The 288,358-nt window shown below is 46.6% G+C and overlaps 1 protein-coding gene across 1 annotated transcript; it reads left to right on the top strand.

Annotated features, from left to right (window-relative positions):
* Positions 1-78,236: 78,236 nt before the first annotated feature.
* LOC147736855 (uncharacterized) lies at positions 78,237-260,373 on the top strand. Its single transcript, XM_086952712.1, is given in 7 exon segments — positions 78,237-78,281; positions 91,196-91,586; positions 91,589-92,407; positions 100,570-100,707; positions 153,343-153,362; positions 257,883-259,837; positions 259,839-260,373. Coding segments are annotated over 7 exon segments (3,636 nt in total). The 3' UTR covers positions 260,107-260,373.
* The last annotated feature ends 27,985 nt before the right edge of the window (positions 260,374-288,358 follow it).

Raw genomic sequence — 288,358 nt, 5'->3', positions numbered from 1 at the left:
GTTGTACGCACCTCCCCCACACAATTCCCCACACTAATAATTTTCTATTTTTTAGCTTAAATTGTCGCTCACTTCCCAAACATAAATTTGATATCTTTAACCTCATTTGCGAAGAACAGCCTGATGCTCTCTTTTTGACCGAAACATGGCTGAACGATAGCACGGGCCCTGACATAGCCACAGCTCTTCCCTCTAACTATGCCATCATGCGAAGAGATAGAGCTCAGAAAATAGGAGGTAGCATAGCCATCATCTTTAAAAATCATTTTCTTTGCAAATTTGATCCCTTAGACATCCCCAATTGCGAAGCTGCCTCATTTAAACTAATTCTCAATCCTAAATTCACCTTATCAGGCATGCTGGTGTATCGTCCACCAGGAAACCCGGCACAGTGGGAAAGTACACTAGCTGATCATATAACTCCGCTTCACCTTAATTCTAAAAACTTTTCTCTTATAGGTGATTTGAACTTACACCTAGAGGACCCTCTGAACAATATCTATACCAATTTTATTGATGACCTTGCAGCCCTCAATATTAAACTTCATAACTCGGGCCCCACACACATAGTAGGGCACTTACTTGATCCTATTTTTTCCACTCTTTCTGAGATGACCTGTTCCCCCGCCATTCCTATTTGTTGGTCAGATCACTTTCTATCCAAATTTAGTCTTACCCTATCTACCCTCACTACCTCTTCCTTTGTACCCACTATAACCCAGAGCAGGAATTGGAAAAAATTAGATCTCACTGCCTTAAATAAAGTCCTTTGCTCTGAGGCCCCTTCAAACTAACGTAATGTTGAAATGGCTGCTGAATCTATGCAGTCTTGGCTCTCTAAAGCAGTGGAACTATGTCTTCCTCTAACTCATAGGAAAACTAACAATCACCACCCCCCTGTCCCATGGTTTAACGACCCCCTTAGAAGTGTAAAAACTAAATGCAAAGCGCTGGAGCGGAAATGGCGGAAAAACTGCCTACCTGAGCTAAAATCTGCAAACATCAAGGCCAGAAACAACTATCATACCTTGTGTACGAAAGCCAGAGCCGCCTATGTGTCTAAAACTATAATGGAAGCTACTAATCGCCCAAAAACACTTTTTGGCATGGTTAAAAACTTGGCAGGAGCTAAAACGGCTGCTACTCCCCGGCCTTTAAATGACAATCAATGCAACAATCTTGCACAATTTTTCAGAGGAAAAATTAAAAAAATTATTGTGGAAATGAATGTTCCCAATTCCAACAATTGTTACCTTACCAATCACGAGGACATTGTATCCCCCTCTGCTCCTAAGGACTACCTAGACTGTTGGCCTCCTATAAAAATGGATGAATTGAAATCCATTCTTGATAAAATTAAATCAGGGTCACCCGATGACCCCTTACCTATTTCTATCATAAAACAACTTAACACCCCTCACTTGCAGGTAATTCTGAATACTCTAAATGCTTCACTATTACAGTCTATGGTACCAGCCAGATGGAAACATGCTATGGTGACCCCTCTTTTGAAAAAGCCTATGGCTAACTATAGACCTTTTTCCCTCTTACCTACTTTCTCCAAAATACTGAAAAGACTCGTCCATTCAATACTTTCACATTTCACTGAAAATAACAATTTACTGCACCCCTCTCAGTCCGGCTTTCGAGCAGGTTACTCTACTGAAACTGCACTACTGGGAGTCACGGAGAAACTCCGTCAACTCTTAGATGAAGGTCAGACTGTCGCACTGATCCTATTGGACCTCAGTGCGGCCTTTGACACCATCTCACACACGTTGCTGGTGCATACGTTAAAAAACTCAGGTATAGGGGGTTCGGCACTTGAGTGGATTACTTCCTTTTTGAATAGCTGCACTTTTCAAATTATGTCTACCACCTCCAGCTCCCAAAACTATACTGCACGGAATTCCTCAGGGCTCGATTCTTAGTCCGCTACTATTGAACCTTTATGTTAGACCCCTAGCGGACATTGCAGATCAAGCTGGACTAACTCTTTTTACTTATGCAGATGATTCCCAAATTATTTTTTCCCTCACCAACTCTAATCCCTTGGTATCCTCTGATCTTAAATGAGGGCTCAGTCATATTTCCAACTGGATGACAATGAACCAGCTTAAACTTAATGGTGAGAAGACCGAGGTTCCGATCTTGGGTAAACAAAAAGACCTTTGGAAGCTTTCTCACTGGCCCACTCAAATGGGCAATCTCCCGAAACCCATCAGTCACATTCGGAATCTGGGCGTCATTATTGACGATACACTATCTATGCATCAACATACAGTCCGACTGACTGCACTCTGTTTTACGATTCTGAAGTGGCTTAAGAAAATCTTATGGATGTTGCCCGTCTGCACTCAAAAGACTGTAGTCCACGCACTTATTACATCGAGACTGGACTACGGCAACATCCTCTATTTTGGATCTAATAATGCCCTAGTCCGCAGACTGCAGCTAATTCAGAACTCAGCTGCTGTAAAATCCCTAAAACTTCCAGCATTTCTGGGCATTTACGTGAATTACACTGGCTCAGGGTGGAGAACAGGATTAGGTTCAAAGCCCTGAGCTATATGTTCAAAATAAAGGCTGGCACTGCGCCTCACTACCTTCAGGCCTTAGCTCGACCCTACAAACCTTCCCGCTGCTTGAGATCTGAAACACTGGGTAATTTTTCTGTGCCCAGGGTCAAACTTGCCAGAATGGGAGGAAGATCTTTCTCCTTTTTGGGTCTGTCCATTTGGAACACACTCCCATCTAGCATACGTAAAAAACCGGATTATATCCGCTTTCGCAGAAACCTCAAAACCTGGTTATTTAACCAATAACATAATCTACAGGACCTGCTAGCTCTAATTCATGTTCGCTCCAGCGCCGGGAAACCCTTTTTGGGTAGCTGTGCGCAATATAAATTCAATTAATAATTAAATAAAAAATAACCCAGGCATCCGCCTCCTTCGCAAGCTCACGAGGGTCGGTCAGCTTGCGGTACACCAGATGTTGGCGCAGCTCTGGAAAACATTTATCTAAAAGGTGCTCTTAAAAACAAAATGTACAGCCCTTCATAGTCGCTCAGTTCGCTGCCACGCACCCAACCATCTAAAGCCTTCCGGGCATAGTCAAAGAAATCCACCCAGTTTTGTGTATGTCGCGTGTGGCTGTTGCGGAACCTCTGGCTATACCTCTCTGGGTTGAGTCCAAACTTCTTAAGCAGAGCCTCCTTCATGACATGGTAGTTGACATGGTCCGCTTTCTTTAAAGTCAGGAGTGTGTCCCTTACCACAGGAAGTATGTATCAATACAGGCCACCCCCCAGTAACTCCCGGGCACCCCATCGGCTACCAAGGACACCTCATACGCCTCCAACCACTTGTCAATGTCATCTCCCCATGCTGTAGCTAGCTATCACCTCCTTTGGTAGATAGAACTTAGGCTCTCGTGGAACCTCTGGTACGCTGCCACCATTCAGATTACCTTGCGCATCTATCTGCATTGCTCGCACCTCCAACTCTTTTAAGCTAAGCTTGTGCGCAAGCTTCCTCTCCTCCATAGCTAAAAAAAATTCTCTCTCTCCTTCTCCATCTTAGCAAGCTCCCATCTCAATTGCCTCTCCTCCCCCCTGTCCTCCTACTCCTCTGGCGATGCACTCCTCCTAGACACCATACTGCCTGCCCCAGAACTTCTTCCTGGCAACACATTCTCACTAATATCAATGTTCAGTAGATCTAGCTGTCCTGGAGCGCCCGCCTCCTCTGGTGTGCCCTGCCTCTGTCCCCCATCCTCTCTCCCCTCCGGGTGGGGCATTACCCATGCCCTCAAGGCTTTCCGAAGCTCCTCTCTCTTGGCGCTTCGCCCAACAGACACCCCCATCCCCTGGCAGAAGTCCCTCAGCTGTGCCACCGTATGCACTTCAAGGTTGGCCAGCTCAAACTCCATCTTGACAGGTGGGGACCTAGACAATTTAAGGGAGATAACACTAGAACGTAGGAAACAGGTTAAAACCGGAATCTGCGCAATCGGACAGTGGAGGTCAATTCATTAGGCTTGCATACACAACAGGTGTCCAATTGCGGCGCACACTGAATCATTGGAGGGTGCTGTAGAACCACAGGTCCTTATCCCGCCGCTGCCACCAATGTGAGAACTGGGGTCACCAATTCCACGAGGGTATTTTGGCGCAAGCGGGAAGGCACCCGAAAGCTAGGTGTTAAGTAGAAGTGCAGCACACACTCACACTGAGGCAGGGAACGCACACAATAAATGACACCACACCAGCTAGTCTTTTAAAATCAATATGCTTTTATCTAGATAGATCTTATTGTTGATAGGTAATTCATTGTAATCACTTTAGCATCAACTCATTAGGCAACATGTCATTATAGAAGCAGGGTAAAACCATTCTTTGGGAACTTAAGCAGCATTTCATTATACAGGCATAAGTGCAATCACTCCTTTGAAACTCAGGTAATACTTCTTTCAATAACCATATGCAATAATACTCTTTTAGAAATCAATCAGCATTTCATTATGGGAGCATAGCATCAGCATTGGCCTAAGCAGGTCTCTAAAACAAGATTCCAGAACCATTAAACATAAGACCCTCTCTGAGCAGGGCACCTTAATAGGATCACTCAACTCCCGCTTACAGGCAGGCTATAGGGTACAGTCCCCTAGCTAGGGGTTAACTTTTGCTGCAGATAGTCATCAAGTACTTAATTCGGGCTCTTGCCCAGCCCAGGAATCCTCCTTAACACAACTGGGGCCAACGGGGCCCAACCACAGTGTTCCTCCGAGGGGAGGGGTGGCCACGGGGCTCACTCTCCGGCGGTTGTATGATGTTACAACGTATTCCGTTGCAACGCATGCCTTTACCATGCATGCGTTACAACGGAATTCCTTTCCCACACATCTTTTTTACTACGAAAATGCCTTTAACACGCACATTTTTACAACGTTTTTCGCTGTGATACTATGCATGTTATTGGCATTTTTATGTTAAAGGATATCTCCTATCACAGTAAATTAACCCTTATATTTTTCCCCTGTGAAACCACCCCCTCATTCCTCCTTACCTCTCCACGTCCTCTTCTTTCCAATCCCTTCCGATGTGACGTTTCACGTCGTTTAGAGGAAACGGAAATGTCTTTCCGTTTCCTCTAACTATGCCGATTGCCTCCACATTTCTTCATCTTTCTGAATCAGGTGAGTTTCTTTTGGGGGTGGAGATCCCCCCCAGCCCCCCTTTATTTAACCCACGTTTTTTTTTGCTGGTGGGGGGGATACCTCCCCAAACCCCCCCCCCCTTTCTTTTGTTTCCTTTTGCACACATGCCTTTACTACGTATCTCGTAGTAAAGGTATGCGTGGTAAAGGCCTTTCGTGTAACCACACATGCGTTGTAAAGCATGCGTGGTTATGGTTACTCGTGGAAACTGCCATGTTGTAGTGGCCGTTTCCCCTCTCTGGCCTTCCCCCTCCTCCTCGGGGAGTAACCTGGATCTTCGGTCCCTCGCGGGACCCTTGGGAATGCGGGGCCTCCCCGCAGCTCTTCGTCACCTTGGCGGGGCACCTGGCGGGCATGGGCCGATCGAGGGCTCTCCCTTTCCTAGGAGCCCCTTTGCCAATGTGGAGGGTTGGTCCCCGGCCTGCACTCCTCCCCGGGCCCAGGAACCAATCAGGGTGCTCGCGGCTGGTGGGCACGCACGCAGCCGCCTATGGCAGCGTGGCCTTCGGGGTCAGGCAGCCTGGCCCAATGGCTGCGCGGCGGGCGGGGCGTGGTCTGTGATGCTGCCGACACCCCCGTCACGTGCTGCTAGTGTGGGGCTTCATGGGCCTAACGCAGCCTAACTGAGCCGCGGCGGTGACACTAGGCCTCAGGCACACTCCGGGGCATCGCCTCCTCGGCGATCGGCAGGGTGGTGCCTCGTCAGGTGGTGTGGGTGCCGCCGCGGTGAGTTTGTCAGCTAGCGCTTCTCCTCACCACAGCGCTTCTCGGCGGGGGCCGACGCCCGTGACAAGGGTGACAACAGCAGGTGAGCGCTTCTCAGGGGCACAGCACGTCGACATGTAGCGATTTAGAAAAGGGGGTGGTGATGAACAGAGTGACTGAGTTAAGCAGACCACTCTTACCCAGTCCAAAGATCAGGGCTTGATCCATCACCGTTATTTATCTCACTGCCCCATCCCAGCTCAGAACCGGCTATATGCAAATCAGTCTGTCCCTGGCCCAGTGCATCATGGGAACAGGGCAGACTAAACTACCAAGCCAATTCTTCACCAGAAAGGAGACAAGCTACCGGGGACCGGTTTCTGGCATATCAGCCTTCTTCGGCCCATTTTGTCCACCATAAGCGTGGAAGGGTATACTCAGATGTGAGTCCCTTGCTCATTGCACCATCAGGATTCAAGCAAGCCGGGCCGAAGACGGCTGTAATGCCAGAAACCGGTCCCCGGAAGCTTGTTTCCTTCCCAGTTTAAGAATTGGCTTTGTAGTTTGGTTTGCCCTGTTCCCATGATGCACTGGGACAGGGACAGACTAATTTGCATGTAGCCAAGTTCTGAGCTGGGATGGTGCAGTGAGCTAAAAAACGGTGATGGATCAAGCCCTGATCTGTTGACTGGGTAAGAGTATTCTGCTTTATTCAGAAACCCTGTCCATCACCACCCCCTTTTCTGAATCATTTTGTCCACCATAAGCGTGGAAGGGTATACTCAGATGTGAGTCCCTTGCTCATTGCACCATCAGGATTCAAGCAAGCCGGGCCGAAGACGGCTGTAATGCCAGAAACCGGTCCCCGGAAGCTTGTTTCCTTCCCAGTTTAAGAATTGGCTTTGTAGTTTGGTTTGCCCTGTTCCCATGATGCACTGGGACAGGGACAGACTAATTTGCATGTAGCCAGGTTCTGAGCTGGGATGGTGCAGTGAGCTAAAAAACGGTGATGGATCAAGCCCTGATCTGTTGACTGGGTAAGAGTATTCTGCTTTATTCAGAAACCCTGTCCATCACCACCCCCTTTTCTGAATCATTTTGTCCACCATAAGCGTGGAAGGGTATACTCAGATGTGAGTCCCTTGCTCATTGCACCATCAGGATTCAAGCAAGCCGGGCCGAAGACGGCTGTAATGCCAGAAACCGGTCCCCGGAAGCTTGTTTCCTTCCCAGTTTAAGAATTGGCTTTGTAGTTTGGTTTGCCCTGTTCCCATGATGCACTGGGACAGGGACAGACTAATTTGCATGTAGCCAGGTTCTGAGCTGGGATGGTGCAGTGAGCTAAAAAACGGTGATGGATCAAGCCCTGATCTGTTGACTGGGTAAGAGTATTCTGCTTTATTCAGAAACCCTGTCCATCACCACCCCCTTTTCTGAATCATTTTGTCCACCATAAGCGTGGAAGGGTATACTCAGATGTGAGTCCCTTGCTCATTGCACCATCAGGATTCAAGCAAGCCGGGCCGAAGACGGCTGTAATGCCAGAAACCGGTCCCCGGAAGCTTGTTTCCTTCCCAGTTTAAGAATTGGCTTTGTAGTTTGGTTTGCCCTGTTCCCATGATGCACTGGGACAGGGACAGACTAATTTGCATGTAGCCAGGTTCTGAGCTGGGATGGTGCAGTGAGCTAAAAAACGGTGATGGATCAAGCCCTGATCTGTTGACTGGGTAAGAGTATTCTGCTTTATTCAGAAACCCTGTCCATCACCACCCCCTTTTCTGAATCATTTTGTCCACCATAAGCGTGGAAGGGTATACTCAGATGTGAGTCCCTTGCTCATTGCACCATCAGGATTCAAGCAAGCCGGGCCGAAGACGGCTGTAATGCCAGAAACCGGTCCCCGGAAGCTTGTTTCCTTCCCAGTTTAAGAATTGGCTTTGTAGTTTGGTTTGCCCTGTTCCCATGATGCACTGGGACAGGGACAGACTAATTTGCATGTAGCCAGGTTCTGAGCTGGGATGGTGCAGTGAGCTAAAAAACGGTGATGGATCAAGCCCTGATCTGTTGACTGGGTAAGAGTATTCTGCTTTATTTAGAAACCCTGTCCATCACCACCCCCTTTTCTGAATCATTTTGTCCACCATAAGCGTGGAAGGGTATACTCAGATGTGAGTCCCTTGCTCATTGCACCATCAGGATTCAAGCAAGCCGGGCCGAAGACGGCTGTAATGCCAGAAACCGGTCCCCGGAAGCTTGTTTCCTTCCCAGTTTAAGAATTGGCTTTGTAGTTTGGTTTGCCCTGTTCCCATGATGCACTGGGACAGGGACAGACTAATTTGCATGTAGCCAGGTTCTGAGCTGGGATGGTGCAGTGAGCTAAAAAACGGTGATGGATCAAGCCCTGATCTGTTGACTGGGTAAGAGTATTCTGCTTTATTCAGAAACCCTGTCCATCACCACCCCCTTTTCTGAATCATTTTGTCCACCATAAGCGTGGAAGGGTATACTCAGATGTGAGTCCCTTGCTCATTGCACCATCAGGATTCAAGCAAGCCGGGCCGAAGACGGCTGTAATGCCAGAAACCGGTCCCCGGAAGCTTGTTTCCTTCCCAGTTTAAGAATTGGCTTTGTAGTTTGGTTTGCCCTGTTCCCATGATGCACTGGGACAGGGACAGACTAATTTGCATGTAGCCAGGTTCTGAGCTGGGATGGTGCAGTGAGCTAAAAAACGGTGATGGATCAAGCCCTGATCTGTTGACTGGGTAAGAGTATTCTGCTTTATTCAGAAACCCTGTCCATCACCACCCCCTTTTCTGAATCATTTTGTCCACCATAAGCGTGGAAGGGTATACTCAGATGTGAGTCCCTTGCTCATTGCACCATCAGGATTCAAGCAAGCCGGGCCGAAGACGGCTGTAATGACAGAAACCGGTCCCCGGAAGCTTGTTTCCTTCCCAGTTTAAGAATTGGCTTTGTAGTTTGGTTTGCCCTGTTCCCATGATGCACTGGGACAGGGACAGACTAATTTGCATGTAGCCAGGTTCTGAGCTGGGATGGTGCAGTGAGCTAAAAAATGGTGATGGATCAAGCCCTGATCTGTTGACTGGGTAAGAGTATTCTGCTTTATTCAGAAACCCTGTCCATCACCACCCCCTTTTCTGAATCATTTTGTCCACCATAAGCGTGGAAGGGTATACTCAGATGTGAGTCCCTTGCTCATTGCACCATCAGGATTCAAGCAAGCCGGGCCGAAGACGGCTGTAATGCCAGAAACCGGTCCCCGGAAGCTTGTTTCCTTCCCAGTTTAAGAATTGGCTTTGTAGTTTGGTTTGCCCTGTTCCCATGATGCACTGGGACAGGGACAGACTAATTTGCATGTAGCCAGGTTCTGAGCTGGGATGGTGCAGTGAGCTAAAAAACGGTGATGGATCAAGCCCTGATCTGTTGACTGGGTAAGAGTATTCTGCTTTATTCAGAAACCCTGTCCATCACCACCCCCTTTTCTGAATCATTTTGTCCACCATAAGCGTGGAAGGGTATACTCAGATGTGAGTCCCTTGCTCATTGCACCATCAGGATTCAAGCAAGCCGGGCCGAAGACGGCTGTAATGCCAGAAACCGGTCCCCGGAAGCTTGTTTCCTTCCCAGTTTAAGAATTGGCTTTGTAGTTTGGTTTGCCCTGTTCCCATGATGCACTGGGACAGGGACAGACTAATTTGCATGTAGCCAGGTTCTGAGCTGGGATGGTGCAGTGAGCTAAAAAACGGTGATGGATCAAGCCCTGATCTGTTGACTGGGTAAGAGTATTCTGCTTTATTCAGAAACCCTGTCCATCACCACCCCCTTTTCTGAATCATTTTGTCCACCATAAGCGTGGAAGGGTATACTCAGATGTGAGTCCCTTGCTCATTGCACCATCAGGATTCAAGCAAGCCGGGCCGAAGACGGCTGTAATGCCAGAAACCGGTCCCCGGAAGCTTGTTTCCTTCCCAGTTTAAGAATTGGCTTTGTAGTTTGGTTTGCCCTGTTCCCACGATGCACTGGGACAGGGACAGACTAATTTGCATGTAGCCAGGTTCTGAGCTGGGATGGTGCAGTGAGCTAAAAAACGGTGATGGATCAAGCCCTGATCTGTTGACTGGGTAAGAGTATTCTGCTTTATTCAGAAACCCTGTCCATCACCACCCCCTTTTCTGAATCGTCGACATGTAGCGGCGCTTCAAGGGCACACCGCTCCCAGTGGCAGGGGGCGCTTGGCAGAGATAGCGCTCGGGGTTTTACAGCGTTTTGGGGCCCAACAGTTTCTAGAGTCACAGCGCTAGGTGGGGCACAGAGGGAGAGCGCTTTGGGGAATGGCAGTTCAGGCAGTTTAGCAAAATAACTGAGGCAGGACAGCACAGGGGGGCACAGGTCGAGCAGGGAGCGCTTGGATGATGCAGCGGTGGTACCTGGTTGTTCCCCCAGCAGTCCTCTCTGTAGACAGGTGTTTCTTGGCGCTTGATGGCTTCTGCGCCCTTCTTAGGCAGTTCCTTGGGGGATAGGTATTAAGGGGGGTTGAGTTGGTGGGTCAGAGTCAGGATGGTTCCCTTAGCTCACTGCAGGTGGTTCCCTGGGTTCCCCAACGCTGGGCCAGATCAGTGGGTTTGGTAGAGTCCCTCACTCAGCTTAGAAGGCAGTGCCTTGGCCCAGTCACTTCCAGTGGTGTAGGTTCCTCCCCTAGGCCCTACCGCCTAAACTCCAGCAGAGGTTCCCCCAGGTCCAGTGATGCCCCAACTGACAAACAGGTTTCCCTCCTTTCCCTAAATACCCTTAGGTCAGGAGACCACTCTCTCATGGCGGCAAAGTGTAACCCCTCCCCTATTCCGGAAGGTTCCAGGAGCTTCCACAGTCTGGGCTATGGGCAGATAAGGCGGGATAGCATTGCTACTGTATCCTAATGTCCCAGCCTGCTCCTGACTACTAGTATGTTAGTAAACCACTCCGCAGTAGCAGGGGCCCGTGGCAGCCATGTTGGTAGGAGAGAGCTCTAATAAAAGAGAGAGGGACCCTCTACCAAAGGGATGGGGTACCAACTGTTGACTTTATCAAAAAAGCAATTCCCTTTGGACATATAAATCAGAACAAGAATGACATAACGTACAACAATGATACAGGCAAACTCAGAGCAAAGCAATAGTAAACCAAAATCTGAAACAGCAAATAAATTCCAAATGTACAGTTTTATTCAATTATTAAAAAAAGCAATAAAGCAATAAAAGCAAGTTAAAAAAGTGTATCATTCAAGGGAAAACAGACAATATATGGAACACAAAATATACAAAATTCATCACACAAGTTCCTAAAACAAAAGCAAAGGAGAAACTCAAAAAGGAATTATTCAGCGTCAGTCAGAATAGTCCTTAAATTCTATAGTGAGTTCTCTCCCCCAATCCTCAACGCGTTTCGACGGGCCAAGTATAGTGCAGCCGTCTTCTTCAGGAGAAATATTAGCTGTCTTCCCCAGATTGCTTAAAACGATGACGTAAAAGTCTAATACAGGGTGGAAAGCTCCCGAGTTTCTAATTAGAAGTGCTTCCTTCCGTTTAGCCGTTTCATTGATAGGTCGTATTATGAAATTTAACTTATTTAGTGCACTCCTATCAACGGTTGCTGTACTGGGTCTTTACACCAGAAGGAATATCAATCTCCTCGTCGTAAGTTCATCTGATGAAGTCAAAATATCTTGCTTGCACGCGGTGGTTGAATATTCTATTATTAAAATTTCTTCAATGAAGACCAACTAGTGACTTAATAAGCCAACTCGTATGTGAATGGGGATGCCTTCGTCTTCCCACTCGTTAAAAAAATACTGCTTCTTTTCAAAAGGGACCAAAAAGCCTCCCGCGTGTACTCTTCGTGGTGTGTAGTCGACTACGAGGTAGGAGAGAGCACCTGCACCTTAGCACTGATTGGCAGTGGTAAGGCGCCCAGAGACCTAGGTCCAACGAAAAAGATGGTGGAAAAAACAAGCCAAAGGGCGAAAAAAACGGGGTAAGACCACCCCAGGGCTGACAGGTCTAACATGTGGTTTATGCTAATGTGTTAACGGAAAAGTAGAATACCTTTAAACAGCCTGGATATATGTTTCTTTTACTTTTAATGTGGAAGGGACTGCTTGTATTGTGAACACCTCGTGGACGTACACACATGGGTGTATGTTGCTTACAAGGCTGAAGGGATAATGGTGCAAGTGGACCCCCAGGACAATTAAATATATATGAATGCCGTTCTGCTGCTAATGGAAGAGTTTGAAAATGTCATATAACTGTATTATATAAACAATATGTATGTCGTTTTGATTTCAGTGTGTGTGCAATACAAAGACCAGTGTTGTATTCATACCGTGTGGAGTCTTTTTGTAGCATTCACAGGGTGTTGCTAGGTTGAGGGTTATGCCAATACTTCACACTTTGACCCTGAGGATAAGCCTGACTGCTCTGTGCCAAGCTATCCAAGGGTGAGCGTAGGTTATCAGACAAGTGTATCTAGGACAGTGGATTCTGCCTGGCTTAGATGCATCCCAGCCAGAAACCGTCTAACAAATTCCGAATAATAAATACATTTGAAAAAAATTAAGCTGCACCAATTTTGCACCCAAGACCACCTCAATCTGTCTCAACTCTAGAGTGTTTTTGAAGAGCCATGTCTTCAGCTTCTTGCTTAGCTCAAGAAGTGAGGAGGAGGCTCTGATGTGTTGACGGAAGTCGTTCTACGCTTTAGGAGTGATGTATGAGAAGAGTTGACCTGGATCTGTTTCTGTGTATGCATGAGATGTGTCTGAGTATGAGTCTGGCTGAACGGAGGTTCATAGGGGGTTGATGGAAGGAGATGCAGTTGTTAATGTAGGCAGGGATTTGTTGGGCAGTGTCTTGAATATATAGGTGAGGAGTTTGAACTGTGGACGCCTATGTATCTGGAACTAGGGAGCAGTTATATGTGTTCTGAGTGGGAGGTTGAGGATACGTCTGGCTCCTGTGTTTTTGGTGGTTTTCAGCCTTCTGGTGAGCTGTTTGATGATTCCTGCATAGAGAGAGTTCCTGTAGTCCAAACTACTGTTGATGAGTGTGTGGATGACGGTCTTATGGTTATTCTCAGGAGCCATTTGAAAATGCTCTTTAGGGTGTGGAAGCAGTAACGGCATTGACCTGGGTGAACATGTCCACCTTTTTGTTGATGATGATCCCCAGGTTGCGGGTGCACAAGCTGGAGGTGGGAGTAGGTCCTAGGTTGCATGGCCATCAGGTGGAGTCCCATGGAAAGGTGTTGTTTCCAAAGATCAACACTTCGATCTTGTCAGTGTTGAGTTTGAGACGGTTGAACTTCATCCTGGTGGCGACTTCCATCATGCAGGCAGTGAACTTGTTCCTTGTGTTGTGGATTGTGTCTGAGATGGACAGTATTAGTTGTGTGTTGTCAGTGAAGGAGAGGGTATTGATTCAGTGGGTATGAATGACGTTAGTCAGTGGGGTTATTTAAGTGATGAATAGTGTTCTGCTGAGGAGTGAACCTTGAGGTGCTCCGCAGATGAGATTTCCGGTTTCCAAGGAGTATGACGTCCGGTTGACTGTCGGAGTTCTTTTTATCTGGAAGGAGCAGATCAATTGTGTGCAGGTTCTTGAATCTCGATCATGAGAAGGCGCCTGATGAGGATGGGATGTGGTTACATGTGACACACCGCCATGAGGTTCAATAGGATGACGGCCTTACCCTTTCTTCTGTCTAGTATCATGCGAATGGCGTAGGTAGGTTCAATGAGCCCTGTTTCCGTTCTCTGGTTGGGCCTGCATCCAGACTGGGTGGCCTTGAGGAGCTGGTGGTTCACGAAGTAGCTGGTCAGACACTTCTTGATGGTTTTCTCCAGGACTTTGCCCATGTATGATAGGAGGGTGATTAGTCAGTAGTGGGAGAGTTTGGTGAGGTCCTTTGACAGTTGCCTTACTCCGGGTTTCTGGGAAGAGGACCGCATTGATGGAATCATTCAGGATGGGAGTGAGGACTTCACTGATGGTGGTTAGACCTTTGTTGAAAGTGTGGTGGGGGCATGGGTCTAATGGGCCCCACAGTGGATGATCTTCATGGTTGCAGCTTTCTCTTTTGTGGAGATGGCGTTCTACGTGGTCAAGGTCCATTCTTCAGCTGAGATTGGAAGACTGGCTGGGAGGTTGCTGAAAGTTGAAGTTGGCGTAGATTGCTGTGATCGCCTTGCAAGAGAAGTTACAGAATTTGTTGCAATGGGTCCTGTTAGGGGTGATGTTTCTGGTGGTGGCTGCAGCACCATGAATTTTCTGATCATAAAGAAGATTTATTTGTTGCTGGCTTCGATGCGGGTGATGTGGGCTGTTCACTTGGCATTTCAGACATGCTGGTGGACGAATGTCAGGGCAGATTTGAAGATGTCATTCTCTGCCCTGTCTTGGATCATTCTCCACTTGCTTTCCAGTTTCTTACAGTGCTGCATCACAATCCATAGTTCTTCTGTGTACCAGTTGGCTTGCTTTTGTGATCTTCATTTATTTGTTATCCTCTGCTTGAGGGGGCCAGGTTGTTGGTGCAGGTGGTGATCCATTCATTGAAGTTTTGAATGTCTTCCGCTAGGTTGCTGGTGTGCTTGGGGAGGTGTATGGAGAGGGCAGAAGCCCAGTCCTTCTCCAAGATGTTCTTCCAGCAGCGGTCTATCCAGAGGTGGTGGATCTCCTGTGATTCAGGGTGATGAGCTTGAAACTCAAAAGGATGTTGTCAGATCAGGGAATAGGCGTTGGTTTGTAAACTCTGATGTTGTTTAGTGTGGAGAATATAGGGTCCAAGAAGTGTTTGGCGGTATGTGTGGGTTGGTCCAGTGACGTGCTGAGTAAGGTCGAGGTTCCAAAGGCTTTTAAGAAGGGTTTTTGAATTTCAGTCATTACGGTCCTCTAGGTGAAAGATGGGGTCTCAAAGGAGGATGAAAGTGCTGAAGTTGATGGTAATCTCAGCACTAGATTCCTTCCAATTTCCAGTCTTTCTGTTACACAGAACAATATCTCTATATTATCAAAGTCAAGAGAAGCTTTTCCCCATTTTTCTTCTGTATTTTATTTTGGGACTACTGGCTTTTGATAATTCACTTTGTCGTTAACCTAGAAAGATATAAGTTGGATAGTTCACTGTAATTCTTCCAAACAGTTTGAGGACACTCTGTGCTGAATGCTTCAGTCTCTGACCCACTGAGAACCACATTTATTTTGTGATCATCTGAGGGGAAAAAGAAAATTGGGGTTTTCCCCACACTGGGTTCAGTCCGTGTGAGGGTCACCTTCTTCAGATAGAAACCGTTGTATCCTCTCTGGTTAATTAATTGGTGTCTTGACTACTACGTGGAACACACATCCAGTCTCCTGTGATCCCAAACTCTTTACCAAGAGACTATAAACGGCAAAAGTTTTCCCCAGTCACACTGAGGGCGGCTAGTTCCCCTTCTAACATTGCAATGATGTTACTGGCTGTGGTGACAGCAGATACCACTGTGTTCACTCGCACCCCTAAGTGGAATACTGCTGGCTGAGGGTGGGGAGGGCAGGTATGTGTCTGTCTATATGTCTGGCTGTTTGCTGTTAAATGCTGGTTGTCCTGTGTCCCTGATGTGTCTGACAACCTGGCCATTTCTATTGCTTTGGCTCCCCGTAGCTGATACTGGAAGTAGGTGGTGATGGGGGGGTTGATCTTGAAATTCCTTTCATTGTAAGAGCAGTTTTTCTCTGAGCTCAGTGAAATCCAGCTTCCTCCTTTTTCTAACAATTTGAGCTCTGTGACTTTATCAGTCAAACACCAATTAAGAAGAAAGTGACCTAGAGCAGTTCTGACTCACCTGATCTTTGAATTGCTCAGCCCAGAAAGGAGCAAGCATCACCTGAATGGAAGAAAGCTCTGGAACATCTGCACGAGGCACCTCCTGCCTGGAGGTGGCTGCAAGCCGGTGAACCTCCAACAAACCACAGGCTCCTTCCAGCCCAGCTGGCCTCAGGCATCAGAGCATCAACAAGAATCATCCAGGGCAGTGGTGCTGTAGAAACACATTTTCTGTCGGTCGTTCTGTGAGCACAGATGTCATGGCACTCGGGAACCAAGAACATACTGATAGATCTGAAACAGACAGACAAGCACAAGCCATCAGGGCTGCATGGTAGCAGAATAAATCAGTCACAGCTCTCCTGAAACAATTATGACTTTACAGTGGGAAGGTATGAGTTGAGGGGCCAAAGATAGCTCAATTTGTATGTGCTGCCTAAGTTCAATCAAGGTCCCCAGCTCACATCCAGCCCTCTGGAAGGAAAGAATATGATGCAGGAAATGGTTGCTGGATTGCAGAAGTGACATAGGCGTGTGGGGCACCAACATGTCAGCCAATGAGGTTGGGATGCCTTTGCACTCTGTAAAAGACCTGATGAGTAAGACAGAGAGTTTTAAAGTGGATCAGTTTTTTACCTGCAAGCCCTAACTCTAGCAATATTGGTATATTGTGACTAAATTGTAGTTTTCCCAAAGCAGTTTCCAGCAAGCCGAGGTAGAAAATAAAGGCTCTTACCCCATCCACTTGTTTAGGGCTGTGGTGCAATGGCAATATCATGTTATGATCCATGGTTGTAAAATGCAAGAAGAGCAAACCTTTAGATTTTAAGAATGGAAAGTTAAATGTGGTGACCAGGTTCTTAATCTTTTCAGCTACGCCCTAAGTGGCCTAACACCCCCTTGAGAATAAGGTGAAGCCCCTATCAATCAATCAATCAATCAATCAATCAATCAATCAGAACACTTGTAAAGCGCGCTACTTACCTGTGAGGGTCTCAAGGCGCTGAGAAGAGGGGGTGCCGCTACTGCTCGAAGAGCCAGGTCTTGAGGAGTCTTTTGAAGGTGAGTAGGTCTTGGGTCTGCCGTATGTGGGTAAAGAGGGTGTTCCAGGTCTTGGCGGCGAGGTAGGAGAAGGATCTGCCACCGGCGGTTGCTCGTTGGATGCGGGGGACATCGGCGAGGGTGAGGTTGGTGGAGCGGAGCTGGCGGGTTGAGGTGTAGAAGCTGAGTCTGCTGTTCAGGTAGGCAGGTCCGGCATTGTGGTGTGCTTTGTGTGCGTGGGTGAGGAGCTTGAAGGTGATCCTCTTGTCGACGGGGATCCAGTGTAGTTCTCTCAGGTGGGGGGTGATGTGGCTGCGGCGGGGGATGTTGACGATCAGTCGGGCGGTGGCGTTTTGGATGCATTGTAGTCGTCGTAGGTGTTTGGCTGGGATTCCTGCGTAGAGTGCATTGCCGTAGTCCAGTCTGCTGCTGACGAGGGCCTTTGTCACCATTCTTTTTGTTTCGGTCGGGATCCACTTGTAGATTCTGCGGAGCATGCGGAGGGTGTTGTAGCAGGAAGAGGAGATGGCGTTGACCTGTTTAGACATGGAGAGGGAGGAGTCGAGGATGAATCCTAGGTTGCGTGCAAGGTCGGTGGGTGTCAGTGCTGTTCCCAGTGTGGCCGGCCACCAGGAGTCGTCCCAGGCTGAGGGGGTGGGTCCGAGGATGAGTACCTCCGTCTTGTCCGAGTTCAGCTTCAGACGGCTGTTCTGCATCCATTCGGTGACGGCCTTCCTTCCCTCGCGGAGGTTGGTTTTGGCAGTGTGCGGGTCCTTGGTGAGGGAGAGGATGAGCTGGGTGTCGTCGGCGTAGGAGATGTTGTTGAGGTCGTGTTGGCGGGACACTTGTGCGAAGGGGGGCCATGTAGACATTGAACAGCGTCGGGCTGAGGGATGAGCCCTGGGGGACGCCGCAGATGATGTCGGTGGCCTCGGATCGGAAGGGCGGGAGGCGGACGCTCTGGGTTCTGCTGGAGAGGAAGAACGTAGCAGTCAAGGGCCTTCTTTTGTATTCCTGCTTCTCGGAGGCGTGTCTTTAGAGTGCGATGGCAGATCGTGTCGAAGGCGGCTGATAGGTCAAAGAAGATGAGGGCTGATGTTTCGCCATTGTCTAGTTGGCGCCTGATGTCGTCTGTGGCGGAGATGAGGGCTGTCTCTGTGCTATGGTTTCGTCTGAACCGGGACTGGGACAGGTCCAAGATGTTGTTGTTTTCCAGGTGGCGGGCCAGATGCATGTTGACGATTTTCTCGATGACCTTTGCCGGGAACGGGAGCAGAAGGATGGGCCGGACGTTCTTGAAGTCATTGGGGTCCGCCTTGGGCTTCTTGAGGAGGGCGTTGATTTCGGCGTGCTTTCAGCTTTTCAGGAATGTTGCTGTTTCGAAGGAGATTTTGATGACCTTCCGTAGTTGGGGTGCGATGGCAGCATCTGCTTCGATGAATACGTGGTGTGGGCACGGGTCTGACTGAGATCCTGAGTGGATGGAGTTCATGAAATTGCGCGTCTCGTCGTCGTTGATGTTGGACCAGGTGGTCAGGCGGTAAGCGCTGGCGGTGTTCACAGGGGGGGGTGGGGTCTGGTGTAGTCGGGCGGTCATGGTGTTGAAGCTGTCATGGATGTCAGCGATCTTGCGGTGGAAGAAGATGGCTAGTGAGTTGCACAGTTCTTGTGAGGACGGTATGTCATTGGCGTTGGCGCTGGGGTTGAAGAGTTCTTTTACGATGCTGAAGAGCTCTTTGCTGTCGTGTGCGTTCTTATCCAGGCGGTCTTTGAAGGAGGATCTTTTGGCTATTCTTATGAGGTGGTGATGTCTGCGAGTGGCGACCTTGTGGGCTGCGCGGATGTCCGAAGTGTGTTAATGGAGCCATATCTTCTCCAGTTTCCAGGAGGTGCGTTTGGAGGTCTGCAGCGCGTCTGTGAACCAGTGGCTCTCTTGCTGGCGTGGTTGTTGGGCGGTTTCTTGAGAGAGGCGAGGGTGTTGGCGCAGTCGTTGATCCATTGTCTGAGGTTGCGGGCTGGGTCGTCTGGGTTGGTGGGGTCGGTGGGTGGGTTCTGGGCAAGGGTGGTGATCAGCTGGTCTTCGGTGACTTTGTTCCAGCAGCCGCGAGGCAGCTGTTGGGTGCTGTGGTGCGTGGTTGGTTTTTTGAAGGTGAAATGGATGCAGCTGTGGCCGGTCCAGTGGAGTTTAGTGGTGTGGTCGAAGGCGATGTGGGTGACTGTGGAGAAGATGAGGTCCAGTGTGTGGCTAGCGGCGTGATTGGGTGCGGTGACTAGTTGTCTGAGGCCGAGGTTTGCGAGGTTGTCGATCAGGGTGGCGGAGTTGGCGTTGTTGTTATTCTCGAGGTGGAAATTCAGGTTCCCGAGGAGGATGTAGTCTCCACAACGTCGAGAAAAGTGATGCTGTGGTGGCAATATGGGCTTGTAAATATGCCCCAAAGTGCCATGAGAAAGTCTACTTTCTGTGAGGAAAACTGTCCAACGGATATCTTCTAGACAGAAAAGATGGAAAGAGCAGCTTCTCAATATCTTCCACTCCTTATTCAGAATTCTTCTAATAGTAGCATGTACCAGCAAGGTGTCGGGTTTTTCATGCTTTTAGTCAGAAAGTACATCTTCCTTTTCAGTTGTTGAAGGTTCCAGAAAACACAGGTTTTGTCTGATGTGAGTAAACAGTTTATTAAAATCTGGACCCTGAGTGTAACACCCTCTCCGTCAGCATCGGCAGGACCCTCAGAATGCCCTGATGTGGACTGATGACGTCATGGAAGGTTTGATCCTTTGAAGTAGCCGCCACCTCTTTATTAATCATATCCTACAGATCCTAATAACGTTTGTATTATACAGCATGTACGTTTGATAGATACATATAGGCATCAATGAGTTTTCAATTTATCAGCGCTTTTATGGCTCAGCATACGCATCAAAACATCACCATTAGATCAAGAAACCCTCATAGGGAATAATTACCCCCGACCACCCACACCCAGTCTGCTCTTATGAACCTCTGGAAATCCTGCCAAGCGCCCCATACCTTCTCCCACGTTTTGGGGCATCCCCTCCCTTGATAGACCACCTGTTCTGCTCTCTGACACCAGTCCATGCCCGATACCCACTCTCCTAAGCTCAGGGGTTCCGATTCGCCCCATGCTCGGGCTATGTTTCGCTTGGCCACTCCGGCCGCCTTGAGATCTAGGCCTTGGTTCCACCCCAGATATATATATTATAAGCCCATTGCATCCAGGGGAACTGTGCTGGACTCCACTCGGGCCAATACGGCCACAATCTGCTTCCAATAGTCTTGGATCTTTGGACAGTTCCATAGGATATGGAAAAATGTGCTCTCCTGGCTACATCCTCTTAGACGTAGAGGAGTTGCAGCTCTCCCAGCCCAACACAGAACTGTCCCGGAATAATAAGATCTGTGCAGGATCCACAATTGGACCAGATAAAATCTTGTTCAATTTCTCTGGTACTTTGTGTCCTTCAGTCCAATCATCATCATCAATGTCGCCAGCGCTTAATTTGTGCCGACTGTGTCCGTTGCTGAGCACCAGCACTTAACTGTCAACACCGCTGCTTGTGACTGTCTGCCGCTAGGTGGCGCTGTCTGGCTAATTTAGAGATTACCACGGCAACCGTAAAGTATTAATTTAATGTACATTAAAATCGCAAGTACCTGCCGCCCAAGACAATCTTATAGCGTTGGAGGCCTGTAAAGGTCTGCCTTGTCACACTTGTAGCAGTGTGGTGGACGGTATTTGTGTTGTCACTATCATTGGCAGCGTGGCAGCGGCAATGTATGGTGCAAGCTGCAGTGTCCCCCGGAGAGAGCCCTGACACTGAATGTCACCCAACCACTTGTCCTTTAATTCGTCAATAAATCTGGTGAGTTATTAAGTAGCTTCCTATATACCAAAGAAATACCTTTGTTAGGCATGGGATCTGCTAAAAGTCGATCTTCCAGGGGAGATGTCTCAGGTAACCTGTCCCCTTCCATTAGGGGGCATCTCATGGCATGGCCAAACTGCATATTTTTGTAGTGCTGTTTCAGCCATGTCGTATTCCTGACATCGATCGGTACTGTATATAAGGCTTGTCCCCTCCATACATCGCCCAAGGTTTCTAGCCCAATTAGTTCCCATCTTAAGAAACCCGTTAGTCCCCAACCTCCCTAGGCAGGTCACTGTACCACAGTGGGGTCCGATCCATCAGTTCATCGGCCCACCCTAAATAGTTCCTGGCCTCCCACCAGACCCTAAGGACCGCCTGCGTGTGGGGTGGGGACTCCTTTCTTTTCGTCGCTGGAAGAGGATGTCTTTGTATCATCCTGGCCCATCACACACCTGTTTGCGCTGTAGGCGGGTTCATTTGTCTGAGAAGACCCAATCAAATTTCATAAGTCTTTATTTCGATTTAGAAATCATAAAAGACAGCACAACAGCTGGACATTTACATATTTAAAAGATAGCCATTAACATATTAAACAGCAGATTTTCATAATACCATATATCGCTAGAGAGCCAAATCAAATGTTAACCCATCCATCTGATAATTAAAACAATAAATTAAATGCATTTAATGAATTATAACAAGTTCATTATATCTTGTGTTTTTAAATCCTATCAAAACACATATAATTCATTATTAGGCAAGTTTCTTTAAAAATTTGTAAAAATATTGAAAGGTAAAATGCCATAGTTTTACACCTACAGCATATAACATTATGTATACTTTAAGGTGGCATGATCACATAAATAACTTTAAGAAAAACGCAATTTGTCACTGTAAACTTGTTTTGCGCGCTCGGATAATCCACATCCAGTGGAGAAACTTCGCAACAGCTATAACCACTGCCTGAGAGTTATTGGTTCGAAGAATCCTTACGGACTCACAGCCTGTTTTAAGACAATGCCTTCCCGTTGAGTAGGGCAGAAGGGACGACCAGAGCTATGTACCCCGCTCCATTTTGCAGTGAAGGCATTGAGTAGTAATGTCCCAACCCTGAACTGGTGATATTTCTTCCTATCCCCAGGAATAGTAATCCAATCCCAATAACCCTCAAGAGCTGGAGAATGTTTTAGTCCCAAGAACTCCACCGTTAGAGATGGGCTAGTACAACTCCCAAATCTTTTTAGCACAAGCATATTCCAGTACAAATCTCTAAAACTTTTTCTTGCAGTAAATACATTAGCAATTGGGTCGTCCCACAAGGGGGATAGGCCCATAGCAGTGTAGGTTGCCCTTACCTCCCTCATCCAAGGGATTTTGTGTGCCCTATCAGCATCTCTAACCTCGAGAAAAGCCTGTGCATACTGGGAGAGTTCTGGGGTAACCCACAATCACCACCAGTAAGCTGCTGGTCTATAACAGGCCAGATCTTCGAGGCGTTGAGATCCTAAATCATAGAAAAGGGGAGTCAAGGGAATTAATGCTGGGAGACCTGTAATAACACGCAAGAATTTGTTTTGCGCGCCCGTCAGTTGGTTTAAATTACTAAATCCCCACAATTCTGCGCCGTAACGAACTGCTGCTCCGACTTTAGCGTCATAAATCTTGAGTGCCGGGGTGATAGGCCTAGTATATGACTGATAAAATTATTTGGTAAGTGCACCCGCCAATTGAGCGTGTTTCGTGACCAGCTGGTTGGTGTGATGTTTCCAATTTGATTTAGATCCTAGGGTAATGCCCAGATAGGAGAAAACTTGGGTCTGTTCGAGTTGTACCCCAGTCATAACCACCTTCCCTCTAATATACTTAGATTTGTGTAGGACCATGAACTTGGTCTTGGTTACATTTATAACAAGTCCATGGTCTTTGCAGAAGACCTCAAAAACATCAATGGCCTTTTGAAGGCCTTGTTGGGTTTTTGAAATCAGTAACGTGTCGTCTGCAAACATCAGCAGAGGGATCACCTCTTGCCATCCAGCTTTGGGGCATCTGTTGGTTGATGTTCATAGTAGTTGATCACCCTGTTGATGTATAATGAAAAGAGGGTTGGTGCCAATACGCACCCTTGGCGTACTCCCCTAGCGATTGGAAATTTATCAGTTACACTTCCTGCTGGTTCCAACGGACTTGTGCAAAATTATCCTCATGTAATTTAATTAAAAAGGACAAAATATCCAGAGGCATGCCCTGATCTTTAAAAGCTGCCCACATTTTCGCACGAGGCACCAAGTCGAACGCTGATTTAAGACCGACAAAAGCCGCAAAGAATGTGCTTCCCCCTAGCAATACCACCCACCAGAAAATTAAAACAAATCTAAAAACTTGATCAACCGTACTTGTGTGACTGCGGAACCCAGCCTGGAGAGGCGACAGAACTTCTTTCTCCTCAATCCACCCTTGGATTTGCTGCAGTACTAACCTGGCTACCACCATTTGTATACAATCGATTAGGCTGATCGGCCTGTAGTTTCCTGGGTCCGATCGCTCTCCCTTCTTAAAAATCGTAATAATCTCGGCACCCTTCCAGGATTCAGGTATGGGTGAGCCTATATAGCAATGCCGTTTGCGAGCAATTGGATATAAGGTACCCAGACCTCCTTGTCATGCATTAATAAATCTGCTGGGACTAAGTCTAAACCTGGAGCTCTACCCTTAGGGATAATGCTCAATATCTTAGTAATTTCTGTTCTAGTCAAGGATAATGGAGTAATATCGCAATTTGAAGTAGAAAAAGCCTCACTCTCGTCACCAGCCGCATCAATTGATGCAAACTGGGATGCATAATGAGAAACCCAGAGGTTTGGCGAAACGTAATTGATCGGTTTGCCCCTATTAATCCCCTTTCCCCATTTGGCCATATCCCAGAAGGAGCACATTGATCTCTCTTTACTTGCACTCAGCAGCTCCCTCCAATAGTCCTCGTCCTATTCTCGTTTAGTGTCATATTTGATCTTTTTATACATGGCACGAGCATTCATGATCCTATCCCTATCTTTAGATTTAATTGCATCAGATAGGGCTTTGTATGCAGCCCTGCAGGACTTCCCATACCATTGGTCTTTCTTCTTAACAGGCCTATTCAGCTTGTTTGGCACCTTTTTTTGTAAAAAAAACACCTTAATTGGCTAAAAAATGTATTATGGATCTGGCTAACATTTGATATAATGTCCTCCATAGTGGTATGTTTTTGACATTCCACTGTAGCATGGACAGTCAATTCCCTCATCACGACTATATTCTCTTCTTTCATTAGACAATTAGCCCACCTTATTCGTCTGGAGTCATTGGAAAGGGCTATTTCCACGCAATCCGGAGGGCCCTCACGTTGATAAGATTTAAATAGCCTGAATGATCAGACTAGAGGGTCATGGTCACTCTCGACCGGTTCCACTATCGACATATCCTTAATATTTGGCCAGTTCTCTTTATTAGTAAGGATATAATCAATACGACTCTTGGACGAGCCGTTATTGACAGTAAAAGCGCCATGTTTGTCAGAAATCATTCTTCCATTTGTAGCACGTAGCCCATGTCCTACACATAGAACTTTGAGTTGGAGCGCAGCCTCTGACCATTTTTTAATAGGTGGTAATGTCAACTGAGGGATATTCCATATAGAATCTTCTTCCAGAGTAAGATCTATATCGTTACTGTCCAGGGGTTCAAAACAACAATTAAAATCCCCTGCTACTATAATATTACTTTTTTTGCAGTAAGAAAGGAGAACATCTAGTTGTTCAATTAAATCAGAAGATTTGCCCCCTGGCAATCCCCTGGAGTAAATATTAAAAACAAAAAGATCATTACAATCGGGGCATTTAACTTGAATTAACAAAATATCTGCACTTTTGGTATCCAACTGATTGATAGAATATCTACTATCTTGTTTTACCCATGTAAGTAAGCCCCCCTTTGGTCTCCCCCGCAGACTCGGAGTGGCTGGGACATAAAAATTGAGATATCCATGTTTAAATTCTGGAGCAACCAACCAGGTTTCCTGGAGAAGAATTAAATCCATGGTATCTAAAAAGGATAGTCAATCCAGGGATGTTGCCTTATTTCTCAGCCCTGCCACATTCCACAAGACCAAAGTTGTTACGTCGGGGTAAATATCGCTATTGAGTGGCGCGGTGGAATCAATATCAGCCTGACCCCCATTTACTATAGCGCCATTTAGGCAGCCTCCTTTAATTGCTCAGGAATTTGGTCAAGTCCACTCTTTGATACAGCGTCAGTCCCGGAGGATACATTGACTTCCAGTAAAAAAGTACCCAGGAGTGGGCGGACACTATCAATACTAGCAAGACACAATTCCGCTTGGTCCCTACCCAATTCTGAATGAAGTCAATAATTGGTATCCAATGAGTTAAGGATCTCATATCTATTGCTAACTGATAGAGAGCTAATCGGCGGAAGAGCCAGTGGAGAGCTTTTACTCATAACCTGAACTCCTGGGTGAGATGACGGATGGTAAAAAAAAAACAGTGGTAGGACAATAATGTGATCATAGTGAATCCTAGCTGACCCGGTCTGCCTCAGAATGTGCCTTACCAGTTCCGACGAGCTAAAGTTCACCACAACACAGTCCCCCTGCATTCCCTTCCTTGAGTGACCCACCCATGCTACCCTGCGTACCATCTTAAAGTTGTCAAATAAGTGATCTCCTAGCACTGTTTTGTTTCTTAAAAAGTGGAGGGCTTTATTTTTAAGTGTTGAACAATGCTCTTCCTCACTTTCCGGGAGTTTTGGAACATTTGCCAGAATAATAGAATAGGGACAAGCCTCCGGGGGCAGGTGGAGAAATACTTCCCTAGAGGAGGTATTCGCCAGTGGTTGTAATCTCCCAGTCGGACCCTTGGGAACAGACTTTGCTGGGGGGTTAGTATTTAGTGCCACAGACGGTATCTTAGGAGCTGTGGTCACTAGGCTACCTAGGAGGCTTCCCTGCGCAGTGTCTATAGGAACTATAGGAGCAGCGATGCTAAGAGGAGATACTATTGTCTTGTGAAGCCCCCTATTACTTGGGCACTCATTTATAAGGTGTTTCTCCATAGTGTCTAACCTACGTTCTATCGACTCAAGTTTCTCCATAACGGGATGGACAAATGCTCTAAATAGTCCCTCCAAATGCCCGATTAACTCAGGCAGAATTCCCTCATTAGAACAGTTTAGAGCAGGTGGCATTATATTACTCCCTACTTGTGGCGCGGGATGGAAGATCGTGGGAGTGGCTTTTTCTGTTTGCTGACCCAACCCACATGTGGAATTTTTATTCCTAGCTAATTTTGCATATTGGCGGCTTCCTTTCGGGGCACCATTTGCTTTTCTCTGGGTGGTCTTCACTTTTAACCCCAGGGGGTAGCCGTGACTGTCTTGTACGTATGATGGGGGGAGAGGGCGAGGGACTAGGCGTGGAGGAACAGGTTGAATTAGACATATGTAATACAGGCACCCTATCGTCCTGATGGGGTGATACTATCACCTGTAGGGAATCAGAGCAAAGATGTTTGCTACCGGAGACCTCAGAGCCCAAAACTGGATCAAAATCTTGATTTGATCGATTTAATGGCTCCAACGAGAGCCTTTTCTCCGTTAGTTCTATCTCCTTAGCTAATACTGATTCTGCCCGTTTAAGAAAGGCATCCATCGTCCTAACACCACCACCCCCTGTCCCACCCCTACGGCTAGATTTACTCATGTTTAATGACAGTTGATTCCTCAAAAACCGTAGTATAGTGTCCCGAACACCAAATATAGCATACAGCAAGGAAAATACAGAAAGGATAACTTTTGACGCACTTAACTACACATAAGGTCCCAAGGTCCCAATAGAGGAGGCGATGTTAGGGGAATGGCCCGGCTCGGCCTCCTCTGGCCTCTGATGGCCACAGATGGCCTGCCCTGTGCCCGGGCTAAGCCCGGCGCTGCCCGCACGCGGACCCACGACGCGGGCGCTGTCCGATATTTGAAGCGCCTCCGAGCACGCAGGTGACGTGGGCGGCTTCCGCCGCAGAGGAGCCTGGGTGTTGGAGTTCTCCTCTCGGCGGCCGTGGACCTGGAGTAATGCGGCGGCGGGAGGACGGGCTGGGGGAAGGCGCTAGTGTCCGTGAGCCAGGTAGGAAAGGTTTTGTGCCCCAAACAACTTGTGCAGACCCAATCATTAACCACGATTGATTGCGCTGCCCAGTAATAAAGTTGGATTTCAGACATCTCTCATATACTCCCCTCTGTACAATAAGCAGCTCAATTCTGGGGATTGAGCCATTCCAGAGGAGTGCATGGACTTCCTGTTTTATTCTCTTGAATGTCTCCACTGGGATTCGGAACAGAGTGTTTTGAAATACATATAATAATCGCTGGAGCGTCATCATTTGATAAGTTGATGCTCTTCCCATCAATGGAAGAGGTAAGCTCCGCCAATGGGCTACATCTCCCCGTAGTCCCTCCAGCTGGGGAAGGACGTTCCCACGGAGAAATTCATGTGAGTCCCGGGTGATATTTACACCTAAATACTTAAAACCATCCAGCACCACTGGTGTCGCAGAGTCAGCAGGAAGCTGAGGCATCTCTCCTGCTGGAGGGAAAACCATCACCTTTGTCCAATTTATCTGGTAACTAGTGTACCCACATAACTCATCAAATGGTTGCAGTATTCGTTACTCCCGACTGATGTGGTTGAGTCAATCACAAGAGAACATCGTCAGCATAAAGAGAAATGCGTTCTACCCAACCTCTGTCTGCCCTCAATCCCTTTATCAGTGGGTCCTGCTGTGCCCACACCACCAGTGGCTCAAAGGCTAGCGCCAAGATCATTTCACCAAAGGGGACTACCATGACACGTCTCCTTATGCAGAGGAACTACCTGGGACTCCACTACATTAACTCTGACTCTCGCCAGGGGAGCCTGAGATAGGAGCCTGAACCATCTACAATAGTTCAGGCTGAAGACTTCATCTTGCTTAACTCTACCCTTATGAATATTCAAAACTGGCTCACTGATAACTACCTCATGCTCAACACCTCCAAAACAGAATTCCTTCTCATTGCTCCGCCAAATCACCCCCCCAAGATCGAGCACTGGCTGAAACACCTTATGGCTTTCTACTGCACTCCCGACATTATCAACTCTGTGAACCCTTAGAATCACATTCAATAAGCACTTGAACATGCAGATTCATATCAGGAAGATAAGCAAAGGGGCTAAACACCAGATGAAAAGACTAAGGAACCTCAAACCATTCCTGCCACTGGAGGATTTCAAGATGGCGGTACAAGCTCTGGTACGCCCCATGCTAGACTATGGTAGCTGCACGCTCTGTGGACTTCCCAATTATAACTTGGCCCCACAAAGAGCCTCCATTAATGCCGCAGCCAGGCTGGTCACGGGTACAAAAAAAACAACCACCTCTCCGCAGCCCTCAAATCCATAAACTGGTTGCAATATGAAGCAAGAATACAGCTAAAGAAAGCTGCATGTTTCACAAAGCCCTACATCTCAAGACTCCCCTTTTTCTGGCTCAAATATTAGAACTATCTGGAGGTAGCAAACAGTCAAAAAGTGCAAGCTCATTGCTCCTGAAACCAAACCCTCTTCCACCAGATGTCCGACAAATTTCTTTCACTGCTTCCTTCAAAAAGGAAGTAAAAAAAATCCTAATGAATAGGTTCTTGCCTTAAACGGCCGGGCCCCATTGCTTTGACTGCCTACTGATTGACTACTAGATTGTGGCGCATCTTTGATTCACAGCACTCGCCCGCTATGCTCATTCATGTATTGAACGTTCTTCTCCAATGGGGCTAAAGCTGAGCGGATGTTCTTGGGTAAAGCCTCGCCCCTGAATACCACCTCACTCTGGCCTAGGTGTTTGGGCGTAATGCCCCCTCCTAAAGATCAGATCAAAAGCCTCTGGGCCTCATTTATGAGAAGTGACACATCGCTGTGTGAAAACAGCGATGCGTCACTTCTCATTGCTCCCTCCTTGCAACAGGCTGGATGTGTCATATTTACAGTATGACCCATCATGTGGCAAGGAGTCACAGACACGTCAGTATTTCTGACGTATCTGTGGGTGCAAAAATGATAAATTCCTGGGGTGTGTCACGAAAGTGACGCAACTCCAGCAATGTGTCCTTTTACATGGGGTAAGCCACATGTGAAAGTGCCTGCGTCAGTCTTACGCCTGCTGTGAGGCAGGCGTGAGATTTTGACACATTTGGGTCCTAGAAGTGACGCAGTGAAATCACATAGATTTCATTGCATCACTTCTACGAGGCTTACTTGAGTCACAACACCCCCCCTGTATACATTATACCTGGTGCAGGTATAATGTAGCACAGGGGTTTACAGAATGACGCATCTATTTAGATGGATCACTTCGTAAATATGGTGTAACATAGCCCAATATTTACGCAGTAGCCGCGTCACAAAAAGTGACGCAATGGCGGTGCAAAAGTGACGCAAGGGCTCATAAATAAGCACCTTGGTGTTTGGTTGGATTACAATCTAAAGTGTAATGAGCGAGCACGGAAGGTGGCAGGTACCTGCTATGGGATTTTGAAAATGATAAGGAAAATCCTTCCCCTGCTGCCTTTCAATGCCAGGAGATTGTTGATTCAAGCGATGATTCTTTCGCGACTTTACTACGCCAACGGTCTTTATCTAGGATTTCCGTGCTCAACGACTAAAAAATTGCAGACTGTACTAAAATGTGCAGCACGCCTCCTCATGCAGGCCTATAATCTGGTATCTACAGAGCCATCTATCGCCACCCTCTATTGGCTTCTGTTCGCGGAAAGAGTTTAGTTTAAAGCATTGTGCATCGCCCATAAGACCATGTCTTCCAAGCGTCCACCTATTCTCTGGTGTATCATGTCTTCCTACTGTCCCAATAGGTCTCTGCGTTCCCGGAATAAGCGTCTTGCAGTTGTTCCCAGGATAAAAAGGTCCCGGAGCGGTGGACGTCTGTTCTCCTACAACGCGGCAAAATTGTGGAACCAGCTTCCTAATCATACCCGTCTTGGGGATAACTACTTGTCTTTTTGAAAACTTCTTAAAACCTTTCTGTTTCCTTGAAGACTTGCTGTAGTTCTTTTGATGGCTCTGCTCCTTGCGCTGAGAGGTCTTCTGGTAGCCATGCGCTATAGAAATGCAAATTCATTTATTCATTCATTCTCCGTGTACCATATCCATCCCACCCTAATTGTGATGCACTCGTATCTTGTTCCTTTTATGTATACTCAAGTTATGCTTGTCTTTCCCACCTCAATACCCCACCTATCCTAACTATAAAGCGCTCTGATACCCGCATGGGTCACGTTCGCGCTATATAAAACTTTCTAAATAAATAAATAAATAAAAGAAAGAAAGAAATAAGCCCATCATGGCCAATACAGCAATTCCATTCTTTACTCTCAAAAGCCATCCTAGCATCCAGAGCCAACAAGGCTGCCTGTTGTAGTAGTGTGACTTGACTCTGGCAGATGTAACACTCCATGTAAGCGCCTGATGTGTAGGCGAGTGCTCCTGTGTGCATGAAGCCAGACTGATGAACATCGCGTGCCGTCTGGAACATGTCTGACATAGGCTTAGCCACCCCAGCCACATAGATCTTACATAGCTCGAGAGGCAGACCATCAGAGCACACTGCTTACCAAGACTGCAAGTCCCAAAGGGCAGCCGTCACTTCCGCCTCAGTCAGATCGGAGTTTAACACACCCCTTTCATCCTTTCATTAACTACCTTGTGTCGTGTCTCTCTTTGTAAAGACTCACAGATTGTTGGTTCAAGCGATGATTCTTTCGTGACTTGACTAGGCCAAAGGTCTTTATCTAGGGTTTCCGTGCTAAACGATTACAAAATTGCAGACCGTACAAAACTGTGCAGCACGCCTCCTCATGCAGGCCCCTAATCGGGAATCTGCAGGGCCGTCTATCGCCACCCTCCATTGGCTTCTGGTCGCGGAAAGAGTTCAGTTTAAAGCATTGTGCATCGCCCATAGGACCATGTATTCCAAGGGTCCACCTATTCTCCGGTGTATCATGTCTTCCTACTGTCCCAAAAGGTCCCTGCGTTCTGGGAATAAGCATCTTGCAGTTGTTCCCAAGATAAAAAGGTCCCGGAGCGGTGGACGTCTGTTCTCCTACAATGGGGCGAAAATGTGGAGCCAGCTAACTAATCATACCCGTCTTGGGGATAACTACTTGTCTTTTTGAAAACTTTTTAAAACAAGGTAAGGATCTCCAATACTTTATTATCTCACAAGATGTTGCCCACCTCGTTCCCTCACTCTGCAATGCCCCCTCCCACATCCTTGACTGGATGTGGAGTCCGGTTACCTCAGTGTCCACCTAGTCTCTTGCAGGGTCCTAGTGCCCTGCCCCCAGGTCACTACACCTCGAGTACCCACGACCTGGCCTAGTCTCTTCCTTCTAACCAGGCCAACAACTTACCTGCCATATCACTGATGTCATCAGGTGACGCTGCGTCAACAGCGCATGACTCCTGAATGAAATGAAATGAAATGAAAATTAAATTTATAAAAGCGCGATTGCTGCCCGGGGGCGTCCTAGCGCTAGGAACCAAACAGAGGAGCCGTGGCAGAGTAGTTAGCTGAGTCTATTGAGGGAGGATAAACAGAAATGTCTTCAGTTGTTTCCGGAATAAAGAAAGGTTGGGGTTAGCTCTAAGATGAAGAGGGAATGAGTTCCAGGATTTAGCGGTGTTATAGGTGAACGTCCTGCCACCAGACCTAGCCCTTTTTATTCTCGGGGCTAGAGCCATGAAGGCCTGGCTAGATCGGAGGCTTCTGCTGGGTTGGTACCGTTTTACTAGGTCGCGGGTGATCATAGGACCCGTGTCCCAAAAAGCCTGATGTGCAATACACATGGCTTTGAAGATGATTCTCTGACGCACTGGTAGCCAATGCAGACTAAGCAATCCAGCTCTGGCTGATAGTCTGCGAGGGAGCTGTAGCAGTGTGCGGGCCGCACAGTTCTGCACTGTCTCAAGTCACTCTGTTCTGCAAAGGCGGCAAGGGGATCAAACACCAAAATCGCTTTCTTGATGGCTTCATATTCAAGTTTTTGTTCTTTCTTTTTCCCATATTAAGACCTGATCTTGACCCCTCAGCACTGTTTAGAACACTTCCCAGGGATCTCACCTAGCCCGGATTTTTGTGAAAGTAGAGCGCGGCCCGTTTAGTATTTTGTCCCTCCTGCCCTTGTCTTTGAGGTACTACATATATATATATATATATTTCAAAAACCCAGTCCTACTCCAACGAGAAATGAAGAAGAGGCACGTACACATGGCAGGTAGGTGTCAGGCTTAATTTATTGTGTTCACGTCTCCCACGACCCCACAGCAAAGGAGAGACGTCTTTCGCTTTCTCGATCTGTCGCTTGAGAAAGCATATATATATATATATTACCTACTGGCGGTCGCCAGTAGGTAGTTATAATCTCAAAAGTTAAATCTCAAAATTCTATTTGGAATAACTTTGGCGCCGGTTGACGAATCTGCCTGAAAATTTCCTCAAAATGGCCTCGCGGCATTCCAGTCCTTCCTTAAAAGTTTGGGGGAGATTCGTCAAGCGGGGGCCGAGATAAAAGGGGGGTCCCAAAACGCGTTTTCCCCATGTTAATTTCCATAGGGCGGTCGATTTCACTTTTAGCCCGAACGGCTGAATGGATTTCCACCAAACTTGGCAAAATTGTAGGGACTGGTAGCCCGATGTGCCTTTGCTATGCCCCGGTACGCGCTCCGGGCGCGCTACGCGACTTGCGCACGGAAAGCTGATTGGCTCTCGGGTGTCTGTAAACATTCCAAACGGTCCGGAGTGGCCGCCATCTTATGTCTTGGTATGATCGAGATACAAGAGGTGGCCAAAACAAAGAGGGAAAAAGGGGGAAATGATCATTAGGGGGCAGAGTAGACCCCCCTGACCCCCTAGGTTTCATGTGGGGGCTATAAAAGGGCCCACCGGGGCAAAACATTTTTTTTTTTTCGATTTACGCGGGGGGAGCGCCCGGTATGCGCACCGGGGAGCGCACAAAAACAGGGAATTGTAAATGGCTCAACTGGAGCAAAAAAAATTGTGCAAAAAATTAGGGTTTTTTCGGGCACTTATGGTTCTCCCCAGCACAGATGATAATTTTAACACTTTGCTCACCATAGCAAATTAACTTTCCACAATATTTGCACATGATTTTAAAATCGTTAAATTTGGGTTGTATGATAGGCATTGTCTCTGTTGCCTCTGAACCCGATGGAGTTGGTTCTTTCGATGTTGAGGGTCTTGATGTTGATGGGGGTAGCTTACTGCAGAGGTCCCTTACCTCTGCAGCAGAATAGTTGATTGGGTGCCAACGGATCATGTGCCGAATCATGGTATGATTCCCGAAGGAATATTTTTTGTTAGGGTTCACCCTGGACAGCTCTGCATCACAAATCAAACAAGTCACCTTCGCAGCGTTGACTTTTTTGAAACCCCTTGGGATTTTGTAGAACTGCCATATGAAGTGCTCTTTTGGTTTGTAGGGCTGATGAACTTCTTGCAGGAACTGCCTTGGGCGTTCCTCCTCTTCCTCCTCCTCCTCCTCCTCTTCTTCTTGACCACCAATGTGATCTTCTGGTGGTCTTTTTGATGGTGGTGGTGGTGGTGGTGGGGCAGATGCTCCAGCTGCTGCTGCTACTGTAGCCATAATTAAGTAGAATATATTAGAGACAGATCTCCAAACAGGTCTTCCTCAGTCAAAGGACAAAAGCAGAATAAAGAAAAAAGGAGGGGGCTTTCATCATTTGGAAAAAAAAACTGTTCTGGACCAATGAGAAGTGTTATTTGCAAGTCACATGACCAGGGCTTTCATCATTTGGAAACCAAAAGTGTTGTGAACCAATGAAAAGTGTTATTTTCACGTCACATGAGCAGGGCTTTCATCATATTGAAACCAAAAGTGTTGTGAACCAATGAAAAGTGTTATTTTCAGGTCACATGACCCGACGTGCTTACGCTACGCGACCCGGGGCGCGTAGCGTAAGCGCGTCAGAACGTTTTGCGATCGTATGCGCATGCGTGCTTCCGGGTGCGCTTACGCTGTGCGAAATATGACGCATCACACGGCTACGCGATACGTCACGATCATGTTTTCGTTCGCGATATTGGCGCTTACGGGACGCTCCCCGGGGCGCTTCAAACGAGTACGCTCTCCGGGGCGCTCACCGGGGCGCGCTCCGGGAGCGCTCCTAGGAAAAAAGAAATTTAAAAAAAACATTTTTTTTTTTTGAAAATGGGAAAAATTGAAGGGACAGGTAACCAGATGTGCCTTTGCTATACTTTGCTATACTCAAGTGGTTTTTACGAAAAAAAAACTTTAAAAAAATATATATATTGTGCTACATTGGGCTATACAGCCCAAATGTAGCCCAAGTGTAGCCCAAATGTAGCCCAAATGTAGCCCAAAGATGGCCACCAGAGACAAAAAAATACTAATGTAGCCCAAATATCAGCCATATGTAGCCCAACTATAGCCCAAAGATAGAATGTACCAGAGTGTTCTCAAGAACAACTAGAGCGTTAACAGTCTTACTTATAAAGTGAGACTTATAGTTAGGAATTAGCATTTAAAAAACCTATGAAATTCACTGAAAAAACCATAGGTTTCACACCAGTGAATAAGTGAATGTTCATATAAATGGTGGAATTACTGAATTGGTTGTTGTAACTAGTATAGGTATCCACTTTTTTGTAAATGTTAGTTTCTATTTTTGAATATGTGTTTCAAGGGTTACATTACACTGAAAAGAGGTCTGTCACTCTGTCACAAGGATGGGGTCATCAGTGATGTCATGAGTAATGTCACTGACCATGTCATGAGTGATGTAATATATGACGTCATCAGCAGTGCATTACACACGCAAGTTATAGTGAGTCCAACTAACTATAACATGGAATTTCAATGGTTTTATGTCAGTAAAATTTCCAGGTAACTATAACTGGTATGAAACCTATGGTTTTTTCAGTGAATTTAATAGGTTTTTAAAATGCTAATTCCTAACTATAACTGGTGTGAAACCTATGGTTTTTTCAGTGAATATATATATATATATATATATATATATATATATATATATATATATATATATATATATATATATATATATATATATATATATATTTGGAACAGAACTTACCCAAGGGAATGACTGGTATTAAATTGGACTACCTATTCCAGCATGCCTTGAAATAAAAAAACGCACTGAGCAAAGTAATTGATGAACATTACATGCAGCTGGGTATTTAATCCTTTCTGGAAAACATTCACAATCTGTAAGTCGCCTCTGAAGAAAGGCAGGAGCCCTGAAACGTGTCAGGCGCTATGAATCTTTACTGGATATGCTGGTTCCTCTGTTTAAATAAATCTCTTGGTTTTCAATTGCTGTCGTGTGCTTCCTCAAAAGATTCTGGGCCTTTGCAAACATATATATATATATATATATATATATATATATATATATATATATATATATATTGCTACACGCTCGCTTATGTTAAAGAAAGCAGACAGCACTCCAAGCTGGTGATGATTTCTTAGTTTAATGACAAACCCCCTTACCCCGTACAAAGACAAACGCGTTTCGCCGTGAAACGGCTTCCTCAGTGTTAAAAATAAATAAATAAATAAATATATATATATATATATATATATATACAAAAAAGAAGGAGAGAACTCTGGGTAGTTCTCAAGTTTAGGTGGAAAGCAGCTCCTGTTAGATCACTCTCAACACCAGCAACACTCTAGATCTGCTCACCTCAAATGTCTGTTTTTCTATCAAAGTTTTTAGGCATTGGATTAGCACAGTGCCATCCACGCCGAGATAGAAAAGGACAACGTCTTTTGCTAATCCTATGCTTATCCTATGCTTAAAAACTTCCACAAGGGAGATTAGGGGCCCCTTCCTCCTCTAGAGTGCTTCTGTCTGGAAGGGTCCCCGGCGTGAAGAGGTGGCGGGCTGTAAAGGGAGCAGTGGTTAGCTCTGCAGCCCCCCCATAGACCAGTAACTGCCACTTATCTACCTTGCGGGTCATTCCACATACACTGTATGGTAAAGGGCACAGACAAAGGCAGATCGTTTCTCAGTCAAAATATCTCCGAGGGAACCTGAAATGGTACAGTCGCCAAACTGCCTCCAGACTCCCATCAATCTAGGCCCATAAATCAACGATATAAGACCACAGGGTGCACACTCACGTGTCCACAAGACGAGCTGTTGATTGGCGTCCTTCAGGGGATGCTTGTCATTGTGGGGTTGCTCCTGGCCTCGGGTCTCTAGTAGCCTTAGTCTTGGCCACTTTTTGATTCACCGGTCGCCAACCCTCAAACCAGTTCCAAGCCTCATCCGGGAAGACCAAGTGCTGCATTTTACCATCCACAATAACATGAAGTTTGGCTGTGTACACCATCTTGTATTCGATGTCTTGTCCCATAGAGCTTTCATTACTGCTTTGAAACTCTGTCGCTGTCTTTGTACCTGTAAGGGAAAGAATCTGATATATGCATTGTCCATGTTTAGGTCTCCATGGCCCCGTGCAGCCCGAAGGATTGCGTTGTGGTCTCTGTAATTGAAAATCCTGCTGAATATCGTTAGGGGGGGCACCCAGGTTCGGCCGAGGGTATAGCGCCCTACATGCCCATTCAATTGAGAAACATTTGAATAGTCTCCTGGGGCGAAGAGTATTAAGTTTGTACTTAATAATTCCTTCGCTCCGCAAAAATGGTGGCTCTCAAACCCTCTGCGACTCCCTAGCCTCATTTTTCCACAACAAGATTGCAGACATCCACAACAGCTTTGACAACCAACCCGGAAACCAACCCACCCAACCACTTGCTGATCATCTTCCCCCCGTGAACACCCTTAACGACTGGAACCCAATCTCCACTGAGGACACCATCCGCTTGATCACCGCCCTTCTGAAAAAACCCACAGCGGACCCCACCGAACTCAAAAATTACCGCCCCATCTCGCTTCTTCCATTCACGGCCAAAGTCATCGAGAAAGCTGTCAACAACCAGCTCGACCCCTCACAATCTGGCTTCCGAGCAAAACACAGCACTGAGACCGCCCTCATCGCAGCAACGGACGACATTCGAACTCTACTGGACAACGGAGACACAGTCGCCCTCATCCTCCTCGACCTCTCTGCAGCATTCGACACAGTCTGCCACAGCACCCTTTTACAACGCCTCAATAACATCGGAATCCAAGGAAAAGCACTTGAATGGATCACCTCGTTCCTCACCGGAAGAACCCAGAGAGTCCGCCTTCCACCATTCAAGTCCGAGGCCTCTGAAGTCATCTGCGGCGTACCACAAGGATCCTCACTCAGTCCCACCCTCTTCAACGTATACATGAGCCCCCTCGCGGCCATAGCACGCCAACACAATCTCAACATCATCTCGTACGCGGATGACACTCAACTGATCCTTTCCCTCACCAATGACCCCAGCACCGCCAAAACTAACCTACACGAAGGAATGAAAGAAGTTGCCGAATGGATGAAACAAAGCCGTCTGAAACTGAACTCAGACAAAACAGAAGTCCTCATCTTAGGTACATCCCCCTCTGCATGGGACGACTCCTGGTGGCCGGAAGCCCTCGGAAAAGCACCCATCCCGACAGACCACGCACGGAACCTAGGCGTCATCCTGGATTCTTCACTCTCAATGAACAGACAAGTCAGCGCCGTATCCTCCTCCTGCTTCAACATTCTTCGCATGCTCAGAAAAACATTTCGCTGGATCCCCACCGAAACTAGGAAAACAGTCACCCACGCTCTGGTCACGAGCCGACTCGACTACGGAAACACCCTCTACGCAGGGACTACCGCAAAACTCCAGAAGAAACTCCAACGAATCCAAAACGCCTCAGCAAGACTCATATTATACATCCCACGCAACGAACACATCTCTGGTCACCTTAAAGACCTCCACTGGCTACCCGTCAATAAGAGGATCACTTTCCGACTGCTTACCCACGCACACAAATCACTCTACGACATCGGTCCAGAATGCCTCAACTCACGACTGTCCTTCTACACCCCCTCCCGCCAACTACGTTCTTCCAGCCAAGCCCTCGCCACTGTACCTCGCATCAACAAGACCACCATGGGAGGCAGATCCTTTTCATACCTGGCTGCTAAAACATGGAACTCACTCCCCGCTAACCTTCGCCTTACCCAGAACCACCTAGCATTCAGAAAGCAACTTAAAACGTGGATATTTGACAAGTAATCCTCCTCCCCCTTCCTAAGCGCCTTGAAACCCTCCGGGTATGTAGTGCGCTATATAAATTCTTTGACTTGACTTGACTTGACCTAGTACAATCAGTACGGCACGATATTTAGGGATCAAATTTGATGATACCCTCTCTTTCAAACAGCAAATGGGAGTGGTAGCAGGTAGCTGTTTTTCCATCATAAAGGGTCTGAGGAAGTTTTCTGACCTGCTTCCCCTGGCCGCCAGGCAAACGGTAGCTGTGGCACTGATTACATCCAGACTGGATTACTGCAATAGCCTGTATGCAGGAGCCCAGAAATGGCCCTTCGCTGGCTTCAGATGGTCCAGAATGCAGCTGCACGTCTGGTGCTCAGGTTGGGCAGAAGGTCCTCAGCCTCAACAGCATTGGAGGCCCTACATTGGCTCCCTATTCATAAGAGGATCTTGTTTAAGGTCCTAATTATTACCTATGGAGCCTTTCACATGCTAGGACCGATATACCTGCGCAAATACTTTGCGAGATATTATCCTTCTAGAAATCTTAGGTCAGCCACGGCAAATCTATTGACTGTCCCTAAATTTTGATTGTCTACAAAGGGAGGGAAATTCCTGGCAGTGATTGGCGCATGGGCATGGAACAAACTACCCAACCACCTGCGTCTGATTACAACTGAAAAGGGCTTTAGGAAAGCCCTCAAAACCTGGATATATAGCCTGTCGGAACAAGCTTGTAAAGCCCTGAGCTGAACTTCACACTCCCTTCAGTTGGAATAGCACAGCTGCAGAACATCTATCCAGCTAGCTATGAGTTTCAGCGCCAAGATGCTCCTTGGAGTGAAAGAGCGCTATATAAATATCACCTAATATCAAGTAACCCTGGGCATAGTTTGCATAGCAGCACTACACGTAGATTCACGTAGTATACTTTGAACTTCACGTAGTACAAGTAGTCTGCGTAGAGTAGCTGATGACACTATGTACTTGTCTGCACTGTGAAATAATTGCAAATGGCGCCCTGCACAATGCCAGTTATGATAAAATAAGCATCTCTATCTTTATATGCTAAAGTGCATATAGTACTTTCACAAAAGTGAAACTGAAAAATTAGCAAGCAGTGAGAGAGGTGATGATTTTGGGATCCTCCCTAACCTAGGGGGGTACCAAACAGATGCCTTGAAAACAAAAAAGCACATCTTATTGAACAATTTGGTGATGGTCCCATCCTCTTAGGACCACCCCAAGCACGTTATTGGATGATATTCGCAGTGGGCAGTGAATATTATATAGTATCCTATATCAAAATAATTCTACAAAGAGCTGCAGTTCAACTGGTGGTTACTAGATGTCCCTCACGATGATGGGACCACCACTGACGTTCAACAAAATGTGCTTTTTGTTTATGCTCTTTGTGTTCAAGCCATCTGCATGGTCCTCCCCCTAGGTTAGGGGGGACCCCAGAATCATCAGGTCTCTCATTGCCTAATGTTTTCATTGTAAAAGTTCCCTTTTGTGAATTAGTTATATGCTTTTAAGCACGCAAAATTGCTTTTTCAAAGCATCTGAGGATGTTGTTGATTTAGCTGCTATGCTACGTAATACGTGCAATTTGCTAAGTGCGAATTAGTACAAACTTTGCATGCTCCGTTAGCATAGAATTATGCCCAGGGTTAGTATTAAGAATCAAATCCTTTAGGACGAGGTCTACCCTCGGGGCAAGATGTATGAAGCATTTTACTGGTCGCAAACGGCACATCGGTCTGTAAAAATGCATGTTACTATGTACAGAAGGCAAAATGCAACTCAGTAACTTGTTACCAAATTGCATTTTGCTTTTGTGTTTCGGTATTAGGAAGGGGCATGCTTAGGGTGTCCCTTCCTAATACCGAATAGCACTGTTATGATTTAATGCTTTGCTACTGGGAATGTGTTTGCAAAACATTCAGAGTTACCACTAAGTTCAAGTTGGTGGTAACCCATTCGCAAACGGCAAGGGTCCCAAAGGGGCCCCTTCCCCTTTGTGAATAAGAGCACCACAATCTTTTAAAACTAGGCAGTGGTCCCACTGACCGCTGCCTACTCTCAAAAAATGAAAAAGTACCTTTTCATTTTTATTTTTCGAATGCATCCGGGAAACTGGGCTGCGTTACGAAAAAATATTGTTTTATTTAAAAAGTAATCGCAAACATGGTGGCCTGCTGACCCCACCAGGCCACTATCCCTGTAATTGCAGCCATTCACAATGGGTCGCAAATTGTGATCTACCTCATAAATATTGACGAGTCACATCCATTGGCGACCCACTACGAATCACTTACAATGTAAAACACACTGTGGTACATTGCAGTTTGCAGTGTCCTAATAGCAAATCATTCAAATTCACTATTAGGAAATTGCAAACACACAATTTCGTTCATCTGGGCTCTGGGCCCTCGGATCCCTCAGGGACCCCCACCACTCTCATGTGATTCCGTCTGGATCTACTGTCCTGGTCAGCAGTCTTGGTGGTGAGGATTGTATTGTTTCATGTCAACATTTGAACCAGTTCCTCCAATCTTTAATTCGTAGATTGTAGGCCGTTGATTTGGGACTCTGCAGTCTTTACTTTGTCAGATAAGCTTTGAACATCTAACTGCTGTAGATTAACAACTATTGTGGCTGCATCTAGCTTTTGCTCAAGCGTGCCCCTCAAGTCCCTTATTGCCGCCATTATTTCTCGAACGGTAGGTTCTTCCGTGGATGGAGGATTTTGCCTCTCACTCCTTACCGTACTCTGTGCTGCTCCTTTGGCCATAACAACAGCATGCTTATCAAGTTTATTGGTTTGCGTGGGCTTGGACCCACAACTTCTGACCATGTAATTACCAGACTTGCCCAAATGTGCGTACTGTTACCAGTCCCCAGGGTTCCGCTGTATCCCATGATCCGACCGTGGAGGATTGCACTCAAGCACTTGATGGCCAGTACAACTGGCCACATCTCAGTGTCCCTCAGTAAGAACACTGCAGTCTCTCCACCCACCAAGGCCTCTGCAGCCTGAAATGTTGTTCGATATGAAGGGAGGCAATCAGCACATGGCGCTGCTCCAGAGCGCCATCTCACCAGATGGTTCTTTACTCCTGCATTATATCCCAGGGAACATGTCTTTTCGGGTTGCTCGCCCTTTGAGGCTCAAAGCTCTCTCATGAAGTTCACCTATGCCCCACACTGCACCGCATGGGCTCTGCAATATACTGGGGCTCCCTCACCCCTCCTCGTGGCATGAGTCCAGTTTCGAGAAGGCAGGCCTCTGCTGCATTAATCCTTGCAACTGCCTGTAGGGTCCAGCCACTGCCCGTGGGGTCCAACAACTGGGTGTAAGGTCCACCCACTGCCCGTTGGGGTCCAACAACTGCGTATGGGGTCCAGTCACTGCCTGTGGGGTCCAACAACTGCCTGTGTGGTCCAGCCACTGCCCATGGGGGTCCAACAACTGCCTGTATGGTCCAGCCACTGCCCGTGGTGTTCAACAATTGCCTGTGGGGTCCAGCCACTGTCCATGGGGTCCAACAACTACCCGTGGGGTCCAGCCACAATCGTGGGGTCCAGAAACTGCCCGTGGGGTCCAGCCACTGTCCGTGTGGTCCAGCCACTGCCCCTGGGGACCAGCCAATGCCTTTGGGGTCTAGCCACTGGCCGTGGGCTCCTACCACTGACCACGGTGTCTGGCCAGTGTCAGCGGTCTCCAGCCAGTGCCCATGGGGTCCAGCCAGTGCCCAGGCATGTATGTACTCCAATCAGTGCCACTTTCTACCTGCTCAGTAGTCATCACTGGTTCATCAGCAGGGGGTCTGCCACTCGTCTCTAAACCACCGCTGCACTTCATTGGCCCCTGGTGATACAATCACATCCGCCGCTGCGAGCCGGCAGGCCCACCCCCCTCAGGCCGCAGTCCCAGCTGGGCCATAATCAAGAACCCAAGCAATCAACACAGTCCCTGGTCTGCCCAAAGCTCCTTTAGTTGGCCACCGGTGACACCCTGCAGGGGGTCGGAATACGGTAGCTTACAGGATGTCGCTTATGAGGCCGCTCCCACTTCCAGGCTATGCCGGTTTTCCCAGCCCCACTCCAGGCCTCTCCTCTTCCCATCCCCCACGCCTCTCCTCTTCCCCTCCCCCACGCCTCTCCCCCTCCAACAGGCCTCTCCTCTTGCCCAGTCCTCTCCCCTCCCCTCCTCTCCGCCACTACTTTATTCTTCCTCTCCCCCTCCCCATGCCTCTCCTCTTCCCCTCCCCCACTCCTCTCCTCTCCCCCACGCCTCTCCTCTTCCCCTCCGCCAGGTCTCTCCTCTTCCCCTCCCCCAAGCCTCTCCTCTTCTCCTCCCCCAATCTGCTCGCTTTCTCCTCCCCTCTCGGTGCCTCTCCTCTTTCCCTCCCCCGGGCCTCTCCTCTTCCCCTCCGGCAGGCCTCTCCTCTTCCCCTCCTGCAGGCCTCTCCTCTTCCCCTCCCCCAGGTCTCTCCTCTACCCCTCCCCAGGCCTCCCCTCTTCCTCTCCACCACTCCTCTCCTCTTTCCCTCCCCCATGTCTCTCCTCTACCCCTCCCCAGGCCTCTCCTCTTCCCCTCCCCCACGCCTCTCCTCTTCCCCTCCCCCAGGCCTCTCCTCTTCCCTCCCCCACTCCTCTCCACTTCCCCTCCCCCACGCTTCTCCTCTTCCCCTCCGCCAGGCCTCTCCTCTTCCCCTCTTCCCCTCCCCCACTCCTCTCCTCTTCCCCTCCACCAAGCCTCTCCTCTTCTCCTCCCCCAATCCGCTCCTCTTCCCCTCCCCCGTGCCTCTCCTCTTTCCCTCCACCGGGCCTCTCCTCTTCCCCTCCAGCAGGCCTCTCCTCTTCCCCTCCTGCATGCCTCTCCTCTTCCCCTCCCCCATGTCTCTCCTCTTCCCCTCCCCATGCCTCTCCTCTTCTCCTCCCCCATGCCTCTCCTCTTTCCCTCCCCAGGCCTCTCCTCTTCCCTCCCCACTCCTCTCCACTTCCCCTCCGCCAGGCCTCTCCACTTCCCCTCCGCCAGGCCTCTCCTCTTCCCCTCTCCCACTCCTCTCCTCTTTGCCTCCCCAGGCCTCTCCTCTTCCCTCCCCACTCCTCTCCACTTCCCCTCCGCCAGGCCTCTCCACTTCCCCTCCACCAGGCCTCTCCGATTCCCCTCTCCTCTTCCCCTCCCTAGACCTCTCCCCTCCCCTCTCCTCCCCAAGACCTCTCCTCTTCTTCTTCCCCAGGCCTCTCCTCTTCTCCTCCCCCATGCCTCTCCTCTTCCCCCTCCCTCAGTCCTCTCCTCTTCCCTTCCCCCACGCCTCTCCTCTCCCCCTTCCCCAGGCCTCTCCACTTTACCTCCCCAGTCTCCTTTTCGTTGTCCTCTCTGATGAGCCTCTTCTTGACCCACGGTCTCCACCTAAGGGGTCCTCTCCGATGAGCCTCTTCTTGACCCACGTTCTCCACCTCTGGGTCCTCTCCAGTGAGCCTCTTCTTGACCCACGTTCTCCACCTCTGGGTCCTCTCCAATGAGCCTCTTCTTGACCCACAGTCTCCACCTTGGAGTTCTCTTGATGAAGCCTCTTCTTGACCCACCGTCTCCACCTCGGCGTACTCTCCGATGAGCCTATTCTTGACCCACGGTCTCCACCTCAGGGTCCTCACCGAAGAGCCTCTTCTTGACCCACTTTCTCCACCTCGGAGTCCTCTCCATTGAGCCTCTTCTTGACCCACCATCTCCACCTCGTCCTCCTCTCCGATGAGCCTCTTCTTGACCCACCCTCTCCACCTAGGGGTCCTCTCCGATGGGCCTCTTCTTGACCCACGGTCTCCACCTCAGGGTCCTCTCCAAAGAGCCTCTTCTTGACCCACGGTCTCCACCACTGCGTCCTCTCCGATGAGCCTCTTCTTGGCCCACCATCTCCACCTCAGCTTCCTCTCCGATGAGCCTCTTCTTAACCCACAGTCTCCACCCCGGAGTTCTCTCTGATGAGCCTCTTCTTGACCCACGGTCTCCACCTCGGGGCCTTCTCCAATGAACCTCTTCTTGACCCGCAGGTTCCACCTCGTCCTCCTCAACGAGGAGCCTCTTCTTGACCCACCGTCTCCACCTCAACGCCCTCTCCGATGAGCCTCTCCTTGACCCACCGTCTCTGTAGGAGAGTAGGGTCTGCTTCCTATGGTCACCTCCAGTTTTTGCTGTGATTATCTGGTTTTTCGATTTTAATGTGGCTGTGGTCCTGCTAATCAGACCCACAGCCCAGCTTTTCGCTCTCTAAATTTATACCATGCACTTTAGGTGCATACCAGATTGGTTACTGGGTCACCCTTGTGAGCCCCTGTATAGTGTACCATGGGTACCCAGGGCATAGGTGCACCCTAGGCCTACCAGGGGCTGCAGCATGTAATGTGCCACCCCTGGTTTGCCTTCCAAACTGACACCACAGGTCTGTTCACACAGCCTGGGTAAGGTGGTGTAATCACCCCTTACTTAGATATAGTATACCTATATCTACCTTTATTTATAGACACATATACACCTATAAGCCACTCCTGTGGTAAGCCTCGACAATCCTGGAGGCAGAGTGCTTGGTTTTAAGTGAGAAGGTGCTCTGGCATGAGCTGAGCCCCTCTGCAGCTTTCGGAACCATCTCCTTATAGCTATTCTATGATATAGCCATACCATATACTCTTAAGTGCATTATAATCCCCGCGGTTAATAATAACTTTGGTTTGGCTTTATCAAAACATGTCGTGTAAGGTGTCAACTACTTTGGAATACTACCCCCCCCCCCGCCAATTCTGGCAGCGGGGGTAGCATTCCACCCTTCTAGAGGGAAAAGACATGTAGTTTACTGCTTACCCGGTTAAAGTTAAACAGAGTCTCAGCATCACAAAATGGATGCTGCTGACCTCCTGTTGCTGGGGGAAACTCCAGCAAGGGCAGCCTGGACGATAGGTTTCCTGTCCAGGGAGGTGCCAGCACCTCCCCAGACAGGGGTTTTGTGTATTGGGGCAGCGAGGGCTGCATTCAGTGAATGCATCTAGACACTGCCTGGGGCACACAAGGTGCTCCATGCATAGCCCGGTTCAAACCAGTTGCTGGGGCACTCCAGCCCAAGCTCTGGCGCAAAACTGGACAAAGGGAAAGGGGTATAACCACCCCCTTCTCAGGTTCACCCATAGGAGGGACCTAGTCGGGTAATCCAGCCCCCATCCTTAGTATAAGTATAGGAGCTGTGTCTCCAGGACTTTAGATTATCCTGGATGAATCTTTGTAAGACATATCTTGGACATTTGACGTTCCATTCTGACTGGAAGATGGAAGACATCTCCTTTGTGGTCAAGGAGTGACCACCCTGTGCAAACAGGCACCGACAGCAACTTCGCCGGTCTCCAGTTTCAAGGCTCCCGTCGGAACCCGAAGACTCTGCGACTGAAGAACTGGACTTCCCAACTTCTATGACCCCGACCCACATCCACAGCAAAGCTGAGACACACGGCGGACACGAGAGACGTGCGACCGGACATCTTGGACATCCTGCATTTTGCTAACTGCACACCTTTCCTGAAGCCTCAGTAAGTTGTGCATTGGGGTACAAGATGCCCCAGCCCCGAGCATCATATGTACTGAAGCTCTAGCCCCCACACTCCGCGAGTGTCCTGTGATTCCTGCCTTCACATTTGTGCTTGACGCGTATTCCTGGCTCCTTGCCCGTTGGCTAGTGAGCACCATGAAGATGCCATCTTGAATTTACTTTGCTTTCCTGGTTGCTCCAGTCTTGCTCCAGCTTCCCCCAAAAGGAGAAGCGCCACAGACCTTGCTGGTCTGCAAGAGATCGAATCTTATCATTCTGCTTGGGTTGCGGTTACCAAGGTTTGTTGGGACCAAACTGTATAACGACACCGCAGTCATCTAGATCCATTGTGGGACAGCTCGAATCCAGCTCCTGGTCATCGTCGATGCCTCCTGGACCTTGTGGCTGAAGAGACAATCTCACCTTCTTCACCTTAAAGCACCCGACATCGCCTGGTTCCTTCCTGGTTCCTTCCTGGTCACTGGATAGTGACCCAGACTCTGTCCCCTCTGTTTTCAGGTTCTTCACATCTCCGATCCACCCTTGGATCCACCCGGACACTTTTCCTCTGGTCGCCTGCAGCACTTCTTTGCAGCTCTCCATAGAAACCGACGACGAAACCCGACACGAAAAGACACCTATGCACCCGGCTTCCCTGGGTGAGGTAACACAAATACTCCGGTGCTCCCATGGGTCTTGACTGTCGAAGTGCCCTAGTTTAAAAGGGTTCCATCCTAGTCCATCCGGAAGTGTCCTTCAACTGTAACTTTGTAACTTTTACGAACTCCATAGAAAGTCAATGGGAACCCGCGCCTGTGTTCAGACACTGCACGTGGCTCCTGTGGGTCTCCTACTTCCTAACCTAGCCCCAGTGATTCAACAGGCCCTAGGCCTGCTTTCTAACTCTCACGTGGAACTTATACCACTTTCTTAGTATAAGGTAGTGAGGCCCCTAGAGCATAACGTATACTGTGCAACTTATTGTGTATTAACTGTGTGACTTGTATTGTATTTTTACCTCTGACCTCATAAAGAGTGCAGAGGGGTTGTGTTTAGATTAAATACATATATATTTGATATATAACTTGTGTGGTGTCCTTTCATTTGGTATTCAAGGGATTATATATGGTAAAACAACTTGCTTAACTCACCTACTGAAGTCTTAGCCTGAAGACTGCTGGTTCATGCTACCACTAGGATAGCTTTCTATAAGGTTGACTTTACAACCACCATCAATAAGGGTCGAATAGACTGGTGCAAGGTGCCCACTAGAACTAGTGGACATTATATCCAAGGCTAACTTCTCACAGTCTCCACCTTGGGGTCCTCTCCAATGAGCCTCTTCCTGACCCACAGCCTCCACCTTGGGGTCCTCTGCAGTGAGCCTCTTCTTAACCCACAGTCTCCACCTTGGTGTCCTCTCCCATGAGCCTCTTCTTGACCCACAGTCTCTACCTCGGGGTCCTCTCTGATGAGCCTCTTCTTGACCCACAGTCTCTACCTCGGGGTCCTCTCCGATGAGCCTCTTCTTGACCCACAGTCTCTACCTCGGGGTCCTCTCTGATCAGCCTCTTCTTGACCCACGGTCTCTACCTCGGGGTCCTCTCCGATGAGCCTCTTCTTGATCCACAGTCTCCACCTCGTTGTCCTCTCCGATGAGCCTCTTCTTGACCCATGGTCTCCACCTCAGAGTTCTCTCGATGAGCCTTTTCTTGACCCACAGTTTCCACCTCGTCGTCCTCTCCAATGAGCCTCTTCCTGACCCACAGCCTCCACCTCGGGGTCCTCTGCAGTGAGCCTCTTCTTGACCCACAGTCTCCACCTCGGATTTCTCTCAATGAAGCCTCTTCTTGACCCTCGGTCTCCTCCTCAAGGTCCTCTCCGATGAGCCATTTCTTGACCCACCGTCTCCACCTCAGCATCCTCTCTGATGAGCCTCTTCTTGACCCACAGTCTCCACCTCGGAGTTCTCTCAATGAAGCCTCTTCTTGACCCTCGGTCTCCTCCTCAAGGTCCTCTCCGATGAGCCTCTTCCTGACCCACAGCCTCCACCTCAGGGTCCTCTGCAGTGAGCCTCTTCTTGACCCACAGTCTCCACCTCGGATTTCTCTCAATGAAGCCTCTTCTTGACCCTCGGTCTCCTCCTCAAGGTCCTCTCCGATGAGCCTTTTCTTGACCCACCGTCTCCACCGTCTCCACCTCAGCATCCTCTCTGATGAGCCTCTTCTTGACCCACAGTCTCCACCTCGGAGTTCTCTCAATGAAGCCTCTTCTTGACCCTTGGTCTCCTCCTCAAGGTCCTCTCCGATGAGCCTCTTCCTGACCCACAGCCTCCACCTCAGGGTCCTCTGCAGTGAGCCTCTTCTTGACCCACAGTCTCCACCTCGGATTTCTCTCAATGAAGCCTCTTCTTGACCCTCGGTCTCCTCCTCAAGGTCCTCTCTGATGAGCCTCTTCTTGACCCACAGTCTCCACCTCAGCATCCTCTCTGATGAGCCTCTTCTTGACCCACAGTCTCCACCTCGGAGTTCTCTCAATGATGCCTCTTCTTGACCCTCGGTCTCTTCCTCTGGGTCCTCTCCGATGAGCCTCTTCTTGACCCACAGTCTCCATCTCGGGCTCCTCTCCAGTAAGCCTCTTCTTGACCCACAGTCTCCACCTCATCATCCTCTCCGATGAGCCTCTTCTTGACCTACGGTCTCCACCTCGTCATCCTCTCCGACGAGCGTCTTCTTGACCCACCGTCTCCACCTCGGAGTTCTCTCGATGAAGCCTCTTCTTGACCCACTGTCTCCACCTCGGGGTCCTCTCTGATGAGCTTTGATGAGATACAGCCCAACTCATCACCGATATGCAGGCATTAGGACTGCAGCAGTTGGTGAGGGGCCCTACGCATGAAGCCGGGCACACACTGGACGGCTTGTTCACCAATAATTCTGGCGTTTATTTGCCAGCGGTGTTACCTTTAGTATGGTCTGATCACCAAGCTATTATTTTCAGGATTCGATCGTTACCATCCAAACCCTCTCAGACTAAAGCCCGGTCATCAGTGGGGACACGGATGTGGAAAGACGCAGACATCCCACATCTTACAAATCTTCTAATGTCATCAGTCCCGGAAAGTTCATGCGACCCTGATACTATGTCCATTAATTTTCAGGACTGGATCCTGAAGGCAGCTAATCAGGTTGCACCTGAAAAATTCTATCGCCCAAACAGAGCTACTCCATCGGCCCAGTGGTATACTGAGGAGTTGCATCTCCAACGTCAGTATTGTAGAAATTTAGAAAGGCGCTGGAGAAAGCACTATAGCCCCTCCGCTAAGCAAGTTTATAAAAATACTTTAGCGATATACAAGAAAGCTGTCAACACGCAAAAGAATGTCTTTTTTACTGGTCAAATTGAGCATGCACAGAATTCAGCTAGGATGCTGTTTCAAGTGGTGAGCTCTCTCTCTAAACCTCCTGCTGGACCGGTGATTGAGAAATCTAGGAACTTTGTAGTTCACTGGCCATATTCTTCACCACTAAGGTGATGGATATCTATTCCACTTTTATCCAAGAACCGTTAGGAAGAACCATTGATCAATCCACTAATTTGGCTCTTACTCACCCTCCCCTTTCTCATTTTCAGTCAGTCACTGAAGATCAGGTCAGCAAGCTTGTTGCTAAGATTAAATCGGGTTCTCCGCTCGATCCATGTCCTCCTACCATAATGAATCAATTAAATAATACCATCACTCAGCCGCTCACCGATATTTGTAACTCCATCTTCAAAACCGGTGTCTACCCTGAGATTTGGAAGAAGGCCATTGTCAAACCTTTGCTTAAGAAGCCTTCTTTAGACCCCACCATTACCGCCAACTACAGACCTATTGCATGCCTTCCCTTCCCGTCTAAAATCGTAGAGGCCATTATGAACCAGCAGCTCTCAGAGTTTATTGAACAACATAAACTCTTGGATGATACTCAGTTCGGGTTCCGGAGGGGACACGGAACTGAGACAGCACTGATAAAGGCCTCCGATGAAATTAGAGACATCATGGATTCGGGAGGAGCGGCAGTGCTTATTCTGTTGGACCTGTCGGCGGCCTTTGACACGGTTGACCACACCATCTTGGTCGACTGTGTCGCAGCCCTTGGGATTAACCATCTGGCCAAAGATCTTATAGCCTCTTTTTTAGCTAATCGCAAGCAGGCAGTCAAACTGGGTACCTATTACTCACCGATCTCTGAACTGCCATGCGGGGTCCCTCAAGGATCCTCGCTAAGTCCTACGCTTTTTAACATTTATGTCGCAGACTTGGCGAGGGTCATCAAATCGCATGGGATGCGTTTAACCACCTACGCTGATGACACCCAGCTTGTGCTGGCGGTGCATAAGAACGGCCCAGTGGTAGCAGCTAAACTTCAGGAGGGGCTACTGGATGTACAATCTTGGATGCACTGTAACTGTTTAAAACTTAATGCGGAGAAAACTGAGGTTATGACCTTTGGTAATATTTCCCCAGATCCACACGTGTGAGGAGGAGGAGGAGGAGCAACGAGTGAGAGCAGGAGCGGAGGGTGCAGCAGTACGGAGGAGCGGAACTGAACTCGAACGAGCCGAGAAGTTGAAATAACCCGCTGAAAATCCCGTAGCCGCCGCCGAGCTGACGAGACGGCAGCAGGCTGCGGGAGCGGCAAATACCGAGCGGCAAGTACCGACAGGCAGACACCAGATTCGGCACGGAAGCACCCTCCCTCACCCCCTCTCCGCACCTCCGAGTGAAAGTGATTAACCCGCAGCTGTTGCCGCCGCCGCCGTGGTGAAGAGAAGGCGGCGTGCAGAGGCAGCGGCACCGGCACTACCACTACGAATTCGGCAAGACTCTAAAACAGAGGACCCCGCCCGTACGCCCGTACTCCCTGCATTTTTGAGAAGCTGTTGCCGCCGCTGCAGAGATGATTAGAAGGCGGTGTGCGGCAGCAGCGGCCAGCATTGTTCAAAGACAGGAGGACCCCTCCAGCACACTTATATCCCCTGCATCTCTGGCAGCCGATCCTATTGCACCAGCACCAGCATAGGAGGTGTGCGAGCCGGGTGCCCTGGTATTATGGTGTTTGGAGCCTGTAACTCGGAGGACTAGCATTACAGTACAGTCCTGGGCAAGAGCTGCGGTGTCACTGCACAGAGTGGGATGCACCAGTCGAGTACAGCAAGGGAATTAAGGTGAGCCAGCCTGTTGTATTACTTCTTCGCCTGGCCACTCTTTATACATAGTAATAACTTATCAGAAGCTGCAACCCCCCCCCGGCAGCGTGACCTACCCTCCCACGACTGAAGGAGAACGTGGATAAAACCCACCATTTCATTCAAATAAATACTTTGCATCCTATATTTATCTACTACTACTGATAAGTCGGCGCCCGTTTAGACTGCGACTGGTGGCGATCACGGCGGGGGGACTGCTGAGAGTCGGGGCCTCCACGTCTCCACAGACAGAAGTCACTACGGAGCTCAGGTCTTCACGCCGCTACAGCCAGGAGTCATAAAACGCAAAGTATTCCTTTAAGTCAGTCCCCTTGCTTTAAGTGGGAGTGGCGAGGAGTCCAAAGCAGGCCCCAAAAAACTGCATAATCCTATAGGAACGAACTTGGGGAACTGGAGCTGGGTGCTGGTGCTGGCGTTGCGTGAGCGGCGCGCCGGGCATTGGCCCCGAAGTCTAACTACCCGACTGTGCTTATTGGAAGCACGCACTTCTATCGTGGGTCAAAAGCAGGGAATAGAAGGGGAAAATATATATAGTCTCCGACCTACCTGGACCTCTGGACAACAACGTACCATCTCCAACTGACCTAGCACAGGGCAATGGCTTACAAGAAGCTCAGATCCAGAACCATCTTCATGAAAAGAATGGGAACGGACGACGCAATCAGGAAGAGCACCAATAAGGCAGTAAGAAACGGAAAGACAATAGCAACCCCTGGAATCAGAAAGTATTTCGCAAAAGCAAATCCAGATGACCAGGATCATACAGTAAAAGAACAGACAAACTCGGAAACAGTAGGTGTCATGGAGGTTGGAAACAGCACCCAAATAATCCCAGAAGTAGGGGAAAAAATACCTTTATGGAACAAGTGGACTCAACCTCAGATTTAATGGCAACCGGATCAATAACACCGGATCTCTCCAAAATACAACAGTCTTTCGACTGCAACATTATCTCCCCAGACACCAGTACTAAGGATGGAATATCTCAAATGAAACACCAAAGGAGGATCGACAACATACAGATCAGTACTCCACAAAAATCAATAGATATAGAGGGCCATCTCGAAAATTCACCAGATCTTTCTATCTTTAAAACCACTGGCCTGATCAATCATTACACTCCAGTCTCTAAATCGATGTTTGTTTTACAAAACATCCTGGAATCAGTCCTCAACCATTTAGGTAACATATTGGAAAATTCTGATCAAACACTTGATGCACAAATTGGAATTCTAAAATTTCTGGTTGAGGAAAAAAAGAAGAAAGAACAAATTCGGTCATCAAAAACAACAAAAATAACAGGAATCTGTGGCAAATGTCAAGAGATAACCGGTGATGCCTTAAAAATAAAAAAGGACACTATGCCGCCTCCCTCGAAAAAAGAGATTGCAACAGAAACCGGGAAGAAATCATCTGGCGAAAGTGTGGGAAAGCAGAGAGACATCACCGTATATTCCCTCAGAAAACTCTTTAAAGAGCAAACTAACTTAGAACCACATCAACAATCTGTGACGTTCTACCCAATATTTACAAAAAGCAAATCCAAACTAAACATGACCAATCCTGTAATACCTGATCCTGGAACAAACACTGGGTTAACTAGTGAAGACTCGAAAAAAACAAAGAAGGAACAATGGCAAAGAAAGATAAAAAAGAGAAAGGCGTTAAGAAGATTCAAAAAGAAGAAGGCCACAAAAATCAAATTTCAGATTACCACTCCTCTACTTAACGCCTCATCAGATCATGAAGGAAGTCCAACATTGCCCCCAACACTGCCCCCGACACCGAGTATGAAGCACCAGAAGATACAGGTGAAAACCAACAGTAAAAACCTTTACCGGTACTCTACATTAAATCCAAAGGCTACTGATTTCATACACAGCCCGGGAAGTGCAACTTTAAGAGGAACACTCGTAGGACATCCAGAATCACAGAGAAAAGAATCCCAAGTAGAGGAGATAAGATCCAACTACTTACAAATCACAGAGTTATTCCCTGTTGATGAAGCTCCACTCAATCGTGGCCGAATCATTAACCTACTGCAACAGATCCAGCCGCTAAAAATTTTAGCGCAAAATGAGATCAAACTAGTAATGTTTCCGGACAAAGCGAAAACAAAAATTGCAATTGTAGAATTCTGGTCCCCAGCCTTACCAGGAATTATCCTTAAGGAGAGCGAGATCCTCCACAAATGTGGCTATGATTTTATCCCAGTATTAAAAAATGAAGTCTACAATATGATGTATCCGCTCGAAGCTTCTCAAAAAACGTACCAAACCATAAATAAAAAAAAACTATCCCTTAGATCAATCAGCAGCAAATCTATTTGTTTCAGTAAATAATGGCGAAAGGGAGATTTGGAGCAAAAGCACTCGCAGTAAGGAAACAACACAGAGGGACCAGTCATGGGACTGGATCTCTGAGACCCTGAACAGTAACAAACAAACGAAGGACACTAGCTCTTCTGTTTAGCACAGGCTTAGTAATCTCTTCTTGGAATATAGCGGGAAAAACTAAAGAAAAAATGGCAGAATTAGTCAAAAACTCTCCCGCTATCGTGGCCCTACAAGAAACCTGGAGTACTTAAAATTTAAATCTCGAGGGATACTTCATGATGCCCCTGCCCTGCGGGTCTAGCGGGGGCACGCGAAGGGTGGGATTGCAATTTTACTAAGTGAAGAGTATGACTGGGCCCAAGAAATAATCTCCACGAATTCTTATAATTACCAATGTATTAAGGTCAGGTGCAGGACAAACCTCTCAGACTCCCAAAATAACGTACTAATCTTTAATGTATATATCCCGCCTGGAGGAAAAATGGACGGAATGATGACAGAGATCCTGGATGACATAGATCAAATAATTGAAAGGCATGATTATCCACCGTTGCTCATCATGGGGGATCTAAATGGAAAAGTTTCCAACAAAGAAATATCAAAATGGTCTAACTGGTATAAAGAAGAGGCGCTGGAAATTTCCACACCATTATTCCCCAAAGGGAACAAGGCGGATCAAAGGGGAAAAATTCTACTAGCATCACTCCCAACGCTAAATGGAATAATATTAAACGGGAATGTGGAAGGCGACATCCCCGCTTCAAATACGAGACAGGGGAATAATAGCAACACACTTTTGGATTATATGATATCCAGTGTCGACTTGTTCGGATCCGCCCTACAACTAAAAATAAATTGTGTTCACGGAAGCGATCACGCTATCCTACAGTTATCTACAGAGTGGAAAATACTTCCATGTTCACCTACTCAAATCATGTACAAGCACAGTACAGTCATGGTAAATCAAAACCAAAGGCGGATTTATTGGAACTCAGCGACACTTAATAAGATAACTAATATAATAGCCACTAACCAGCTTCTTCAAACAACACACTCTGTAAACCCAATAATGAATTTTGAACTGATCATAAAAGAACTAACGCAAAAATTGCAGAAAAAGCTGACGCAACCGAGAACTACAAAGACTAAAAACCAAAATCCAAAATTAGATACTGGAACAAAGCTGCTAAATAAACTGATAAGAGCACAGTTCTTAGAAGCTTCACCATCTAGGCAAGCAGAAATTAACAGACTAAAGAACCAATGGAGGAGAGAAAAAGAAAAACACAAGAGAATAACCCAAGATCAGAATTGGGTGGATCTGCAGATAGCAGCTAAACAGAACAACCAACGTGCCTACTGGACCCTAATCGCCAAAGAAACGGGCACGAAAAAAACATTACAAAGTATTCCTGTGCCCCCAAACGAATGGGAAACCTATCTCACTAATCTATACAAATTAAACAATAATTCAGAAATGGCCTATACGTTCTCTAGTAATTCAGAAACTGAAATCTCAAATACAGGAACATCGACTCCCCTCTCTATTGAGATACACATAAGAAGGGCGAGATCAACAGGAGCAACTGGCCCAGATCAAATCCCAATCAAAGTCCACCAGATCGATCCTAAAGGGTGGAGCAGGATGCTTTCCCCCCTCTTCAACTACATTTTCAGCACTGGGGTAATCCCGAAGTCGTGGAAGGGGAGTATCATCATACCTATACATAAAAAAGATCAAGACTACAACCTGGTAACTACAGACAAATCGCTTTGCTGTATGCCACTGGAAAGATCTTCACGGCGAAATTCCTGGATCAACTTAAAAACTGGGCTTCTCATCTGGACTGATCTCTCGATATCATGCTGGCTTCAGACCTAAGCATTCAGTCACCGACAATATTGCCATCCTTCAAACTATCCTAGATAAATATGTGTCCATCAAATCTCAGGCTGTTTACGCAGCTTACATCGACTTTTCGACTGCGTTCGTTAGGGTGGACAGGAGAATACTCTGGGAAAAACTTAGTGAAATGGGTATCCCTGACCAGTTACTACGAATATTAATATCACTGCATACAGACACCTGGTGCCAGGTACAAATGGGGAGAGAAAAGGGCCTAACCAGCCCTATCCCGACCCCCAATGGCCTCAAACAGGGATGTCTCCTTGCTCCCCTACTCTTTTCACTCTATCTCAGTGATATGCCTCAATGTCTCCAGCAAGCACGCAATTTTCCACCAAAAGTTGCCTTCCAAAACATACATACACTGTTATACGCAGACGATATTGTCATATTAGATTTAACACCATTTGGACTACAAAGCAATCTCCAGGCACTGAACAAATATACGGAGGAAAATTACTTAATCCCTAACATTACCAAAACAAAAATAGTTTCTTTTTCAAGAAAGAAAAAGAGTTCTAAATATAACTGGACCCGTGGTGGAGACAAAGTGGATAAGTAAATGAATACACCTATCTAGGCAGGATCTTCACCAAGTCTCTACAAAATCGGCCACACACTGTGAACCTGACCAGAAAAGCTGATGTGCACGCAGGAGCTCTTGCAAGACTATACGCAGCGTCAGGACACAGGCATTTCTCTTCTCTGCTCAAGGTATATAGTGTTAAGATACCGCCTGTACTATCATATGCCTTGGAATATATTCCCATAAACCAGTGGAACTTCCTAGATCTAAAAGAAGGAAAAATATTACGGAGACTAACGAAGGTATCACAGGCCGTTCCTGTACAAGCTCTCCGCCTCGAGTTCTCATTAACCAGCTCCTACTCTCGGGAATTGCTCATGTCATCAGGTGGGCATATAATCTCCTGCACGCCGAGGAAGGAACTCTTCGATCTCTGCTCAAAAAAGAAACAATTGATCGTGACTCATCCAAACACGTTTTTAAGAAAAACATGTCAGTTGCCTTTAAGCTAGCGGAGATTAATATCGATGTGCTGCTAGCCTGGACACCATCCCAACTTAAACTCTTTCTGAAACATTTCACCTCAAGGCTGAGCTTTGATCTAGACCTTTTGCATTGTTCTAAACTATCTACATATAAGAATTTCATTGAAACTATAACATACAAGAAAATTCAACAGTACATTGCTTTCAACCCAAATCATTCTGTCAGGAGAGCGATTGTTCTGCTCCGGTTCGGTATTTTACCAGTCAAAACTGTAACAGCCAAATGGCACTTAAAGGAAAACTCTAAATGTAATCTGTGTAATGGAGGAGAGCAAGATGTCGAGCATCTAATGTTTGCCTGTTTAAATCCAAAGGTGGTAACGGCAAGGAAGCGGTACTTGCAAGCCATATACATTAAATGTAGGATTAACTCAGCAAAGGAACTGATCACTCTATGTAAATTCCCGCCAAATGAATTTGTCTGTTATAACTTTTATACATTTTTAAAATCTTTTTTAACATTGTATTAGCACAAGAAATTTTACTGTTGTAAATAACCTGAATTTTAGGTTTAAAATATTTGTGGTCCTCAGTTGAGTACCAAAGCAAATAAAAATAAAACTTGAAAAAACTTGAAACTTGACCTGCATATTGTTATTGATCGAAAAAGGTAAGAGAGGCTGGCTAAGTAGAAGGCGTCCCTTTAAAGGACGGTTTCCCTCACCCAGCAGAGGCTTCATCATAGGGAATCCCCCTCGCACAATGAAGCCTAGTCATGGTGCGGGCTACAACCCTCTCGCTGCGAGGGAGGAGCTCAGGGATGTTTTGGTTTCAAAAGGGTTCTCATTAACCTCTTCGATGCTCATGAGGGCTCCCGCATGAGGAAACAAACTAGAAACCATGGGCCCAATTCACAGAATGAACTTAAGACTCAATCCTAAACTTACTACTATTTTGGTATTCACAGAATGCACTTACTACTTTTGGTATTCACAGAATGCACTTACTACTTTTGGTATTCACAGAATGCACTTACTACTTTTGGTATTCACAGAATGCACTTACTACTTTTGGTATTCACAGAATGCACTTACTACTTTTGGTATTCACAGAAGTTAGGATTTTGTATTAAGTCTGTCTTAAGTCTGTCTTAAGTTTGTTTTAAGACAAACTTAAGACAAAATCCTAACTTCTGTGAATACCAAAAGTAGTAAGTTCAATCTGTGAATACCAAAATAGTTGTAAGTTTAGGATTGAGTCTTAAGTTCATTCTGTGAATTGGGCCCATTGAGTTGTATACTTACTCATACATTGCTCAGTATGTTGTTTTGTGTTCCCCTACAGGTACCACCAGTGAATCCACCATCTTGCTACCCCTGGATCACTGGTCTAGTATCAAACACAGGTTATTGAAACACTTACCATTCTTGTTATTTCTTTTCACTATTACAGCATTAGCTCACTCACTATCCTGAAGAAAACCATGATACTTTCAAGGTCATAGGCTGAAACATGTTGATTTAAGTTGAGGATGACTTGATCTAATGGTTCCTGTCGTACCTCTTTTTCTCCTTACTGTTTTTAACCCTAGCACAAGGGGTTTTGCTTGGTCTTTTGCTTTCTCGCCCTAAGTGCGGTGGGTAAGCCCCCAGAAGTGGGTCCCGGGCTCACTGTACCTGTGGATTCAAGTTAGCCTGGCTGATGAGGGGTTGAGATCCCGAAACTGGTCCCAGGATGTTTATTTCCAGTCCAGGGAGGACCTAATTTGGCAGTTCAGGCTGGACTGTTCCCATGAGGCACAGGGTCAAGACTGATTTTCATATGGCCATGTCTAAACTGGGGTGGCATGGTGAGCAAATGAATGATGAATTTACCCAGATCTCTTGACTGGGGGTGAATGTTCTGATTTGTCCTACATTCCAGCCATCAATTGTGTGTCTTTTGTAAATGTCCAGTATTTGTAATGCGCAAGCAATTACCTGAAGGTGTCAAGGTGCTGGGGGCCGTTGGGAAGATTAAGCAAGCTATTGCCCAGAGTCACATGGTGCTGGGCAGACCCCCGCCGTCGGAGCCGGGGATCGAACCGTGCTTCAAAGGATTATGGTGGAGGTTTTCAGTGATCTGGAAAACCTAAAGTTTTTCCAGGATAATATTCTGGTTTTTGGAGAGTCCATTCAGGAACACAGCAACATCTTAAGGCTAAAGCAGGCTAAGGGAGGCTGGTCCTACCCTAAGGAAGGAGAACTGCAAGTTCCTTGTAGAGGAAATTGAAAACCTTGGCTATACGATTTCGGGGCAGGGCATCCAACCTAAAATTTAATTAAGTCTGCACCTATTTGACAAGACCAGTTACGTTCATTTATGGGCTTGGTCGAATACTATACAATTAATTTTCCCAATTTTGCAAACAATACTGAGGAATCTAGAATGTTATTGCGGAAGGGGTGTGTTCATTGGGTTAGGGCAATGCTCAGCAAAGTGATTTTGATTGTGTAAGGAGAGACATTTGTGAGGCGGGAATTCTTGCACCTTTTGACACTAATCTTAAAACATTTCTAATGGTGGATGCCAGTGCGCATGGATTGGGGGCAGTATTATCCCAGGTGTGGATGGGTACGCAAAAAACTGTGGATTGAGGGAACGTGAAAGCAACTATTCAGTTATAGAGTTCGAGGCCCTAGCAGCTGCCTGCTCTGTCGAGCATTTTAGGACCTATTTATGGAGTTTACATTTTTGCATACGCACTGATCACTGCTGGTACTGGTAAGGGCTCAGTTAGGCTAGCAAGACTCGCTTCCAGACTTTAGGAGTATGGTTACAACGTTGCCCACATATCAACATGGAAGAACGTGCACGCTGACTGCCTTCTTGTATGTCTTTGGAGTGTCCCGGGGAAAACGGTGACAGTGGGTCTGCCTGGGATCAGGAAGGGGCTTTGGTTTCATTTGTGCAATGTGGAAGAATGTTGCAGTAGCTGGGTCTGTGCTGATGAATTGGGTTCTCAGGAAGTCAAGTGGGATGAAAACTGGGGGAGGGTCTCTCAAAGGGGTGTGGCCGATGGTATTAAGAGCGTGGCTTAAAACATCTAAGCTAAAAACCTATGCTTAGCATAGTGTGCCACCAGACAAATATTTTTCTGCTTCTGTCATTGCATTCACATACATAATACAGCACAGAAGATTACACCTACAACAAACTTGGACTATCGGCTTTGTCATTGGTTGTTATTTGCATAAGATAAATAAGCAACAACTATGGCTTTGTTGTATATAATATTGAAAATACTTCCGTTCTGAAATGAGATTGTGATAGAACTAAAACGAGGCTCTTTGAAGTTACATTAAAGGCAGTGAAGGATGGCACTGATGCAGACTCAAGATTTTTTTTTTCACCCTTTGGGTAAAGTCAAAAATGGGGAGCCCATCTTAGTACCTGCTTTTTAGGACTGCCGGTGAGCACCGGCAGGACATGGCCCGCTTAACGCCTTGGGCGTTCGTGCATGGATTGGGACGTAGTCTTGAAGAGTGTTGAACAAATAGTAGTGCATGGCGAGCTTAGGGAGAGCATGGTTGGCCCTTCTGTGAGACCACTTGTTAAGATTCTGGATGAACTAACTCTGAGAGACACAAAAGTTCTAATGAGAAATTACAAGTTTGTACCACCTGAGGGTTTGAGGTGCTAAAACATTATCGTGAGGGGCACTTAGGGCACACTTTAGGAAAAAACGGGTGAGGGAGAATTTTTGGCGTTCCTGTATGGATGATCAGATCATGGCTTGTGTGTGGATTGTGAAGTGTGTAAGGAGAGGGGAAAATGGCTTAAGACCGGTGTCCTTACAGCACAAGGACATATTGAATACCCTGATGCACCTTGGATAACGGAGTACGATACCCTGAATAATAATTAAGAGAAAACTAAGGCAGAAAAGTGATGTTACAAATTTATACATATGATTTTGTTTAAAGTCCCATTTAGTATCATACCCGGGCCTTTCAGACTCTTAAAACAACAACAACGGGTCGGTATTTATCTTGTGGAAAGGGGTCAACCCTACCTGAGGTGACAGCATAAAAAGCACAGCAGAGTCATAGTGGGCTCTGCTCAAGCCTGCTGGGTGGGGGTGGAGAGGCACCAGAGGCTAGCGCTGAGCTGTCTGCTGCTGCCATAGGCCTGGAAAGTGAGATAAGGAGGCGAAGTGGCTAAATGAAAGAATAGTGACTTGAGCTGGCGTGAAATACCCTGGCCTTGTGCACCTGCAGAGTCCAACGTCTGACACATGTCTAGTCATCAATGAAAAGTGTGTACGGGCTGAAGGCAGAGCCAGCAAACACAACCAAAACAATACACTTACGTGTTGGCACTGCCGTAGCGAATCCAACAGGCTGTTCTTTTAATTTCCGCATTAAAGCATGCCTTATGCCAAACTGAATTTGATCTGGTGGATAAAACATCATGGCATTTTTCTCTATTTACATTGCTATATACCCTGCTGTGCATTTGAAAAACCCAATAAAGAGTTTAAAAAAAAAAAGAAAAAAGAAATAAGCTGTCCAGTTTATTTGCACATCTAACACATTTTCTCATATATTTAATGAAATACAAAGTCTCTCTTCCAGTTGACAGCTTCCTGTAAATACTCTTTAGTCCTCTGCATCAGTGGTTTGTAGATGTGAAGTAAAGCTGTAAATATTTTTTTACAGCAGCAACCAAGAGTGAGACCCTGTATCTTGGACTGTGTGTGTCTTAAAAACATATCTGTGGTATCTAAAACCCAGGTCTTTCCTGCCACAAAATGTTTGATCCTGTGAAATGTGTTCACTCCTGGGGACTGGGAATGGAGGTTCTGTTAGTGGCCACCAGAGGGCGCGCCTCGCTTTCTGAGGAAACCACTGAGCACGTTGTATGAAAGGAAAGAGTTTCCTTTTCCAGGTCAGCGGTGGCAGAGACAGCACCAGCACCGGATGCTGACATCACTTCCGGCCTCTTTATCTGTTCCCAGTCTGCTGCAGAGGATGAAGGACGCCCTGTCTGTGCAGTTATCTTCATCTTGAGACATTCACAGACCCCCCCAGACCGTAGATGTGTACCTTCCCCAGCCATAGGAGGAGGAGAGAGCCTGTAAATGTCTGCACAGGTTTCTACTCAGGTAGGAAATTGTCAGCACCTTCTGCTGTGTTTGTAGAAATAGACGGTATAATCCTGGGGAAATCCCTGCCAGGAGCCGGCTCCTCTATGGGGTGGGTTGGGGGAGGGTAGAGGAGGGGAGGCTTTCATTTTGGCCCTGTGGGTGTTTGTGATCATCATTTGTGTTAACATCTGTGCAAGGTGCTTTGCATCTTACTGCACTGGGACAAATCTGTGCACAATGCACTGCATCTTACTGCACTGTGAGAAATCTGTGCATGCTCCACTGCATCTTACTGCACTGAAAAATCTGTACCACAGCACTGCAATTTAGTAAGATGAAGTGCAGTGACACAGATTTCTCATAGTGCAGTAAGGTGCAGTGATACAGATCTCTCATAGTGCAATAGGATGCACTGCGGTGTGTACAGATTCCTCATAGTTCAGTAAGATGCAGTGCAGTGTGGGCAGATTTCTCATAGTGCAGCAAAGTGCAAGGTGCACAGATTTTTCACAGTGCAGTATATGGCAGTGCAGTGCATAGATTCCTCATAGTGCAGTAAGGTGCACTGCAGCGTGTACAGATTCCTCATAGTGCAGTAAGGTGCACTGCAGCATGTACAGATTCCTCATAGTGCAGTAAGATGCACTGCAGCGTGTACAGATTCCTCATAGTGCAGTAAGATGCACTGCAGCGTGTACAGATTCCTCACTATTTAGTCATATGAAGTGCAGTGAGTGTGTTTAGAGTTTAAGAAATATGTGTGCTCTACACTGATTATTCCCCACACTGTGAGAGGTATTTACTTTTTGTGGAAACTTTCACACACTGTATCTTTTATGTCTGGCACTCTGAGGGGGTTTAAATAAATGTGGGTGTCTGTGACCATTGCACTGCATTGTACTCTGTGATGGTGGGCGTACTGCAGGCTGGAAAAGCAGGCAAGGAGGCCGGATATAGTGGGCGATGTTGTTGTTTATTCGGATACAAGGTATAAAGCAAGATGCGGGGATAAAAGAACAAAGTCCAGATAAGGGGTCCGAGGTCTGCTTCAGGGCTTGGGTCCAGTTCCTTTCTTCAGGTTCGTCTGGCGGGTCCGGCGTCGGGGAGGAACCTCGGAGGGCAATAAGAGACACAAGAGACCTGTTAGTCTGGCCGGGATCTCTATACAATACTTCCACCGTCACCCGGGTAGTGAGGGAGAGAAAGGAATGACCGTGAGGAAGGGGGGGGCGGTATCCAGAAGGGAGGTAGGGGACGAGAGCGAATCGAGTGAGGTCGTGAGGGGAAGAGTTTCCACACAGTGAAGTGCTATAAAACTAATATGCAGTGAGACTAAGAGTATGTTTGTGCCTATGGGAGAAGATATTTACACAGTATCTACAATGAGCACCTAGCGAGCTCTGAGGTGGAATTACGGTACTCACACGGTCCGCCGTGACTCTCCGCTGAGTCACGGCCGCTCTTCAGCCACCTCCTCGGGTCTCCACCAATCCTCCGTCCACACGTCTTCTTTGGTCGCCTCGTCTCCTTCTCCAGCTCCAGTTCGAGTGTCCTGCCACGATACTCCAACGTCGGTCTTCTGCCAAGTCTCGGCTTTTCCCTGTTCTGACGCTGCCACGGGGGTGGGACTTCCGGGGTTAGAGGGTTGTACTTCCTGTGATCGAAGGTCTCTGATTGGCTCCTGCAAGAGAGAGGAAGGCGGAGTTCCGTTGGACATGGTTGCAGCTCCTATGCTCGTTATTGTCATGGGGAAGCGTTCGTGGGGCTGCAGTCCCGGCGGGAAGGAAGGTGACACAGGTGTGTGGGGGCGTTCGCGGGGTAGGAGGGTCCGAGTCTCCGTCTCACATACTCACACTGTATGCAGTGCTAACAGAAGAGGAAACCACTACACTGCACTTCACTTTGTGGAGACCTTCACTGAAGACTTAATCTGTGTATATGGAACCTTGACTGGGGAAAATAATTGGGATATGCATAATCGTTTGTTAAGTGTATTTGTAGAACGCATTATCACCCGAGAGGTATCCTGGTGCTGTGCAGGTGTGTAAGTATAGCCTAGAGGGAGGAATCATTCAAAGAACCAGGGCATCAGCTTCTTGGTTAGCTCAAGAAGTGAGGAGGAGGCTCTGATGTGTTGAGGGAAGTCGTTCTACGCGTTAGGAGTGATGTATGAGAAGAGTTGGCCTCCGGATCCGTTTCTGTGTATGCGTGGGCTGTGTCTGAGTATGAGTCCGGCTGAACATAGGTGCATAGGGGGTTGATGGAAGGAGATGCAGTTGTGAATGTAGGCAGGGATTTGTTGGTTAGTGCCTTGAAATGTGGCCGCTTATATATCTGGAGCTAAGCAGCTCTGAAATGTGTTCTGAGTGGGAGGTTGTGGATACGTCTGGTTGCTGCATTTTGGTTGGTTTGCAGCTGTCTGGTGAGCTGATTGATGATTCTTACACGGAGAGTGTTCACATAGTTGAAACTACTGGTGATGTGTGCGTAGATGGCGGTCTTCTGCGTGAGCCATTATACATTTTTTTGCAGGGTGTGGAAGCAGTGACGTCATAGACCTGGGCGAACAAGTTAAGCTTTTTGTAGATGATGATCCCTAGGCTGCTGGCAGGCGAGTTGGGATTGGAAGTAGGTCCTAGGTTGGATGGCCTTCAGGTGGAGTCCCATGGGCAGGTGTTGTTTCCAAAGATCAACACTTCTGTCTTGTCAGTGTTGGTTTCTACTTCCGTAATGCAGGTAGTGAACTTGTTTCTTGTGTTGTAGTTTTTGCCCAAGAGTGTCACTATTAGTTGTGTGTTGTCACTGTAGAAAAGGATGTTGATGTACTGGGTATGAATGATGTTAGTCAGTGGGGTTATTTAAGTGTTGAATAGTGTTCTGCTGTGGAGTGAACCTTGAGGTGCTCCGCAGATGAGATTTCTGGTTTACAAGGAGTATGACGTCATGTTGAATGCCAGAGTTCTTTTTATCTGGAAAGAGTAGATCAATTGCATGCAGATTCTTGAATCTCGATCTTGTGAAGGCGCCAGATGAGGATGAGATGTGGTACCATGTGACACACCGCCATGAGGTTCAATAGGATGACAGCCTTACCCTCTCCTCTGTCCTGGATCATGCAAATGGCATAGGTAGGTTCAATGGGTGCTGTTTCTGTGCTCTGGTTGGGCGGCATCGAGATAGGGTGGCCTTGAAAAACTGGTGGTTGATGAGGTTGCTGGTCAGACACTTATTGATTGTTTTCTCTAGGACTTTGGCCATGTATGGTAGGAGGGTGATTAGTCCGTAGTTGGAGAGTTTGTTAAGATCCTCGGAGGGTTTCCTCTCTAGGGCTGTGACAGATGCCTGCCTCCAGGTTTCTGGGAAGAGGACCACATTGATGGAGTCATTCAGGATGGGAGTGAGGACTTCACTGATGGTGGTTAGACCTTTGTTGAAAGTGTGGTGGGGGCATGGGTCTAGGGGGCCCCGGAGCTGAGGGTCTTCATGGTTGCGTCAGTCTCGTTTGCGGTGATGCCGTTCCACATGGTCAAGGTCCATTCTTCAGCTGAGATTGGAAGACTGGCTGCGAGGTCACTGGAGTCAGGTTGAAGATTGAAGTTGCGTACGTGGATATAATCTTCCTCCAAAATAAGTTAGAGATTGCTTCAATGGGTTTTGTAAGGGAGGTTGTTGCTGACTTCAATGCGGTTGTTGTGGGATGTTCACGTGGCATTTCAGACATGCTGGTGGAAGACTGTCAGGGCAGATTTGAAGACGTTGTTGTCTGCCGTGTCTTTGCTCATTCTCAACTTGCTTTAGAGTTGCTTATACTGCTGCATCACCACCCTGAGTTCTTCTGTGTACCAGCTGGCATGCTTTTTTATCTTGATTTTATTTTTGTGTTGCTATGCTTGAGGGGGTTGCAGGTGGTGATCCATTCATTGACGCACTTGACGTCTTTTGTTAGGCTGCTGGTATGCTTGAGGGGTCCACGGTGTTGATGCAGGTGGTGAGAGATTAATTGAAGTTCTTGACGTCTTCTGTTAGGCTGCTGGTATGCTTGAGGGGGTGCAGGTGGTGATCCATTCATTGAAGTTCTTAATGTCTTCCGTTAGGCTGCTGGTTCGCTTGAGGGAGGCAGGTTGTTGGTGCAGGTGGTGAGCCAGTCATTGAAGTTCTTGATGTCTTCCGTTAGGTTGCTTCTGTGCCTGAGGGGGTCCAGGGTGTTGGCGCTGGTGGTGATACATTATTTGAAGTTCTTGATGTCTTCTGTTAGGTTGCTGCTGATATGCTTGAGGGGGCCAGGGTGTTGGTGCAGGTGGTGATCCAGTCATAGAAGTTCTTGATATCTTCCGTTAAGTTGATGGTATGCTTGAAGGGGGCTAGGGTGTCGGTGCAGGTGGTGATCCATTCACTGAAGTTCTTGATGTCTTCCGTTAGGCTGCTGGTATACTTGAGAGGGGCACGGTGGTGGTGTAGGTGGTGATCTAGTCATTGAAGTTCTTGATATCTTCTGTTAAGTTGCTGGTATGCTTGAAGGGGGCTAGGGTGTCGGTGCAGGTGGTGATCCAGTCATTGAAGTTCTTGATGTCTTCCGTTAGGCTGCTGGTATGCATGAGGGGTGCCAGGTTGTTGGTGCAGGTGGTGATCCAGTCGTTGAAGTTCTTGATGTCTTCCGTTAAGTTGCTGGTATGCTTGAGGAGGTTCAGGGTGTTGGTGCAGGAGGTGATCCAGTCATTGAAGTTCTTGATGTCTTCCGTTAGGTTGCTGGTATGCTTGAGGGGGTCCTGGTTGTTGGTGCAGGTGGTGATCCAGTCTTTGAAGTTCTTGATGTCTTCCGTTAGGTTGCTGGTATGCTTGAGGGGGTCCAGGTTGTTGGTGCAGGTGGTGATCCAGTCTTTGAAGTTCTTGATGTCTTCCGTTAGGTTGCTGGTATGCTTGAGGTGACGTGTGTTGTGGGCAGAAGCCCAGTCCTTTTCTGAGATGTTCTTCCAGCAGCGGCTGCCTACCCAGAGGTGGTGAATCTCCTGTGATTCAGGGTGCTGAGCTTGAACCTTTAAAGGGTGTTTCAGTTCAGGTGATAGGTGTTTGTTTGTAGACTCAGATGTTATTTAGTGTGGAGAAGTTAGGGTCCAGGAAGTGTTCAGCTGTGTGGGTCAGTCTGGTGATGTGCTGAGTACGGCCGAGGGTCCCAAGGCATTTGAGGAGGGAATTTGAATTGGAATCAATACGGTCCTCTAGATGAAAGTGCTAGTCTCCATGGAGGTTGAAAGTGCTGGAGTCAATGATAATCTCAAGTCTAGATTCGTTCTGATGTCCATTCTTTCTGTTGCACAGACCTATATCTCTATATTATCAAAGTCAAAACAAGCCTTTTCCAATCTTTCTCCTGCATTTTTCTTTGGGTCTACTGGCTTCTGATCATTCACTTTATCGTTAACAGGAAAAGACATAGGTTGGCTAGTTCACTTTAATGCTTCCAAATATTTTGAGGATACCCAGTGCTGAATGCTTCAATCTGTGACCCAAATTGAACCTCGTTTGGTTCGTGAACATCTGAGGAGAAAAATAAATGGTTTTATTTCCCCACACGGGACTCGGTCCTTGTGAAGGTCACCTTCATCAGATAGGAGCCTGCTGTATCCTCTCTGGTTGTCTACTTGATGTCTGGAAATACTACGTGGAATACACATCTAGGCTCCTGTGATCCCATACTCTTTACCAAGAGACTAAAAACAGCCAAAGTTTACCCCAGGCAGACTCGGGGCTAGTGAGCGGAAGGTTTATCTTCCAGTGCACTTGTGAAAGAACTCAACAAGGTGTGACTGCAGGACTCGTACTTCGAAATTTTGGACATTTACAGAGATACTGTCGCAAAGACAATCTCAGCCTAATTTAATGACAAAAACATCAAGCTTGATCTGACTGTGAAAGCAACCGTAGATGTACCATGAGAAGCCTTCTGGTCCTGGTACTTAACCAGGGTCAATCACATCAATTCACCTTGTTTCACGCCCAACCATCCATTCATTTTGCATTTTGTGCAGTTTTCCGATCCTGCTGACCCAGGGAAACATCGCTAGGGCTATTTCCTGCATTTAGGCTTCAGGCTTCAGGTTCAGTGGGTGGAGGCAAGATCTATTTTATTTCGTCATTGTTTAAAAAAATCTTGAATAACCCTGAACACCTACCTGACTTATTACACACTCTTGCGCCCCGGTCCAGCGCAGCCCTGTGGCTCATTGATGTGGAGGGCACAGACAAGAGCAAAGACCGGAACCACTCGCTACCGGTAGCGCGCCATTTTGGTCGGCACTCTGCTTGCTGCACGCTGCATTTCCTATTTAAAGCTAAGAGGCGGCGCGGGCATACTGTTTGTGCAGTTTTCCAATCCTGCTGACTCGGGGAAACATCGCTAAGGCTATTTCCTGCATTTAGGCTTCAGGTTCAGTGGGTGGAGGGAAGATCTATTTTATTTCGTCATTGTTTTTAAAAAATCTTGAATAACCCTGAACACCTACCTGACTTATTACACACTCTTGCGCCCCGGTCCACCGCAGCCATGTGGAGGGCATAGACAAGAGCAAAGACCGGAACCACTCACTACCGGTAGCACGCCATTTTGGTTGGCGCTCTAGTTGCTACACCCCCCCTGACAACTATTTTAATCCAATATGGCGCGTGCCCGCAGCGGACGCGTGCAGCGGGTGTGCCGGCGGTGTGCCGAATGGTGCGCCAAAGGCAAGCCCGTCTGCACCCGTCCCCGCCAGTATGTCGCCTCTCGCCAGAAATGCTGGCCAAAATCTGCCAGGTAGCTGTCTTTACTCCAGAGAGGTTTTATTAAATCTGCGTTCTTCATCTCACCATTGTAGCTTTCCCCCACTTCATCCCTTGAGTGGCCCGTCATGCTGTCCGCGCGGCACGTTTGTACTTTCTAAACCTATGCCTTTATCCGTATCTCCTGTCATACCCCCCTCAACATGGGCTAAAAATACTGCTGTTAAATGTTTGGTCATTAGCTAAACACCATGCAGAAATATACGACCTTATCATTAATGAAACTCCTGATATTTTCTTTCTGACCGAGACTTGGCTTAGTGATGATATGACGAATGCACTGAATCTGGCGCTACCCCCTGAATACTCGATTTCTTTGGTGAACAGAGCGACTAGGGGAGGCGGTATTGCTGTGATTACCAGGTCTAGCTACTCCTGTCTTTTTGATAAAGTTAATATGGAGGGAGGTGAATGTGCTCACTTTAGTATCTCTGTGAGCACTCATTTTACCCTTTCCGGTCTATTAATATATAGGCCTCCCAGACCTGCCTCCGGTTTTAACAATGCTCTCTTAGAGACAGTTAGAGCATTTGCTGTGGAATGGGCTAATTTTAGCATTTTTGGCGATCTTAACCTCCACTTTGATCTGGATCAGGATCAGACTATTTGCACTATGCTTGCCGATTTAGCCGCATTTCAGCTCCATCCAATAGTTAAAAGCCCTACACATAAAAGAGGCCATATTTACCAACATTGAGATGTCCACAGCGACTACCCCAACTCCTATGGCCTGGTCCGACCATCTCCTAGTCGAAATGACCACTCCCACATCTACATCTTCACACAACAATACTCAACGTTCGGTATATAAAAGACTGTGGCGTAAGTTTCGACTTGAAGATTTCCACGCACTTTTAGAAGCGGACCCTTTAGGCCCTTTTAGTAATGTTGAGACAGGATATGATTCATTTTGTGCCTGGATCACCCGGGCTCTTGACACTCTTATCCCGGCAACCTGGATTAAGGGTCGCACGCAGGATTCTAACCCCTGGTATAATGACACCTTGACTCCTCTGAAGAAGGCATGTAAAAGGTATGAGCGCGAGTGGAGGAAAGACTATACTCCTGGAAAAAAGCTTGCTATCTAGCCGAACTTAAAACGTATCATAGAGCTGTATGAGGGGCTGGAGCGGAGTGCTATGCTTCTGAGATTAAATTGAGCTCCAACCCCGCTAAAGTCATCTTCAAAATTCTCAAAGATCTCCGTGCCAAAAAATCTCCAGCGCCTATTCCTACGTCAGAACCCCAATGTGAAGAATTGGCCTCCTTCTTCGTGGAGAAAATACAGGCTATTTATCAATATTTTCCTTCCATGACTATGCCCGTTCCATCTCTTTTCATTAGACCAGCCCTAGCCTCTAATCTGACGGCTATCCCCGAGATTTCCTGGGAAGAATTTAGCAAATTGACTGTGAAAATTAAGTCCGGCTCTTTGGCCGACCCACTCAAACCTGCTCATTTCAGAGAATCCTCTCTGCCCTGTATGGCCCCGCTACACCAGCTGATTAATGCCTCTTTCTCATCCGCAATTGTTCAGGTGAAATGGAAATAGTCGTGGGTCTCTCCCATCTTTAAAAAACCTAATTTAGACCCTATGAAGCCTGAAAATTTCAGGCCTATCTCTTTTCTTCCCTGGGTAGCGAAGGTGGCAGAATCACATGTTAATATTATACTCACCAACGTCCTGAGCTCCAATAACATTCTGGACGAAACGCAACATGGTTTCCGCGCCGGTCATAGTAAGGACATCACTCTCTTGGCCATGACGGAACACCTGCGGATTATCCTTGACCATGGTCAAACGGCGGCACTGATCCTGTTAGATCTCAGTGCCGCCTTTGACACTGTATCCCACAAGGTTCTGCTCCACCGTCTTGAGGAGGCAGGGATCACTGATCTGGCCCTTGCTTGGTTCAGATCCTTTCTGACCGAGAGGTCCTTTTGTGTTTCCACCCCTCCTTTCCTATCTCAGGTACATCTTATTGAGCAGGGCATCCCCCAAGGCTCGGCATTGAGCCCCACATTGTTTAAACTTTATGTTCAGCCGCTAGCTGATGTCGCCAGACAATGGGACCTCACCATCGTCTCATATGCTGACAACACGCAGCTAGTGGTTGCCCTAACTGAAGGATCGGCCCCAAATGTCTCCAGGTTTAAAAGCGGCCTTATTGCCGTGGAAGACTGGATGACATCTCACTGTCTGCAACTAAATGCAAACAAGACAGACATGCTACTGGTTGGAAAAAACGTAGACCTATGGGGCGATCACTGGTGGCCCAATGCTCTGGGTAAAGCCCCAGAACCCAAAACAGAAGTCAAAAACTTTGGGGTGTGGCTGGACTCCGCCCTTAGTTTTTGCTCACATACAAAAAAAAGTTGCTGCTACATGCTTTGGCATTTTACGTGGTCTAAGACCTATTTTAAAGTAATTTGACTCATCTACAAGACAGCTGATAGTCCAGTCCACGGTTCTTTCCCGATGATACTACGCTTGTTCCTTGCTTCTGGGAGCCAATCAAGCTGAGATCTCTCTGATGCAGCGCACTCAAAATGCGGGTTTGTTTTGAAACCCAGTGAAAAGTGCACGGTGCTAGTAAGTTCTCTTGCTAGTACTTCATAGTATCCCCACTAGATAGCCAGCCTGTGCCACACGGCACCAGGGAGAATCTCCCCATGCTCTGTATTTTTCCTCCCAACCATAGTCCTGTCAGCACCTGCATCCTTCAGGGTAATGAGCTTCCTCCCTTGGAGGATAACTAACAACACAGACCCCATGATATTTAAATGGATGCACCTAGGGACATCTGTGTCCCCTTCCAAAATGGTGATTGCTGCTAGATTGTGCCCAACAGGGGCTCATTACCCAAGTTAACAACTCACTATAATGGGTGCTGCTGGGACACGTCTGTCACCTGACAGTTCTTTAGTGAATGCCCCCTCAGTGTGACCCCTGTAGCAAGTTATCCTTTTGAGCTTGAAAGGATGTTCTTTTCCTTTTGTACTGACTTGAAACCCAATTCCTTTTTGCCTGCGTTCTATCCATGGGAATGTTATCGGTTCCTACGTATTAAGTAGGACTGTGTATTCTGGACAACATAAGCGTCACAATATGGGAACTTGGTTCACAAGTATCATCAGGAATTGTTGGCCTGGTTCCTAACTAGCTCCCAATGCCCCATCGGAACCCCCTAAACTCACTAGGGTACCAGATGGTATGAGCAACCACGAACATGACCCCTTTTGTACTCCCCAAGGGAAACATGGAAACAGACCTAGCCTTTTGTTGTTTACTTTTGCATGCCCAAGGCACCTCATGAATATTCATGAGGCATGCAATTTGCAACCCCATTGGGAATCGCTGACAGTGTCTCAGAAACTGTTGTACATGGTATTTTCCGACTCTCAAATTGCAACTCGCAATCAAGCGCAATTCGCGAGTCACAAATTGTCAGGGTCGTACATCTGGCATCTGGTGTCTCCATCACTTGAAGTGCTAGGGGTGAACAGAGGGCGGCTGTGTTATGTTAATTGGTTAAAGTTAATTTAGGTAGCGTCTGTCAAGGTTACAAGCACCCTTACCTGTAGGTTGCTTGTAGATGATTCCGCAGAGACGTTATGGACCAACTTCCCCAAATTCTAGGCAATCCCTAGTGACTATATGTAACACTGAGGTAATCTTCTAGAAGTCAGGGAGGTAGGCCGGATCGTGGACGCTACCAGCTCCCTTATTGTCGACCTGCGAAGCAACAAGGAAAACTATTTGTAATCTCTATTCAGAACTCCTATTCTCTGCTTTATTAACACAAGGTTTCCCTGGAATATTCTAGACAAATTATGTGCTAGCCTACCTGCGACTGAAAAGGCCTAGACGTCGCGTCCGTGTTGTCGTCGTGAAGGATGTCGTGAAGGATGAAGTGTAGAAGAGCTGTGCTGATAGTATGAGTTGCCAGAGAATCTCCGTGACACTGAAGAAGCAAACAGTTAAAAATAAGTTACTTTCTTTCCTATGCTTGTTTATTAACTTCTATTATTCTTAACTATTAATCCCCCACTTACTCTCTCAGATATTAGTTGTTTCTTCCTTCACTCTTTTCCTCCTAGACAAATTAACATTCAAACAAACGTTTTGCACGAAATCACAATACAAGAAACTAGAGCTCCAAAGTTAGCCTTGATACTTCTCAAGGCCTGAAATACTAAAGATAATTCAGTTCGGCATATGCAGTTCAAAAGTTCTCACAAAAGTTCTTTAAGCCAAGTCCAGGTAAGTTTGTTCGAGTCTTTGGTTGTTTGCCGCTTGCTTGCGTTGGGCGCCTGAAGAAATAAACAAGTAATGAAAGGTTTCACTTAGCTTTTCTTTCCGATGCTGAGTTGAAGACCTTCGAAGTTTCAAGGGCGTTGGCTGACGACCGCAGGCTTCCAGGATTCTCCAGGACGTTCCAGCGCGGGGCGATGATGGAAGGCAAAGCGATGAGCAACTTTGGGTGTGGCCTTTTATAGCTGTGCCACACCCTGGGATTATTTCACGTAACGCGCACCAATCATATGCGTGCGTTTTTTCACTGCGTGCGCACCTTTCCCTAGCGTGTGTCTTCCTCCGCATGCGCTCGCACCAATCTTATGCGTGCGTTTTCTCTGCATGCGCTCAAGACCTCAGAATGCACTTGAGACCCTGAAAGCTCAATAAATCAACTGGTCAACATCCTCGCCTGCAAATACAAATGTCTAAAAAGCATTACACTATCTCTGGTCTCCTCTCAACGTATTACATTAGCGTCTGACTAAATAAAGAGATAACAGCATACAATTTACATGTAAGTGAAAATACAAAACACAGTTCACCAAACACTACACCTGACATATTCGGAGTGCTGGTTGCACGGGACAGGGGTGGGTTTCCTGAAGGGGCAAAGTGCTCTTGTGGGAGCCAGATGTGCGTGATTCATGACAGTACTCCCCTCTCAAAAGCCCTCCCAAAATGTGTGGAACTGGTTTTGGTTTGTTCGGATTATGAAGATGGAAACTTCTAAGTAAACGAGGGGAATTCTGCAAATTGGAAAGAGGTTCCCAAGATCGTTCTTCTGGACCATACCCCTTCCAATGAATTAGATAAAACAGCTTTCCTCGAATTCTCTTTGAATCTAAAACTTTCTGGACTTCAAATTCTGGAGTACCATCTATGTCTAAGGGTCCAGGATTCCCTCTGAATCTGGTCTTAGGATCACAGGGTTTAATCAATGACACATGAAATACAGCATGGAATTTATATTTTACAGGCAACTTTAGTTTAATACTGACCGGATTGATAATTTTCTCTACATCAAATGGTCCAATGAATTTTGGGCGAAACTTTTTACAAATATTAATCTTTAGGTTTCTTGTGGATAACCATACCTTGTCTCCGATGGAGTATTTAGGTGATGGTTTTCTGTGTAAATCCGAAGATTCCTTTTGGCTTTCTTTTGCTTGAGCTAAATGATACTGTGCCAATTGTTGTACATGAGTTAATTTTGTAATGTGGTCTTCTAAAGATGGTATAGCCGAAGGGATTAAAATGGTTTCTGGGATGTTTTTAGGATGGAAACCATAGGTGCAGAAGAAGGGTGACAAAGTGGTGGAAGAACTATCCATGTTATTGAATGCAAATTCTAAAACCCATAAAATTTCTGACCATTCTTTCTCTTCTTCTACCAGGGCACATTTTAAAAACTGTTCTATGGTTTGATTGGTTCTCTCTGTTAAACCATCTGTTTGAGGATGATATCCAGAAGACGTACGGATATCCATACCTAAGGCTTCACCTAAATGTTGCCAAAACTGTGAAACAAATTGGGGACCCCTGTCAGAGATTATCACCGAAGGAATGCCATGTAGTCGAATTATCTCTTTGGAAAAGATTTGAGTTAACTCTTTTGCAGAGGGAATTTTCTTTAATGGGATGAAATGTGCCATACGAGAGAAATGATCGACTACAGTCAGAATTGTGTTAAAACCTTCCTTGGTTTTAGGAAGTTCTACGATGAAATCAAGAGATATGGTGTGCCAAGGTTGAGGGGCTATTGGAAGTGGGAGTAGTTGACCACTAGGTGCCTGATGTTGTGTCTTATTCTGTGCACAGATTTCACAAGTTTCAATATATGATTTAACATCACTTAACAAGGAAGTCCACCAAAATTTCCTTCTAATCAATTGACAGGTCTTGATAATTCCTGGATGCGCAGACATAAGTGTGTCATGATGTAACTGAATAACTCTGTTTTGTAATTCTGGTGTGGGTACAAATATTTGTTCATTCATATACAAAAATTCGTCTCTTAACTTTAATAGTGGATACAGGTCATACCATTCTTGTGACGTTTTCTCCTGCACCTTCTTTTTAATGTCTTCCAATACATTAGATACTACCACTCCAACCTTAAAACAACGGTCTGGCAAAACAGCTTGGACTTCTTCTACTGATCCTTCTTTTTCATCTAACATTGCCAGACGTGACAAAGCATCTGCTTTTAGATTTTCTTTTCCTGGGCGGTAAGTTATCACAAAATTAAAATCATTGAAGAATAATGTCCAACGTAATTGCCTGGCTGTGAGTGCCTTCACAGAGCGCAGAAATTGCAAATTTCTGTGATCAGTATAGATCGTTACAGGATGTCTTGCCCCTAACAAGTAATGACGCCATTCTTCGAAGACTGCTTTGATGGCTAACAACTCCTTGTCAGCGATAGCGTAATTTTGTTCTGTAGGGGTTAGTTTCCGTGAATAAAATGCAATTGGATGCATTTGACCAGTTTCTTTGTGTCTCTGAGATAGAATCCCTCCAATGGCAAACTGAGAGGCATCTGCTTCTACGATAAAGGGATTAGAAGGATCCGGATGCATTAGCACAGGAGCTGTAGTAAATTGTCTTTTGAGGTTCTGAAAGGCTTCCTCTGCATCGTTGTTCCAATCAAACTTTACACCTTTCTTCAGAAGCTTAGTAATTGGGGTTATCAATTGGGAGAAATTACAGATAAAACGCCTATAAAAATTAGCGAACCCCAAGAAACTTTGTACTTGCTTCACTGAAGAAGGACTACTCCAATCTAGAACTGCTTGAATCTTTTTAGGATCCATCTCTATGCCTTCTGGACTTAGAACATACCCCAGGAATTCTACCTTGGTAGTATGGAATGTGCTTTTCTCAAGTTTTACATACAAGGAGTTGTCAAGAAGCTTTCGAAGAATAGCTCTTACTTGTTGTACATGTTCAGTGGTGTTTTTCGAATAAATGAGGATATCATCTATGTACACAATACAACAGATGTCTAGATATTCCCTTAAAACCTCATTTATAAAAAATTGGAAGGCTGCGGGAGCGTTGCAGAGTCCGAATGGCATAACCTGGTACTCGTAAAGACCGAATTTGGTACGAAATGCTGTTTTCCATTCATCCCCACTCCGAACCCTAACCAAGTGATAAGCTCCCCGCAAATCCAATTTTGTATAAATGACGGCATCTTTCAATTGATCTAAGAGAGTTGGAATTAGAGGAAGTGGATATCTGTTCTTAATGGTTACATTATTAAGAGCTCTATAGTCGATGCACGTTCTCAACTCACCTCCCTTTTTCGGAATAAAAAAGAGAGGAGAGGATACGGGCGATTTTGAGTGTCGAATAAATCCGTTTGCCAAATATTCATCCAAATATTCTCTTAAATGGTCGTTTTCCTTTTCAGTGAGTGCATAAATACGACTACACGGTAGAGTAGCCCCAGGTACAAGATCTATTCGACAATCAAAATCCCGATGTGGTGGTAAGGTATTGGCCTTTGATTTATCGAACACATCGTGAAGATCGGAATACTCTTCCGGAATACCCTCCAAAAGTAATACACTCTTTGAATTCAAGGGGAAGTTGCTACCTTGAATCAGTACTTTTGAATCTTGTGATAACAGACAGGTTGATGAGCAATAATGTGAATCTAACAACACGGTTCTCTCTACCCAATCAATCTTGGGGTTGTGTTTAGTGAGCCAGGGGATACCTAGGATCAAGCGAAATTGAGGTGCATCAATGATGTCGAAGGTTATGTTTTCTCTATGGACATTTAAACAAGTCATGGCAAGTGTTTCTGTGTGGAATTGGATTAAACCTGATGATAACTCTTTGCCATCAACTGCCCTAACCACTTCAGGATGTTCTTTGGATTTGGTCCTAAACTCTAATTCTTTTAAAAACATTGTGTCTATGAAATTGCCCGTGGCTCCTGAATCAATTAACGCGTCAACCGTCCTTTTTTTCTTTGATTCTGTAAGTGATTGTAAAGTGACCTTAATACTGAGATGTTGAGAAGTTATCTCAGGAGTGATGGAGGCCAAACTAGAAATTTTACTCGACAATCTGACCTCTTGATTTGTCGAGCTAGCTAGTTTTCCGACTGTTGTATTAAGGCTACTTCTGGACTCTTCCCCTTGGGTTTGTTTGGACGTACCGGACATTCTTTGACAAAGTGGCCTGACTTGCCGCAATACAAACATTGATTTAATTTTCTTCTTTTGTCCTTTTCTTCTTTAGTTAAGGGACCTTTGATTGTACCTATCTGCATGGGTTCTCCTAAATCTAATTTAGGTGTGATCTCTGCTCTCGTACTATTATTCCTCTCTTTAAAGGAGAAGACTTTGACCTCAGTTTTTCCTTTTTCACCTCTGCGTTCAGATATCCGATGATTTAATTTCACCACTAAATCAATGAAATCTTCTATGGTATCTGGAGGGTCTAAAATTTGAGTGACCATATCTTTCAATTCGTCTTTGAGTCCCTTGTAAAAAAGAGAAACCCTTTTTTCTTCTGGCCAATGAGCTTCAATTACAAGTCTATTGAATTGAGAGATATAATGCAATAAGTCCGATGAACCTTGTTTTAAATGTAATAACTCGTGATCTGCTGATTGGACAAAGACATGTTTTGCGAACAGTTTTTTCATAGTGTTTTTAAAAGTCCGAAGATTATAGAGAATTGGATCATCTCGATCCACTATAGGCACTGACCATAAAGCTGCATCACCTCCTAAATAGGAGAGAATAAAGGCTATTTTTGAGGAGTCATCAGGAAAAGCTGCTGGTTTTGCTATAAAATGTAAATGACATTGATTTAAAAATATGGATAATTTATTACTGTCTCCATAAAACCGTTCTGGAGGTGCTAAAGGAACAGGTACTGGGGTTACCACTTGAATCTGAGTTGAGGTTGAAGATGAGCTAGGGTCGGGATGCAAGGTTTGAAACCCTGCCTGAAAAGTTGCTGGTTTCAACACAGACTTCTGAGTTGGAGAGAAAGTCCATGTACTAGGACTGGATGAACCAGGCTGCATATTACTTCGAATATCAGCAACCTCCCTACGAAGGGCTGCGTTATCTGCTTGAATTGCAGTTAACAAATCTGCCATTTCCTGTAAAGAATTTGTAATGGAAGGATCCATAACGTCTGGGCGGAATAAAAGTCGTGGGCTTTGCCTTCTGTCAAGGTTACAAGCACCCTTACCTGTAGGTTGCTTGTAGATGATTCCGCAGAGACGTTATGGACCAACTTCCCCAAATTCTAGGCAATCCCTAGTGACTATATGTAACACTGAGGTAATCTTCTAGAAGTCAGGGAGGTAGGCCGGATCGTGGACGCTACCAGCTCCCTTATTGTCGACCTGCGAAGCAACAAGGAAAACTATTTGTAATCTCTATTCAGAACTCCTATTCTCTGCTTTATTAACACAAGGTTTCCCTGGAATATTCTAGACAAATTATGTGCTAGCCTACCTGCGACTGAAAAGGCCTAGACGTCGCGTCCGTGTTGTCGTCGTGAAGGATGTCGTGAAGGATGAAGTGTAGAAGAGCTGTGCTGATAGTATGAGTTGCCAGAGAATCTCCGTGACACTGAAGAAGCAAACAGTTAAAAATAAGTTACTTTCTTTCCTATGCTTGTTTATTAACTTCTATTATTCTTAACTATTAATCCCCCACTTACTCTCTCAGATATTAGTTGTTTCTTCCTTCACTCTTTTCCTCCTAGACAAATTAACATTCAAACAAACGTTTTGCACGAAATCACAATACAAGAAACTAGAGCTCCAAAGTTAGCCTTGATACTTCTCAAGGCCTGAAATACTAAAGATAATTCAGTTCGGCATATGCAGTTCAAAAGTTCTCACAAAAGTTCTTTAAGCCAAGTCCAGGTAAGTTTGTTCGAGTCTTTGGTTGTTTGCCGCTTGCTTGCGTTGGGCGCCTGAAGAAATAAACAAGTAATGAAAGGTTTCACTTAGCTTTTCTTTCCGATGCTGAGTTGAAGACCTTCGAAGTTTCAAGGGCGTTGGCTGACGACCGCAGGCTTCCAGGATTCTCCAGGACGTTCCAGCGCGGGGCGATGATGGAAGGCAAAGCGATGAGCAACTTTGGGTGTGGCCTTTTATAGCTGTGCCATACCCTGGGATTATTTCACGTAACGCGCACCAATCATATGCGTGCGTTTTTTCACTGCGTGCGCACCTTTCCCTAGCGTGTGTCTTCCTCCGCATGCGCTCGCACCAATCTTATGCGTGCGTTTTCTCTGCATGCGCTCAAGACCTCAGAATGCACTTGAGACCCTGAAAGCTCAATAAATCAACTGGTCAACATCCTCGCCTGCAAATACAAATGTCTAAAAAGCATTACACTATCTCTGGTCTCCTCTCAACGTATTACATTAGCGTCTGACTAAATAAAGAGATAACAGCATACAATTTACATGTAAGTGAAAATACAAAACACAGTTCACCAAACACTACACCTGACATATTCGGAGTGCTGGTTGCACGGGACAGGGGTGGGTTTCCTGAAGGGGCAAAGTGCTCTTGTGGGAGCCAGATGTGCGTGATTCATGACAGCGTAGGCAACAGTTGTTCTGTGGTGTGCTGGACTCCTAAGAGCGGGATCTTTCTATAAATTAATCAGAATCTTTCTATAAATTAATCAGAATCAGAGTGTCTTGAGCATGGACGGTTTCTCTTTCTGTCTTGAGGTACGATCGTGTCCCCTGGCATTGGCTGTCCTAATCAGGTGAATTCCCCCTGTTTTCTGGGTAGCCTTCTTCACACAGGCACATATTAGTTGAAGGTTGCATCACAGCAAGAGTAAGATTACAACCACTGGTAACAAGGCTTTGCATAAGTCTGCGATCCTCCTTGGTACGCAGGTAAACAAACCTGTGAACAATTCTATGTTTGGGGCACCTCCTTCTTTAATCATGACCTGCTGTAGGTTGTGCAGTGTTTGGATGGCTATTGACAGTGTGCAACTGTATAGGTCTTTCATGGGGATGAAGATACAACATGCTGTACCTATGTTGGCGCATACACACCCTTCCATTATGCTCATTAAGTCCAACACATACCAGTGCTGCCTCACCAGGAGACAGATGATGCACATTTTTTATTTTCGTTGAGGCCATCTTCGGTGGTGTTCTGCAGGTCCGGATCTCTGTACTGAGATTAATGTATGACATTGTTGCGCATTCTGTCCATCAACTTTTACTTTTGCATCTGTCTCCCCGAGTGTTTCGGGTATGCCCAGATGTGGGTCCCGTGCTCTCCATGCCACTGGAATCAAGCTATCCTGGCTGAACAGGGGTGAAACCCCGAAACCGGTCCTAGGATACTTGTTTACAGTCCAGGGAGGACCTGGCTTGACAGTTTGGGTTGGACTGTTCCCATGAGGCACAGGTTCTAGACTTATTTACATATAGGTGGGTTCAAACTGGAATGGCATGGAGAGCAAAAAAACGATGGATTGAGGCCCAGATCTCTGTACTGGGGCGAATGTATGACATTGTTCTGCATTCTGTCCATCAACTGTTGTTTTTGCATTTGTCACCCTGAGTGGTACGGGTATGCCCAGACGTGGGTCCTGTGCTCTCCATCCCACTGGAATCAAACTATCCTTGCTGAAGAGGGGTGAAACCCCGAAACTGGTCCTAGGATGCTTGTTTCCAGTCCAGGAAGGACCTGGCTTGGCAGTTTGGGCTGGACTGTTCCCATGAGGCACAGGGTCAAGACGGATTTGCATATGTCTGGGTTCAAACTGGAATGGCATGGTGAGCAAAAACGATGCATTTAGGCCCGGATCTCTGTAATGGGGTGAATGTATGAGATTGTTCTGCATTCTGTCCATCAACTGTTGTTTTTGCATTTGTCACCCTGAGTGGAATGGGTATTCCCAGATGTGAGTTCTGTGCTCTCCATGCCACTGGAATCAAGCTATCCTGGCTGAAGAGGGGTGAAACCCCGACCGGTCCTAGGATGCTTGTTTCCAGTCCTGGGAGGGCCTTGCTTTGCAGTTTGGGCTGGACTGTTCCCATGAGGCACAGCGTCAAGACTGATTTGCATATGGCTGGGTTCAAACTGGAATGGCATGGTGAGCAAAAGAACGATGGATCTAGGCCCAGATCTCTGTACTGGGGTGAATGTGTGACATTGTTCTGCATTCTGTCCCTCAACTGTTGTTTTTGCACAAGGCAGCTTTAAGCGCCATGATAAAAGTGTAGCTTCAAACATTGATTTCCCATGAAATACAGTATCCTTATCTGTCCCTGGAACTTCCTCCTGTGGCATGGGGGTCTGAGCTGTTTGTTCAGCTGCAGCAGCGGCCTTTTTCTCCTCCCACAAATGGAACGCATCAGTTCGTAGTTTAAAAACACGTCTAATTAAATCGGCCATCTAGGAAGGGAGAAAAAGACTGTCACTCAATTGTTTATGTATTTCAAAAGACAGTGGTCCCTAGTAGTTCAGGGATAGGGCAGAATTGATAGACATACACTCAATAGTTGGTATGACCTTTGTCCTACAGGACAGGTTTTTATTGTAAGAGATATTGAAAACATAAAAGGATTTTTTTACAAGGTGGGTACAACCAGTAACCCACAGGGGACAAGACAAAACAGGGGGGTAAACTTTACGCAACAAGGGCAGTCTGTGCTAGTATCTCAGTAAACAGACAATTATGAAGTGCAGAGCATCATTGTAAACATGTTACTATTTGTAGGGTACATATGATGCTACTTTGTCGACGGCGTTTCGATGCCTACACTCAGATACATGGCATCATCTTCAGGACAAAAAATAATTAGTTTGTCTTGGAAGCATAACAGTTTTTTAGGGCCTATATGCGTACACACAGTTATATTGGGGAAACAAAAGAGGCGAGACAAAACATAAACAATGATCAATAACACCAAAGCAACTAGGCATGTATTTAGGTCTGACCGGTGATCATCTGTGCCTTTGTGAGCTATATTGTGACTTTTTTGGCATTCTTTATATAGAGCAATATTTTTGTGAGTTAAAACGTGGTAGTGTGACTGGCTTTTATTTCCATGCAGCATATAGTGACCACATTTAAAATCCGACGCAGTGACAAGTTTGTGGGGGGCGACGCATGAAATTTAAAAACATTCAGGGAGCTCAGTGTTGGGCCGTGTGGGGTTTTTTTAAAAAAAAAGGCGAGTGGCGCGCATCATTCAATGTATTTAGTCTTGGACCATGCAAGGTTTAAGAACGAGTGGCGCGCATTGTAAGCGGCGAAGTGTTTGGTGGTTATGGGCAATGTGCTTTGACGTCTAGCTCTAAGTGGTCAGGGGTAGCATGAAAAAAATATATATGTGTGTTTACCAAATTTGAGGTCCACAAAGTTTTCTGTTAAGCAGTGCCCATGCTTTTTTAGGTTCAAAGCAAGTCGGCTGTTTAGGCAGTGCCTATGCTTCTTAGGTTTAAAGCAAGTAGGCGGATAGAAAATTTTGGGAGCACAATGAGAACCTGCCGAGAAAGCGGGAGATACAAAGGTGAGTATTTTACAAAATTATTAAACTGGTGCGGTGGTTAACGGAAACGCATAAAATAGTTACCAAACCAGGGCAAGGGAGCCTCTAAATACGAGACCGGACCAACCGCGTCTCACTAAGAAGGAAAAAGTAGGGATTGTATAAGTTATGGTCCACGCGGGGTTAGGAAAAGTCGAGCCGAGCTTTCTACTGTTACTTACTTCCTGGTTTGGCTGCTCCTCGTATAAGCAGGATACAGGATGGCGGGGATCGCTAGCGGGCTCGTGCCTGAGAGCTAGATGAAGTGAGTATGCGAAATGAAAAAGGGACTAATCGTTGTGAGAACGGCGGCCATGCTGGAAAGGTGTGGGGGTGATTTAGAAATAAGAAAAGGACTAATAGTAGTGAAACTGGCGGCCATGCTTGAATGGTGTGGGAGTGGAGTGAAAAAAGTGAAAAGTAAACATTGTGCAATATAAACAAATTTGCATATGTACAAGATTCACTCAAGAATCATTTAAGAAACATCTCGAAACCTAGGAGGAAGTCAGATATACAGTACAGTTTGAATGATCACAGGAGAGATGTCCAATCTTCGAGGCGATTGAGGCCTGTATGGATGCTGTTAGTTCGCAGTATCCAGTGAAGTTCCTCCTTGTTGAGTAATTGGGTGACGTCCGCTCCTCTCGGTGGTGGTTTCACCATGGTAATGATTGTCCATGTTAGGTCATTTTCATTGTGTCCTTTTTCTTTGAAATGTTCAACAAGAGGGGCATTTGGGGTGTTGCACCGGATCCTACTGCGGTGTTGTCCGATGCGTAGCTTGACCTTCTGACTGGTCTGTCCAACATATATCAATTTGCAGGGGCAAAAAATGGCATACACCACATTGATGGAGTTACAGTTAGTGAAGTGTTTTCTTTCAAATGAAATGGTACCAAAGGTGAATGTTTATGATCACTTTTTATATCAACAGGCTTTAAGTCTGTGGAATGTTTCCTAAAATTTTCAATTACTTCTCCGGTAAATGACTCTGTAAAATATAACTGCTCTGAGTCCGGCCATTGCTGAACATCTGCTACAATGTCTGGAGCAGAGGCATCACCACGCGCTGCCTTGTCGAGCAGCAGATCTGAGAGTGGCTGCACGGTCAGCGGTCAAAAAAGAGCGAGTCAGTCATTTAGGGTCTAACTCTTTCTCTGTGTGATCTGAGGAAGATTTATCATCATCAGAATCATCTTTGGGGGCAGAGGGAAAAGTATATGGTGGAAGAGATCGATCTAACAAAATTGAATCATCCTGTGGTTTATTAAGTAGAGGATAGAGAGGACACCCGACAGGGTATTGGCCATTTACCTGTAAACTGCGCTCCCTATCCTCTTTTTCTTTTATTTCCATAATTTCTTTACTTTTTATATCCTCCCCTTTCAGATAGATGTTTTTGCCCTGTTATTTGTCTGCTAAAACTTTCTCTTTCCTCACTCTCTCATGCGCTTCTTTCATCCACATTCGCAGACATTCAAACATATCTGGTCTACTTTGGCGCTTAAACACACACTTTTCCACATACTAAATTTTTCTAATATTGAATGACCTATGTATTTGTCATCTTAAATCAGGATCATTCTTAGTATATTTATTCCATAGTGCACTATACATTGTGGAAGAAATACCATTTTTAATGTACATATCCCTATTTGGTCTCCCCTCGGGGGGAGCTGTCTGATTTTGTTCTAAATCCACATTGGTTCCTCCAAGAAAGCAACACATCCTTCGAAGCGTGCGTGAAACAGGCACCCAAAAATATTATAGTATATATAATATTATAACAAAGTGATACTTAACACAAATATTGTACCATTCAAGAATTAAAAAAATTATAGAAAGATCTCCACATTACTTTCCTATATAAATTGCATTTTATATATACCCAAACCAAACCAAAATCTTGGCCAAGCAAATCGAAACAAAAAGCGCCACATTTAGCGATCTTACCAAACAAAAGTCTCCAGCCTCCAATTGCCAAGCTCTGAATCGACCAAATGGTCACTGTAAGACGAACGCCAAAAGGGATCTGAGTCGTAGACCGGCACCACCTAGAGGGTCGAGTCGGGAAAATCGGAAAAGCACTTCAGCCTGCAAAGACAAGGGCCTCCTCATGCAGTGCACATCCTTAGCGAGATTCCAAATCTCCGTCAAGACCACTCCATCAGGCATCTGAGTCGCCGATGAGCCCCACGTAAAGGGCGCCAATTTGTGGAGGTGAGCCTTTTCAGGAGCCCACCTGGTGCAGGGGTTTGCCCTTTTGCGCAGTGGTCCTTTAGACTGACAAAGTAGAGATTGGCATGGAAGCTGTAATATCACGAAAGTATTTTTATTAGGACACATGAGTGGAACTGCATCGATACAGAACCCTCAGGCAAAGTATGAGGCAGCACATGGAATACAGAAACCATGGGCCTTATATATACACCTTTTACTGCTGAGTAAGCACAGAGGCTCAAAAAGAGGCGGTACAAGTGTACACACAAATAGTCAGTTACATACAACGATACATCAGAATTGCTTAGTCAACAGAATGGGAGCAGCTACAATGCTGCTGACATCAGTTAAAATAGCCTGACAGTTAAAAACATGACAGGTGCATCCTAACAGCTAAGGCCTCTCTGAGCATGTGCAGTACTCAGTGTCGGAGCTAGTTATAGATGATGACTCGGCGAAATAGAGAAGCAGGCACCAGCAAGGACGGGGAAGCTTATGGCAAACACATGGCTTAACTAAAATTGATGCTAAAAACAAAATGCTCATCCTAACAGTAGTCTCTGCCAAGTTTCCACAGCATGAAGTCCCATTCCCAGATCCCAGAGTATGGTACCTGGTTCCCGGTTAAGAGGGGGACAGGTTGATATTCAGGGGAAGTAAGATGCTGTCTCACCAGTCTTGTGGGGGGAGTGTGGATGAATGTTGTGATGCCCTGGACATTTGAGTGATTGGATAGCATGGTAAATGGTGTTTAAGGGCTATTCAAAATGTTTTGTCAGACCGAACAGGCCCCATAATTGTTTTTCGGAGCCGCGCCAACACTGTTGGAGTGTGTAAGTTCTGTGGTTGTAGGGAGCTTACACTGGGGAGGGATACTAGAAGAATGGTGCAGGTGTCTTCCAACCCAGAGTGGTGGAAGTGGTTCAGATTAACCCAGCTAGGTGACCTTGTAAGTGAGGAGGTTGCAAGGCCTCACATCCTGTCCCGCAGGGGAAGGTGTGAGACTGGGCTGAATTCCGAGCCTCTACCTCAGTCTCCTGTACTGGATGGTTCTTAGAGGGAACACCAGGTAGGGACACTAGTCTGTCCTGTCAGACTGTCCTTCGAGGGGGATCTCCCCGTGTTAGGTAAGCTGGGAGTGTCTGAATTCAGGCCTCCATCAGTTCTGGTGTCTGGCAGTGCTACTCTTCAGTGGAGTACGGAAGTCCAGATTGAGGTGTGACAGAGGAAAGAGTCCCCAGTGGGGACTCTTTCCTCTGTCATGCTTCTGTCAGCCCTTCTGGCTGGCCTCCGACCCATTGGGCTGGGGCCAGCCAGAAGTGCTAAGTCACCAATTATTGGCCATGTTGACGCCACTTCTGTCCAGGGGCATCTTCGCACACTGTCGGAGGGACAGGAGGTCACGAGCTCTGCGCCAGGCAGACTGTATTGTAGTATTGTAAACAGATCTATAAAGCGCATGGATACCCAGAAGCGTCCCAGCGCTAAAAGAAAGAGCCAAGCTCACAAAGGGAAGTGGAGTCAGTAGGATCACTGGGGAAAAAGAAAGGTTTTGAGAAGCTTCCGGAACCGTAAATGGCATGGTTCAGCCCGCAGCTTCCGGGGAAGAGCATTCCACAGAGTTGCTGCATTCACAGAGAATCGGCGACCTCCAGTACGCGCTTTCTTTACTCTCGGAATTCTGGCCAGGCATTTGTGATCAGATCGAAGAGGCCTGTTGGCCTTATATGGCAAGACTTAACTCTTCAAAATAGAAGGTCCCTTACCTTGTAGAGATTTGTGAGCGATACACAAGGATTTGAACTTTATCCTTTCGCGAATAGGTAGCCAGTGCAGCAATCTGAGTGCCGGTTTAGCTGACACCCTGGCCGTGGTGCCCGTGAGCAACCTAGCTGCAGCGTTCTGGATCTGTTGCAGTTTATTAATTGTGGCTTCACGACAGGTATGTGTCACCCTAGGGGAGAGGGGTAGGCGTGCTCCCCATGAAGTCCTGATTCTGCGGCCATCTGACCAAAGGGTAGCGTCTCTGGGTTGGGGAGCCAGGAGCAGGTGTTTCCGAACTGGACGGCAGGGCAACTGTAATCAGTGTCCTGACCGGTTTGCCTTCTAGGGGTACCACTCCAGAGGGGTCGTGCATGCCTAGCCGGGATCTTTAGGGTCCCTGGCTGAGTGTGGTAGTACTACCCTGAGAGCAGGTGGGGCCCATCTTAAGGGGAGGGACCCTGATCTTTAGAAGGGAGGGTATAGGGCTCTGGAAGGGGGTGCAGAGGGAGCGAGTCCTCACCTCTGACCCCGGTGCAGCTGGTAAATGTGGATCCATGGTGGTAGACCAGTTGATGGAGAGAGGTCCTGAACTGGTGGGAGAGTTGTGTTCTGGTGGGTGCTTCTCCTAGGAGAGTGCTGAACCCCTGAAGTAGAGGTAGGGTTAGGAGAGGCTTCACCCATGACCTCTGGTTAACCTGAGGGTGCAGACCCTAGGTTGAAGGATCGGTGGTAGTTTGGAACTACACAGAGTGCGAGTGGATAACGGCTATTATGTGCCAGGGGTTAAGGACCAATGACATCTGGAAGGCCTGGTCCTGACCGTGGACAACTAGGGAGTACCAGTGGGGTAGCCTAGTTGGGCCTGAGAGGTTTTTTTTCAGAGGGAACCACGTGGGTTCAGAGTGGCGTAGAACCGGAGGGTGTCCCTGCAGTGCTGGCCCACGTCCGTGTTCTATCGCCCGAAGCAGGGAAGCCCATCAACATAGTGATTGGTCTCCCCTGCATTTTGGCTGGTAGGGGTTTGTGTTGGAGTTGGCTCTTTTTGTAGGTTCACCCCTAAACATTTAGCATTTCTCCCAGCCCTTTTCTCTGTGTAGTGTTAGTGGTTTAAGGCCGCTGGGCACTTTAGCCCTGTGGTCCAGTGTAAAGTGTGGGCACTCTCTGTTACATTTAGTGGGAGTGAGAGTGGCCTGCCCTCCCATAGGAATGCCTGGGGGATTCCCTGCGCAGTGTGTGTCAGTGGTAAATCCTGTTATGAGAGGAGCAGTATGGTCAAGTCTGGTATGTATGAAATTGTGAGAATAAATGCTGCACAATGGTGTGCGCAGATTTATTATGACTATGTGAAAAATGCCACTTTTAGAAGTTGGCATTTCTGTGTGCTAAGTGTCCGCCTGCCTGATGTGAATTGCATGTCTGGTTTTGGAGGGACAGGGCAGGCTGAGCCAGACGTGGGTTGAATAGAGAGATCTGCAGTTGGAGTATGGGGAGGGGTGACCCTTTGATCTGAACAGGGCTGTGCCTGGCAAGGTGAAAGATGGATCAACCTTCCACTGTGCGGCTGATGGCAGACCACCTCTTCCTCAAAGGCAGGATGCAGCCTTGTAAACAAAGTTCTCCAGGACCACACCAAACTGGTTCTGGCTTGGTTCAGTGACTTGTGACTTTTGAGAACAAAGTCTTTTGGTGGTATAAGTAAAGGGGCTGTGACCCAATGAAATTGTTCAGTTCTATGGTGCTCTTCTAGGATGATGTGCTGCTCCTGGTCCTGCTGGGGCATGCTGCTGCTGGGTCCCATGAACTGCCATGAGGGCTTGCCTCCCTGGCCCCTGCATTGCCCCCTTGATTGCTGAGGGCTATTTGTTTTGGAGCTATGGCTCCCTGCAGCCTGTGAGCGATATATTTTAATTCTTTCCTGGAGGAAGAATGTGTTACTTCTGGATGATAAGACGAACCTCTGTCCGTGTAACTAGAGGGAAAGGACTTTGAAACTTTCATCCATCTTGCTGAAGCAACTACCCAGGGGCCTGATTTGAGCTTGCCTCCTCCTGAAGTCTCAGGGAGATTAGACTTCACCCATCTGCCGTCCGGATTCTTATTTGAGGGGAATTCTCCTCGCAGGTGAGGCCTCTGTTGAGAATTCCAAAGCCTCTGGTTCAACTGCGGGGAACGCGGGCTGAAAGTCATCATTATCACTATTGTGGGCTGCCACAGCAGAGGAGCTGTTGCCGCTGAGAGCCCGCATTTGCCTGTGTTATCAAAGTCTTTGTTATCGCTTTTGTGGGCCGCTGCAGCTGAAGAGCTGTTGCCGCTGAGAGCCCGCATTTGCCGTCCTGCCGTCCTACGAGAATCATCGCTATCGCTATTGTGGGCCACTGCAGCTGAGGAGCTGTGGCTGATGAGTGCCCGCATTTGCCGTCCTATGAGAATCATCGCTATTGCTATTGTGGGCCGTTACAGCTGAGGAGCTGTTGCCGCTGAGTGCCCGCATTTGCCGTCTTACGAGAATCATCGCTATCGCTATTGTGGGCCACTGCAGCTGAGGAGCTGTGGCTGATGAGTGCCCGCATTTGCCGTCCTATGAGAATCATCGCTATTGCTATTGTGGGCCGTTACAGCTGAGGAGCTGTTGCCGCTGAGTGCCCGCATTTGCCGTCTTACGAGAATCATCGCTACAGCTATTGTGGGCCGCTGCAGCTGAGGAGCTGTGCCGCGGAGTGCCCGCCTTTGACATACTACAAAAATCATCACTAACAATGTTGTGGCCGGCTGCAGCTGAGGAGATGTGCCTCTGAGTGCCCACCTTTAAGCCCCGTACTTTCAAAGCTGTGCATCACTTAGTGCCAGCTGCAACGTTTAGGTCTGCGCAATTGCGCACATGGATTCTGCTGCATTGGCAGCCGCCCTGACATTTTGGACATAGGGCATTTTGAACCCCTTTGAGAAGGCCGGTTGGCCAGAGGAACTGTTAGGTTTGTAGGGCGCCAGGCCCTAATGTGATGCATGTGGTGCTTGGAAATGTGATTTATGTAGTATGATTTACGCGCCCTGTTTTATGCCTCTAAATGTGGTTGAAGATTATGAGGTTTTGAATTATGCATTTATGTTTGAGTTATCCTCTACTGTGGTTTATGGTAGTGAGATTATTTCCTAAGGTGAGTTATGCTTAGAAGGTTATGGTCTAAAATGTTTAGGCTTATGAGGTTGGCGCAGGATATATTTCATGCCTAATGTGATACAGTGGATAATATGATTTTTGTTGCCGGATGATGCTGAGTCCAGTGTTTGCCAGTAATTGCTGGTAGTGTTCTATGCTTATTATATGTTCTCCGTTTACTATCTATACTAAGTGATGGTTCTGACAGTGGTCCAGGTGGCCCTGTCATGTGTATATAATCTCCTGTAAATATTGCCCAGTGCCAGTTGGCACAGTGTATATTGTGTGATTACTATTCTAATGTGTTTTATGATAATACAATGGCTATTTTTGATATCAACTTGTGTGGAGTTCCTTTTGTGGTGTGCCTAATATGTTGTTGCTGTGTGGGTTGCGCAAATGCTTTACACATGGCCTCCGGGATAAGCCTGACTGCTCGTGCCAAGCTACCAAGGGGGTGAGCAGGGGTTATCTTTGGCGTGTAACTCCCTTGTTCTGACTCTGGATGGATACAGCTCAAGTCCTAGCGAACCAGAAATCCCATTTCTAACAAGTCTCATCTAAGGGCTCAATTGACATCCACCAGCTGGTTGGAGTCACGTGTTGGGAGCCTTCACTAAATATTCAGTGATGACAAAATAGTCGTATTTATTCCGGGAGCAGCGCGCGTCCGTCTGTCAGCTTCTTAGATGAGTTAAAGCAAACGTAAGACATTAAGTCAGATACCATGGTAAGGTAGAAAAAGACAAAAAGCGCACACTTTGCAGCAGGGATATCGAAGATATATTACTGGCTGTGATGAAATCTCTATTATAAATGCTGCAATCTTCCAACAAATGCTTGAACCATCCCTAGGAATGTGGCAAAGATAACTTAACAAACAGAAAAGTAAAGGCAGGAGTTGGAACTTCAGCTGCTCCAATGTGAACAGGAAAGTATTGTCAAGAAGAGTGTGAATGGAGCTGCATTTGTTATATACTGCCTGAAGTGTTACCTTTATTACATACATCTTGAAGAGTTTCCTTTGTCATATACTGCCTGAAGAGTTGCAGTTGTTATACACTTTGTAAAACCCACGTGACAGCAGCATATCCTGATCATCTCTTTTTCCACAATGTCTTCCTGTTTAAATCTTGACTATGTGCGTCTCCCTAAAGCTATACCGCTAGCGAATGCGTGCTCCGTGAGTGCTCTTTCTTTACTAAGTTATCACCTCCTTTTCTGAATTAAGATGTGGCATGTTCACTAGAACATTTAGTTAAATATCTGTGTATTGTGAAACATCTCTTGGTTACTTTAAAAAATGGTAAAGAAGAGCTGGCTTTTACAAATAGTTAAATATTGTATATTTACATTCTCTTACATTTCGATTTAGTGATTTTAAATCTCTTTACATCCAACAGGAAACCAGCCTTGAATGCACAAATGATTGTGAATAATGACTTTAATCGTGTAAATCTGCAAAAAGTCATCAGAAAAAATTAGCTCCAATATTCAGGTAAAGAGCTGCACAGTCAGAGACTGAGGAACCTGAACATAAACTGATAGATCCTGGAAGAAGCAGTCCAGAGCAATTCAGTGGATATAAGAGTCTGAGCTCTGCATCTCCATGCCACAAGACGAAGAAATGACCTCTAGAAAATTAACGCAACAACAATAACAACTAACCACTGCCTGTATTATCAAGACTCCAAGATTTGATTATTGGATCGGTGTGAGGTGTATACAGCATTGTACTGATGGCAGACCACCATTCAGTGCGCTAGGTATATTGTAAACTATTTATGGCTAGACCATAGGAGCAGGAGAAAAGCACAATGGAGTAGAGCCAGACAACTGAAGGGTAAAGGAAAGAGAGGGTCTCTGGTCTACAAGTCTGTCCCAATTTGCATCGAACTTAAGGAAGACTAATCTTCACTCGTAAACATGCAAAACCTTTATACAATCTAAAGACATAACCATATACAAAGAAGCTTTACTTGCCACAATTACATCATATGTAGTGGGTGGGTCTTGCATTTCATTGTGAAATCTGAAATCAACCATCCAAAATGCCACACACATGCAGGGAATGTGATAATAACACCAGTGCTTCATCAACCGTGTAAGCTCCTCAGGAAACACAGTCATGGGATGCAGACAAATATAAACCTGACCCAGAGACACTAACCAAGAAGGAAAAATCATACATATGCAGCAAGAGCTTTAGTTTATCATCACTACTAAAGAGCCATCAACAAACACACACAGGAAAAGCAACGTGCAATTGCAATAAATGTGTGAAGAACTTTAGTCAGTTAACACTCCTAAAAGATCATCAGCGGACACACATGGCGGAAAAACCATACCATTGCAATGAATGTGTGAAGGCATTCAGTCAGTTATCAAATCTACAAACACATCAGCGAACACACACAGGGGAAAAACCATACCATTGCAGTGAATGTGTGAAGAAATTCAGTCAGTTATCAAATCTACAAACACATCAGCGAACACACACAGGGGAAAAACATACCATTGCAATGAATGTGTGAAGAGCTTCAGTCGATTATCACACCTACAAATACATCACCGAACACACACCGGGGAAAAACCATACCATTGCAATGAATGTGGAAGTAGTTTTAGTCAATCCTCAACTCTCAAGATTCATCAGCGAACGCACACAGGAGAAAAACCATTCCAGTGCAGTGAATGTGTGAAGCGATTTAGTCAGTTATCACAACTCCAAACACATCAGCGAACACACACTGGGGAAAAACCATACCATTGCACTGAATGTGTGAAGAGCTTCTGTCTATTATTTCAACTCCAAATTCATCAACGAACACACACTGGGGAAAAACCATACCATTGCAATAAATGTGTGAAGAGATTCAGTATGTTATCAAATCTTCGAAAACATCAGCAAATACACACAAGAGAAAAACTATACCATTGCAATGAATGTGTGAAGAGATTCAGTATGTTATCAAGTCTTCGAAGACATCACCGAACACACACCGGGGAAAAACCATACCATTGCAATGAATGTGGAAGTAGTTTTAGTCAATCCTCAACTCTCAAGATTCATCAGCGAACGCACACAGGAGAAAAACCATTCCAGTGCAGTGAATGTGTGAAGAGCTTCAGTCGGTTATCACAACTCCAAACACATCAGCGAACACACACAGGAGAAAAACCATACCATTGCAATGAATGTGTCAAGAGATTCAGTCAATTATCACACCTCAAAATACATCAGCGAGCACATACTGGGGAACAACCATACCATTGCAATGAATGTGTGAAGAGCTTCAGTCGTTTATCACAACTCCAAATACATCAGCTAACACACACTACTACTTTATTGTGCATGATTAATTAAAACCTTTACAATGTAAATCAAAGAGGATTCATAAAACATACGTCAAATTTAAGCGTGTTAAAACAAAGGTTCCGTCCTTGAGACTAAACACAAGAATCCATGGTGAGATAGCAGCAGCAAAATTAAAAGAAGCTTAACATCATGTTAGACAGCCTATTTATCCTAAAATCAAAACAAAACAACAACAAAAAAAAGAAAAAGATTAAGAATTAGATTCTTCCTCACTGTCTGGCATGGGAAGATAAAAAGATGCCAAGGTGCAAAAAAGAATAATTAATTTATGATAACAGATCGGGGGAACCTTATTACCTAATCAGTTCTAGACAGTGTAAGGGAGGGCCAAAGGAGTCACTCTGGGGGATACTCTTCTGAGGTACCATTAAGCTCGTCCTTAGGGCCCTTTACGGTGCTACTTGATTTGTTTGGATCCTTCAAAATTTTGAAGCGGGCCTCAGCGATTTGAAGAAATGTTACCATTCGGCTACTCAATTGGATGTCATCTCCTTTGAAGCAGGCTAGCACCGCTTGCCTGCAGGTCCGTAAATTACGGATGTTGAAAAGTGGTCGCAGGAGAACGCGACGATCTTGGGTGAGCTTGGTGCAGGTAGTAATCAAATGGATTAAGTTTTCCTTACCAGTCCCGCAAAGTCGGCATGTTGTAGGTAGGTGTGGCCGTAACCATGGAGGTAGATGAGCCGCTGACGGCAGTAGACCTAGGTGAAATTTCAAGAATTTCTCTTTAGTTTTATTAGTAAAGCCTTTCTGCAGATAGTTTTGAGGCAAGAGCATGGTGTATGATTGAACTGTAAGCCAGCCATGAGCCCGCTCTGTTAGGGCGGCTTTGTCCTGCAGCAATGATTCCTTCCGTACTATTTTGTTGACCACCTTTTTGAAGAGTGCTGTGGAACCTGAAAGTTCCCAGAGTTGCTTTAAGACAAGGTCCTCAATGGCTGCTTCCAAGTACAGCCTTGCTGGGCAAGTTTCTTTGTTTTGAAGTTCCTTCCACAGGAGAGCATTCAAGGCCTTCGCGTCCCCCCTGCTTACTTTATGCCAGGTTTTTATGTAGGCTCCCTTGCGCACCAGCTCTTCTTTTCGTAACCCAAACTCTAGTCTCAGTTGGGCTGGTGATGCATACCTTGGAAGGCCGAAGATCATGCGAAGTGCTTTTGCCACTGTTCTGTCTAGTAAGAGAGCATCCCTCCCCCTCATAGCTTCACTACCATAAGTGATTGCCGGGACTAATTCTGCCTGGATTACCTTTATCAGAGGAAGTAAGCTTGGCCCCGAAACTGTGTTTGTTAGATTTCTGAGTGCCGCTGCAGCGATTAATCCTCTCCTTTTTATGGCTTCACATTGCGGTGTGAAATTACCCTTGTGATCTATGATGACCCCCAGATTTCGATATTCCCAGACCTTTTCTAGCTTACTGGAAGACAAGAGCCATTTTCGTGTTGTTTTGTGTTTTGAAAGGTTAATACACATAACATTTAATTTATCACGATTGATGGTGAGCCGGTTAGCAGCGGAAGAACTTGAGGTGATGTCCAACAGCCGCTGAAGACCAACCGGGGTTCGACTGATGAGTAACAGGTCGTCTGCGTAGAATAAATTTGAGATCTGTGAGCCCCCTAGCTTTGGAGCGTGCGAGTTGCATTCATTTAGTAGTATAGATAGTTCTCCCATAAAAAGATTAAAAAGTATCGGGCAAGTATACAGCCCTGTTTTACCCCTGTATGTGTCGGAATCTTTTTTGTTAGAAAGTCACCTGTGCCGAGCCTAACTTGCAACCATGTCTCGCTGTGTAGGAGAATTAATTGGTTTAACTGCAGCGGGGGAATGTTCAACTTGTGTAGCTTTTCCCACAAAAGGTTTCTGTCCACATGATAGAAAGCCGAGCTATAATCAATATAGCACAGGTAGAGTGAATGGTTCGCTTCTTGGGCTGCATCAATAAATAAAGAAAGAGCTAAGATATTAGAGGTAGTTCCCATACCTTTGCAAAAATCTGTTTGGTTGTATGGGATTTCTGAAACTTCGGTTGCCCAGGATGACAGTTCCTCTAGAAGCAGACCCACGAAGTATTTAGCTTCGTTATCGAGCAGAGACACTAGCCGATAATTTTTTCGGTCGCTTTTGTCTCCCTTTTTGAAGATGGGGGGAAATGATGGCTCCCCTCCATGAAGTCGGGATTGATGATTTCTGCAAAATCTTGACGAACATTGGTCTGAGGGCAGCTTGTTTGAACAATATGTGGGGGATCCCGTTTGGTCCTGGGGCCCCCCTCACGCCTTCACTTGGATATTCGGTAACAGATCGATGCACACTTAATTTCAATTGTCTGGTCTTGCTGCTGGGGCTCGTAAAGGTCACAGCTGAGTGTTAAACGTTCCTCAGTGTATTTTGTGAATTTGGGCATTCCTTGGGTGTTAACATCAGTACCCTTGAAGTGAGTGCTAAGAAAGGTTATCCAATCTTCTTCAGGGACAAAGGAATTAATGCCTTGACTCCTCCCCGTAGACAAATTGTTGGTTTTTCTCCAAAATTGAGCGCTGTTGCTTGATTTGGCGTCATGTAGTAGTTTGGCCCACAGGGACTTTTCGGATTCTCGCTTAAGCCACCAGACCAGCCTCCTGCGATCACGCTTTAATAGCCTCAGTTCTTCTTTGGCAACAGGGTCTATCCTTACCCTTCGTACCTTTTGGCCGATGAGAATTTTTTGATTTTTTAGGTGAACATTATTTGTAAAAGCGTAATTGAGATACCGCATTGGATTGACAGTGTGGAGAAGTGTGGCTCAATGGTTAGAGCGGCAGACCCTGATGCAGAGGTCTAGCCCGGGACCAAGGTTCAATTCCCCGCCTCGGCAGGTCTTGGGCTCAAAATTCCACGGACCTGATAATTCTCGCCTCGGTGCCTATTCCAATCATGGAGTCCCACTCTGCAACTCTGGGCAATAGCTTGCTTAATCTCCACAACGGCCCCCACAACGCTAAGGATGCCTGGCCTCCACCTTGGGGGTGCCCAGGAGTGGACGCCTCACAGGGAAAGCCAGGATGGGTTCCACAGCGGTATTCGTACCAGCGCCTTGAGACCCTTGCGGGCGAGTAGTGCGCTATACAAGTATCAATTTATTATTTATTTATTTACAGTATTGCCCCCTCCATCACGCTGGTTTTTCCTCTGTGTTTTTCCCATGTTTTTGCGTAGTATTTCTGTAAATTTCTCCCAGCTGGCAGTTAGGTCTGCTGTTTCTTTTTGAGCTTCGCCAAGTGCTTGCTTTGCATAGAGCAGGAGGCCCAAAGGGTCGTCTGTTCTGCACTTTAACCGCCTATCGTTCGCTGTGTAAACTAGTTCATGCCCAATGGCGCGTGCTGGGCTTGGAGTTGCAAAAGCCTCTAGTGTCACTTCTTGAGGTAAATGGTCACTGTAGTCAAGTAAACCGATATGGAAGTCAGTGGTCACTTGAAACAAATTACCAGAGAGGAAGGTGAAGTCAATTATTGAACTGGTTGTTGTACTGTGGAATGTTGCTACTTGGGGACAATCCCCTGGGAATCTCCCATTAAGCGCTCGTAGACCAAGTTCTTCAAGTGTTACTAAAAGTCGCTGTTCTGTTTTTGTACTTCTTCCCCCTGATGAGTTGTCCTGAGAGTAATGTTCCAATGCCAATGGGTCCTCGGTGCTGCTGACTTTAGTGGCCAATTTATTGAGCATGTTCTGATTGAAGTCGCCGCTAACAATCAGACTGTATCCTCTGCAGTTAATAGCTTTGTAAGCTCTTCTTTCAGTTGCAGGGCTCCTTGCTTCTTTCCTCGAGGATGTAGGCAAAGGTTTACTAGAATTAACTCCTCCGTCTTTCCTTGGTCTCGAATTGAGATTCGTGATACTTGCATTGCATTGGGGGAGTCTCGATTGTATGGTAGCGGCACTACTGTACGCGTTCTTTTTAATGAACAGTATGTTACGAGGCCCCCTTTTTTGTGGCCAAATCTTGCAGACTGGGTTGGAGCGATGATATGCAGGGTAAAGCCTGGTAGTGGTGGAGGAGAGTCTGACCAAGTTTCTTGCAAGGCTATGATGTCAAAGCTTTGCAAGTAGAGTTTTAGTTCCGAGTCCAAAAGCTTATCCCCAATGCCGTTGATGTTCCAGGAGCAGACTTTTAAGTTTTTAAGAGAATTCCCAGTTACAGACTTGTCATGTCAGTGTTTTTCCGGCTTGTTATTTATAGTCCTGGATAGCCATGTCCAGTCTAAATTAGTGCGCTCATTCCCAGCGTATTGCCTTCTTACGCCCAGTTCTTTTGGTTCTGAACTGGACGGGGAGTTGCTGCGAGCCCCTCGCAATACAGAGAGCGAGTGATGGTCCTGATTGGCCTGGTTTTGTGCGTTCCGATGTACAAAGTCACTTGCCAAGGGGTCTGGATATCTCAGTTTTACAAATGGGCGAAGTATTATGCCCCAGCTATTGAGTTTCGCTTGTTCATTGAGCACGCTCTCAGCCAACTTTGTTGAGGCCCATACTGTTTTAGTGACCTCCACCCCTGGGTGCTCCGGTGAAACTGTGAATTCCACTGAGTCGAGATCATTGGTGGATATGTTTGTTAAGCTGTCAATGGAGTTTAACAAACGTAGAATGTTACCCCTGTTTAGGATGTCAAAAGCGCCCCTTGACGTGTATTCCGGAATTAATAAAACTGTGGGGTTGCCTAAATGCTCCTTTATCCTGTTGGAGCTGCTCTGCGGGGTTGTGGAAGTGATCGCAACCCTGGTGGCTTCCTCTACTGGGGTTCTCTGGTCCGGGGCCTTTGGTTCATCTGCTCCACTTACAACCTGTTTTTAGGAACTTCCGGTTGGTATGGCTTCTGGGGGATGGTCTAATTGTACCCTTTTGTCTGCTTTGGGAGGTGGGTTTTTAACTCTTGTGGTGCTCGTGCTAATATTGGTTCTTTCCCCACAATCGATCAGACCCTCGCTCGAGTTAGATTTTGTAATTTTTGCGCTGCTCCTCAGGGCGGGGCTTTCAACTTTTGTTGGGGTCGTCATGTCAGAAGTATTTTTCTTTCGATTCTTTTTCCTTTGTCTCATATGCCACTGATCCTGATTAGGGAAGGGACGTGAGTCCAATTCCGTGTCTGTCTCTGGACTCGTTGGAGCCAGCTTGTCGGGCATTGGGTCTGGAGGCAAGATGCTGACTTGGTTATTCTTAACTTTCCCTTCAGCCAGAGTGCCTAGCTTTAACTTGCTTTAACTTGCGGCCCTTCTTCCTTTGCTTTCTGCCCCGCTTTGGGGAGCACACGTGGTTCCGTGGGACGTCGTTTTGGTTGGATTCCCAGGGGGGGAGTAAGATATTATTTGCTGCTACCTGGGTTTCTCCTTCCCTGGTATGTCCTTGTGCTCTTAATAGCGTTGCATTTTCCTCTTCCCTTACCAGCTTGTCTTTTTGTATTACAGGGGGGGGGCTCAGTAGGAGTTAGAATTCCTCTGTTGTTTTTTTGCCATGCACTGTTTGTTCTCTCCAGTTGACCCGTCGATGAACTATTTTTGACGGCCTCTCTAATACCTGTAAGGAGGTTGTCCATTGCTCCAGGGAGTGTAGCCAACTTGTCCACAATTGCGATCCCAGGACAATTTGATTGTATAAGTGCTGTCTCCTCTTGTGCCCTTTTGACCAGACTGTTCAGTTCAGCTAGCTTATTATCGATGTTGGAGACAAAAACTGATAGTGAGTGTAGAACTGTTAGCTGAAGGTCAATTTTGTCCGATTGATATTGGATGGCATTAACAGACAGTTGCATTGTGTGCAAGAGAGATTCCCATATGTCTACCATAGGTTGCGGTGATGGAATCGTGGTGCTGAGCTGTGCGGCTTTGCATTTTAGACTTGTTGCAGCTTCTTTTGGGGCCCCATGAGGGGGTGAGGTGTAATAGGCGACCAATTCTTCCCACTCTTCTTGCGTGGGGTATGAAGCCATTGGGTCCAAAGGTTTTGATGGGGTGGTGACTGTGCTAGCCTGCCCCGGGAGCTGACCTCGGGGAGGGGTTAGGGGTTGCTCAAACTGTGCCGAATGATGAACTTGTGCCTGAAGCACGAGCGGTTCCGGTGCCATGGATAGGTTCCCCACACGAGACTAGCCCGTTGTTTTGTCCTCATAGTCTACAGTTACCCCTGAGCACTTACTAAGTTCTGGTTGCTCTTGCCTGAGATCTTGTGATGAGGGTGTGTTTTTCTCTACCATAAGGTCCTGTGGTAGTCCGGGGGGGGGCTGTGCCCTGTTACAGGACCTGGGATCCACACATTCAAACTGCTTGAAGTGCTAGGAGCTGGTGCCAGAGAAACCGGGGTTTCAGGAGTGTCAGGAGTGCTGGGCACCTTTAGATCCATTTGTACCCCTGGATTTTTCTCAGAATCTCTGGCGATCTTAGACCAGTCTTCTGGGGAGCCTTTTTCTCCAGATGATTTGATGGTGACCTTCTGGGCCGATTTTATTGTGGAACCCGTACTCATAGCACTCTGAATAGATTCTTGCTGTTTGCTCGTGAGTGCCTTTGTTTTTAATTCATGCACCTGAGGCAGGATTGATCCTGGGTCAGAATCGAGGCCCCACTTTCTGATTGTCGTTGAAAAGGTCGCCCCTCTGTGAGATTCGCTGTAGTTTCCACTGCGATTTTCGGTCTGTGTGGTGTCAGGGCAGTCCCTCACGTCGCAGTCTTCTTCTCTGTCTTCATCTTCTTCTTCTTCTCCTCCTCCCCCTCCTTCTCCGTCTTCATCATCCAACGCCTCAGGGGGGGCTTTCTCTTCAGCCCTCTCATTAGCTCTTTCTTTTGCTCTATCTGAATTCCTTGTTCTGATGCGTAGGAGACCGGTAATATCGGTGTTGGCAGATTGTCGGGCTGCCGAGTGTTCAAGCAAAGGACCGAGCCTGCATACTTGATGAGTGAGAATTTTGTATAAATTTTAGGTTGGAAGCTTAACCCTTTGGGGTTTCGTGCGAGCTCAGGGCTTGGGAGGCGTGGAGAAAGGGGGATCGGCCGGTCATCCCCCCTTCCTCACCCCCTTCCCCTGCCCCCTTCTTCAGTTATTTTTTGCCGTCACTCATAGAATCTGTGTTGGAATTCTTATTGCCCTTGTTTGCTCTCTTCGATCTTTTAGTTGGGTTCAGGGGTACATGAGGATCCCTAGATCTCCCGGATCTCATTATGGTCTTCTTGTCTTCCTGCTTTTGTTCCTACCCCTTGTTCTTTATTTCTTGATTCTTCATCCTCTTCTCCCGGAGTCCTGCCTTAGCCCTTACTGCGGTTGCTCCCTTGGCCCCCCTTGAGCCCTTTGGGCCCAGCACCCGAAATTGAGAAATCAGGTATGGTAGAGTCTGGAATAGTCTGTTGGGGTCTGGCGGTAGGAGAGCCAAAAGACAGTAACACAGGTTGATAGGGCTAGATCCTAAACAAATTGCTGTGGTGTTCGTGGTTTTGTGGTTAGGTTGCTACTTCCTTCTAACACCTCGGCATAAAACACTGAGGCGTCCCTCTTGTATGTGCCTCTCGTGGTGCCTCTCCCTCCTGCTCTTACTGTTTCTGTGAATCCAGCCTCTGCCTTGAAGGATGCCAAATAACACTTTCCTTCCCGCTGCCTAGGACGCCGGTTCCATCCCAGCCACGACATGTGGGTAATAAGGCTGCAACCTCCGCCTATCTCACTTACAGGAAGGGCAGGGTGGAGGGGGGGAGAAGCAAACAACTCACCCCCCCCTCTCCGGCCGTGCACTCCAAGGTGAGGTGAGAAGAGTGCTTGGGGCCCGCTATTACTACTTGCTGCTCACACAGCGCTATTCCGCTGCCACAGCTCACCTGCTCTATGGCTGCCGACAGCAGCGAAGGCTTGAGTAGCGGAGTTGCGGAGCTCTTTCTTTTTCTGTTGCGGCTGCGGCATGACTAAGGCTCCCACTCCCCAGCTCCCTTTGCTCCCGGCTGCCGGCTGCTCCGGGGGGTTAGAGGGGGCTAGAGGTTGAGGTTTAAGGCTGAGGAACGGCAGAGCGATGAGGCGGCGTCCTCCTTGATCCTCGCTCACACAGTATGATTGGTTGGCTGCTGCGGACTGGGAAACCCGGAGTGGATTCCTGAACTGATGGAACACACACAGGAGAAAAACCATACCATTGCAATGAATGTGTCACAAGATTCAGTCAATTATCACACCTCAAAATACATCAGCGAACACATACTGGGGAAAAACCATACCATTGCACTGAATGTGCAAAGAGCTTTAGTCGATTATCAATACTACGAAGACATCAGCAAACACATACAGGGGAGAAACCATACCATTGCAGTGGATTTGGAAGTAGTTGTGGGAAGGATTTTCAGCTAACTACAGGGATTAGTGATAAAACCTATAAACACAACACACTTGAATAAGTTTAACAAGCACAGACTGGAGAATATTTGTAGCTGGTTTTGGTGTTTGCCCATTTTGTGCAACAACTGGTTCAATGACAGCTGCTAGAGAACAACGTCCAAAGGCACGAGTAGTCAAAGTAGGAAAATGTAACCTGTAACTCTGAGAGTTAATGCTTGCAGTGCAGAACATTTACCTGCGAAGCCCTGACACAGGAAACAATGATGCTCATTTCGATCATCACTTGCATCTGTTAATGCACCCACCACAGTGGCACTTCCCCAGAGGTGTCCAATATCTAGCTGGACCCTTGGGAAATGTGCTGGCTCACCACTGACTGAAAATGATTCACAGTGAGATTAATTGTATCTGATAATATTTTAGACGTTTCTTATTTACAGAGAATTACCCAACCAACTCCTAACTGGTGAAAGGACAGAATCGGTGATTGATGGCGATCGGAAAGAGAGCTGTTGAAAAGTTTAGTTCTTAAAAGGTTTCTGAAAGCTAGACAGTTAAATAATGAATCTTGAGCAGTAAAGAATTCTAGCTCTTAGAGTCCAGAACTATCCATTCCCTGCTTTACATTTCTTGAACTTTGGCACTGGAAAATAAATCTGGATTCAGAAGTAAAGGAACACAAAAGATACTGAATTTTGACACAAATGATATTCAGGTTCGTTTTTACATGCAAAAAAAACCTCTTGTTTTATAAACTGCCGGTGAATGAATGGACATAAAAAGTGTGTGCTGCCTCGTGAGCAAGCAGTGAAACTTTGTGATGCAGTTGGGACGTCCTCAGACCACAAATAAGATAAATCGTAGCATTCTGAATCATCTGTAATGTGCTTTTGTGTTGCTGTAGCTGCCAAATACACAGTGTTCTCATAGCCCTGCCTTGCTTAGAGGAATGTGTTCACCAATATAATATGCACATCAGAAGAAAGAATACATCTTCAGCAGCCAAAGATAGTAGAAACTAATGCTTTCCACCGAGGTCATTTTAACAAAGTGCTGAGTCCGGGAAGTTCTTCCTGCTGCCGACCATCATCATCACCACCGCCACCACCCAACCAGTGAGGAACAACAAGAAGACTGCTCTTCAGCACGCCCGTCCTATACATAACACACTGCAGGGGTTTGCTCAAGGGTCAAACTCACTTTACCTTCACGTTAACAGCAACAAGTTCTAAACTGAACAAGTCTTTTGCATGGCCATTAGTGGCATAATACATTTGAAACCCAATACTTTATAAATCTATATTAATAATACATAACCAAACATCCAAACACCACCCATGGATGGACATCCAAGAGCCTTTAAAAACTACACTACAGAGGTGTGTACCAGGATCAAACTCAATTTATTTTAACGTTACCATGAACTAAATTATGATACAGCAAGAGCAGGCATGATGCTATGAAATGTACACAATGATGACTAGATTTTACATATTACTACCAAATGTATGTTTTTTGATTTGTAATAAAAACAAAAAATGTATTTGAATTCATGGTATTTGACTGCTGATTGTATGGAAAGAGATGTTAAATGTGATTTATTCCCTAAACTATAAAGATAATTTGTGATGTCAGCAAGGAGCCTAGTTTTTTGGCAATAGAGGGGTCAAATCTCGATAGCATGACTGATTTCAGCAGGGAGTCTGTCGCAGGTAGTATCAGAGGGGACTATTCTCCTCAATGTGCCTTCTCTCAGAGCGAGAGGCGGTTGAGATGGTAATTCGTCTCCTTCTGTATAAATGAAGAGTGAAATGCTACCAGTAATACTGAGATCTGGGCTTCACTCCTGTGTTGGGAACTTAATTCAGTCGTTTTTACCCATTAAATACCGGATTTATTTTGGAAAACGAAACATATGCGTGTATCGTGGCACTACTCTCGTTAATAATCCATAAAAATGCTACAGAATGGTGAGTGCTTGAAAGCATTCTGCCATACGAGGGATTTAAATATGCATTTGTCAAATACAAAATTGACTTTTTATTTGAAGCTTCTTATATAGCGCTTCTTTATCTAATAATGCCTGATGGGTTTTCTCCGAGAGCCCCTTCTCCTTCGGAAGAAGTTTTTCATTGACAGACCCAATGTGATCTCCAATGCAAAGATGACAGTCTCTCTAACTTTAAACAGGGCTGGTGTGTGGACCGTTGGTTTGGCTGGTATAATGCTTTGTTTAATTTTTGATAGAGAGCCCTTTTCACCACACCCTGAATCCCGCCCGTCTTTCTTTAGTGATTTTTGTATTTTGAGTTACATTTGAAGACTGTCCCCCTCATTTATAGTTTGACAGGTGGTCCACGGTCTGCCAGAGGAGCAGGCGTAACAACTTCCACTACCCCATTGGACTACCGTCCACCATATTTAGCGATCTCCACCAACCTGGCTATCCCTGTGTCTTCAGAGAAGCAACAGGAGCTCCTCTAAAAGCACCTAACGTTGCTGAATGGCTGCCATGGTTCACACGGGCGCCCAGAAGACTCTTTTGTTTTACTCCTAAAGTGAAAGTTTGCTTTTACTTTTTGTAAAACCAATAAATGACGTACTTGGTACACTGAGAGATTTCTACAAGGGAGTCGGGGTACTATTTTCTAGTTTTTTTCAGTTTGAAACAGCCAGTCTTTACATAGTGCTCCTGAAGAGAAGCAAGTAGGTCAGAATGCCTTCCATAAGTAGGGCGGACGGTCTGATGTATTTACACCAACGGCCCCAGGTATGTCGATCTTTGTTGTGAGGGTTCCTGAGGTTCTGACCTCACTTCAAGTAGAAGGGAACATTGATGGCTTCGTCTCACCAACCTCCAACATGCTCCTATTTATTTTTATATTCCGTTAAAATACAATTTACTAATGGATTATAAATGAGAACCACAGCCATGCTCTCTTCTCTTATTCATGCATTAGGGATCATGAAGGTGTCTCTATGATTCTTGGCCTCTTATTCGCCTGCTTTGCAGTCCTTCTGGGATAACCTTTTCCAACAATGTATTCTTTGAGAATTCCTGTTGCTTCATGAAAGAGCCTTATATGTGCAGTTTCTCCTAAATTGTAAAAACTGTTATATGCGAAGTTTCTCCTTAGAGACTGTGAGAAGTTAGCCTGGTATATGATGTGCACTATTCTAGTGGGCACCTTGCACAAGTCTAAACAACCCTCATGGTGATGGTTGTAAAGTCAACCTTATAGACCAGCTATCCTAGTGGTAGCATGGACAAAGCAGTCTTAGGCTAAACTTCAGAGGGCATGTAAAGCCAGCTGTTCTACCATATATAATCCCTTGAATATCAAATGAAAGGATACCACACAAGGTATATATAAAAGATATATGTATTTATTACTAACACAACCCCTCTGGACTCTTTATGAGGTCAGAGGTCGAAGTACATTACAAGTTTCTTAATCAGCATTCTATAAGTTGCACAAAATACAGTTATGCCCTAGGGGCCTCACAAACCATATACTAAGTAAGTGGTATAAGAACCACTTCACGAATAGGCCTAGGGCCTAAGGAATTGCTGGGGCTACACTGGACAACCCAAGGATTGGAAGTAGGAGGCCCACGGGAAGCGTGTGCAGTGTCTAAACTCACACGCGGGTTACCGTAGAGTTATAATGGGAACGTAAAAGTAACAAAGTAGGAGATTTCGGACACTTCCAGGTGAACTACGGTGAAACACTTAAAGCTAGGACACTTGGCTAGTCAACACCCACGTGAGTACCGGAGCACTCGAGTTACCTCACCCAGGGAAGCCGGGTGCATAGGTGTTCTTCTGTGTCGGCTTTCGTCGCTGTTTCCTATGGAGAGCTGCAAAGAAGTGATGCAAGTGACCAGGAGAAAAGTGCCCAGTTGGATCCAAGGGTGGATCGAAGATGTGAAGAACCTGTAAGCAGAGGGAACAGAGCCTGGGTCACTAGCCAGTGACCAGGAAGGAACCAGGCAATGTTGAGTGCTGTCCAGGTGAAAAGGTGAAGCTTGTCTCTGCAGCCACGGGGTCCAGGAGGCGTCGACGACGACCAGGAGCTGGAGGGCGACTGTCCCACAAAGGATCTTGTTGGCTGGGGTGTCGGTATCCGGATTGGAGCCACCAAGCCGTGGCTAACGCAACCCATGCAGGAGATGAAGATCGGCTTCTGTTCAGACCAGCAAAGTCTGGGGAGCTTCAACTTTGCAGGGAAGCTGGGGCGAGCCTGGAGCAACTAGGCCAGCAGTGTAAATTCAAAGGATCGTCTTCAAGGGGCTAACTAGCCAACGGGCTAGCAACCAGGAAGACACGGTGAGCTGTAAATTGCCAGCAGGCCCTACGCGACACTCGTGGAGTGTGGAGGGCTAAGCTTTGGCACAAATGGTGCTCGGGTCTGGGGCTTCTCAAACCCCAATGCACAACTGCAAGGGTGCCTTGGTAGTTGCACAGTTAGCAACAAGCAGGATCTCCAGGGAATCTGGTCCCCCGTCTCTCGTGTCCTCCACGGGTCTCAGCTTTGCTATAGGTGTGGGTCGGAGTCGGAGAAGTCTGGAAGTCCAGTCCTGAGTAGCTGAGTCTTCGGGTTCCGGCAGGAGCGTCGACAAAGCAAACCGGCGAGTCACTGATGGTGCCTGTTTGCACAGGGTAGTCACTCTTTGGCCACAAGGGAGATTTCTTCAGTCTTCTAGTCGTGTAGAACACCAAAGGTCCAAGAGTTTCGTTTCAGAGTTTCGGTCCAGGATAATCTAAAGTCTCTTGACACAGCTCCGATCTTTATATTAAACTAAGGGGCTGGATTACCTGCTAGGTCCCTCCTATTGGTGGGACCAGGGAAGGGGGTGGTTACACCCCTCTCCCTTTGTACAGTTTCATGCCAGAGCGGGGCTGGAGTGCCCCAGCAACTGGTTTGATCCGGGCTATGCATGGAGCACCTTGTGTGCCCCAGGCAGTGTCTCATTTCTCAACCCACCCTGCCCCAATACACTAAAAGCCTGTCTGGGGAGGTGCTAGCACCTCCCAAGGCAGGAAACCTATTTTCCAGGCCTCCCCTGTCGGGATTTCGTCCAGCAGCAGCAGGTCTGACTCGTGTCTGTGGCAGCAGCATCCATTTTGTGATGCTGGGGCTCTGTTTAACTGTAACCGGTATTAACAGTAACTACATGTCTTCTCCCTCTAGAAGGGTGGAATGCTACCCCGTCGCCAGAACTGACGAGGGGGTAGTATTCCAAAGTGTTTGACACCTTACACGACATGTTTCGATAAAGCCAAACCAAAGTTAGCACTAACCGCGAGGATTATAATGCACTTAAGAGTATATGGTATGGCTATATCATAGAACAGCTATAAGGACATGGTTCCGAAAGCTGTAGAAGGGCTCAGCTCATGCTAGAGCACCCTCTCACATAAAACCAAGCACTCTGCCTCCAGGATTGTCGAGGCCTACCCTAGGAGTGACTTATAGGTGCATATGTGTCTTTATATAAGGAAGATATAGATATACTATATCTAAGTCCGGGGTGATTACACCACCTTACTCCAGCTGAGTGATCATCAAGTGGTGTCAGTTTGGATGGCCAGCCAGGGGTGGCATAATACATGCTGCAGCCCCTGGTAGGCCTTGGATGCACCTATGCCCTGGGTACCTAAGGCACACTGTACAGGGGCTCACAAACGTGACCCAATTCCCAATTAGGTATGTACCTAAAGTACATGGTATTAATTTAGAGAGAGAACAGTTGGGCTGTGGGTCTGATTAGCAGGCCCACAGCCACACTAAAGTAAAAAAAACAGAGAATCACAGCAAAAAGTGGGGGTGACCATAGGAAGCAGACCCTATTCTCCTACAGAGACCTTGGTTGGAAGCTTGCAGCAATGTGTCAGCTGTTGTGTAAAACCAGTGTGACATTCTCCAAGGCTGCTTTGTTGCATCAAATGTTGTGTAAAATCAGTGTGCCACCCTCCAAGGCTGTGCTGTTGAATCGGATGATGTCTAAAAAGTAGTGTGCAGCTCTCTTAGACTGCACCGGGCTTGTGCAAAACCATTGTGTCTCCAAACACTTGCTGCTGACTGCGGTGTCTTCGTGTCCACGTTCTACCTGGGATCTTATCTGTTTGACGCCACAGTTATAAGAAGCTGGTGCTGCAGATAAAAGGGCATGAGAACTGTAGGGATGCCTTCATACAACCAAAGATCTTTCAAAAACATTCTCATGTGTCTGCGCCCAGCTGTCGCCAGGAGCCCAGACCCCTGCACTTTTCATGCCTGACTTGGGACACAGGCAAATATACTCTTATACGGGCCGGGAACTCCTAGATATCAAATGATCAAGTACATCTAAATGTATTAACCACCCACATGACACTTTCGGGTATACCATGACATGGAGGGGCCTTTCGCGTGCAGGAGCATGCGGCCCGCTGCTATCTGATCCAGAAAAGTCAAAACATAATTATAAATTAGATGCTCTCCCCCAGACTTGCCCTCAGACTGCCCAAGACTGTCCTTCCGACAAATCTGGTCAGGGCTGGAACTGCTTTTGGGGCAATGTTAGATCTCTGCCCAAGCATGCCACTGAAATCTGCGACCCACTATCTTGTGAGAATCCCGACATCGCATTTCTGACTGAAACCTGGCTCAAACCTAGCTCCACCCCTGCTATTGCGGTGACAGTTCCTGATGGCTACCATATTCAAAGGCTGGATAGACAGTCTAAGGTGGCTGGAGGGATAGCCATTATCCATAAAGACATTATTAATGTATCGACACTTGAGCAATGTTGTAACGATTAAACAGATATGGCGGTTTTTAGATTTTTTTTTCACCTCATTACAGCTGGAAAGGTGCCCTTGTATTTCAGCCGCCAGGGCCCCTTTTAGATTTCTTGCTTCAACTGATGGAATTAATTGCCCCTCATATTATCTCCACTAAACATTTTCTGTTACTAGGTGACTTCAATGTACATAGTGAGAACACTTCTAATCAGGAGGCCTTTATGTTTCTCGCAAACTTGGCCACTTTAGGACTAGGAAAGATCAACAAGGGTCCTACACATCTAGCAGGACACACGTTAGATCTTATCCTGACCAACTCTCCAAACATCTTTTGTGGACAGATCACTCTTTAATTTACTTAGGGGACCCAGGGTCAACTCTGCCCCTTCCATGGCCCCTTACGTTCTCGGTAGACAGTGGCATAACATACACCTGACTCTTTTCTTGAACACATTCCCGGCAACTATTATCCTGGAATCAGCGAATATTGAGGAATGTTTGACTAGCTACAACTCCATAGATCTTTCGTTGGGTAAACCTTTGTATATGTATATGTATTGTATATATTGTAATTGTGATTTGTATATATTTGATTGTACTGTATATAGTTGATATGTGCTTTCTGGAGGGCGGGATTTCAATGTCTATGGGTTCCTTATGACTCTCTCAATACCATAAGAAAACTCACCAAAATGGTTAATTTAAATGTGGAAATGACTAATGTGAACAGCAAGTAAAATGCAGAAATACAATGCATTCCCATACATTCACTGGGGGGGAAAGGACTGCATAATCATCCTAAAGTAAAACGGATAGATTCCGAACTACAAATCCCAGAAAACCCAAAGTTATGGGCGGTGCCAGTGATTAAGGGGGTGTAACGTTAATGTTTTGTTTGTTTTATAAAACTGTGAGCTTCACTAACCAAACTGACCGTGATCAAGACAGCGGACGCTGTCGAAACGCGTTGGTTGCTTTTTGTTGTTTAAATCCCCCCACATGGATTGATGAAAATAAACTGTGATTCTTCATTGAAATAAGCGTGTCAGAGCCGTCTTTCTGCGACTCCATCCTTCCCCGGGACCGGGGAAATCCTGTGATAATATATATATATATATATATATATATATATATATATATATATATATATATATATATATATACTAGCAGCCCGCCCCAGCGTTGCCTGGGGTAGAAGGGGGCTGGGGCTGCATTTCAGGTTTGCGTGCTCTCCCGCCCGCCACGACATTGTCTGTGTCCCGGACAATGTTGTGGCGGGCGGGGGCCGGGGCGGGAGAGCACGCAAACCTGAAATGCTGGCTTCCCCTACCCCCGCCTGCCCTGACATTCCCCTGCAGCCCGTGCCCCGCCCGCCCCGACCCTGGCTGCCCCGGATTCTTACCTTGCCTCTGCTGCTCACACCGCCGGTCCATATTTCTCTGCTCTGCCACTCACCACCTGTCCGCCGCCGCTCCTCCCCGCGCCATATCCACCTCTCCGCTCCGCCGCTGGCCTCACTTCACCGCTCCTCCCCTGCGCGCCATGTCCGCTGCTCCTGGGACGCTGCTCCTCACGTGACGACGCACAGTCGCGGCCGGCGCTACTTTGGGGGAACTACTTTTTGTAAAAATGTAACTTTTTATATAACGTTTATTTTTTTAATTTTTAAAGCCTATGACCATCTACACACCCTGCCGATTTCTACGGTGTATCGGGTGTGTAGATTGGCGCTGTGGTTCCCGAGTTTACCTTGCCTAAAGGTGCAAGTTCTCTTTTTATAATAGTAGTATAGATTACCACCCTTGGACTCTCCACTTTGTGCCATCTACTTGAAATAATAAATATATATATTGATACTACTTGATTCCTGATCATTCTTCACTACTATTGGGACAAGGATAAATCTTGATCTCTCCCTGTTCTGCTGCCAAGAAGCGAGTGTCCCATTCCTTCTGCCCGTTCTTCAACATTAGGATTCTCTGCTTCCTCTGTGCGGCGTTGCTCAGGAAAGCTCTTGCCCTGTTGTGCTGTTGTCCCTATTTCAATCTCTGTGATTTGTTCTGCCATTTTCAAGTGATTAACTTGTGAGAAAGGACCTCCAGCGCGCAACTTTCGACAACTGTCTTCATAATAATTCCTAGCTACCTAATTCAAAGGCTGCCTGACTGAGTTTATTTTTGCCTTCTCATTTTATTCATTTTCTGAAGTGAAGCAGGATTCCCCTGTTTTAGTGTTGTTTTTTCCACGTTGAGATCTTCCATGAATTACATCAGCACCACCAGGCATTCGTTTTCAAAAACTACTTTAATGATTGAATTTGACAATGTGTATGAGTTATTGCCATCGTCTAAAAACTCATTTGTACCTAATTTGATTCTACTGAAAGGGTTTATTTTCAATTCATACCAGCACTTCGAAAGTCAGTGTATTGTGGGCTGTTTTTTTCTGGGCTTTTGAGATTTCCGACGGCATTGGAGTAAGTTGGGAGGTGCTGCCTTTCACTGCTTTCCGGAACGTCTTATACATGCAGATTAATGTTGACACAACGTGGATATTTTAACTGTATTTCACCTTGGGGAATCAACTGTTATATTAACATGCGCCATTCACGGCAGTTTCATTCAAATAGTCTAACGTGCCTCCTTACCTGCTTCCTCAAGGTTTTCTGTGTCAGTGACGTTCTTCCTCCAGCATCATCACTGCTGTCTTACTTGGTGCATCTTCGTGCCTTGAACCACCCGGTTGTGCGTAAGAGTGCGTGCCTCCACTTTAAGAGTGGGCTAAAGAACGGGCCATGTCCGCTGCTCCTGGGACGCTGCTACTCCCCTGCTCCTCACGTGACGACGCACAGTCACGGCCGGCGCTACTTTGGGGGAACTACTTTTTGTAAAAATGTAACTTTTTATATAACGTTTATTTTTTTAATTTTTAAAGCCTATGACCATCTACACACCCTGCTGATTTTAACGGTGTATCGGGTGTGTAGATTGGCGCTGTGGTTCCCGAGTTTACCTTGCCTAAAGGTGCAAGTTCTCTCTTTATAATAGTAGTATAGATATATTCTTCTGTGTGTCACTTTTTTCTTGCAGCATGTCTATATGTCTTTAGAAATTTGTGATTAATAACCTCTATACATTAAGTTGTACAGAACAGGATAAATAATTTTTTTCTTGTTCGAAATTAAATGTTGAATTAATCCCTCAGTATCATCTTTTCTACTTTTTCATCTTTTCGATGTTCCTTGCCCAGATATGTGAGGGTGATGTGGGCAGAACCCCTGTAGTATTTTCAGTATAACTTAGGGTCCAGCCAATGTGATGCCATTGCTACTTGGAGGAGGAATCATTTCCTACAGCTAAATGCTGGGAAAACTGAGATCACGCTATTCGGAGAAGTGCCTTTGCTCTGGTATCCAGAATTGTGGCCTCCAGAATTCGGCGAGACCCCGGTCCCTAAGACTGTGGTCGAGAACCTAGGCATACGTCTGAACCAGAAACTCACAACGAAAGAGCAAGTTACAATCACAGTAGGCTCATGCTTTCATATATTATGCCTCCTACACAGGGTATTTACATTCCTCCCCCTAACCGTACGGAAAACACTCATCCAGGCTCTGGTGATAGTACTCTTGGACTACTGTAAAGCTCTCCTGATTTCAGCAAGTGAGTCCTCCCTAAGTAGACTTTAGGCAGTCCTAAACATCGCACTCACCTGGTCTCAAACTCCCTTGCCAGAACAGCTTCTCTCTCTCTATTGCAATGTTTGTACTGGCTTCCAATACGTAAGCTGATCAGATTTAAGATATGCTGTATTGTGCACAAAGCACTAAACGGTAAAGGTCCTGGCTATCTAGCAGAAAAGCGTATCAGCCACCTAGATCTCTACGCTCATGAGCCAAATCCTTGCTCCTTGTCCAGCGTTTCCAAAAATCCCGCTTAGGTGGGAAAGCATTTTTCCACATGGCCCTCTATTATTGGTGCACACTATCAATATGGAGCATAAAGGGAAAAAAGAGCCCTGGTCGCCCTCCGTTCAAAGAGTTATAAACCACAAAAAGACCAGGATCCTAGGACTACAGAGATCCTATTCTGTTGTATCTCCTATTATAGTCCACGTGAAGATTTGTAGTTTTCTACATAACCGCAGAGGGAGACAATACGCTCCGTGTTGCCTGGGCGATACAAGTGACTACAGGAGCACTGGTCTACCGGAAAGGGTCTCACGTGAGGGAACCTGTTTTTACTCTTGAACCTCTTGGCTGGTAGGCCACATCATGGTTCACAGAGGATTTTTAGATTGATGTGTCCAATATATCGTGCTGTGGGGAAAGAGCTTGGTGATGAATTTGCATAAAGTATATGAAGCAGAGAAACTTGTTGGCATCTAACAGTGGTATGCATATATGGCAACCTACACTGTCTTTTAGTTTGATTGGGTTCACTGAGTAAATGAATAAAGTTGCTGTGCATTGAGTGAATCCCTTCAATTTTAATCACTATTTTCCACAGTGTGAAGTGTAATTTATCTTTTCACTTCACTTTACGCACCTTTACACCGTTTATATTTGACTTTGGACACTTTTCTGTTAGGGCTTAATGACCGCCAATGATGATAAAAATGGGCTTCACACAAATTAGTGTGTGAATGGGACTGAAGCAGTTGAAAGTGTCATTCCTATGAGTCCCTGATATCTTAAAAACTGTCAACAAAGTGTGGGAAGGGGTTTTTATGTTATATACATATATATACTACTGAGTAGAGTATAATGAAGGTTATGTAGAAAACTACAAATCTTCACGTGGACTATATTAGGAGATACGACAGACTAGGATCTCTGTAGTCCTAGGATCACGGTCTTTTTGGGGATTATACCTCTATTATTGGTATCAGCTCCCTATTCTTCTCCGGAAATGCCCAGAATACCTTCTATTTAGAAAGCTCCTTAAAACCGACCTCTTTTTGGGGTGATTCGGGCACTTTATAAGCCAATAAAAATTAAAAATTAAATGTGAGGACACACAGGGCTGAGTATATCGGTTTTGTTTGCTGCTCGCAGTGGCGTAACGAAACTTGAGGGGGCCCCCCTGCAAGGTACACACAGAGCCCCCCTCTGGACTCAACCAGGAGCTCTCTTGCCAGGGTACTGTGCTGAGGGGGACCGCTGGAGCTCAGGCCAGCCCACACTGCAGGGTCTGGAGGGCGTTTGTTACCCTGCTGCTTCTTCTTGTAACATCCAATACTGTGCTATTGGTCTGTTCCAGGCGCTGCTTGAAGATATCACCTTATTAGCTGCTTAATGTCTGTCTTTATAAGGTACATGCAGAAAAAGATTACACGCAAAATTACACTCTATGATCTCTTCAAAATGTGTGCTCTGAAGTTACGTTGTGATGTTGCAAATATTCCAAACACTGTCCCCCTCATACTCTTCATATTTTAGAAAGACAACCCACAGTGTACTAGTGCTCATTGTTTTAGCGTATGCATTTCAACACAGCTGAGCACATTTCACTTTCTGACACCATCAATGTGTTGTCTTATATAGGGACCGAGGACATTTAATTGCCACTGAATATTAGCTTACAACCGTTGCTCGCTAGTAGTGCTCAGTTGACTTCCCAAGGTGAAAATGAACAATGTTTGGATCTTGGAACATGTTGTGAATGAATCACGTTGTAACAATATGTATTACATCGTGAGTATTCGAATGTAAAACATGTGTATGGGAGAAAGTGCAGCATAAAATCCTGCCTATATCTCTTCGAAGCTAGGAGTGAATTCAGTTGAACCCATAAGGTGTTGTTATTAAAATGTTACAGATCACAATGACCAGTCACACTCCATTAAATGCTGTGGCTCTGTCACTATTGTGGCAAATATCTTAATCTAGCTAGCGTCTTCATCTAAGTCTTACAGAAAGGTGAACACACTTAGATGGACCATCGTATACATCACACTCTATTGATAGGACACCCGTGGTGAAGCATCCAGTACTTTGACTATGAAAAAAAATTCATTACGATAAGTAGACCTCCTTTACCAAAATATCAAATGTTACAATGTGATAACGCAGTCTTTATTGTGTTGAAGGCCTGGCCTGAGAATCCCGATCTCTCTCTGATGGGTCTATTGAGTCTAATTGACCATGATTTTGCGTTTCATACAGCCATCCTATGGATGTTTTGGCTAGGCAGTGTTCTCTTGGAATTCTGTTCTCTATTTCCAGCTGTACAAATCATTTTTAACAGCAGTGGATTATCCTGCCTTTCCAGAGCGACCAAATCTCTGTGTTGCTTGATGTGTTAAAGAATAGGAAGCTTGAACATTGGGTCTCTGTTGGACTTGGCCCTTTTCCCGGAGATTTTTTGCTTTTCGCTCCCCTAATTCTGTATGTCCCCCCATTGTAATAAAATTGTATAGGTTGAGATGCCCTGTGTATTATTAAAATCAATGCTAGGTGCAGGTGCTCTCTACTCCCAGCATGGCTGCCGCTGACCCCTGCTACTGCAGCATGGTCTTTTCAGGCGCATTCTAGTTACCAGGAGCTGGCTGGGACCCCAAACATTGTTGCCATTCCAGCCTGCCTTGCCTGCCCACAGTTAGAATAGGGAAGCTCCTAGCACCTTCTAGAATAGGGGCGGAGCCTATTTTTGCCGCCTTAGAGGGTGGTCACCTGACCTGGGCCAATATAAAGGGAGGGAAACTTTCCAGTCAGTTGGGGCATCACTGACCTGGGGGACCCACGCACGAGACTTAGGCGGTAGGGCCTAGACAAGGACCTATGCCACTGGGAGTGACAGGGCTTATGTGCTGCCTTTCAAGTTGAGTGAGGAACCCTGAACTAGCCCACTGATCTGGCCCGACGGGAGGGGAACCCAGGGACCACCTGCAGTGACCTGCTGAGGAATCCTGTCAGCAGCCCTCAACTCAACCCCCCTTCAAGAAACGAGGAACTATCCACAAGGGCGCCAAAACAATCAAGCGCCAAGAAGAAGAAGTCTAACTCCACTAACCAGGACCACTGGGGATCCACCAGGTATTGGGCTGTGCTCCTTCTGCCCCTTTGTCCTGACCTGGGTCTATGCGCAATCCTGCCACTGTCATGTGGCCTGTCCTGTGTGAACTGCTGAATAAACTGCTTGCTAAGCGCTAGCCCCCTGAACTGCCTCACTGGTCTTAGCTGCCTTTCCAGCTCTCTCCTACTGATCTGCCAGAAGAGCGCTGGGTTTTCCCCTCAAGCGCTGGGTTTTCCCCTCAAGCGTTGGACTTTCAGGGGTGCTGTGGCCGTCCTAGCGCTACCATTGCCAAGCGCCAACTGGCCTTCAGTCGCTGTGGGCCCCCCCAAGAAGCGCTGCATTTCGTCCCAAGCGCTATGTCTACCCAGCGCTATAATTGTGCCTCAAGCGCTCACCTGCCGAATCCTGTGAGGAACTTCTAAGCGCTCCTTTGACCAACGAGGCGCTGCGCAGGCTGAGCACTGTGAGCGTCCCGGCAGCGCTGCCCCTTATCGGCGCTGTCCCCAAAACATCACCGCTGGTCGTGGGACCGCCTGCTGAGCCGACACTGCGGCCATCTGCCCCCTCGGCGGCCCCCGTAAGGAGAGGGCCGCCGCCGTGTGCTGAGGGCCGCGCCAGGCCCGGAAGAGTGGGGGGGGGGGGGGGGGGGGGGGTAGAAGACGCCGACCTCTGGCGCACCCAGGGGCCGCTATCACCGCCGTCAGCCCAGATCCCAGGAGGGCCTTCCTGCCACTGCCAGCATCGTCGCGGCAGCCCCACGATGTCAGGAGGGACCTGCTGCAGTGTCGTAGAGGGCCACGTTAGGCCCTGAAGCAAGAATACCCCCCATCACGTGACGGGGGATGCCAGCCGTGTCATCGGCCGCGCCCCCGTCCATAGCCGCGCAGCCATTGGCTGCAAGTGTCATGCCCCCAGGAGCTGCTCCGCCATTGTCCGCTGAGGTCAAGTCCCTCCTGCACCGCATACCGATTGGTTCCCGGGCCGGGGAGGCTGCAGAAGGCCCGGGAACAGCCTTGCATCGTCGGGGAGGGCTCCGAGAGAGTCTGAGCCCCCCCCCCCATCCCCAGAGAAGCCACCGCAAGGGCCCGGTAGGCTGAAGACTGAGGTAATACCCCGGGTGGGCGGGCGGAAGGCCTGAGACCGCCCCCACCCCGGGGGAAACTGTAGTTGGGCCCCGTTGGCCCCCCATCGGCCCATGTAAGTGCTGGAACTGGGCCAAGGCCCCAAAAGACACGCTTGGGAGCATGGAGCTAGTCGAGTTAACCCCTGCCTAGGGTAAAGTTAAATGTTTATTTTTAGCCTCAGGCCTGGTTTGCTCTGGATCAATGAAATGTTCATTCGTGCTTAAAGCCATGTCTATTCCAGCCCTAATGACAAGAGCACCTTAGCCTGAAGCATGGGTTATCCTGGTCTAGTGAGAGGCTCACCTTCGCTTGATGCTTAATTAAAATGTGTAGGGCTGAGTACTGAAAGGTTTGCTCTCACCTGCTAACAGGGTATTCCTGATTAAGGAAATGTTTACTTCTGCTAATTGAATGTTTTACCTTTAATGAAATGTGTAAGCTCCTGTTTAGTGCTGCAATCCCTAAATGCCTACAGGTATCTTTTGAAATGGTTGTCCTTACCTACTGAAAGGTTTTACCTCGGTTAATTGACTGTTCTACATTTAAGGAAAAGTTATTCCTACCTAATGAGATGCCTGTTCTTTCATGATGAAATGTTGCCTGGTTTTCACTAACGTGTTTAGGCCTGCAAAGGAAGCTGTTGACTCAAGGCATCCAGTTATCTAAGGAACTGCCTATGACAGAGTAAGGAAATGTTTTACCTAGGCCTAAGGAAATGTTGACGCCCAGTTAAATGCAAGGGTTATACTGACCTCCTGAAATGGGGGCCTTGCCTGATATTTAATGGAAGGTCCTATACTCCTGCCAACGGAAATGCTAAGTGAAAGCCTACAGTTATTCCATGACATGTTTACTGCTGAGTAATAACACGTTTATTCCTGCTAAGTAGTTTAATGAAATGTTCACCCTTGCTTGGTGAGAGGTTAATTGGTTTGTCTACTGAACAGGTTCCTTACCTGGTGAGACGTGGACTCTTGCTACAGGATATGCTCATCCTTGCCTGGTGAGCTGGTTGTCCATGTTTAATGCGAGGCCCACCGTCGCGGGGTTCCTTGGTATTTAATGTCTAATGAAATGTACCCTGGTTTATAGTAGAGTAATGAAATGCTAATCTCTTTATGAAATAGTTATTGCAAGACGCTACATTGATTTTTGAACTGTTCCCTTTACTCCCCTCTGATGAAACAAATTGATACTGTGATTTTTGATTACCCTGACTCTGCTCTAGATACAATTATTTGATTGTTTTAATAAAACTTGCTGGTGTGGTCTCCGTCATTGCATGTGCGTTTATTGTCTCAGTGGATGCGTGTGCTGTGTAGTCACTTAACACCTAAGCTTTTGGGTGCCTACCTGCTCGTGCCAGGCTACCCCCGGGGAACTGGTGACCCCAGTTCCTACAGTCTCTGAGTGCTTGATTCTCAAATCCATCTTCACTTTAGGAAACGTCATTGTCCTGTATCCTCTGCTACTCTTTCCAGATGTGTTACATGGTCCATGAAACAATCTGTAATTTATAGAACCTGTTTCATGGGGTCATTCCTCTAGGGGTGCCATGGCTTTCTAAACGTGTGCAATACCAGAACATTCTTCTTTTTTTCTGTGTATCTTTTTTTACTCCTCAACAAGCAGTCAGCGTTCCAAACTATTTTGAATGGAATAGTACAATATGGCAGTCTTTCCTCATCCATGTTCCTCATCTCATATCAACTCTTTCAAATACTTCTGCAACAAAGCTGGTAACACCATGCAGTTTAAAGCAAGGGAGTGTTCCTTTAGATCTGGCCTAACAGTGCAGTTCTGTCAACCATTTTATAGTTTTTATTTTTGTTTATTGAAATGCTTGCCACAAGTATAAACAACACCCCAAGGCTGGGAGGCATCAATATCATCCTAACATGTGTCAATACAAGCCAATTTTCGTTTTTAACATAGAAAATGCAAAAAATAACTGACCCACCCCCACCTCTCCCGGCACTGAAATAGTTTTGCATCATACAATTGTCGGATCCAAAAGCTATGTGAACACACTTGAGTGATAGCACAAAAAAGGTAGTTCCAAGTCCAATAAGTCCTGGCCAGACACATGAGGGAAGAGATCAGGTAAATACGTAAGGCACGTTACACGTCAGGGGGGCTCAATAAGTACACAGTCAGTGGAGCCCAAAAGTCTTTGGTTCGTGAGGCCTCAGACAGCTCTTCCGTGTATGCCTCCAGTTGTTCCCTACAATATATTCAGTCTCGGATCCATTTCTTCACAGTAGGCGTGGATTTTTCACCCCAGCATTGCGCCACAGTACGCTTATCCAGCAGGGGCGAGACAGCGAGTACCCGCCTGTTGCAGGGCTTAAGATACTTCACACTACCCATTAGGCATACCTCCGGTACACACCGCATGCTCTCCATCACAACTCGCAACCTTGGCCCAGAACGCAGCTGTCCCATTTCACTGCCATGCCAGGTGTAAAAAATAGGTGTCAGCCTGTCCGCACCGTACATAATTAGCTGTGTCCCGCAGGCCGAATCTACGTAATTGCACTGTATAATATAACTGGTGCAAAAATTTTAAATGAATGATGCGTAAATTATAGTTCGCCATGAAGCGCCCAGCAACTCTCAGCAAAATTTCCAGTGATCTAGAGGTAACTCATACACCAGCGTAGTGTTCCACTTAAGATATGAAGGGTGGTCCCCTGGCTCCCTCTCCCACTGTGACGCATCATATAACCTAGTGATCTGACCCTTGCGTTCATAGAAGGCGTGTTTAAAGCGTAAGAGTGGGTATTCCCTACGAATTGCTTTCTAGCGGCCTCAAGTTCTCTCCATACTAGGTGGATATGTTCAAGCTCTAGCACCTGTTGCTGAAGCTGTGTGCTTATCCCTCTTGATCTTATTAACAGCTGCCGAGATGGTGATAAATTTCCTCCTTAACACTGCCTTCATTGTGTCCCAGATCGTTGAAATTTGTACATCTGGAGTGTCATTGACTTTCAGATAGTTCTCATTTGTTCTTCCTCTCTGACCAACCACTGGTCTGAGAAAGAGAGTCTCTTGCAATCTCTAGTTGCAAGTAGAGGTTGTGTATCATGGGAAGGAGGGATCTAAGAGGACCAGAGAGTGGTCAGACAGAGCACCAGGCTCTATCTCTACCAATGTGGTCCCATCCTGTACTCGCAGGAGCCCAAGAAATGGTCGAGATGGGCATGGGATTTATGTGCATGGGCATAGAAAGTGTAATCACATGTAGCAGGGTGTCTTTCTCTCCATACGTCCCGCAGACCCATCTCTTGAAGCCAAAGGACCCCGTGGATGTGACTCCCGCTGCCCCCTGATGTTGCAATGAGCGATCTAACTCATTGTGGAAAACTAAATTAAAGATCATCCTGTGTCAACATAATGTCTGCTACCGCCCTTTGCAAAAACTGTTCCTGACCCTCATTGGGGTCATAGATGGCGCCTATGACCAGAGAGTGCTGACTAAAGTGAATTTGATACCCCAGTAGGGGGCCAGTTATATCAGTGATTTTTGTCCTCACCTTCCTTCGAAAGGAGCGTAAGAAGAGCAGTGCCGCCCCAGCTGCCTTACATGGCAGAGAAGAGAAAAACTACTGAGGGAACAATCTGGATTTAAGTCTATGCCAATCGCTAGCTGGTTGGTGAGTTTCCTGAAGTAAGCAAGCATCAGCGCAGGAATTGCTCCAGGTATGAAAGAATAGCCTGTCTCTTAACTGGATTGTTAAGTCCTTTCACATTGAAGGTCAAAATACTCAAGTCCCCGTCATGGATGCCATAGGAAGTGTCCCTCACCTGTCCTACCGCTCCTAGCCCCTAGCCCTCCTGAACCTTCCTCTCCTGGCCACCCCCTACGGGATCTCCCTTACCACTATGTCTTTGATTGCAAAATATGTGACTTTGTGATGAGCAGCCAGAAACAAACCCCCAATTCAAAAACAGTAAACAGCTATTGTCCCTGGTTCGGGGAGTGGGGGGGAGAAGTCCAACCCTAGAAAAAAAAGTGTAGATGGGGAACATGGCCATCCTCCTCAACTCTTACTCAGCCACTCCAAACATCAAATAGCTTATCTTCAGATGGGACCCTGAGCCACAGAGTCCTCTGACAGCTTGTCCAGCAGAGCTCTCCTCTCTGACGCGATGATCTCCGAGCCCCCCAGACCAGTAGCCACCCACCTCTACCTCTGGCGTCCACTTGCTCGACTTTTCCTCTTCTCGGGTACTGAGCAATCCAGATCATGAGCATCTATCTGTAGGAGTTTACATGGCTCCGCCAAGGAGTGTAGATGATGATGTTGATCTGGCCAGTGAAAAGTCAGTCTGAAGGGATGCCCCCATGAGTAGGAGATCTTGTCCCCAGGAAGGCTGTTACCAGGCGAAACTCCCTCCTCTTCTGGAGCGTAGATGTCGCAAGGTCGTGAAATAACTGTAGGGTTTTTCTTCTGAACACTATTGCATTGACGACCTGGCCACCCGCAAGATCCGCTCCTTCAGGGGAAAGCGATGCACACAAGTTAGGTTGTCCTATGCCTGTGGCTGTCCAGGAACCCCACGGCACACTCTCTGGGTTCTGTCAAGGTGTATCTCAGTTCCTGACTTGTCTCCCAGTATCTGGGCAAACAGATCTCCCACATAGACTTCAACATCCCCTTTCTACTGTGGGGCCCCTCTGATGCGAATGTTGTTCCACCTGGAGCGGTTTTCGAGGTCCTCCGCATGGGCCTGCAGGTCCAATTGCTGGTCCGTGGGCCGTATTATCTCCAGCTGCAGTTTCTCTATTTACTCATCCCATGCTCTCTCATGACCCTCCAAAGCATCCATTCGATCATCAGTGTCTGTCACCTCCTTCCTTATTGCCTGTAATTCGCTAGTTCGGTCTCCCTTGATGTGTTGCAGACCCTTTCTTAGGGACGAGAACAGAGTCTCCATATAGGAGCGTGTGACTAGCGCCTCTAGATCCTCTCCGGGCAGAGAAGTCCCTCTTCCGGCAGCCATCGGATTTTGTGAACATGTCTTTGAGGGTGCCTCCTTTCTTTGCGCGGGCTGACGCCATTGAGACGAAACCACCAAGTCCACTGCCAAGAGGCCTGTACCTCAGGCAGCTCTCCGGCTGCAGCGAAGCCCACTCCTCCTCCTTGCATGGGGGGTGAGAACCCCGCTCCACTGCCTCCCCATGGGCTTCTTCGCACTCACTGAATACAGGCTTCCTCAGGGGAATTCCTCCTATACTCAAATGGCCAGATTGCCCCTCACTGGGCCTTGCCACGCCTCCTCAGATCCTCTACCTGTTGAGGCACAGAACCCTGCTGGTTCGCTCTGCTGCTTTTTTTTCCAAACTGGTCTCCCTGCACTGTCCAGACAAGGGGGGGGCAGCAGCAAACCTCTCTGCCCTTGGGCCCCCCACCACTTACTTCTTGTTACTAAGCGACTAACACGCCCACCAGTCAGGCTACATAAACGCTTTGAAAGCGCAACAATTCACTTGATTTAAACTCCCTCTGAGGCGGAAAGCCGGAGGTATTGCACGCTGTATATTGATTTTAAAACCTGTCACTTGTTGTTGTTTTTAAACTAGAAAGACTAACGAAGCTCACCTGTCTTAAAGCGTCGCTATTACGCGCTAAGCCTGTCCTCCCTGACCCTCCAGATACAGCGAGTTCTCAACTGTTAGAGGGGGAAAACGCCCACACCGCCAGCGCGGTCAAAGGTGAAGCCACGCCCACTGCGAGGACACGCCCACCAGTCAGACTACATAAACGCTTTGAAAGCGCAACGATTCACTTGATTTAAACTCCCTCTGAGGCGGAAAGCCGGAGGTATTGCACGCTGTATATTGATTTTAAAACCTGTCACTTGTTGTTGTTTTTAAACTAGAAAGACTAACGAAGCTCACCTGTCTTAAAGCGCCGCTATTACGCGCTAAGCCTGCCCTCCCTGACCCTCCAGATACAGCGAGTTCTCAGCTGTTAGAGGGGGAAAACGCCCACACCGCCAGCGCGGTCAAAGGCGAAGCCACACCCACTGCGAGGCCACGCCCACCAGTCAGGCTACATAAACGCTTTGAAAGCGCAACGATTCACTTGATTTAAACTCCCTCTGAGGCGGAAAGCCGGAGGTATTGCACGCTGTATATTGATTTTAAAACCTGTCACTTGTTGTTGTTTTTAAACTAGAAAGACTAACGAAGCTCACCTGTCTTAAAGCGCCGCTATTACGCGCTAAGCCTGCCCTCCCTGACCCTCCAGATACAGCGAGTTCTCAGCTGTTAGAGGGGGAAAACGCCCACACCGCCAGCGCAGTCAAAGGTGAAGCCACGCCCACTGCGAGGCCACGCCCATAATACTCACTACAAATGTGCCGGCCACTCCAGCGCAGCGGACGAGCGCAGCGGGAGCGCCTAATGCAAGCCCGTCTGCGCCCGTCCGCGCACGGCCGGGCCTAGGGCCAGACCCCCTGGTAGATAAAGCTGCCACTAAGGTAACTTACTCCCGTTGAGACCTCCTAAGTCTCAGACCTCCCATCGCTGCCTCATGTGAATATGTTCACGACATGAATGGACTTTTCACCAGCTGTACTCACTGCCAGCCAGCCCAGCTTAGACTCCCGACGCGTGCGACTAAGCCTGTAGCCCTCAAATGCGCTTCGCTGAATTGCCGCTCTCTCCCCAAACATGCGACACTGATTAACCACCTCATAGAAGATCGTGAGATCGACATCCTCTTCCTGACGGAAACATGGCTCACCCCACACTCTGATTCAGACATGGTATTAGCCACCCCTCCGGGTTTCCTCATCCAATCGCTCCCTCGCCCATTGGGTAGAGGTGGTGGTGTCGCCATCATTTACCGGGACTGTTTCACTTGCAAATCTAACGACGCACAGATTCCCGACTCTGAAAGCCTACATTTTACAATCAAACTGGATCCAACTAGTTCACTTTCAGGAATCCTAGTATACCGCCCCCCCCCCCCCCGGGCATCCGGGCTCTTTCACCAGCGCCCTCTTGGATACAGTGGCTACACAGGCTCACTCAATCACGAATTTCATGTTACTGGGAGACTTGAATATTCACTTCAACGACCCTTCAGACTCTGGAGCAGCCGACCTAATCACTGAGCTGGCGGCCCTGGACACCTCAACTCAGGTGCCACTCACATTAAAGGCCACCTGCTGGACCTAGTGTTCACTAGCACCCCCACGATGCAAGGGAGAGACTCCCTCCCCTTACCTTGGACTGACCACTTCTTAGTCCCCTTTCAATTCCCAGGAACTCTTAGGAAACCTCAAAAACTGCCTACCTACACCAGAGATAGGACCTGGTCCAGACTCCCCACCGAAGAATGGGCCAAGACCCTTAAATCAACCGCCCCAGCCCACGAAGAAGACCCGGCCATCGCCGATAGCAATTTCAGAAAGTGGATCACGACCTCCCTTGACTCCGTACTCCCACTCAGAACGCGGGAAGACAAAACCAGCAAAACGGGATCCGCACCGTGGTATACCCCGGAACTTCGACAGCTCCGTAAAAACTGTAAGAGAGCCGAACGGCTATGGAGAAAAGACTGGCAAAACGCTAGCAAAGAGGCCTATCACACTTCAGTTAAACTCTATAAAACTGCTATCAAGCGCTCCAAAGCCTCCCACTACGATACTCGCATAAAGGAAGCATCTAATTCCTCCAGGGAATCCTTCCTCATCGTAAAGGAGCTATTGAAAGTGCCCATTTCCTCCTCCTCCACCACCCCCCAGGTAGACAGAAGCAATGATTTAGCCACATACTTCAATGATAAAATTGCCCGTATCCTTACATCCCTTCCCCCCCCATGTCCCTCCCACCATAGGAACAACAATTCACCCCCCTGTCAGACTGGAACACGCCCCCAACTTGCGACATTTAGGGCAGTCACGCCGAACGAGGTAGAAGTAACATTGAATAAAATGAAAAGCGGGTCTCCCCTGGACCCTGCACCCATGAGATTCCTCAAAAACGTAGCTCCCGTCATCACCCCCACGCTCACGGAGCTTATTAACAGCTCACTCGCACAGGGATCGGTCCCCGACAGCTGGAAAAGCGCGGTGGTGAAAGCACTCCTTAAAAAACCCCAGCTCGATCCAACAGACATGGCAAACTACCGGCCAATACCCCTCCTCCCTGGAATTAGCAAGGTAACCGAGAAATTGGTCAACAGCCAACTATCCCAATTCCTCGAAACTAACAACATCCTACGGCAATCGCAAACCGGGTTCCGTCCAGGGCACGGCACAGATACCGCCCTTCTTGCCGTCATCGAGGAGGCAAGGCGCATCCTTGATTCAGGAGGGTCAGTGGCAGTGATCCTCCTGGATCTCAGCGCTGCCTTCGACACAGTCAATCACCGTGTCCTCCTCCATCGGCTGGCGACAGCAGGGCTCACCGGGACGGCACTCAGTTGGATAGAGTCTTTCCTTACCGGACGCACGTTCCAGGTGTGGGACGGAATCTACCATTCATCCACCCTCTCTCTTACGAGCGGGGTCCCTCAGGGCTCCTCCCTGAGCCCCACGCTTTTTAACGCATATATGGCCCCCCTTGAAGACGTAGTGATACCATTTGGTATAAAAATAGTGAGCTACGCTGATAACACACAACTGGTCGTCTCCCTTTTCCAACTAGACGACCACCCAGACAACCTGACAAACTGTCTCACCGAAATCCACGGTTGGATGTGTGAATCATCATTAAAACTAAACGGATCAAAAACCGAAGTGATGCTCATGGGTAAACAATGGGCGACCATCCCCCCAGCGGTCTGGCCGGACGTGTTCGGGGAAATCCCCACCCCGAAACACGAAATCAAGACCCTCGGAGTCTGGCTAGAACCCAACCTCTCAATGAAGACACAAGCGGCCAAAACTGCAGGTACCTGTTTTGGGCTTATGCGGACTACCCGCAGAATCCTCCCCTTACTTCCACCCGCGTCCAGGAAATTACTAGTCCAAGGGCTCATACTGTCACGGCTGGACTACAGTAATATGGTCTATCTGGGAGCGCTGGAGACTACCCTAGCGAGACAGCAACGAACCCAGAATGCAGCAGCCCGTCTACTTATGAACGTTCCCTCTAGAGTGTCCGCCAAGCCTGCTATCAAGGCGCTGCACTGGCTCCCAATTCGCCAAAGGGTGGAATTTAAAGCCATGTGCACGGCCTATAAACTGATCAACGGTTCGGGACCTATGATTCTCAGCGGCCTGGTTACTCCATACAAAGCTCCCAGAGCTCTACAGTCCGAGAACGAGCACCTAGCCAACATCCCCAAATTCAAGAGGACACGTACCGGAGGCCGACGCTTCTCTGTAAAAGCGTCCACTGGATGGAACTCCCTCCCACGTTCCCTCAGACTGGAACCCAGCTATCTGAGTTTCAGAAAAAAGCTTAAAACCCATCTATTTCCCAAATAAACCCTCTGTACTTCTCCCTCTCAGCTGGACTCAAATCTCTCATAGCGCCGGGATGCCCTCGGGTCACCAGGCGCTTTACAAATCGCTAAATAATAATAATAATAATAATCTTGACTTCCTCTGGTGATCGGGCCCAGGCAGCCCGCCCTCCCGGTCCAGCCAGGCACATCACAAACCGGATCCTTCGTCACAGTAAGGGCCACGGCAGGTTTCAGATTGCAGCCCTCGCTGCCTCCACAAGTCCGCCTCCAGGAGGGCGGCGGTGGGGGTAGCAGCTCAGTCCAATTAGGCCCTTTCTCCTCCCTTCTTCCTTCAGGGAAATGCTTCCCTCACTGTCGCAGCCCAGGGAGACTCTCCATACCCACAGGCTCAGCAGGGGGGTTCGCTCCTAACCGCTCCTGCACTGGATCCAAACGCATAATAGCCCGGCACACTCTGTACACAAATGTTACAAATTCAAAATCAGTTCAAAGGAAATTGTTCCAAAGATGAGTCGATGTTCGATTTCAGTTCATTCTTTATTTTTCAGTCTTCGAAAACTTTTGAAACCGCCACTTTTGAAACCGCCAACGCGTTTCGTCCCATCCAGGGACTTCTTCAGGGCTTGAAATGTAAATACAGAGTATTCAAATTGATAATCTCTCATATGTTCATAATTGGTGATTTTTTTATTTTAAGTTAGTGCACTTCCTTGTACATTAGATGTGGTATTGGCAGCTAAAGAATCTCTGATAAGAAACAGTGTCCCGGATGAAGTGATTCCGGTTCCGCCAAAAAGTCCTCGACAGTGTCCGTCTCACGTAGATGTGGAAAGCGCTGTTTCTTATCAGAGATTCTTTAGCTGCCAATACCACATCTAATGGAAGTGAAGACAAGAAAAAATCTTGGCCAGAAAAGTCTTTAGTGGTGAAGAGTCATCAATGTTTTTAAATTATAGGTCAATATATTATGTGATGTGTTGGAGGGAATCTAAAAAATGTTCTGGCTTATTGGGACTAGTACCCCTTCCTGCAAAAGTGCAGTCCAAAATAATCAAACTTTGCTTCTAGCTTTGTTCCTTTAAGGAAGACATTCCTTTGCCAGGGGTTGCTACTTTTCATTACCAAGTATTCCATTCCCATGCTTTAATTTACAAGGTGCTCCAGAGATGGAAAGTGGTGCTATGTGTTTCATACGATAAGAACTTATACCATCAGCGCAGAGCAGAACTGAGATTGCGACACTGTGGAGACCAGTGGTCTTTAACCTTTTGACCTGTGTGGACCCTCCCACCAAATAACTATTAGAAGCATAAGCGAATGCTATAATCTTAACCTCAGAAAAAATATACAAAATTATGAAAACAAGTGTACATCAAATAAATACAAAGATTGTGATATACGTTCTAAAATTCACAAATGAAAAAACATGCAAAGTCGAAAATTTTATTTTAATGGAAAGGTTGGAGCTTTTCAGAAATGTTTTATTTCTAAAAGATAAATCATTATACTAGAAACTCACATGTGACTTTTTCTTTGTTGCTTCTAAAGCATCCTTTCTTTTTCTCAGCACCAACTAGTGCTTACGTTGAGGCCACCAATCGTCCATACTACTGTTTGCTGTACTTGTGCGGCTCCCACGAATAAAGCTAAGGAGACCAACCTAATGTTCAAGTCCAATCTCACATTCTTTCACATTAAAGAGAGTTTTTGATTTTTTTAAGTTTACAGTCTGCTTTTTTATGCATAGGCACTTTATTAAAGTAATAATGGTATTTTACTAGCTAAACAGTTTCCGAGTCCATTTTGTTGACATTGCAGACCCCCAGGGGTCCACGGACCACACGTTAAGAACCGCAGGTCTAGTCTGGGGACATTTACAGTTGACCAGGTCTATGTCATAAGCAAGTCATTTTTAAAGATATTAAGTAAATCAGGGGTGCAAGTACATAACTCTTTATCAACTCTGAAAAGCAAAGTGCATTGTCCCGATTTCACAAATCTTAGGCATGCAGAGTTCTGTTGAAAGAAACTAAAACTTGCTTTTACATGATCTCCGTGCACTTTTTGACTAACTAAGACACGCCCTTGGGACCAAGAGGCTGATATTATCCAATGCTGCTGCAAGATCTAGAACAAATCCACATAGAAGTCCCATTTTTTTAGGTTGAGTATTCAAGACCTGTAACTTCTCTTGTGGAATGAAAGCCAACCCCCCCTGCTTTTGATTTGTTTGTTTCAGTGTCCTTTAAAAATCCTTGATTGCTAGTGGTTAGTCCTGCCTCTTTGTCCCTCCTTTTTATCTTCCATTCCTCCCACACAGCCGGGACTAAGTACTGTCTCATTACGCCATCATTCTTTATATGTTGTTTGGGAGGCTATTTTTCTTGCTTTCCTGCTCTGTCACTGTTTGCCTGTGTTCAGCTTTGGTACCATAGCTGCTTAGATTTAACTATAGAATTTCTCCCTCCGACCTCCTCTTAATGCTACAGTTGTGTTAGTGTGTTAGGCCACCCACGCCATCCCTGCCGCTCCATTGGTTGTATTGTTTTAGCCTTTCTGCCATATTCAATGTCTACCATCAGTTGGCCATTTTTTGGTAGGATATTACTTTGTTTGGGCTTCTTTTTTTAAGGGGGATCAGGCTTGTTTTTGTCTCTCGTGGCTTCTGATAACGTTTTCATATCCAGCACTGGCAATGGCCAAAATGAATTAAGATGCTATTAAATGGTAGCTCCCTTAAGAAGGTGCAGCAGTCTTAGTGCTCAGCGTGAAGATGGTGCAGTTCTGCTCTGCTTACGTTTGCAGGAACGGGTACGACAAGGAGAAGCCCTTCTTTTTCCACAAGTTAGAAAACCCTTTTGCTTGCGTGCTTTGAGCGCTGCACTGTTCACTTTTTAATTAGGGTTGATAATTAATAAGCTGTGTCTGCAGTGTCATGTCTTCATTGATGATTTCTGCTTATTACTGCCTTATTCAGACCTGTGTGCTTTATCCCGGGTGACTTTTAAACCTCTCCAACATGGTCGCCCTTGTCCATGTTCTTTAATTTTCCTTCTTTTGCTTTTTTTCGTCGGACTTGCTGCACACATGCGCGGTAATTTCATTGAGGGACACACCTTCGCCACTTTCACCTTCCCCTATACTGGCGTTCGCGGTCCTGACTCCCCATGCTCGCTAGTAAGTCCTGCCCCTCGCCTTACATTAATACTCTCCGTCGGATTTCCTCTAGTGACTGCAACAACAGAATCCGTCCCTCTCTGCTCTCCCCACCCCGCTCCAATTTCCTGCTGTAGCAAGGGGCAGCTGTCCAGGAACCTTCCATTCATTTCTCTTCACCAAGAAGTGCCGTCGCCCGTTCTCCCTCCCCTCATTTTACTACGATGATCTCCCAAGTACCTCTATCTGGACTCTTCCCTCATTTGACTCATCCCAAACCAGATTTTACTACTATGATCGCCCAACTAACCAATACTAGACCCTTCCCTCCTCTATCCCTCCCTTGACTCATCCCAAACCTCATTTTACTACTATGATCGCCCAACTAACCAATGCTAGACCCTTCCCTCCTCTGTCCCTCCTTTGACTCATACCAAACCTCATTTTACTACTATGATCGCCCTACTAACCCTTTATAAGCTCCTCCCTCCTCTGTCCCTCCTTTATCCTATTCAATCCAACTAACAGACTCACATGCCCACCGCTCCAACTAACAACTTACATTTCCCTATACTAATCCACCTCTATTTCACCTTGGGTTCCGGAGTAGCGTGCTACTTGTCGAAAGCGCTTCAGCACCTCGTCAGGGGTTCCAATTCCAATTAATCACCTTGCCCCATTTGGTCTGTTTTCAGGTTGGTGAGTTTATCTTCTTGAGCCGCCCTGATTGACTCCCCGGACAACTTGTTTCTGCTGCTCCGTTTTATGTTGGTTAGAGTCTTTCCATGTTTCAAATTGGCACCCACTAGACTCAGCTATAGTTTAACGTTGCACCATTTCCCCACACAGAGGTTAATTTGCCTCAATGCTCCTTTGAGGGCACCTGTGCTTACTTGAAACTCAACCTCCGTCACAGAGTGCCTTCTACTGGTGCTATCATTTCTACTATTGTTACGTACATAATCATTGGTACTGTATGATATGTGCCATGATTGCTTTCATTAATAGTGATATGCAAACATTACTCCACTGCATAAAAAAAAAGTTTAAAACGTTATCATTTCGGGGGCTTGGCCAAGCAGCATGGCCGACAGGACATGAGCTCCATTAGCTCCTGGCCGGCCCAGCTTACTAATCCTGATTATTAGCAGATCCTGGTGTGCTCGGACCGAAAACGTTGTGGGTTGGGAGACTCGTTTGCCTGGGGCTCCATTGGGTGTCGAGGAGAGGTGGATGGCCTGTTGACCGCCGGCGCTGAAGCTACGCGAGGCCGGTGCTGCGGCCTACTCGCGGCCTACTCGCGGCCTACTCGCGGCCTACTCGCGGCCTACTCGCGGCCTACTCGCGGCCTACTCGCGGCCTACTCGCAGCCTACTCGCGGCCTGGCGGCCGAGGCTCTCTGTGGCCGCGGCGTCGATCTATGGGGGAGCGGAGGTCGAGCCTGTGAACACCCGGACCCCGGAGATCAGCGGAGGTGCAGGGGATCTCCCTGGGGGGCCGGGACCCGACGGAGTCCGCCGCACGGAGAAGCCGCGGCGGGAGTGACGCGCCGCGATCCCAGCATCGGAGCCCTTGGGCTGGCCTGGTCGCGCTGATAGCTGGGGGGGGTCCCTACTGCCATCGGGGACCTCCCGCTGTCTTGGGGCTCCTGTGTTTCCTGGAGGAGGCGGTCGGTGATCTCGACCCGGCTGCCTGAGACGTGAGGGAGTGCCGTGTGGGACCAAAGTGCGACCATCTGCAGGCAGAGCCCACCGGAGCAGCGGCACCGCCCCAGAGGGGGATTGTGGTGCGGCGGTGAGGGGAGTGATCCGGGTCCGGGGCTCCCATCGGCCCGATCCTTTGGTTGAACCGGTTAGACTTGTAGGCCCTCCATCATCGGAGATCCTCGGAGTTTGTCTAACCCGGTGGGGGGTGCCGGCTGTGCATGGCTGCCGGCCGGACTCGGAGAACTGGTCGTGTCCCTAGGCATTTCCACGTTGGGCCTGGTGAGTGGCGGCGGGGGAGGCATTGGCTGCCACCCGAAATCAGGAACCCAAGCATTCTTGAATGGGGACAGTGGGCATGTCCTTATTGTCTGCGGGGCACCTCTGTGACTGGGGGTGAGGAGACAACTGCCCCTCGCTGTGGAATCAACTGGCGGTCGGGGATCTTGGCTGCCCCCTGGCCGAATCATTGCCTCAACTGGACAGCGGGAGGTCCGGGGTGCCCCTGGGCTGGGCCTGGACGAGTGCAGCGGTCCCAGAGGACTGGCATAGGGGCGGAGCCTCGCCCTGGGACGGACACTACGCAGCTGGTGTGGAGGTGAGTGGGACCTGGCACTGTACGTGTCCCTGGCGGAGCACGACCTGGGGGACTGCTGAGGACCCTCTGTAACCCCGGGCATTGTCGAGGGGCACATTGTTGGTTCGGACATCTGGGGGGGTCCCCATAGACTCTGATAATGCGTAAGGACAGGATGGCCCGAGCCTCACAGCCAAACACCATCACGCAGTACACCACGCAGCGGCTCCATTCGCAGCGCATCACGCGTCAATCCGGTCAGGAAGAGGAGGGAGGCGTCCCCGGAGGTTCCGGCGAGCCCTCCCGGGCAGAGCTACTGAAGGCAATACAGGGGTCCCACACTGCCTTGGAAAGACAGATCGAGACGGTATCCATAGATGTGAATCTCCTGAGGGCGGATCTCCGCAAGGTAACAGATAAAGTCACTGCGGCGGAGGGGAATATAGTCCAGCTACAAGAGGAGGTGGTGCCTCTCAAACAGACTGTATGGCTGCTCTCAGCCTCGACGGGGGAACTGGAGCGAAGAGCGGAGGATGCCGAAGGGAGGGCACGCCGCAGCAACATCAGAGTTCTTGGCATTCCGGAACGCGCGGAGATGGGGAATGCAGAGTGCTTCCTGGAACGCTGGATCAGCTCCACGCTTTGTCCTACCGGACTGTCCGTTGTATTCGTGATGGAGCGCACCCATAGAGCGCTGGTCCCGCTGCCGAAGCCTGGCGTTCTGCCACGGGCCCTCATAGCAAAAATCCTGAACTATCGCGACAGGGACTGTATCCTGAGGGCGGTGAGGGAAATGGCGGACCTCACCTTAAAAAATTCCTGGGTTTCCGTGTACCCGGACTACACCCGCCAGGTCCAGGAACAACGTAAATCCTTCCTAGCGGTTAAGCAGAAGCTCCGGGAACTGGACCTACAATATATGCTACTGTCCTAGTGGAGGAGCCGCCACTGAAAAGGCATCATTCCAGATTCTGGACACAAGGGCCAGAACTGATGGATCGACTCCAGCTCTTTATTGAACCTCATCTCTAAGAAGATGTGGAGAAAGGAGAGGCCTTATGTTACGCTTCTGCCCAAAGATATTAATCCTAGAGGTTACCGGGAGAACAGATAGAAGTGTTGGGATATTTTTCATCTCCCGTTGAGTTCAAATCACGACAGGTCGTGTGAAAAGCTTATGTGGCTGAAGATGGGCCAACTATTTTGGGGTCGGGATATCAGTTTGACCTGCATATTGTTATTGATCGAAAAAGGTAAGAGTCTGGCTAAGTCGAAGGTGTCCCTTTAAAGGACGGTTTCCCAGTAGAGGTGGCATGCTTCATCGTAAGGAATCCTGCTCGCACAATTAAGCCTAGTCATGGTGCGGGCTACAACCCTCTCACTGCGAGGGAAGAGCTCAGAGGGGTTCTCATTAAGACCCGATGTGAGCTGGCAGAGTGTTGTGAGTGGTACAGTGCTAATGAGGGTGAATTAAAGATAGCTACAAGATTTACCGCATACCTTTATTCTGGCTTCCTTATACTAGGGTTAAAAACAGCAAGGAGAACATACCAGGCAGTGCATGAGTAAGTATACAACTCACTATGAGTTGTATACTTACTCATACATTGCTCAGTATGTTGGGCCCGATTCACAGAACTAACTTAAGACAAAATCCTAAACGTACTACTTTTGGTATTCACAGAAGTTAGGATTTTGTCTTAAGTTAGTTCTGTGAATCAGGCCCGTTGTTTTTTGTTCTCCTACAGGTACCACCAGTGAATCCACCATCTTGCTACCCCTTGATCACTGGTCTAGTATCAAATTCAGTTTACTGAAACACTTACCGTTCTTGTTATTTCTTTTCACTATTACAGCAGTAGCTCACTCACTATCCTGAAGAAAAACATGATACTTTCAAGGTCATAGGCTGAAACATGTCGATTTAAGTTGAGGACAACTTGATCTAATGGTTCCTGCCGTACCTCATTTTCTCCTTGCTGTTTTTAACCCTAGCACAAGGGGTTTTGCTTGGTCTTTTGCTTTCTCGCCCTAAGTGCGCCGGGTATGCCCCCAAAAATGGGTCCCGGGCTCACTGTACCACTGGATTCAAGTTAGCCTGGCTGATGGGGGGGTGAGATCCCGAAACTGGTCCCAGGATGCTTATTTCCAGTCCAGGGAGGACCTAACAAGGCAGTTCAGACTGGACTGTTCCTATCAGGCACAGTCAATCAATCAATCAATCAATCAATCAATCAATCACTGCATTTATAAAGCGCACTACTCACCCGGGGGGGTCTCAAGGCGCTGGGGGAAGGGGTATGTTACTGCTCGAACAGCCAGGTCTTGAGCTGCTTTCTGAAGGAGAGATGGTCCTGGGTTCGCCGAAGGTGGGTGGGGAGGGAGTTCCAGGTCTTGGCTGCCAGGTAGGAGAAGGATCTTCCTCCGGCGGTGGCTCTGCGGATGCGTGGTACGGTGGTGAGGGCGTGGCTGGCCGATCGTAGCTGGCGGGTGGGCGTGTAGAAGGTCATGCGGTCGTTGAGGTACTTGGGGCCCAGGTCGTGGAGAGCCTTGTGTGCTTGGGTGAGGAGTCTGAACGTGATTCTCTTGCTGACGGGGAGCCAGTGCAGGTCTCTCAGGTGTCCAGTGATGTGGCTGTGTCGGGGGATGTCCAGGATGAGTCGTGCGGAGGCGTTCTGGATGCGCTGGAGTCTTTTTTGAAGTTTGGCTGTGGTTACGGCATAGAGGGTGTTCCCGTAGTCCAGTCGGCTGGTGACGAGTGCCTGGGTAACGGTCTTCCTGGTTTCAGTGGGGATCCATCTGAAGATCTTGCGGGGCATGCGCAGGGTGTTGAAGCACGAAGATGAGACGGCGTTGACTTGTCTGGTCATCGACAGGGAGGAGTCCAGGATGAAGACCAGGTTGCGTGCGTGGTCCGTTGGCTTGGGAGCGGTGCCCAGGGCCGGGGGCCACCAGGAGTCGTCCCAGGCGGAGGGTGATGATCCCAGGATGAGGACTTCCGTCTTGTCTGAGTTCAGTTTAAGGCGGCTGTTCCTCATCCAGTCGGCGACGTCTTTCATCCCTTCGTGTAGGTTGGCTCTGGCGGTGGTGGGGTCGTTGGTGAGGGAGAGGATCAGCTGGGTGTCGTCGGCGTAGGAGATGATGTTGAGGTCGTGTTGGCGTGCGATGGCTGCGAGGGGGCTCATGTAGACAGTTAAGAGGGTTGGACTGAGTGAAGATCCTTGTGGTACGCCGCAGATGACTTCGGTGGCCTCGGATCTGAACGGGGGGAGGCGGACTCTCTGGGTTCTTCTGGCGAGGAACAAGATGATCCACTCCAGTGCTTTCTCTCGCACAGGGTCAAGACTGATTTACATCTGACCATGTCTAAACTGGGGTGGCATGGGTGAGCAAAAGAATGATGGATTTAACCCAGATCTCTTGACTGGGGATGAATGTTCTGATTTGTTTGCCATTCCGTCGGTCAATTTTGTCAGTCGCAACCGGTGGAGGTAAGAGCGGCGGGGCAGTTGGACCGGCTTGGGGAGGAGGGGGGATTTTGAGAGACAACCACAAGGGAAAATGAATTATTCATTTAATTTTTCCTTGTGTTCGTCTCTCTAAATTCTCCCAGCTGGCTCCACTGCTCCTACCTGCAGCGCTGATTAGTGTGTCTTTTGCTGTCTCACCCTAAGTGCGTAAGGTATGCCCAGATGTGGGTCCCGGGCTCACTGTGCCACTGGATTCAAGCTAGCCTGGTTGATGAGGGGTGAAACCCCGAAACCGGTCCCAGGATGCTTGTTTCCGATCCAGAGAGGACCTGGCTAGGCAGTTCGGCTAGACTCTTACCATGAGGCACGGGGTCAAGACTGATTTGCATATGGCCAGTTCTAAACTGGGGTGGCATGGTGAGCAAAAGAATGATGACTTTACCCGGATCTCTTGACTGGGGGTGAATGTTCTGATTTGTCCTGCATTCCAGCCATCAATTGTGTGTCTTTTGTAAATGTAAATGTAAATGTCCAGTATTTGTAATGCGCGATCAATTACCCGAGGGTTTCAAGGAGCTGGGGGCCGTTGGGAAGATTAAGCGAGCTATCGCCCGGAGTCACATGGTGCTGGGCAGACTCCTGCCATCGGAGTCGGGGATCGAACTGTGCTTCAGAGGATTATGGTGGAGGTTTTCAGAGAGCTTGAAAACCTAAAGTTTTTCCAATATAATGTTCTGGTTTTTGGAGAGTCCATTCAGGAACACAACAACATCTTAGCGCCCCTGCAAGGCTAAGGTAGGCTATTCTATTCTATTCTATTCTATTGTTTTGGTAGAGCGCAAAACAGCGGCCCCAGCAATGAGGCGTCTCGGCGCTAAAGAACCACAGATCCTGGCCTGAGCGAGAAGGAATGGAAGAGAATTATGGAAGAGGGAATAGGTGTGTTTTAATTGCTTTCCGGAACGCCGGCAGGCTTTCTATGGAGCGGATGTGTTGTGGCAGACTGTTCCATAGTTTGGCTCCAAGAACCCTAAATGAGCGGCCGCCCATGCGGCAGAGTTTTATGCGTGGAACGCATAGGAGGTTTTGGTTGGAGGATCGCAGGTTACGTGAAGGGGCGTAGGGGGTAAGGAGTGGTCGAAGCAGTGGGGGGGTGTCCAGTTTGATGATTTTGAAGGCCATGATGAGGGTCTTGAATTTGATTCTGGAGTCAACGGGTAGCCAGTGTCGTTTTTGGATAGTCGCTCTGGCTGAACATCTGCGGGGGAGGCCGACTAGAGTTCTAGCCGCAGAGTTTTGCACGCGTTGGAGTCGTGCTAACTCGCTTTTGTTAGCGCCAAGAAGGAGTACATTGGCGTAGTCAAGACGCGAAAGGATGGTAGCTTGAATAATAAGTTGGCGAGTCTTGGCGTCGAAGAAGCCTGGTATGTGGCTAAGACTCCTCAGCAGGCCGATACAGGTGCCAGCAACTTTTTTGGTGTGGGCCTGAAAGTTGAGTGAGGCATCCATTCAAACTCCTAGGTTTTTCACTAGGGATTTGGGAGATGGGATGGTGCCTAGGGAGGACGGCCACCAATGCTCATTCCAGAGGCTGGTGTTTTTGCCAAGGAGTAGCACCTCTGTTTTACCTGCATTGAGCTGTAGACAGTTATTTGTCATCCATTGGGCAACCGCGGAGAGACCGTTTTTAAAACTGGAGGATGGGATGGAAGGGCCTTCTGTAAGAGCGATGGCCAGCTGTGTGTCGTCGGCGTACGACACTAATGTCAGGCCCCACTCTTTGGCCACTGCCGCCAGAGGCTGTACGTAAAGATTAATAAGGGATGGGCTCAACGCAGAGCCCTGCGGAACTCCCTGTGCAATGGGGCGGGGTTTGGATAGAAAGGGGGGAGCAGAGACCCGAAAGGATCTGTCTTTGAGAAAAGATCGAAACCACTCCAAAGCATGGCCAGATACTCCAAATGTCTCCAGACGATTAAGAAGGATGTCATGGGATACCGTATCAAAGGCCGCACTGAGGTCAAGAAGAATCAGCGCAGCACTTTGACCGGCATCTAAAATCGTTCGGAGGTGCTCTGTGGTGGCCAGGAGAGCAGACTCAGTACTATGGCCTGGTCTGAACCCATTTTGAGATGGGTCCAGGATGATGTTTTGGACCATGTGCTGGGATAGAGTACTGTTCACATGTGCTTCAGCAAGTTTGGACAGCCATGGGAGCAGGGAGATTGGTCGAAAATTCTCCGGTTTAGATGGGTCTAGGGTGGGTTTCTTGATAATGGGTGAAACCCACGCTTGCTTCCAGGCAGATGGTACACTCGCTGAGGTAAAGGAGAGGTTCAGAATAGAAGTACAGCTAAGGGGGCTGGTCCTACCCTAAGGAAGGAGAACTGCAAGTTCCTTGTAGAGGAAATTGAAAACCTTGGCTGTACGATTTCGGGGCAGGGCATCCAACCTAAAATTTCGTTTTTGAATGCTATTAAGTCTGCACCTATTTGACATGATAAAGACCAGTTACGTTCATTTATGGGCTTGGTCGAATACTATACAATTAATTTTCTCAATTTTGCAAACAGGACTGAGGAATCTAGAGTGTTATTGTGGAAGGGGTGTTCATTGGGTTAGGGCAATGCTCAGCAAAGTGCTTTTGATCGTGTAAGGAGAGACATTTGTGAGGCGGGAATTCGTGCACCTTGTGACACTCATTTTAAAACATTTCTAATGGTGGATACCAGTGCGCATGGTTTGGGGGCAGTATTACCCCAGGTGCGGACGGGTACGCAAAAAAACTGTGGATTCTACCTCATGCTCATTGAGGGATCGTCAAAGCAACTATTCAGTTATAGAGTTCGAGGCCCTAGCAGCTGCCTGCTCTGTCGAGCATTTTAGGACCTATTTATGGGGTTTACATTTTTGCATACGCACCGATCACAAACCCTTGGTGAAAGTTTTGAGTCCTGGTGGTACTGGTAAGGGCTCAGTTAGGCTAGCTAGACTCGCTTCCAGACTTTAGGAGTATCGTTACAACGTTGCCCACATATCAAAATGGAAGAACGTGCACGCTGACTGCCTTCTTGTATGTCTTTGGAGTGTCCCGGGGAAAACGGTCACAGTGGGTCTGCCTGGGATCAGGAAGGGGCTTTGGTTTCATTGTGCGATGTGGAAGAATGTAGCGGTGGCTGGGTCTTTGCTAATGAATTGGGTTCGCAGGGACTTAAGTAGGATGAAAATTGGGGGGTCTCTCAGAGGGGTGTGGTCGATGTAGTTAAGGGTGTGGCTTAAAAACATCTAAGCTAAAAACCTATGCTTAGCATAGTGTGCTACCAGACAAAGATTTTGCTGCTTCTGTCATTGCATTCACATATATAATACACCACATAAGATTACACCTACAACAAACTAGGACTATTGGCTTTGTCATTGGTTGTTATTTCCATAAGATAAATAAGCAACAACTATGGCTTTGTTGTATATAATATTGAAAATACTTCCATTCTGAAATGAGACTGTGAAAGAACTAAAACAAGGCTCTTTGAAGTTACATGAAAGGCAGTGAAGGGTGGCACTGATGCAGAGTCAAGATATTGTTTTTACCGTGGGGGTGAGGTCAAAATTGGAGAGCCCGATAGGGAACCATCTCAGTACTTGATTTTTAGAACTGCCGGTGAGCACCGGCAGGACCTGGCCCGCTTAACGCCTTGGGCGTTCGTGCATGGATCGGGACGTAGTCTTGAAGAGTGTTGAACAAATGGTAGTGCATGGTGAGCGTAGGGAGAGCATGGTTGGTTCTTCTGTGAGACCATTTGTTAAGATTCTGGATGAACTAACTCTGAGTGACATAAAAGTTCTAATGAGAAATGACAAGTTTGTACCACCTGAGGGTTTGAGGTACAAAAACATTATCGTGAGGGGCACTTAGGGAAAACTATGACAAAAAACGGGTAAGGCAGGATTTTTGGTGACCCTGTATGTATGATCAGATCATGGTGAGTGTTGTGAATTTTGAAGTGTGTAAGGAGAGCGAAAAATGGCTTAAGACCGGTGTCATTTCAGCACAAGGACATATTGAGTACCCTGATTAACCTAGGAGTACGGAGTACGATACCCTGATTAAGAATTAAGAGAAAACTAAGGCAGAAAAGTGATGCTACAAATTTATATATTTGATTTTGTTTAAAGTGGTATTTGGTGTCATACCCAGGCCTTTCAGATTCCTTAAAACAACAAAAACTGGTCTGTATTTATCTTGTTGAAAGGGGTCAACCCTACCTGAGGTGAGAGCATGAAAAGCTCAGCAGATTCATAGTGGGCTCTGCTCAAGCCTGCAGGATGGGGTGGAGAGGCACCAGAGGCTAGCGCTGAGCTGTCTCCTGCTGCCATAGGTCCTAAAAGTTAGATAAGGAGGCGCAGTGTGAAATGAAAGAAGAGTGACTTGAGCTGGCTTGAAATACCCTGGCCTTGTGCACCTGCAGAGCCCAACGTCTGCCACATGTCTAGTCATCAATTAAATGTGTGTACGGGGCTGTAGGCAGAGCCAGCAAACACAACCAAAACAATACACTTATGTTTTGGCATTGTCGTAACGAATCCAACTGGCTGTTCTTTTAATTTCCGCATTAAAGCATGCCTTATGCCAAACTGAATTTGATCTGGTGAATAAAACTTTATGGTATTTTTCTCTATTTACGTTGCTATATACCCTGCTGTGCATTTGAAAAACCAGATAAAGTGTTTAAAAAAATTAAAAATGAAATATGCTGTCCAGTTTAATTGCACCACTAACACATATTCTCATATATTTAATGAAATACAAAGTCTCGCTTCCAGTTGACAGCTTCCTGTAAATAGTCTTTAGTCCTCTGCATCAGTGTTTTGAAGATGCTCATGTAAAAAGAAGCTGTAAATACTTTTCTACAGCAGCAACCGAGAATGAGACCCTGTAACTTGGACTGTGTGTCTTAAAAACATCCATATCTGTGGCATCTAAAAACCCAGGTCTTTCCTGCCACAAAATGTTTGTTTGTGTGAAATGTATTCACTCCTGGAGACAGGAAAGGAGGTTCTGTTAGTGGCCAGCAGAGGGCGCTCCTCGCCTGCTGATGAAATCCACTGAGCACATTGTATGAAAGAGACGAGTTTCATCTTCCAGGCCAGCGGTGGCAGAGACAGCACCAGAAGCAGATGTTGACATCATTTCCGGCCTCTCCCTCTGTGTCCAGCCTGCTGCAGGGGAGGATGGTCGCCCTGTCTGTCTGTGCAGTTATCTTCCTCTTCAGAGCCTCACACCTGCCCCACCCCAGCCCTAGGAGGAGGAGAGAGCCTGGAAATGTCTGCACAGTTTTCTGCTCAGGTAGGAGATTGTCAGCACCTTCTGCTGTATTTATAGAAATAGACGGAATCATCCTGGGGAAATCTCTGTCAGGAGCCGGGCTCTTCTATTTGGAGGGGGGGGGGGCTTTCCTTCTGGCCCGGTGGGTGTTTGTGGTCATCATTTGGTTACTATCTGTACACGGTGCTTTGCATCTTAATGCACTTTGAGAAATCTGTGCTTGCTGCACTGCATTGTACTGCACTATGAGAAATCTACGCACACTGCACTCATCGTACTGAACTATGAGGAATCTGTACACACAGCAGTGCATATTACTGCACTATGAGGAATCAGTGTACTGCACTGCATCTTACTGCACTGAAGAACCTGTACCACTGCACTGCATCTTCCAGCACTGTGAGGAATCAGTGTACTGCACTGCATCTTACTGCACTATGACAAATCTGTGTTACTACACTTCATCTTACTATATTGTGAGGAATCTGTACATGCTGCAGTGCACCGTACTGCACTATGAAGAATCTATGCACTGCACTGCCATATACTGCACTGTGAAAAATCTGTGCACACTGCACTGTCTCTGACTGCGCTCTGAGGAATCTGCACTGCATCTTACTGCACAATGAGGAATCTGTGCACGCTGCACTGCATCTTACTGCACTATGAGGAATCTGTGCACGCTGCACTGCATCTTAATGCACTGTGACAGATCTGTGCACACTGCACTTTACTGTACTATGAGGAATCAGTGTCACCACAATGCAACTTACTGTACTGAGGAATTTGTGCCACTGAACTGCATCTTACTGCACTTTGAAAAATCTGTTCACATTACACTGCATCTTAGCGCTCTATGAGAAATCTGTGCACATTCTTTGCTCGGCTCTCGCTGTTAGTTTATTGACTTGCCCCCTGTGTCAGAAGCATGTCCCCAGGCAGTTGAATGTCAAGGGTTCCCTACTGCCCCATGCCCCCGTTTTCCTATCCGAGTCTAGGTAAAACCTCAGTCATTGCCATAGTTTCCAGCGGCTTAGGTTGGCTTATAGCATTATCTGCTGCAGAGGTTGTGTGTCTGCTGCCGGGATTGTGTGTGTGTGCACTGACCTTGAGTCTCCCAGGTAGGCGACCTTCCAATCAGTGGAATGTACATGTCTGTGTTTTTGATTTGTCTCTGCAGGTTGGATGTGTGTTTTATGTGAACAGGGTAGCGTTGTCTTTGCAGACTGTGTTTTTTTGTGTGAGTGTATGAGACACGTCTACAGTGTGTCTTTTTAAAAGCTGTCTGTCTTAGCAGATGTTGGCTACTGACAGTAACTCTTCTTGGCCTCTCCTCTCTGTACAGAAATCTTTAGGATCACTGGATGTAAGAGGGTCTTCTCCGTGCAGAATAGTCGGGTGCTACTCCGCACACTGCAGTTCTTCCCCATTGTTTGGTAGAATTTGGCAGCTTTGAGTGAGACTTCAGCACAACCTCCAACTGTGTGAGTGAACCAAGCACCCAAAGGCTACTTGTTTGACAATGCCACAAGGGGTTGCTTCACTCTCTCATCAACGGTGTGTTGAAGAGGATTGTACTATGATATAGGAGTCTATGTGAAGGATTCCATTCTGCTCTGCTTGTCACTTCAGCAGGAAGGGGAGAATGTAAATGTAAATGTTTTTGTACTTGTATAGCGCACAGCTACCCGCAGTGGGTTTCCCGGCGCTTGTACGAATACCGCAAGGGAACACTTCCTGGCTTTCCCTGTGAAGTGTCCACTCCTGGGCACCCCCATGGTGCAGACCAGGCATCCCTCGCGTTGTGGGGGCCGTTGTGGAGACTAAGCAAGCTATTGCCCAGAGTTGCAGCGTGGGACCCATGATCAGAATAGGCACTGAGGCGAGAATATCCGGTCAGGGGAATTAATGAACCCAAGACCCGCCGGGGCAGGAATCGAACCCTGGTCCCTGGCCAGAGCGCTGCATCGAGGTCTGCCTGCTCTAACCATTGAGCCACACTTCTCCACAAAATGCAACAAAATGCACAAGCAGAACATGCTAGAAGAGGCCAGAAAAGAGAAATAAGAGTGACACAGAGAGTAACATGAAGGGTGGAATAAAGTAATGAATAGATATTGATCAAAAATATGAAAGAAATATGTTTGTAGGGGAGGGAATGAGAGTTCTTGAAGAAGAGCAGGAAAATAAATGTAATGAAGATTGTGTAGAAATTGCCAAAAGTTGAATTACATGTTGTGAATTAAAGAATGTGATTTTAAGTGGAACCTTCAGGTGATTTTTCAAGAGTCTATAGGTGTAATGTGCTGTTTAGGGGTACCAATACTTGAACCAACTTTAGAGCTATGGGTCTGGGATTTATTCCCAATCAACAAACGGTGTGAAAGGACCCAAATGGAGGAATCAATGTATTTTCCTGCGTGTTACCAATTTGAACTCTAGTGAGATAGCTAGGAGGTCCTAGGTTTGCCCTTTCCTCCTGTATAATTAGGTTAATGTCAAATCACAAGGGGGGGGAGTAGAGGTAGGAGAGATAGGGACTCGTCCTTCACGAAACTTGTCAGATAACCAAAAAGAAAGTCCCTTGTATTGCAGAAGGAAAGTGCACCTCTTGCTAGGACTGTAAAGAAAGAAAAAATGTTTTCTTTCAAATAACCCTTACCCCTTCCCCAGGTTTCCCCTCGGTGGCATCCTTCATCATAGGATCCATCCCTGCCCTCTACGGACAGGGGCGTGCTGCTACTGAAGAATATGCGTGAGCACTTAAATGAAAAATAAGGGTGTCCCTGTACACCTATACACCTATGTGGTCTTGTTATGAAGATGAAGTGGGTTTTGGAAGTGAACGTTAAAAATATCAAAATAGTGGGACAGAAACAACTTTCTTTTCTACCCCTAATTAATATACTAAAATCTGGGGACAAGCAGAAAATGCTAGAGGCGTGACTACCTACTGCTTCCCTAGTTGGTCGGCTCGTTTCAAGCCCTACCCCAAGGCTTTTAGTTAGGTCCACAAAGGAGAAATGATGATCCCACTCCTGATTCTACTATTAGCTCAGTTAAAGTGATGAACAAAAATTAAAATTAAAATACATACAGCACCTAATTGGTTTGCTTTAAATCTCAAAAGTCCTGCAGAGTTACAAAGAGAAAGAAAAAGGTAAAAAAATGCACAACCTTCTGGTCTACAATGTGTTAAAAATCATTGGTTTATTCAGTGGTTATAGTGGTGAAAATAATCCAAACCAGTGCGTATAAAGTGGGAAAATGCTGTGATAATTGGACTAACAAGACATTACAAAACATTTAAAAAGCATAAATTGCTGACACTCGCTGTGTTCCCAATGTGATTGAGGTTCATTACATACATGATCAGAGACCTTGACCGGGCCTCATGAGTTGTTCGGAGGGGGTTGAAGGGACGCCTGTAGTCAAATACTAAAGGTACGTTAATAAATGAGAGATTCTCAGATGTTAGAATACTGTCTAAAACGATGTGACAAATCGTTACGGGATGTTTGGCAGAGCGTGTCTACTTGCTTCGTCAAGGCTACTCCCTTTCGGCAAACCTGATTTGCTCACTCGAGGCTCCGATGTTACTAGAGCAGCGTGTGAGTTCAGCATATAACGTTGGTTCATTGCCAAACATAAGCTTCCATGTGGGTTGATACACATACTACACAGATCTGTAATTTTGTATCCTACATACCAGTCCTAATAAGTTCTGTTGGAAATGGCGCTTTCTATGGTGCATTTCCTGGACTTTTTTTGCTTTTCTCCCTTCCGGTTTTCCACTGATCTATGTGCTAGACTTAGGATTTTGAGCACTTTTGACACTTCCATTTAGTGTCAAAACGCTGTGCTCGTCATATACATACTGGTGATTAGTGTAGACATGATTGGCTGAATTGAGTTAGCTGGAAATCCTTTGTCTATAGGTGAGATATATATCTAGAGCATGTAACTCAACACCTCCTCCGACGGCCTGCAGCACTGGTTGTGCCACCCACGGATGTAACTCTTTAAACGTGCCGCAGGTTTGCCATGACGGGCCTGTGTTTGCAGGTTACTGTTATTTGGCTTAGGATTTAAAAGGCTAGTTGCACAGGTTCTGCAATTCTCTTGCTATACCGGAGTACTTCCTAGTGACAGGGTGCGGTGTCGGGAAGAGGTAGGGCATGTGTGCGTTTGTGCTACATGCACTTGTAATGATTGGCACCAGGTGGTGTGTTCGGTACAGTAGGGCATGTTTCCCGCATTGGATTGATATGAGGGATCTGTGGAAATGCGCAGAAGCTGGATTTCTTGCATACAGATGTGTGGCAGTATAGTGTTTGATATTGATGAGTTTGTAATGGCGAACCTGCTCCGGTGGTGCGAGTGAATTCGACATTATGACTGTGGAAATACCACTTTGAGAAAGTGGGCATTTCTGTGCTCATGGCTCTGTGTGCCTATCTGACTGTCTCCAATTCACAGCTGGGGTCTGGGGACAGTTCCATTTGTGCATTCCTAATAATACAGCCATAATCTAGGGGCTCAAAAGAAATTGCAGACCTCTGACTTTGAGGGGCCTTCTTGGGTTGGTTAAGAAGGGGTAGAATTGGAACCTGCATTCCAAGGGGCAGGGTTGTGACCCAACTAAAGATACTGATCAAGCCTCCCAGGGTAGGATGTCAGACAGGACACAATTTAGAGAGGGCCCTGTTGCAGGGATTCTGCCCAAGAACAGAGCTATGCGTAGGATTATGGGTTCTTAGTGAGTAGTAACTGAGTCATCCTTCCACCTGAGTACCCATAAGCCCACAACGGATTTGCTATAGTGTCTCACTTGCTCTCCTACGCACTCACAGAGACATCCCAGAACACAACACTCCCAGATCTCTCAGGAATCGCACACCCTTTCACTCAAACTCTTGTACCTGTACTTAATAAAATCTGACAGAGACACAAAAATAGTTTTAAAATATTTATTTTAACTAAAATGCCCTAACATGCAGTATACGTGCCACAACAAGCCGGAAAATGCATAATATAAATAGTCAGCATAGCAGCTAGTCCATATATCATGAAGGGAGATGACATGATGAAAAGACAGTAGAGCCTAATCTCCCTCCCATTGCTATTAAGAAATATTATTATATATTGGAAGAACTCTGGGCTTTGTCTGCAGACCCCATACCTTAGATTATAGATGGTAGTTCTACATCGTAGGGGCTGTCTTGCTCTTCACCCTGTAAAGGTCCCTCTTCAAGTGTGTGATCCCTATGCATGTATCCTCCTTGTGGGTGCCGTGGCATGAGGAGTACAGGGGTTTGCTGTACGAGGAACCCAAGCATACAGCCGGAAACCTGGCCTAGCTTGCATTCTGTAGAGTGTGGTGAGGAAAGTTAGCTGAGTCCACGGGACTCGAGCTCGCAGCCTAGACTGTTTCAGACCTCAGGATCGGGAGAATGATAGTGTCTGACATTGTGGCCTCAGTCCGATGGCGCTGGTTCCCTCCCCGCAGACCCATGCCATAAGGTACCCCATACAAATTTCTTCCGAGCACTCAATTGTCCATAAATTACAGTCTTCCAAATATGGAATTTTTCAATTTATTTTCTTCATTGAAAAGTTCATTTCTAATTTTCCATAACGTTCTGACGCGGCCAACACGTATTTCGTCTGGTCTGTATCGACCTTTGACTTCTTCAGGGCTGCAACCCAAATAATAAAAGATATACATATTCAAATAAACTATACATATGGAAATTCATCCAATTACATTAATAATCACAGGTTCATTATAAATCTTGAAGTAATACACCCTCATGCCATAGAGTGTCCATAGCAATAGTAAAAAGCAAAGACCAAATTCACACTCAAGACACCCAAACGTGCTATAAACGTCTATATAGATAAAGTGTAAGTAGTCACCAAAGAGTAGTGTCATTCCAAGTTACTATCATAGTCATGAAGTGGTAAATCATGGCTATTAAAATTTACCATTAGATGTGGTCTGAGATGATCTACAACGTACCAATATAACGTTTTCTTAATCCAATAATGGTCCTAAGTAAGTATGTTCTAGTTCTTATGTTCCGTCTAAAAATAACCACAACAATATAAGTGTGATTATTTAAGCATATGTACTATAGTATATGTAGTTAAGGTCCTCTCTTAATAATAAGCTCACCCGTCTATGTAGTACTTCTGATTATGTACTTTTCATCATAGTTGGGAAATTCAATCTACAAAGAAAATTATTGATGTTAATCTGAACTACATGGTTTTCAAATATAACACAATGTGACGGACTCTTTTTTAGTAATCCCTCACCTCAAATTTCGTGAATTATTTCGTTGCCGTTTTCCTTCTGCAATTTTATAGTTCCTCCGTCATAATGTGCGAGTACGACACCTATAATATTAATAATATTTATCACTGTTAAATCCTAAGTAAATATCGTGCACCAATATTGTCTATTCGTAACCTGTATTTATGCGCTCGAAGTTTCGGCTCACCTATTGTTTTCTAATGTTTTCGAAAATCCGTAGCGTTCTACGTCTGCGCCATCTTACTTCTCCTTTTTATATGGTAGCTAGGCATGCGCCATTTTAGTAATTTACCTTCGGATTACCAAATTTAGAGTATAACCTAATTATTTAAGTAAATGTTTCCGTTTTAACATTTCTTTGTTAAATAACTAGTATAACTGTTATAGAATTCATTAGATATTACGCAATTGCCGAAATATCTAAATTTATTGTATACGTTCGTACAATATTCATATGTCTATTAATAAGCTACATACCTAATAAATTCTCAAAATTATATTTACTGACATTAACTACTATGTATTAATTAACTCGTAAGAGCGATTTGACTCGAAAAATACGGTCGCCATCTTAGGTCAGGCCGCAAGGGAAAGTTAGATAGCGGACTATTATATTGATACACTATCTCAAAGTTGATGTATAATCTAATACTCATACGAAAAATTGCAACGGGCTAACAAGTTACTTCACCTGTTGTTCATAATATAATATTCTACATACAAATTAGTAGTAACGATATTTGCCACGTTAATTATATCATAAGGGGTGAGCTTCTGTTCGCGTATGTCTATCTTTCTCTAAAGTAACATTTCTTATAGTATAAGCAAATAGATAATTAAATGTTGACTGGTCATTTCACCTATCTATTATTAGTTATATATGGTGTATGCACTCTCAAAAAGCCACATGTTCTGAATATAGTATATTAAAAAGCAAAAGAACCAAGTTTAGGAGTGAAAGTGAAAGTTGATCATCATGTCTTATAAGAACTCATCAACAAGAGATGATATTTTAAATGAGGTACAAATGGATATTAAAAAGAGAAAAGCACGTAAACTAAAACGTGATGAGAATGACTACCAATCAGGACGTATATATACATTTGCTAAAAGATTTGACTACCTTGTTAATAAAAGATCAGTGGGGAAACAGTCAGGCAGCACCCCAACGATCAGTGATACTGATGCATCTTCTAGCAATATATCGAGTGATGAAAATGAGGATGCTCCTGTTTAGACATCAATTACAACACCTGAGACCAATTTTTTAGAAGAGGTTCGATGACTCAGGAGGGGGAATCGAGATACAGAAAACAGGAATCGAAATACAATTGCAAAAAGACCAGGAGAGGGAGGAGAGGTGGAAGGAGATCCAGAATCAAGGATAAAGAGGAGCTTGAGATCATGGAAACAACAGCCGTGAATAGAGAGTATAATGTAAGTGACATTGAAGTTATCAATCTGTCTGAGTTGGATTTATCTGATGATATGGTAATTTTACTTAAGAAAGGCTTGGGTTTCTGTACTGCCAAGAGACAGGACTGGTATATGACAAAAATTGTTCTATTTAAATTCGTTAGAAGATTAAAACTGAAGAAATTATTTTCTAATGCACCTGAAAAAAAGAAATATACAGCTAAAGAACTTATGAGTAATCTTACTATTCAGGAGCTAAAGGACACTCAGCTACTAATGTCACTCACAGATAAAGAAGATGACCCTATAACCATATCTAAATTATTAGAAGACCTGGAAGTAGATCGTTTTCAAACTGAAGGGAGTGGCCTTAAGATTAAATCTAAATGGACACCACAACTGACCCCGGGTAACACCATAGATGTATTCTTTAAGGCAGTCAATACTGAGATAGATAAGGAAATTGATAACAGACAGAGGAAACAACTTAATACTAGAGAAGATAATTTATCCATAAGTGAGAGAAATGCCCTTAAAGAACCTATGAGTAACAAAACTATAATGATACGAAGGGCCAATAAAGGTGGGAATCTAGTTATTCAGAATACTATAGACTATAACAATGAGGTTCAGTCCCAATTAGAGAACACACTATACTATGAGAAACTGTCATCCAACCCGATGAGGGAACTTGCAGATGAGATCAATCAAAAAGTTAAGGAATGGCATGACCTAACCCTTTTAGATCATGATGAATATTTATATCTGCAGGTGTCTTATCCAAGGGCACCTTGCATGTACACTCTGCCTAAGATTCCAAAATGCCGAGACAAACCACCTGGAAGACCTATTATATCCGGCATAGGTGGACCGACAGAACACTTATCACAATACATTGATACTTTTTTGAGAGAATATGTTTATAACTTACCATCGTTTATTGAGGATACGAAGTACGTTCTAAATCTGTTAAGTGACTTGGTGTGGGAAGAAGGGATGATACTAGCTACATTAGATGTAGTATCATTATACTCAAATATTGATCATAACTTTGGAATTCAAGCACTAGACTTTTTCCTTAGCCGCAGATCAGCGGAATTATATGACCATACTCAGATGATCTTACACATGACAGAATTGTTCCTTAAAAATAATGTATTTTTGTTTAATGGACAATGGTACAAACACCGACTCGGAACTGCGATCGAATCCAGATTCGCTCCGTCTTTTGCTAGCCTCTTCATGGGGTGGTTCGAGGCGGGCGAATCTGGGGTCCCGATAACAAAGAGTGGATACAGTATATACAATACTGGGGTCGTTTTATAGACGACTGTCTTTTAATTTGGACGGGAACTGTGGAACAACTAAAGGTTTTTTTGATTATTTAAATGACAATACTCTCAACCTGAAATTTAGAACCCAATATGACTTTAAGAGCATCACATTTCTGGATATAGAGTTGTTTGTAGATGGTGATAGACTGAGAAGTAGAATGTTTAGGAAACCAACAAGTTGTAATGCAATTTTACACGCTAGAAGCTGCCATCTTAGCAGCCAAATCAATGCCATCCCATATGGGGAAATGGTGAGGGCATGACAAAATTGTTCTCTAGATAGTGATTTTACTTACAATGTGAAAGATATGTCACATAGATTTAGAGATCGAGGTAACAAATAGAAAGTGATCAAATCTGCAATAACAAGAGTCAATAAACTTAAGCGTAGTGTAACCCTTAGAGAAAGAAACAAGAATGACAAAGAAGATAAAGTTAGATTGATAACTAATTATAGTCCAGAGAGTTCGAAGCTCTTTTCTATTTTGAAATAACACTGGCACTTGTTGACATTAGATCAAGATTTACAACCTTATCTTACCAAAAATCCAAGTATTAACTTTAAGAAAGGACTAACTCTGTCAAATATGCTAAGTCCTAGCTACCCTAAGAGACTGGAGACTTCAGATTGGTTGACGAGACATAAAGGGTTTCACAAGTGCGGGAGATGTAACTCATGTAGGTGGGCTAAGAAGAAAGTAACAATCTTTAACTATAATGAGACAGGAGAGAATGTTATTGGAATGTTTATTAACTGTGATACCACCTATGTGGTGTATGTTATCGTTTGCACCTGCGGTAAAATTTACATGGGTAGCACGATAAGAAGATTGAGAGATAGGATGACTGAACACTATAGAGCGTTAAAACAAGGAGATACACGCTACCCTACTGCATCCCATATGGTTCAGGACAATAAAAGCAGAGGGCGTCATGTATTTAGTTATCATGGTATCGACCACATTAAACAAGATCCTAGAGGAGGTAACAGACTGTTGACATTAAGAAGAAGAGAAGTAATGTGGTTGATTAAATTAAAAGCAGTAGAACAAGGACTCGATATAGATCATGAATATGAATTCTTTTTGGGTCATGAATAAGGTATTTAGGTAACTGATCTGTATGAGTTTATGAGATAAAGATTTGTTAAATGAACCTGAATATATCCAGGGAATGATGCGTAGAGAGATGATATAAAGAGATATTAGATTATTGATTGCTAATGATATTTAGAGTATACGAAATGTATGTATATAACTATGAGATTGTACCATCAATTGTGATAATAATATACATACCATGAATTGTTGATGAGTTTTCATAAGACATTATGATCAACTTTTACTTTCACTCCTAAACCTGGTTCCTTTGCTTTTTAATCTACTATATTCAGAAGATGTGGCCTTTTGAGAGTGCAATACACCATATATAACTAATAATAGGTAGGTGAAATGACCAGTCAACATTTAATTATCTATTTGCTTATACTATAAGAAATGTTACTTTAGAGAAAGATAGACATCCGCGAACAGAAGCTCACCCCTTATGATATAATTAACGTGGCAAATATCGTTACTACTGATTGGTATGTAGAATATTATATTATGAACAACAGGTGAAGTAACTTGTTAGCCCGTTGCAATTTTTCGTATGAGTATTAGATTATACATCAACTTTGAGATAGTGTATCAATATAATAGTCCGCTATCTAACTTTCCCTTGCGGCCCGACCTAAGATGGCGACCGTATTTTTCGAGTCAAATCGCTCTTACGAGTTAATTAATACATAGTAGTTAATGTCATTAAATATAATTTTGAGAATGTATTAGGTATGTAGCTTATTAAGACATATGAATATTGTACGAACGTATACAATAAATTTAGATATTTCGGCAATTGCGTAATATATAATGAATTCTATAACAGTTATACTAGCTATTTAACAAAGAAGTGTTAAAACGGAAACATTTACTTAAATAATTAGGTTATACTCTAAATTCGGTAATCCGAAGGTAAATTACTTTACTAAAATGGCTCATGCCTAGCTACCATATAAATAGGAGAAGTAAGATGGCGCCGACGTAGAACTTTACGGATTTTCGAAAACATTAGAAAACAACAGGTAAGCCGGAACTTCGAGCACATAAATACAGGTTACGAATAGACAATATTGGTGCACGATATTTACTTAGGATTTAACAGTGATAAATATTATTAATATTATAGGTGTCGTACTCGCACATTATGACGGAGGAACTATAAAATTGCAGAAGGAAAACGTCAACGACATAATTCACGAAATTTGAGGTGAGGGATTACTAAAAAGAGTCTGTAACATTGTGTTATGTTTGAAAACCATGTAGTTCAGATTAACATTGATAATTTTCTTCGTAGATTGAATTTGCCAACTATGATGAAAAGTACATAATCAGAAGTACTACATAGACGGGTGAGCTTATTATTAAGAGAGGACCTTAACTACATATACTATAGTACATATGCTTAAATAATCACACTTATATTGTTGTGGTTATTTTTAGACGGAACATAAGAACTAGAACATACTTACTTAGGACCATTATTGGATTAAGAAAACGTTATATTGGTACGTTGTAGATCATCTCAGACCACATCTAATGGTAAATTTTAATAGCCATGATTTACCACTTCATGACTATGATAGTAACTTGGAATGACACTACTCTTTGGTGACTACTTACACTTTATCTATATAGACGTTTATAGCACTTTTGGGTGTCTTGAGTGTGAATTTGGTCTTTGCTTTTTACTATTGCTATGGACACTCTATGGCATGAGGGTCTATTAGTTCAAGATTTATAATGAACCTGTGATTATTAATGTAATTGGATGAATTTCCATATGTATAGTTTATTTGAATATGTATATCTTTTATTATTTGGGTTGCAGCCCTGAAGAAGTCAAAGGTCGATACAGACCAGACCAAACACGTGTTGGCTGCGTCAGAACGTTATGGAAAATTAGAAATGAACTTTTCAATGAAGAAAATAAATTGAAAAATTCCATATTTGGAAGACTGTAATTTATGGACAATTGAGTGCTCGGAAGAAATTTGTATAGCTTTGAATCACCTAGGTGGTTTGTATGTGTTGTTATGGTAACCGACCTCTTTCATCCTGAGCACCTTTCATATTATTCTGAATACTTACATTTACCTGTACTTGCAGCGCACTCAGAGATATAACTGTTACCAATCTCTTTTTGTGCCATAAGGTACCCTGTTGTTAAGGATATTGTTACTGGACCGAGGGGTCTCTTCATGCCTTGGGTGCACCCTCAGCTGGCTGCCGAGAGCTGCTGCAGCTTACACCTCTGCCGAAGGGGAAACCATTCTCCAAATTGTAAGCATGCCACTTCGGGTGTCAGTCTTTTACTTACAGGGGTTATCGTTTTTTTCTACATCGGGTGATAGTGATCCCACACTCATGTAGCAGCCGCTGGGTGCCTCAGGACCTAATCTGGATGAACGAAAACACATAACTGTTTCCTATAGCTTTAGGTGGTCCCATCAATCTAATCAAAGTGTTGCCAGCATGGGCAACACTTTGATTAGATTGATCAAAGTTGGCTGGTGTAGTTTGAGTGGCCGGGTCACGAATCATAGTCAGAACCTGTGATTTCAACTGTACGGGGTACTGGATATTGGTAATGTCGTGGTTTATACTAATATGTTAGCGGGAAAATGAAATAGCTTGAACAGCCTTCCTATATGGTTCTGCCCCTTTTGATGTGGGAGAAATTGCTTGGATTGTGAAAACCTTGGAGATATACGCACATGTGTATGTTGCTTACAAGGTTGAGGGGATAACTGTGCAAGCGAACACCTACGACCAGAACATATTTGTTATTGCTGTTCTTCTGCTAATGGAAGAGTTTGACAATTGCATATAACTTTAAAGTATATATCCAATGTGTATGTCATTTTTTTGTATTTTTATTGATCAGGTTGCAACACATGAGTGCATAGTTCCATAAGTGAACCCATCCAGATATTTAGCATCTGTATGGTAATACAAGCATTTCCATTTCTTAGATGTACAACAACAAACATAACTGCACCCCCACCCTCCCAGACGCTCTAGTACATATTGGTGATTTCGTAGCAGCTTACACGTCATGATTATGGCACCTTACACAAGTAATGACAGGCCTATACAGCAACTTTCGCAGTTATGTATTATACCTGCTGCAAGTCAGGGTACCCACGTAGGTACATGGTCAATGGAGCCCAGAACTCTGCCGGTCTAGAAGTCTCAGGCAGTTCTTCCACATATACTCCCAGCTGCACCCTAGAGTAAATTAAATCTCGAACCCACTTTTTTACAGTTGGGGTAGCTCTGGCACCCCAGCATTGAGCCACTGCTTTCTTGGCGAACAGGGTCAAGACAGCAACACTACACCTGTTGCACAGCTTGAGGTTCTTAACCATCCCCAGCAGACACATTTCAGGAATACATGCCACATTTTCTAACACAACTTCAGTTATCAATCTTGTAACTTAATTCCAAAATGCATATGTTTTAGCACAGCTCCATGCAAGATGCATAAAGTCTTCATCATCCTGCCCACACCTTATACATCTCGCAGTATCCTGCAAGCAACTTCCGCAATTGGCATGGTGTATAATACAGCTGATGCAGGAAATTGAAATGAATAACACTGAGATTGCAGTTTGCGTTCAGTCTGCCAGTTAGTTCGCAGCAGAGCTGCAATTGTTCCAGTGGCATTTGGGACTCTTGCACCTCATTCCATTTGATAAGTGAAGGAGGCACAATAATTGCAGTCTCTCTCATAGACGCGTTGTACAATTTTGTTACCAGACCCCTACTATCTTCCGCAGCCAGCACCGCCTGCAACACTGTCAGTGTTTTCGGCTCTGCTGGAAAGTCAGGAAATATGGATCTGATCCTCTGTCGCACCCTAATATATGTAAAGCCCAGATTTATGCTGTGGTCACTCCCAGCCTCCACGTCTGAAAGCGATTGGAACCAGCTATTCCTCTATAGGCCCCCCATCTGTCTGACCCCTGCCGCCTGTTCTTGGGTCGCAGTAATATCTGAATGTGTAGCTATCGGTAGCGCCGGGGCATATAAAAAATCCAGTCGCGCCCACTTAGCCAAAGTCATCCAGGCCCGAGCAGTGCATTTGACAGAATTGATCTCAGATCTCAGGGCTTTCCTCTCTCCTGACAGCGCCAGCGCCAGCAGGGGGATCGGGGCACAGTATCTGCTTCGACCGCAACATGTGGCAGGAACCGCTGACTGCGGGAAGTATCAATGGTGTACAAATTGCACTTGGGCACATAGACAGTATAGTCGCATGTCCGGCGCTTCAAATCCTCCCCGATGAAATGGCTACATAAGCAAGTCCCAGCTGCATCTCTGTTTCTGACCGCCCCACACAAGGGTCAGTAGAGCCGTCTGAAGCGTGTTGAATAGTGCAATATTGAGCCTGATGGGGATATTCACAAACAATTAGAGGAGTTTGGGCAATACTGTCATTTTTGTCACCGCGATCCTGTCCGCCAGCGAAAGAGGCAGCTTAGCCCATCATTCTGTATGCTCAGTGATTCGGGTAATGACTCCACTATAATTCATGGAGAGTACTGTATCAGGGTCTCAATGCACCCAAATCTCTAAATATTTCATCGGGTCAGTAGACCACGACAGGGGGAAATCCAGCTCCACCTCTTTCGTTTCTGCCATCAGCGGCAAGACTGTTGACTTCTCCCAGTTTATCCCTAATCCGGAATATCTCTCAAATTTCACATATTCCTTCAGTAGTGCCGGGGGATTTTCGGCATGTTCACGCACATTCAGCATCATATCATCTGTGTAGAGCGAGACCCCAAGAGATCTCTGCCCGAATAGCAACGCTGCATGAGCATGTTTTTGACGAAATCTACAAGCTAAGGGCTCCGATGCAAGTTAAAAGCGGATCGGCGACAAAGGGCATTCCTGCCTTGTGCCTCTCCTAATTGAGAATGCATTTGCGACCCAGCCATTCCTTCGCACTTTTGCCTCCGGCTCATTAAATAATAATTTGACCTATTTAAGGAAAAACAGTGGCATACCCATTCTAAGTAAAACAGTAAACATATACTCCCACCGCAGGGAGTCGAATGTCTTTTCCGCATCAAGCAGCTCAGCCACTGCTTGAAAATCCAGCTCAAAGTAGTGCAACGCTTCAAAGATAGTACTCAAGTTTTGTGTCATTGATATATTGGGGACAAACCCTGACTGATCCGGGAGGATTCATTTTTGGTACGAAAGGCAGTAGCCAGTTAGCGATCATTTTTGCTAAAATCTTGGCATTTTATATTAATGAGGGAGAGAGTTCTATGGGATTCACACCTGTTTACCACCTTGTCAGGTTTTAGCAATGTAACAATAGGGGCTTCCTTAGGAGAAGGGGGCAGTCTCCCAGTCTCGTACGCTTCCACAAAGACATCCAATAATCTAGGCTCCAATTCCTCACGTATGCTTATAGAACTCGTTCGGAAGCCCATCAAGGCCAGCTGACTTACATGTGGGGAGGGACATTATGGGAGTTTTTACATCTTTAACGTCAAAGGGTTGGTAAGGGGTGCCGCTCGCAAGCCGTTCTGAGTGTGAAGCTGTTTCCTGGGATTTCCTTGCCTCCACCCACGGACTGATTTTAAAGACTCCGGGGAAAAGCTGACCAGGGGCGAAGCAACATCACCCGCAGGGGCCGGGACTGCGAGACCCAGCATTCTCAGCGCTTAGCCAACTCTGCGCAGCTGGTGTCTCTTCCAGCCCCCTGCTCCCCCGCAGGCTACTTACGGCTCGCGGCCCCCGCTCCGCGGGAGCCGCTCGCGAGCCGTTCTGAGTATGAAGCTGTTTCCTTGGATTTCCTTGCATCCATCCACTGACTGATTTTAAAGACTCCGGGGAAAAGCTGACCAGGGGCGAAGCAACATCACCCGCAGGGGCCGGGACTGCGAGACCCAGCATTCTCAGCGCTTAGCCAACTCCGCGCAGCTGGTGTCTCTTCCCGCCCCCTGCTCCCCCGCAGGCTACTTACAGCTCGCGGCACCCGCTCCGAGGGAGCCGCTCGCGAGCCGTTCTGAGTATGAAGCTGTTTCCTGGGATTTCCTTGCTTCCATCCACGGACTGATTTTAAAGACTCCGGGGAAAAGCTGACCAGGGGCAAACCAAATCACCCGCAGGGGCTGGGACTGAGAGACCCAGCATTCTCAGCGCTTAGCCAACTCCACGCAGCTGGTGTCTCTTCCCGCCCCCAATTCCCCCTACTTACTCACGCCCTTCCTCGCGGAACGCGGGACGGAGCACGGGGCGAAGCCCGGGCAAAGGGCGGGCCGTTTGAGGCCGTTCGAGAACGGAGGGGACCGGGATCGGGCCACCCTCTTTGGCTTCTCTCTCTTACCTTCAAGCCAGCCTCTTTCTGCTTAAGTGTAAGGATTATGGCCACCAGAGAAACAAGGAGCAAAAGCACGCTGGCAGCCGGACCAACTAAAGGTACTTTGGACACATATTTTGTTAAAGCTGGGGCTCTCCTGATTGATGAAATTAATGTACTGGAAAGGCGTATATCCCAAGAAATAGAATGGGTAAGAAGATCTTCCATGGGCGCTATAGCACAAGCAAGGACTCCTGAAAATAGACTGGATTGTATAGAGTCAGACAGAGGTGAAAACGTGGACAATGAGGGGGTAGTTTTGTCTGATGTTGTTAATTCTGTATTCTATACAAGGGATAATGAAATTAGGGGACCTATAGAGTCAAGCCAATTAACCCCACCCGGGATTCACATACAATCTAGCTTACCATCTCCTGTTGCTAATGTTGCTAACACTGAAAGCGCTAATGTTAGAGATAGCCGTTCAAAACAAGGTGATAGGGAAGGAGCCATACCAAAAAGGAAAAGAGGGACCCAAAATCTAGGGGGACGCAATGCAAAAGTGGCAAAGCACAACCCCGTAGCAGAGGCTAATAGCTTAGAAAAAGGTAATCTTGCACCCACCCTTCCTGTAAAAACCCACACACTACCCCTAGAGAACCCACCTGTTCGGGTTATAGAGCAGATAAATCCCAGTCCCAGTTTGAATATAGGTGGTGACCTTACTATCGCTAATATTGGTGCTCTCATGAGGTCATTGTTAAGCCCCCTAGAAGCTCGCCTGATAAAGGTCGAAGCTAGGCTATCGATTATAGAAAAATCAACGGTGTGTCTAGCTGACGGTCTTAATACCGACAACAAGGTTTTTAGTGGTGGGGCTCAACCTAAGAACAAGAGGGGTATAACAGCTCCCCCAATGAAGGATGCAAGCTTAGCTCCTAATATTTTACAATCACAGCTGCCCTTAACACACTCTTTAATTCCACAGCCTATCGAGGGCGATGTTACACCCATTCACCCTGAGAATAATGTTGCAGTTACTCAGGGAGTACCAGTCATCGCTAAAAAGTTTAAGTCTGTAAACTTGCCTCCTGAGGCGAGCCCATATATAGTTATTTTGGCTGGTGTCCCGGAGTTAAAACCAGACACTAAAGAATCTGTTGCCTCCTTAAAGAACAAGGTGGTTAACTGGCTTACCATAAATAGACCTCTCCCCAAGGAATAACGAGTGAGGTACTTATTGTAAGAAGAGTTCCTTGGTTGGGCAACACAAGGAAATCAATTAATGGGGACTGCGTCCTGATTCATTTTAGGGAACCCAGGACCGCCTCTTACATACACGGATGAGCGTACTGTGATCAAGGGACCTCTATCCAGTCCCTACCCATATCTTTTTTCTACCCACCCCTGAGTTATATACGTAAGGAGGAGGGTTGGGAGACAGTCCCTAGGAGAGGGGGTGGATGGCGAGGCAGAGAGGGCGGAGACTCTTACCATCATAGAGTCCAACAGCAGCCTGACCACTTTACAACATTCATCAGGTTCAGCTGTCTGGATATGGTCGATTGACATCGCTTGTCTAGGAGGGGGTGGCTCATTACCACTCAATGGGCAACATGGTGGGAAGGACTATTCGCTCTAGACACTGCACTGATCAAATGCTGGGAATCGCAATCTATACTGAACAACACTTTACAAAGGAGGACCAAATGACCACAGTAGGCCCACCTTCCAGCAATAGGGAACCCACACCCAATCTAGGGGAACCAGACCAAAATGTAACATCACCGGTTAGCTTAACTGACGTGGGAATTATTGCAACTTCCGTAGGGATTCCCAGACCACCGTCACTAAAGATTCTATCTTGGAACTTGGCTGGCTTGGGAAACAAGCTGGACTGCCAATGCTGGAGTTCATTCATAGATTGTAAAGACATCTGCCTATTCCAAGAAACATGGGCGAGAGAGGAATACTCTCGCCCTGGTTTTGCGGCATTTTCCACTCTTGCCAGCTGGGGAGGTAGAGGGCGTCCTTCTGGAGGTCTTGCAATCTGGGTGGCTTCCCACCTGTGCTGTGAGGCCACACCCCTCCCCACAGGTTCAGGGGATATCTCATGTGTCCTGCTGAATTGGCCGAATTCTAGCAAACTTGCTGTGGTAAATGTTTAATCTAGGCCGGTAAACATAACCCAGGAATCGAAGACCATTGAGGAACTTTCCGTCTTTCTCAGTGACCTACCCCAGGGCATACCTTTCTTGGTTGGTGGGTACTTGAATTGTCACTTCGAGCCTCTCCCAGGACTACTGGACGGGTTATCACTAGAGGAGGATGCGCTGTGGTCAGTACCTCCTACGCTGGCCCCTTCGCCCAGAGCATGGACACCCCTGGCGGTACAGATCACTGCCCTAACCCTGAAGCACGGTGTGAGGGCTTGTAATGGACGCACGACTTCTGACATTCCCCCCAAACACACATTCAACAAAGTGGAAAGGGAGTCAAGACTGGATTACATCTTAGTGCAATTGTCCGCCTGGTGGTACATTAAGATTTCAGGGTGATACCCAAGGAGGACTGCGATCACAATGCGCTTGAATTAGAATTTGCGCCCCCTGGAATAGATGAAAATGGGGCTGGTGCCGATGCGCCCGTCCCAGGGCTGGCCATGGCGAACAATAGACGGAGAGTGAAGTGGGAAAAACTAGCCACTAACCCAGAGAAGGTCGCAGTGCTGTATGCCCGTGTCATCCCTATACTTGAAAAGGTGAGCGTATTGGTGGAGCAACCCAACACTTCCGAAGTACATGAACAATTGTGGTCGGCACATGAGTGTGAGAAGTTGGCCCGATATGCAACGTTCGCTATTCTAGCGACCGCTATGTATCGTTCCAACGACCCTTATGGTGTTTGGTTGTAAGTCAACCTATAGACCAGCTATCCTAGTAGCGTGGATACGAGCAGTCTAAGGCTAAAGACTCGAGAGGGCGTGTTAAGCCAGCTGTTATACCATCACATTCCCCTTGAACACCAAGTGAAAGGACACCACACAAGTGTTATGAAAATAAACAGTATATTTATTAAGAATCATAACAGCCCTGTACTCTTTATGAGGACAGGGTACTAAGCACAAACCAAATCTCTTAGGAAAATACTTCAAGTGCACAATTAAAACAAGTGTCCGAGGACACGGAAAGTTTAAGGTCTCGGGCGGACCCGATAAGGCAAGTCGGAAGCGAGGGACTCGGGACCCTAGAGTAAAGAGGCTATGCAGGCACCGAAATGCCGAGTTACCTAGCCACGAGGGCTGCGGCTGCACAAGTCTTACAGGCGTCGGGGTCTTCGCTGACGAGCCAGGAGCCGGAAGAAAAGGAGTTGCTGGCCGGCGACCAGTGATGAATAGTTCGTAGAGATCCAAGCCTGGATCAGAGATTGATGATACCTGAAAGCAGAGGGGACCAAGTTCGTACTACTAGCCAGTAGTCAGAGGGTACCAGGAAGGCACCGGTTGGCCGTCACCTCGACCAGGTGAGTGGGCGACGCTAGGCTCTGCAGTCTCACGGACCAGGAGGCGTTGTCGGCGACCACGGTGGAGGTGCGAGCTGTCCCACGAAGGATGATGCTGTCGGCGTCGCTGGGCCCAGGATGGGGCAACAAGCCTTGGCAGATCTCAGGGCCACGTGGTGGGCCTAAGATGGCGTCTTGAGTGGACCAGGAGGGCCCGGGGTGCTTCTCGCAAAGATGGAAGCAAGGGCCAGTCTGGAGCAACCAGACCAGCAGTGTTGTTTGTCGGATGTCGTCACAGAAGGGCACAAGCCAGCGGCTAGTGACCAGACAACGTGCTGAGCAGCGAGCAGAAGGGCCCCACGCAGATCGTGGAGATGCTGGGAGACTGCCCTTCGGTGCTGGAGCGGCTCAAGGTCGGGGCTTCTCGGACCCCAGAGCACTTGCCAGAGAATTACTTCGATGGTCGTGCTGGTTAAGAGCGCGTGCAGGTTTTGATGATGGCCGGTCCCTCGAGGTCTCGTCGCACCCACAGATCACAGCTGAGCTGATGACGTGGGTAGAGGTCAGAGGTGCCAGGGAAGCCGGTTCTCGTCGAGCTGGGCCGTCGGATTCCTTGAGGAAGGACTTACAGCAAACCGCAGAGTTCTTAGATGGTGCCTGCTGATGCAGGGTGACTACTCCTTAGTCACAAGGGAGAAATCTTGAGAAGAGTCTTGAATGTCCTTTCGTAGAAAGTAGTTCTTGATTCAAAGATGATCTGATTTGGAAGGGTCCCCGCTCCGGTCTTTATCCTAAAGAAAGGGGTGGGTACATGACTAGGTCCTGCCCTAAGGGTGGGACCAGGAAGGGGGGTAGTTACACCCCTCTCCCCTGCCGGACTTTCCCCAGGCCAGGGCTGGCGCCCCTGGAACTGGTTCTGACCGGCAGATGCGTAGTGAGCACCGGGGTGCCACTCCGCAGTCACCTTCTCGCAAAAGCCCTACCTACCGAGAATACACAAACCCTGTCTGGGACGGTGCGAACACCGCCCTCGACAGGAAACCCTTTGTCCAAGCTCTCCTCGCTGGAAGGACTCCCAGCAGCAGGAGGTGAGACTCGTGTCTGTGGTGGCAGCATCCATTTTGTGGAGTTGAGGCTTTAGTTAACTTTAACCGGGGTTCACAGTTACGTACATGTCGTGTCCCTCTAGAAGGGCGGAATGCTAACCTCGTCGCCAGAATTGGTGAGGGGGCAGCATCCCGATTCGTATGACACCTTACTCGACATGCCTTGATAACGCGACACCGAAGTTACCGATGTGGTACGCGTTATCATGGAACAGCCATTGGGTCTTGATTCCGCAAGCTGCAACCGGGCTCGGCTCGGGCCAGAACCTAGTTCACACGAGCCCACGCACTCTGCCTTCAGGATTGTCAAGGCCTGCCATAGGAGTGACTGATAGGGACTCGGGTGTCCATTGTATGGTTAGATATAGAGCTACTATATCTAAAGCAAAGGGTGATTACACGACTTTGCCCCAGCTGTCATGCAGCCAGTTGTGTCAAATTTAGGAGGCCAGCCAGGGGTGGCATAATACATGCTGCAGCCCCTGGCGGCCCTGGGTACACCTATGCCCTGCGTTACGGGGTCTGATAAGGTGGCCCAGTACCAATTGGTAGATGCACTTAGGGTACATATCGTAATTTAGAAAGAGAACAGCCAGGCTGTGGGTCTGATTGGCAGGCCCACAGCCAGAGAAAGTCGTAAACCAGTGAAACAAAAGCAAAAAATCTGGGTGATCATAGGATTGCAGACCCTACTCTCCTACATGACCCCCCCCCCCCCCCCCCCCCAAACGTCGGAACAATAAGCTAACCTTGACCAGGTGAGTCTTCTTGTTCTAAGTGGAAATATCTGGAGAGCCCATCGGCATTGCCATGATCAGTACCAGGTCTATGTTCCACTGTAAAGTCCATCCCCTGTAGGGAAATGGACCACCTAAGCAGTTTGGGGTTTTCACCCTTCATCTGATTTAGCCACAAGAGGGGCTTATGGTCGGTCTGAATCTTGAAGTGAGTGCCAAACAAGTATGGCCTCAGCTTCTTCAGGGCCCAAACCACAGCAAAGGCCTCCCTCTCAATAGCTGACCAATTCTTCTCTCTAGGGGTCAGCCTTCTGCTTATAAAAGCAATGGGCTGGTCCTGACCATCAAAATTCAGTTGAGAAAGAACAGCTCCCACACCCAACTCAGAAGCATCTGTTTGGACAATGAATGGTTTGGAGTAGTCCGGACTCTTGAGGATAGGCGCCTTGCACATGGCCTGCATTAGGTCATCGAATGCTTTTTGACAGCTCGCTGTCCACTGAACCTTTTTTGGCATTTTCTTACTTGTCAGTTCATTTAATGGTGTCACGATGGAACCATAGTTCCTGACAAACTTCCGGTAGTAACCAGTCAGGCCCAAGAAAGCTCGAACCTGAGTCTGGGTGGTTGGAGGAGCCCAGTCCCTGATTGACTGTATCTTGCTCTCCAGTGGCTGAACCTGGCCTCCACCTACAAGGTGGCCCAGGTATACAACCTGTGTCTGCCCTATCTGGCACTTGGTGGCCTTGATAGTGAGGCCTGCTGCTTGCAGAGCCTCTAACGCTTTCCGCAGGTGGACCAGGTGATCCTCCCAGGTGGAGCTAAAGACAGCAATATCGTCAAGATACGCCGCACAGAAGTCATCCAGCCCAGTAAGGACTTGATTCACCAACCTTTGGAAGGTGGCAGGTGCATTTTTCAGACCAAAGGGCATTACCACGAACTGATAATGCCCACCAGGGGTTGAAAATGCGGTTTTAGGCTTGGCGTCCTCAGCTAACCTGATTTGCCAATACCCAGCTGTCAGGTCAAACATACTTAAGTAGTTGGCCGAAGCCAATCTATCGATAAGCTCGTCTGCCCTTGGTATGGGGTGGGCGTCAGTCTTAGTGACTGCATTGAGACCCCTGTAGTCTACGCAGAACCTCATCTCTTTCTTACCGCCCGGGGTGTGAGGTTTCGGCACTAGAACTACGGGACTAGCCCAAGGGCTATCCGAGGGTTCAATGACTCCCAGCTCCAACATTTTCTGCACTTCACTCTTGATGCAGTCTCTAACGTGATCAGGCTGCCTGTAGATTTTACTCTTGACGGGCAAGCTGTCACCAGTGTCAACCTCATGGGTACACCAATCGGTCTGACTGGGTGTTAGAGAAAACATATGTCTGAAAGACTGAAGAACCTGTTTACAGTCTCTCTGTTGATGTTCGGAGAGGCTGCCACAAAAGACAACACCATCTACCGATCCATCGTCAGGATTCTGAGTGAGCAGGTCGGGGAGAGGGTCGCTCTCCTCCTCCTGTCCCTCATCTAGGGCCATGAGCAAACTCATGTCCTTCCTGTCGACATATGCCTTGAGCCTGTTGACATGAAGCACCCTGTGGGGGCTCCGGGGAGTTCCCAGGTCGACCAGGTAGGTGACCTCTCCCTTTTTCTCCAGGATGGTGTAGGGCCCGGACCATTTGTCCTTGAGTGCTGCTGGGGCCACTGGCTCCAACACCCACACCTTCTGTCCGGGCTGGTAAACAGTCAAGACAGCCTTTTGGTCATGCCAAGCTTTTTGGAGTTCTTGGCTGGCCTTAAGGTTTTCAGATGCCTTCTCCATGTATTCAGCCATCCGCGAGCGGAGGCCAAGCACATAGTCCACTATGTTGGCTGCAGGCTTTTTGAGAGGTCTCTCCCATCCTTCCTTCACCAAACATAGGGGTCCTCTCACAGGATGCCCGTACAAAAGTTCAAAAGGGCTGTAGCCAACCCCCTTCTGTGGGACTTCTCTGTAAGCGAATAAAAGGCAGGGGATCAGGACGTCCCATCTACGCCGAAGCTTTTCAGGTAGTCAATGAATCATCCCTTTAAGGGTCCTGTTGAATCTCTCAACAAGCCCATTGCATTGTGGATGATAGGGTGTAGTGAACTTGTAGTTGACACCACATTCCTTCCACATAGCAGTTAAGTAGCTCGACATAAAGTTTGCACCTCTGTCGGAGACGACCTCCTTAGGGAAGCCCACTCTGGAGAACACTCCAACTAGGGCTCTTGCCACAACAGGTGCTGTAGTGGTCCTAAGGGGAATAGCTTCAGGATACCTGGTGGCATGATCCACTACCACCAGTATAAACTTGTGCCCTGATGCTGTTGGTGGTTCCATGGGACCGACAATGTCGATCCCCACCCGTTCAAAGGGCACCCCCACCACAGGCATTGGTATAAGGGGGGCCTTTGTCGTGCCACCTGACTTACCACTGGCTTGGCAAGTGACACAGGAGCGGCAAAACTCCTTGGTATCTTCGTTCATATGAGGCCAGTGAAAGTGTGAGACAAGCCTGTCCCACGTTTTCGTCTGGCCTAAGTGACCTGCTAAGGGAATCTCGTGGGCCAAGGTAAGTAGGAAACCACGCTGAGACAAGGGTACAACCAGCCTCCTGGTCATGCCAGGCTTGGGGTCTCTTGACTCAGTGTACAGGAGTCCATCTTCCCAGTATACCTTGTGGGTACCTGTGGCGTTCCCAGCAGCCTCAGCAGCAGCCTGCTGTCTGAGGGGTTCAAGAGAAGGGCAGTCTAACTGGTCCTTCCCCAGGTCTTCCCTTGAGGGTCCCCCTGAACCCAAGAATTCAACTTGATCAAGTTCGAACTCCCTAGGCTCAGTTTCCCTCAATTCCTGTAGGTCAGCCTCCTCTGAGACTTGATCCACGACCTGGGGCAAGGGGGAAGGCGCAGCCTTAACCCTACCGCTCTTTTTCTTGGGAGGTGTCTGGTCCGTTGTTCCAGGATCCAGCACCTGTTCAGTGGGGCATTTCCTGACCTGTGACCTGGTCACAGCGAACACATGTGCTGGCAAGCCTAACATTTCCATGTGAGTCCGGTGCTCCACTTCTGACCATTGTGATGACTCCAAATCATTGCCCAACAAACAATCCACTGGGAGGTCTGAACTAACTACAACCTTCTTTTGGCCAGTTACCCCTCCCCAGGAGAAAGCTACAATTGCCATACTGTGATTGGTAGTGACATTGCTTGCATTGGTCACCAGGAATTCCGTACCTGGCATGATCTGTCCAGGGTCCACAAAGTTAGGCGTCACCATGGTGACGCTGGCACAAGTGTCCCTATAGGCCTGAGCCATCTTTCCATTTATGAAAGGCGTCTGTCGGTATTTGCCCAAAGTATTGGGACTTACGTCAGGGGACACGTCCACGTCCCCTGTACTGACAAGGACAGCCTGAGTGAGTGTGCCAACTAAGTTGTCACGCCCCTCAGAACCCAGGGTTAACCCTACTAAACCCTTGGGAGGTGCACTACCACTGCTGGCTGTACTAGGGGGCACAGGTGCCTTAGGGGCTGCAGTGGCAGGAGCCTGCCCTCCTCCTTTCTTGGTGCACTCACTAAACCAGTGAGATTTACTTTTGCAGTACTGGCACCATCTTTTGGATTGGCCTTCTTTCTTCTTTTGGGGAGCCTGACCCCCACCCTCTTTGGGTTGTTGGGGACCTGTCGAAGACTTCTGGTCATTTTGTTCCCCCTTAGAATCTTTACCCTTCTGGTCTGCTTTCTTCTGACCACCTTGATTCTGGACCTGGTTCTGTTTAACTCTTGTACGAACCCATCTGTCTGCCTTCTTTCCCAATTCTTGGGGAGAGGTCAGATCCGAGTCGACAAGATGCTGATGCAACAACTGGTTCTGACAATTGTTTAAAATTTGTTCTCTCATCATCAAATTATACAATCCTTTGTAATCAGTAACCTTACTGCCCAGCAACCAGCCCTCAAAAGCCTTAGTGGCACAATCGACAAAGTCAGACCAATCTTGAGACTGCGTTTTCTGGGTATCCCTGAACAGCACCCTGTACTGCTCAGTGGTTAGGCCGAACCCTTCAACGAGTGTATTTTTCAAGACTTGGTAATCGTTAGCGTCCTCCACCCTTGTGGTGAGGAGCTTGTCTCTTCCTTTTCCTTCAAAGGAGAGCCACAAGATAGCTGCCCACTGACTTTGGGGAACACCCTGCACAGTGCAGGCCCTCTCCAAAGCAGTAATCCATTTGTGGATGTCGTCCCCTTGTTTAAAGGGGGGCACTATCTTCCCAAGGTGTTTCGTATCAAAACTCCTTTCCCTATTGCTAGGTACATTGCTGCCACCAGTGGGGGCTACCCCAGTTAACTGTTGCTCTCTAGCAAAGGCAAGCCTTTCTTTGGCCAGGGCAAGTTCTTCCCTTTCAATCCTCAGATTAGCTGCCCTTTCCTTAGCTTCGTACACTCTCCTCTGAGGGGACGTCATCCCTCTTTGAGAAGAGTTGTGAGAGCCATTGGTTTGAAGGGATCTGCCAGAGTCTCTTGACAGAGATCGGGCTCGTCCATTCCCAATGTTAAGCGGACCTGACAGTAGCGCTGGGGGTCCCCCAGTACCACTATCATGTTTGCTTAAGTTGGACCTGCTTAGTCTAACGACTTCTACCTGTCCCTTATCTGCCTCATCCCCAGAGGGATCCTCATCCTCATCATCCTCCACATCTTCGTTCTCAGTTGAGAGGTGGATGAGGTCAGGATCGTCTCTGGTTCCCTCGAGGGGAGGCATGTCTCCTTCTGGATTAGAAGAGCTAAGACGGGTCTCAGCTTTTCTGGCATCATAAGTCTCCAAGAGACCAATCAGAAAGGACGTTGTGGGGTTAGACCCCTGCTTGATCTTCCTGGAGTGACACACCTGTCTTAACTCCTTGAAGCTCAGCACAGTATATCTTGAAGGAATGACCTGTGGAGGGTCAACTGACATAAGGTGAGACTCAGAGTTTCCTCCTTTGTCCGACATACTGTTTCTAGTGTGGTGTAAGTGATGCACCTACCTACACTATGTGTTTACCTACTATTCCCTTGCTAAGAGTTGCAGCCAAGGTGTGCTAAGCCTTGAGGAGCTGCAACAGCTGGTTCAGTAGAACTCAGAGTATTCTAAGCTTCAGTCATATGTACTAACAGTACTTATGTGATCTTTCAACAAGATATTCTTAGGATACGTGTGGTAAAACAACAGCAAGCTCAAATCCCAACCGCTGCTCACCAATGTGAGAAGTTGGCCCGATATGCAACGTTCGCTATTCTAGCGACCGCTATGTATCGTTCCAACGACCCTTATGGTGTTTGGTTGTAAGTCAACCTATAGACCAGCTATCCTAGTAGCGTGGATACGAGCAGTCTAAGGCTAAAGACTCGAGAGGGCGTGTTAAGCCAGCTGTTATACCATCACATTCCCCTTGAACACCAAGTGAAAGGACACCACACAAGTGTTATGAAAATAAACAGTATATTTATTAAGAATCACAACAGCCCTGTACTCTTTATGAGGACAGGGTACTAAGCACAAACCAAATCTCTTAGGAAAATACTTCAAGTGCACAATTAAAACAAGTGTCCGAGGACACGGAAAGTTTAAGGTCTCGGGCGGACCCGATAAGGCAAGTCGGAAGCGAGGGACTCGGGACCCTAGAGTAAAGAGGCTATGCAGGCACCGAAATGCCGAGTTACCTAGCCACGAGGGCTGCGGCTGCACAAGTCTTACAGGCGTCTGGGTCTTCGCTGACGAGCCAGGAGCCGGAAGAAAAGGAGTTGCTGGCCGGCGACCAGTGATGAATAGTTCGTAGAGATCCAAGCCTGGATCAGAGATTGATGATACCTGAAAGCAGAGGGGACCAAGTTCGTACTACTAGCCAGTAGTCAGAGGGTACCAGGAAGGCACCGGTTGGCCGTCACCTCGACCAGGTGAGTGGGCGACGCTAGGCTCTGCAGTCTCACGGACCAGGAGGCGTTGTCGGCGACCACGGTGGAGGTGCGAGCTGTCCCACGAAGGATGATGCTGTCGGCGTCGCTGGGCCCAGGATGGGGCAACAAGCCTTGGCAGATCTCAGGGCCACGTGGTGGGCCTAAGATGGCGTCTTGAGTGGACCAGGAGGGCCCGGGGTGCTTCTCGCAAAGATGGAAGCAAGGGCCAGTCTGGAGCAACCAGACCAGCAGTGTTGTTTGTCGGATGTCGTCACAGAAGGGCACAAGCCAGCGGCTAGTGACCAGACAACGTGCTGAGCAGCGAGCAGAAGGGCCCCACGCAGATCGTGGAGATGCTGGGAGACTGCACTTCGGTGCTGGAGCGACTCAGGGTCGGGGCTTCTCGGACCCCAGAGCACTTGCCAGAGAATTACTTCGATGGTCGTGCTGGTTAAGAGCGCGTGCAGGTTTTGATGATGGCCGGTCCCTCGAGGTCTCGTCGCACCCACAGATCACAGCTGAGCTGATGACGTGGGTAGAGGTCAGAGGTGCCAGGGAAGCCGGTTCTCGTCGAGCTGGGCCGTCGGATTCCTTGAGGAAGGACTTACAGCAAACCGCAGAGTTCTTAGATGGTGCCTGCTGATGCAGGGTGACTACTCCCTAGTCACAAGGGAGAAATCTTGAGAAGAGTCTTGAATGTCCTTTCGTAGAAAGTAGTTCTTGATTCAAAGATGATCTGATTTGGAAGGGTCCCCGCTCCGGTCTTTATCCTAAAGAAAGGGGTGGGTACATGACTAGGTCCTGCCCTAAGGGTGGGACCAGGAAGGGGGGTAGTTACACCCCTCTCCCCTGCCGGACTTTCCCCAGGCCAGGGCTGGCGCCCCTGGAACTGGTTCTGACCGGCAGATGCGTAGTGAGCACCGGGGTGCCACTCCGCAGTCACCTTCTCGCAAAAGCCCTACCTACCCAGAATACACAAACCCTGTCTGGGAAGGTGCGAACACCGCCCTCGACAGGAAACCCTTTGTCCAAGCTCTCCTCGCTGGAAGGACTCCCAGCAGCAGGAGGTCAGACTCGTGTCTGTGGTGGCAGCATCCATTTTGTGGAGCTGAGGCTTTAGTTAACTTTAACCGGGGTTCACAGTTACGTACACGTACGTGTCGCCAGAATTGGTGAGGGGGCAGCATCCCGATTCGTATGACACCTTACTCGACATGCCTTGATAACGCGACACCGAAGTTACCGATGTGGTACGCGTTATCATGGAACAGCCATTGGGTCTTGATTCCGCAAGCTGCAACCGGGCTCGGCTCGGGCCAGAACCTAGTTCACACGAGCCCACGCACTCTGCCTTCAGGATTGTCAAGGCCTGCCATAGGAGTGACTGATAGGGACTCGGGTGTCCATTGTATGGTTAGATATAGAGCTACTATATCTAAAGCAAAGGGTGATTACACGACTTTGCCCCAGCTGTCATGCAGCCAGTTGTGTCAAATTTAGGAGGCCAGCCAGGGGTGGCATAATACATGCTGCAGCCCCTGGCGGCCCTGGGTACACCTATGCCCTGCGTTACGGGGTCTGATAAGGTGGCCCAGTACCAATTGGTAGATGCACTTAGGGTACATATCGTAATTTAGAAAGAGAACAGCCAGGCTGTGGGTCTGATTGGCAGGCCCACAGCCAGAGAAAGTCGTAAACCAGTGAAACAAAAGCAAAAAATCTGGGTGATCATAGGATTGCAGACCCTACTCTCTTACAATGAGGACCTTATCAAGTCCATGGCTGAAGTTCTTTTCTCTATAGGAAAGACTAGGGGTGGCCGCCTTAATCGCCCTACCTGGTATAATGCTGCATGCGGAAAGGCCAAATCAGATCTGTTGACTTCCATTAAGGAAGGTAAAAACAGTGTCGTGATACAGGCCAGGAGAAGGGTTTACAAGCGGCTGGTCACCCATGCTAAGATCGAATGGGACCACGAGAAATGGGAGAACTTTACCACTTCACTAGCTTAGGGATTCCCGTAAATTCTGGCGAATAGTAAACACGGGGTCCGAGGAGTTAGCTTCGGCTAGCGAACCTAACATTTCAGCCAAGGTCTGGCAAGATCATTTTCAGTCTCTCTATATGGACGGAGATGGAGCCCCAACTTATGCATTGCCTATTACTGACATGCAGCAAGAGGGGGATCTTTTTACAGAGATGGAAGTACGAGCTGCCATTTCCAGACTGGTATCAGGTAAAGCGCCCGGTTTAGATGGGCTCCCGGGCGATCTCTTTAAACAAGAGCCAGATGTTTGGGCCCCCTACTTGCTGATGATATTCAACGCCGTCCTGTGGGGCATGGAGGTGCCCTGTACTTGGCTGGGTGCAGAGATTGTCCCTATATTTAAAAAGGGTTCCCCTCTGCTCCCAGCCAACTACAGGCCCATCAGCCTCATAGATGTCTCACTAAAATTATTTGGCAGGCTGATACTAGATCGCCTCCAAAATTGGATGGAAGAATTTTCCATTCTGAGCCCCTATCAGGCGGGATTCAGAAGGAAGGTCTCAACTACGGACCAGATCTTCCGTCTGAATCTTTTGTTCTGGAAAACTGCAATCATCGAGGGTGGCAGTTTTTACACTGTCTTTGTGGACCTACTAGCCGTCTTCGATCTGGTGCCAATATTTAGATTGTGGTCCGTGTTGGCGGAGTTGGGTATTCCCACTGACATTCTCCCCATTCTGATAAGACTGCACCAAGAAAATGTTGCACGTGTCCGGTGTGGCAAGAATGGGACGCTTTCAGGAAGATTCCCCGTCGACAGGGGGGTGAGACAGGGCTGCGTGCTTGCACCTATCCTGTTCTGCCTCTTTGTCAACGGGGTAATCGCCCATTTGACCAGGATGGGTGACATTGACGCCCCAAGGCTCAATGGCAGCAGGGTGCCGGCGATTATGTTCGCGGACGACACCCTGCTGTTGTCAAATTCCCCCATGGGAATACAACGTGTCTTGGATGGGTTTTTGACCTTTTGTGTGGAGAGGGGGCTGGAGATCAATGCCCTGAAGACCAAATACATGATTCTCAGCCCCCCACCCTCAACATGTCCCAACCCCACTATAGGCACGTTATGATTAGAGAGGGTTCTCACTTTTGAGTACTTAGGGGTGACCATTAACCAAAACATGACCTGGGACACTCACAGGACAAAGGCCAACATGAAATTGGTGCAGATAACGGGCGGTATCTGTAGGATATCAAATAGATCAACCTATAAACCCCTTGGCCCAGTGCTCCAAATTTACAAAATGCAGGGGAGGGGGGCAGTCATATATGGAGGGGAACTGTGGGGACATACATCCGCCCAAAACCTGACGACTACGGAAAACAAATTCATTAGGCAATTGGTAGCTTTACCCCCAAGCACCCCGCTTCTCCCGCTAAGATTAGATCTGGGCCTTAGACCAATTGCAGAAGAGCTGGGCTTGAAGCCAATAACTTTCTGGCGTCGGATCTGGAGCACGCCAGAGCTCGTGAGTTACAGGATGGAGTTACAAGAGATCCTATGCTTATCAAACATAAAGAACATTCCTTGGCTAAAATATATAAAAAGGACATGTGAGAGCCTTGGAAGGCCAAAATTATGGTCAGATCCTCTAAACGCCTGCAGTAGGGTCTCACGAAAACTCTTATCAAAGGTTTACTATGATTAAAAATTGAACTCCTCAACAGGGAGTCCTCGGCTGGGGTCTTTAACACACTTATTCATTCAATTTAATGACTCATATTGCTTGGAACATGTACTTGATGGTATCAGCCCTGCACTGACTAGAAAACTATTCTTGCAGTGGAGATATGGTACTCTCCCTCTCAGGTCATTTACTAGCACCTGATCCCAGCCCCCGACAACAGAACAATGCCCGGCATGCTCACACCATTTGGAAAATGAACTGCACGTTATTTTTTTTTTGCAATGCCTATCAGAGACCAAGAAAGTATTGCTTGTACCCCTTCTTAAAAATTTGGGGTTCAGGCACTGCTTTCCGGCTTACAGAATACTAAAGACGAATCTATCTCCATCGATTGTGTTCAATCATAACTGTTTTTTAACTCCTTTGTACATCTTTTATGATCTTATCGATCGAAATAAAGATTGAAATGAATGATTGGTAAGGTACTCATTCTGGCCCTCTGAGAGCCACCCGAGTGTGACATTGTCTAGGTGGGCACATATATCAGCTTCAGACATCTGTGCCTTGTCACCATACAGTTCAGCGTAAAAGATTAGAACCGTCCTGCTAATCTCTGGTGTAGTGTGTTGGGCCACCCCATCCCTGTCTAGCCTTTCAGTGATGTTTTTCTAGCACCTTGGCATAGCTATCTTCTGGGGCAACGAACGGCTGGGCCTGCCTCCCTCTCAAGAATACCTCTCTATGCTTCGTCTAGACCTGAGCACCAATTCTTGATCTACTGTTTGGTTGTGCTAAGTCACAAGGTGCCTTGTTTTGGCAAGTATTTCTGATTCAGGGTTCTACTCTTACACCAGTTCCAATAGATCTCAGTTGCAGCTTGCTGATTCTGCACCTTAAGTCCTTCAAGACATCTGCCTGTGCACTTATTCATTCTCCCTGTATCGTAACTTTGAATACCTCCCATAACAGCCCGCAGTGTCTACTGAGCACTCATGTTCTATATATTGGTTTCTTATCGCATTTTGCTATAGTGCTCTTAAAGACGGGGTCTGCCAGGGAAGCCTGCTATAATCTCCACATAAAAGGTGGTTGCGCACAGTCTGGATTTCGTAGCTCAAGGAGCACTGGGAATGATCCAAAAGCGTCTTGGCCAAGTGACCTACATGAACTGCCCACGTGCATGCCATCTCGGTCACAAGCCACTAGTCCATTCTGGGCCACTATCCATACTCATAGGAAATAAAGGTGCCTTCCTGGGACCCTGGGTGTCGCAGTATCCATACATCTCGAATGTCCCCTGCTTCACTCAATCCTAGCTGTGTGTCTGATGCCTGCTTGCCTTTTGCACTATCCGACCTGCCCATGTGCATATCTAAACAGATGTTAAAATCCCCCCCTTCAATATCACCACAGGAGGATACATAGAGATTTGACGCCAAACGTCAGTGAAAAAAGCAGGGTCTTCTAGATTGGAGCTGTATATGTTTACCAACAGTACTATTGCACCTCCTATTTTGCCCAGGATAATTGCTACCCTGCCCTGCTCATCCATCTCTGAGCTGATCATAGTAAATGGCACACCTTTTTTGACAAGAATCATCACACCCCTGGAGTAGGAGGAGTAGGACGCAGCTACACGCACCCCAGCACTTGCCTTTTACATCAGAAACAGGTCCAGCTTCAGCTCGTCGGCCACTCAATCATTGGTTCTGCCAGATTAGCGTGACCGCCATTTTGCGCTCGCACAGTCTGGCTCCGTTTCTCCGGGTTTTGGCAGTTTCCTCAAGCACAGCCGGTATTCAGTGCCACTGCATGGAAACTCTGAAGTCATGAATATCAGTTCTGTCCGTTTTGCAGCTTAGACGTAGTGGATTTCGGGCAGATTATGGGCGGATTGCGGATCAGCCAGGCAGGGCCGCACTAAAGCACAGGCATCTTGCCGTGTGCCCTCTAGCGCCCCACCTGTATGTCGTTTTGATTTTGATGTGTGTGTGTAGATGTGTGTGTGTGTGTGTGTGTGTAATAAAAAGACCAGTATTTTATACATATCGTGTGTAGTCTTTTTAGTCTTTTTGTAGCATCCACAGTGTGTTGCGAGGATGAGGGTTGTGCCAATGCTTCGCACTTTGACCCTGAGGATAAGTCTGACTGCTCCGTGCCAAGCTACGCAAGGGTGAGCACAGGTTTTCGCACAAGTGTATCATGCCTGGGTCTACTCTCAGTTACAAAAAAAACAAAATCCACAATGTTTACACTTTTGCTCTTTCTTTGCTGCTGCTGTAAGTTGTTTTAAATGGTATCCTAAAAGCTGCCACTGAATATTGTTGGGTGGCGGTTCTACAGTCACCGAGGGAAGTAAGTACAGACACGACCGCAGATAGGCGCCTTGCAACATCTAGGTACTTGAAGTAAGAACCAGGGGTGGGCGATAAATGAAGAAGTATATTGGTCCTAATACATTGTGTTTTGGCGACTGTCTGCGAAATGTTGGCCGTTCCTGAGTAATGCTTGCACAATTTCACTTGCATACTGATGGCAATTCTTGACATATCGTACTCAGTGTTAGCATACCTGGGCGTTGTTTTCACTGGTCCAATAGTGGTCATTTTCACTGTGGGCATTCATGTCAAAATGGTGCCCAGCCCTTGGATAAAGCTTCAAATGGATAATTATGGGTATTCTGGGCATCTTTATAGTCATCGCTATTGCTCTCAGAGGCTATTTGAAGTCTGAGACTGCTGCTATAACCATTCTCCGTCCATCCATGCAGGCCCTTGCCTATTCCATGTACGCGCTCGTTTATTCTCCCCTTCATCCACGCATGTACTCAGTCTTTCGTTCATTCACCAATACATTCAATCATCCATTGAGTGGTTTCCACATTCACCTACCGAACCACACAGCCAAACTTAACAATCAACTAATAAACACTTTCATTCCTAAAGTAGCCAAATCTAGCTCTCTCACTGCTTTTCTTAATTGTTACAGATTTAAAAGTTACCGGACTAAATAACTTCTTAAAATACGTATACAGTCATCACATAGGTCTATTGGAGTGATTTGAACGCACACCTCTTTCAATAAGAGGGTTTGCATGTGCTTTTGTGAAAAGGTTAAATTGACCTTTTCTGCTTTTAACAATATGTAGAAGAGTTTCAATATTGTCTTGCTATTATGACGGAATTCAGCCCCATAACTGGGTGTAATATGCAGATTAATTATTTGAGGGCATATCATTGACTTGCTAAAATTAGTCGTACATAATTATGAAACCAGTGTACTTCAGTACTGTCTGATGATTTAGACGAATTCTGTTTCTGTTATCCTGTATATTTAAAAATGCTATTAATATCTGTACTAATGATACTCGGTCTTCATGAAACTAGAATATAGAATACACTCTATACGTGATACTCCCGTTACTGGTGGCTTCAAAACAAATCTATTGGTCCATATGAGAAGCCTGAGAAAAGCTCCACAAGACCACAGTGGCACACACCTCGTTAGTGTATGACAAGCCGAAGAGAACACAGCTAACCTATAGGAGGAGAGCATCAGGCATCCTTACCGTAGTCATGGTTTCTTTCCCTGCGGCACGCGTGGCTGCCTAGTGACTCCACTGTAACACGCGTTGTTGCCTTGTGGCTCCGCTATAACACGTGTGGTTGCCTAGTGGATCCACTGTAACACGCGTGGTTGCCTTGTTATTATTCTGTATCCTCGGTTCAATCCTGGGGTGCTTTTTCAACTTGTTGCTAGTTGCTTGCGAATCTTACCATTACTAATTCAAATCGTGTTACCTTTGGCTTATTTGCAATGCAAACTTTATCTCAATAAGCATACGTTGCTGTAACAAGCTGCAGGTCCGCTATGTAAGCCAATTCATTTGCTTTTTATTGTCACATAAGGTTGCAGGATCATAAAGTGGAGTTTTCAGTATTTTGAATAGTTTCTTGTTTGAAGATACTCTCTTCTGCGTACCCCAGTCCTATACTAAGGTTACGAGTGACTTAGCACCCGTATTTCAGAGGTTCTAGCACCCACCCAAGTCTGGCCTGGCACTGGTGCGTCCCAGCCTGGCACACACCGGGTGATCTCTGCACCTCCTTCTAGACCCCAGCTCACTACTGTTTGCAGTCTGTCACTCCCCCCTCACCTCCCTGGCACTCACCCTTCGCCTCTCTGGCCTGGCAGTCACTCCTCACACCTGGCACTCACCCTTCACCTCTCAGGCCTGGCAGTCACTCCTCACACCTCGCACTCACCCTTCACCTCTCAGGCCTGGCAGTCACTCCTCACACCTGCCACTCACCTTTCTCCCTCTCTGGCACTCCGCATTGGCTCTCCGTGACACTTAACTGTCACCTCCCTGACACTCACCCTCGACCCTCCTGGTACTCATACTTCCGCTCCCTGGCACATATCCTTCACCTCCCTGACGCTCACCCATGTCCCTGCTGCCATTCACTACTCGCACCCTTGGCACTCACCCTTCACCTCCATGGCACTAGCCCTTCATCCCAATGGCCTGGCAACTACCCTTCAACCCTTGCACTCACCCTTCCCCGCCGGTTTCTCGTGCTCTCTCACTCGCCCCACGTTTCTCTTAGCTCTTCTGCAGCCAGATGGTTCACTTATTCTCTTATTTTCTTTACTCAAAAGTGATTGTACCCCCTGTTGTTTTCCTTATTATCCTTTAATACTTTGCCGCCTCTCGCTGCCCCCTCTACCAGCATCTTTCTAGTGCCTATTTCTGCATTACGTTATTTTCGTCTCTGTCTCAGTTGGCATTGCTAATAATAATGCAACACTAGCACCTGACTGCCTCAAACTAACTACACAACATAAAACAGACCACAGTTCTTCAAATCAGCCACAATATCTGAAACTGATCACAGTACGTGGAACTAACTGCAGTACGATATCTGAAACTGACCACAACACTTGAAACAAGCATATGTGGCACTGAGTGGTATTATGTTGTGTGTAGTTATGTTGTATTCAGTAGAGTGTAAATATGTGTTGTAAATATTTGTTGTGTGATTATGTGGTATTGAGTGATTTGATGTGAAGAGTATTTATGTTGCATTGATTAGTGTGTAAATATGTGGTTTGTAATTGTATGGTACTGAGTGGCATGAGGGTGTATTTATGTTGCATTGAGTAGAGTACATAACTGCAGTCAACATAATACCACTCAGTACCACATAATTACACTGTATTCAATGCAACATAAATACTCTCCACATACCACTCAGTACTACATTATTGCACCTCACATACTCTCTACTTAATGCAAGATAAATTTACTCCACACAATACCACTCTGTGCCACATAACACAACACATAATTACACTGTACTCAATGCAACATAAATACTCATCTTTCACTCAAGTTCGTGCTATATAAAAAAAATAACAAGTGCAATACAATAGGTCTCACATGACTGAATCTTTGAGCTGCGAGTGTTGCATTATTATTAGCAATACCGACAGCTCAAACTTTTATAATGCGAGACATATTGCATTGCAAATGCTTGTTATAATGTGTATTAATTAATGCACCAACACGACACGTGGGGCTAAAGCATTTTGCATGAAAAAGCTCTCTGAAACATTAGAGTATGTTGCTATAAGTATGAATCAACTGCGTGTGCTTTGAAAATCCACACTGGTTCATGTTTTATGCGATGTTGTACATTGCACACTTTTGCATGTTGTGCACAAATAATAGAAACGCTGCTTTAAAATGATTAGCTTTTTGCTAGGTAATGAATAATACAAGGTATTAGTATGGGGGAGGTAAACATAATGGATTTTATGTCATGAATTAATGCTCTTTTATGTTTGGTTTGTTGTTTGGGCCGATCATAAAATGGCTGCCTGGGAATACAGCAAGGCTGAGAATTTTGCTGAATTTTAGAGCAGGTACAGGTTATACCAGCTTGCCTCATGTGAAGACCTGGTCAAGGCCACTGTGAACTGTAAGTTCTTGATATTCTGTCAACGTACCAGTGCTTGTGGAATGTGTCCTTCCTGCGTGCAATGTCACAGGAAGGAGGAAACTGGACTGAAACATTTTTCCTATTAAATGTTGCTGAAATATATGATTGTATTTAGCATTAACGTTTTCTTTGTTAAAACCGGTATGGGTTGGATTTGCCAATGTGAACAGGATGGTGATACCCTCATGTCACCTATGGTAACCAATCACAGTGCGAGTTTCTCTGAATCTGAAACAATTATTACTGTAGTCTGCCAAGAATTAGAGTATAAATCATGACCCCATAGGGGTCGTGTTTGCCTTAAGCCTGAGCTTTAAGAGGGAGGAGAGGCAGCAGATGAGGCCAGACATCATATGGGTTAGGTACGTGATTGTCGCGGTGCAGATTGTGTCCGAGGAGAGTCAGAGGGAGGTGGGGGCTTTTTGCATATATTTTTCAGAGAGTCCTTGCACGTCATATTTTTGGCAAGGCAGATCACATTCCTCTGTGGTCTGTGAAGGAGGGGCTGTCTTGCTCCTTCTGTAGCTCAGAGTGGCAGAGAGGAACGGACCAGGGAAAAAGGTAGATTTAGAATGCTAAAACTTTTTATGCTTTGACTAATTAACTCATTTTTTAAAGGATTTATTTGTCTTATGCATTTATTTCTCTTTATGGGAGATTTTTGCCATTATTAATTATTGATTAGCCTTGCAAACTCACTCTTGAATGATATTTTCCTGAACTCTTTAAAGAATTCTGACTGACATTTGATGCCCTGAGAGCAGATCCTGTGCACACGCACGTATAGTTAATAGTCCCAGTATAGTGCCTGAGTTCTTTGCTCATAAAGAGTGAACGTTAATGAAAAATGAAAGCGAGGAATGTCAATGATTCGTGTGAATAAAGTTTTTATAAGTCAAACAATGGACAGTACAGTAAGGAGGTAGCCAGCCGACACGTGTTTCGTCAGACCGTGAAGGAGGTGTAACTCATCAGGGCTGTAGGGCTACAAGTTGGGTGGAATCTTATTGATAAGACGCGGTGGAGAAACGACTCCGACCGCAAGTGCACAGGCGGTGAAACCGCTGAGGGGTGGTAGCTCGGGTCGGCACGGGTAGCAGGGCCAGTGGCATCCTGAAAACCGACTGAGCATAGAGGAGAGGGCACGCGGTAAGTGCGAGTGGCGAAGTAAGAAAAGTATCCGGGAAGTTCCCGAGCTACCACCCCTCCGCGGTTTCACCGCCTGTGCACTTGCGGTCGGAGTCGTTTCTCCACCACGTCTTATCAATAAGATTCCACCCAACTTGTAGCCCTACAGCCCTGATGAGTTACACCTCCTTCACGGTGTGACGAAACACGTGTCGGCTGGCTACCTCCTTACTGTACTGTCGATTGTTTGACTTATAAAAACTTTATTCACACGAATCATTGACATTCCTCGCTTCCATTTTTCAATAACGTTCACTCTTTATGAGCAAAGAACTCAGGCACTATACTGGGACTATTAACCATACGTGCGTGTGCACAGGATCTGCTCTCATTCCAGTTGGTCTTGGCCTGCCTAGATCACCTCAGGGACCTTTTTCACGAAGGGTTTGTGTTCCCCTGTCCTCCTTTGCACCGCGTGCCTACTGCACGATCTCAACCATAAACATCATACTGCTCAGAGCACCACTACTTCCTACTCCTCAACACAAACCCAGTCTCCTACCAAAACTGACATTTGATGCCCTATTCCTTTCCTTTATGGAATGCTTTGTATGCAACCTAAAATATGTTCTGTATTCATTTAATTTTTCCTGTTTTCAATATTCTGTAACCTGATTGATATTTGACTAATGAATAAAGGTTAAGAAAAACTTCACTTTTAACTAAGAAAATAAAACCCTTTAAAATACTCACTAACTCTCTTTATTGGCTTAAATATTCATTGCATTTTTGATTTTTCATGTTTATGTAAAGTCTCCGGAGGGTAATATAGAGTGGCAAGGGCCCAGTACCTTTACAGTGGTAAATTAGAGGTAAATGAGGTTTTGCATTGAGAACTTACCGTGAAATTACCGCTGTTCAAAGGTAAACAAGCCTTTGCAATGCCATTGGTCGCGCATTTGTGAGAGTTAGAGCTATTGACGTTGTAAAGGACAATGTATTTTACCTATGCGTTTTCTCTTTGGAGTGGAGCGAATGTCTGTGGTGTCAAGTGGACATATGTGGTTTGGATTGGATTAGTTGTGGAATTGTGTTGTGTGGATTGGATCTGTGTAGTGAAATAATGTGGCATGGTGTGCAGTGTAATTATGTGGATAGTAATTATGTGGAGTGGGATTGTGTGTCATGGAGTGGGATTGTGTGTCTTGGAGTGAGATTATCTGAAATGGTATTTTGTGTTGTGGAGTGGTATGCAGTGGAGTTTACTTATGTGGTGAGACGTGGGGAGTAAGCTCTTTGTTGCCTCTTACCCTGCACCTCTGTTGTTATTCTAATGAAGTGCTTTTAATGATATTTGCTGCTTTTTAGCTTCATTTGGTACTATTTCACGCATTTGTTTAATGTTTTTACCTGATTTTGTGCAGTGTTTCTTACTTTCTTTGCTGCTGAGTAGTTATCTGTTTCTTTACTTTCCCTGACTCTTTGGTCTGCCGCGGGGGTTCCCCGTTTGTGCAGAAAGAGCCTGGGAAAGAGTTGCTTTTGGTGCTCTCTGTCCCTTAATGTAACTTTGTCTAGATGCCATTCTTGGGTTGGCAGTCTATTTTTTTCTGCCCTTACCCCCATCCAGTTCCGGTTAAGAGGGCATTTTTATCGGATGCTTCCCACGCGCATAGCGGACGTGCCAAAGGCGCGCCAAATGCAAGCCCGTCAGCGCCCATCCGCGCATGTCCAGGTCCGGGGGCTGGGCTTGCTGTAAGTTCCTCTAAAGATAGTATCTATCAGGGAATTAGGTACACGGGGGCCCAATTACTTGCACTTCGACCCAAATCTCCACCTAGGAGGTGTGAACCCAGTATTAACCTTACTAATGGGGAGGCTGACCATTGCCATTTGTGCAATTTAAATCCATTAAAGAAATTTCCGTAACCCCAGGAGCTCCACTCCTTAATCCTACTCAAGACTTCTGCGATGACATAGCACTTTACTTTCAGCAGAAAGTCCTGAAAATTGTTCACAAATTTCCCTCCTCTGAGGAAATTAAGCCTGCTACGGGTGGCACTCTGGCAGTCCTGCCTACTGCGCCTAACTTGGCACTGTTCCCAGTTATTACAGCTCAGCGTATTATGGAACTCCTTCCTGGTCTTAAATCTGGGTCACCTACTGATCCTTGTAGAGTTTCCACACTTAAGCTGGTGCCCGATCTTATAGCAGAGTCCTTGTGTAAAATTTACAATATCATTCTTTTATCCGGATTTTAGCCAGTCATTTGGAAGGAAGCCACTGTCTCACCCCTTCTTAAGAAACCTAATGTTGACCCCCTAGAATTGAAGAACTATAGGCCTATTTCTCTTCTACCCGCAGCTGCCAAAATGTTGGAAAAATTCATTAATTTAGAACTCATGAAATTTATCGGAACACATGACATTCTGGACAGCTCCCAGAATAGGTTCCGGGCAGGACACAGCACCGAGTCCGCCTTGGTTGCAGTTTCTGACTGTATCCACATGCAGGTCGATCAGGTCGGGTCAGCGGTGCTGGTCCTGCTCGACCTTTCGGTAGCATTTGACACCATATCCCCAGTTTCCATGATTCCGCGGCTGCGGGATGTTGGTGTCATGGGGATGGCCTTACAGCTCCTTCAATCTTTCATGCACAACAGGACTAATGTATTCATCTACGACGGGTTCAAAACCAAATCCTTCAGTCTTCCTCGTGGGGTCCCCCAGGGCTCTTTGCTTAGCCCTGCACTTTTTAATCTTTATGTGACCCCCTTGGCTTCTCTAGTGAGATCTTATGGCTTCCAAGTCCTTTCTTATGCGGATGATACGCAAATCATTATTTCAATCTCTGATGATCTGCAGGTGGTTGTGCAGTGGTTTAACACCTGCATGACCAGCATAATACACTGGATGCAGGAAAATCTCTTGAAATCAACACGGAGAAAAGTGAAGTTCTGGTTTTTGATACTCCGCTCTTAATCTGGTCTGATGTCTGGTGGTCTTTTACCTGTGGCCCTCTTCCTGTTCCGGTTTCAACTGCCAATAACCTAGGTGTTATTTTTGACAAGGGGCTAGCCTTTGATGCCCAGGTGAATCGTACGGTTAGCACCTGTTTTTACATCCTTAAAATGCTTAAGAAAGTGTTGCCTTACATTCCCCAAGAGCTTCATCGACCCACCATCATTGCTCTAGTCACCTCACGGCTTGACTACTGCAATGGCTTATATCTTAACATCAGTAAAGGCTCACTGAAGAAACTGCAGGTTGTTCAAAACTCCGCGGCAAGACTTATTCTGAATATTCCCAAATATTATTTCATCAGCGAAGGTTTTCGGATCTTACATTTGTTTCAGATTAGGAACCGCATCATCTTTAAGGCCCTGAATTTTGTGTACAAGGCTATGCATGGTATTCAATCATCACACCTTGCAACCTTATTCCATTGGTACACCCTAGGCAGAATCTTTAGGTCCTCCACCCAGAAAAATCTTGTCTTGCCTCGATTCAATCGTTCTAAATTGGGGGGTCGTTCCTTTTGTATTGCGGCCGCCAAACTCTGGAATACTTTACCTCTCTCTATCACCTCGGCTAACTCACTTGCCTCTTTTAAAAAGATGTTGAAGACCTGGCTTTTTGCATCATAGTTGGTGACTGTTTGTCTCCCTATTGTTCCATTTAGCGCCTTGATACCTTTTTGGTTTAGTGCGCTTTATAAATTGTTATCCTATACTATCCTGGTGTGCTGTTAAATATTGTAGCATGATGTGGAATTTTGTGGATTGGATGTATGTGGTGTGCTGTGTAATTGTGTTGTTGGTTTGAATTATGTAGTTTATTGTTGAATTATGTGGTGTGGAATGGAAATGTGTAGAGTTGGATTTGTGTGACGTGGAAGTGAGCGCTGTTGAGTGCAAATTGTGTTGCGTGGTATTATGAGGCATGGTGTGAAGTGTAGTTGGCTAAGCCAGCAATGGGAGCGGACGTTCCTGAGTAGAGCTCCGTCCATGGCTCCCCATCCCAGCATAATTTCTCTGTCACTACAGCGCTGCTGGAGCTAAGGTTTGCTCCAGCCACACCTGCCAGGGTTCTGAAGCCCTGACACCAATCTGGAAGGAAATGAGCCACTACATTCGCGCCGGGACACTCGCTTCTGCGGGCCGCTGCGCTGGTTTCCACTGGGCCAGCGAGTTCTGCAACCTTAGCCTGGGGATTGGCCCCGCCCCCAGTTCGCAGAAGATGGCGGCGTGCACACAGCGCTAATCGGGAGGCCACGGCTCAGTCAGAGACCAGCGATGGTGGCCCTGCATCCGTCAAGCGGCTCTGCATTTGTGGCCGAGTGTATTGATCATCACCCTGCCAGCTTTCCTGTGAGGAGATTGCGAGAGGGTGGCGCTGTCCTGACAGGAGGAGGCAACTGAGCGATGCCTGCTTTGACTGCCAGGACATAGTGTGTGAATGCCCGATCGCTTCCTGTATGTAGAGGGGACGGGGCTCCGGACGTGATCACCGAGGTGCCCTGACTGCAGTGTTGTTCAAGGAGTGAACTTGGGAGCCGGCCATGCCCTGCAGGCTGCAAGGTTCATGTGGAGATGTCCTGACATTGGCCCCCTGACGGGGTAGGACTGCCTGTGCCTTGCTTTGGCCTTTGTCCTGTGGGGGATTTACCTGCACTTTGCCGGCCCTTTGGCCCCACACGTGTGACCCTTTGGTCACCCCTCACCAGCCCATAAAAAACAGAGGGCACGCAACATTGTGTATCGGGTGTTGACTATGAAGCTGTGTCCCGCTCTCGGTGTCACCTGGAGTTAGCCTCACACCAACCCATGCGAGTGGGCCGCCTGAGGCAGCAGAGGTGCACTGATTATAAGAAAATCGGACTGACCCAATACCTCACTTGAGCATCTGGTGTAGGGCAGCTCTCTCTGCACCAGGGATCTATAAACTTTGTCACACCCAGCGGGAACATCCCAAGCGTGTATTAACCTTAGGAGCAGTCTTAGACATTTGCTTTATCGCTGAGGCCCAGGAGTGTAAGCTGTGAGACATACGAGGTGTTGGGATGAGACGGAGCGGTGGTGGGCGGACACGTGAGCAAGCGGGGGCCCAGAACTAGGTGAAATACCTGCAGGCCTGTTAAGTAAATCTGTGTCTGGGCGCAAAGACACTCATTCAAGGCAGTGAAGAAGCGCTTGCTAAAACACAACGTCAAATACTCACTGTTGTTTCCAGCGCACCTAAGGGTAGCCGCAAATGGGAAGATGCATTTCTTCAATACTTCCGAGGAAGCAGAAGAATGGGTGGACACATACGCCCCACCGGGACCTGAGACTGCCACCTCCGGAGTGAGCAAATCGCTATCTGATGCCTCATCATGCCGCCGCCGAGTGAATCGTAGATGGAAGCAGCCGCAGCTTTCCCAATCCGTTGGACCAGACCCAGACTAGGCAATAACTGAACAGCGAGCAGCCCTCCAGGCCGCACCAGACATCAGTGGACAACAGATTGATGACACTGATTCCATCTCCAGCCGACAGGACCAGGCTAGCAATGACGACTTATCGGACGACCTTCAGGACTCACAGGACTCTTGTGAAATGCCTAAAGTTACCCCACAAACATCAGACAATATAGTTTAAGTGGACCAAATGTAGCAGCAGACTCACTGTGAGGCACGCAAGTATAACCTGTTGTACTTGAACTGTTTGGAAGGTCAGCGAATAGATAACACATGATCAGGATTTAGTATTTGTAATGTGCGGGGGTGGATTGGGGGTGGGCAGGGATTGGGGATACACTCAGTTACTACTCAACATACTTACATAAATGAGGGGACGATCTGGGAGACTTCACTACTGCTGGCTATGCCCTCTCTCTTTTCACTCTTTACCTCCAGACGATACAGATTCATATTGAGGGCGACACAGCTCTGGCTCGAATAGCACTAGCTGGTAGCTTGGGGAACTCAATTATATTGTTTCAAAACTTGATACAAGAACAGTGCTGTGCGCAGCATACCCTCCATAGACCTCGTTTAGATGTTGCGTCAAGGCATGGTTTGGACAGCTGCTAGTTGTATGCTCGACCACATGGTATTATCTATTTGTTTGTTTTTGTTGATGTTGTTATTTATGGGGTGTCGGAATGTGCCATCTGAGAAGACAGCGCAAACGCCATTGCAATTGCTAAAGTGGGTACACCATTGCTGCTCATTATGTATTCCTCATTAGCTTGCCTGTTGCATATACGATTGTACTAACTAAACGTCATGGCTTCGATTAAGATTGGTACCTGGGGAATCCTCTCCGCTCGAGGATAGAATACCAGATAGCACTATCTCCTTAATATATAAAAAACTAATCAACGGTAGGACTGACCTGTTAGTGCTCCTCTGGGACGTATGGACCCGAGACGGTCTTGAATTAGACGATGAGGACTGGCAGTCCGCGATCTCTTCTCCTAAGGAGGTCGCGATTCCGGCCCGTCTTCGGTTGGTGCAACTTAAAATTCTACACAGAGTCTATGTGACTGGTCCCCGCTTGATTAGAATGGGTTATTCAGAAGATGGTCTTTGTAAGCGTGGTTGTGGGCTGCTCTGGACTTTTTTCCATATAATTTGGGAGTGTCCCGTGGTTGCTGCCTTCTGGATTGGGGTGCACAATAAGATGGGAGAGGCTACCGGTGTTGCTCTACCACCTGAGGCTAGACGTTGTCTCCTGAATGTCTGGGAACCAACTGATTATAATGTCACACAGACGCAGTGGGCAACCCTGGGAAATATGGTGGCTAAGAGAGACATAGCACAGTTGTGGGGTTCCCAGAGGCCACCCACGGTCGAGGCTTGGAGGGACAACATGGATTGTTGCATGTTTAGGGAGAAGACGGTTTATGTGGCACGGGGGCGACCCAGGAAGTGGGGTAAGGTCTGGGGTCATTGGAACACTTACAGTGGGGATATTTGCACTCCTCCTCTTCTGCATGTCCCTGAAGTTCAGCTTTCCCCCTGACCCACCAATCCCGTAATGTAGACTAAATAATTGCTGTGGAGCTCGTCGGCCAACGGCACTGCAGTATAAGGCCCCACGGATTGGGGACACGGAATCTTTGGTAACGAATTAGAGCTGTCTATAAGTAGTGCGGTCCACACACTTTCTAATTAGATACGAAATGCAAGTGTGAATGGAACAAGAAAACGGTCCTGACGCTGAAATGTGATTTCAAATGAGTCTTCCTTAAAAACGTATAGTGATCAAGTCTCAGTGAGTGATGCGCTAAACTCCGGGAGGACACTGTGATAGGTGGCACTGGATGTCACAAGTTATGAGGCAGAGCGAGGTGACGCCATCCAGCACCCGGTTCAGTTTCCTCGTACGTGTCAGTCTTTTCAAAACTGCCTTATAACTTGTGACATCCAGTGTCACCCATCACAGTACTTATAAGTATAGCTAATAAAAAATATTCATATAAAGATACCTAATCTATGTGGAATAATTAACCTTTATGCACACCTAGTCACATATGGGTTGATTGAATTATTCACAAGATGACCTGTTACTAGTTTTTCTTGTCAATTTTATGACTGACTGAGCTATACAACTTTCCTTACCGTATCTTGGTTGATTCGCCAAGACACAGTGATTTTGCCAGGTAACATCCATATGTACTCCCCAGGGCATCACAGTCTACACAAAAAGAGTCAAACATGCTGCGTTTACGGCTCACTATGCCCAGCTATATAAATCCCAGCTCCAGACTACATCGGATGATATTCAATCCTACCTCACTAACTTGACGTTGCCACAGCTAACGCCAGCACAAAGAGCGGAACTCAACAACCCTATACTTTCAGAGGAAGTTAGGGACAACAGTTTCTCTTTATCTAACGGCAAATCGCCGGGCCCAGATGGCCTGCCAGCCGAATTTTATAAAGCTAACTCACAGGTTCTGATACCATAATTGATAAAATCATATGAAGCTGCTATTGAAGACTCAGCCTTAACAGTCACGCAAAATGAAGCAACATTGGATTCACTCCTTAAACCTGGTAGACACCCAGAATCTCTTGGCTCGTATCGTTAATTAGCTTTATTAAACACTGAATACAAAATATTCGCATCCCTCCTGGCTAAGCGCCTAGCCCCCTTGGTGCGAACGATGATCCATCCTGACCAGAATGGCTTTGTCCCCAACAGGAACACATCCCTGCATATCTGCTGGCTTTTCAGACTCCAGAAATATGCCTTAGATAAGTGGCCGCGCTCTGGCTGTTTGGTGCTTGATCTGGAAAAGGCCTTTGACTCCCTAGAGTGGCCCTGCCTTGCAGCGGTCGTATGCAAATATGATGTGGGTGATCAATATATGCAGAAGATCCAGTTGCTTTCTCAGCGCCCCACCATTCAACTCCACCCAGGGAAGCTAATCTCCGATACAATAAGGGTCAGACGTGGGAGAAGGCAGGGATGTCCTCTGTCGCCGCTGCTCTTTTCCCCTGCAATTGAGCCCCTAGCTGTGCTACTCCAAGCTAACTGCATAGATTGGGGAATACCGATGGAAGATGGGCTACACACAGTCTCTTTATATGCAGATGATCTGTTATTATATGTGCGAGACTTGTATAATGTTCCCCCCGTGATAGCAGCCATCTTCCAGCAATTTGAAAACATGTCCGGGCTTCGGGTAAATTGGACCAAGTTAGGAGTATATGCATTCAACGAAAACTTGAATGTGACCACCATATCTATCAATGTGACCGATCTGCCCTGGTACTCAACTAGGTTTCGATACCTAGGCATGTACGTGTACATATCCCCAGCTGATATACTGGAGGGAAATCTTAAGAGAGCCAGTTCTGCGGTCAAAGCACAGATGCAATTTCGGAAGACTTTTCCATTAAGTGTAATGGGTCGCGTTGCTTTAACGAAAATTATAATCCTGCTGAGACTGCTATATTATTTCTCAAACCTTCCAATATATGTCCCAGTGAAGATACTTCAGAACCTGGAAAGCCAGATGTGGGATTTGATTTGGAATAAAGGGAGGCCTAGAGTGGCACTTCGGAAGCTATACGACCCTACCAGCAGAGGCGGACTGGCAGTTCTAAATATGGAGTTATATTATCTAGCATCTCAATTGCAGTGGGTGACAAAATGGTTAAGGGTTAAAACTTAGAAGATACTGCGACAGCTCTTCCTCAGTGGTCTCAGCCACGAGTCTGCCATTTGTTTCACCCTGTGGCATCACTTCCCTGTCCTCCTAAAATGTATATTGAACTTGCGCACAGATGTTATCGCAGAAGTTTGTACCTCACCCGAGATATGACTCCCTATGTTCCATCGTTACCACTGATGGGGATGCCCAGAGGCTGGGACAGAGTGCCAGATTCGGCCTTTATATGTTAGTGGGAGGCGGGACTGAAAACGATGGGGAACCTATATGCAGACGGCACGCTGCTCACGTTCGAAACTCTAAGGAATGACAATGGTATCCCTGCGGAGCAATTCCTTCTATGCAATGCAGTAGTCAGATCTTTAACGGCTGCATGGGGAGACACTGCAGAGGAATTGCCCACCCATTTACTTCTACAATATCTCCATGTCATGGGAGAGGACTCCCATATAGTGCATTGGTTAGCGGAGGCCCTCTTCACGCACACATTGAAACCAGCAACTGCGCTCCGTTTGTGACGGGCAGTAGATAGGGGCAGCCGTGGGCGGATGTGGAATGGGACAGAATCCTGGCAGGCTCCACTCACATACCCGGAAGCTCTAAATTTAAATTGATTCAAACATATATAATACACAGAGCATACCTTTCCCCAGACAAAATACATTGGTACTTTAATACTGCCCCCTCCGCCTGCCCTAGATGCCTACTCGCAGACGCCAGTCTTTTACACATACTATGGTCCTGCACCCAGCTCCAAACATATTGGTGTGCGGTTGTTGAGGCGCTTGAGAGATGCACTGAGTCCTCCCTAGCGTACACCTGGGAGGCCTGCACAATGGGACTCTATGCACGAACGAAATGGAACAAGGTTGTCACTAGATTTAAAGATTTGGGCCTAATAGCAGCAAAGCACCTCATCAATAAAAGATGGAAGCATAAAGATCCTCCAGCGATAACTAGTTGGGAGAAATCTATAGCGGTGCGGGTGCAAGCTGAAAGCACCACATTGCATAAAGAAGAAACTGCAGGACTGCGTAAATATTGTATTGCACAGTCCTGGGATGCCATCCTACGTACCCTTGTGCATCCAGATGGCAAAGAGGAAGGCATATCCCCGCAAGTGGCCCGTGGTGATAAAGCAGCTGCCACCTGATAGCTGACTACGTGCGACATCTGACAGCCCAGCCCAGTATACTCACTCTAACATGTCTCCTTTACTGTCAGTTCGTACAGTGTCCGGGTATAGCTACTGCGATAATTTTTGCACTCACCTCTCTGGCAGCACATTTAGTAAATCATTGAGCTACGCGCACTGATAACTATATGCGCACTACAATCCAACCACAGTCACTATTAGATGGCAGTCTTATCACCCCCTTTTCATTAGTAACATGTTCCCCTTTTGTTTTTTTGTTTTTTAGGCATTTATCATTTATTTGTTGTTTTAATCGGTTCATGATTTTTATAAAGAAATATCTCTGTTGGATTGAGAATTGCTGTTGGACTTGGCTCTTCTGGCAGGTTCACCCCTAAACTTTTTGCTTGTTAATGTGACTTGGTGTTAGTTACTTTTGGGCTTCTGTGCACTTTCACTGTGTCCGAGGGTAAAGTGCGTGCGTGTGGTGAGATTGGCCTGCCCTCCCATAGGAATGCATGGGGAATGTATGTGTCCATGTTAGTTCCTGATGCATGGGGTGTGCAGGCTCGAGTTTGGTATGTGCGGACTCGTGTGATTAAATGCTGCGCGATGATGTGTACGGCGTCCATGTGTCTAGTGTGGAAGTGCCACTTCTAGAAGTTGGCATGTCTGTGTAATTTATGTGAAATGACTGGCTGGCTTGTGATTGGCTGGAGCTGGCTGGTGTGCCAGGCTCCTGGAGCCAGGATGGGTCTGCCCCGGTGGTGAATGGGAGATCTGCATGAGTGATGTGAGGGAGGGGTGCACCTGGGACCTGAATAGGGCTGGGCTTTCCCCCACACAATGCTGGCTCCGCCCCCTGTGCTGCGACTGATGACCCTACCCATCCTGTGAATAGGCAGAGGGGCTGAGCAAAACAAAGTGCTCAGGAACCAGTTGTATCTGGTTTGCCCCTTGCCTGCACCCATGTAGACAAAGGATTTCTGGGTATAAGAAGGGGCTGTGTCCCTTTACAAAAGGTTCTCTGTTCCTGATCCTAATCTGAGTGGGGCCTGCTGCTGCTGGGCGCAAAGGAGGACCGTCACTGGGAGTGCCTTCCTGCCTGGAGGGCCCTGTGAGCTGGTCCCTGGGCCCAGCCTTTGCCCCCCCTACCTTTCTCTTCCTAGGGACCTTGCTGGACTTTGGACCCTATTCCCTAAAGCACCTGGTCAGCGCTTGATTTTTCCTCCTGAGGAGCGCTGTGGTTTCTAACTACAGCCCAGGGCTGCAATTCCCTTTCTCCAGGGATCCCCGGGTGTGGGGATCCCCCTGCCGTTGTGCCATCTTGTGCACCTGACGAGTGCCCACCCCACCAGGGGCTTGGTGCTTATTTGCGGGTGCCACCCCGTTTCCTGATTTATTTAATCAGGTGCCACCCTGCTCATTTCCGCTGCTTCTTTGTCATTGGGTAACCGGGAGCCTACCCTGGATTGCTGCCGAGAAGAGCTCCTGCGGGCCGCCGCGCTGCCGGCGGCGACCCGGAAGCAGTAGCCGGAAACCGGAAGCAGGGAGGGCGGGAGCCTACCCCGCCTCCCCGGAAGAGTCGCGGTTGGACGATTACCGGAGCGGGCAGGGGCCTACTCTGCGCCCCGGTGCACTCTCAAAGAAGAGGGAGAAGCCGCCTGTACAGCAGCGGGGCCCCCGTGGTGTGGAGAGAGCCCCGCAGCTGCAGGCGAAGAGGAGCACCGGCCGCCAGAGCAGCGAGGCTCCCCGAGTGCAGGGAGAGCCCCGCAGCCTAGGAGCAGAGACACCGCCGCATGAGTCCCGGTGAGTGGGGCTGCATGGTTGCCGTGTTGGGGCAGTGTTGTGTATCTCGAGTCCCCCGAGCGGGACTCTGACGAATCTGGGCATTTGTTTAGAGCCCGAGGAAGCTCCTACATTCCCGGGGGCATTGGTTCCTTTCCTGAGTCCATGAGAGGCGCCAACGTGTGGGGCATATTTGTTTTAGAGCCTAAAAGGCTCAGGGGCATTTGTATTTGTATCCCAGAGCCCACGAGGCTCCCACGATCCCTGGTATTCCTGGTGGTAGAGCGGCCCCAGCTGGCAGCGGGCCGCTCCCCCAGTGGTGGCAGCATTGTTTTGAGAGCCCACGAGGCTCAAAGGGGGCATTTGTTGTTCAGAGCCACGAGGCTCCTGAGGCCCCAGTTATTTCTTTAGAACCCACGAGGCTCCAGCATCTTCGGGGGCATCCGTGTCAGTTGGGAATCCACAAAGGAGGCTCGGAAGGCACGCTGGTGCCTGCGGACAGTTCATGTGTTGTGCCCTTGCGTGGGGTACATGTTTTTGGCCCTATGTGCTCTTTGCACAATTTGTAATGACCTGCCTAATGTAATTTCTGCATCATGTATAATGTCTTTGTGCCTATATCTCTGAATGTGTTTTTATGCTGAGGTGGTTGTTTTTCCTAGTATAATTTATACTAGTAAGCTCATGGTTCCCTGCGTGATATTTTCCTAAGGTGGTTAGGGTTGCGTAGGTGGTACTTACCTTTTACCAGTGGTTACTGGTTGTGTGCTACATTTGCTATTTGGTGCTACAGTTATTATATGTTCTAAGTGTTATTCCTACAAAGTGCTAATTCTACCAAGTGCTAGTTCTAAAAGTGCTTATTCCTGACAGTGGTCCATGTGGCTCTGTCCTGTACATATATCCCCTGTAAATTCCGCCCGTGCCTGTTAGCACATTGTAAAATGTGTGTTTATTATCTAATGTGTTTGGTATAATACAAAGGCTATTTTTATATATAACCTTGTGTGGAGTTTCCTTTGTGGTGGGCCTTGAGTGTTGTTGCTGGGTGCGCGCGCAAACACTTAACCTACATTGCCTCCGGGATAAGCCTTACTGCTCGCGTCACGTTACCTAGAGGGTGAGCGGGGGTTATCTTTGGCATGTAACTCCCTTGCCCTGACTAGAGTGGTGGTTTCTGCCTGACTTTGGCGCAAGCCTTAGCCAACCGGAAATCCCATTTCTAACAATTGCCATTAGTATATTGTCACATAAATATTCGTAAAGGATAGCTTTATAGCACCTGAAGAGTCGCATTGTCCCCCAGTTAAATATAAGAGATAAGCAGTATCGCAGCTGTCGATCGCATGAATAATACGTGAAAACAGTGTTAGTGCATATGGTGTAATTGCTTTTGCTACACTGTCTCCTAAGGAGTCGTAAAAGTACCTCTGCAAGTTTGCAACTAATAGTGGTTTTCTTTTTCAAAACCAGATCAATGTATTGTTTTATGTCTGTGTGGATGAAATTCAATAAAGATATTTTTTTAAAATGAGGGGAAGTGTAGTTATGTGGAATGTTGTTACGTGGCAAAGACTGGATTTATGTGGAGTGTATTTATGCAGTATGGAGTAGAGCATAATTATGTGGAGGTAAATTATGTGGTACTGAGCGGTATTATGTGGAGTGTAATTATGTTGTGTGATGAATTGTGTGGGCATGAATTGTGGAATTGTGTCACATGTGGAATTATGTTGCATGGTGTGGTGTATAATTGTTCAGAGTGGAATTATGCAGCATGTTGCAGAGTTGTATTTTGTGGAGGTTAATTATGTGTTTTGGAGTTGAGTGTAAATATGTTGTGTGAAGTATAATTATGTAGGTTGAAACGAAATTATCTGTAGTTGAATTGTGTTGTGTGGAGTGCAATTTTGGAGTGGTATTACGTTGTGTGGAATGTTATTATGTCATGTTGAATTATGTGGTATGGCGTGAAGTGGAAATATATGCTTTTTAATTTTTAGGATTGTAATTATGTGGTATGGAATGTTGTAGGTTAAATTGTTTATAGTTGAATTGTGTGGAATGGAATTATGAGATGTTCAAATGGGCTGTGTGTGGTAGAATACAGTCTGCCACATGTCTAGTCCTCAATGAAACATGTGTACGGGGCTATAGGCAGAGCCAGCAAACACCACTAAAACAATACACTTACGTGTTGGCACTGCCGTAATGAATCCAACAGGCTTTTCTTTTCATTTCCGCATTAAAGCATGCCTTATGCCAAACTGAATTTGATCTGATGAATACAACTTCATAGTATTTCTCTCCATTTACGTTGCTGTATACCCTGCTGTGCATTTGAAAAACCCTATAAAGTGTTTTAAAAAAATGAATAAGCTGCCCGTTCAATTGCACCACTAACACATATTCTCACATATTTAATGAAATACAAAGTCTCGCTTCCAGTTGACAGCTTCCTGTAAATACTCTTTAGTCCTCTGCATCAGTGTTTTGAAGATGCTCATGTACAGTGAAGCTGTAAATACTTTTCTACAGCAGCAACCAAGAATGAGACCCTGTACTTGGACTGTGTGTGTCTTAAAAACATTAATTTCTGAGACATCTAAAAACGCAGGTCTTTCCTGCCACAAAATGTTTCTTGTGTGAAATGGATTCACTCCTGGAGACAGGAAAGGAGGTTCTGTTAGTGGCCACCAGAGGGCGCTCCACAGGATGAAATCTAATGAGCACAGTGCATGAAAGAGGAAGAGCTTCCTCTTCCGGGTCAGCGGTGGCAGACACAGCACCCGCACCGGATGGTGACATCACTTCCGGCCCTTAGCCCATGGTTGCCTTGCCACCGTCCTGTGCTGACCTCGGGTGTCTGCCCCCAAGTATCACCCGCAGGGCCGGGTATCCTGGCGCGCGGGAGCTTCCTCCAATGAGGGTCCTGCAGGAGCAGCCGTGACCTCCGACCCGCTGCCCTCCCTGGAGTCCCTGTGACCCAATCCTGGCTCAGGTTGCTTCCTCGTGCCCGCCCCGCCCCCACAGCTGTTTGACCTTTGTCTGGCAGCTCTGCCCCCTCTTCCTCCCTTTCAGCTCCATCTGCTGCGACCACGGACCCCCGACGGGGCCCTTGGATGGAGGCGGCGAGGCTTCCGGGGGCCGCGGGTCCTTCAGCTTGAGCCGGTCCCAGCCCCTCCTCTCGCCTCGAGTGAACCGACCCCCAGCACGATCAAAGGTGCGTGAAAGGAGGGAGGTGTGTGCATGAATGTGTGTGCATGAATGTGTGTGTGCATGAATGTGTGTGTGTGCATGAATGTGTGTGCATGAATGTGTGTGTGCATGAATGTGTGTGTGCATGAATGTGTGTGTGTGCATGTGTGTGTGTGCATGAATGTGTGTGTGCATGAATGTGTGTGTGTGCATGAATGTGTGTGTGCATGAATGTGTGTGTGCATGAATGTGTGTGTGTGCATGAATGTGTGTGTGCATGAATGTGTGTGTGCATGAATGTGTGTGTGTGCATGAATGTGTGTGCATGAATGTGTGTGTGCATGAATGTGTGCACGAATGTGTGTGTGTGCATGTGTGTGTGCATGAATGTGTGTGTGCATGAATGTGTGTGTGCATGAATGTGTGTGTGTGCATGTGTGTGTGTGCATGAATGTGTGTGTGCATGAATGTGTGTGTGTGCATGAATGTGTGTGTGCATGAATGTGTGTGTGCATGAATGTGTGTGTGTGCATGAGTGTGTGTGTGCATGTGTGTGTGCATGAATGTGTGCACGAATGTGTGTGTGTGCATGAATGTGTGTGTCTGAATGTGTACATTTATTTATTTATTTTATCCGTATAGCGCGGAGTTTACCCGAAGGTGTCAGAGCGCTTCACAATAGGAGCAGAACTGATACATGAGGAGAACATTACAAGTGAACAAATTACAAAAGCCAACGTTAAGTTACACAAAGCAAAAGTGACAATGGTGAGGAAACAAAATACAAGAGGTAGCAAACGGTGCTTTACAGGAGGAAAAGTGACAAGTGTGCAGTTTACAAAAGCGTACAAAGTACAAGTAGAGGTATAATACTTCAATAAATGGAGGACACTCAAACACAAGAACAAACGTTGCGCAGGCAATGGTGGCACTTATGCAAGTATCGAAAGCAAACGAAATGTAAGAGGTAGCAAACAGTGTGTTACAAGAGAAAAGTGACGTGTGCATGTTACAAAAGAGTACCAAACACAGGTAGAAGGATAATACTGCAATAAATGGCAGACTCTCAAACCACAAGAACACACTGGGAAGGCACTTCCAAAGTGATAGAGAATAGAATTTTCTACAATGGAAGGTCTTCCTTCCGATAATAGAGAGGGCGTGAATTAAGTTTGGAAGTGTCTTTGAAGGAGGAGAACTTTGACGTCAGTTTTGAAGGCCTGGGAGGAGGTGGTGGTCTGGAGCTGAGCATAAGACTCAGCCAGCGCCGCCAGAGGGGGACATATAGATGTTAAAGAGAGTGGGGCTCAAAATAGACCCCTGGGGAACTCCCAACTACAATGGTGGCACTACGGCTGAATACGGAGGGGCCCATTGGCGGTCAGAAAGAAAAGACTCAAACCATCTGAACACCGTCCCCTCTACCCCGATCTCCGAGAGTCTTACAAAGAGGCGGTTGTGGGGGACAGTGTCAAATGCCGCAGAGAGATCTAACAACACCAGCAATGCTTTTCCTCCGCCATCTTGGACCTTTTTGATGGCCTCCGACACCTCCAGCAGTGCCGTTTCGGTACTCATATTCGCCCGAAACCCGGACTGGGTGTAAAGGAGGACACCGTGTGTCTCCACAAAATCCGAGAGAACGGACTGCACGTGCTTTTCCACGACCTTCGCCGGGACCGGGAGCAAGGAGATAGGCCGATAGTTAGCATGAATACTAGAGTCAAGGGTCTGCTTTTTCAAGAGGGGCAAAACCAGCGCCTGTTTCCAGGCCTGCGGCACCACACCCAATTCAAGGGAGTGATTTAAAATCGGATTAATGATGGGGTTGATGACATGTGCGATTTTGGCTAAAAACTTAGCGGAACAGGGGTCCAGCGGGGAACCCGATTTCATTTTGGATAAGAAATCCAATGAAACTTTAGGCCAGAGAGGCGGAAAGTTAGACAGTGAAGTCCGCCCAGAGGCGGGCAGAAGCGACAGGGGCACGGGATTGGAGGCTCCCACAGGTACGACAGGCGAAAAAGACGCCTAAATGCTCTGGATTTTGTTGGCAAAAAAAACGCCAATTGAGTGACCCACGGTTCTGAGAAAGAACACTTAGGTGTAATGGAGGCAGGCGATGTGAATTCCTTCAAAATTATAACGATTTCCTTGCTGGTGTTAGTAGCCTCATCAATCCTCCTAGCAAAGTAGGATTTCTTTTCCAAATAGATTTATTTATGATAAGCCTTAACGCACAATCTATAGGCTTCCTTCAGTGGTTCCTCGTAGTTCAATCGCCATGCTCTTTCGGCCTTCTTACAATGCCTGCGGCTGGTGTTAAGCGCCGGCGTGAACCAGGGTGCCGAGGCACGAGTGGAGTTTTTATGAACCGACTGGGGAGGTACTAGCTTATTAAGACACTGCGCTAGCCACATTTGAAAGAGCTCTAGATCTTCCTCTAGATCGCCAGTGAACAAACAAGGGTGTACCGTCAGGTACTGTGCTATCGAATTCGATGACACCCTGTGGAAAGCACGAGGGACCTGGGATTGATCACCAGGACCCCTGGTGGTGGACCTGGATTTATACAGAATATCCAAATTCACCAGCATGTGGTCGGACCACAACACTGGTTTAGGTGCAGCTACTACAATCTGAATAGTAGAAAATATTTGATCCAATGTGTGGCCTTTATTGTGAGTGGGGGACGCAAGATAGGGCAACAGGCCCAATGGCTTGGTGCTATCTAGGAGCTTGATGGTATCAGCCGCATCAGCCAAATCCATATGGATGTTAAAATCGCCTAAAAGTAGGCAGTGTTTAAACTTCACACACAAGGAAGACATCACTGTATAAAGCTCCTCATGAAAAGAACCAATTGGGCCTGGGGGTCTATAAACCAACAGCCCAGCACAGGATTGGTAAGGTGAAATATTCAAGCAAAAGCCTAGCGCCTCTGCTCCATGAATGTCATCCGTCGGGACAATAGAGCACTCAAAACGTTTATCAATCACCAATGCAACCCCGCCTCCCTTACCGGTTCCCCGGTCTTTCCTGATCATAAAATAATTAGGGGGAAGGGCGTTGGCAATATCCGGACCGGAAGACAGATGGACACCACACAAGGTTTTATATAAAAAATAAGTATACTTTATATAGATTTACCACAAGACCATAAACGACAAAAATACACAATACTGTTACTTTAGGATGGTAGTTTTAGCTTAGTTCAGTTCTTAAGATGCAACACTTTGCGTCAATGTACCTTCCGATGCGTTGCGCTTCCACAACAAGCAATGTTGCAGCAATGGAAATGTGGCAAAGTTCCGGTGCAAAGAAATAAAGACGTGAAGATCTTCCAGATGCGGCCTGCTTCTCCGGGGATGCGAGAAGTTCTCGGTTCGATGCGTGGGCTGCAGCGGTGACATCCTTGTTCAGAAATGCGATGGCAGCAGCTTGGACAGCGGCGCGCTTCTCCTGGGGTGCGAGGCACTTTCCTCGATGCGGTGCAATGCGACCGTTCCTGCGGCAACACCCTTTACGGAAGGAAACCTTTCTTTGTAAGAACTTGGAAAGATGTTGGCGTCACACCCATGATTTAATTGATAAAGAAAGGTATAAGACCTCTCTGGCTCAATATAATAAGAACTTAAAGAACGCACACAGAGCCCATATTGCGTTGCACTTTAACCAGGCAAGGAACGCCCCTAAAGATTTATACCAAATCCTTAAATTCTTTACGAACCCGAAGGCCTGAAACAATGAAGCTGCTTCATTTCAAGAACTCTGCGATATTATAGCTAATCATTACATAGAGAAAATCAAGCTCATTTATGATAAAATCACTAAAGACAGGAACCCTCTGAATGACAATGCATTCCACCATCTTCCATCTTTGACCAATGTGCATTCACTGGAAAGCTTTCCCCCTCTCACAGTTGATACAGTTGGGACATTGCTGTACACAGTTAAATCAGGTTCCCCTTTGGATATTATTCCAGCCAACATTTCCTCGTTACTCTTTAAACCGTTGTCCCCATCTACCTGCTCAATCCTTAATCTTTCACTAAGAGAGGGCCAATTACCACTTGAATGGAAGGCTGCACAAATAATTCCCATCCGAAAGTAAGCTAATGTTCCAATGGAGGATCCGTCCAACTATCGTCTGATTTTCTCTTCTACCCCTTCTGAGTAAGTTATTGGAAAAGCATATTCATAAACATCTCTTTCTATGTCGAATCTACTGGATGCCATGACTCCTCCCAGTCTGGTTTAGGCCACTGCACAGTATTGAGTCAAAACTGATTGCTGTCACTGACAATATAAGACACTCCCCTGACAATGGACAAGCAGTACTACTAGTGCTGCTGGATTTGTCAGCGGTTTTCGACACGGTTTCTCATCACATCCTACTCAGACTCAGAGAAATTGGAATCCAATGACAAGCCCTTCAGTGGATTTTGTGCTTTTCACTCATCAGACTCTGACCATCAATCTTGGCCATTTCCAATCACAGACCATGGAATCGACCAAAGGAGGGATCCTGCCATAGTCTTACTCTGGTCAGCATTTATGTTGCTCCATTAGTTGGACTACTTGGAAAGCTGGGCTTGACACCAATCTCGTATGCTGATGACACCCAGCTTTTACTGTAATTTGACTAAAATTCCCATAATACTCAGACTGCTTTCTCGGAAGGCATGATTGCCATCGCTAATCGCTGCTTAAAAAGTCGACTCTGGATCCTGAAATCCTCAAAAACTTTCGACCAATTTCGTTGCTGCCTGCCCCAGCTAAAATGCTGGAATGCCATCTTAATCAGCATTTGACTTCCTTTCTTGAGGTCTCTGGGTTTTTGGACCAATCTCAGCACGGTTTCAGAAAGTACCATAGCACCGAGTCGGCTCTCACGGTAGTGGTCGACAATATTAGATCTAAGGTTGACCGAGGCCAGACCATTTTGCTGGTCCTACTCGACTTGACTGCAGCTTTTGACACCCTATCTCCTTTGACTTTAACAGCTCGACTAAAGGAGATAGGGGTGGAGGGCCCAGCACTGAGCCTCCTGTCCTCTCTCCTTAGCCAAAGAGAGCAGAGGGTCAAGCTAGGAGAGTTCCTCTCCCCTGCCAAGCCTGTGCAATGTGGGGTCCCACAGGGGTCGGCCTTGAGTCCGACCCTTTTTAACATCTATGTGGCCCCACTTGCCAGGTTAGTAAGATCTCACGGGATGGAGGTGGTGTCATACGCCGATGACACGCAGATCATGGTGTCCCTCTCCCACTCGGTGAGTACCTCCGCACTCAGCTTCAGGAACTGCATGCAGGCAGTCTCTGAATGGATGATTCTAAATTCACTGAAGCTGAACGGAGAGAAAATCGAGGTCTTGATCTTCGGCAAAGATCAAGACATATGGTCCAGTAAATGGTGGCCCCCCTCCCTAGGAATATGTCCTGTGCCTGTAAAATCAGCCCGTAATCTGGGCGTGATTATTGATACGTCATTGGACATGACGCAGCAGGTCAACCGTACTGTGTCCACCTGTTGGGGAGTCATTAAGATTCTTAGGAAAATAGCCCATTATCTCTCCCCCCAAGCTCGTAAACAGACCGTTGTGGCCCTTGTGGCATCACGGCTGGATTACTGTAACGCACTGTACACGGAAATAAATAAGAGCCTCATTCTATGCCTTCAGACCGTCCAGAACGCGGCTGCTAAATTTGTCCTGGGCGTCCCTAACACCTCCTCGGCTACTTTCGCCAGGAAGAGTCTGCATTGGCTCCCGATCCATCTCAGGATCACCCTCAAAATTCTATGCCTGGTCTTCAGTGCTTTAGCAGGTGGAGGTTCAGAAGCCATTGGCTCTCTTCTTGTCCCCTACACCCCTAGCAGAAGCCTTCGTTCTGCCTCTAAGAATCTCCTATCTGTCCCTCGAACAAACAGAGTCAGATGGGGTGGAAGGGCCTTCTCCTATATGGCCCCCAAACTGTGGAATGACCTCCCTTCTGAGTTAAAAGCACAACCCTCTTTGGCCCTTTTTAAGAAAGCATTAAAAACGCGGCTCTTCATCGAGACCTATTAGTAGCATGCTCTTTGACTCTGGACAATGTTTGGTTAGGAGCCTTGACGCCCGTTGGGCAAAGTTGCGAGTTATAAATTGTGTTTCATTTCATTTCATGAGAGTGGAGAGGTGCACCACTAAATTGTCTTTTCAAAAGATGTAAGTGTTTCAACTGTGTCAAAACTTAGGGTCCAGCCAATGTGATGCCATCGCTACTTGGAGGAGGAATCATTTCCTATAGCTAAATGCTGAGAAAACTGAGATCATGCTATACGGAGAAGCGCCTCTGCTCTGGTATCTAGAATGGTGGCCTCCGGAATTCGGTGATACCCCGGTCCCTAAGACTGTGGTCGAGAACCTAGGCATACGTCTGGACCAGAAACTCACAATGAAAGAGCAAGTCACAATCACTTTGGGCTCATGCTTTCATATATTAAGCCTCCTACACAGGGTATTTCCATTTCTCCTCCTAACTGTACGAAAAACACTCATCTAGGCTCTGGTAATAAGATGCTTGAACTACTGTAAAGCTCTCCTGATTTCAGCAAGTGAGTCCTCCCTAAGTGGACTTCAGGCTGTCCAAAACATCGCACAAGCCTGGTCTCAAACTCCCTTGCCATAACAGCTTCTCTTTGTCTATTACAATGTTTGCACTGACTTCCAATACGTAAGCTGGTCAGATTTAAGATATGCTGCATTGTGCACAAAGCACTAAACGGTGAAGGTCCTGGCTATCTTGTAGAAAAGCGTATCAGCCTCCTAGATCTCTACGCTCATGAGCCAAATCCTTGCTCCTTGTCCCGCGTTTCCAAAAATCCCGCTTAGGTGGGAAAGCATTTTTCCACTTGGCCCTCTATTATTGGAATCAGCTCCCTATTCATCTCTGGAAATGCCCAGAATACCTTCTATTTAGAAAGCTCCTTTAAAACCGAGCTCTTTTGGGGGTGATTCGGGCACTTTATACGTCGATAAAAATAAAAAATTAAATAAATGTAAGAACAGGCAGGGCTGAGTATATCGGTTTTGCTTGCTGCTCGCAGTGGCGTAACAAAACTAAAGGGGGCCCCCCTGCATGGTACACACAGGGCCCCCCTCTGGAAAGGTGAAAATGAACAATGTTTGGATCTTGGAACATTTTGTGAATGAATCGCATTGTAACAAGATGTATGACATCATGAGTATTCGAATGTAAAACATGTGTATGGGAGAAAGTGCAGCATAAAATCCTGCCTATATCTATTCGAAGCCAGGTGCCTATTCAGTTGAAACCATAAGGTGTTGTTATTAAAATGTTACAGATCACAATGACCAGTCACACTCCATTAAATGCTGTGGCTCTGTCACTATTGTGGCAAATATCTTAATCTAGCTAGCGTCTTCATCTAAGTCTTACAGAAAAGTGAACACACTTAGATGGACCATCGTCTACACCGCACTCTATTGATAGGAAACCTGTGGTGAAGCATCCAGTAATTTGACTATTAAAAAATAATTAGCATAAGTAGACCTCCTTTACCAAAATATCAAATGTTATAATGTGAAAACGTAGCCTTTATTGTGTTAAATGCCTGGCCTGAGAATCCCGATCTCTCTCTGATGGGTCTATCGATTCTAATTGACCATAATTTTGCGTTTCAGAGAACAATCCTTCGGATGTTTTGGCTAGGCAGTGTTCTCTTGGAATTCTGTTCTCAATTTCCAGCTGTACAAAGCATTTTTAACAGCAGTGGATTATCCTGCCTTTCCGGAGCAACCAAATCTCTGTGTAGCTTGATGTATTAAAGACTAGGAAGTTTAAACATCGGCTCTCTGAGAGCTTGATTCTCAAATCCATCTTTACTTTAGGAAACTTCATTGTCCTGCCTCCTCTGCTACTCTTTCCAGATAGGTTACATGGTCCATGAAACAATCTGGAATTGATTGAACCTGTTTCATGGGGTCTTTCCTCTAGGGGTGCCATGGCTTCCTAAACATGTGCAATACCAGAACATACTTCTTTTTATTCTGTGTATATGTTTTTTACTCCTCAACAAGCAGTCAGCGTTCCAAACTATTTTGAATGGAATAGTACAATATGGCAGTTTTTCCTCATTCATGTTCCTTATCTCATCAACTCTTTCAAGTACTTCAGCAACCAAGCTGGTAACACCATACAGTTTAAAGGAAGGGAGTGTTCCTTTAGATCTGGCCTAACAGTGCAGTTCTGTCAACCATTTGTTATTTTTGCTTATTGAAATGCTTGCAACAAGTATACACAACACCCCAAGGCTGGGGTGCACCAATATCATCCTCACATGTGTCGATACAAGCCAATTTTAGTTTTTTACATAGAAAATTCAAAAAAATAACTGACCCTCCCCACCACCTCTTCGGCACTGAAATAGTTTTGCATCATACAATTGTCGGATCCAAAAGCCATGTGAACACATTTGAGTGATAGCACAAAAAAGGTAGTTCCAAGTACAGTAAGTCCTGGCCAGACACACGAGGGAAGAGATCATGTAAATACGTGAGGCACGTTACACGTCAGGGTGGCTCAATAAGTACACAGTCAGTGGAGCCCAAAAGTCTTTGGGTCGTGAGGCCTCAGGCAGCTCTTCCGCATAGGACTCCAGTTGTTCCCTACAATATATTAAGTCTCGGATCCATTTCTTCACAGTAGACGTGGATTTTGCACGTCAGCATTGCGCCAGAGCACGCTTATCCATAGGGTCGAGACAGCGACTACCCGCCTGTTGAAGGGCTTAAGATACTTCATGCTACCCAGCAGGTATGCTTCCGGTATACACCGCAGGCTCTCCATCACAACATCTGAAAGCACACTCGCAACCTTGGCCCAGAACGCAGCTGTCCCATTGCACTGCCACGCCAGGTGTAAAGAATCGGTGTCAGCCTGCCTGCACCTTACACAATTAGCTGTGTCCCGCAGGCCGAATCTGCGTAATTGCACTGCAGTATAATATAACTGGTGCAAAAATGTTAAATGAATGATGTGTAAATTATAGTTCGTCGTCAGGCGCCCATTTAACTCGCAGCTAAATTTCCAGTGATCAACTCATAATCCAGCGTAGTGTTCCACTTAATATATGAAGGGTGGTCCCCTGGCTCCATCTCCCGCTGTGACGCATCATATAGCCTAGTGATCAGACCCTTGCTTTCTTTCCCAGCCAGCACTGCCTCCTGTGCTTGCAGTGTTTGTGGTTGAGTGGGACAGTTAGGGTAAACGGCTCTGACCGCCTGCCACACTCACATAGGTGAATCCCAGGATCAACCTGGAATCCCGAGCATCCTGTACATCTTGGAGTGAGCGGAACTGACCCCGTTCATGTACGTCACCCATTTGCGTAACACCAACAGTCTCCTGAGCTGCCGAAATGTTCGGCTGTGCTCTCTTGGCAAGCGTCCGCCAGGCCCAAGCAGTGCACTGTACCAGAGACATCTCCGTCCTCAGGACGCCGTTCCCTCCAGAGAGTGTTGCGCCACTAGCGGCATTGGGAGTGCCGCGTCAGACTCAATTGCCGTATGAGGCTGCAGAAAGAACCAATAATGGGCAAGCTGTGCCTGCACGCAAAGATAATATAAGCGCATATTGGATGCCTCAAATCCTGACCAGTCAAATGGCTGCACCAGAACATTCCAACTACATCTTGGCTTCTTACCCCCGCATACAAATCACAGTAGGGCTGATTGCAGCGTCATGAACAAAGAGATAATCAGTCAAATGGGGATATTCACAAACAAATATAACAATTTTGGTAATGTAGGCATTTTCATAACTGCAATACGATCAGCAAGCAACAGCGGCAGCCGAGCACACTGCTCCGCCCTATCTGTGATCTGTGTTACAACACGCCCATAGTTCATGGAGATTATGTGGTCAGGATCCCAATGCAGCTATATCCCTAAGTATTTCACCAGGTCCAAGTCAGAGGAAAGTTCAGCTCAACTTCACGCGTGCCAGCTGTCAGCTGGAACACCGTCGACTTAGCCCAGTTAATCCCTAACCCAGAGTAGCCCTCGAATTTAACGTACTCGTAGAGTAATTCCAGCAGGTAAGTCGCTGGCTCGTGAACATAAAGTAGCATGTTGTCAACATATAATGAGACAACAAGGAGTCGCTGCTGGAAACGCAAAGCAGCTGACGCATGCAACTGGCGTAATTTGCACACCTAGGGGTCTAACACGAAAAGCATTGGCGACAGGTGGCAACCCTGCCGCGTGCCTCTGCTGATCGGGAAGACCGAAGACACCCAGCCATTGACACGCACTCTGGCCACGGGCGCGGTATACAGCACCCTAAACCATTGAAGGAAGAACGGTGGAAGGTCTATCCTTGTTAAAACAGTGAACATATAGTCCCACTGAAAGGAATCAAATGCTTTCGCTGCATCCAGCAGCACCGCCACCGCTTAGAAGTCAGAGTCAAAGTAATGTAAGATAGCAAAAACCGTGCGCAAATGTTTCGGCTTCCACTTTCAAAACTTTCCATTGCCAACCAATTGTGCATGCGTCTTCTGTTATTAAGCAGCTTTAAAATTGCATGATGGCAGGCTCCAGTCTGGCAAGAAAATCCAGATTTTCCCAGTTTTAAAAATGTCAATTCATCCAAATAATAACTTTGCTACCACACAATGCGACACACGTCTGCTACCAGCTCCATGATATCTGCCTATCAAGGTTGACAGTGAATGAGCAAAATAAATATGTAATCTGGTTTGACATTTTGGTACTCTAGTTTTACATATTTTCATCATGCTGGTTTATCCCATTTATGTCTCGGGTTGATGGAAAGCCCGCCAATGTAGAGTAAACGTCTGTTGTTAACACTATATATACCTCATGAATTGACCACTGAATTAGAGAGTTCTTTGCCCCAGGTTACCGCAAGACCTCCTGCCAGACGGCTGCAGCATCCATTCATATCCTGAGTGCCAATCCGGAGCGGAGCTAAGCCCAGCTGATATTTGTTTTCTTTCCAACTTAAGTCTCGTAGTCACAGCTTCTCCAATGTGAACAGGTATGGAGTGTGCCGAATCCCAAGATACTCTAGAGCATGGGTACTCACAAACTTTCTCTCGGGGGGCCAAATTTACAGTTTGGTTTGTGTCCGAGGGCCGCACCGGTGGGGGTGGGGTCAGTGGGGGTGGGGGTGGGGCTAAAGCAACAAAGAAATCGTTGACCATGAGGTTGATCACAGATCCCTGCAGTGGACGCCTTTGTCCACTGAGCCACCAGACCCGGCATACACACATCTCTCTTTCTCTCTTTCTGTCTCCCTCCCTCTCTCTAGCTCTCTCTCCCTCCCTCTCTCTCTGTCTCCCTCTGTCTCACTCACTCTGACTGTCTCACTCACTCTCTCTGTCTCACTCCCTCCCTCTCTCTCTCTCTCTCTCTCTCTCTCTCCCCCTCTGTCTCCCGCTTACTCTGTCTCCCGCTTACTCTGTCTCCCGCTTACTCTGTCTTCCGCTTTCTCTGTCTCCCGCTTTCTCTGTCTCCCGCTTTCTCTGCCTCCCGCTTTCTCTGTCTCCCGCTTTCTGTCTCCCGCTTTCTCTGTCTCCCGCTTTCTCTGTCTCCCGCTTTCTCTGTCTCCCTCTGTCTCTGTCTCCCTCTGTCTCTGTCTCCCTCTGTCTCTGTCTCCCTCTGTCTCTGTCTCCCTCTGTCTCTGTCTCCCTCTGTCTCTGTCTCCCTCTGTCTCCCTCTGTCTCTGTCTCCCTCTGTCTCTCACTCCCTTTCCCTCCCTTTCCCTCCCTTTCACTCCCTCTCACTCCCTCTCACTCCCTTTCCCTCCCTCTCCGTCTCACTCCCTTTCCCTCCCTCTCATGCCCTCCCTCCCTCTCACTCTCTCCCTCTCACTCCCTCTCTGTCTCACTCCCTTTCCCTCCCTCTCATGCCCTCCCTCGTTCTCATTCACTCCCTCTCTGTCTCCCTCCCTCTCCCTCCCTCTCTGTCTCCCTCCCTCTCACTCCCTCCCTCTCACTCCCTCTCTGTCTCACTCCCTCTCGGTCTCCCTCCTTTCCCTCCCTCTCACTCCCTCTGTCACCCTCTGTCATCTCACCCTGCGCACACACACACACACACACAGCCGCACCCGTGCACTTCATAGGTCTTTAAAGGACCATTTGCATGTTAATGAGGCTTTGTTGTATTTCACCTCTTCTTAGGCCCCTGCAGCTTTACTCTGGCTATTGCTAGGATCGCCGGGCCCCCACAGAGCAGCAGAGTCTCTCAGAGTCGCGCTGCTGCAGACAATCTTTAAAAAAAATGTAAAACACTGGTACAATGTCAGCAAGGTCCGCAGGGCGCCAAGGAAGGCTTGCCGGGCCGCTGGCTGCTCTAGAGGCACGTTAGCTACTCCAAACTCTTGTAGTGTAGCACATAGAAGTAGTCTTCCAGTTGCTAAGCTCCTAGGAACATTCCATTCTTGTAACAAATGTTCATATTATTTTTACTGCTAGCACATACATTAGTGCTGTACTAATTATTTTCTATGTGGTTATTATTACTCATGTTCTAAGCAACTAGGCGGTAGAAATAAACACTTTCAAACCTATTTAAGGCATCATTAGGATGGCGGGCGGACTTTGTCTGCCCGCCATCCTGAAGGAAAATGGGACTGCCCACCATATGTGCGGGGGACCCGTGGGGGAGATTAGGATGCGCCCGCCACACTGGCGGGCGCATCACTCATTTTTACCATTGCGGCGGGCGGTGCTTTCAGCAGCACCCGCCGCAATGGTAAAAATGCATGTTGTGCATTTGCATGCACAATGTGGAAGGCACCGCACGGTACCTTCTGCATTGTGCATGCAAATACAGGGGGGTACCATAGGTACCCCCCATGTGCACCCCCCAACTACCTGGGGGCCAGCAACGGGCCCCCAATAGCAAAAACTGCATGCCTTTCCGTGGCGGCAACGCGCCGCCACAGAAAGGCACATCCCTGCATGTTTCGTAATATGGATGGCAGTGTCTAACAGACACCGCCACCATATGAAAACCATTTCCGCCCAGTCGACTTGTGGACTAATATGGCCAGGGGGAAATGGGTGGTGGGCGGGGAAGGATGTAGGGTGGATCGCCACCGCCCACATGGCGGTGGCGATCCGCCATCCTAATGGACCCCTAAGTGTCTTTTCTCATTACAGTGAGATTCTAAAGAAAGAAATGTGGTTTGAATTACCACTGCGTCCCTGACCCCTTCAAAGAACTGTTGGTATCCCAGAAAGCATTGATACCACACCAGCAGGTATGCCCAGTGGGGTTGTGTGGTGGTACAATAACTCTGAACTCTGTTTAAGCGAAAGAGCACTGAACTCAGTCCAGGCACCCGTGGGTGGGAAGGCCAAAGCCTAGTGAGCTAGGCCAGCGCCCTTGTTTATGCAATACAACAATATTGTTTACATGTTATTGGGTTATCATAAACAATATCTTTAATCCAAAAGCAGACAAACAGTTATCATATGTTTCACTTTGCTTTACATAAGACTGTGTCTTCAAGACCATAATTAATACACAAAGAAAACATTTTATTAACAAAGGTCAATTATCACCCAAAAAAGTACATGAAAATAATTTAAGATATCAAAACAATTGTAAATAAGAATGACATCTCAAAAATATAGTGTAAAGTCACAATAAATTTCCACAAGATTATTTTGCTCACTTAAGTGATATTCTTTTACGCCTTTCCACATTTAATTTAATAATTTTCTTAGTAAAATATGACACCAAAAGTTATTTTACAGTATTTGTCCCTGTTAAATATATAGCCTTTCATATTTAATATTACACCATAAAGCAGTTGACTTAAACACTAATGTTCGAGGCATGTGTGCTGTAGATAAGTCCGCTATCTAGTGTTGGGCTCAGATGATTATAAGTTGTTTTTGTTCCAAGAAGTTTTCTTCAGCTTTTTAACTCCTCCTCTTGGTGATACTGCGCATGGTCATCGACGCCATCTTCAGAATGTTTTTTTTCCGCTGGCGGGTTGAGATGTAAAATCTCGCAATCCAGTTCGAGTCGACTTCCGGCTCCCTTCGGTCCGTTATATCTATGGCAGGGGTCTCCAACCTTTTCTGTAGTGAGAGCTAATTCTGCTCAAGGGAAGTCCTGCTGAGCTACTACCATATTTTATCACTATCAAATGCTGATGATATGTACTAACATTACACTTTGACCACCCTAAGCACAATTATCATTAGTAACCACCAAAAAATTCCAGATTAAGTTATCAGCAGAATGCTAGGAAAACGTTTATCAATATTAAATGCTTGTAATCAAGTAAAATTCAAATCGTCACACACAGTGCCACAAACGGTATTACCATAGTAGTAAGTCTCCCTAACTCAGATTTAAAGTGGATAAACATGTTTCATGTGGCAGACCCATAGGCCAAAGCTGCAGCTTCCACATGCCTCAACATCCTCCACATACTCAGCAAGACCTTCAAATGGACCCACCCCCCCGAATCAAGGAAGACCGTCACCCATGCACTCATCACCAGCAGGCTGCTCTATGGGAACGCCCTTCATGCCGCAATCAACAAATCTCTACTCTACAAACTTCAGACTGTCCAGAACGCCGCAGCCAGACTCATCCTCAGCATCCCTCGACAAGACCACATTATCCAGCATAAACGAGTACTCCACTTGCTCCTTGTCGAAAGACTGGACCAAGGAAACGCCCTCTAAGCCCCAATCAGCAAGTCTCTGCTCCTCAAACTCTAAACCATACAGAACACAGCAGCCAGACTCATCCTCGGCATCCCTCGACACGAACACAACACACAGCACCTGCGTAACCTCCACTGGCTCCCACATCAAGAAAAGAATAACTTTCAAGATACTCACCCACACCTACTAATGCCTCCACAACACTGGACCCCAATATCTCAACGACATAATCTACTTCCACGTACCCAAAAGAACCTCCGATCCGCAGACCTCGCCCTCACCGACCCCCCGTGAATTCGCAGAGCAAGAACGGGGTGAAGAACCTTCTCCTACATTACTGCCAAGACCTAGAACGAGCTGCCGATCAACATCAGACGTGCCCCCACCCTGCACATCTTCAGGAAGACCCTCAAGACGTGCCTCTTCGACTGACCGGAGCCGCTCCCTTCCTCCCCCAGCACCTTGACTCTCACGGGTGGGTAGCACGTTTAAACTTCCCTGATTGATTGATAGAAGTATCTTGGGCCACGCCAGTGACGGTCAGGTGACTGCACAGTGGTGACGGAGCTAGTGTCACTCCTACTCGTTGAAATGTCACTCATAATTACCCTGAAAATATGAAAATGTCACACATAGCAATCTGAAACCCTGGTTGCTATGTCTAATTTGGGCCTAAAATCAGAGTTGTTTGAGGATATAAAACTGTATTAAATATAAGGAATAACCCAAAAACACAGGAAGAATAGAAAAAAATCTGTTCTTTTAATTTTCGCTTTGACATAAGACTTATGCCACACTTGGCCTCTCCTCTCTGTACAGGAATCTTTAGGATCACTGTATCTAAGAGGGTCTGCTCTGTGCAGAATGGTCAGGTACTACTCAGCACACAGCAGATGTCTAAGCAAAGTCATGTGCGAAGTTCTAATTCTTCCCCATAGTTTGGAAGAATTAGACAGGTTTGAGTGACACTTCAGCACGACTTCCAAATGTGGGAGTGCCACAAGCACCCAGGGTTACTTGTATGTCAATGCTGCAAGGGGTTGCTGCACTCTCTCATCAACGGTGTGTTGATGATGATTATGCTATGAAGTGAAGCCTGCAGGATGGATTCCAAGAGACTCTTGAAGCCATTCTGCTCTAGTTGTCACTTCAGCAGGAAGGGGAGAACAAGATGAGCGAGCGGAAAAAGCAAGAGGAGGCCAGAGAAGAGAAATAAGAGTGATACAGAGAGAAAAACACAAAGGGTGGAGTAAAGTAATTAATAGATATCGGCCAAAATATGAAAGAAAGAAATTTGTAGGGGAGGGAACAAGAGTTCTAAAAGATGGCCAGGAAAAGAAATGTAATAACCATTATTTATAAATTGCCAAAGGTTGAATTATATGTTCTGAGCAAAAAGTTTGATTTAAGTGTGATGTGAATGTGAGTCTTGAAGAGTTATAGCTGTAAGGTGCTGTTTAGTGGTACCAATATTTGAGCCAACGTTAGAGCTATGGATCTGGGATTTAATCCCAATCACAGAACAGTGTAAATGAACTAAATGGAGGGACCAATGTATTTTCCTGTGGGTTACCAATTTCAGCTCTAGTGAGATAGTCAAGAGGTCCCAGGTTCCAACCGCCCTCCTTAATAAGTGGGTTTATGCACATACGGCACAGATCTGTGTTACCTATGTAGCACACATACCAATACCAATAAGTGCTGTTGGGAATGGCCCTTTCTAGTGTTCTTTCCCTCAACAGTTCTTCTGCTTTTTCCCCTCCTGGTTTTCCGCTGATCTATGTGCTAGCCTAAAGACTTTGATCTCATTTTACACTGCATTGAGTGTCAATATGATGTGCTCGTCATATACATACTGGTGATTAGTGATTAGTGTATATATGATTGGCTAAATTGAGTTTTCTGTAAGTTTATTGTCTAGAGGTAAGACATATACCTGGGGCATGTAACTCAACACCTCCGACGACGGCCTGCAGAACTGGTTGTGCCAACCACGGAGGTAGTTCTTTAAATGTGCCACAGATTTTCCATGACGGGGCCTGTGTATGCAGGTTACTGTTACTAGGCTTGGCATTTAAGAAGATACTTGACAAGGTTCTGCATTTCTCTTGCTATATCTCCTGGGGACTAGGTGCGATGTTGGTAAGAGGTAGGGCAGGTGCGTGTGTGCTCTACATACACTGGTTGTGAATGGGACCGAGTGGTGTGTTCGGTACGCTAGGGCCTGCTTCTTCTATTGGATTGGCATTAGGGACCTGTGGAAAGGCTATTGTGCTGGATTTTCTGCATGCAGAAGAGTGTCAGTATAGTGTTTGATATTGATGAGTTCGTGTTAGCGGACCTGCTCCGGTGGTCTTGGTGAATTTGACATTGTGACCATTTAGACAAAAACACTTTGAGAAAGTGGGAATGTTTGTATTCATGGCTCTGTATGCCTATCCGCCTGTCTCCAGTTCACAGCTGGCTGCTGGGGGTTGACGATGTAGCTGATCAGACACTTCTTGATGGTTTTCTCTAGGACTTTGGCCATGTATGATAGGAGGGTGATTAGTCAGTAGTTGGTGAGTTTGGTGAGGTCCTCAGAGGGTTTCCTCTGCAGGGCTGTGACAGCTGCCTGCCTCCAGGTTTCTGGGAAGAGGACCGCATTGATGGAGTCATCCAGGGTGGGAGTGAGAACTTCACTGATGGTGGTTAGACCTTTGTTGAAAGTGTGGTGGGGGCATGGGTCTAGGGGGCCCCGGAGCTGAGGGTCTTCATGGTTGCAGCAGTCTCTTTTGTGGTGATGGTATATGGCCGGGATACCCGTCACCCCCTCCCAACACAATCCCCAAGGATGGGAAGACGGACACAGTTCTTGACTTTTGGAAGGCGGGAGGGAGTTACCCTCCCGGCCGTATTTATTAAAATATGAAACAAAATTAAAACATTAAAATAACAGTTTCATATCATGTACAATTTCATTTTCACATTACGATGTTTATTGGCTAACCTTAACACAGCTCTAATACAAAGGTTCTCCTAGCCGATTCTAAACATCCTGCAAATGCTTATACTCAAAATTAAATTGTACATCCTAACATTACGGGCCAACGGCAAGGTCGTAACCGGTGTCAGATCCCTAATACCAGAACTCCCCCCCTTACTTGTGAGGGGCGGGCGCACAGAGGACTGTACCTCTGTGCCAACTTCCAATTTCCCTTGTCTTAACGGGGGCCCCATATTTACTCGACGCCATCTTAGTGGTCGTCCGAGGACTCGTGTGAGGTGTCTAGAAGGTAGCGTAGACCCCCCTCCCACCCCACACTGCTTACCACATCCGCCGTCGCGGATGTCCTGGCCCCGGGAAATTCCCAGGAGGGGCCCGTAGCCCCTCCTCCCCAGGGAGGGGCCTATGACCGCCTTCCCTTTCGGCGGCCCCATCCTTAGAGGGGTACCGCCTCCCCGTGTGAGGGGCCAATGGCCGCCTCCCCCCGGGCGCTCCCATCCATAATGGGTGGCGCCCCACCTCTAGGGATCTTCCAATTACTGCTCACCGATCATGACCTTACCGCCCGACCAAAATAAATACGACATTTTGAACCTAATGAGGACGGAATAAACGGTTAAACTGGATATTACACAATAACCTTTATTTACACAAGTAACACATCATTCAACAAGGCTGTGATACTTCGCCTAAGAACATGCTAAATAGCAACCATTTTATTATCCTCAAAAAAGACAATCCAGACTTTATTAAAACAACCTGTAAAAGAGATAATATCACCGTTAATCGACTTTATTGCAGTACTAATCGTTGCCATAAGGGGCTGGTGGGTGGGTCAAAATTGGCTCCTTGTTCCGTCTCGGGCTCACGTGCAACGAGGAGGTGCAGCTTCCAAGCACAGGAACAAGAGGATGCTTCCTTAGATTGTTGCTCTTTTTTTCTTCCTCGGGAGGTCGTGTACCCTCCTCCGATCCGCCTACGGGGCGTGGCCAACGGTGTAGGTGTCTAGGACAACCCCTCTTGGGCGGGAAAAGGCGCGCCCCGGCTACGCCGCTTCCGGCATACCAGCCGGGACACACCCCCGCCCAAAATGGTTTCCCGGGGGGGTCAGGGCACCCTACCATACGTTCGGGGGGACCGAGTGGTCGCCCCTTTCCATATGGCCGGGATACCCGTCACCCCCTCCCAACACTATCCCCAAGGATGGGAAGACGGACACAGTTCTTGACTTTTGGAAGGCGGGAGGGAGTTACCCTCCCGGCCGTATTTATTAAAATATGAAACAAAATTAAAACATTAAAATAACAGTTTCATATCATGTACAATTTCATTTTCACATTACGATGTTAATTGGCTAACCTTAACACAGCTCTAATACAAAGGTTCTCCTAGCCGATTCTAAACATCCTGCAAATGCATATACTCAAAATTAAATTGTACATCCTAACATTACGGGCCAACGGCAAGGTCGTAACCGGTGTCAGATCCCTAATACCAGAACTCCCCCCCTTACTTGTGAGGGGCCGGCGCACAGAGGACTGTACCTCTGTGCCAACTTCCAATTTCCCTTGTCTTAACGGGGGCCCCATATTTACTCGACGCCATCTTAGTGGTCGTCCGAGGACTGGTGTGAGGTGTCTAGAAGGTAGCGTAGACCCCCCTCCCACCCCACACTGCTTACCACATCCGCCGTCGCGGATGTCCTGCCCCCGGGAAATTCCCAGGAGGGGCCCGTAGCCCCTCCTCCCCAGGGCGGGGCCTATGACCGCCTTCCCTTTCGGCGGCCCCATCCTTAGAGGGGTACCGCCTCCCCGTGTGGGGGCCAATGGCCGCCTCCCCCCGGGCGCTCCCATCCATAATGGGTGGCGCCCCACCTCTAGGGATCTTCCAATTACTGCTCACCGATCATGACCTTACCGCCACAGGCCGGATAGTTGACCGGCTATCCGGACCCCCCACAAACTCCTACTAAAGGTCATGGCTACACAAACTCTTTAAACAAGCTATGAAGTCTCCTATGAGTAAGACATTCCCCTCCCGGGACAAATGGACCCCATCTTCAAGATACATATGGTCCCCCCGAATACATCCATGTGGAATACAATGCAACTGGCCTGAACGAAACAACCTACTAAGTTTGTTATTAACTTTCTTTACCGACTGATTCAAAGCTGACACCGAGAGGGCCCCCCGCCACACCCTTCTAGGAATCATGTGTGACCATGCAATCGTGCACCCCGGAACCCTTCTCGCCAACCAACTCACTGTGGATAAAATTAACTCGAGAATTACTCGTCGACCAATGGTTACCAAATCATTGCCCCCAAGAAGAAGTACTCGTCGACCAATGGTTACCAAATCATTGCCCCCAAGATGTACTATGATTACAGACGGCGGTGACCTCGTCCGCCCTAGCAGTCCCTCCATAAAAGTTTGAAACTGGTCAATACAGAGTCCGCCCCTTCCGTGGAAGGTCACCCTGCACCCGTATTCCCCAGCCACGTGAATCATGTCACCTGCTTTGAATACGTCCGCGGCTCGCCTCACGTATGAGTGGCCAACGACCCACACCACTCTTCCCTCAGCCGGTGATCTTTGACCGCTGGTCCCCAGGTGTCGGGTCAACTGCACAGTCCGACCCGCAAAGCCTGCTCGCGAAACTGTAAACCAAACAGAAAACAAGAAGCGTGAGTGCATGACATTAGCTTCACAACATGTGCAACCGCACATACCTTTTATAACAATTCGAGGACCAACGCCCCAACTGTTTCATCTTTTCAACACTCAGACCCCTGGCTGTAGCCTCTGTAGCAGCCCCTATCCGGAAGGAATGGGTCCCAAAATCGCTCGGGTTCAAGCCCGCTGCTGCGATTGCCATTGTTAACACCCGCTGGAACTGAAACCTAGTCAGTGGGGTGGCGTCGGTGTGCCTCAGCAAGCTTCCCCCCCATGATGCCGCCCTCTGCGCTAAATACTCCTCCACGCATTTTACCGGGCACATGGGAGACCCTGGAATCCGCTGGACTACCACACAGTCCCCGATCGCTCCCTGATCGGTCTTGGACCTGGCTATTGAGACTACCATCGTCTCACCCTTAATTTGAATGTGTTCTCGACACAGACCTTCCCCCGTATCCTGCTTATTCCTCGCTACCAGTTCGCTCACTCGCATAGCCCCATGGAATGCTAATGCAAAAGCGGCCCGGAACAGCACTGTCTCTGATTGAGATGAACATGTCGCAGGGAGTACGGACATTAACAGGGACAACCTTTCTAGACCTATCGGGTGCCTCTCATCCACTCTATGACCCTCAAGGCGTTGCCACCCACGCAGAGCCTTCCTTACGAGAAAGGACGATGTGGGGTCCCGGATGCCATGAGCCTGCGCCATGAAGGCAATGGCGGCCCTGTGCCTATTGGCTGTTGCCAATGTTCGGCCTGCCTGATGTAGTGATACCAGAAATTTCAGGACATACTCCTCCTGCCCCCAATGCTCCCCCCTAGCTGAACCCAAAAATTCCCAATAGGAACGGAACGCCCCTTCATATGCATTCCTTGTCCTGGGTGCTAGACTCTCTCCCACGAGGTTTTGTAATCCGGGGCACCGAGAGACCAGAGAGCTTCGGGAAATGGTGCCGCCACCAAGTCCGCTGAGGGCAGAAAACCCCGGAAGGCCTGCATGTGGGAACGAGAGAGTTCATCAACAGCCTGGTTCAGTACCCCAGGCACGTGTCTTGCCCTAAAGTGGACGTTTAGTCTCATACATAGCAGGACAATTTCTTTCAGCAATCTCAAAATCCATTTGCAGCGTGCTGCCTGATTATTGATACATTCAACAACTGTCATATTATCAGACCAGAACACCACAGTGCGATCACGAAACCCTTCTGGCCATGTTTTCAAGGCCACCAGAATGGGGAACAGCTCAAGAAACCCAATGTTACCTGTGAGCCCACTATCGTGCCACCACGCCGGCCATGTTCGTGCCGACCATTGATTACCAAAGATGGCGCCAAAGCCCACACTCCCCGCCGAGTCGGTCCACAACCCCAGCTCCTCGGAGGAAGCTGGCGGTTTGTTCCACACGACGCGACCGTTGAAATCCAGCCATATGCATATATCCTGGCGAACCTCTGCTGACAGTCGTGTGCGGTGGTGCCCTTCTTTGAGGCCAACCATGGCTTGTGCGATAGAGCGGGAAAAGGGGCGAGCCATCGGTATCACTCTAAGGGCAAAGTTAAGCTGACCCACAGCCTGCTGCAACTGATGGAGAGTTACTTTTTTCTCGCTGAGGCACATTTTAAGTGAAGCTATAAATTTCATTACCTTCTCTTTGGGCAAACGGAAGCACCCCTCTACCGAATCGAGCTCAATTCCCAGAAACTCGAGTGAAGTAGATGGCCCTACCGTTTTGCCTGGTGCCAGTGGCACGCCAAAACGTTTCATGAGACTACAAAATTCCCTCAAAGCCTGTGCACATTCCGTGTCCCCAGCTGCCCCCAGGAACAGAAAATCATCAAGGTAATGCATAACCTGCGTAAAGCCCGTGGCTCTGGTGAACGCCCATTGCAAAAAAGTACTGAACTTCTCAAAATACGCACAAGAGATGGAGCAACCCATCGGCATACATTTATCCATGTAGTAGCGTCCTTGAAACACAAAACCTAAGAGATGCTGATCGTGTGGGTGTACCGGGAGCAACCGGAACGCTGACTCGATATCTGATTTAGCCATCAGCGCTCCGGGCCCCAGGCGATTCAACATGGCGACGGCCTCATCAAAGGATGCATACCGCACCGAACAAACTCGCATCGTTCACCGAAAGACCCTTAGGAGCGGACAAATTATGGATTAACCTGAACTCACCCGGGTCCTTCTTGGGGACTACTCCCAACGGTGAACAAACAAAGTTAACAACCGTCGGGTTTCCATATGGACCCGTAACCCGACCTCGGGCCACCTCCTTTGCAATCTTTGCCTGTACCACCGCCGTATTTTGTTGAACCGATAGTTGGTTCTTACACTGTGCTTCCCCCCGAAAATCCCCCGCCGGGATGCGGAAACCATATGAGAAACCGTCTCGCAACACCCCGGCAGAGACATGATCAGGGTATTCGTTCAGCCAAGGGATCATTGCCATGATATCAACGGGAGTAGGTAACGGGGCCCCTCGGTCGACGTTAGACCTGTTTGGCCCCTCCTCTACCTCCTGTATCACCATTCTTGGCTCTGCACGAACTCTCGGGGTGTGAAGACTGTCCGCACCCTGCACACTCATGCCTGAACTTGCATGTCCCTTGTGGCCTAGTGCACTTGCCCCTGTTAAAGCTCCAACAGACCCCTTTTCTACCCGAGTTCCCGTTATTCTTTGTGTGCTGATCACTGTTGGCGCCTGCCCGAAAGGGCGCCGCCATATAATGGCGGGAAGGCTCCGCCCCATTCCCACCGAAAGAAGACGACTTCGTCGTGTTCGGCATAACCTGCTTCTGCCAAGAAATGGAGTCGAAACAATCCCATGTCAGGGATGAGTTGTGCTCCTTGGCCTTACGAAATTTGTTATCATAACCCATCCATTGATTGCCTTCATACGTTTCATAAAATTCCATTATACGTGTCTGGTAACAAGCTAATTCCGACAATACTTCAGGCCTACGTTCCCCCATGATTGCAGTGAACATTCCAAACGCTCTGGCCCAATTCGCGATCGTTTCATCTACCCTGAAACCCGCCATTTTTGCACGCCATACAATCGGATGCAACAACTCCTTCTGATTTTTAACGTGCTCTATCTCATAGTGATCGGTCAACAGCGAAAACATGTTCACATATTTATCCGCCCAAATCCTTTCTTTCACATCCATCGGGATATGTTGAACCACCTTTTCCCTCCTTGAGGGTAACGATCCCTCCCCCGCCATTGGCAACGGCTGCTTACCCGAACCAGTAGCTGGATCTGTTGTTGCTGCCTTTCCCACGCTCGACGCCGGTTGTTCCGAGGGATTCTGCGGGGAAACAAGAGGACAAGGTGCCTTCGCAGCATCTCTCGATTGCCGCAACTGCTTCATTATTAACCTGGCCTCCTCGGCCGTGTCTCCCGGTGCCACAGCACCCTCGTTGCTCTTGCCTAACCACGCCGCCAACTGGGCGGCCAGCTCGGGAGGCATATCCCCCTCGTTAACGGGTGTAACTACCACAGGGATCAGCTGTCCCTCGTTCGGGCTCGGAACTGGGGCCTCCACTGGACTGACCGGGCTCGCTGGAGGTGACTCGGGAACTGGGGCCTCCCCCCCTGCCGCCCTATTCCTGGCCCGTTTACCTCTCCCGGCAGGGACTACTCCCGGCAATGCTGGCCCGATGACTTTCTTCGGTCTCCCTGTACCATTCATTGCCGCCATCTGCTTCTTCATGTTCGCCATGTCTTTCACCAGCATGCGAAGCATTTGTTCGGTCCCCACCTTCTTTCCGACCTTCTTGCCAGGCATCGTTCACGGCTATTCAACTCGAGGTCCTGGATCCAAAGCTTCGGAATCACTGAAAGGAGAAACACAAAAGTTCTCAAAATTGGCTCCTTGTTCCGTCTCGGGCTCACGTGCAACGAGGAGGTGCAGCTTCCAAGCACAGGAACAAGAGGATGCTTCCTTAGATTGTTGCTCTTTTATTCTTCCTCGGGAGGGCGTGTACCCTCCTCCGATCCGCCTACGGGGCATGGCCAACGGTGTAGGTGTCTAGGACAACCCCTCTTGGGCGGGAAAAGGCGCGCCCCGGCTACGCCGCTTCGGGCATACCAGCCGGGACACGCCCCCCGCCCAAAATGGTTTCCCGGGGGGGTCAGGGCACCCTACCATACGTTCGGGGGGACCGAGTGGTCGCCCCTTTCCATTCTACATGGTCAAGGTCCATTCTTCAGCTGAGATTGGAAGACTGGCTGCGAGGTTTCTGGAGTCAAGTTGAAGGTTGAAGTTGGCAATGTGGAAGTGATCTCCTTCCAAAAGAAGTTACAGAGATGGTTGCAATGGGTCCTGGAAGGGGAGATGTTGCTGGTGGTGGCTGCTGCACCCTGAATTCTCTGATTATGGAGAAGATTAATTGGTACTGTTGATGCTGGCTTCGATGCAGTTGGTGTGGGCTGTTCACTTGACATTTCATACATGCTGGTGGAAGCACGTCAGGGCAGAATAGAAGACGTAATTTTCTGCAGTGTCTTGGATCATTCTCCACTCGCCGTTCTGTGTGCCAGCTGGCTTGCTTTTTGTGATTTAGATTATTTTTTGCTGTGCTTAAGGGGGTCCAGAGTGTTGGTGTTGGTGGTGATCCATTCATTGAAGTTCTTGATATCTTCCGTTAGGCCTCTGGTATGCTTGAGGGGGGCCTGGTGGTTGGTGCAGGTGGTGATCCATTCATTGACGTTCTTGATGACTTCCGTTAGGTTGCTGGTATGCTTAAGGGGGTCCAGGGTGTTGGTGTAGGTGGTGATCCATTCTTTGAAGTTCTTGATATCTTCCGTTAGGCTGCTGGAATGCTTGAGGGGGTCCAGGGTGTTGGTGGTGATCCATTCATTGAAGTTCTTGATATCTTCCGTTAGGCTCCTGGTATGGTTGAGGGGGACCAGGTTGATGGTACAGGTGGTGATCCATTCATTGAAGTTCTTGATGTCTTCCGTTAGGTTGCTGGAGGTGACCTGTGTTGAGGGCAGAAGCCCAGTCCTTCTCTGAGATGGTCTTCTAGCAGCGGTCGCCTGTCCAGAGGTGGTGGTTCTCCTGTGATTCAGGGTGGTGAGCTTGAAACTCAAAAGGGTGTTGTCAGTTCATGTGATAGGGGTTGATTTCTAGATTGATGCTGTTTAGTGTGGAAAAGTTAGGGTCCAGGAAGTGTTTGGCTGTGTGGGTGGGTCTGGTGATGTGCTGTGTAAGGTCGAGGTTCTCAAGGCATTTGAGGAGGGTATTTGAATTGGAGTCATTACGGTGCTCTAGGTGAAAGTTCAGGTCTCCATGGAGGTTGCAAATTTATGGAGTCAATGATAATCTCAAGTCTAGATTCATTCTGATTTCCATTCTTTCTTTTACACAGAACTATATCTCTATATTATCAAAGCCTTTTCTAATCTTTCTTCTACATTTTACTTTGGGACTGCTGGCTTCTTGTAATTCACTTTGTCGTCATCATGAAAAGACATGGGTCGGCTAGTTCCCTTTAATGCTACAAATACTTTGAGGACACTTTGCTGAATGCTTCCATTTCTGACCCAATGAGAGCCTCATTTAGTGTATGAACATCTGAGGGGAAAAATACATTTTGGGGGTCATTAGGATGACAGGCGGACTTTGTCCACCCGCCATCCTATCGGGAAACAGGACCACCCGCCATAAGGGCGGGGGTCCCGTGGGGGCAATTAGGATGCGCCCGCCATAGTGGCGGGGGCATCCAGCATTCCTGACATTGTGGCAGGCGGTGCAGTCAGCACCGCCCGCCACAATGCCAGGAAGGCCTGTTGTGCACTCCCATGCACAACATGGCAGGCACCGCGTGGTGCCTGCCATGTTGTCCATGGAACTGCTGGGGGGTACCATAGGTACCCCCGATGTGCACGCCCCACCCCCCAGAATCCCTGGGGGCCCGCTACGGGCCCCTAATGTTAAAAAACGCCTGCCTTTCCGTGGCCACGGAAAGGCACATCCCCGCCTGCATACAAATATGGATGGCAGTGTCTACCAGACACTGCCACCATATAAACTGCTTTTCCGCCCAGTAGGCAATCTGGTGGATTGCCTATCGGCGGAAAACCGGCGGACGGTCTTCCTGTCTGCCGGGGTCCCCCCCGCCATGGTAATGTGGCAGGGGGAAATTAGAGGCGGGCAGTGGTTTTTGGCGGGCGGATCGCCACCGCCATACGGGCGTTGGCGATCCGCATGTTATCATAATGGGCCCCTTTGTGTTTTTCCTACACGGGGTTCGGTCTTTGTGAAGGTCACCTTCTTAAGCTAGCAACCGTTGTATCCTCTCTGGTTAATTACTTGATGTGTGGAATACACATACTATCCTGCGATCCCATACTCTTTACCAAGAGACTAAAAACAGCCAAAGTGTACCCCAGTCACACTGAGAGTGGATAGTTGTGTGTGTGTGTAAATGTGTGTAAATGTGTTTGTATTTATATAGCGCCTTCTACCCAGAGGTCTCGTAGCGCTGTATTCATACCGCTGTGGAACCCTTCCTGGCTTTCCTGTGAGATGTCCACTCCTGGGCACCCCCAAGGTGAAGCCAGGCATTTAAGCGCTGCTGGCACCGTTGTTGAGATTAAGCAAGCTATTGCCCAGAGTCACAGAGTGGGACCCATGATTAGACTAGGCACCGAGGGGAGAATTATCAGGTCCAGGGAGATTGAGTCCAAGAGCTGCCGAGGCGGAAATTGAACCCTGGTCCCGGGCCAGACCTCTGCATCAGGGTCTGCCGCTCTAACCATTGAGCCACGCTTCTCCACGCTGTTCCCCTTCTGACAATGCTATGATGCGACTGGCTGTGATGGCACCAGATTATTCGTCAGGGTATCACTTTGTTCACTTGCACCCCTAAGGGGAATACTGCTGGATGAGGGTGGGGAGGGCAGGTGTGTGTGTATGTGCGTGTGTCTGGCTGGATGGTTGCTGTTACATGCTGGCTGTCCTGTGTCCCTAATGTGTCTGACATCCTGACTATTTCTATTGCTTTGGCTCCCCATAGCTGATACTGGAAAGGTGGAGGTGGGAGGAGGGGGGTCTTGGCATCCCCTTCCGTTGTAGAATCAGTTTTCCTCTGAGCTCAGTGACATCCAGCTTTTTCTGACAACTTGAGCTCTGTGACTTTATCAGTCAAACGCCAACTAAGAAGAAGGTGACCTAGAGCTGCTCTGACTCACATGATCTTTGAACTACTTTGGCAGGAAAGGAGCAACACCTGACTAGAAGAAAGCTCTGGAAGATCCGCAGGAGGCACCTTCTGTCTGCAAGTGGCTTCAAACCGGTGAGCCACCACAAACCACAGGCTCCTTCCAGCCCAGTTGGCATCAGAGCAACAACAAGCATCATCCAGGGCAGTGGTGCTGTAGAAACACATTTTCTGTCTGTTGTTCTGTGACCACAGGTGTCATGTAATGATGTCTTGTAAAGCGCCTGAATCACCTCACATGGGGTATCTCCGCGCTGTAGACCGCTGGGGAACCCGTCCTGGCTTTCCCTGTGAGATGGTCCCTACTGGGTATCTCCAAGGTGAAACCAGGCATCCCCGGCGTATGTGGGGGGCCATTGTGGAGATGAGGCAAGCTATTGCCCAGAGTTGCCGAGTGTGATCCCTGGTTAGAGTAGGCACCGAGGCGAGAATTGTCAAGTCCGCTGACCCTGGCCCACGACCCTGCCGCATCGGTAATTGAACCCTGGTCCCGGGCCGTCCTCTGCTTCCGGGTCTGCCGCCTCTAACCAGTGAGCCACACCACTCCACTGGCACTAGGGAACCAACTCCACTCCACTGGCACTAGGGAACCAAGAACAGACTAATAGATCTGAAACAGACAGACAAAGCACAAGCCATCAGGGCTGCATGGTAGCAGAAAAATCAATGACACAGCTCTCCTGAAACAATTATGACTTTACAGTGGGACGGAATGAGTTGAGGGGCCAAGGATAGCTCAATTTGTATATGCTGTCTACATTCACCGAAGTTTGAAGTGTGGCTTGGTTACACCTTGCGCAAACCAATATATTATGTAGCAATATGATCACGTTTCATAAGCAAATGCTCCAGGGAACAAAAAGGCAACGGCCACCCACGTCCCAAAGAAATCCTTTTTTTAGAGGAGCACAGTGGATAGACTATAAACAAAATATTTGGTGATGTCAACTACACCAACTCATCATTGAGAATCATTGCTTCAAACCTCTGCATTATTCTGAACCTTCAAATTTGGGTGTTTAATTGGAAGGATTAACTGATATGATCAAACTTGATTGCTAACTAGTTCTTTTTGCTCTGAGGCAATATTTTGTTTACATTCACCGAAGGTCCCCCCATTCACAACTAGCCCTCTGGAAGGAAAGTATATGATGCAGGACCCGGGCGCTAGATCACAGAAGCGACATAGGAGTGTGGGGCACCAACACTTCAGCCAACGAGGTTGGTATACCTTTGCACTCTGCAAAAGACCTGATGAGAATTTTAAAATTGATCAGTTTTTTGCCTGTAAGCCATTGAAGAAGGATGATATTTCGGTCGCTAACTCTAGCAATATTGGTATATCGTGACTAGACTGTGGACTTCCCAATTCAGTTTCCTGCAAGCCGTGGTAGAAAATAAAGGCTCTTACCCACTACACTCATTTAGGGTTGTGGAGCCATAGCAATATCATATCGTGATCCACGGTTGTAAAATGCAGGAAGAGCAAACCTTTTGATTTTAAAAATGGAAAGTTCATGTGGTGACCTGTGGTCCAACTTCCCAGCTGATGTAGTTCCACAAACTACAAGAGCATCTGAATACATTTAGCAGTCATCAGGACATGAATCACAGATCCTCCGATGACTGATGGAATTGTCAGAATCCTGTTCCAGTGTAAGGAAAAGCTGTGTGTCATCGGCATTGGCTTACACTTTGTTAGACTTGGCCCTTTTTCCCTGAAATATTTCGCTTTTCAGCCCCCCCATTAGAGGATATCTCCTCCTTGGTAGAGGAATGTACAGGCCATGTGTGGTGTGAGATGCCATAATACATGCTGCGCAATAGCGTGCGCAAATTGGCTTTCACTATTTAAACATGTTACTTTTAAAATGGACGCCATTTCTGTGTGCCTGCCTGCCTATGCTGGGGTTACCAGTCTAGTTGTTGTTTCCCAGCAACCCCAGCTTTTGGAGGGACGCCTGGGACCCTGGGTGCTCTACACCTCCCCCTAAACTAGTTGGGACCAGTTCCCCAGGGAACCTTCCAGAAGCTTCTGGCACTGTCTGGTAGGTGGAGTGAGGGGCGTATAAATAGCACAGCTGGGATGCCATGTGCTCAGACTGAGCGTGGACTTGAATGAGAGGAGACCTACTGCCAGGAGGTACCGCCGCATGGGCCTGTGTGCTGGCCCCTGTGCCCAACTGTACCCCTCAGCTGTCCACAGGGCTAGTGAGAGCCCCGCTGCCAGCCCAATTAGAAACACAGCGGGTGCCCACCCCGCATGCCGGCGCCTTGAGAATTGGAAAGACTGGAGCCTACCCCGTGTGGGTGCTGTATTCAAAGACGGGAGCCTATCCCGTATTGTCCGCAGCGCCAGGCCGCCGCACGGAGGAGTCCCCGATCACCTCCGCAGCCTAGAAGGTGCGAGGGGAGCTGCATGGGCTATGCCGCGTCGAGGAAGGAAGGGGCGCCAATGAAGATCCCCGCCGCGGGCCCTGAGGCCTAGGGAGGGCCGCCGTGGTAGCAGTGGAGGCCGCACTGGGCCGGTGGCGTGAAGAGGAGCGTTTCCAGGCAACCGGGGCACCGGCCGTGTGCCCAGGAAGCCGCGCTCTGATTGGCTCCCGGGCCCATGATCCGACCGTGAGCCCGGAGCCGTCTAGGCCTAGGAGGACGGGAGCCTACCCAGCCTCCCCAAATGGGGAAACCAAAGTCCCGGGTGCCAGGAGGGGGCCCGTGTGAAGCCAAGTGAGATGGGGGCTCCCGGTGGGAAGAGAGGAGCCCCGTGTGTCACCTGGATCGACCGGAGCCTCGTAGGCCCCGGGTGGAAGTTCCTCCGCAACAGCGAGGAGCAGAGTTATCCAGAGGAGCCCGGTGAGTGGGACTCGGTCGTCCTGTGGTTGGGGAGTGTGTCGGGGCACATTGCCGGTGCTCGTCCCCTCAGTTGGTCCCTTTGAGGGGACCCCAGTGCCCGTGCTGATTTGTGCATCACAGCTGCACCGCGACGGTGGGCGTCTGCAACAGGGTGGCCAGGGCAACAGACAGCACCAGCTGCGCCGCAGAAGCGGGCAGCTCTCACAAGGGCAGAATATTGTTTGCTGGGCATTAGTTCCCGACTTCTGAGCCCCAGAGGATGTAAATGTAGGCGTATTTATAAAGCGCACCGTTACCCTGGAATCTAGTGTGTCCTGGCGCTGTATTCATACCGCCAGGGAACTCATCCTGGCTTTTCCAGGATGAGTTCCCTGTCCACTCCTGGGCATCCCCGGGGTGCAGCCAGGCATCCCTAGCGCTGTAGGGGGCCGTTGTGGAGACTAAGCAAGCTATTGCCCAGAGTTGCAGCGTGGGGCCCATGATTAGAATAGGCACCTGGCGAGAATATCAGGTCAGAGGAATTTATGAGCCCGAGACCCGCCGAGGCAGGAATCGAACCCTGCTCCCGGGCCTGAGCTCTGCATCAAGGTCTGCCGCTCTAACCATTTGAGCCACACTTCTCCACTAGAGGAGGAGGAGGGGGCTCCCACTTACCAGTGATGTTTTGGGGGCTCCAACGGACCCGGGGCTGACTTACACTTATTCACCTGCCCTGCCGGACAGTGGGCAGTTGCAAAGATTGGGCCTTCATTGTAGAGGGTACTATGGGTGCCCTGCCCAGCTGATTGGTGCATTTCGTATATTTGAAGACGCCTTATGCCATGAGATCTGCATAACGTGTGGTTACCCTAAGAATATTGTCCTCATGCTTAGGGGTTCATGCCCACGGTGACTGATGCGGATGTCTATGCCTAATGCATTGCTATGTTTGACCGAATGTCGTTTATGCCCATGTTGTGGCCTCCTACTTCATGCCCAAGGTGGCCCATGCTAAGTTGAGGACTACAGGTTACGCCTCAGACTGTTGGACTGCCAATAGGTTTATGCCTAATAGGAGGCTGTGGTAATGATGCTTAACTGTGTATTACCCTGATGTTCTAGGGTCATGCCTATTGGTAATATTATCCCTACTAATGTGGTTGTGCCTCATATGCGTTGCACTTAGATAATGTGATTTAGACGTGCAGCGCTGATTCCCTGCCCATATGTTCCCATGATCATACTTTGGTGGTGATATGATGATGCAAGGATGTTTTCCTTCTAGACCTCGTGTGTAGGTCCCATGCTACTGGTGTGCATTTATGCCTAGGGAGGAGCCTCATGATTTATGCAAATGTGTGGAGGCCCTTACACTCATTGTCGATGTGCATAATATGCCCCTAATGTTTCCATGTTTATGCCCACAGCTGTATGCCGACTGATAATGCTTTATGTTTATGACAATGTTGCTAAGGCTAGGCACAATGTGAAGTATCGGGTTTTTAAGAACCCAGCGGTGCCAGGGGACACACCCAAAGACTTCGAGTCCTTCCTGTTTCAGACCACAGAAACAGAGTCTTCTAGGTGAAGTCAAAGATCGAATTTATTGGCTGCAGCCAGTAACAGATATCCTAGAAGTACAACACGGTGTATATTCTCAGGAGACTGCTCAATCTTACAAAGCCAGCCTTCTCCTTTTATACAAAATATTATGCCCTCGGCAAACATTCCTTATTTTACAGTTGACCATTCACATATTTTCACTACAAAGAAAAAGCAGAGTCATGATGACAAGCCCACATTTCAGTTTGTCCAGCCCATAATCAATTACCCGGCAAGGCCCAGTATTTTCATCAGATAGCGACGGACCCCTAATAAAAACGGGCACCTCCTCCTTGTAAAGCAAGTCATAAAGAAAGAAACAGGGACAGGTGTGTGTAAGATTAGGCATGGTTCGTGTGCGATGAAAAGTTTATGACATGTTGTGCCTTGATACTAATCTCATTCGGCCACTGGGAAAAGAACTGGCCGAACAGGTTTGGCTTCAGGCAGTGGAGTCAGCTTGCCCAGGTCACAGAGGAGTCAGCAAAGGTGAACGTGTCCTTCAGACTCGGTTTTGCCTTAGATACTGGACTATGTGAGGGCAATCACAAAATGGCTGCCGTTCACAAAATGGAACCCGAGGGTTCAGGACGGAAACTGTGATTTATCCCATCACTCGAACACAGCGAAAATGCTTGTATATAGTATACTCGTCATTTCCGGTCTGCTGATACCAAAATCGTCATGATACGGCGATGTTTATAACACGGGTCCAGAATTTTCAGTACTACAGACCCTCCTTTTGCCCTTACATAGGCAATAACCTATACTCATGCTAATCTGAGTCCAGGTCTACATTCCTAAAGTCATTGAGATGTTGCTGTAGCATCATCCTATTACTTAGCTCGTCCCTCGATACAGGTTTTCTTATACACGATGTAGCACAGAGGCCACATATAGTAGGAGCACACTGTATGCACAGACAGAACAGGAAAAGAATGGCTAAGATCATCCCAATGAACATTAGAATCTTCCATCCCCAGGCAGATAACAGTTCCCAGAACCATCCCATCAACGACCAGTCTCCTTTATCCACATGAATAGATTCAGAGATTTTATGCAGTTTGGAAATGGCCTGGTACACTGTCGGAGCGTTATCTGGGATGAAAACTCAACAACTAGATTGGATCACTTTACATACCCCACCTCGGTCTGCAAGTATGACGTCTAATGCGACCCTGTTCTGAAGAGTCATAAGGCGGTCCGACTGGAGCTCAGCAGTCAAGTTACTAAGGGCACCGGCAGTTTCAACTACGGTGTATTCAACCACCCTTGTCAATTGCCTTATGTTCCTGCTATTCACCATAGGCCCCCAAAACGGCAGAAAACCCTTTACAAAATCTCCAAATTCTTGTCCTGCAGTGTCTTCTTTACTCATGACACCTCTAACTATCCTTGTCTTATGATAATCTGCCGCGGCCGTGTAGGTGGGAGGCAACAGGAACGAAAAAAAACATGTGCCCGAGAAGTCAGGGGGCAACCATGTATAGGCTCTATCATGGCAGATGAAATAGGTACCCTTAGCTGCTAGGAATGAAGGGGAAGTCCGAGACGCAAAAACATATGTTTCAGTGCAGATACTTTTCCCTAACTGAGCTCTGGAATTCTTGCCATTACCTTGCAGACATAGGTGGCCCTGATGGGGTACAATCCAAATCGGGGAGGATCTCTTTGCTCGCTGGTTCTCACTCAGAGTAACTCCATATTCTGTTACGTTCCATCTACCGTAAGCCTGGAACTCATCTCTGGGAATCGTTCTATACAAGTCAATGTCTCTGCTCATATTTGTGATTCCCACTACCAATGCCTTGTTGCTCGAGTTACCTCTCGTGGAACGTGGGGGATATGGTTCGATGGCATATATGAACATCGTCTGAAACACCCACAAAGAACCATTGTAGCTAAATGGTAAGACAAAATATGGGATACCCTTATCTGTCGTATGTGGCATAAGACCACACACCCAACAATTAGTTGTGTTCACTACTAACTGGTGTTGGTGCAAAAGCTGTACGAATGAATTATTGACAAATTCCAATCTTCTAGCAGACTCGTGTTCAGGCAGAGGGTGAAAAGAATGTGAGGAAACAGTAGAAGGAGGTATGGGCTGTGTAGTGGGTGCAAATGTCACTTGAAACGAGAATAAAACATATCCTATTAAAAACGTCATTACACTAAGCAACATGAAAATACATAATATCAAAAATCGTTTCTTTGTCATCATTATACACATTTTCTTTCTAAAAATCATTGTCCGTGCAGGTCTCTCCAACTCGAAGAAATCCATCCTAAACTAAATATGCTGCTCGCGATGGTAGGGTGTTCTATGCTAAGGAATGCCTCTGTCAACCCAGGGCAACTCCCTTAGGCCAACCAGAACCTTCGACCTAGTGTCTCAGGGTTGCACCCCGAAGACTTTGGGCAACCGCGACCCTACAGCTGAACCAGGATGGCGGTTCGAAAAACAAAAATGAGTATATCTTCGGTGGAGAGTCAACCTGCAAACAGAAAAATCATAAAAACTTTTATTTGTTTTTTTTTTATTTGTCCATGACTCTCGGTCACAAATTATAGCGGTTTCTTCCAGGCAATGTCTGGTCCTGGAGCAAAAGTTCAGGCTCTGAAGTGTTCAATCGAATTGACGGTGGCACAGCTCCTTGCAAAATATTGTCGCTCTCACGTTCAGAATTTGTTCCTTTTACACGTGCATCGCTAAAAGGCAGAAAACGAGGCACAGTCTCAGTTTCAGAGTCAGCGATATCCTCCTGGACCCAACGGTCGTACGGCAGAGGCAAAGGGACCCTCTTGCAATGACTGCCGTGGATCCAGTTCTTCTTTCCTTCCACTCGAACAGCTGATCTTGTTGAGAGAAGGACTAGATGGGGGCCGGTCCACCGGGGCTGGTCATCCTTTGTTCGCTGAAAATTCTAAATCAGCACCCAGGATCCAGGATCGATCTGGTGTCCTAAAGCTTCAGAGACCTGAGGCAGAGAGTCGTGGACCTGTTGTTGTAAAACACGCAATTTAGCCGTCAATTCATACAAATAATCAAGCAGTACAGGGTGTTCTATTTCGCTGAATTTTGTTGGTCTTGGCACTCCCCATATGTTGGCCGGGCGGCCGAACACTACTTCGTACGGACTAAGTCCCACTCGCGAGTGCGCAGTCATTCTTGTTGATAGGGGTGCTAAAGGCAGAGCGTCAGGCCATTTAAGACCAGTGCTTGGCCAATTTAAGTTTTAATGTGCCATTATAGCACTCTACTAGTCCAGCTGATTGGGGGTGATTTGCAGCGTGAAACTTTTGCTGGATTCCTAGCCCTTCACATACTTTCTTCATTACTCGACCCACAAATTCACTCCCATTATCACTCCAGACCATTCTCGGCATTCCAAATCTCGGGAAAAATTCTTTGACAAGGGCTTTAGCTGTGGATAAGGCAGCGTTATCTTTTAGGGGGTATGCTTCTACCCATCTTCAAAAGGCACAAACAACAACGAGTACGTATTTTAAATTGTTGCACCTTTCCATGTGGATGAAATCTAGCTGCAAAACCTCGAACGGATACGTTGGAGGCGCAAAATGACCAGCTGGAGTTGGGGTTCCCCTACCAGGATTGTATTTCAGACACACCATACAATTCTTGACCACATTCTCCGCACACTTAGGAATTCCAGTGTTTTGCTATACTGGATCCAACAACTTGCAAATCCCTTTCACAAGTCAAGTCAAGTCAAGTCATGAAATTTGTATAGCGCACTACATACCCAGAGGGTTTCAAGGCGCTTAGGAAGGGGAGGAAGATTATTTGTCAAATATCCATGTTTTAAGCTGCTTTCTGAACGCTAGGTGGTTCTGGGTGAGGCGAAGGTAAGCGGGGAGTGAGTTCCATGTTTTAGCAGCCAGGTAAGAAAAGGATCTGCCTCCCATGGTGGTCTTGTTGATGCGAGGTACAGTGGCGAGGGCTTGGCTGGAAGAGCGTAGTTGGTGGGAGGGGGTGTAGAAGGATAGTCGAGAGTTGAGGCAATCTGGTCCGATGTCGTAGAGTGATTTGTGTGCGTGGGTAAGCAGTCGGAAAGTGATCCTTTTATTGACGGGTAGCCAGTGGAGGTCTTTAAGGTGACCAGAGATGTGTTTGTTGCGTGGGATGTCTAATATGAGCCTGGCTGAGGCGTTTTGGATTCGTTGGAGTTTCTTCTGGAGTTTGGCGGTGGTACCTGCGTAGAGGGTGTTACCGTAGTCCAGTCGGCTCGTGACCAGAGCGTGGGTGACTGTTTTCCTTGTTTCGGAGGGGATCCAGCGAAATGTTTTTCTGAGCATGCGAAGAATGTTGAAGCAGGAAGAGGATACGGCGCTGACTTGTCTGTTCATTGAGAGTGAAGAGTCCAGGATGACGCCAAGGTTCCGTGCGTGGTCTGTCGGGATGGGTGCTTTTCTGAGGGCTTCCGGCCACCAGGAGTCGTCCCAAGCAGAGGGGGATGTACCTAAGATGAGGACTTCTGTTTTGTCTGAGTTCAGTTTTAGACGGCTTTGTTTCATCCATTCGGCAACTTCTTTCATTCCTTCGTGTAGGTTAGTTTTGGCGGTGCTGGGGTCGTTGGTAAGAGAAAGGATCAGTTGAGTGTCGTCCGCGTAGGAGATGATGTTGAGGTTGTGTTGGCGTGCGATGGCCGCGAGGGGGCTCATGTATACGTTGAAGAGGGTGGGGCTGAGTGAGGATCCTTGAGGTACTCCGCATAAGAGATCAGAGGCTTCTGACTTGAATGGAGGAAGGCGGACTCTCTGAGTTCTTCCGGTGAGGAATGAGGTGATCCATTCAAGTGCTTTTCCTTGGATTCCGATGTTATTGAGGCGTTGTAGAAGGGTGCTGTGGCAGACTGTATCGAATATTGCAGAGAGGTCGAGGAGGATGAGGGCGACTGTGTCTCCATTGTCCAGTAAAGTTCGAATGTCGTCTGTTGCTGCGATGAGGGCGGTCTCAGTGCTGTGTTTTGCTCGGAAGCCAGATTGTGAGGAGTCGAGGGATTTGTTGGCTTCGAGGAAAGCGGCGAGCTGGTTGTTGACGGCTTTCTCGATGACTTTGGCCGGGAATGAAAGAAGCGAGATGGGGCGGTAATTTTTGAGTTCGGTGGGGTCGGCTGTTGGTTTTTTCAGAAGGGCGGTGAGTTCAGCGTGTTTCCAGCCTTCTGGGAAGGTAGCGGAGTTGAAGGAAGAGTTGATGACGTCTCTGAGGTGCGGTGCTATGACGGAGTCTGCTTTGTTGAAGATGTGGTGAGGGCAAGGGTCTGTGGGGGATCCTGAATGGATGGAGTTCATCAGGCGGATGGTGTCCTCAGTGGAGATTGGGTTCCAGGCGTTAAGGGTGTTCACGGGGGGAAGATGGTCAGCAGATGGTAGGGTGGGTTGGTTTCCGGGTTGGTTGTCAAAGCTGTTGTGGATGTCTGCAATCTTGTTGTGGAAGAATGAAGCTAGGGAGTCGCAGAGGGTTTGAGAAGGGGTGATGTCGTTGGAGTTGGCCGAGGGATTGGAAAATTCCTTGACGATGTTGAAAAGTTCCTTGCTGTTGTGGGCGTTGTTGTCAAGTCGATCCTTGAATGCTGTTTTCTTGGCTTTTCGGATCAGTTGGTGATGAGTGCGGGTGGCGCTTTTGAAGGCGTCCTTGGTGCTGGTGGTTGGGTCTTTTTTCCAGGCCTTTTCAAGGGAGCGGCAGAGTTTCTTGGACTTCTTGAGATCATCGTTGAACCAAGAGGCTTTCTTGCTGCCAGGTTTGCTTTGACGTTTTTTCAGTGGGGCTAATGAGTCGGCGGTGTTGGATAACCATAGGGAGAAGTTGGCGGCGGCTTCGTTGGCGTTAGAAGAGAGGGCTGGGGAGTTTCGAAGGAGCGATGTGGAGATTTGGTCCGTGGTGATTTTGTTCCAGTTTCTTTGAAGGGTAGGTTGGGAGTGGTTGATGGGTTTCGGCTTGTTGTAGGTGAAGTGAACGCAGCTGTGATCGGTCCATAGGAGATCCGTAGTGTGGCTGAAAGAGACATGATTGCTGGATGTGAAGATGGGGTCGAGTGTGTGACCTGCGATGTGGGTGGGGGAAGTGACTAGTTGTTTAAGTCCGAGGTTGGCGAGGTTGTCCAGGAGGGTGGCGGTGTTGTGGTCGTTTATCTTTTCAAGGTGAAAGTTGAGGTCTCCCAGAAGAATATAGTCTTTGGAGGGGAGCGCGTGTGGAGAGATGAAGTCCGTGATGTCTTCACTGAATTTTGCGCGAGGTCCTGGTGGTCTGTAGAGGAGGGTGCCTCTGAGTGTTGTTTTGAGGTCGATGTGGATTTGGAAGTGAAGGTGTTCGGAGTTGGCGAGGTTGGCGTCAGAGCAAGTTGAGATGCGGATGGATTTCTTATGAACGATAGCGATTCCTCCTCCTGTGTGGGTGGTACGGTCTTTGCGGGTGATCTTGTAGTCTTCAGGGATGGCAATGGTGATGTCTGGTGCGGAGGAAGCGTTCATCCATGTTTCCGTTAGGAAGGCGACACTGATGTGAGCCATCCCATGCGGTATTGTAACCACTGCAAGCACATACGCATTGGGTAACAACCATCGCTGATGTTCTGATAATTCAACCCAACAACCATTCGCATCCAGTTTACCCGTACTCTCTCTCCACACGCTCAATTCTTTCTCTGTGGCTTCAGCTTGAATAGACTTCACGCTCTCAATCGTATCTTCACATATACCTACATCTGGAACCCATCTAGCTGGACCTGCAACGTACATTCGACTCATCACATTCCCTGCCGTTTCTTTCGCGACTTCATCTGCAAATGCATTACCATGACCAACATCATCAGTGACCTTTTTGTGTGCACTACATTTCACAATCGCAACTTGTAACGGTAAGGTCAGTGACTCAAGAAGCTCATTCACCAACTGACCATGTTGTATCTTAGCTCCATGCGAAGTCAGAAACCCACGTTCACGCCACAAACGTCCAAAACTATGACCCACACCAAATGCATACTGACTGTCAGTGTACACATTCACTTTCATTCCTTTCGACAACACACACTCTCTTGTAAGTGCAATCAATTCTGCTGTTTGAGCTGAATTATGTGGAATACGTGCAGTTTCAACAATCGTATGCAAAGTCGTAACAGCATATGCCGCAGTCGTGTCACCATTCGGAAGCTTGAAGCATGAACCATCCACCCATACAGTACCATCACATTCAGTAAGAGGAGTATCCCTAAGATCTACTCTCCCTTTCGTTTCTTCTTCTGTCCTAAAGAAACAGTCATGCTGCTCTTCAGCATTCTCTGTCTCAACTGGAATCGGCAACAACGTGGCTTGGTTTAGCGTGTTGCATCTTTTAATGTGCACATGACTCGCTAACAAGGTCAATTCGTAACCTGACAATCGAGCACTAGTTAAGTGCTGTGTCTTGGTCCTGTTTAACAAAGTGTCCACCGCATGTGGAACCATCACAATCAACATGTTATTCATCACTAAACCAGCAGACTGTCGAATAGAAACAGCTGCTGCCGCCGTGGCTCTTAAACAACTCGGCAACGCTCTAGCTACCGGATCCAAAGTCGACGAAAAATACGCGCATGGTCGCTGCTTGTCTCCGAACGACTGTGTCAACACTGACAATGCACAACCTTCTTTCTCATGGACATACAACGTAAAGGGCTTACTGTAGTCGGGGGTACCCAACACAGGAGCCGAACACAATGCATTACGCAATTCGGAAAAACTTTTCTGACAATCTTCAGACCACGGAATGGGATTCAGTGTATCTTTACAAGTTAATGCTACCAAAGGTTTGGCCAGCAAAGAAAAATTCGGTATCCATTGTCTGCAATATGATGTAATGCCTAAGAAAGCACGTACTTCTCTCTGTGTCTTTGGCACACTCAATTTTGCAATTGCCTGAATTCTTTCTGGGGTCAGTTTCCTTCCCTCCTTCAATAAGAGATGACCTAAGTAGGTCACTTCTTGTCAACAATATTGCAGTTTTGAAAGAGACACTTTGTGATGTAAATCAGACAAATGACACAACAACAAGGTAGCTTCTTTACAAATTTCCTCAGTATTCGCAGCGACAAGCAAATCATCGACATACTAAATAAGTGTAGCGCCATCCGGGCAAACAATCGTATCAAGCTGTGTTTTTAAAGCCTGACTATATATTGATGGACTTTCACAGTAGCCTTGAGGAGCGCGTTTAAAGCGGAAGCTTCGGCCTCCTAAACTGAAGCCAAAAATATCCCTGCTCTCCTCGGCTATCGGGATGCTGAAGATAGCATTCTTCAAGTCAATCACGAAAACCAAGTGGCTGATGCTGGAATCATAGTTAATAGGGCAGTGATATAAGGAACAACTGGAAACTGTGGCACAACTATTTTATTGACCTCTCCAAGATCAATCACAAACCTGTAAATAGGTGGCTGGGAAGGGTCAGTGGGCTTCAAAACAGACAGAACAGGACTATTACAAACGTTGCCTCTTGTCTCTTCAATTACATCTTTTTCAATCGGATCATAAATGATCGCTAACAACGCCTTTTCACTTTCACTAGAAATCTTGTATTGGGGAATGCGCGGCATTCTAACATTGGCTTTCAATGTTACAACATATGGCGGTGTTTCCAAAAGACCTACATCATTAGGACCAGTAGCCCAAAGAATATCCGGAAGAGAAGACAATTCGGCCGGAAGTTTATCCTTTGACAAATACGTCGGAGAGATCACTTTCTTACCCAGTGTAAGTTGTACTCCCGAAGGGGAACAATACAATGTCGCATACAATCTTTTCAACAGATCCAATCTTAACAAGTTTTCACCACAACCTGTCGTCAGAATAAGGGGTGCTTCCAATTCACAAGGTCCAACAGAAAGGGAAATCGGGTTGCGCCAGGGAGTTTAGAGTGCATAATAGAACTCTTTGTAGCACCAGTATCCAACAGAAAAGGCTCTGACACACCTGATGTAATCACCTCAATATAAGGTCCACTCTGATCTACTGGAACTGAAACAACTCCCTCTCTTTGTCTATGGCTGTCCTAGCAATCATCACCTTCCATATTCTCATCTTCGGCATAGTAGTCATCAGCATAGTACTGAGCCGTTCTACCAGACGCGTTATTTTGCTGATCAAAGCGATTCATTGAGTTCTGCGGAGGAAAGGGACACGCGTTATTGGGAAAACTTCCACGTCCCCTACCTCTAGGAGCTTGCTGAACACCTCGACCTCTTGTACCAGAAGCACCATTCATACGTTGCAATAAAATAGGGCAACTATATTTGAAATGACCCTCTTCCTTACAATATGAACACTGACTGGGGCCTACAGGAACACGTGTGTAGTAAATAAGGAGAAATCCAAGATATATGTAGATAAGTCCAGGATTTATTCAGCTGCAGCACAGTACTTCCAAACATCAGGTTGACAATGCCAGTATATCTTTTCAGATCATAACAATTCTAAATGGAACCAAATGGATAGTGTGCATGTGCAACATAGAACAAAGGTTCTATTAAAAGGGAAATATATACAGGGTTGGTTTAAAAGGGAAATACCAAGAAGTCAGAATATAACACATCTTTCCCCTTAAAGAAAAGAAAAGACATTAATCTTACAAACTGTATGTTCAAACATCAGTATGCATACGTAAAAACAACTATGGTACACATTTTGAAACTCTTCTAACATTCCATCTTTTCCCATCTTGAGTGACAACACTATTATGAAAAACTCGCACAACCTTCATTGGCTTACCAAATTTGCTCTCTCCTTTAGCAATGAAACCTGGTTTGCGAATCCTGACAACATCTCCAACCATGAATTCTGGTTGTCTGACTTTCATTCTAGAATCATAATTGGATTTGTACTTATTTTGTTTTACCTCCACTCTTCCAGCCACATCCTTAATATTCACATCAGTAACTTGCTGACTACAACTTTTCTTAAACCACCAAGGACATAATCCCGAAACAGGATCTCTACCTTTTAGTAAGCGGAAAGGAGAGACTTCAGTAGTGGCATGAGGTGTAATACGGTATAGCCATAATTTCTCTCTCAACTTATCTTTCCACAGACCTCCTGATTTGCGGGCCCAAATCAAATCTTCCTTGAGGACTCTATTATATCTCTCCACTAGTCCATTACCTTGTGGTTCATAAAGAGCTGTGGTACAATGCTTAATGCCATACGTATTCAAAAACTCTGACATAAGTGAGGACTTGAACTGTACCCCATTATCTGATACAATACACTCAGGAGAACCTTCTCTGGAAAAAATCTCTTTTAAAAAAAGAATAACACTTTCAGTATTTGGATGTGGCACTAGTTTGACCTCGGGCCACTTTGAGTGATAGTCCACAGCAACAATGGCAAACCTACATTCCTGTGGTAAGAAATTGAAAGGACCTGCTATATCAATCCCTAACTTCTGCCACGGATGATCTGGCCACTTTACAGGAACTAAAGGTGCAGGATCACACTTACACGATTTATCACTCTCAATGCACTCAGGACATTCCCTGACATATCTATCCACTACTCTGTCAACCCCTGGCCACCAGAAATTGGACCTAATGAGTCTTTTCATAGAAGACATTCCCATATGACATTCATGACTCATTTGTAAAATCACACTTCTTATAGCCAACGGTGGAATACATTTCCCAGCTCTGAACAAAAGTTCTCCTTCAATGGCCAACTCATCAGCAACGTTGTAGAATGGTGTGATCTCAGCAGGAATACGTTCTTTAGAAGGCCATCCTAACTTCACATGGTCTCTGACCTTACATAGCAAATCATCCTCATCCATACCCCTCTTCCACATATCTTCCGATATCACTTTGTATTTTTCTGAAAACATTTCAGAAACACTTGTTACCACCTCTGTATCCTCTTCATCTCCAGAGCTAGTACATGGCAATCTAGACAAACAGTCCGCAGTTACATTCAGCTTCCCAGGTACATATTCAATGTCAAAACTATATTCTTGCAGACGTGACATCAATCTTGCAATGCGAGCTGTGGCATTTAACCCTCCACCAGGTGAGAGGATGCTCACCAATGGTTTGTGATCAGTGCGTATGAGGAATCTTGCACCCCAAATATAATTACGGAAATGCTCAACGCCCCATACACATCCTAACAATTCCTTTTCTATGACAGCATACCGTCTTTCAGTTTGATTCAACGATCTAGATGCAAACGCAACGTTCCAATCCTCCTTTCCAGAGCGTTGTGAAAGTACACAACCTAACCCATAAAGACTGGCATCCACTGTCAAAATGCAAAGTCTATTCAAACAAAAAGGCCTTAAGGTAGGTGCAGACACCATATCGAGTTTGACACTTTCGAAAGCATCTTGCTGTTTAGAACCCCACAAAAACTCTACCTCCTTCCTCGTTAGTTCCCTTAACGGCTCCATCTTGGTCGCAAAGTTTGCAATAAACTTACTGTAATATTCACACAGTCCTAAGAACGACAACAACTTGTCCTTACAATCTGGTGCAGGAGCCTTTAAAATAGCGTCTACCAAAGATTTTTTTGGAGCAACACCATTACCAGAGATGGTGTGTCCCAAATATTCTATAGTTTTTTGAAACAACTTACACTTCTTACTCTTAATAGTAAGTCCAAACCTATCTAACATTTTGCATACATTCCTCAGATGCTCCATGTGTGTCTCATCATTCTTGGAGAAAACCAAAATATCATCTTGGAAGCACTTCACGTACTCACTCATGTCCTTAAATATATGATACATAGATCTCTGAAAAACAGAGGCTGCCGACGCCAAACCGAACGGCATACGTTTAAACTGGAACAATCCCTGGGGTGTAATAAAAGCAGTGAGATGGCGTGACTCTTCTGCTAACACAACCTGATGATACGCCGATCTCAAATCCAACGTGGAGAATATAACACCACCCCCCAGCATACTCACAACTTCGTTGATATTGGGCAGGGGGTGACAGTCTACAACTATGTTTGCATTAAGCGCTCTCAAATCAATGCACAACCTCAAAGATTTGTCAGGTTTACGTGCCAAAACCATTGGCGAAACCCATTCGGATGACTCAATTTCTTCTATGACATCATTTTTTAACATATCATTAAGTGCATCACTTAATTCTTCTCTAACATTAAGTGGTACCGGCCTAAGTTTTTGTACAACCGGCATAGCTCGTTGTTTAAGCTTGATGACATGAGTGAAACCACTTAATTTTCCTAATTTGTCAGAAAACACACTGGGAAACTCATCCGACAAAATCTTCCAAACATTATTCTCTTCTACTGACCTGATACTATCTTCTGACATATCACTATCATATGACACCATGACAGGATCTTTGTTACGTGGATTCAATGTAATGTGGAGTCTGAATTGATCCCGCCACCCCAGGACATTCACTCCCTTCACAGCCACATACAGTTTGATAAATGCAGATTGATCTTTAAAATAAATCATGGAGGCAATGTATCCTATAAAATCAATACTGGATTCGTTGAAACCTTTTGCCATAATGTCAGGAGGACACAACTCACTTTTAGGAATTATGTTCTTGTACATTTCATCAAAATACTTTTCAGTTATAATGGTCCAAGGAAACCCGGAATCAGCCATCAATTCTAACTCTACTCCTTTAAACCTAACAACACATTTAGGAGACTCCAAATAATCCTCCTCAAGCAAACTTATACTTATAATGGACACAATCATACCACTTACTCTGTTAGATTCATCAGACACAGTATGTTCATACCTAACCAGACTTGAATCATAGTCTGTTTCATCTCTCACACAAGAAACTTCCTTTTTCTTGAAAAAATTTCCTTTATCCCCACCTTTCTTTTTGTCTTCTCTACATGAGTTGGAAAAATGACCTATTTTTCCACACTTGTTGCACTCTTTGCCTAAAGCAGGGCAAAATTTAAACGTAGCAACGTGATTGTAACTCCCACATCTAAAACATACAATGCGGCTACGCGGTCTAAATTTTTGGCTTGGTGAACCTCTTGCAACATTGTTCATTGCACAAACTTCTTCAGTTAACTTATTACTCTTACTGCTCTTATTACTCGTCTCCTCTATTGTCTTCATCCACTTGTTAGACTGTTCAAAAGCCTTAGCAGTAGAGATACACTCCAACAAAGTTGGATTGCCTACAATCCACAATTGTTCTTGTGTTTTCTTGCACTTAACATTTACAATAATATTATCTCTAAGCATCTCATCCGTCATATCACCAAAATTACATGGCATCACTAAAGCTCTTAAACCTGTTAAAAAATCATCAAAAGATTCATTTTCTCTTTGCGTTCTGGTGTAAAACTTGTACCGGTTTAAGGCTATACTAGTGGTAGGTTTAAAGCGTGTTTCTACACGAAGCATAGCTTCATCAAAAACCCCATTATTACCAGGAACAGCTGGTAAATTTCTGAAAATAGCTTGTCCCTCAGATCCCAAACAATGTAAAAAAATGTTTTTCTTCCTTTCATTTCCCATCCTTTCTCCATCAATGGCTTTTAAATAAGTCATAAACTCCTCCTTCCATCTGTTCCATGGAATGGGAGGATCACCCTTGTTTTGCAAAAACTTAGAAGGAGGGTCGAACTGCATGTTAATTAATAAATGGAAGTATCACAGCAATGAACAACCAAACCAAAAATAATACCAATAACAATGTAAATAATGATAACACACTAAGAACTAAGTTGCACTGATTGCTACAACTTAATGACAATTAAGCTAATGAGTACACATGCTGTGTACATCAGCGAAATTGAAATGATCATCGGCGTAGGATTCAACTTCTAATCTGTGGTAATTTCTATGAGTTCAGTTTATTACGTTGCTTATGTCAGTTTCACACGCGTTCCTAACAGCTTTAGGTAAACGCGTTTTCCAAATACCTTCAAACACGTTGTAATGCAAAATCCGCTCTTCAGTAGCGCTTGGATGTAGCCTTGTTTATAAATACCTTCAGTTTTTGTAGTTAAACGATGCTCGTTTTCCGTAGCACTGAACGAAGCAAAAGTAAACAAATATGGCCGCTGTCGACGCAATGCGCATTACGTCATGCGCTGTGTGCAGCTTCCTTCGTTGCCATGGGCACAGCTTGTCTCACAGCGCACGCGTTACCTTAGATACAGCTTTTCCAGCGGCGCATGCAAACTATAAACGAAGAGTCCGATCTTGAAGGTAAACACTTTAAAATAAAGCGTAAAAGTTAGTAAAATGTGCAGGATTACCAAGGAAAGGTTCCAAAACAGCGCAATTTCTGTAGAATGACGAAGAAATCTGCAGGCATGTAGAAAATTGTAATCCCTTGAAATAAATCCACAATGAGGAAGTAGAAAAACGAAAATTTTGTTGAATCGTTCCCAAAAAGATTTACAGGTCACATTCCAGATCACTCTTGAAACAATGGATTCTGGAGGAAAACAAAGTACTTTTGGAGCATAAATCTTAATCCAAAAGCTTCTGGAAATGGTTAAATACTGCAAAGAGCTCAAAAATTTCCCAAAATTCCAGTTTTGTACCACACCTGTGCTGCTGATGTAGAAGTAGTAGGTACTGGTCACCCTCGTCGCCAATTTTGTAGTAAATAAGGAGAAATCCAAGATATATGTAGATAAGTCCAGGATTTATTCAGCTGCAGCACAGTACTTCCAAACATCAGGTTGACAATGCCAGTATATCTTTTCAGATCATAACAATTCTAAATGGAACCAAATGGATAGTGTGCATGTGCAACATAGAACAAAGGTTCTATTAAAAGGGAAATATATACAGGGTTGGTTTAAAAGGGAAATACCAAGAAGTCAGAATATAACAACGTGGTTGAGAAAACTCGACCCTTTGCGAGTTTCTCTGAAACTGTTGAGGTTGCTGATAGTTACTCTGATTATTGCGAGGCGGATACGCCTGCTGTAAAAGAACCTTCGTCTTTAACTCTTTTTAGTTTTCTTGTCTGCTCTATCGTTCTCGTCCTTATCTCTATTTTCGTAATACTGCGCAGTAGCCAGTATTTGCGCTGAAGAGGAAACGGCCCAAGACCTCTCTGAATCTTTTAATTTCTTACACAACTCGGGAAGCAAATTGTGCACAAACTTGTCAACAAACAACTGTTGACCTCCCTCGGTGCTCATATCTTGACCACTATGGTCGACGAACGTTTCTTCAAACCTAGTGAAGAAATCAGACACTGTTTCATCTTTCTTCTGCTTACATGCAGACAATTTATCACAGTTTACACGCATCGCAGGCATTAAAGTCTTCATATAAGTAATGATCCTACCAGGGAGTTCTGCAACAAAAGGCTCGGGTTTAGCACCACCAACTTGTCGGCCATCTGCAGCAGCAATATTAGCCCATGTATCACCTAATTCCTGATCATGATCGGCATGACGAATCTTTCCCCATAAAGGCTGTGGAACAACATTCCCGAACAACATGTCTACATCGGCTAAATTCATAACACATAAGCCTGCAGTCTGTGATAATTCTTTGTAATACCCCGCAGGATTTTTACGGGGGTCAGGTAACGTCTGTTTAAGAGCCAAAACTTCAGCTCGCTTCCATGGAATATGCACCCAAACAAGCTGAAAATGTCCCGGAACAGCCGGATTAGCGGCTGGATCTCCCTCTCTCCAAATTAGTGGAACCTCTCTCATTGGATACTGTCTCGCCCTTCTCCTAGCAGAAACGTCATGCTCAAACAACTGCTGAGAAGGAGACTCACTCCTAAACGACGACAACGTCGCAACTGCTTTTCCAACATCGGAACCCACAATAGTTCCCTTCGCAAACTCGGACTTTAGATTGATCAACTCAGAAGGAGCCTGTCCCACATCATCATCTTCCCATTCATCACGAAGGAAAGTACACGCTTTATCGAAAACATATCTCTGCTTCGGCGCTTCCCATTGACGGAAGACATCCAAAACAGATTCCACATCATATCTTAAAGGGCGAGGACCCATTTACGCGCCAGGCGGTCCAATATTTCTTTCTCCCGTGAATCGGGCAGTTGACTACGCAACTGTTTACGCTCTGATTCAGGGGTCTTACTCTGTGACCCAAAGAAAAGAGGAAGAAGACTAGTAACAGTGTTTGTCATTCTCTGTCGAACAGAAGGAGAGGTCGACAGGACGGGAGATAAAGCGGACTGAGAAAAGGTCAACGTAGGAGCAGTAGTAGGGGAAGTAGCAAGAACAGGTGGAAAAGTTGCAGAAGTTAAAGGCGGAGCAGGTAGCAAAGTCAGTGGCCCTTGAGAAGGCTGCACCAGAGGAGTAGGAGCCGGCTGAGGAGGAGCTGGCGGCTGTGGAAGAACCTGAGGCACAATAACCGGAGGTTGCACAACTAGAGGTTGCGGGGGTGCTGTAGCACTCTGCGCATAAGGGGGTGGCGAACTCAATAAATGCGACATTAAAGGATCTTTTTCAAGTTCTTTTGCTGCATCTTGCTGAAGAGTTGGCAAAACTGGATAACATTTATCAATCGCCATTTTACGTTGCCTGTGCAACTGCTCACTTGCCTATTCTTCTTCGTTATCTTTGAACTGCATAGCAGCTTGCGTTATCGAAATACCCTTTTCTCTTTTATTTTTCTTTGCTAATTTTATTTCTTTCTGTTTGGCTTCCTTTCGCCATAGGCGGAAAGAGTCAAACATCGCCGGCCGGGCTTTCTTTTTAAAGAGTCTAACCTCCAAATTATCTAAAATTTCGGTGTCAAAACTACCATATTGGGGCCATTTTAGAACACCATCTTTCCTGGGGTATCGGATCCATACTTCATTATATGTGATGGGGTCTACGCCATGCTTCACATAGAGCTCATATGTTGGAGTTCCAACTGGAGGAACCGGACACGAGTCCTCCAATCGGGAATCCCTACTACAACCAAGACAAAACAAATTTCCAAGTCTGCTAAGACCAGGCATCTTCGCTCACTAGTCTAGCTTCAAACTTCGAAGGATTATCGAATACGATAGTCTCGTGAATACACGAGTCCCTCGGTTTTGGCGCTTGCAAGTTCCAAACAAAACGGTCCCGAGGAAATCAAAGATCCCCTTGGAATACCCAAAAACTTAGAACCAAACTAAGGACTGGGAGACGCTCCACTTATACTTAACTGAGGTATCGATGACGTTACCAGAAGACTCGTCTATCGTTTCGCTCTACCAATCATCAAGGGTCAGCAGTCCTTCGTAGCCGTCGGGAAGCGGGGAACCTCGCAGCAAAGACTTTCGGACCACGTCGACATACAGGGGTCGATGAAGTGGCGGCCTTCCTCCAGAATTTTCACACGAAGCTCCTCACGAACCTCTGGCTTGGACCGGTACCGCTGAAATCGTCCCGCGTTGGGCGCCAACTGAAGTACCGGGTTTTTAAGAACCCAGCGGTGCCAGGGGACACACCCAAAGACTTCGAGTCCTTCCTGTTTCAGACCACAGAAACACAGAGTCTTCTAGGTGAAGTCAAAGATCTAATTTATTGGCTGCAGCCAGTAACAGATATCCTAGAAGTACAACACCCTGTGTATATTCTCAGGAGACTGCTCAATCTTGCAAAGCCAGCCTTCTCCTTTTATACAAAATATTATGCCCTAGGCAAACATTCCTTATTTTACAGTTAACCATTTACATATTTTCCCTACAAAGAAAAAGCAGAGTCATGATGACAAGCCCACAATTCAGTTTGTCCAGCCCATAATCAATTACCCGGCAAGGCCCAGTATTTTCATCAGATAGCGACGGACCCCTAATAAAAACGGGCACCTCCTCCTTGTAAAGCAAGTCATAAAGAAAGAAACAGGGACAGGTGTGTGTAAGATTAGGCATGGTTCGTGTGCGATGAAAGGTTTATGACATGTTGTGCCTTGATACTAATCTCATTCGGCCACTGGGAAAAGAACTGGCCGAACAGGTTTGGCTTCAGGCAGTGGAGTCAGCTTGCCCAGGTCACAGAGGAGTCAGCAAAGGTGTACGTGTCCTTCAGACTCGGTTTTGGCCTTAGACACTCGCCTATGTGAGGGCAATCACAAAATGGCCGCCGTTCACAAAATGGAACCCGAGGGTTCAGGACGGAAACTCTGATTTAACGGTGATCCCATCACTCGAACACAGCGAAAATGCTCGTATATAGTATACTCGTCATTTCCGGTCTGCTGATACCAAAATCGTCATGATACGATGATGTTTATAACACAGGTCCAGAATTTTCAGTAACACAAATGGACTTATGAGAATGCTGTGGTGCTAATGATGTTGATAAGTTTTATGTTGATGTGAAATTATGCTCACATGTTCCGGCCTGAGCTATTGTGACTGACGTTACAGCAGTAGTGCTGCCCGCATTATTTTACTAGTAAGTACTGGCTGGGGCGCATTTAATCCTGTCGGTTTTACATTCATCTTTATACCTTGTGATCATTCTGGCAACGGCCCGATTGGAGCTGCCCTGTAAATAGTCCCTGTGTAAATTGCTACCCAGTGCCGGTTGGCACATTGTGTAAGCAACTGTGATTACGTTCTGATGTGTTCATTATACAATACACACACTGTTTTTCACCCAACCTGGTGTGGAGTCTCTTTTTGTAGTGTGCTTTATGTGTTGCCTGTGTGTGCTGCACGGATGCTTTACACATTCCCTCTGGAGTTTGGCCCGCCCGCTCTGCACCACGCTACCCGTTTCTAACACACTTTCAAACCAAAGGAATGGAATACCCTTCAGTGCTGCCACAAACAGATTAAAGAGAAAGGGTGAGGTAGCATAGCCCTCGAGTTGCTTAGTTATATTGCTGAGCGGAAGAGCAATGTTCTGGAACCCCGACACTGATAGGAGCAGAATGATTGGAAAGTCTGCCTGCAATGCCTTCCATCGAGGGATATTCGACCTAAAGCAAGTGACCTCTAAAAACAGCGACTGCAACTGGAAGCTTTCAAGACACTGCAGCAGAATCCTATTCCAGTGGACTCCATAGAGGGCACTGACTCAGCACTGCCTTTATTTCCAATTGAGTACCTTGCAACTACCAGACCAGTTAAGGCCTTAATTAGTCTAACCCAGCACTATGTCTTGATTGATACCAAGCACTGGGCCTTGATAAACTGAATACCGAGTGCCCAATCTGTAACAAAAAAAAGTGTAAACACGTATAGTAGCAATGTATCACTTTTTGGTGACGTGCCATTTTTCCAGTGCGTATTGTCATTTCCCATTTGAGACACCCTTGTACACACCACAATGTTTGGTGGGTGATCCATTTGCCTTCCCACTACGGTAGGAAAGTTACCCCAGCATTCTGCTGAATTAAAATCGAACGTTTTCCAAGTTGTGAAAAGTTCAAACTAGAGTTTATACACATACAATCTGACAATGCAAACCATGCGTGTGTAATGCTGCGCATATGTGGCCGGAAATTAAACTGTGTCAAAACATTTACACCTGACTGGTATTCTTTTGTGGAACACTGTTGGGCATCAGTAAAGCCATCAACGACTTTCACTGGGATGCTTTGATGACCTAAAACTAACTTTGGTGAGTCCTTTTGTGTCTTAAATGTTTTTGTGGGCAAGGTAATACTGCCACGTCACCACTGACTGATCGTGAGACCCAAAGAAAAAGCTTCTCCAGCTCCTGCACCTGCCAGCTCCTGCCTGAAATACCCAGGTGGAGTGTTCTGCTAGGTGTGTTCAGCTGTTCTGGTCAGGACGTCTTCATGCTCAGGACGTCTTCCTGCACCTGTTTGTTGCACTGCACTTGGCTCCTTTGCAGATTTATTTTCACAAAGATGACCTCTCTGATTCCAGCAGGTCACAGGACCAACCTTTTTACCATGCTGTAACCTCTTGTCTCTTTGGACTTTTTCTGCTCTCCTTACCAGAGCTTTTTTGTAGTTTCTAACTTTTCAAGCCTCCAGGCTTCAGTTATACATTTCATGTGGCCATTGGTGCCCAGAGTTCAACTGTTCTACGCACACACAGGTTTCTTGATCACATGTCTCAACACCTCAACTGACACAATATTGGAAGCATTTCATAGCTGCCCATTATTTACAACAGTTCTTGATCCAAAGTCACCGCAGGGACATTATTCCAACTCTAGAAAATGATACAATGGCAGCAGGACTTACTACTACAACTGAAATCTGCCAAACTCCATATTATAAAGTCATACCTAAGCGTACACACTTTACGTTTATAGCTATTGCTGTGAAATGGGTACCACAAAGTCTTAAGCAAGGTTGATCTTCTTAAGAGAGCTCTAATTTGTGAGAATATGATCCCTATTGATGTGGTCTATCTCAGAAGTCCATATGTTGCTGCATGTGCTCTCTATCAGTAATCCAGCTGTTCCGCCCTGTGTCTTAAGCTGCTTCTTTGCTTTTGTGGTTGTTGATCTCCTTTTTGGAGCCAGACTAGTGGGCAGAAGGTTTATTTTCCAGTGCACTTGTGAAAGAACTTAACAAGGTGTGGCTGCAGGACTCGTACTTCAAGATTTTGGACATTTGCAGAGATTCTGTCACAAAGACAATCTCAGTCTAATTTAATTAGATAAACAGTAAGCTTGATCTGTCTGTCCAAGCAACCGTAGATGTATCCATGAGAAGGCTTCTGCTCCTGGTACGTAACCAGGGTCAATCACATCATTGCGCCTTGCTTCTCGCTCAACCCTTCATTGGCCGTGGTAGACTTGCCATTAATTTCTACCTCATCTCTGGTAGCGGGCACTCAATGTCATCCCCACCGCATAGCTGGCCTGTGCCAACCGGCACCAGGGAGAATCTCCTCGTGCTTAAGATACTCCCTCCCAACTATAGTCCCCTAAGAACCTGCATCCTTCAGGGTAATGACCTTCCTCCCTTCGAGGCTAGCTAAGAACACAGACCCCATGATATTTGGATTCATGCACTTAGGAACATCTGTGTCCCCTTCCAAAATGGTGGTTGCTGCTACATTGAGTCCAACAGGGGCTCATTACCCAAGTCAACACACTCAGTATAATGGGTGCTGTGAGACACGTCTTTCACCTGACAGTTCTTTACTGAATGCCTCCTCATTCCCTGTAGCAAGTTATCTCTTTGAATTTGAAAGAATATTCTTTTCCTTTTGTACTGACTTGAAAACCAATTCCTTTTTTCCTGCGTCCTACCCGTGGGAATGTGCTGTGGTTCCTACAAATTAAGTAGGACTGTGTATTCTGGACTGCATAAATGTCATAATATGAGAACGTGGTTCACACGACTAGCTCACAGCGCCCCATCTGAGCCCAGTAAACGTACATGGAAAGAGAACTACCCTTTTGTTGTTTACTTTTGCGTGCCCAAGTTAAAAACAAGAAAGATACAAATTGACTTTTCAAACATTTATTGAAACCATCGTAATCTTGTATACAAAGACTGTACTGCAATTATTAGGCAAAAAATAGCAGTGTAACCATCCTTACAAGAATGGATAAAAAGATACAAAAGTTTCTAGAGATTTCCCTTTTGGGCCCATTTTGTCTCTCCCTTAGTTTTGCATTTTAGAAGTTTTAGGCTGCCCCTGCTTGCTCTGCATTGCCACATATAACACATTTGTGTTTGCGATATTATTTTGAGAATACGCTGTACATGTTTGTTATTCCCAGACTCTTCTTCGGATTTCGTCTTTACATTTTATACAAGGTTGTTTGGAATACATAACAACATGGTGCACTGTTTTCTTTGCTCGTCCAGCAACAGCTCCTTACTTTTAGACATAACACGGACACACTGCTGTATCTCCAGCACAATTGTTTAACGATAAAAATGGTGTTCTGACCCCTTGTGGGCAGAGAGGAGAATTCCGGCAGAGAGGACTGATCTGGAACAACAGCAGTGCCTAACATGCAACCCTGCATAAACTAAGTTTACACTCATGATGCAGACCATGTAAATACATACACCAGAAATGGGGTCTTGGGCCAATCCCAGATCACAAATATATCCCTGTGCTCCCAAAATAAAGGTAGAACTAGACAGATATATAGTTTGCCATTGTTGGGATGTGTGTCCTATACAGTCTGGTAGTAATTCTAATTACTATGTTTAGTTGCATTTGCCTAATGATCGCAGCATATTTGCTTCCTAATAGACTACGATAGTTTCAATAAATGTATCGTAAACTTTCTTTGTGTCTTTCTTATGTTTACAATGGGCATGCATGAGTGAGTAAGTGAGTAACAAAGGTGAGGATCTGTTTCCACAGTGCCCTTGGGTATAGAGGGCCGTGTTAGAGTTTGCTGAAATCACTTGTTACTCTGGGAAGACTAGGAGTTCAGGTGAGGCACTGTGAGCTAGCAGGATTGGCCCAACAGGGACTGACGTACTTTGTAGATAGACTCATTCCCTACTCTCTCACGTCCTGTTGTCCTAACACACAATTCTGCTTTACTAGTGGAATCCGTGGAACAGGTTCAACCATTATAACATTACTGTGTGGTTATATAAATATATAATATTCTATTCCTACCTAACAGTACCTATACTATAGTGGGAGTACCCTTTGCCAGATACCTTGGGATACCCTAAACTTCCATACGTAACTGTGATGTATGACTGAGCCAGCCTGTGTAGAACAGGTTATCGTCCATCTTTTTTTGCCATCAGTCTTTGTGTGCGTGTTAAATTATAAGGCAAAAACCGTTCTGTTGTGTTTAGATATTTCCATGGCACACGGTTTGATTTTAACCCCTGCAATTTCCACTCAATTACATAATCGTTCTCAGTTGACTTTGCCCATGCTGTAAGAGAGAAGTGTCATTAAGTATAACATTGAATGCATATGATACAGTATTATTTAAAGAATATATGTGAGTTGACAATGTAGTCATGCCTTTGTCCACAACAGGCAATGACTTTTCCAAATGAATCCTGTCAATTTGTCTTTAGTGTTCAGCAGCTTCCAGGGTTCATTGTAAGTGGCGCATATGAATCAGTTAGAATGTGGTGACCTAGGACCCAACAAGAAATCTTGTAATTTCATGTTATCAGAAAGGAGAGGTAGATGTCCCTTAATTGCAGATAGTGTGGAATGTTGTGACCATTGCTGTATTGAAGCAGGTTCTGATTATTAAAAAGTAGAACAATGAGGCTTGGCAATCAGGAACAGATTACGTTTAATTAAACAATAATAGCCAGGAATAGCAGCCACATCTCTTACAGTTGCGTGCTGGCATTCAATTTGCATTAGGTACTTGGCCTGCTTTATACTGTACACCTGGTGCAATAAAGTGAAGCTTGTCCCTATTGGGCAGGAAATACTGGTGCAGTGGGTCACAGGCAGATGGCGGTCTCTGCTTGGGGTGACACTTAAAAGACACTGGACACGATGCACACCAAGGGTCTCATTTAGATTTTGGTGGACAGGTTACTGCATCACAAAGGTGATGAGTATTCCGCCCGCCATATTAGAAGTGCATTTAACCCAGTAAACAATTTTATTAAGATGGACTGGGATATCTGTCACATTTGTGATGCAATAACAATTCAGCCAAACTCCAAATCGTTCTTCAAGTCTGCAACCAATGTTGTAGCAGAGAGAACCAGCATTACAGGAAGGGGGTCTAGAAGCAGCTATAGTCCCAGAGGCACAGGAAATGGAATCTGAGAGAGTGGACTGATAGCACATGAACCTTGGATCTGTTGTGGCTATGCCCGAGAAGCAGGGTGTTCCTTAGGATCCTTTTATGCCCCTTGCTGATATTGTCGGACATCTGGACCCTCACCTCCCCCCTTCAAGACAGTCATACTCTAAGTGTTGTGCTTTTTCAGGCTTTGCTCCTCTCATGGAAAGGTCAAAGTCCAATCTACCATAAAAGGTGGCCATAAAAAGGCGGCCAATGCACAGACACTGTCTTTGTGGTGAGACTTTGCTGCTAGACTCGAGGCGCTTTTAAAAACTGGTGTCATTAAATTTTAACATTCTTAAACATTGTGTGCTGCTACTGAATCCTATGAATTTGATTGAGTGGTGGGGCGCGATTTGCTGACGTTCTTCACTGTAGTTGAGCTACTGTTCTCATCAGTGGCCATTTTGTTCTGCCCACAGAGTGAGAGAGGTTAGCAGTCTAGTGGCTTCACCTGGGGAAAGCTCCATGAGCCCGATCTGCTATAAAATGGCAGTCAATGTTCGGATGTGCTGAAGGTGAACCTAAGGCAAGCCTGTCAGTGCCTGAGTCCAGAACCCCTGCTCCTTTGACATCGCCTAGGACTACCCAATCTGCCCCTTAACCGCTGTTATTCAGACCATTTTGCACCAAGGTTTGTCTACACCCGTTCGCCTTTGGGGAAAACGGCATGGCCGGAGTGCACTGCAGACATTGTCGTTTTGCTTCAACTATTAAGGGTAACTTCACTAATTCTGCTACTACTTCCTCTAAGGCTAACTCATTGTCATTAACTTTACAAATGCACAGCATTAACTTTCGCGCACTGACCTGCCACTATGCTGATATCCCCGTCCTGGATCACAAGCTCAGTGTCTTATTCCTCACAGAAACATGGCTCACTCAATCTACATATGTAGAACATGTTTGTGCTCTCCCTCCAGGATCTCTCATTCAAAGATGCGATACACCCTGTGGCAGATGGGTTGGTATCACAATCATTCACAGAACCTGTGTTAAGTGCATTCTGTTCCCTGGCCTGGTTAGTAAAACAATCAGCTACGAGGCCGGCCACCTGCTGGACCCTATTTTTTCCAACCTGGCCACCCTTCAAACTGCTCCCCCTGTTCAAGGGGCCTGGTCAAACCATTATTTGGTGCCAATGACGATTGATACTACTAGCATTGAAAAAAATATTACCGGTAACCCCACGAGAGGTCGTGGCATAAACTGGACCCATCTGCCTTTTTAAGGTTTAACGAAAGGAGTGTGCCTCTATTAGACTCCAATATAGAACGTGCGAAGGCTTCCACCAAAGCATGGCTCAACTCTGCCTTGGATCATTTGATTACTGCTACAACAATACCGGGAGAGGAAGGGTCAAAGGGAAATTTTAAAGACCAGCCCAGGTTCACATCCCCAATTACTAACTTATGAACAACAAAACAAGCCGGGGGTCTAAAGGCCAATACTGTGGCAGGCTATCTACAACTTCACAGAGGTAAGTTGGTACCTAAGTCACAAAAAAAGCCAACGGATACGGAACTCAAAACAGAAGAAGAACGCTACAGTGATATGTGGTGAGAACCAAACTCCTATATCTGGATTGCCATCAACTTCTCGTCGTGATCAGCATTATCATTTGGTCATCCAGCTAGAGAAATGGTGTATCTCATGATCATAGAGATCTCCATTCCGATGGTAATGGGTTGGATCACACCCACATTCACTTTAGAAAACAAAATAAGCAACTGAGTAGTTGACCATAGAGAAGATGAAGTGCAGAGCAAAACACAAAAATATGTGGGGGGTTAAAATAGGGTGATGTGGCAAAGAATGGTGAACATTTTATTAAGGTATAGACACATCCCCTAATTAAAAACAGAACAGTGCAACAGGCATTTTAAACAAATAGCTGCCAAAAAGGGCCAGTTGCTTGGTTCAATGAAGCATTGCTCAGAAAAGAAGCAATTCTAAGAAATAGAGTGCGCTTGGAACAAATCCTATGATGCTGCCGCATGAATGCCATACTTGAGAGCGATTTAAATGCTATAAGAAACTGATTAAAACAGCCTGTGTCGAATTATTTGCAGACAAATCAAAACAGCTGTACGCCTTCTGAGGAAGTCTTCTATATTGTTAACACCTGAATAAACCCACCTCCACTCCTGGATTATCGGAAGCTTCTAACAGCCACTGCAGCAAGCTTGGTCAATAATCTTTATCTTTACTTTAACAGGGGTGAGAAAACAGTCAGACCTGTCTCTTGACACAGGGACCTACCACTCACAATGGGCTCCCTTGGACCAATTGGCTCTACTTGACGCAGATTCTATTCCCACCTTAATGCGTCAAGTGAAATCTGGATCTACGGATGACCCATTTAAACCTGATTATATTTTGAAATTTCAGGAGAGCATCAGACCCCTATTTCTAGAATTACCCAAACTCTTGCTGAGCACTGAAGAAGTATCAATATCATGGAAACACGCCAAGGTTATCCGTCTTCTAAAAAAGTCTTCGCTAAATTCCACTCAGCCAGAAAACTATTGACCCATTTCTCTTCTGTCGTTTCTGTCCAAGGATGCAGAGAAACATGTAAACAATCTCCTAACCAAAATATTAGAACAATATGAAATATTAGATTGTTCCCAAAATGGATTTAGATCATACAGCACCGAAACTGCTCTTGTAACAGTTACTGAATCCCTTTGCAGTACTGTATATGCTGGCAAATCCCGGGCTGTGATACTCCTAGATTGAAGTGCGGCCTTCGACACTGTCTCACATGCAATAATGTTAACTCTCCTCACTGACCTGGGGGTACGGGGCAAAGGTCTGGCCTGGTTTACTTCCTTTTTAAAGGAGTGGTCCTTTCAAGTTATACCCCCTCTCTATCGTCTCATCACACAGAGGACCGGCTCCTGGCATCTCCCAGGGTTTGGAGCTCAGTCCTACCCTTTTTAATATTTATTTTTATTTATTTATTATTGCCATTTATAAAGCGCGAACGAATACCCGCAGGCGTCTCGGCGCTAAACAATTCGCGTAACTTCAGCTCGATGTTAAATGCTTCAAAGGAATATGGTGGAAATTATTGATTAAAGAGCCATGTTTTTAAACTCTTGCGGAACTGGAGTAGTGAGGGGCTTAGTCTGATGTTTTGAGGCCAAGTGTTCCATAATTTGGGTGCCGCGACTAAAAAGCGGCGGTCGCCCCAGGACACTGTTTTGGAACGTGGGATCACTAGCTGGTTAAGGGTGGTGGAGCGAAGCTGTCTACAAGGTATGTAGGGAATCAGCTGGTCATTAAGAAAATGCGGTCCTTGATCATTGAGTGCCTTGTACACTATACACAGTGATTTAAACTTAATCCTGCTCCGGATCGTCAGCCAGTGGTATTTTTTGATGGTTTCAGATATGGCCGCGAATTTAGGTGTTCTTGAAAGCAGACGTGCTGCGGCATTCTGTATTGCCTGTAGCTTCATCGTGACCCTAACCTGAGCGTTTAGGAATAGGCCGTTGCAGTAATCAAGGGACGATAGGACCAGAGAGCTAACCAATGTTTTAGTAGCTGCCTCTGGCAAGAACGGGCTGATTTTCCTAATCATTCTTAATTTATGGTGTGCTGTGGTTGCTACTTTGTTTGCATGATCCATGAAGTTAAGACCCTCGTCAAAAATGACACCCAAGTTCCTGACCTTATCCGTCGGACTCGGGGATACTCCGAAGGCTGGTGGCCACCAAGATGATGACCAGGCTGGTGAGAGGGGCCCAAAAATGACTACCTCAGTTTTTTCAGCATTGAGCTTGAGGCAGTTTGTTGCCATCCACTCTCCAATTTCCAACATTCCATTTTGGAAGCATTGTGCCACCTCGCCTCCGTCACCTTTGATGGCCAGTACCAATTGCGTGTCGTCCGCATAGGAGGTTAGGCTCATCCCATGTGCTTTGATAACATTAGCAAGGTCCGACACGTAGATATTAAATAGGGTCGGACTGAGGGATGAGCCTTGAGGAACCCCACACGGCAGCGAAAGCTTGGCAGATTGGTAAGGTCCTAAGGTGACAGCCTGTGTTCTATCTGCCAAAAAAGATGCGAGCAAATCTGTAGCAGTATGGCAGATACCCATCTTTCCGACATGGTCGACTAAGATCTTATGGTCGACCGTGTCGAAGGCTGCTGATAAATCAAGCAATACCAAAACTGCTGTCCCACCATGGTCCCGAATTGCTCTGACGTCATCTGCGGCTTTGATCAGGGCAGTTTCGGTCCCATGATACTTTCGGAAACCGAATTGTGTATCGTCCAGCAGTCGGTGTTTCTCAATGTACTCCGATAATTGTAAATTCATGGCCTTTTCGGCCACTTTAGCTATAAAAGGGAGACTTGCTATGGGCCTGTATTTTTTTAATTCATTTTTGTCCAGGCTTGGTTTCTTTAATAGAGGTTTCAGCAGCGTGTTTTTTAGAGGGTTAGGATATATACCGGAGCTCAGTATGGAATTACAAACTTGTGTAATGACGGGAATGATAGATTCCATCACTGGTGGGAGGACTGAGAAAGGGCAAGGGTCAAGAGCGGATCCTGTTTTAATTGTAGAGACAATGGTCCTTATATGATCGGTTGTAAGTTAGTTAAACCTAGAGAAGGCATTTATCGGGTGTATACTAGAGGAAGGGGTGGTTGGTTTAGAAGTGAAGGCTTGATATATGTCGTCCACTTTGGAGAAGAAAAAGTTAGCCAAGGCATCACACAATAGTTGTGATGGGGGGGGGTATAAGATCAGGAGCGTTACCTGACAATGTTTTAGTAATCACGTATAATTGCTTGCTTGAATTTTTAGCTTTGTCAATTTGTTCTGAATAGAATGATTTTTCGCCTTTACTATCATTGCTTTATAGACAGCCAAGGATTCTTTATAACGAATCTTGCTCACTGTATCATACGTTTTCCTCCAATGCCTTTCCCTATTCCTGTTACATTGTTTTTGTATTCTTAATTCCTCAGTGTACCAAGGAGCAGTCGGTATGGATCTGTTCCTAGATAGGGACTTGATGGGAACTAAAAGATTGGTAGCATGGCCAAGCCAATTGTGGTATTGTTGTGTTGCCATGTTAGGATCGGTGGACACCTGTGGACAGGTACTGTCCAATTGTGTTTTTAGATCTAACTGGTTTATGTTCTTCCAATCTTTAAAGGAGCCTAGGCCGGTTGAAATAGCTTTCTTACTCGAGTGTGCCTTAATTGTCATTTTACTAAATATGGCGTAATGATCAGTCCAAGGCATCGGTAGAATATCCGATATATGCAGACCCTCGACGTTAGAAAATATACCATCTAAGGTATGCCCCGCCAGATGGGTGGCAGAGGGAACCAATTGTCTTAGCCCCAGTGTCAACATATCTGAAATAAGGGCGGAAGTGTCCATGTGGTTATTTTGTTCTAAATAGAAATTAATGTCGCCCAGAACCGTAAAAGACTCTTCTGTAGCTAATGATTCCAATATGGTACTCAGGTTAGCAAGGAAACCTGTCCTTGTTCCTGGGGGTCGGTATAGAAGTAACCCCTTGAAATTGCAAAGAGCGCTGAGCTTGATACCAAACTGCAACGCTTTGCATGAAGTGGTTGGAATGGGTGAAGTTCTGACTGCGAACCGTTCCCTAGCTATAATAGCCAACCCACCTCCTCTTTTCCGAACTCTATCCTGTCGATGGACTTTATATCCATTAGGTACTGCGATCACTAGATCAGGGTCCGACAAATCATCGGTCCATGTTTCCGTGATAAAAAGAATATCTAAATTGTAATCGATGACAAGGTCCGCTATTTCCTGACTGTGCTTGCATAATGAGCGCGCATTAATGAGAGCCATAACAATGGTGGTTTCATTCGGGTTAGTTTGTTGCTTAGCATGAGTCTTAAAATAGTTAGTCAATATTCACGTCAGACCTCTGGTAAAGGTAGTTAATTCCTTTGGAATCTCACCAGTGTTGTATGCAGACGACACTCAGCTAATTATTTCCCTGTCAGCAGAGTTGACCAGCGGTTGTATCAAATATAGAAACTGTCTAACAGCGGTGGCGGCGTGGATGCACAACAACTGTTTAAAACCTAACTCCTGCTCGGCAGACATACCCATCTTTGGAGTGATCAATGATGTCCAGAAATACTATGTACCGGTCGAACATAAAGTGGTGGTAGAAAACCTTGGGGTATGGATGGATAGCTCTTCATCCTTTGAAACCGAAGTCAAGATTCTAGCAGGGGAACTGTTTTGGTATTCTAAGGAACCCAAAGCCAATTATAGGATACTTTTCCTGGCAATCCCGCCAGCTGATTGTACAATCCCTTATCGTTTTGCTCCTGGACTATTGCAAATATCTCTATTTAGGCTCAAAGAAATCTGTTCTGAACCGATTCAGCTCTGCTTCCCAACTTTTGAGCAAGTTCCTTTGGCTGCCTATTGGAAAGCGTTCAAAGTTCAAAGCCCTATCCATCTCCCACAAAATCCATGCAAGCAAGGAGAACCCAGCCTAGCTGCCTGGATGCAATTTTACATGCCCTCCAGAACACTACGCTCCGCCAATCTAAACCTGGCCCATATCCCTCGTCACAGCAGAGGCAGAACTGGAGGTTGCTCCTTCCATGTATTGCTCCGACCCGATGGAATTCTATGCCTCCTAACTTTAGAAAGAGTCAATATCACTTACTGATCCGGAAACAGTGGAAGACCCGTCTCTTTTGCCGCTGTGATTAATAGGATCCATTCATGTCCCTTGCTGATATTGTCTGACATCTGGAACCTCACCTTCCCCTCAAGGCAGGCAGTCTCCAGGTGTTGTGCTATCTAATGCTCTGCTCTCTTCTTGTAAAGGATCAAAGTGATAACACCCCTGCAGCAAGTGCCTCTATCAGCCGCAGGAATAAGATATAGTGCACACCAATACCCAGCCCAGTAAAGTCCTGAAACAGACCGAAAAAGGAGCATATACCTACAGGTTCGCCTCCTCTGTTTGTACCTCATTAGTAGCTACCTGTGCACTTCCTCCGTTTGTATGTTCCTGGCGAGCCTCTTTAATGACGCTTGGGATCCTGGTACTGCCAAGCATGGCCGTTTGTCTATCAGATCATTACCTGATGTCTGCATCGAGTCACTCATCTGCTTTAGCTGTGAGTGAACCCTGTGGAGCGAGTACGCAGACATAAGGGAGTATGGAAGACGATGAACAGGGAGTAAGGTGAAGTTGATTTCAAGAAATGCCCAAAGGTGTAAATGCTGCACTCCCCCTCAAGCAACGGACATCTTGTCGCACTCTGCCAACGCTCCATCCACCCACAGAGTAGCATGCTGGCACCAAACGGAAAACATTAAGTCAGATGCCATGGTAAGGTAGAAAAAGACAAAAAGCAGACACATTTGCAGCAGAGATATTGCAGGTATATTACAGGTTGTGATGGAATCTCTATAATCAATGCTGAAATCTTCCCACAAATGCTTGAACCAACCCCAGGAAACTGGCAAAGATAACTTAACAAACAGAAAAGTAAAGACAGGAGTTGGAACTTCAGCTGCTCCAGTGTGAACAGGAAAGTATTGTCAAGAAGAGTGTGAATGGAGCTTCATTTCTTATATACTTCCTGGAGCGTTACCTTTATTATATACTTCCTGAAGAGTTTTGTTTGTGATACGGTTCTTGAAAAGGTTACCGTTGTTATACACTTCCTGAAACTGAAGTGACAGCAGCACATCCTGATCCATCTCTTTTTCCACAATCCCTTCTTGTTTAAATAAAATCTTGGCCATGTTGCATCTTCCTAACGCTGTACCTCTAGCGAGTGGGCACTCCATGTGTACTCTTTCTGTACTAAGTTACTCTGTGAACACTGGAAAATCACCTCCTTTTCTGAAGTAAGTAAGAGTGACATGTTCAATGAAAGATTTAGTTAAATATCTGTGTATGGTGAAATAGCCCTTGGTAACTTTCAAAAATGGTAAAGAAGAGATATCTTTTACAACTAGTTAAATATTGTGTATTCACATTCTCTTACATTTCCATTTAATGATTTTAAATCTCTTTACATCCAATAGGAAACCTGCCTTGAATGCACAAAGGATCGTGAAGAATGACAGTAATCGTGCAATTCTGAAAAAAGTGGTTAGACAAAATAAGCTCCAATATTCAGGAAAAGATCTGCACAGTCAGAGACTGAGGACCCTGAACATAAACTGATAGATCCTGGAAGAAGCAGTCAAGAGCATATCAGTGGATGCACGCAACAGGACTAAGAAATGACCTCTAGAAAATTAAGGCAACAACACTGACAAACCACCTCCTGTAGAAACAGGCCTGCACCACCAGCTTTGATCATGTGTTCGGTATGAGGTGGATACAGCATTGCTCTGCTTCCTGTAATGATGGCAGACCACCATTCAGCGTGCTAAGTGTATTATAAACTCTTTCTGGCCAAACCACATGAGCACGAGAAAAACACAAGGTAGTGAAGCCAGACAACTGAAGGGTAATAGAAAGAGAGGGTCTTTGATCTACAACAGACTGTGCTAATTTGCATCGACCAGAAGGAAGACTAATCTTTACCCGTAACACACAAAACTATTATGCAATCTAAAGACATACCCACCCACAAAGAAGCTTAGCTTGCCAAAATAATAATATATGTAGCTGGCGAATCTTGTATTTCATTGTGAAATCTGAAATCAACCATCCCAAAATACCAAACACACACCGGGAATGTGAGAATAACACAAGTGCTTCATCAACCATGTTAGCTCCTCAGGAAACGCAGTCATGGGATGCAGACAATTATAAACCCGACCCACAGACACTAACCAAGAAAGAAAAATCATTCCCATGCAGCAAGAGCTTTAGTTTGTCATCGCTACTAAAGAACCATCAGCAAACACACACAGGAGAAGCAATGTGCAATTGCAATGAATGTATGAAGAACTTTAGTCAGTTAACACACCTAAAAGATAATCAGCGAACACACACAGGGGAAAAATCATACCATTGCAGTGAATGTGCGAAGAACTTCAGTCAGTTATCACAACTCCAAAGACATCAGCAAACACACACTGGGGAAAAACCGTACCAATGCACTAAATGTGTGAAGAAATTCAGTCAGTTATTAGACCTCCAAGTACATAAACGAACACACACAGGGGAAAAACCAATCAAGTGCAGTGAATGTGAAAGTAGTTTTAGTAATTCCTCAACACTCAGAAGTCATCAGCGAACACACACAGGGGAAAAGCCATTCCAGTGCAATGAATGTGTGAAGAGCTTCAGTCAGTTATCATATCTCCAATCACATCAGCGAACACACACTGGGGAAAAACCATTCCAGTGCAATGAATGTGGAAGTAGTTTTAGTAATTCCTCAAAGCTCAGGTGTCATCAGCGAACACACACAGGGGAAAAACCATTCCAGTGCAATGAATGTGGAAGTAGTTTTAGTAATTCCTCAAATCTCAGGTGTCATCAGCGAACACACACAGGGGAAAAACCATTCCATTGCAATGAATGTGGAAGTAGTTTTAGTCATTCCTCAACTCTTAGGTGTCATCAGCGAACACACACTGGGGAAAAGCCATTCCAGTGCAATGAATGTGTGAAGAGCTTCAGTCAGTTATCACATCTCCAATCACATCAGCGAACACATACTGGGGAAAAACCATTCCAGTGCATTGAATGTATGAAGAGCTTTAGTCAGTTATCAACTCTACAAAAACATCAGCGAGCACACACAGAGGAAAAACCATTCCAGTGCAATGAATGTGGAAGTAGTTTTAGTAATTCCTCAAATCTCATGTGTCATCAGCGAACACACACAGGGGAAAAGCCATTCCAGTGCAATGAATGTGTGAAGAGCTTCAGTCAGTTATCACATCTCCAATCTCATCAGCGAACACATACTAGGGAAAAACCATTCCAGTGCAGTGAATGTGTAAAGAGTTTTAGTAAGTTATCAACTCTACAAACACATCAGCGAGCACACACAGGGGAAAAACCATTCCAGTGCAATGAATGTGGAAGTAGTTTTAGTAATTCCTCACATCTCTTGTGTCATCAGCGAACACACACAGGGGAAAAGCCATTCCAGTGCAATGAATGTGTGAAGAGCTTCAGTCAGTTATCACATCTCCAATCTCATCAGCGAACACATACTGGGGAAAAACCATTCCAGTGCAGTGAATGTGTAAAGAGCTTTAGTAAGTTATCAACTCTACAAACACATCAGCGAACACACACAGGGGAAAAACCATTCCAGTGCAGTGAATGTGTAAAGAGCTTTAGTCGGTTATCAACTCTCCAATCACATCAGCGAACACATACTGGGGAAAAACTATTCCAGTGCAGTGAATGTGTAAAGAGCTTCAGTCTGTTATCACATCTCCAATCACATCAGCGAACACATACTGGGGAAAAACCATACCATTGCAATGAATGTGGAAGTAGTTTTAGTCAATCCTCAAATCTCAGGAGTCATCAGCGAACACACACCGGGGAAAAGCCATTCCAATGCAATGAATGTGGAAGTAGTTTTAGTGATTCCTCAACTCTAAGGAGTCATCAGCGAACACACACAGGGTACAAACCATTCCAGTGCAGTGAATGTGTAAAGAGCTTCAGTCGGTTATCACAACTCCAAACACATCAGCGAACACATACTGGGGAAAAACCATACCATTGCAATGAATGTGGAAGTAGTTTTAGTGATTCCTCAACTCTCAGGAGTCATCAGCGAACACACACAGGGGAAAAACCATTCCAGTGCAGTGAATGTATGAAGAAATTCAGTCAGTTATCAACCCTCCGGAACCACCAGCGAACACACACGGGAAAAACCATACCATTGCACTGAATTTGTGAAGAGCTTCAGTGGGTTGGCAACCCTCCGGAGCCACCAGCGAACACACACTGGGGAAAACCCTCACCACCCAGCCAGTGAGGAACAGCAACAAGACTGCTCTTCAGCACACCCATCCTTATACATAACACACTCCAGGGGTTTGCTCCAGGGTCAAACTCACTTTACTTTCACGTTAACAGCAACAAGTTCTAAACTGGAGAATATATATTTAGGAACAAAGGGTTTATACTTCCATTAGTGGCATAATACATTTGAAACCCAATACTTTATAGATCTGTATTAATGATATATAACCAAACACCACCCATGTATGGACATCCAAGAGCCTTTAATAACCACACTACAGAGGTGTGTACCGGGATTTACTTTAACATTAACATGAACTAAATTATGATACAGCAAAAACAATCATGATGCTATGAAATGTACACAATGATGGCTAGATGTTACATGTTAAAAAGAAATGTATGTTTTTAGACGTAATAAAACAACAAATGTATTTGAATTCATGGTATTTGACTGCTGAGTGTTTATAAGGCGATCTTAGATGTGATTTATTCCCTAAACTTTAAATATAATTTGTGATGTCAGCAAGAAGCCTAGTTTATTTGGTAATAGAGGGGTCAAATCTCGAAAGCATGACTGCTTTCAGCTGGGAGTTTGGTGCAGGTGGTATCAGAGGGGACTATTCTCACCAGTGTGCCTTCTCTTAAGAGTGAGAAGCGGTTCTTTGCTTGAGGTGGTACTACCTCTCCTTCTGTGTTAATGAAGAGAGAAGTGCTACCAATAATACTGAGATCTGGGATTCACGGCTGTTTTGGGAACTTAATTCAGTCTTTTTTACCCAATCAATACCTGATTTATTTAGGAAAGCTAAAATATGTCTGTATCTTGGCAGTTCTCTTGTTAATAATCCATAAAAATACCACAGGGATTTAAACATGAATTTGGCAAATACACATTTTTATTTTTTTAAGGTTCTTATATAGCACTGCTTTATCTAATAATGTCTGATGGGTTTTCTTCGAGCCCTTTCTTCATCGGAAGAAGTTTTCCATCGACAGACTCAATGGGATTTCCGATGAAAGGCTGACAATCTGTCCAACTCTAAACAAGGATGGTGGGTGGGTCATTGGTTTGGCTGGTGTAACTCTTTGTTGCATTTTTGATAGAGTGCCCTAAATCCAACCCGCCTTTCTTTAGTGATTTTTCTATTTTGAGTTACATTTGAAGACTGTCCCGCTAATTTATAATTTGACAGGGGTCCATGGGCTGCCAGAGGAACAGGCGTAACAACCTCCACTACCCCGTTGGACTACCATGCACTATATTTAGCGATCTCCACCAACCTGGCTATCCCTGTGTCTTCAGAGGAGCAACAGGAGCTCCTCTAAAAGCACCTAAAGTTTGGTGAGTGTCTGCCATTTTTCACACGGTTGCACAACAGACTTTTTGGTTTTACTCCTAAAGTGAGAGTTTGCTTTTTGTAAAACCAATACATAATGTACTTGATACCCTGAGAGCTTTCTACAAGGGAGTCTGTCATTTTTCATAGATTTTTTCAGTTTGAGACAACCAGTCTTTTCATAGTGTTCCTGAAGAGAAACACGTAAGTCAGAATGCCTACCATAAGTAGGGTGGACGGTCTGATGTACTTATACCATCGGCCCCAGGTATGTCAGTCATTGTTGTGAGGGTTCCTGAGGTTCTGACCTCTGTTCAAACAGAGGGGTACAGTGATAGCTTCTTCTCACTAACCTCCAAAATTCTCCAATTTATTTTTAAAATCCATTTAAAACAATTTGCTAATGAATTATACATGAGAACCACGGCCACGCTTTCTTCTCTCACTCATGCATAAGGGTGCAGGAGGTTGTCTCTATGATTCTTGGCCTCTTCTTCGCCTGCTTTAGTCCTTCTGGGATAACCTCTTCTACCAATTTATCCTTTAAGGATTCCTGTTGTTTCATTAAAGAGCCTTACATGAACAGTGTCTCTCTCTGATAGGTCTATCAAGTCTAATTGACCATGCTTTTGTGTTCCAGACAGCAATCCTTTGGCTGTGTTGGCTGGGCAGTGTTCTCCTGGAATTCTGTTCTCAATTTCCAGCTGGACAAAACATTTTTAACACCAGTGGATTATCCTGCCTTTCCTGAGCGACCAAATCTCTGTGTAGCTACATGTCTTAAAGACTAGGAAGCTTGAACATCTGGTCTCAAAATGCTTATTTAATTTTGGAAACTGCATTGTCTTATATCCTAAAGAACATATATTTTATTAGAACAATCTTCAATCTCAAAAATACAAATACATATATTACCTAAACATTGTTTACATGATTATATGGCTATCACAGACAATATTTTTTTCCCAAATAGATAACTAGACACACAACTGTTGTAAACTCCCAACACGTTATCCTGTCTGTGTGTGGTCGATGTGCAGCATGTCATTATCTTTCCGAGAACTAATGAATGTTTCAATTTATCCAAACAATAACTTTGCTACCGCACAAGGCGACACAAGTCTGCTACCAGCTCCATGATATCTGCCTTTCAAGGTCTGACAGTGAATGTGAAAAATTTACATGTTTTCTCGTTGGAATCTTTTTATCATGCTAGTTCATAGCAGTTAGGTCTCGGATTAATGGGAAGTACCCCACTGCAGAGTAAAAGTTAGTCATTAACACTCTATGTACCTCATGAATTGACCACTGAATTAGGGAGGTCTTCGTCCCAATTTACCACAAAAGCTCCTGCCAGACGGCTGCAGCATCCGTTCCTATGTTGAGAGCCAATCAGAGAGGAGCAGATCTAAGCCCAGCTGATGTGTGTTTTCCTTCCAAAGGAACACTCTTTCTTAACTTAAGTCTGATAGTCACTGCTTCTCAAATGTGAATACGTATGCAGTGTGCCAAGGTCCAAGAAACTCTATAGGCAAGTTAGCTACTCCAAACTCTCATAGTGTAGCACATAGAAGAAGTATTCCAGTTGCTAAGCTCCAAGGAACATTCCACTCTTGTTACAAATGTTAATATTATTCTTGCTGCTAGTAACATACATGAGCGCTGTTCTAAATATATTCTGTGTGGTTATTAATCAAGTACTAAGCAACAGGATTAGACGGTTGAAATAAACACTTTTAAACATATTTAGTGTCTTTTTTTTTTAGTACAGTACTTGTGAGTGCTATGCTAAAGAACAAAATTGGGTTTGAATTACCGCTGCATCCTTGACCCCTTCGCAGAACTGTTAGTAATACAAAAAGCAAAAGCATGGACGCCACGTCACGCCACACGTATGCCCTGTGGGGTTGTGTGTGTGTGTGGGGGTACAATAACTTGGAATTCTGTTTAAGCGATGGAGCACTGAACTTAGTCCAGGCACCCGTGCGTGGGAAAGCCAAAGCCTATTGAGCTTGGCCAGATCCCTAGTTTATGCAACACAACAATATTGTTTACATGATTATTGGGTTGTTATAAACAATATCTTCAATCCAAAAAAGACCGATAGACAAACAGTTATCATATGTTTCACCTTGCTTCACATAATCTGTATCTTCAAGACAATAATACATACACAAACAAAACATTTTATTATCAAAACATCAATTATCCCTGATATTCTTTTAAACCTTTGCACATTTAACTTAATTATTTTCTTAGTAAAATATGACACTAAAATTTATGTCACAGGATTTGTCTCTGTTAAATATATAGCCCTTCATATTTAATATTTCTCCATAAAGCATTTGATTTAAACAATAATATATTTTGCACTAGCCCTAATATCTTATAGATTAATTTAATTGACAATACTTGTGCTGAATCAATGTAAGAATCTCAAACTTATGTTGTGTATCAGTAATTATGGCATTATGTCTCATCCTACGATTAGTGTAGATAAGTATACCTTTATTTAATGTACGCATTTATTGTCATGATAACGTCCTCAGTTTTCCAACAAACACAGAATTATTATCAAGTCTTTATTTCTGAACAACAAGTACAGCAGTATCACTATAAGTCACAGTAGTGGAGGAGTAATGCTGTCTTTAATAAGATTGAGGCTTTCAGTGACTGCGTCAGCGGCAGTAGGCAGGCACCAACAGACACCGAGGAGCAGCCGTCGGCAACAGACGGGTATTTGCGGTAGTGCGGGAGCCCTTTCAGTGACTGAAAAGACACCTGGTAGGGTATTATGTATACCAACTCTGTATCCTACGTTGTGGGAAGAGCGAGAACCAGCTTGACAGGAAGGAGGCCTGGAGGCAGCTGTAGTACTAAAGGTGCTGGAAAAGGCATCTGAGTTTGAGAGAGTGGACTGATAGCAAAGGAACCCTTGGACCAGAGGTGGGAACGCCCCCGAAACAAAGTGTTTCTTATAGGCATGTATTTGCTGTGCTTGACACCTTAGCCTGGCTATCGCCCCTAGGGAAGGGGCAGTCTCTAGGGCAGAGGTCTTCAAACTTTTGTAGGTTGAGCCCCCCCAGCTCACTTTTTTCAGCTGTTGGGCCCCCCCAATACCTGACAGAAATTTCTGTAATCTGGTACACTACATAATTGACCGCCGCGCGCATATCCGGGGCCATATCCAGCATATAATGTCCAACATAATAGGAGTGTGTTATATCTTGTGTTCCCCTGCTGCTCAGCTGGTATGCATGTCATATGGAATGTTGGATGATTGGAATGTGGGTAGTTTATGAATGTCAGTTGAGTGAGGGCTGAGCAGCAGGACAGCTGCTCCTGATGGGGTTTTGTATCTTATAACTTCACGAAGGAATGAAAGAGGTAGCCGAGTGGATGTCGACCAGCCGCCTGAAGCTGAACTCGGACAAGACGGAAGTCCTCATCCTGGGATCCTCGCCCTCCGCCTGGGACGACTCCTGGTGGCCCCCCGCCCTGGGCACCGCACCCAAACCGACAGACCACGCACGCAACCTGGGCTTCATCCTGGACTCCTCCCTCTCCATGACCAGGCAAGTCAACGCCGTATCCTCGTCGTGCTTCAACATTCTGCGCATGCTACGGAAGATCTTCCGGTGGATCCCCACCGAGACCAGGAAGACGGTCACCCAGGCCCTCGTCACCAGCCGACTGGACTACGGCAACGCCCTCTACGCCGGAACCACCGCCAAGCTCCAGAAGAGACTCCAATGGATCCAGAACGCCTCAGCCAGACTCATCCTCAACGTCCCACGACACAGCCACATCTCCGAACACCTGAGAGACCTGCACTGGCTCCCGGTCAACAAGAGAATCACCTTCCGTCTCCTCACCCACGCTCACAAAGCCCTTCACGACCAAGGCCCGAGCTACCTCAACAACCGCATCAACTACTACGCTCCCAAACGACACCTCCTATCAGCCAGTCACGCCCTCGCCGCCGTCCCCCGCATCCGAAGAGCGACGACAGGAGGAAGGTCCTTCTCCTACCTGGCCGCCAAGACCTGGAACTCCCTCCCTCCCGACCTGCGCCTGACCCAAGACCACCTCGCCTTGAGGAAGAAGCTCAAGACCTGGCTGTTCGAGCAGTAGCAGCACCCACCCCCCCCCCCCCTAGCGCCTTGAGACCCTCCGGGTAAGTAGTGCGCTCTACAAATGCCTATGATTGATTGATTGATTGATTGATAACTTATTATCTTAACATGTTAATTAATAAAGTAACTGAAGAATCAATCCTGGAGTTTCCATCATCTTATTGATTACAACATTTTGGCGGCATCTTTGGAGAATCTACGCGTGCAAAATTGAAGAAAATGAAAAGCTAAGGAGTACTGATAAGAAATAAGCAGAGAGATCCAAGTCTGAAGTGAAAAGGTACATGATGAGTAAGGGAAGCGGAACCGGGATATCTCGAGGTAAAAGATTCTTAATTTAAATGTGTGTGACGCAGTCTGGCAAACTAACCCCATCAGTGACCCGTACATCGGTCGCCCTGAAGATGAAGTTTGCCAGATCCATCACCGAGTTGTTTGTTGTATTCGGGGGCAGTAAATCGAGCCTCAGTGAAAAAGCATTTAAAGCATTTATAATTTTGCAGCTGCTGTGTCATTCTATGTGGATCGGGGGCGGTTAAATCGAGCCTCGGTGGAGAGTGACGAAAATCACAGCTCTGCAGTTCATTTGTAACCAAGGGAGAAAGACGAGCCTCAGAGAGTGGTGTGCGAATTAAGAGAGAGGAGGTTTAATGACTGCCGCTTTGCCGTTTACTTGTACACGCAGGAAAAAAAAAATCGGGCCTCAGTGAGAAGTCTGCGCATGGATGTTAAAGAGTAAAAGATTGACTCTCGCTGACCTTAAATTAGTTTGAACTTCGGGGGCAGAGGATCGAGCCTTGGTGTGGAAATGTGACTAATCCTTGGAAAAGCTTTTTGTTATTCGTGTTGGAAGTAGGAGGATTTACTTGGAATATACCTTGTGGGGATTGAAATTTAAAAAACGAGTGACTTATTAGGTGTGTGAGCCTGGGGAACTGAAGTAAAGAAACAGTGAATTCGAGGGTAATACGGTGGTTTAGTAACAACGTTTTATTGATCTTGGATGAGTAATCTTACTTGGCTCCAACTGTCAACTGCTGTGTTCATCGTGCTCGAGGACATTTTCTCACTGGGAGATCGTCTGTTGTTTGATGACGTGTTACAATTGTTGGGGCTCATGGTGGACAAGCTGCGTGTTCCACGTCACACGTTTTCCTCTGTCTTCCTTCGAGGATTAGAAGCCGCAGCTCCTGGTGACTCATGCCGTTACGTTCTGACGTGGCTGGCAACCATTTGCATTTTTATAGCAACAATGAGGGTTGCTAAGTAACGCGCGGCTCGTGTGGTAACTCCGCAGCAGTTGTGGGAAGGCGAGACAGTTCAGGAGGTCCATGTGCATGTACAGCGGTTTTAAGGGTATTGTGCTCGGATTTTGAGACAGTTGAGACCCAGGATAAGTAATTTTGTTGAAGTGAGAAAAACGGAAAATGGAAAGTAACAGTGTGTTATCAACATGACTTTCTTCTGTAAAGTTCAACGGTCAACACAATGGGGTACCGTAATTTGGGGTCCAAGAGCCAGCGTGACTATGTTTCCAGTACTTGTGGTGGCTCTGAGAGTCTACGTTCGGGGCTATGTTCGAGATCAAGAAAGGCTTTTAAGCATGGAGACCTGGTGAAAAAGCCAATGAGAACTATTGTACTATTCTTAAGTGTTTTAAATTTTTTTTTTATACACCCTTATTTGTGGTTGTGTATAGGGTGACTGCTGTATAGTCTTATTTATGAGTTTGGTTGGTTTGGGTGTAGGTTTTTGATTTACCAAGAGCTGTCCCACACTGGTGGTGTGTGTGAGTTGGCGTCAGGGTTGTTAGGCCACTCATTAGCTCGTGTAGGAGGTGGTTATGCTGTATATGGTCACTCCTTGGTTGTGTGGTTTGGGTGTTGGTATTAATTTAACAAGAGTTGTTCCACAACTAGTGTTGTGTGTGAGTGTGTCTAGATGTTAGGCGACTCATTAGCTCATGTTTGTGGGGGCTATGTGGTATATGGTCACCCCTTGGTTGTGTGGTTTGGGTGTTGGTACTAATTTAACAAGAGTTGTTCCACAACTAGTGTTGTGTGTGAGTGTGTCTAGATGTTAGGCGACTCATTAGCTCATGTTTGTGGGGGCTATGTGGTATATGATCACCCCTTGGTTGTGTTGTTTGGGTGTTGATGCTAATTTAACAAGAGTTGTTCCACAACTAGTGTTGTGTGTGAGTGTGTCTAGATGTTAGGCGACTCATTAGCTCATGTTTGTGGGGGCTATGTGGTATATGGTTACCCCTTGGTTGTGTTGTTTCGGTGTTGATGTTTATTTCAACAAGCTTTGTTCCCACTGGGTGTTGTGTGTGAGTTGGCGTCAGGTTGTTGAGCCACTTATTAGCTTGTCTACAAGTTGTTTCCCGCATATGTCCAGTTTGGGTTTGTTGTGTGCACGTGGTTTCCCGGCTACGTAAGTGCTTGTCGTGTGCACGTGTGGTGCTGAGGTGTGCTTGATGTGTGTGTGTGGTTTCCCGTAGTATGGATGAGTTATGCGACTACTTGTTCTTAGTCTAGGATGTGCGCGTGTTTCCTGATATGTGTTGCGTTAAGTTTGTTCCTTTGTGTCTTGCTTGTTATACTGGTCTGGCCAACTTGTATAATTAGTGGCATAAGGATGTAGGATGAAGATAGTTGTTCATTTCAGGAAGTAATGCGGTGCGGGATGTGTTAAAATATTTTGTTTGTGTTGTCCATTTGTACTTTGGTGCACTGTTTTAATATCCTTGACTTTGTGCACTAGAGTGCATCTTATTGACAACTATTTTATTGCTTTATGCAATTGTACCCATAACGAAGGGAGATATGTTATATCTTGTGTTCCCCTGATGCACAGCTGGTATGCATGTCATATGGAATGTTGGATGATTGGAATGTGGGTAGTTTATGAATGTCAGTTGAGTGAGGGCTGAGCAGCAGGACAGCTGCTCCTGATGGGGTTTTGTATCTTATAACTTATTATCTTAACATCTTAATTAATAAAGTAACTGAAGAATCAATCCTGGAGTTTCCATCATCTTATTGATTACAACAGAGTGTTTAGTTAAGTGCAGGTTTGTGAGTGGGTGTGCTGAAATTACAGATTATTACATAGCTAAAACCACCATTTTCCTAGCTAAAATGTGCGCAAATTGTTTTTATTAGGATGCTTTGTTTTACACATGACATTGATTGATAACACCACCAACATAAATGTGACGAGTGTGCCTGTTTTTTGCCACAGACGGTCAATCTGTGGATGGATTTTTGAGAATGAGAAGCGAGTTGTCTGAATGCAAGGTGCATTACCAGACACTTGAAGTAACTCAGAATGTTATTGAGGGCAGCGTAGGGTTTCAAATGTGTTAAACTATTGCTAATATGGCAGTAACAAGGAATCAGGGTGTAGGAAATAAATAATGTGGTGATCCTGCAACAAACTCCCAGTCTTGTGATTAGTTTTGCCAACTCATTATTTTGATGTCCCAGGCGGTACAAAAATAAGCAGTCACCTAAAGCTGTTTTGTTAGCACTTGTCCATGCATACTTTGAACAGCAAATATAAATTGAAATAACTTTTACTTGTGTTCTAGGGCTGCCTGAATAATCTATGGCTGATAATAAAAGGGAACATGCTTCTTTATTTATAGAGAAGCAATTTGCAGTCTGGTTAAAAAAACACGTGGCTGGCTGGCATTTTGCGCGCCTGCCTTTGTAGTTTTAAATGAAACTTTGTCTCCTTTCTGGGAAGCGCTAACCCTCCCTGGAGGGGGTTAATCCATAGAGCTGAAATCAGACCCTCCAGGATTTCGCGATTTGCAAAAAAATTGCAAAATCAGCAGTTCTGTAAAAAGAACGCGATTTTTACAAAACTGCCGTAAAATTTGGAAAATGCGTTTTTTTTCGGAAAACTACAGAGGAGAGAATCGCTGGCGCCTCAGAAACTTCAGGGCCCGTAGAACCACTCACAGGGCGGTGGAAAGATGAGCTCGAGCGCAATCTCAGGATATTTGAAATCAGTAGTACACCCCCCCCCCCCAGCATCTATGTGCTTTTTCTCTACCTGGGGACAGGCAATCAGGAATGTGTGGTTAAGGGACCATTGGCAAGCACCACAAATCAATTGCTTTAAAGGTGTCAAAATGATATGTCCTGTTTGGTCTGAATGTTGTGACTTTGCCCAATTTCTGGATGGTTTTGTTCTTTATGATTATGTGCTCTTGTTATGGATTCACTTCATCTCAAAGGGGGGCCCGGGCTCTGTGTCAACTTTAAATGCTTCCTGTTTGCAGTTGGCGCTGTTCCCATTTTTTCACGAAGCAAAATTTGCATTTGGGCTCAGTCACCTGAAGCAGTGCCTCCCGCGTCACCATGGCTTCTGCGAATATCAGCAGAAACCCTCACAGACCTCATTTCCTAAATTAAATGTCCTCGAGAGGCAGTTTACCTTCGGTGTAGCAGAGGAGACTTCCTGCCTCCTCGCTGAATCTGAATGAATTTACCCCCTCCTGGGAGGGTAAACATATCAAAAGCAAGGGCACTTCGTGCACCGTCGATTTCCCCTCCCTCCTCCCTCGACTTGCGCCAGGGAACAAAGGTGAAATTAGAGAGGAGTAGTGAAATTAGAGAGAAGTGCGCGCCCCCCCTAGGATGGTGTCGCGCCCCACAGTTTGAAGAACTCTGCTCTAGGGACTGTGTTGTCTGTGGCTCTGCTCTCCAATGGTAAAATATTTACAACAAGGGGTGGTGAGGGACAGAGTCTCTGAATTAAACAGAATACTCTCACCCAGTCAAGAGATCAGGGCTAGATCCAACACCGTTTTTTAGCTCACTGCACCATCCCAGTTTCAGAACCTGGCTGTATGCAAATGGTAAAAGGCCAAAGTAGTAACAACCCAGTCAGTATATGTCCATGCAAGAGTATGGAATCCGAGGAGACAGGAAAGCACAGGATCAGAGCTATGACTGACCACCCGAAAAACCCTGTTCGGCCTGATCTGGAGAGCACCCCACTGTGCCAAGCTTTAATTATCAACAAAGAGCCACACGCACTGTCAACAGACTTACGCAAACAAATGATGGACGAAATGCTGACAATGCAAACATTCTCCCCCAGTCAAAAGATCTGGGTTAAATCTATAGTTCTTTTGCCCACTATGCCACCCTAGTTAGTCCCATCCATACGCAAATCAGTCTTGACCCTGTTCCCCATGGGAACAATCCAGACCGAACTGCCAGGTCAGGTCCTCCCTGGACCGGAAACAAGCATCCCGGGACCGGTTCAGGTTTGTCACCCTTCTTCAGCCAGGCTAGCTTGAATCCAGTGGCACAGTGAGCAAGGGACCCACGTTTGGGCATACCCATCCAAATTAGGGTGAAAAGTGTTACGCAAACAAATTATGGACGGAATGCTGTCAATGCAGCCATTCTCCCCCAGTCAAAAGATCTGGGTTAAATCCATCGTTCTTTTGCCCACCACGCCACCCCAGTTTGGACCTAGTCAACAGACTGCCTGCTACAGGGACTATTAGTCCCATGATAACTGCTTGTCTGCTGATGGAGGAGAAGGGGTCACATCGTCTACATGCTCTATAGTGCCGGACTATCAAATGCAGCTGGATGCCACACCACTGCAGCTGCCTGGTAAAGGGACTACATATCCCAGGAGACCTGTTTGTCTGCAGTTGGAGGAGGAGGGGCAAGATCTTCTACACGCTATATCGTGCCGGACTATCAAATGCAGCGCTGGATGCCACACCACTGCAGCTGCCTGGTAAAGGGACTACAAATCCCAGGAGACCTGTTGTCTGCTGGGGGAGGAACCACATCTTCAACGTGCTACGTAGCCCGTACTGTCTCCTGCAGCACCGGATGCCAAACGACGTCTTCATTCAGCCTGTAACTGTTACTTTAGCTGAGAGACTGCTCTGCATTTTCCTATATGCAGGCAGCTGCACAAAGTAACTTCACAACTGGGAGCCCCTAAAGCAATTGTGAAAGTGACACAGCCCAGAGCTCTGCAGTCACTGACTGCACAACAAGTTGAGTTCTGTTCCGTTTCATAATGCTGGCGCAGGCCCGCTCACCGCAGGGGCCTCTCACGAGTGCCCTCACTTATATTTCAGGTTCTCTGCAGCAGTAAGGTCAGTTGAGATAATGAAATGAAAAGAACAGATTGCAATACTTTGTGAGCTTTTGAAAATATATTTAGTTTGTCAAATAACCGTAAGTTAGCCTATAGCAGCCAAAGAAACCATATAGCAGTTGATTATAAACACTTATATTATGAAACACTGTTGTCTCTGAAGTGTGCAAACATCAACCGATTTCACAAAAATGGAACCAAATAGGTACAGTTAGGAAAAAAGCGATCTGACATGGCAAGTACTGGCTGCATCACAGCTCTTTGTATTCTCACGGCAGGTTGGTAGTATGGGTGTTTGGGTAAGATGTTTCTTTATAAGTCTAGTTAGCTGTGTAAGTACATATATTTAAAAATAGGTTAACCTATTGCAATTCAAGTCTGTAAAAAAATATAATAAGGAAATTGGCTTTAAATGGTTGAAAGAAACATATGTATCCAGGATGTACATCTGTCAATGACATACAGTCACAGGGAGAGCTGACCACGCGGCATCTCGGCCAGTAGGTGTTTGAGGCCTCTGTCTGCCTCTCTGCTTGTGTCCGATTTTGTGCTGTCTTTGTCTGTGTCTGTTATTACTGTGCCTTGGTGCCTTGTTATTGTGCTTTTTTAATTGGTGCCTCTTTATCTGTCTTTCCGGTCTTTCCTGTTGTTCTGTTGTGTCCTCTGTGCACAGGTTTTTCCTGCTGCCCCTGTGGCCCCTCCACCTGCTGGTTTCCAGCTCCCGCCTCCCAGCTGCACTTCCCTTCCCTATTTAATGGCAGCCACTGAGAGGGAGCACGAGCAAGACCCCTGACCAGGGACCTGCTTTCTCCCCCAGCAGCTCTGCTGTTTTGCCACCGCCGCCGACCCGCGTCACCTCTACCAGTAGGTGTTCGAGGCCTATGTCTGCCTCTCTGCCTGTGTCCGTTTTTGTGCTGTCCTTATCTGTGTCTGTTATTACTGTGCCCTGGTGTCTTGTTATTCTTCTTTTATGATGTGTGCCTCTTTGCCTGATTTTTCTTTTTCTTTATCTGTCTTTCCTGTTGTTCTGTTGTGTCCTCTGTGCACAGGTTTTCCCCACCGCTGCTGCCCCATGGCCTTCCCCCTGCTGGTTTCCCTCTCCCACCTCCCAGCTGTGCTTCCCTCCCCCTTCCTTATTTAATGGCGGTCGCTGCACGTCAAAGGCGTACCAAAGGCAAGCCCGCATGCACCCGTCTATATTCAGCGCCAGGGACCCTGGATCTCCACCCACCCACCGCTACGACAGAGCTGCCCTCCTTGCATTCAACCCCGACAAGAACAACTGCCAGCTGTCCACGCCAAACATCACCCACGGCCAGTTCTCCTGCCATCACTGCCGCCAGACCTTCACCTCCATCTGCACCCCTATGGGACCCGCACCCACGTCGGACGCCAATACCACTGAAGTCCTGAGGTGTATCCTCCTCAACATGCACTCCATGGACAGCCTTGCCATAGAGATCTGGGACTTCATCAACACCCTCTCACCAGACATCACCTTCTTCACAGAAACCTGCACCGCCCCGACATCGCCTCCGCCCGACGAATACAAGATCAAGAGGAAGGACCGCCCAAGAGGAGGACTTGCCATCGTACACAAGAGCGCCCTCGGACTCATGACCTTTAGTTCAAGTGACAGCCTGCCACCACCGAACCCCTCTATTTCAAGATCCAGACCAGTCCCAGAAGGACCCTAAGAAGCACCCTCAGCTACAGACCTCCTGGACCGCGAACTGCGTTTACCACCACCTTCGCCAACCTCAAATGACCCCACGCCATTGCTTCCACGGACTACATACTCATCGGAGACCTCGACTTCCACCTCAACAGCATCACTCCGCCACCCTCCTGGACAACCTCACCAACCTCGGACTGAAACAACTTGTCACCACCCCCACCCACAAGGCAGGACACACCCTCTAACCCATCTTCATAGGAGGTAACATCCACTTCAGCCGCACCATGCAACCCCCATGCAAGGACCTCCACTGCGTACACTTCCACATCGACAAACCCACGGCGTCCAAACCTGCACCCCAACCTACAGGAAGAAACTAGAGAACAATTACTGAGGAGCAGCTGAAGTCCTCCCTCAACCCCGATGCCTACGCCACCCCGACCAACGACAAACTCGTAGTCAAAGAACTCCACAGATGGATCTCCAACTGCGCAGACGAGCTTGCACCCCTACTTACCCCCAACAAATATGAGCCCCAGAAAACCTACCTGGTTTACCGCCGAACTCCAAGAATCCAGACGCACCTGCAGATATCTCAAGAAGAACTGGAGAAACAGCAAATCCTCGGAGGACTGCATCACCTACAAGAACACTATGACAGAATACCACCAACGCTTCTGATCCACGAAATGGACCTTCATCCAGAACAAGATTCTTGCCAACTCCAGCAGCTCCAAGGAGCTCTTCAGCATCATCCAGGAATTCACCAAACCCCCCAACAAAACCACGGATATCAACCCCTCCCAGGACCTCTGCAACAAGCTCGGCTCCTACTTCCATCAGAAAATCAAGGGCCTCCACAACAACTTCAGCGACCAGACACCCTACTCTGAAACCACTCCCCCCTCCAGCAACCCCAGCCAGCCCACCATCTCCTCCTGGAAACCAGTCCACCACCGAAGACACCGCATCGACCATGAAAGCATCCACTCGGGAGCCCCCACGGACCCCTGCCCATGCACATTTTCCACAGAACCACAACCACCACCATCGCTACGGAACTACGACGCACAATCAACGCCACCAGCATCTCTCCAGATGACTGGAAATGCACAGAAGGTAGACCCCTACTCAAGAAGCGCACAGCAGATCCATCGGACCTCAAGAACTACAACCTATCTACCTCCTCCCCTTCACGGCAAAAGTCACAGAGAAGACCGTCAACCTCCGACTAACGAAATTCATCGGAGGAAACTCCATCCTAGACCCCTCCCAATCCGGATTCTGCAGCAACCACAGCACTGAGACCGCTCTACTCGCAGCCACAGAAGACATCCGCACCCTCCTAAACCAAGGACACACCGCAGCCCTGATCGTACTCAACCTCTCTGCAGCCTTCAACACTGTTTACCCCCGCACACTCACCGCCAGACTCCACAAAGCTTGCATACAGGGAACCGTTCTCGACAGGCTCCGCTCCTTCCTCACCGGCAGAAGCCAAAGAATCAAACTTCCACCCTGACCTGACAGGCCAACGCCGTCGCATCCACCTGCTTCAATAACTTCTGCATCCTCTGAAAGATCTTCAAATGGTCACCCATGCACTCATAAACAGCATACTGGACTAAGGAAACGTCCTCTTCGCCGGAATCAACAAGTCTCTGCCCCTCAAACTATCCAAACCATACAGAACACCGCAGCCAGACTCATTCTCTGCATCCCTTGACACGAACACATCACCATAGCACCTGTGTAACGTCCACTGGCTCCCACATCAAGAAAAGAGTAACTTTCAAGATACTCGCCCACACCTACAAATGCCTCCACAACACTGGACCCCGATATCTCAACAACATAATCTACTTCCAGGTACCCAAAAGGACCCTTCGATCGGCCGACCTCACACTCACTGAACCCCCGCGCATCTGCAGAGCAAAAGCGGGGGGAAGAACCTTCTCCTACATCACAATCAAGATCTAGAACGAGCTGCCGATCAACATCAGACATGCCCCCGCCCTGCACATCTTCAGGAAGACCCTCAAGACCTGCCTCTTCAAATGACCGGAGCTGCTCCCTTCCTCCCTCAGTGCCTTGAGACCCTCACGGGTGGGTAGCGTGCTTTAAACTTCCCTGATTGATTGATAGAAGTATCTTGGGCCACGCCAGTGACGATTGGATGCCTCTGGTCAGTGGTGACGGAGCTAGTGTCACTCCTACTTGTTAAAATGTCACTCATAATTACCCTGAAAATATCACACATAGCAATCTGATACCTTGGCAGCTATGCCTAATTTGGGCCTAAATTCAGAGTTGTTTGAGGATATAAAACTGTATTAAATATAAGGAATAACCCCAAATCACAGGAAGATTAGAAAAAATCTGTTCTTTTAATTTTCGCTTTGACATATGACTTATGCCACATTGTATTTGGTCTGGTGTATGAAATTGTATGGTATTTTTCTCTATTTACTTTGCTATGTACCATGATGTGCATTTGAAAAACCCGATAAAGCGTTTAAAAAAAAAATATGAAAAAATAAATAAGCTGCCCAGTTTAATTGCACCACTAACACATATTTGAATGAAATATAAACTGTCACTTCCAGTTGACAACTTTCTTTAAATTCTCGTTAGTCCTCTGCATCATTCTTTTGAAGATGTTCATGTGTAATGAAGCTGTAAATACTTTTTTACAGCAGCAACCAAGAGTGAGACCTTGTATGTGGACTGTGTGTATGTTAAAAACATCCACATCTGTGACATCTAAAAACCCAGACCCTGCCACAAAATGCTTGTTTGTGTGTATTCACTCCTGGAGACTGGATGTGAAGTTTCTTTAAGTGGACAGCAGAGGGCGTGCCTCGGCTCCTGATGAAATCCACTGAGCCTAGCCTAGCCTGCCTGACCCACGCCACGCCCTCGCCAGACCAAAGCAGTCGAGCGGAAGCCAAGCAGGAGCAGGAGAGTGTCGGAGCCACGGAGAGAGTACGGAGGCAGTACCCGCACTCACAGCAGGACACCCGCTGCTGGACGACCGCTCGCATTTCACCAGCGGTAAGCGGCAAGCGCCTTGATTGCGGGAAAGCGGGAAAAAGCGCACCTCTAGAAACTCCGTCCCCCGCCTGGGTGCACTACGGAGCCCGCGGGGGGGAGGAGACGCGAGCCGGTGAGCCGCCAAGAGTCAAGGCAAGAGTCACGGAAGAGGGACTCTAGTGAAGCGGCAGCCTTAATTTAGTGCAATCCACACTTCAGCGCTAACTCCTAAACAGCGCTAGCACTCCATAGCACCCCTCTGACCCAAAGCTGACCAGACATTTAGCTGGAGCTGGAGTAGTAACCAGCAGAGCCAGCAGAGCCAGCAGACCCAGCAGGGAAACAGGGAAACAGGGTCCACAACTCTGTAAGGGGGGAGTCCTAAAGGCGGTAAGGCAAGAATAAAGTAACTTAAAACATAGGTTCAAAGAAGCCGGGAGCTACTGTGAAGCAGGAGGTCCATTAAAAAACGACAGAAAGGGCAAGTGTGGCAAGAATAGCGGAAGGAGAGCAGGCGGAAGGCATCTAGGCAGAACAGAGGTAAGTGATTAACGTGAAATAGAGAAATTCAATAATCAAGTGTAACACCTTCATTTACACAACAGCACTTGTACCCAGCAATGGTCCCCAAAAGAGGGACGAACTTACGTACAGGGGACGAACAAGGGAGGAGTAAAATAACGGAGGGCTCAAAATCTCTGGAAGAGAGCCAAGAAAGTCAAGCATCATCCCCGGACAATAGTAAGGGTAAAAGAAAGAAAAGAAAAGTTAAAAAAGTAGCGAAAAATGCACAGAAGGCAAAAAGAGGTGGCAATCAAACGAATAACAAACAGAAAGAGAACACGGGAGTGACAAAGTCCATAAAGGAGTTCGTGGGGAAACACTATAAATCATTGAACCCAGCGATTACATCAGAAATAGATGAAGAAATAGTGGAAATTGTCGGGGAAATTGATGGAAACCCCGGCAAACCGGACGAAAGTCGAAGACAGCTAGAAAAGGGAGGAAACCACGAAGAGGCGAGCCCGGACAGCAAAGAGGAGGGGGAGAACCACATTACTATAAATCTAACTCTTCAAAGCTTAAATGACCAAATCTCGGCGCCTCGACTATCGTCATCTCCCAAACTGTTCTCTCAGCTGTCACTAAGAAACGAAGACCCTAGGGGAAATGAAGAGCAGAACCAGAGCGCTATCTGGGGAGGCGCGCCTGATCAATTCCAGCAGCTCTTCCAATTGCAAAAATCATCAATGCATCATGAGAGCAAAAGGTCTGGCAACCCAGTAAATCCTGACAGAAACACAATACAGGATTCAGCGATCTCGGAAACGCCTACATCTTCGCTGATAGAGGTAATCTTGTTACTCCAGAAGGCATTACAAGGAATCCTGGAAGTGAGTCTCTCAAATAATGGTCTGATGAAAGCTCAAAAACAACACCTAAAGAAAATAGAAGAAGAACTAGGAGAAATAAAGAGCAAAATGCCATTTAAGGAAATGTCTATGAATTTAACCCCGTCAAGGGAGAAAAGTGACATGGTAATAATAGAAGAAGAAAGTAGTGTATCCCTGGGAAGTGACCCCCAACCCACAAAACAATCAGCAGAGGAGGCAGACGAGTCTGCAGACAACGTATATATATCAAGAAGACCTATGTTGATAAAAAGGCGCGGGGGGTATGTCACACGTGGGACCACGACCAGGTCTGGAAAAAACAGGAAATTGAACCAAGTAGGGAAGAAAAAAGGGAAGGAAACAGTGTCAGGAGCGATACAGTCAGGCCTGAATGCATCAGCACCAACTTTTACAACAATTAGACCCACGCAAGTAGAGACAAAAGACCCAAAGTCCCCAAGGACCCAGAGGGTACAAAGGAAATCGCTGAGATGCAAGGAGGCAATTGAGACCATCCCTCCCTTCCGTACGACGAAACAGAAAGTAAGGCATAGGGATGAACAAGTAATAGTTCAAAGGACAGTAAGACCTCAGGTACATGAAGATCCCAATGAGAGAAGGAACGGACGGCAAACGGGGAGACCAATCGACTCTCAGCAGGCGCTGGTAACAAACACGTATCCATCTGAGAGGGATAAGAACAATTGGTTATTTCTGGACCCAATACCTCCCGGGAGGAAAGAGAAGCCGACAGGAAATCCAGGTCCCCTAAATAGGGCACGGATTCTGTCCGCATTTCAAAAATGCGACAGCTTGAGAGGGATTGGTACTAAAGATCTACAGCATGTTGGTTTTGTAGAAAACAGGTATGGAAAGGAGATAACAAAAATTACCCTCCACTCAGGCCTAGTAAAAAGGTCAATCCTAAAAGCCTCAATTGAGATAACTCAACAGGGAATAAGGATGATCCCAGAGAGGGAAATAAAAACCTCCAATGATAAAAACTTCCTAAATCACCATGCCGGGCTCCAGAAGAGGCAAGTAATCCTCTGTAGAGAAACGGAGAAGGATCTAAGCCGCCTGAATGTCGTAATAAATAACACAAGGAACGACTCCTCATGGGGCAATTGGTCGACCCAGAGTAATCCTATGGAAGAAGGCAACCCAAGTAATCTTTTGGATATGGAGGAAGAAGGCGATTTGAGTGACGTTGAATAGGATGGAGGGGGGTCGCAAGATTTAGGTCTCTTAACCTGGAATATAAATGGGATAGGCAATGAGCAAAAACGTGAGTATATAAAGGAAGTCATAAATAAAGTGGACATTGCCTGCCTGCAAGAGACCTGGTTATGCCACAACACCCCTACATTTGACGGATACGCTCAGATACAGCAGTCAGCCATAAAGAAAACCCATGGACGGCCCTCGGGGGGGCTGCTGACATTGATATCAACAAAAGCGATGAGGGACTTTAAATTGTTGAATACAAAATGCAAATGGGCACAAGCTTGCAGAATTGAACTCATGAAGGTGGATCGGAAATATAAAATGTTGATTTTAATGAATGTATACATGCAGTGGGATAACGGGAAGGAATATGAAAGGGAAATGAAGTACTTCAAAGAGGATGTAGACAGTTTTTTAGAAAAATATCCCGCAGAGTCAATAATGATAATGGGGGATTTTAACCATAAACTAAATCAAAAAAAAGCAGACCAATGGAATAGGGAACAGTTAGAGGTGTATGGAATAAACCCGGCTAAGTTCCCAGATGGGGAAATCTCGAAACAAGATCTCGATCTTGTTCACACCCTGGGAGGGAGAGGCTTTCATTGCGTAAATGGGAGATCGGAGACAGACTCCCCAGCAGGAAAGACATTCATCCCAGGGCAACAGAAATGCCCAATAGATTATATATTCCTGCAGGCCTGGAATTTCACCCAGATCAGGGAGTTTAGATTAGAACAAAAAGCTGTGAGTGATCATAAACTCCTGTATATATCAATGATAGGGGGAAGTGAACTACAGAGAGAAAGGGTGATCACCCAGGAGGTTGAATATCCCAAACGGGTGACGACACGCCTAACTGAAGAATATATGGAAAAATTGAAGGCCCTGCAAATTAAATTAGCACCGGAAAACTGTGAGAATAAGAAATTGGAATGGTTCATAGGGAAACTAGAAGAGGTGGTCCAATGCCTAAAGATAAAGTTAAAAGGGAACCATCGCACAATGGCTAAACAAATAAATCAATGTAAAGGGTTTTCAGTGGAGTGCCAAAATAAGAAAAAGGAGATACGCGCAACACAAAGAAGACAAAAAAAGAACTTCACATCTGAGAGACAGGCCCAGCTAGCCAAACTGAAAAAAGAATTTAAGATAATGGTAACTAACGCAAAAAGGGTTTATAAAGAAAAGTGTTGGCTAGAACTACTAGAAGCCATAGAGGATAAAAACTTAAGGCAATTTTGGAGATTAGTAAAGTCGGTAGCGGGAACACCAGATGGAGACCTGAACTGTGTGGTGAGTGAGGCTGCATGGGAAGGGTACATAGGGAAACTGTATGGGGCAAGGGCTTCTAGAGAGGAGGTGGAGCACAAAGTATGGCAAGAAATCTCAGATGACCTATTACTACAATTTAATGAAGACTACGTCGAGCGCACAATAAGGGAACTTAAGCTAACTCGGGCAGCAGGTCCGGACAATCTTCCTGCTATAATTTTGAAATCCGAGGTAAAATGGTGGGCAAGATTTCTTGCCAAGATGTTCCAGGTAGTCCTAAAAGAAGGGGTAATGCCACCAACTTGGAAGGGGTCAATAATTAGGCCAATTCATAAGAAAGGGAGCAAGGAAGAGCCACAAAATTACCGGCTAATCAATCTGCTAGATATAGGCGAGAAGGTGTTCTCTAAAATTGTGTTGAAACAATTGAATGTATGGGTAGATGAGTTTCAAATAATACCCACAGAACAGGGGGGATTTAGAGCAGGCCATTCTACAATAGACCACGGATTTGCACTATGGGCGATGGCGAAGAAGTCGACGGAACAGAACGGCAAATTATGCTGCTGTTTTGTCGACTTCAGAGCTGCCTTTGATTCAGTGGATCGGGCCTGCCTATGGGAGTTATTAGAGAGGCTGAAGATTCCCAATGATCTACTCAATATAATAAAAGAACTCCACAGGGAAAACTGGGGGCAAGTAATTAAGGATAAGGTCGGATCCTTAACACCAAAAATACCCATAGAGAATGGATTAAGACAAGGCTGTGTGCTGGCCCCACAGCTCTTCTCAATCTTCCTGTCAGATCTCCCGGCACATTTAGAGGTGGAGGGCAGCGCCAGCCCCAAAATGGATGGCAATAAAATACCCTGCCTATTGTACGCAGACGATCTGGTGATAGTAGACCAGACCGAGAGGGGCCTACAAAGGAAGCTTAACGCCTTCAAAACATATTGTGACAGAAAATTCCTAACAATCAATTTAGATAAAACTAAAACCTTATGCTTCGGGAAAAAGATAAGTAAATTTTCCTGGTATATAGGCGACCTCAAACTGGAGACGGTTAATGAATATCGATATCTGGGTTTGTGGTTCGATAGAGTTTTAAATTGGAACTCCCATCTGGATACCCAAAAAGCTAAGGCACTTTCCTCCATATGTGGGTTAAAAAGGTTTAATGGGGTGTATGGAGAGATGTCACACCGACCGATGCTGAGAGCCTTCGAAGCAATGATACCCTCTCAAATTTTATATGGCGCAGAGATCCTTTATTTGAGTGGTAAAGGGTCCTGGGACGTGATAGAGGGAAATTGCTTAAAAAGACTCTTATCCCTTCCTCGATCTTCGATGACACAAGCCATCAGGCTAGAAATAGCCTCAAAATCCTGGAAAATACAAACCCAGATGGCCGTGATTAGATTTTGGAAGAGATTGGAAGACCCCGGGAGCCAAAAAGTCGCATATTGGTGTCGCAATGAAATACTGAGAAGTGAGTTAAAATGGGCAAAAGTCTGCAGGGACAAATTGAAAGGAATCTGCAACTCACTAGAGATTGATTGGGACCAGGAAACGTTGCAGGTAATAAGTACCAAAGGGGAGCTGAAACAAAGGGGGAGGGAAGTTTCTAAAGCAATTGATTTAAGCTATTTAACAAACAAAAAATCAGTGGCGCATATGCTAAAGGCTTGGCCCAACGGAAACTGGTTCCCCTACCTTGATAGACTACCTAACCGCGGGTTTAGGCAAGAGATCCTGAGGTGTCGAATTGGGATTAACCCGTGGATAATAAACAAAGAGCTCAAAGTCACATTCCTAGATCAAGAAGGCCGCTGCAAGTGTAACCTGAGAACTAAGTGTGACTGGCTGCACATTCTGTTGGACTGCCTGTTTCTCCTTGAACAGAGAAAACTATGGCTGCGCCCAGTTTTCCTAAAATACGGAATTAAAACAAGGACGCAGGCAGCCAGCCTCCTAACAGAAGTACCCTCCATTGACATTGCAATTGCCCTAGGGAAATTTCTAAAAGTGACCCAGAGGTACTGAGAACCTAGGGAAAATGTAGTTCTGTATGAAGTTTTATTGACCGAAACTGTTAGGATGGTGAGAAAAGTGAATATGATTTTAAACTTTTATAACACGTTTTAAGGCATTTGTAACTTTTAGAGGTGACTAGTATTTTATAACTGGACTTTGTATTTTCGGAATTGAAATGTAAATTTGTTTTAAAGAATAATTTTTTAAAAATAAGAATAGGTTTTACTGTATACACTCCTCTTAGTGTGTTATGCTCACTGCTTGTTTGTTTAAAGACTACGGTCATAATAAACATAATTTTGACTTGACTTGACACTGAGCACATTGTATGAAAGGAAGAAGGGTTTCCTGTTCCAGGTCAGCGGTGGCAGAGACAGCACCAGCAATGGATGCTGATATTACTTCCTGCTACTCAATCTGAGTCCAGCCTGCTGCAGAGGAGGAAGGGCGCCCTGGCTCTCTGTGCATTTATCTTTATCCTCTTACAGACACCCCCCTCCCCAGACCCCAAATCTGCACCTGCTGCTCAGGTAGGAGATTGTCAGCACCTTGTGCTATTTTTGTAGAAATAGACTGAATAGTCTTGGAGTAAATCTCTGCCAGGAGCCAGACTTTTCTATCTGGGGACCTGTGGGAGACTTTCCGTCCGGCCCTGAAGGTTTTTGTGGTCATCATTTGTGTTAAAGAGGGGATCTGTGCACGATGCACTGCATCTTGCTGCACTATGAGAAATCTGTGCACACTCTTTGCTCTGCTCTCGCTGTCAGTTTGTTGACTTGCCCCCCTGTACCCCATGTCAGAAGCATTTCCCCCAGGCAATTGAACATCAAGCTTTCCCTGCTGCCCCATGCCCCTTTGCCCCTGTCCTCATATCTATGTCTAGGTAAAACCTCAGTCTTTGCAATAGTTTCCAGCGGCATAGGTTGGCTTATAGCATTATCTGCTGCAGAGGTTGTGTGTCTGCTGCAGGGATTGTGTGTGTGTGTGTGTGCACTGACCTTGGGTCTGCCAGGTAGGAGGCCTTTCAAGCAGTGGAACGTACGTGTCTGTGTTTTTAATGTACAAATGCAAGTTGGATGTGTGTGTATCTGAACATAGTAGAGTTGTCTTTGCAGGCTGTGTGTGTGTGTGTGTATGAGGCACATCTACAGTGTGTCTTTTTTCAGTGCGTCTGTCTTAGCAGATGTTGGCGGGACTGTCAGTCACTCTTCTCGACCTCTCCTCTCTGTACAGGAATCTTTAGGATTACTGGCTGTAAGAGGGTCTTCTCTGTGTAGAATGGTCAGGTACTACTCAGCACACAGCAGACGTCTAAGCAAAGTCACGTGCGAAGTTCTAGTTCTTCCCCACAGTTTGGAAGAATTAGGCAGGTTTGAGTGAGACTTCAGAACGACGTCCAAATATGTGAGTGCCCACAAGCACCCAGGGTTACTTGTATGACAATGATACAAGGGGTTGCTGTGATGTGAAGCCTACATGAAGGATTCCAAGAGACTTTTGAAGTCATTCTGCTCCAGTTGTCACTTCAGCAGGAATGGGAGAACAAGATGAGCCGGCATAAAAAGCAAGAAGGGGCCAGAGAAGAGAAATAAGAGTGATACAGAGAGAAAAACACAAAGGGTGGAATAAAGTAATTAATAGATATCGGCCAAAATATGAAAGAAAGAAATTTTGAGGGGAGGGAGTGAGAGTTCTAAAAGATGGCCAGGAAAAGAAATGTAATGAACATTATTTATACATTGACAAAAGTGGAATTATATGTTCTGAGCTAAAAATGTGATTTAAGTGTGACGTGAATGTGAGTCTTGAAGAGTTATCGCTGTAAGGTGCTGTTTAGTGGTACCAATATTTGAGCCAACGTTAGAGCTATGGATCTGGGATTTAATCCCAATCACTGAACAGTGTAAATGAACTAAATGGAGGGACCAATGTATTTTACTGCGGGTTACCAATTTCAGCTCTAGTGAGAAAGATAAGAGGTCCCGGGTTCTAACCGCCCTCCCTAATAAGTGGGTTCATGCACATACGGAACAGATCTGTGTTGCCTATGTAGCACACATACCAATACCAATAAGTGCTGTTGGGAATGTCCCTTTCTAGTGTGCTTTCCCTCAAAAATGTTCTGCTTTTTGCCCTCCCGGTTTCCGCTGATCTATGTGCTAGCCTAAAGACTTTGATCTCTGTTTACACTGCCATTGAGTGCCAATATGCTGTGCTTGTTATTGTTATTGGGTTTTATAAAGCGCATGACTCACCCGGGGGCATCTCCGCGCTGCCTAGACAGATTACTGAAAACGACAAAGAACCAGAAAAGAAAAACGTGTCAGTATAAGAAGGCTTTCAAGTGTTTCCTGAAATTCAGATAAGATGGTGACTTATGCAGGGCTTCTGGAAGGGAGTTCCAGTATTTGGGGCCAACATAAGAGAAGGCTTTACCTCCCAGCCGGGTCCGTTGAATACGTGGAATCGATAAAAGAGCCTTTCCATTAGATCTTAAATTACGGCAGAATGTCAATTTGAGGAGTTTATTTTGTAGATATTTTGGGCCCGTTTCCCTTATTGCCCTATAGATTATGCAGCAAGTCTTGAAAAAGGATCTCTTTTTAACTGGAAGCCAGTGTAATTCCCTCAATAGCGGAAGAGATGGTGTTCCAGGGGGACGATTTAAACCATCCGGGCTGCTGTATTTTGAATAACTTTTAGCTTTGCTAGCAGCGTCTCCCCCACTTCCGCCAGCAATGCGTTTCCATAGTCCATCCGGCTGATTACCAAGGCCTGGACCACCGTTCTACGGTGGTTCAGAGGAAGGTATGGGATGATTTTCCGTAACAGCCGGAGGCTATAATAGCAAGAGCTCATTATGTTGCTGACGTTGTTCTTCATAGACTAATTATGATCCAACAGTATTCCTAAGCTTTTTACTGAGTCCGAGGGGACGGGGGCAGTGCCCAACTCGGCCGGCCACCAGTCATCCAGTTTCAGATCCTGACTTTTTCCCAGGAACATCAGCTCTGTCTTTCCTGGGTTTAATTGGAGGCAAGAATCTGCCATCCAATTTGCCACGGCCAGCATTCCCTGCGAAAAACGCCCTTTTTCCTCCGCCAGGTTAATCCCAATAGGGAAAATCAGTTGAATGTCATCTGCGTATGAGACGACCTCAAACCCATAATTCTGCACTATTCTAGCTAGTGGAGCCATATAAACGTTGAAGAGGGTAGGGCTTAGCCAAGAGCCCTGTGGAACCCCCCTCTCCAACAGAAATTTGTTTGACCTGAAAGGTCCCATCATGACCTGTTGTTCCCTATTGATCAGAAAATTGCTCAGCCACTTCAGAGCGACGTCACCGACCCCACAGTCCTGTAACCTCTCCGCAAGCAGTCGATGTGAGACAGTATCGAATGCTGCGGAGAGGTCCAGAAGAACAAGCATCACAGACCCCCCTCCATCCAGAGTCCGCCTGATGGAGTCCGTGATTGCCAGGATAACCGTCTCTGTGCTAAATCCCGTCCGGAAACCGGATTGCGATATGTCCAGAATGTTGTTGGACTCTAGGTAATGGCTCAGTTGTGTGTTAATGTGAGCCTCCAGGATCTTAGCTAACAGAGGGAGTAGTGATATTGGCCTATAATTGCTTAGGACCGTGGGGTCTGCAGACGGTTTCTTAAGGATAGAGCGAACATGTGCTTCCTTCCATTCCGTGGGGATGTAACCACTGGCAATTGAGGAGTTAAAAATCTCCTGAATGGCCGGCGCACAACTCGTTGCAATTAAGGCCATAATGTAGGGTAGGCAAATGTCTCTCGGAGACCCCGATTTAGATGCTTGGAGATGACGAATAACATCATGCCGCAAGATGGGGTCAAATTGATTGAGATGATTCCTGGCGCTAACTTATTAGTGCCAGGCTCATCAGAGCCAGTGTTTTTTGGGGAAAATTCTCATAGATTAAGGAGATCTTATCCTGAAAATAGGAGGCTAGTGCTTCGCAGAGCTCCTGCGATTCCACCGGTGATTGTTTACAGGCCGGCGGGGAAGCAAAACCCCTCACAATGTCAAACAGCATCTTTGAGGAATTCCCTGCCTATTCTATTGGCAACTGGATATAGACACATCTGGCTTTTTTAATATTGTGGTGGTAGCCTGCTAAGGCCCTTTTGTAGATCCTTTTGTCCCCCTCTTTTTGGATCGTCTCCATCATCTCTCCAAGGTTTTACAGGAGGATGTTTCAGTTTTTAGAGCCCCTGAATACCATGGTGCCGAAACCCGGTGACGTCCTGGCTTCGTGTTATTTCCTGGGATAACCATGTCCAGGGTCTGGGTCAAGGCCCGATTAAAATTGGCCAGTAATCCAACCGTGTCCTGAACCTTCAGATTTTTGGCCCGCTTCTCAATGATCTGGAACTGTCTCTCAAAGACTTCTAAGGTAAGCTTCTGCCAAGATCTGGCTCTCTGTGCTCTTATTAATGTGAGCAGTTGTTTGTGTCCAGATTTAATTGCCACAGGGCCAACGAAGGAGATCAAATAATGATCTGTTCACGTCAAAGGATAGGCAGAGAGAAAGAGTCGGGCCAAGGACATACTGCGACAGGCCCATGTCCGATAGTCCTGAAAGCAACTGAACGACTTCCGAATCATGAAGGGCTTCTCCGTGATAGTTGAAGTCTCCTAGCAGGATAAAGCTACTAGAGGCCACGACCTGTGCGACTATAAACTCCGTTAGTAAGTTGACAAAGTTCAGTTTTGGCCCTGGAGGACGGTATAAAAGTGCGCCCTCCCAGGTCTTAGTGGGTGATATAAAGACCCTGAAGAAGCCCATTTCTTGCTTATCATTCCTAAACATGTCTACCCATTGAACCTTTAAGCCCTCTTTGAATGCTATTGCAATCCCCCCCGACTTTCCCCTCTCTGTCCAAGTGAATGAACTTGTACCCATCGGGGATCGCAATGTTAATTACTGGAGCACTATGGGGGGTTAACCAGGTTTCTGTAAAGAAACATATATCAGGGGAAAGTGTGGATAGTAAATCCCAGATTTGGATGCCATGTTTTGTCAGCGAGCGGACATTGCATAAAATATAGCTCGGTCCTTTATGGGATAGCTTCTGTAAGGTACCGACGCTTTCCTCTCCGATCTCACATTGGACCCTGCAGGAGTTACAACCTACCAGGCCTTCTAAGGTGGTTGGTAATATATTAGGACAACTAAGCGATTTCTCTTGGTTTTTCAAAGCTCTACTGCCAATGTCATGCAGCGCACTGCTCGAATAGGTCAGTACGCCTATAGCCTGAGGGTCAATACCCGGTTGCCCAGCATTTCCTGTCCCCCGTCTTCGTCCGGCACGGACGGGCGCAGACAGGCTTGCCTCTGGCACGCCATCGGCGCACCCGCTGCATGCGTCCGCTGCACGAACGGGGATGGGGTATCATTTTATTCCGGAAGTCAGGTGGTGCAGGGCGCGAAAGACTAGCCCGCTAAACAGGATTTCTCCCAAGATGGCGCCCGCTATTAGCCCTGGGGAGATTCTGCAATAGGGCACAGGTAAGGCAGAGAACCTATGAATCTGTCCTGCAAGCAAGTTTAAAATAAGATACCAACTGAAATAAAGTAACAGTGAGCTTTAAAACAAGCGTCTAGATTCCCGGCTTTCCGAATCATCTAGGATGCACGCGTACCTTCTGTCCGGGCTTTTATTCCGGAAGTCAGGTGGTGCATGGCGTGAAAGACTAGCCCGCTAACCAGGATTTCCCCCTAAGATGGAGCCCGCTATTAGTGCTGGGGAGATTCTGCAATAGGGCACAGGTAAGGCACAGAACATGTGAATCTGTCCTGCAAGCAAGTTTAAAATAAGATACCAAGTGAAATAAAGTAACAGTGAGCTTTAAAACAAGCGTCTAGATTCCCGGCTTTCCGCCTCAGGAATCGTCTAGGATCATATACATACTGGTGATTAGTGTACACATGATTGGCTAAATTGAGTTTGCTATAAGTCCATTGTCTAGAAGTAAGACATATACCTAGGGCATGTAACTCAACACCTCCTCCGTGGGCCTGCAGAACTGGTTGTGCTACCCACGGAGGTAGTTGTTTAAATGTGCCACAGATTTGCCATGGCAGGGCCTGTATGTGCAGGTTACTGTTATTAGGTTTGGCATTTAAGAAG

This window comes from Lissotriton vulgaris, chromosome 1_2 (assembly GCF_964263255.1).
Source record: "Lissotriton vulgaris chromosome 1_2, aLisVul1.2, whole genome shotgun sequence".
Taxonomy (NCBI): domain Eukaryota; kingdom Metazoa; phylum Chordata; class Amphibia; order Caudata; family Salamandridae; genus Lissotriton; species Lissotriton vulgaris.
The sequence above is the reverse complement of the archived record's forward strand: the minus strand, read 5'-3'. Positions and strand labels throughout refer to the sequence as shown.